Genomic DNA, 282006 nt, shown 5'->3' with positions numbered 1-282006 from the left:
TGACACTTTGGGATCTATCACCCGCCTGTTATTAACACTAACAGATTTTTTGTTGTGAATTTGTAATGGAAAATCCTATTATAAAGATGTATAAACGAGTGACCGTTAGTTATTGTTGCAGCATAGACCCATTTACCTTGTTTCAATGTCTTCAAAAGAATGTGATATGTCATTTGGATTGTTGAGATCAGATCAAGTCTCCACCTTCCCATTATGCTGGGCTGAAGCTGGAAGGATGACTGCAGTGTGGGTCCTTAAGCATTTCCTCTCATTGCAAACATCTTTTCTTTGCAAAGTGCAGTGGAGAAATTCTGAGGCTGTTCCTGTGGCTCACAGAATTTTGTAATGTTTTGTTTCCTGTTAGGAGTCAAGCTTCATCAGCAGAACTGAAGAGAAGCTGGCTCCAGGTGCCCCCAGGGACCTGCTACCAGTGGTATTGCAACAAACAGGCAGTCTCTACATATGCTCTATTGAAAGAAATCTAACATATGAAGTTTAGCATACTGGGCTTATAGTAAGATTTCCCTTTTAAGTGCAGAATGAAAATTTTTGCTGGCGTTGCTGAACAGTAGGTTACAACCTTCCTTTACAACCTTCACCCCCCACACCCGATGTCTTTGGTTACTATGTCTTGAAAGACAATTCTAACTAATGAAGTTTAATGATAAACTGTGGAATGATACTTCACATTCTTTAGCACAGATTTACGTTGTTGCTGGCAGCATTTGGTTGCACAAGGGTTTTACAGCAGTATAGACATTCTTGGATGGTCCAAAGGTTCTCTAAGCAGGAACATTATGTTAGTTAAGCAATATTCCACTGGGAACGCCAAGAATTAAAGGGAACCTCCAAAGTTCCCTTTTTCAGTTTGTTGCATACGTTTCACCTTCACAGAAAATGTACTCATTTGCTGATCCACCTACTTAAACATTAAATCTGGTCAAGCCAATAATAACCTGTACAGAGAATAAATATAATAAAGTAACATGTGTTAAGGGGAAATTTATTAATTGGATTTGACTGTATTTAGTTAGTTGCTTACCACTACTCCAAACACTGCGCATGAAAGAAGAAAAAAGTAATTGTTACCTGAAATGTTAAGGTCATATCAATGCATCCTTTTACATGCCACTTGCATGTCAAAGTAAAAGTGTACACACACTGAATACTATATGAATGATGATGCATGCCCAGTGACAATGGTTTGTCACTCTGTATATGTTTTGGCTGTGGTTTCAATCTCATCGAAAAGCACTGCTCTGAGCCCAGCATACAAGGGGATATTTTCATTAATGTGAAATGCATCAATGAACACTATAAGAATGCCACCAATGCTGTTGAGTGCAATGAAACAAGCAAAGGCATTGGAGGGGGTCTTTCACACACCATTTGCTAAAAGAACAATAATGCAGTACCATCAATACCAACAAGAAATTAAAAGATTGCTCTTTTGTGGCAAGATACAGGCCAATCGTGACAAAATCTGATTTTAATGTTAGACAACCAACCAGTGATTTGCAAACATTTGGGTGTCAGGCTGGCATAGTTGATAGCCTCTGAGTCAGATGTTTGTGAGTTTCCGTCCCATGTCGGGAGCTCTGTGCTCACAGTCTAAGCTAACACTTCAGTGCACCACTGGAGAGAGCTACTGCATTACCAGAGGGGCCATCCTTTGGATGAGCCATCAAATTGAGATCTGTCTTTCTGCTCAGATGTATGTTAAAGTTCCCATGACACTATTTGAAAAGAGAAAGGAGTTTTTTCTGGTGTAAAATTGGCTGGCGCGATGACCACATTGACTACACGTCACAGAAAACTCTAAAGCTCTTCGACATGTTTTGACATAATGAGATGTTACATCAAATACAAGGATCATTATTATTATTAAAATTGATCACAGAGTGACCCGATAAAATAGAAAACTATTCTTAAAGCAAATTCCCTAGTAGTAACAGTTTTGGGTGTGAGTTATTTACATCGCAAAGCTCGTGGTTTTCTTTCTATAAATAGAGATGTACACTCGTTACTACAATGCAGGCTGATGTAACCCTTTGGGATTTATATATCGCAGTGATAATTCTACAAGACATTGATTCCTCAGAGGCAGAAACCTCTCAGTTCTGTGTGTGAAGCTCACTCCTCCAGTTTGTAATCTTTCCTCTTATTGGTCTGCTTTATACAGTACCATTGTAACACATTGTGGTTCATGCCAAAGCTAACAATCACTTTATGTGTACAAAAGTTTATATGAAAGGATCGTGGTCAAGCTGGGCAAGAAGTAATAACGTGTTCTTTCAAGATGCAATAACAACTTATGTTCTTGCCGGTGAAAGAATAGGATTAGAGCAACACTACTTTGGAGTGCTCAAAGAGTTCAGTGTACCTTCTACCAATATAATTGGTATTGGGTGATAATGGGAGATACATGTCTTCACTCTGATGTATTTGTCAGTATTAGCCACTGACTACATGTTCCAAATAGCAATACCGAAAAAGTTATGAAGTTTCCACTGGATTTCAGCACTCAAATTCATGAATTCAAAACTCATTACTCTAAAATTATTCTTTCCCAGCAGCTCAGTGTGTGGGACTCCTCAGTCTCTACAGCTCATGTACTCTCGCGCACCAGGTTCCATGACACCATCACTCCCACCCTCGCCTGACTCCACTGGCTCCCCATCCCTCAGAGGATCAAATTCAAGATCCTCGTCCTCACTTTTAAGGCCATCCATGGCCTTGCCCCCTCCTATCTCTCTGACCTGCTGACTCCCTACCAACCTGCCCGCTCTCTCCATTCAGCGGGCTCCAGTCTGCTCCACGTCTCCCGCCCGACCCGCCCTACCATCAGTGGCCGGGCTTTCAGCCTCTCTATCCCCACACTCTGGAACTCCAATCCACCATCCCTTCGCCTCGCTTCCTCCCTTGCCTCTTTCAAGGCCGGTCTCAAGACCCTCCTCTTCGATCATGCCTTCAGTCACCCTCCCACCTCTCTGCCTTCCCTCAACCCTACCCCACCCCTCCCCTGTCCAGCACCCTGGGATGTCCTCCCGACCTAAATGCGCTCTATGAATGTAATTTTATTGTTGTTGTTGTCTTCCCTCCTTTTAAAACCCCAAATTAGCACCACATAACCACTGCTTTATTCATCTTGTACTCTTTTCAGCCTTAGTCAGTTCTGCACCGGAGCCTTGGTCCATCACAATGGTTTCTCAATAAAATATAAGTTCAATTCAATGTTTTACGATAACACTCTGTGGTACTAGTCTTGTCTTCACATTTCTTTGGAAAATATCTTTACTATTTGAGATTTACTTCACCCATATTCTTCTACTCACCAGCATTTCCGCTAAGTTTCTACTGATAGACACAGCTTGTGAAAGAACTCAAAAAACTGTACAGTCGATTATTGATAACCTTACTCTTTGGTACCATAACATCATTTGTACATTCACTGAAGTTAATGTATAGTAAAGTTATAAAATAAAACATTTTGACAGTTCTGTGGAGGAATAATTATCCTGAGTTTCTGTGTATTTCTCTTATTTGAATTCTTAATGCAGTGGTCTGAAGTAGTCAATTGTGTCTTTATGAGTGTGGCTTCATTAATATACTGCTCACCTGTTCATATATGAAAGCAGAATATATCGCTTAAGAATTTATGCGTAATTGTTCACAACGTACTAATAATTTGACTGTACTTCACATATCATAAGCTGCATATATACCCTTTCACAACTGTGTTTTTTCTCCCAAAAGAAGTTCCTCGTCTTTTTAGGGATTGTATCTGTCTGGGCTATAAGAACAACCCATAGGAAGATAATTACCACAATAAAAAAGAATTAGCCAAACGTTTCCTAGAAACTCACAAATTGTTTTACAAACCTGGACAACATTTAAAGACCATGGATGGAACCATTAGAAATGGAGCGATGGATTTTTCTGATATTTTGTCAGAGTGCCGAGAGGCTGATGTATGAGGCAACAGCAAATAAGGCAAACAGGTACTGAGGTACTAGAGTACTGAGATACACTGCCGAATCAGACCCCTAGTAGTCATTCTCAATCTGTAAAATGCCCTGGTTTGGCTGCAACTAGAGTACTGTGTCCAGTTGTGTACTGCCACATTCTAATGAGCCTGTCCACACCTTAGAGGCAATACTGAGAAGCAATGAGGCTGATTCCTAATGCTGGTCATTAAGAACAATGAGATATATTCAGTATCGAAGAGGATATTTCAGAGGAGGCCTGATGAAGATAAAGTTTCTGAGAGAAGAGAAGATGTTAAACCGGTACTAAAGCCAAACCAGAATATTTGCTGCCAAAGAATATCTGTCCCGAAAAATTTGCAACATATACTCAAGACCCTCCCAAGGTTATTCCAGACACCTCATGGTATCGGTGCTTCCTCCGAGTCTTTGCCTGAGGTCAATCTAAGAAATGCCCTGGCATCAATCAGCAGTTGCAGCCATTCTCAAATTCCCTCCGTCCAATGACATGGTACCAAATTTCCTGAGGAATCAGCAAGAAAATGTGAAAACCACAAGAAATCCAAATTCCATACTTTATAAAGCAACGTGAACTTGACATTTGTTTATTATATAATAATAATACTTGCATTTGATATAGCGCCTTATCACGTCTTCGAGGCAACTCAAAGCTCTTCACAGAATATACTGTAAAGTGAATTGACTGTATATTTTGTGGGTGAAATGTGACAGCCAATTGCGCACAGCAGTGTCCCACAAACAGTCGCAGATTGAAGCGAATTGTTTTTTAAGGAATTATTACCCCCGGAAAAGCAATACCCCAATCGACTAACAACCGGGTCCCTACTTACTGCAAGGTAAACAGAGGCATGTGTGTGGAATAAGGAAACTTGCCTGACATTTCGCCCTGCTGGGAATCGAACTCAAGTCTCTCGCTTACGAAGCAAATGCTCTAACCACTGAACTACATGACTCTAATTTAGATTTAAATATGGAAAAGTATAAATGTGCAACTGGAAAGCTACACTTTTACAATTGAATTGAACAAGAATCTTGCTTTTAGAAATGAATGCAAGATATTTTGAAGGAATCAGTTTAACTGATTTTAGGAGAGGAAAGAGGCAGAATCAGAGAGAAAAAAACATAGAATTATGGAAAGATTGGGCAAGTTCAACCTTACTAATGGACTTGAATATTTTTCAGAGCATCCAGAATTTAGCAAACTTACATACAGTCTTAATTTTGAAGCTGGTTTTGTGAAAGTTCTTTTTTAACAATACCGAAAAACAGCCTCAAAATTTAGATTGAATTCAACAAATTGCCTAATTCTGCACATCTGAACTGTTAAGAAAATAAAGGAAATTTGGACCTCAAGTGGAATTTCTTCCCCACCTGGATACTAATAGGTGAAAAAAAAATCCAATTTTATTATAATGCATTAAACCAACAACAGCAAATTACATTTATATAGCACCTTTCAAGTCAAAAGGACTTCCCAAGGTGCTGAACAGTTAAGGGTTTGCACCCGAGCTGGGGGTTGGAATCAATAGTAGACAGCTTAAAATTCTGCTTGGTACATATCACAAGATTGATTCGGATGAATAATTCGATCTCATCTAAAAAACCCAACCTTCTGTTTTCCTATCATAACATCAGGCCTTTTTTTTAAATGAGTCCAATGTCCTGGCCTCAACCATTCTTTGTGGCAACCTGTTCCAGTCATTAATTACCCTCCGGATAAAGAAATACATCCTGGTATCTGTGCTGAAATTACCGTTTGCAATTGTAAACCTCCATCTTCTTGTTTTACTGCATCTGAAAGTATCATTCACAAGCGAAATTATTTTAGTCCATGAATTCCCAATCATTAAGCTAAATGTTTTGATCAAGTAGTCTGTGGTCAAAGTGGAGAAATTGTCTGCTGGGTGATCTACTCAGTGATAGAAGGAAACGCTCAGCAAAATCCTTTTTGAGGGGAAATGATTTAACAGAATTCCATCACTTGCAGGCGGGCCATAGTTGTGGTTATTAATGTTAGTTGTGCCTGTGAAAAGGGAAACATTTGCTGCAGGTAAGAGTCCATCTGATCATTATTCATATTTGAAGCAAAAATATTCTTCAGAATTTCAATCGTGGTTAGTTGAGCGCTCCTAACTCAATGCCGATCCAGAAGTTTGTCTTCGGGTTTTGTTTACCAAAATAGTGCCCCATAGTACAGTCTCTCAACACAGATTTCACATAGGTCTAAACTCTACATGCGAAGAATTGCCCACAGACAACAGTAAAAAGTAAAGCAAATGCCTATTTTTATGTGATTTATGCTTGTGTGCATTATGGAAATCATGGGAAAAGGATAAGTGAAAATCCAGCTCTGCTTATGGATATTGCTGCATGCAAGGGAGAATAAATCTGTCCCCTTCCCCCCGCCCCCCCCCCCCCCCCCCCCCATAGCACAGGCTCTCAACACGGATTTCACACAAGTCTAAACTCTGCATGCGAAGAGCATGTTGTCCTGAAAGGTCCCGACTCTGTGCTAACTCTGAAGAACATTCTGATCCCCTCTTTGGAACTCCATCCTGGAGTCCCTTAGCCTTGCCAACTCACTCCCCGCCTTTAAATTACATCTTAATTATATTGGTCCCCTCACCAGTTTAGGTTTCCAGTCAGTTGCATGAAGCACTTTGAGATCTCCTTCCAATGTGAAAGGCTCTCTGTAAATGAAAATTATTATTGTTCAAATGGCACTGCCAGCCAGGTCCACAGTTATCTCAGGCATTGTTGATGGTTGAATAGCCTGTGATTCTTATCAATCAGACTAAGAAATATAGATATGTTCTTAAGTCTGTAGGTTATAGCTGCAACCATTAAAGCTGTTTATCTGGACAGCTAACATGAAGCTTCCTAATGGTTTTGTACTGACAAGCTGTATCGTTAACGTGTTTCTTAAGATGGAAATTTAAGACTGATTGCATACATACTGCCTGTAATTCCTTCTACACGGTTACACAATGATCTGTCAGTTGAATGAATTGAGTGAGATAGTATATCATTCAAATAAACCAAGTCAATTATTCAAGGCCTTTTTCTGATATTTGCTTTGCTGCAATTTTTCATAGTTTGTCTTTTCTATTAATTCATGGACGAGTGTTGGAGGAGCTTATTTTCATATGTCCCAATCAATGGGCTGAGCAGGTAGAAAATATAGACAACGCTTTCTAAACACAGCAGAGAACTCCTGGAGAGAGCTCTTCCCTCTTTCCAAGTGCAGACTCTCACGTCTTGAGAGCTGTTTGCGTTTCATCTCAGATTGAGTGTCCAAAGAGCCACAAACAGTCAGCAGAGAGCTCGCTCAGCAAATACAGTGTATTTCACTATATGTGAGGAGAACATAAGGGATTATAAGACCATAGGACCATAAGACGTAGGAGCAGGAGTAGGTCATTCGGCCCCTCGAGCCTGGCCCACCATTTAATAAGATCATGGCTGATCTTCTAACCTAATTCAATTTACCCGCCCTATCCCTAATATCCCTTAATCCCTCTATCCTTTAAAAATCTATCAACCTCAGTCTTGAATATGTTCAAGGACTGAACATCCACAGCCTTCTGGGGTAGAGAATTCCACAAATTCACTACCCTCTGAGTGAAGAAATGTTTCCTCAACTCAGTTCGAAAAGGCTGACCCTTAATCTTGAGACTATGACCCCTAGTTTTAGATTCTCCAACCGGGGAAACAGTCTCACGTCACCTACTCTGTCAAGTCCCTTAAGAATCTTATAGGTTTCTATAAGATCACCTCTAATTCTTCTATATTCTAGAGAATATAGGCCTAGTGCACTCAACCTATCCTCATAGGTCAACCCCCTCATCTCAGGAACCAACCTAGTGAATTTACGCTGCACCCCCTATAAGGCGAGTATGTCCTTTCTTAAATAAGGAGACCAAAATTGCACACAATATTCTAGGTGCGGTCTCACCAAGGCCTTATACAACTGCAGCAAGACTTCCCTACTCTTGTACTCTAACCCTTTTGCAATGAACGCCAACATGGCATTAGCCTTTCTGGTTGCTTGCTGTACCTGCATACTAACTTTTTGTGACTGGTGTACAAGGACACCCAAATCCCTCTGAACACTAACATTACCTAGTCTCTACCCCTTTAGAAAATAATCCGTGTTTCTATTTTTACTACCTAGGTGAATAACTTCACACTTCCCCACGTTATACTCCATCTGCCACCTTCTTGCCCACTCACCTAGCCTGTCTATTTCCCTTTGCATTCTTCTTGTGTCATCCTCACAGCTTACTCTCCCACCTCGCTTTGTATCATCCATGAATTTAGATATGCTAAGTTCTATTTCCTCATCTAAATTATTGATATAGACTGTAAATAATTGATACCCAAGCACTGATCCTTGTGGCACTCCACTAGTCACATCCTGCCAATCTGAGAAGGACCCATTTATCTCTACTCTCTGTTTTCTTCCTGTTAGCCACTCTCCATTCTATGCTAATATATTACCTTTAATTCCATGGGCTCTAATCGTATGCAACAGCCTTTTATGTGGCACCTTGTCGAATGCCTTCTGGAAATCCAAATACACCACATCTACTGGTTCCCCTTTCCCCCCTATCTAACCTGCTAGTTATATCCTCAAAAAACTCTAAAAGATTTGTTAAACATTTCAAGGGAGTATGTGATTGCTGGGAATTATGTATTATATCTGTAAATGTTTGCTGTTGCTGATCTACCGTCATATTTTTTAATCTAATTTCTCAGTCTATTTTAGCCAAATCTTCTCTCATACCTGCAAAGTTGGCTTTATTTAAATTTAAGACCCTTACTTCGGATTCAACTGTATCACTTTCTAACTTAGTGTTAAATTCCATCATATTATGGTCACTTTGCCTTAGAGGAGCCTTAACTTCCAGATTGCTGATTAGCCCTATTTTGTTACACAAAGCAAGATCTAGGACAGCCTGTTCCCTGGTTGGTTCCTCAGCATATTGTTCTAGAAAACTATCTCTAATGCATTCTATAAACTCATCCTCTAATTTACTTTTGCCAATTTGGTTTTCCCAGTCTCTATGAAGATTGAACTCATCCACTATCAATGTATTACCCTTGCTACATGCTGCTCTCATTTCCTGATTAATACCCTGCCCAATACTGTAACAGCTGTTTGGGGGTCTATACAATACTTCCACTAGTGTTTCTGCCCCTTGTTGTTTCTTACCTCCACCCATACTGACTCTACATCCTGATTTTCTGATTTAGCATCCTTCCTCTCTACTGTTTTTATCTCATTCATCCTTTATTAGCAGGGCTAACCCCCCCCCCCCACCTCATTTTCCACATTGCCTATCTTTCCTATACGTCGACTAGCCCAGAATGTTTAGCTCCCACCCTTGGTCTCCCTATAACCACGACTCAGTAATAGCCACTAGATCGTACCCATTTTTTTCTATTTGTGCACTTAATTCGTCTATCTTGTTACGAATGCTTTGTGCATTCAGATATAGCGCCATTAATTTTGACTTCTTACTATTTCCCCTATTCGTTAATGCCCTATTCCCTTTGATGAGTTTTTTGTCTCTGCTTGACAACTCTGTTCTTTATCTCCCAAGTCACTACTCTGCTGTACAGCCTTGACTGTTCCTTGCATTGTCGGTTTACGTTTAACTTTCCAGTGCAATTCAATTGAAATGACTGATTCTATTGCCATTCTCTTGCTAACGATATAATATCCTGGATTACAGGTTTACTGCAGTCTGGCTCAATTGGTAGCATGCTCTGAGTTAGAAGTTTGGGAGTCCAATCGTTATGTAGGGACTTTGAACTGACAAACTGGGCTCCGAGACGCTACCATGAATGAAAGGCACTATATAAATGCAAGTTATTGTTGATGATATTCCAATTGGAGTCCTGTAGCTCAGTGGTTAGAGCACTCGCCTCACAAGCGAGAGACCTGGGTTTGATTCCTGGCAGGGCAAAACGTTGGGTAAGTTTCCTTACTCCACACCCCCCTGTTTACCTGGCAGTAAGTAGGAATCTGGTTGTTAGTCGATTGGCGGATCGCTTTTCCGGGGGTAATAATTCCTTAAAAACAATTGGTCACTCAATCCAAGACTGTTTGTGGGACACTGCTGTGCGCAATTGGCTGCCGTGTATTGCCCACAAAATATACAACCAATTCACTTTACAGTATATTCCGTGAAGCACTTTGAGATGTCTCAAAGATGTGATAAGGCTATATCAAATGCAAGGATTATTATTATTTTTATCACTATATACAGTGCTAGGGTGCTCTAACCATACACTACAGGACTCCACACATGCTGGGGAGTCCTGTAGCATATGTGGAGTCCTGAAGCTCAGCTCACAAGTGAGAACTCGACTCACAAGTGAGAGGACCCAGGTTTGATTCCCGGACAGGGTAAAACCTTAGGCAAGTTTCCTAACTCCACATGCCTCAGTTTACCAAGCAGTAAGCAGGAACCCGGTTGTTAATCAAGTGGCGGATCGCTTTCTAGGGATAGTAATAATAATAATCCTTGCATTTGATATAGCGCTTTTCACGTCGGGAGGACGTCCCAAAGCACTTCACAGAACACACTGTAAAGTGAATTGACTGTATATTTGTGGGTGAACGCGGCAGCCAATTGCACACAGCAATGTCCCACAAGCAGTCGTAGATTGAAAATGACCAATTTTTATTATTGTTTTTGGTTTTGGAGGGATTATTATTAGGTGTGTGGAGTAAGGAAACTTGCCCAAGGTTTCGCCCTGCCTGGAATTGAACTCAGGTCTCTCACTTGCAAAGCGAGTGCTCTAACCACTGAGCTACAGGACTCCACTCCCTCCAAAATAAATAAATAATTTGGTCATTCAATCCACGACTGTTTGTGGGACACTGCAATTGACTGCAGTATTTCACCCACAATACAATACAATCAATTCACTTTACAGTGCTTTGAGATGTCTCAAATAAGTGATATATCAAATGCAAGGATTATTCTTATTATTGTCAGAGGTTCCATCCTTTGGAGGAGAGATTAAACACTGAGTGTTCTGCCTGTTCAGGTGAATGTTAAGTATTGGCACTATTGAAAAAGAGAAGAGAGTACTTCCTGTTGTCCTGGCCAACAATCCCCCAAATAAAATTGGTCATCCACTTCCAGTCTGTTTGTAAGATTTTGCGATGTGAAAATTATCACAACACTTTACAGTGAATCCTGTGAAGCGGGTTAAGATGTCCTTCTGACATGAATGGTGCTATATCAGTTACATGGTTTATTATTATTGAGGAAGGAAGTAATGATCTAGCCTCATGTATGTGAGTGAGTGTTTGCAAGAGTGAGTGGAATCGAATACAGTGGAGTTCTTTTGTTGATGAACATGTTGGCTAGCAAGAATTGATCAACTTTTAAATCTCTTTACTCAAAGCAGTTCCCCATCATGGTTGGAGGAATGAGCTACACAATAAGCGTTAATGGGTTGGAGAAGGAAGGAAGTTTTTTTTTGCAAATAACAAAGCATTAATAACATGTACTCACAACACTTTGAGATGGTTGATATTACCCCTACAGGACTCCACATTTCCAACACTAAACATCAGAAAAGCATGTAACAGAAACATATTCAAAAAAAAGTATAGAGAAATCTCTTCTCACTGGGTAATGTCAGTTTCATGCCACATATCCATCACTAAATATCAGAAAAACATGTAACAGAACCATATTCAAAAAGAAGATGAAAGTATAGAGAAATCTCTTCTCACTGGGTAATGTCAGTTTCATGTCTTTGAATCTGTATGTTGCTCCAGTAGTTCATTACCATTGACAGTGAAATGAGCATCTCTTAGAATTTAAAAATATATCTTTAAAAATAAAATTTCTTGTAAATCAGAATTTCCAACCCAATTAAAGCACTTTACAAATAGGTACGTGTGATTTCCCGATGTTTTGCTGAGGAAACAGAATAATGTTTTCTATTTATTAGAATTTCAAAGAATATTTATGAACATTGAGTATTTTGTCTATTTTCTCAAATCGTAAACTTAACAACACAGAAAGAGTCCAACACTAGGTCAGTCCATTCAGCCCAATACTAGGATTATTTCATCTAATTCCATTGCCTTGTTCTCTCCCTGCACCCCTTATTATTAGGTTCCTTCAAGTATGTATTCTATTAACAGCATCTATAAATAGAATCTTTTCCTGTCTACTTTGAATGTATATTAAATTATTAAGCACTAAAAAATTAATAAAATGTTGTGGATCCACAACACGCCAACAAACTGTAGCTGGCAAAATACACAGTTAGTTTAGGTTCACTATAGGTTACGTTTCGAAGACCAAAGAATTCAAACAATAACAATAATAATACATGCATTTGATATAGCACAATATCACATCGTCAAAATGTCTCAAAGTGCTTCACAGGATTTCACTATCAAATGACTGTATTTGTAGGCAAACGCGGAAGCCAAATTTCACACAGCAATGTTTCACAAACAACTATTAAATGAATGCTGAATTTACCTGCAGGATTGTTTGCCAGAATACTGAGAAAAACTCCTTTCTCTTTTTTCAATCACACCATAAAATATCTAGAACATCTTTAAACACAAACCGTTAAAACTGTTAACAACATTGCTCCAAGGTGACATGCTCCAATGGAATGTCAGAATTAAGCCGGCCCTCTGTGGCGGTCTCCGTTGTCCGGTTCCTGAGCCTGGCGGGTCCGCAGTATTCCAGGGCACTGCTGATGACAGTGCAGCCAGCCTGGCTCATCGGCAGGACCTGGAAAAGCAGACCAGTCACTGAGACAGGGAGTCATCCCACTCAGCTCCTGTTAACCCTGCAAACCAAACCCCTAATGGGTTAGGGTGGTCCTAGCTGAACAAGCAGTGGGAAAGCTTGCCGGACATGAATATCAACGGCAAGCTGTGCGGTTTTAGCTGGTTATACTCCAACAGTACCTTAACGCACACACTGGGTCTACAAGCCTTGCCTCTGGCCCACCTGCACTTAATACTTTCCGGAATTAGGTAAGCAGGAGGCATCCCTCCAGGGAGAGAGTGCACTTTTCATTCCAACAATCTATCTCTGGGATTTCCATGTGTAAGTGGGATGCATGGAAATCTCATCTTGGTTTGGATACTCTTAAGCATGGTGATGAGTTTCCGCATGTGTCAGATACCCGGCTGACCCAAAATATATATATATATGACTCTTTTATTATGTTTTATTCACAAGTGTCCTTTGCTTCATCCTGTAAACTCTAGAATTGTATGCCAAATGTTATCAATGCATCTGTAAGAATTGAAGTTAAGAGTTTTTTGATAGCTCTTCTCCTTGAGATAAAGGTGAGTCAGATGCATAAATGTGGCAGATGGCCTCAAAAGTTTTACTAGGAATCTTTTCACACACTTACAACAACAACAAAATTACATTTATAGAGTGCCTTTCACGTCAGGAGGCCAGCCCAAAGCACTGTCGGTGTTGGGGTGTCGGAGTCAGGTGTTGGGGCCAGAGCATGGGGGAGGGGTGGTGTAGGGGTGAGGGAAGGCAGAGAGGTGGGAGGGCAACTGAAGGCACGGTCGAAGAGAAGGGTCTTGAGACCGGCCTTGAAGGAGGCAAGGGAGGAAGCGAGGCAAAGGGACTGTGGGATGGAGTTCCAAAGTGTGGGGCCAGAGAGGCTGAAACCCCAGGAACCGATGGTAGGTGGGTTGGGCGGGAGACATGGAGAAGGCCGGAGCCCGCTGAACGGAGGGAGCGGGCAGGTTTGTAGGGAGTCAGCAGGTCAGAGAGGTAGGAAAGGGGAAAGGCCATGGATGGCCTTAAAGGTGAGGACGAGGATCTTGAACTCGATCCTCTGGGGGATGGGGAGCCAGTGGAGTCGGACGAGAGTGGGAGTGATGGGGTCACAGAGCCTGGTGTATGAGACTACACGAGCTGCAGAGTTTTGGATGATCTGCAGCTTGTGAAGTGAAGAGTTGGGAAGGCCGATGAGGAGGGAGTTCCTGTAATCAAGCCTTGAGGTGACGAATCGCTGGGTGAAGGTTTCGGCAGTCTGAGGGGTGAGGCAGTTGCGGAGTCTGGCAATGTTGCGGAGTTGGTGGTAGGCAGTGCCGGTCATGGCGCGGATGTCGGGGAGAAAGGACAGTTTAGGGTCAAACAAGACAACCAGGTTCCTGACTGGCTTAGTGAGGTTGAGTGTGCAACCGTGGAGGCTGATGCTGCCAGCGCCTGAGGTGCGGAGTTGATGGCGCGAGCTAATCAGGAGAGCCTCGGTCTTGCTGATGTTGAGTTGGAGAAAGTTGTCCCTCGTCCAGGACTTGATGTCAGACAGGCAGTCGTTCAGGACGCCAGTAGTTCTGGAGTTCAGGATGGAGGCAGAGAGGTAGAGTTGGGTGTCATCTGCATACGTATGGATTACATTACTAAACAGGAGAATTATGAACCACTTCATTATTCCAGAGGATATGTGGACAGGACAAGGGAAAGGGATTTAAAGTGTCAGCAATTCCTTTGAGGTTACTCGGTGACTGATTCCAAACATAACATGTTAAGCAGGACGCCAGGGGAGATACTATATTAGATTTAGCATTTAGCCGCACACTGGAATGGATTAAGTGCCTGAAAATGGCTGAGCCTTTGGGTTCCAATGCTCAAAGTACATTTTGGTCTGATTGTGTAATAAAGGTTAAGGCTGAAAATAGCAGATGTGCAAGAAAAAACCTTGGAGCTATGAGAGGAATTATAGTGCGCACCAAGTGAGGACACAAGCGAAAGATAAAACATTTTTTTAAGACTGTGCTAAGGGATCCGTCAAAAAGTATTTATGAGAAAAACAGCAAAACCAATGGTCTGAATAAGGAGGTCGGTACTAGGCTAAAAGCTGCAAAAGATTTTTTTTCTCTGCAAACGATAACAAGGAAGCAGAAAGAGGTGAGAATTGGATGTCAGTTGAGACAAATGATTATGAGCAGTAGAAGGAGTGCAATGATAATGGCAAAGGTGGCAAAGGCACACAGACAGCAGCAATAATGAGAATTGGACCAAGTTAAGGAGTAGATGGACTTTTGAAGACCAGATGCATTCTGCAAGCGACAAGTTTGGGTACCAATATCAAAGAGTATCAGGGAATGTCAGATGGATTACATTATTTATTGCCAGGCTTCAATAATGAAAACTGGATAGATTGCAGCTCAATTAGTTAGCTCGGGGACTTAAACTCCACAGTTCTGCCACAGTGACCACATACGCTTTATTGACCATCTGTTAATATTATCTCTTCCGATGCTCAAAGCATCCTGACTGATCCCCAGTGATAGCTTTCAATACCCAATTGTCACACAGCTCCAATATACACAAACACCTAAGTGAGCAGGAAGTTGATGCGAAAAGGTCTTTAAAACACTTGGATATAAACAAATGATTCAACTGTGTAATTAGGACAGAAGTACAGAATTAACACAGTGTCAGCTTGACTCAGTTTTAGCACTCTAGCCTCTGGATCGGATTGTATAGTGTTGGTTCACCCCACATTGGCAATCGATACACATTGTAGCTGCTTACAAATGCAAGGCCATTACATGTAACAGTAAATCACGTAAAACAATTTGAGGCATTTCAAAGTGATAAAATGTTATATCAAACGTATATCAAATGTAAGCATTATTATTATTATCACTGCAGTGTACTATTGGAAGAGTGGTGCATTTTCGGAGATGATGTCCTAAATCTGCACTGAAAACATGGCACTGCACTGAAACATAGCACTGCACTTATATCTCCAAGGGAACCCATTGATTTCTTGTAAAAATTGTGACATTTATGAACCACATGCATTTCAATCCGGTCTTGGCTGTGTTGAAAACTCCACTGTATCTAAAGATAGCAGCCCATAATTTCAGAACCTTACCTTCCCACTGAGGTCTTTTGAGTGCAGATTAAACGTCATATATAATAAACACCCTCCCATCTGCAAGGAAACCAGGGGTTGACATAAGATTGAGGGCATCAGGTCAAGTGCCTTTGAGCATGTTAGATTTAGTGTTTTTTCTCAAGAATGCCATGAATAAATAGGGATTGGGATTGAAGTGGCAGGTAGGCACTTACTCATACTCTGATGCTTTCTGTTCTGCATCATTTCCTCTCCAGGTATCCAAGCCTGTAAAGGTTTGAGCTTTTATTTTAACCTACAATAAATTTTCTCTTTCCCTCCCCTCCCCACCCCACCTGGCTACTTTTTCCTCACATCAGCACCTTGGGTCGTTCTTCTGATGTGAAAGGCACTGTATAAATGTAATTTGTTGTTGTTATTTGTTATTGTTGTTCTTCTAATGGAAGTTCTGTTCCTAGTGACTACTATTCACATGGGAAGCTCAGCAGGGAGGGCAGGTGAGCTATTCAATCGTAAGGGACATCATAGGTGAACCTATTAGTATAAGAAAAGGTTAACAGAATTGATGGCTCATATGCAGAGTCCTGTGAATAGGGCGCCTGACTAGAGACCACGGGAATGCAAGGTTATGAAAACATACTGATTGAGGAAGAACAGGGAGTACAGACAAGGAGCTAGATCAGGAGGAAAACTAGTCTCAGCAGGGCACATAGGCTAGTGGAAAAGTACCAACCCGAGCAGATCAAGGGTACACCAACTAGCTGGGTATAGGTACAACAGACACACAAAGAAAAGTTGAGCTCCAGAGAGTAAGAACTACAGGTTGCTGAGCCGAGTGCTGGTCTTCAGGCAGGATTGCTTATCTGGTAGTATATTTCTGTTACATTGTTGAATAAACTGTCTTGATTGTACAACTCTGTGTTCAGACCTTTATTGGTTAATGGTGAGGATCCAATTATGGTAGAAAGAACCCAACAAACCCAATCCTGACCTCACTCATTGCCCACACCCCCCTTCCCCTCCCCTTCCTTCTCCCTCCCTGACCCCAGCTCGGGTCTGAAATGCTGTACACTGTCCAGCGCCTTGGGACGTCCTCCCGACCTGAAAGGCGCTATACAAATGTAATCTTGTTGTTATTGTTGTTATGTTTTTGTCCCTTTCTAACCCAGGACCTAACGCAGAGACCAATTGTCTTGTCCCCAATGTTACTGAGAGCAGTTAGACCAGCACTAGCCGTGCACCAAATATTGCACTTTCTTATAGTCATGGACTATAAGAGTTCCTTATTATATTACCAGTGTCAGCAGGCTGGTTAATAATAATAATGATAATAATCCTTGCATTTGATATAGCGCTGTTCATGTCTCAAAGCGCTTCACAGAACATACTGTAAAGCAAATTGACTGTATATTTTAATGAATGAAGGTCAAGCATAGTGCAGTTAGTTACAAAAAATCCTTCTCTGACCAACCTCTGGCAGGCGATGCAAAATTTAAATTCAAATTCAGGTTAATGGCAGATCCAGAGGTTATAGTCCTCAGCTAAAGACTACTGATAGAAAGAAAAAAGCACTGACAGCTAAGACAACCTTAGAAATTTGCTTAAAACTAACTGGGAAAAAGATCAGTTAGTTGAAGACACTAGCGGAATTTTATTTCTGCAACAATGTCACCTTCAGTGTACAACAGCAAGCACAATGCACCACATTGCTATAGGCGCAACCTGTTTTGTTATGTGAAGCACCACCTTAACCAGGATAATTTATTATATTATATTTTTTAAAGGTGAAGCTCACGTACAAGAGATTAATCAGATTACTTTGTTACGTGGTCTTCCCAATTATCTTAACTGTTTAACGTAGCAGTAAAAGAATAAATTGCTGTGCACCGATGCATAAATCCTCCTATAGCTGTGGAGGACGTGCTTTTAGTCTCTTAGTTACATCAATAACAGAACCGCATTGAACCAGTGCCTGTCCAAATATGTATTCAAACCAATAGTTTGGCCGTGCACTTCTTATTGCTCTCACCCTGGGCTACGCATAAGCCGACAGAGCTTGGTATATTTACATGTGGAGAGCATTGCTCACCGGAATCTGAAAGCAGGCTAATTTTTTATGTTATTAAGGAACCAGTTCCTCTGCGGTGTCTGCAGTGTCTCATTTCAACAACAGATACTGACTGACCTGTGACTTTCACTTACTGTATCATTGGGTATGCAATGCTTGCCACTACTTCAACCCTAGTCATGAGTGAGTGAATCGCTGAGCGAATTCTCGCAATTCTTGGAAAAAGCACAGTATAAACCTAGAATTACTTTCCTATCATGGAATCTAATTGTATTCTGAACAAACCCATTGGTGTTGCTTGTTAGATTATTCCAAGTGATTATAATTTTTTTCTCTGATAATGGTCACCATTCGCTAAACGTTCTCATGCTTTCAAGGTACTCACCTACCTCGATTCATGGGTCAGTTACCAAATCGAGGACTGCTCCCTCCTGAGATTGTTATCCCCTGCTTGCTCTAAGAAACAGTCCACCATCTCTTCTAAAACACTTGAAATTCTGCCTAAAGATTATTATTTTCCCCAGTTTGCGTCCATCCATCGTTAGATTAACAAAGTTGCTCAATATTATGGCCGTATTAATTCTAGAAATCCTTTTCAAAAAATAATTGGAGAGTCGGTGCAGACTCGATGAGCCAAATGGCCTCCTTCTCTGTGGTAAATTTCTATGATTCTATTCTACGATTGTACATCCTTCAAAATTGCTTACATATTACCTTTCAGTGAAGGGCTGTATAACAAACAGCCAATAAAGTCATCATATTTCTATCCAGATAGACTCTGTCTTAGTAATTCCTCCTGTAATATCACTTTTCAATACAACTAAGTGCTCCGAGATGCTACCCCGCATGAAGGGTGCGATATAGTAAATACAAGTCGATAAAGTAAATGGTGTTCTTGTTGTTATTTTCTCTATCACTGTACTCAAATCCCTCACAGGCAATACCATCCTACCACCTATTTTCCTCTCTCTACCTATCCATCAAAAATTTGATGCAGGAACATTGGATTCCCGGTTCTGCCCCAATTGTAGTCATGTTTTTGTTAGGACAAACATATCAAACCCCTCTGCAGTTATCAATGCTTCTAGTTCTCTATTTTGGCTATATTAAGTCAATGGTGCTGAACATTGAGAAAGGATGGAGCTAATAAAGTTTACAGAGCGCAGATTTAAGAAAAACATGTCTGACTCATTTGATTGAACTCTTTCAGAAAGTAACCAGGAGTATTAATGGAAGAGATACGGTAAATGTTATATGTTTGGATTTTAAGGAGATATTTGAGAAGTTGCCATATATGAGGCACATAACCAAAACAAAGACACATGTGAAGCTTGAGAAAATAGCAAACTAGATGGAGGAAAAGTGGAAAAACCATTGGTAGAAAATGGGAAATTTAAAAGAATGTTTTTCAGATTGGTAATTAATGAGTAATTAGTAGAGTGCATCAGGCATTGGTGTTGAGAGTTCCTTTGTTGTATATTTATAGACTTTTAGACATAGTAGAGGGAATAATATCCATATTTGTAGATGGTAGAAAATTAGAAGGACACGTGAACACGTGGGACACTGTTGTGCACAATTGGTTGCTGAGTTTTGCCCACAAATATACAGTCAATTCACTTTACAGTATCTTCTGTGAAGCAATTCATGTCTAGAAGATGTGAAAAGTGCTATATCAAATGCAAGGATTATTATTATATAAACAATCTCAGCAACATCACTGTAAAGCATTCAAGAGATTACCCTATGTGGAAGGCAATATATAAATTGTTGTGTATTGAGGAAAAGGAGAAGCTAATAAGAATTCAGATGCTTATCAGAATAAGGAATGATTTGCCAAAAGGGAATTAGATAAGCATATGGGGAAATAGCAGGGAATCAGGATTGGGATAGATGGCTTCATTGGAAAAACGAACACCGACACTAATACAATGGATTGAAACACCTTTTACTGCATCATAAATTTCTATGATTCTATGCATCCCAGTTCTTGGGAAGCAAATGAGAGCTCCCTACATTCAAACAGATTTGCAATTTGTTTCAATCTTTTTGCAGTTAAAGGTTTTCTTCTTTTCTCTGGATACATTTAGGTTTGCTGTGTTATTTTCTTTCTGCTCTTAATATCACTGAAGTACACATGAATCAGATATACTGCAACAAAGACCTTGAACAACAATCACTGAAATTACAATTTCCATTTTCTTTGTACCACTGCAACTGATGCTGTAAGTGGATAAGTTAAACTTGTATGGCCTGTGATCTTGGAGCTTGCACTTATTCTTATCAACCTTATCTACGCTGAGTGCATGCTCGAGTACAAGTGATTATCTCATGCTAACTGTTCTACTTATTGAATTTATTCCCATGCCACACTACCAAACTTCCAGTGTTCTCCATGGCAAGCTATGTAGTTTTAGTTGGTTAGACTCCAGCAGCACCCCAACACACACTTTGGGTGAGGAGGCCCTTCAACCAGGAGGCATTTTACGACCTATCACATGCAGGAATTATTGTTATTCTGCTCGGTTCCCTGGGAGTTCCAACGTAGAAAGGCAGCACAAGCAGCGACAGACAACACCGCAATACACGTGACATCATTGCATGGTGAAGCATCCCACAAAATACTAAAAGAGGAGTGTTTATCATTGGTAAAGCCAATGTAACAATGGGGGGGCTCCATCATGTCCTATCACTAAAACCAGATTTTGTATTGCTAAGGGTTGATAATGAAATCTTGCTGTTTTTAGTGATCAGTACGTATCAAGGGAGATTACTTAGGACAGACTTCCTTCTATACCTGCTTTCCCTTTTAATCAGGAAATTGCATTTTAACAAGAGTGAACTTTACCTAGTTTAATATGAACTATTATTAAATGGCTGCTACAATAGATCATTCCAGGTCAACTACCAATATGAAAAGCTCTTTCGGAGACTGATGTCCTGCGGTGTTTCTACAGCTCCTGTGTTACACTTTCACTGTCTGTATTGAGCTTACCCTGGCATAATTGTTTTTCTCCCCCCTAATATGCTTATTTTTGAATACATGTTTAAATAATGTTGAGGATGCCAGAGGCAGCATGCCTGGCTGTGGGAACAGTGGTCTCTGAAGAATTTGAAGTCAGGTGAAGGAATATTTATTTTGGTTCAGTTAAGCACACACACAAAATAAAATCTGATATTCTCCATTTGTCAGACTCTGTAATGATGTTCCGAACTTCATTGTGTGTCTTGTCCCCCTTGTTTGTCACCCTTTATCTTTAATTCATTATTCCTATCACATGCAAGGATTATTGTTATTCTTCTAGCCTTCCCGAAAGGCACTGGCTCATGCTAAACACCAGATCCCGTGTATCTGTAACCACCCAAACTCCCAGTGAATCTAAGTCTGGTACAGCACTTTAAGATATTACAAAGCTAAGTTAACCTTGATCAGGGATCAGAGATCCTACTCCTGGTCTCTTCAGCAAGCTCTATTGGATGTGTGGCAGTCAGGTGGGGAAAGGTCAAGCTTCGCTGCGATGCCCTCAGCAATTGAGTTCCCTGCCATCACTCCTGAACAATGGCCACTCGGGTAGGATATCAGAGAGCAACAAACACCCCTGGATCTACACTCTAGTGGGGGGCACAAGGTAGACCTGTACCACTAAGGATAGTCTTTGACCTACATTGGTTCGAAAGTCACATCTGCAATGTCATCAAAAAAGAAAAAAAATAAGTTTGCCAAGAATGCTCAGTAAGTTAATAGTGAGTCGCTGAGCCCTATAGACCAGAAGTTCCTCCTCTTGATTTCAAATTGTTCCCAAACAGCTGATTTCAGACAGAATACTACTAAGGGTGCTGCATTGGGTAACAACAAGAACAACGACCTACATTTATGTAGCATTTTTTCACACAGGGTATCATCTTAGAGCACTTAACAGTGGCATTGCCTGACTCTAAGCCAGGGGGAGTTGGGAGGTGACTACAAGCACAGTCAAAGAGGAAGGTCTTCCCCCATGATCTAAAATGGGGAAGGAGGGAGCAAGGTGGAGGGATTGAGGGAGAGAGTTCCAACGTTTTGCGGGGTAGTGCCTGAAAGCACAGCCTCCGTTTGTGGAGCAGAGGGACAAAGGACATTGCCCCATCCATCTTTGGGAGAAGAAATTCAGCTGGGGTGGTCGCTTGGTAAGATTGGGCTGGGTTGTAATGGTCTCATGGTGGAATACCCGGCCAGCACTAAGTGTTAAGGATTATACATGAAGAATCTCCACTGTGCAAGGTACTCGATCAGACTGGTGCCTGTGGAACCGCCATCATAAAAAAGAAAATGGAATGAAAAATCATATATCATGCCAGCTATTTATTCTAATCCTAATTATATTCTCTTTTCCCACAATCTTTTTATATTATAATTCCTTTTATATGATGGAATTATATAGAAACACATTGAATCTACAGCACTGAAACAGGCCAATTACTTAACTAGTCCATGCCAGTTTTCATACTCCACAATCGCTTTTACCCAAATTACTCCCCTTTCCCTAACCTTCCGTACCCCACAATACTCCTTTATTCCCTTCTCACTCATGCATGCAATTGGCTTAACTTTAGTTGTCACTTGTGCTAACGCATTCCCTATGTGTGCAAAACAATCTAATGCTTCCAGTAATCCTGTGTTAATGGGTTTGGCATTTTATCAGTGACGGCAATAATGGCTCACGTGGAAATGGTAAATGTCATACTGGTGCAGTAAGACGTGCTCTTCAGAGGTTCTAAGTACGGCACAAGAGAGGGAACTTTATTCTGTAAACGAACCCTTGCTATGCCTAACAAAAGCATTGCTTGATTCTGGGTTAGCCAATAATAGAAAAATATTTTATGATATTTCCAGAACAAACAATGCATCTTCTAGGTTATTAATATTTAAATTTGTCCTTTATACTACATGCTTAGTGTTCGATTCCACAATGTTTTCCACTTGATTTGAAGCTAAAATTGAAGCATAAAATTGGTTTGCTTTACACAATTTAAAATCTAGGTTCGAAGGGCCCCAGAAAGATCACCTCCAGTAGTTGGTTTAATTCACGAATCAACAACAAAATTATATTTGTATAGTGCCTTTCATGTCGGAAGAACATCCCAAGGCGCTGGATGGTCAGTGTTTCGGACCCGAGTTGGTGGTTGGTATTGGAAAGGGTAGAGGGCGGGAGGGGGAAGAAGGGTGATCGAAAGCACAGTCAAAAAGGAGGGTCTTGAGATGGTCTTGAAGGAGGCAAGGGAGGGAGTGAGGCAGAGGGAATGTGGGATGGAGTTCCAAAGGGTGGGGGCAGAATGGCAGAAGGCCCACCAATGGTGGGGTGGGCGAGGTGGGGGACGTGAAGCGGGCCGGAGCCCACTAAGCAGAGGGAGTGGGCAGGGTGGTAGGGGGTTAGGAGGTCGCAGAGGTAGGGGGCAGCGAGGTCGTGGAGGGTTTTGAAGGTGAGGACTAGGATCTTGAACCGTAACCTCTGTGTGATGGGAAGCCAGTGGAGTCGGGTGAGGATGGAGGTGATAGGGTCTCAGAGCCAACATGTAATACAAGTGCCCGGGGTAGGATATTGATTCTGGATCTTCATATCATTCACCAAATGTTCACCCTTCCCCTTTCATCAAAAGTCAAAAAAAGTTTTGGGAAACTTTGGGNAAAAAGCAATATTTTGTGCGCTTTGTGGTTCAATGAAGAATAAAGTTTCTGCCGCAGTATTGTGGATGTTAACTTTGCACATATACATGAATCATTGAATTGATTCCAAGTTGAGACATGTGGTGGGAAAATGTAACTCCAGTCTACTCACTTGCGTGGCTTTTCTGCAGGAAGCAATGTCATATTACTTCCTGTATTGTAAAAGAGGCATGAAATTCAGATCCATCGAATGAGGTAATGTTATTAAATAGAACAGTAGAAAGAATGTGTAATATATTAAGAGTGCCTAGAAAATAACGCTTTCACCCTGACAAAAATACCTTGTATACTTGATGCCCGAGACATCTCTGTCACTCTGATTAATCCTCTTGGAATAGCCGAACATTTCAGGTTGAATATAAGATTCAATTAAAACAGGGGAATTTTTATCATTATTCCGCAACAAATAAAGCTCAGTGTATTAATAATGTTCTCGGGTTGAAGTCAGAAGCAAACCCGAAAAAAGGGATTACCTGTTTGTCAAGATAGCCTCCTATGCTTGCATTGGGATGGTGTCTCGAATGACAGAAATGAAGCTGCAGTGTTTGTACTTGATTGATTTATTCTGCAGTAAAACTAAAACAGCACAAATCAATGGCCACCTACATGCTGAAAACAAAACCTAAAGGAATAATCTTTACCAAGAAGGCTTCAAGCTGTCCCAGACAAAGCAGCTGCCACCTTCGTTGTGCGTGTTGAGCAATGGACACCAGCGCTCAGTATGCCAAACATATAATGTGAATGATTAAGGAAAGTGTGATACCTTGAACATGAGTTCAATATCATGGAGAGCGATTTACAATTCTGTACTGATGGCAACAAGCTTATGAATTCAATTTTAAACAACAAATGAATGAAAATTAATTGTTGATGCCATTAGAATATAGATAGGTGTCATTTTTTTTTGTGTCTAACATTGAAATTACCCTTTTCACCCCAGAAAGCCTGTCCTGAGGTTTGCACAGTAATGCACAATAACCAGTTGAGCTTTGAGCTAGACGTTCCTTTTTTAACCCTTTATGCAGGATGTAAACAACACTGGGATACTGCCAGCATTTATTGTCCATCCCCAGTTATGCCCCAAGGAAGTGGTGGTGGGGCTTTCTCTTTAAACCGCTGCCTGCTTACAGCAATGATGTTAGATAGGGCTTTTCAGGATATATGTCCATATCAGGAAGGTGAGTGACTTGGAGGGGAACTTGAAGGTGGTGGTCTGTTCTCTTGACGATGCTGATAATTTGTGCATCACCAGCCTGAACCGAGCTTTGAAGATTATTCCATCCTCCTCCTCTTCCTCCCCTACCACCGCGGGCAGTTTTAGTCAGGTCACTTTTGCTTATTCAGTAAAAACAAAATTCTGCAGCTACACTTAAAGACCCAAAGGGATCGTAGGAGAGTTTTAGGAAACTTATGAAGAAGTTGCAGTGAAACCTCGACTGTTTACTAAGCTGGAACAGCAGTAGGTAGTCTGGTTTCTTCTCCTTTTGCTTCCACTGCCGTTAGAAACACAGGGCGTATTTTCACCCCAGTAGCTTTTCTACAACTTTACATGAACAATTCAGGATGGAAAATGACTGATCACGATTACATCTTTTAAGGCCAGAGAAAGAACTTTATAATAAAGCCTTCTTTTTTTTATCAGTTCAGTTATCCAACGGTTGTCGGCTCCATTATGGTCGAAAAGAAAGATCTTCAGCAGAGACCTGAAAATGGGATGGGAGGGAGAGAGGCGAAGGGAGTGAGGAAGGGAGTTCCAGAGCCTCGGGGGGTAGTGTCAGTAATGAACTGAGAAGAGAAACCCCAAAAAAATAAGTGGCAGAACACGCAACTGAAAGATGTTGCTTGCAAGATTGGTCTGTGCAAATAGGAACAATTTTATTTTTCACAACAGATAGACAAAAAAAAGAATATTGTTACTAGAAAAGTGGTTTACAAATAGCAATAGGTTTTATTCACACCTTCTTCACTGCTGAGCTTTCCTTAAGTCATTTTCAAAAAAAAAATCATGAACTCCTGAAATCAAGGGACAGTTGATGTGCTTCAAACTCGGAAAATCCCAGTGTCTTGGGAAATAATTAAAAATGTTTCGGGATATGAAAACCGGGCTTTGTGTTTACCTGACCATCAAAATCAGTGGGGTGAATACTTGGTTCAGTGTAAGCAGGTATTTTGTACAGCAATTCAAAATATCAATAAAATATTTTGGTACTCAGAATCTCTACACTAGACCCGGATTCCAGGTAACTTGTGTTACTGAGACTGTGCTGTAGGGCCTCGCTATCACAAAATGAACAATGTGCCATGCTGCAGCTCCAGCAACAAAGCACTTTGATTTCCTTCTGTCGCTTTCAGTATCTCTTCTCATCTCATCCTTCGGGTACTCACCATCTCTTAAGCTTCTGTATTCAATTCTGCATGAACCCTCAGAACTAAAGCAGAAGCGGCCCAGCGGAGCACTGATAGCAAGAAGGCAGCCTTTTCACAGTCATTTGGGATTCTCTAGCAGATCTCAGTGCACAGTAGTTTCAACTTACCCTTTCTGTATGACTGAATACCTTTGTATAATCATAATACAACAGAAGAAACATCTGGGGAACCGGATGATAAATATCTGAAATCAACAATGCAGTGTGCAACAGCAGGGAAAGCAGATACAATTTTATGGTTTAGCACTAGAGGGATGCAGCATAAGTCACAGAAAGTGGTGACAGTAGTCTGTGTAGTTACAAACCACTGATCTGGCCTCACGTGAGGCTCAAAATTCCTCATGCTTTTACCCTTAAGTTCATTGCCTTAAAATTTAAAATTGTGCGGAATTTGGGAAAAAAGTCTTTGATTTTGGTGTTAATTTGGAAGCTGATTTTATGTAGTATCAAACAATTGTGGAATGTCATCTATGATTTTAGACTGAATTGAATGCCAATTTCCTAAATTCAGCACAGCTTGATTTTGAAGCCAGTGGCCTTAAAGCTCAGAATGTGAATGTAAACATTGTTAAAAAGTGTAATCTATTTTATGAAGTGTCCAGTAAACAGGAACATAATGCTGGAAAATAAACAATTTGTAGGAATGAATTCAATAGGGAGAAACTCTTTTGTTTTCAACTTCCGTTCTCTGAAAAGAAATAATAATTTTATCAGATTTTCACTGAAGCGTATCTGCAAACTGCATCATGAGGTGTTGTCACACAGCATGATAAACTGTTCCTCCAATCTGTCATCTTAAACATCAGGTAATGTTTCAGGTTCATCCAGAGAGCATTACAGTCCCAGACTACCTGATACTTAAACATATTCTCTTCATTTCTACTGAGTGTAAGCAGCCATTTGCCATTTTGTCTGGCTGGCAGACGGAGCAGTTTTATTGCAGGTTAAAATAGGACCCATTTCATCATTTTGAGGATACGATTTTCACATTTGTAACTAAATGCACAAATTGCATATCAGCAGATAGCAGCATAGGTTTAAATGAATACCAAGGTGGTCAAAAACGTGAAAACAGACAGAGCAGCAAATGGGTAACATATTGCCAAAATATTCGATCAATTGCAAGAGGGTCATCAGGATGGTAATTGAAGTAGTAAAGGTCCCTAAGGGAGATGGAAATGAAGTTGGAGGTGGTATTCAAATTAAATTGCTTTATCTTGTAGGGTTTTACCAGGGAGGAAACTAACGATATGCCGTCAACATGGGACTGAAAATCATTGATAAGCTGTAACCCAAATGCTTAGAGACAATGGAGGAGATTTGTTAAACTCAAGCAAGTGTTTTCAAGGCTTTAATGAACACTGAACAGATTTTGACAGACTGCAAACAAGCAAAATATAGTTCTTGCGTGCAAAAGTGATGATAACTGCAGATCCATTCGACTGATCACAGTATTCGGAAAACTAATGGAACCAATTGTCACAAGCCAAATGGAAGAAAATCTGAACAAAAATAAGCTCCCAAATGAACATCAGTGTAGCTTCAGGAGGGATAGATCTTGTCTGACTAATCGGTTTGAGAAGGTGACAGCTGAAATTAATAGTGGGAAGCTATATGACAATGTACCAAACATCCAAAAGGTCTTTGACAAAGTGCCGCATGGGAGGTTTCTTTACAAACTGCATTTGCAAACTTCAATAAACACTCCGAGACATTAGCTTCTGCAAAGGGCACTAATGAAATGTTGTTGCATCACTTTATCAACTGGTTCTAACATTTTTAGTTTTGAAAGCAGAGAGGGAGGTTGTGAGGCGGAGTGATTTAGGGAGAGTGCAGAGGATGGGGACAAGGTGACTGAAAGCTCACTAAATAATGGTGGAGCAGAGGCTTGATGCAGGCCTACTTTATCAGAGTGGAGAGTGGAGAGGGTGGGCGAGGAGCAGGGCTGAAGGAGATCACAGAAGTGTGGGATGTGCAAAATGGAGGGATGGGGGAAGGATGTGGAATTGTTTAAAAGTAAGAGATCTGAACTAAACTAACAAGGGAAAAGTCTTACATAAAGCAATAGTTTCTCAATCAAGACTCAAACAATCAGTCCGGGTTAACACTTCAATACAGTATTTTCTGCATTGTCAGAGATGTCATCCTTCAGATTAAACCAAAATCCTGGCTGCCTGTTGAAATGGATGTTAAAGATTCTTTGTCACTAGTTGTTAGAGAAGGGGGTTTCTCCCAGTCAACAATTTCCCACATAAAGTTAGTCATTCACTTCATGACTGTTTGTGGAATATTCTGTGCATAAATTACTTAGTAGATTTTCCTACAAATACACACTCACACAGTAGAATCCTGTGAAGCACTTTGAAATGTTTTGACAAAGAGATGTAGGGTTTATTATCATATTACTATAATATCATATTTAATGTCACTCGATCTCCTTCATTCTTTTCTACATACCTAAACTTTCCATTCATTTCCAAACTTGGCATCCCCGATTCTTACCTTCTCAATTCCAGCTCTCTCCAAAATATTGTTGGTAAGTGGGAGCGACACCGTTTTTAACCAGAAAGGAGAGTGATTTAAATTTGCCCACAATAGGTCAGACTGGTCCTAAGATTTCAGCAAATGAAAAAAAAGTAAAGGGTGAATGATTTACAGGGCTGAATGCAGGGGATGCAGAGGTCGGAAGACTTGCATTTTAAATCCACCACCCTTCACCAGAGCTGGGGCATGTTGGGAGGGAAAGGCTTTTAAGGGCTAACAGAGAGCGGGGAGGCAGGGCAAGGAAACAAAGGAGAAAATGGGGTAGAGGACAGGGGATGATAGGTTAAAGAGGTGTTAATGATGCAAAACAGCTCATCTTCCCCCTTCCCCTCTTCGGTGACCATTATCACATCATCTGGGTCCTAGACACATTTCGTTTCTCTCTGGTCTACCTATTTTGTTCCAATTTTTTTCCCTCCTTTGTTTTGCATTATTAATACCTCTATTCCCCTGCTTTGTTGCAATCCCTCCCTTTGTTTTGCTTTGTTTCTGATGAAGGTTTGTGGACCCGAAATGTTGAATCACTTTCCTTTCTCCATAGATGCTGAATGTTCCCAGCGACTTCTGTTTATGTTTCAGGTTTTCAGCATCAACAACAACAACAAGATTAATTTGTATAGTGCCTTTCAGGTCGGGAGAATGTCCCAAGGTGCTCACTGGACAGTGTACAACATTTCAGACTCGAGCTGGGGTCGGTGGGGTGGGGGGGGAGAAGGGAGGGAAGGGTAAGTGGCCGATGGCATGGTTGAAGAGGAGGGAGGGTCTTGAGGTGGGGCTTGAAGGAGGCTAAGGAGGGGGCGAGGCGGAGTGATTGGGGGATGGAATTCCAGAGGTTGGGGGCAGAGTGGCTGAAGGCTCTCCCGCCAATGGTGGGGCGGGTGGGTCGGGGGACATGGAGCAGGCCAGAGCCGGCTGAGCGGAGGGAGCTGGCGGGTTGGTAGGGGGTTAGGAGGTCGCAGAGGTAGGGTGGGGTGAGGCCATGGAGGGCTTTGTAGCATCTGCAGTATTGTGCGTTTTTTTTGGTATTTTAAATGCTGAGAAGTAGGGCTGCAGAAGTAGGGTCCGACGTTAATGGAGCTAAAAACAATGCCAAAATTGACTGTTCACTTGTAATTTATGGGTAAGGTGTTTACTATGTTTCAAGATGATGCCTCACAGAGGATTTGAATGCCAGTTAAAATAATTAGCACCTGTCCCAAATATTAATGGTTTTGCAAAGTAACATTCTTAATCATTTTAAACGATATGGCTTCTTTCCTACAGAGACTCACACTGGCAGCTCCCTGGCAGTAAAATTCAACTAAATATAGCTGGCGGTTTGGAGAGGAAAAGTAACAGTAATAGACAGTGGGTTTACAGTTAACTCCCACAGCTCTTTTCATCTTAGCAGAAAAGCACAACTTCCTCTCATTATTATTTGTTGTTATAATAGTAACCTTTACACTTAATGTAGCATCGTTCATGCCACGAGGAAGTCTCAAAGCGCTTAACAGTATATAGGGTAAAGTGTATTTTGGGGGCGAACACAGCGGTCAATTTTGTGGGCAGCAAGGTCCCACAACAATAACAATAACAACAACTTTCATTCATATAGTGCCCCTCATGCAGGGTAGTGTCCCAGAGTTCACAAACAGCCATGAAATGAAAGACCAATTTTATTTGGAGGATTGTTGGCCAGGACACAGGGAGAAACTTCCTTCTCTTTTAGTGCCATGGGATCTTTAACATCCACCTGAACAGGCAGCTAGATCCTCTGTTTAATGGCTTACGCAAACAACGCACCTTCAACAATGCTGGTTAAAATTATTGACCCCAGCACTCAGCCTAGGCTATGAGTTCAAAGTTACGACATTCAAAGTTCCAGTTTAAGAGGTGAGAGTGCTACCAACCAAGTCAGGCTGAGTCAATAATTGTACAGTTTAAAGCAATGAGACTGTTTACATTCTTTACACTTTCCATTAATCAGAATTAAATTGCCATTTCAAATGCTGCAAAGGCCATTGATCAACACAATGTTCTCATGAAATGAGACCATTTCATGTTCTTCTGACAATTCATTAACAATTCAAAGAGCATTTTGCTTAATTTTATTGTATTGTATTCCAATGAAGCAGTAACTATTTGAAGGTCTATAAAAAGATCCTGTGCTCAATAAAGCAAGAGATGGTTCTCCCACATATAATAGTTTGATGCAAAAAAATAAAATCCCAGTCTTTCCCAGACCTTATTTAATACCTACAATGAGGAAAAAATGCAATATGTGGTGCGATAATTATAATTGAGCAAACATTGCAGATGACAACCAAATATTATCCAGTCTGATTTATAAATCATTGTGTTCCACAGAGCATTGTTTAGTTTTGTCTCTAATTCCTCCTATAAACTTCAATCTTTTTTTGAACTAGATTTAATAAGAACAACTTGCATTTATAGAGAACTGTTTACATAGGTTAATATCTCAAAATGCTTCACAGAGACAGAGTCAGAGCCAGACATGGAAAGTGGGGATGGAGTGGAAACGGGGAGGTGAGCATAAGGACAGATAAAGAGGTAGGTTTTTAAGTGGGATTTAAAGATAGACAGAGAGGGGGTGAGATAGAGGGAGTTTCAGAGGTGAGGGGCATAATTGCTGAAGGTTTGGTATGGAGAAAGTGCAGGGTGTGCACGAAGTATGAGTTAGCTGATGGGAGGGGGCGAGCAGATCAGTATGGTAGGAGATCACAAAGATAGGGGTCAAGAGATTTATAGGTGACAGTGAATGTCAATTCATGGAAGACAAGGAGCCAGTGGAGCCTTGTGAGAACTGGACTGATGGACCTGTGAAGTTTGGTGCAGATGAGGATGGGGGGGCAAAGTTTTCTATCAAATGGAGCTTACAGGTAACTGAGGAAGCCAGAGAGGAATGTGTTTGAGAAGTTGAGTGGGAGTTAATAAAGGCATTAATGAGGGTTTCAGCAGCATTTGGTGTAAGATACGAGTGTACGTGGGCAGTATAGTGAAGGTGAAGAAAAGCAATCATGGACAGGGAACAAATGTGAGGAACCAAGGAGAACTGAGGAATGAACTGGCTATCAAGATTGCACACTGGTTTCATGAATTTGAGAGAAAGACCAGGGAGTTGAGGAGGTCAGTACCCCGTGTGTTGCAAGTACCAAGTACCCAGTGTTAGATGCACTCTGCCCAGAGTGGTATCCTTGTTACTTATAATCTCCTCATTCACCAAGTTCCTGATCTCCACTAGCAGGAGATTTGTGTTACATATGGAGATATGAATGAACACTTACATGCAAGGCATATTCAGGATAATCCCAGGCACCTTTCAGCACCCAGCTCAACTCAAAAGCACCACTGACTAGAGAGCTGAAAATAAACACTAACCAGATTACCTGAAACCCACTCCTGGAGCTAGTCTCACACTGGCCAATAGTCCTTCATTATCTAAATTCACTGCAAGAAAAGCTACTGAATGTGACTCCGCATCTCATTGTTATTTGTGGGGCATTGCCAGCACAGATCAGCTGACGTGTTTGCCTACATAACAACATTCTCCATTAAGTACATTAAATACGAGTTTATTATTTTATTTACAGATCAGCATCCCTTTTTCGATTGAGTGATTAATTTAGATCCGGTCTGCCTTGTGACTTAGTGAAATCCCCGTCCTGTTGTTAGATCAAAGAAAAAATGGGGTGTTCTCACTGTAGCAGCAGAATTCCATTGAAGATTGAACTGGCTATCAAGATTTCTACAGTGGTTTAATGAATTTGAGAGAAAGACCAGGGAGGTTGAGGAGGTGAGAGACAGAAATGAGGAGATGTTGGTGGGAGCCGGAAAGATTAGTTTCCATCTTGAGCATTTTAAGAAACTAGCCCAAATCCTTTTTAAAAAGTTTTCATCAACACAAGGGTGAATGATTTGGATTCCATTCCACAGATCTTCGACTCTATTGATAAAACAAACTAATTTCTAGGTTTGATTGGTGCTTGCCAATATTGTGTACTGCTATTGCAATTTAAGCAATAGAATCAGCTTGCATTCACATTATTTATGCATTTGTTCTTTCTAAAGTCTTGGTTCATGGCTTTTCTCAAGCCTATTACCAACAAATCGCAGTCTGTGAGCCTCTCCTCGTCATTTAGAGACTTAAATCATTTGGTTGTTCTTCTCTGAATCCTCTCCAATCTATCAATGCCTTTGAATAATGCTCACAATTGTGCACAGTATTCCAAAATAGCTCTACCAATGGATAATGCAATAATAAAATAACTTATTTAACTGATGAATGCCTTCTAGATACACATCATTACGTTATCAGCCTAGGTTCAAAAGCTTGTCATAGTTTGGATATGTTTTATGATCAATTTTCCTCATTGCTCTCTTCAGCTTTGTTAATGAGCACCGGTCATTTATAAATCTTACGTGCTAATATACATCAGGTTCTATTCATCAGTGCTGGGCCTGAGAATGCCACGTCTGAGTTCATTCATTGAGTACGACCCTTCCTTAGAGTCAGTCCATTGATTAGTTTACTCATTCATTGCTTGAATCTCCTGACTTAATGCAATTTTGCATCAAACATTGACTTGGTAATACTGAGTCTATCACCTTTCCACTAGCTACAAAACTCTCAGTCACTTATTGTAAGACACAGCATTTATACTGTTTTTTTTCAATTCTGCACATGTGCAAAATGTACTAAATTTCATAGATTTCAAGAGCATAATGGCTGTTTCCCATCCCAAACATTCTTGCATTCTATGCTTTCGCCCACAAAATATACAGTCAATTCACTTTACAGCATATTTTGTGAAGCGCTTTGAGACGTCTCAAAGATGTGATAAGGCACTATGTCAAATGCAAGAATTATTATTATTATTTAAAGGAATCCAAAAAGTCACATTCACAAAGAAACACAATTTGCTTTGTGCATTTATATTTCAGTGAGGATCAAGTAATGTTGCGGAAATTCGTATAGGCAGCCAAGCCATGATCGGTGTCTAAAAGGCATTATGAGATGAAAGCAAACAAAAGTGTAGCACACAGATACAACACTAATGTGATGATTCAGACAACAGATTTCACAATTAGACCTCAAACTGTCGACTGCAAGAGTGCTGATATTTGTAAGAACCAGTGGAAGCGTGGAGCTGATCTAATTAATTTCACACATGGTTTACTTGAATTTCTCCAACAAGCAACTGTCTCAGTTGATAGTGCACTCGCATCTAAGTCAGAAGATTGTGGGTTCAAGCTCCATGACTTTAAGCTCACAGTTCAGGTTGACACTCCAGTGCAGTGCTGGAGGTGTGTTGCATTGCCACAAGGACCATCCTTTGAAAGAGACAATAAATTGAGATCCCATTTGTCTATTCAGTGACAAAGATCCCACAGTACTATTCAAAAGAGAAGGGAGTTTTGCCCAGTGACCTAGCTAACATTTCCCCGAATAAAATTGATCAATCACTTAATGGCTGTTTGTGGAACATTGCTGTATGCAAATTAATTGTCGCATTCGCCTACAAAAATACAGTCATTATGTTTTACAGTATATCCTGTAAAGTGCTTTGAGACATCCTCCCAATATCAACAGTGTCATATCAAATGCAAGAATTATTAAGCATACATTCAGGGAGCGATAAGAATGACCCCTATTGTTAGAGAATGAGCTATGAGCACAGATTAGACAAACTAAAACTCCCCAGTCTTGAGAAAAGACATTTCAGAGTGGACCTCATAGGGGTATATAACATTTTAAATGGAATTGGGAAAATAAACCCAGAATGATGCTTTTGTATGCACCAAGGCAGTAAAACAAGAGGACATAGATTTAAAGTTGAAAATAGCAATTTCATGGCAGATGCTAGGAAGGTTTTCTTTATCCAGAGGGTAATTAACGAATGGAATAGGTTGCCAAGATAGTTGATTAACGCCAAAATGCTGCACTCATTTTTTTTAAGAAAAGCTTGCTCAATGCTGTGAAGGGAAGATGGTAGAGTGGGTATTCTGAAGGATGGCATCAAATGGACTGAATATTTTTTTCAGCCAATCCAGTCTTGTAATCCTGTGGAAATAATATTCCTTTTGGTGCCAGAGACCAAGGACCCAGTGTTAGATGCACTCAGCCCAGCGTGGTATCCTTGCTACCTATATCTCCTCATTCACCAAGTTCCTGATCTCCACTAGCAGGAGATTCGTGTTACAAATGGAGATGTGAATGAACACTTACAGGGAAGACTTATTCAGGATAATCCCAGGCACCGTTTGGAACCCAGCTCAGCGCAAAAGCACCACTGACTAGAGACCTGAAAATAAGCACAACCCAGATTACCAGAAACCCACTCCTGGAGCTAGTCTCACACTGGCCAATAGTCCTTCATTATCTAAATTCACTGCAAGAAAAGCTACTGAATGTGACTCCTCATCTCATTGTTATTTGTGGGGCATTGCCAGCACAGATCAGCTGACGTGTTTGCCTACATAACAACATTCTCCATTAAGTACATTAAATACGAGTTTATTATTTTATTTACAGATCAGCATCCCTTTTTCGATTGAGTGATTAATTTAGATCCAGTCTGCCTTGTGACTTAGTGAAATCTCCTGTCCTGTTTTTAGATCAAAGAAAAAGAATCCCCATAGACTGACTATAACGGGGGAATCACAACAACAGATTATTTTCAGTCGTATTTAATTTCAATCAAATAATTGAGAACTTTCAAAAGTGAACACAGCCACAGAGTGAACTCCACACATCTTTGCACCTCACATTAATGTGTGCTCGAAACTCTCACCTGTGCTCTGTGTTCAGTCTCCAGTATCCCTGAACAGTGCCCGTTGGCTGAGCATCAGGAATAAATATCAACGTTAATATGGACCAATTTTAGCATGAAGGCAGTGGAGTTAAAGCCCTTGTATTCAGAAAACTAAGCCTAAAATGCTGTACGTGCTGCTTTCCCTCTGGCAAATGATATACACTTTAATCCTTTGATCCTTATAAGTAGATTTTTAGATGGGTTTATCAACAGCTTCCCATACGAGCCTTGTTGACAAGAAACCCTCTGGACCTGAAATAAACTCATTTTATAATATAGGCTGCGATGCCCAGCTAATCAGATCACAGCTTTTGTTTCATTGAGTTGGTTAACCTATCTATACAAATGTAATGTTGTTGTTATTGTTGTTTATATGGGTGTTGAGGGGAGGTGGAGACTCCCAATAGCTGGGTTCCCTCATTTCACAAACTACAACAAAACCCACACTGTAACACTGAACCTTCCCTTAGCAACCACATTGTCACCGGGACACGAAACATACACATTAAAATGGACTATCTCTCCCCCTCACCCCACCTCCTCCCGAGATCACGACAGCCACAAATGCAAAGCCCAAATTATGGAGTCCTGTAGCTCAGTGGTTAGGGCACCCTCTTTGCAAGTGAGAGACCTGAGTTCAATTCCAGGCAGAGGGCGAAACCTTGGGCAAGTTTCCTTACTCCACACGCCTAATAATAATCCCTCCAAAAGAAAAATAATAAATTGGTCATTTTCAATCCATGACTGTTTGTGGGACACTGCTGTGCGCAATTGGCTGCCTCGTTCGCCCACAAATATACAGTCAATTCACTTTACAGTATATTCTGTGAAGCGCTTTGGGACGTCCTCCCGACGTGAAAAGCGCTATATCAAATGCAAGGATTATTATTATTATTATTATGTAGCACAACTCAGCAAGTGCAAGCAGCAATCCTATACATGCATCTGTAAATACGAGCAGTTAGATGTGTTTTACTGAGCTCTGTTTGTCTTCGCACAGAAACATAACAATAGATTGAAATGAACTCAGGCACAAGGTTATGTTGAAGCATTTAACAGTCGAACTTCAGATTCAATGCTGTGCTTCAAAATAGGCAGCATCTCTGTCCACAGCATAAATAGTTACAATTTACATTTATATAGTGCCATTCACATCAAGAGGGTGTCTCAAAGAGCTTCACAATCCAGATGGGCACCTGAGCTGGGGATGGAAGCCCAGGGGGATGGGAAGGGCAAAGATGACCGAAAGCATGGTCAACAGGGTATGTTTTGAAACATGCCTGAAACAGAGGGAGGGAACGAATCGGACAGACTCTGGGATAGAGTTCCAAAGAGCAGAGGCAGCATGTCTGAAAGGCCATTCAGTGATCAATAGATCATACAGGATCTGTTGCATCATAATATATAAACTAAAGGATATTAGTGATGGTGAGATTTATTAGCTATGATATCTGGATTTTGTCCAGCTGAAGGGAGTATCAGTGCATTATGGAGCTAAACTAACAATGGGGTCTGCTCACCAATGTAGCATGTGGAAATTTTGAACATCTTGTTAAACTTTAAATGCCAGTTTTTCAGTCTGAATCCACTCTGATTTAGTCCCATTTTCATGCACATTTTTAACAGGCATCAGTTCTACTTTCAGTAGTTGGATCTGCAGTTATAATGGTTGCTGGCAACCGTAACAGCTCAACACAAACAACAAGCTACACATCAGTCATGATACTGCCCACATGAATGTTTTTTTTCAAAACAAAATCACACAGAAATAAAATAAATCCCCTCAGGGATCTGGGTAGATCCAATCAAAAGCATTTGCCTACAAAAATACAGTCACTATGCTGTACAGATTATCTTGTGAAGAGCTTTGAGACGTTCTCACGATGTGAAAGGCGCTATACCAAATGTAAGGAATATAATCATATTTACTATTACTTATTGGTACAGTTATCAACCTTGGAGGTGTCAGTTTGTAGGATAGGGCATTCTGCATGCACCTTTATATTGTGAATTTAGGGATGTGTAATTCTAATGGGAAGTAGATATGTATCTCTCTTCAAAGTGTCATGTTGTATTAATTGGGAAAATCCCATTATGTAACCACTGCCAAAGTCAATAAATTTACTGTTACCTAGACAAGGGATGGCCAACTTGTGTCCCGCAGGCCACATTATACAAGTTGGCCATCCCTGACTTTTAATAACCCCAACCTTTGAGGTCAATGAGGACAATAGCCTCAACCTTTGAGGTCAGTGAGGTCTTTGTTTTCATTTTAAAGCATAGAATTGAACTTGAAGCTCAATATTACATACTTCAACATGAACCCTGCACCAGAGTTCTCTCCAATCTATTGTCAGGTTGCCTCGCTGAGATAATCCGGTGACAGTAAACTACATCCAACCAGATAGAAAGAAGCTGAGTGCAAGTATGTGGCAACAAAACTGACAGTTTAATGGCTTGAGCTTCCATTGTGCAGTTACCATTAGCTGTGCTTTGACCCTTAGTGCACGCAAATCTGTCTCCAGCTGACAGGCCAGGGGAATGGAACGTGTTCACTTAGCTTTATGCAAAGGAAAGCTGAGGATTTATTGGCAGGAGGATACATTTCAAACACTTAAAGCCACACCAGGAATACAAAATGTAGATTATGTCTGCAATGTGCAGCAGACACTCTGCAGTGCACAGCACCTAGATCCTGTGTTACATTGAGGCTTGTGCAGCAAAGCTTTTATTTTAAAAAATTGACGCTTCTCCAAACTGGGTCATTCCAGAGCATTAGCCGATCGTTCCCTTTTAGATGCTGATTAATCCATTGTGTGTTTTCACTATTTGATTCCAGATATCCAGCATTCATAGTTGTTTTCTGTTTAGCTCTGCTGAAATAAAGGTGCTTTTTCATAACAGTAGAGACTCACTGCTCATGTGCTGCGTGAAATTACTTTAAACTCAAATCCCTCTTTTCCGTTCTCTTTCCATTAGCCAGATCAATGACGTTACACTAACAGCCAGGCTGGAGACATCTTCATTGTGCACGCTTGTTTTTCAATAATAAACCCACTGATGGCTGTAATCCACAAGGTGACCTTGTCCAGCTGTCGGAGTGGAATAAACTCAATCCTGTGGTTCAGTTGCATGAAGTAGAAGGTAATTAAATGCATTTTATGATGTGTTCTTTATTACCCCATAAAACATTAGCTTGAATAGATGTCACATGGTAAGATGGTTTGGGTCAAGGAGAATCTAGAATAATGGGCAAGATTAACTCAATGAAAGGAAACCAATGGAAGTTAATTTTGTGCCATTTCAAAGGTCGCATTTACCCCTCAAAAGCATGGGTTGTGGTTAATGTATTGATACGTGCAGTTTCAGTGTGGCATATCGACTACAGCTGAGCTGTGATCAATCTACCTAGAGCAGCTTGTGTGGAATTTTTCTGAATAGTTCTATCATTCCCCTGGGCTTTGTTTATATCATAATAATCCTTGCACTCAATGTGGCTCCTATAATATCAAAGTTTAAATATTGTCAAATGTCAATAATTTGTACATGTAGGCAAATGAGGCAGCCATATTGCAAATAACAAAGTCCCATAAACCGCAGGAGAGTGCTCCAACTGATCCTAGCTGACCCCACATGTATCTTATCACTTCATAGGGTTTTACTGTATAGTGCAGTGATTGTATTTGTAGGCAAACATGGCAGCCAATTTGCACAAAGCAATAATAATAATCCTTGCATTTGATAAAGTGCCGTATCCTGCCTTCGATACATCTCAAAGTGCTTCATAGAATATACTGTATAAAGTGCAGTAACTGTGTAATTGTGGGTGAAACGCGGTAGCCAATTTGCCCACAGCAGTGTCCCACAAACAGTTGTGGATTGAGTGACAAAATAATTATTTTTATTTATTTTTTGAAGGGATCATTAACCCCAGAAAGCGATCCGCCAATCGACTAACAACTGGATTCCTACTTACTGCGAGGTAAACAGAGGCGTGAGAAGTAAGGAAGCTTGCCCAAAGTTTGTTTATCTAGCAGTAAGTAGGAACTCGGTTGTTAGCCAATTGGCGGATCGCTTTTCCGGGGGTAATTATCCCTCCAAATAATAATAATAATTTGGTCCATCAATCCATGACTGTTTGTGGGACACTGCTGTGCACAATTGGCTGCTGTGTTTCGCCCATAAAATATACAGTCAGTTCACCTTACAGTATATTCTGTGAAGTGCTTTGAGACATCTTGAAGACGTGATACAGAGCTATGTCAGATGCAAGGATTATTATTATTATTACATATCACAAAGCAGTTTCCTCACTGGAGTATCAATAATACTTAACAGTACATTGCTTGAGATCAATGCAATTAATACCACGTGTTGCTTATTGTATTGAAACAATCATTTGGGTCAACATTCATCTATTTCCTATTAATGGTCACAATTACACAATACTATAAACTGAAAAACGTTTAGTGAGAAATAGTAGCTTCCAAACGGAGTAAAAGATAAATGGATATGCTTATCATCCACAAAGGGAGCTTAGAAGATGTGATGTATTGAAATAATAAACGGCTAGACTTCCCTATGTATGGTTATATGCTCCCCTCTTTCGTGTGCCATCTTCTCTTCTGGCGGGTGATTATTATTATAACTCCGCAACATTTTCTTCCGAAACTTCTTTTGCATGTTTGGTTTATTTTATATGATACAGGAAAGTGATACCTACAAAGATTAGCCAATCCAATGTGTCACAGTTAGTAACTTTTTGTGATTGGTCAATTCACAGCCAGTAAACTACTTCTAGACTTCTATACATGTTTATAAAATAGGACCCAGCGTATAAAGGAAAACCACAACCTGAAAGTACTGCAACTAAGATTGCAATGCTCAATTCCTGTTGTTTTCCTCCTTGGATATGAGTTCCATAGTTACCTGCAACCAACCAACCAGAATTTATTATCTTCTACATTGGTCATCTATGTTGTCCTATATTGGTCATATTGGAGTCCTGTAGCTCAGTGTTAGAGCACGCTCCTCACCAGTGAGAGACCTGAATTTGATTCCCAGCAGGGCAAAACATTGGGTAAGTTTTCTTACTCCACACGCGCCTATTTAAGTCATACACACAGGATAATTTCCTCACAAGGGACGTTTTAAGAATACTTCCACTGTTATTGTGTTAATAATTGAAGATGTATTCAGTATGCAGCAAGGGAGACAACACAAACTGCAACTTCCTCATCAATATGCAAACTCACTCATTTTTTAATTCAGCTTTTTTTTCTTTTCTTTTGACAGGTTTATTTTTAGAAAGATAACCTCTTCAGTCACAATGATGACAACTGTCTGCAGGAGGGTCTTGCTGGAACAATATGTGTGACATCAACACCAGCTCCTTACTGGCTTTTGCTCTCTATTTAGACTCTTGTTATTGTTACGGTTATTTACACTTCTCTGGCAGGTCAGTTTCAGGCAAAGAATGGTTGGTACAAGCCTTACAGACTTGATTTTTAATAAGATCTTGACCCAAACGTTTAAATTGTCAAAGTAATGGTGAGGGCTGCCTAGAAATGCCCCTGATCTGTGCCGTACCTAATTCATAATGACCTGTTCTTGCTCAGTGCAAAGAAAAAATAACAAGTCCTATTCTCAAGCATTTTCAAGCTCCGTTGGGAATGCTCGATATGAAGCAAAACAGTTATTGTTCTATATAATTATATTATCGCATTCTGGAAAGAACTCTTCCTTTCTCCTTGGACGGGGCTGAGCATGTGAGCATCTCTCTGCTCCTGCATGATTTGATCAGTCCTACTCAGTGAGAACAGCTGGCTGGCTTCAACCAAGGACTGAGCGATTTGAGAAATAGATGCTCATTTGTTAATAAACTGTGGGCTGCATTTGTGGGTAAGTGTTACCAGGGGATTCAATTTACATCCCAAACAACTGGAGTACTAATCTCAAGGGTGCACTAAGCCCCTCAACAGTGATTGAAGAGGGGCTCTGGGGAAAGCACATCACTCACTTATTGATTTTCATTTTTGCTCTTTGGAGAAGGAAATAAAGGTCAGAATTTTTAATCCTTTTGACAAAATGAAATGTGGGCATTTTGCCCTGAGGGCTACATCAATAATTTCAGTTCTGGAATAGCTGTTAAGGTGTTGGCCGCTGCTTTGAAGAGGAAAAGGGCGCTTTTGATATCTGACAAAGATGCCTTTCAGTGAGGAGTTGTTTTTCTGATGAAATGATTGTCTTCAAAAATACAAAACTTAACCATTATAGGACATAATAAAACTTCTCGTCTCTGATGTGCCGTCATTTCTTTCACAGAAACAATCTTTGGAAATGAAATGAAATATTTACTACACAACAAGTGGGGAAAAATGCCAGAGACCGCTTGACCCATATCCTCACGGGATCAGCAGATAGACATCTCTTGAGATGTCACTGGCCATTGGATTATTAATAGGCAACCCTGAATTTGAAATCAAAACAAAGTTATAAAAGGCCATCTAATTTCCAGGACTAAATAGATTTGCTGAAGAAGCACATTTTCCGCACCCAAGTTGCAGATCAATTTAGTGATTACATTTCAAATGATGGTTTATCAATCGCTCAATGTCATTTTGATGAGTCATCCCTGCTTTTAGTTGAATGCCACCTTTATTTATTATTGCACATTTTTGTGCCAAAAAAGTACTCTTGGAATTCCATAAATAGGCCTAATATAATAAAGCATCTCCCAGGCTACAGGCAACTTGTATGGTCATAAATATTGAGCTGTTAAGAATCTTCACATCTGTTATGATTTTGGTAAGCGAATGAGGCACTAGTGATACATTCCCCAAAGCTTTAGTGCCATTTCTATCTACATGGGAAAATTGAGAAATAAACTTATCTTCTTCAGAGTTTCTGGGTTGTGGCAAGACACAATTTATCAACATAAAGAGTGTATCAGACCCCACTCATTACTGTACAGGCATTGACCTGACCTTTCTGACAGACAGCACAGACTCATTTTCCTCGTATTCTCAGGACCTCATTAGTGCCTGATAGAGTTTTATGTTCTCCAGCTTTATGGTATTGACATTACAATTCTAGAGCAAATTGGATATTGTGCCATTGAAATTATAGTAAAGAACCATGCAGTATTGATGTGCTGTTTTGCTACTATCACTAATAATAAATATACAATGGCTGTCACTATCAATAACAATAAATACACAATGGATACTGTATGGTGACTCCTAGGAAGAGGGACCTAAAAAATTATTTTAAAAAACTCATGGTCAGCACAACAATAATTTTTCAAAGCACTGAACAATGGCGTAGTTCGACGCTGAGCTACGGAAGAAAGGAGGTGACTGTCGGCACAGTACCATGAGTAAGGTAGAACTCAGATACCACCTGTCAATGCATACTGTTATTATTATCTACACCAATAATTAATTTACATATACATCCAGAGGTGCTAATGGATGATCACCTTTCCTTGAAAACATCTCTCTGAAAAGGAACAATAGCCTCTTTGGTCTTTTTCTTCTCTCTTCAAGGAAAACGGGCCCAATGCAGGTCAAGGTTATGGCATCTAAGATATTTGGTTAAACAATTCTACTTCATGCTCAGAGCTCCAAGGCATGCAGAGGCAAGGATAGAATAGACTCTTCTGGTCCTGTACATTCTTATGTTTGTAAATGATTTATCCTGTCTCCACCTGCATGCTGAGTAGAAAATGGAGAATTTGAATGAAGAAGTGCCCATGAGAGGAGCAATTCTACACACAAGCTACCGAGGAGCTAGGCCTGGCATGTCTTTCCTCAGCCATTCAGCCAATAGACAAACACAGTGTGCCTCAAACCTTTGTCGATGTGGTTTAATGCAGAGCCATCAGTGCATGTGGACGAGTTTTCAAAACTATTCCCTTATGTTTGAAGCCAACCCAGTTCCAGTCTAATGTCAATAGAATGTACCCAAAGGCACCTTGCAGCAGCTTCCAAATCCACTGCAACATTCAACTAATCCTTCACGTCCTTCATGTATGCCTATATGGAAAGTCAGTAATTCCCTGCACTAATAAATTTTCCTGCACTTTTAGGAAAACGATTAGAAGCAAGATTGGCAGGAAATGGTTCTATGTTTTAGGGACAGAAAGTGAAAAAAAATTATTCAGTTAGTGAACTAGTAGACTGCATGGTTTGCATCTTAATGATATTATGCTGTGTTATTCAGCTCATACTGCCTTTCATATTGTTGCAACACTGTTTGAGGAGTAATTTCATCTGGATCTAAATTTACTTGATCTACGTAGCATTTTCGGATGAATTGTTCAGTACAGCCTTAATTCTGAAGCTGGTTTTCTGTGCCTCCCAGAATGAAAGGTGCAATTTGTTGTTGCTGTTGTTGTACATACTTTTAAGAACTACTGAATTCAAAGTTAAGAATAAATTCAACAATTCTGGATACTCTAAGATGCTACTTAAAATGCAGTCAATTTACATTCAGGTTCTCACTGAATTAAAATAAGTATTCATCAAATATATTCCTTTGTCGATTGCTTTCTTTAAAATATAGTGCTAAGGAAACAATATTTTTTATAGATGTCTATAAGGTATATCAATGTACTTATTTTAGTTTCATTTGTAGTATCACATAAAGGTGTTTATCAACAGGATTTCTGACACACACACATGATGGCAGACTGATGCCAGATCAGTTAAACAGTGGTGGTAACAAATCACAAGATTGGTTTCGATGAAGAAGGCTCTTCGGCCCTCTAATCTCATCCTTCCAGGAAACCAACCCTATTGTCCTCCCATCACATCATCAAGATGTTTTATTTAAATGAGTCTAGTGTGCTGCACTAAACCATCCTTCCTGCCAACCAGTTCCAGTCTCTAATAACCCTCTGGATAATAAAAAACAATCCTGGTATTTGTCTCGAAATTACCTTTGCAACTCTAATCCTATGTCCTCTTGTGCTGTCTTGGTGCATCTCAAAGTATTGTTCTGGGTTTACTTTTTCAATCCCCAGACGTTTCTGAAATAGGGCATCCAGCCCTCAGCAGCCAAAGGGTTGGACCACCCTGACAAAAATAACCAACTGATCAGTTATTAATTATGCCCCACCCTCTGGAATTCCATCCCGGAATCCCTTCGCCTTGACTCCTCTTTTGCCTCGTTCAAGACCCGCATCAAGACCTTCCTCTTTGACTGTACCATCGGTCATATTCCCAAGTAAAACCACATAGTTTGCCATTTGGAAGCACTGTTTAGCAAGTTTCCCTCAGCGTTAACCAGGAGCCAAGTGGGAAGAATCCCTGCTCCCAGTGACCAGTCTATCCTTCCAAGTCCTGTCCACAAGCCAGGCTGGCTGGGCTGTCATCAGCAGTGCCCTGGATTAGTGTAGACCCACTTGGCTCAGGAACTAGAGCCACTGAGACCACCATAGAGGGTTGGCTCAATTCTGACATTCCGTTGTCAAACATGCCATCTCAGTTCCAAGAAGACCCCACTTACCTCTCCCCCAAGGAAGATAATAAGCCAAAGAACCATACTCTACCAGCAAATTTAATTGTGCTGATCCTTGTTGATACCAGTTGTCCCAAGCTGTTACAGCAATTAACATGTCTCTCTGTCCTCCGCAGTGCTCATCAGGAGCTGCATCATTTTAGCCTGTTATTGCTGTGCTACTCAGGCACTCACTGAGGGAAAACAATAGAACATTGGGTTAGAGTTAAAAAAATCATTATTAATCTGCTCCCTCTGGTTCCTTTATGAAAACAAATAAAAAATAATTTATTTTCGCCATGATAGCAACACAAGCCGTCAGCTAAGCACACCTGCTTTTGGTACTTGTGGTATGAGGCAGTTATGCATTATGCAATATTATAAATTTCCATAATTACACGCAGCCATTCTGAACATCCTGTCCATACTTAGTTTCACATACATTCTAAATGTTAGCTGTCCTCTTCTGCCTTTAATGCTGTACTGTAATGTTTTTGTAATGTCTCTGTAATGTTAACCTGAGGCTGCTCTTCTACTCATGAAGTCACCATACCAGCACACTGACTAACATGTTATATAAAAAAAAGCCAGGAGGAGTGACAGTATGTGGGAGTTGAGAGGAGATTTGGGAAGTAATACATTGCAAAGCGCCTCTCATTTACTCCCAAAGTATTGCGTGTGGGCGAGATCTAGTCATTATATGGATATTACAGATGTGAACCAGACCCTCTCAAATGCTGCTGCAATCTTTTAGAGTTAGCGCAATACTCCACATTAATGGAATTGGTATAATGCTGATGGCTAAAGATAGCAATCTTGAGCTATGTCTTCACAAGGGGAAGACACAGTGCAAAGATTAATATTTTAAGGATCAGCATCAGATAAATCTCAATGTTCACAACTAATCATAATAGGCAAAGGTCAAAGGTATTGGGCAATATAAATAGCCTAAAAGGAACTGACTTAATGGAGAAATTGGTGAAAACCTACAACGGATTGCAGTCTAACTGAGGGATTCAAGTTATGTAGACCATCCAGATAATGCTGCAGCAGTTTCTAATGCCGGGATCACACTCACTCCTCGCTACCCGGTTTATTAGGTACGCTGCTGTGATGTGGTGTGGCCATGATATTCTGCGGCCATGAGTTTGGTCGATTTTACTTAATAGGAAGGTTTCTTGTGTGGTCCACAGCCACGGCGGGTAATGAATCATGATCTCCTAAACTAGAGGATCGCCTCAGGCCCATTGAGAAATGGCTGGCTCCTTTCTTCATTAACAGGAAATTAATTTGCCTGAATAAACAACAATTATTGTGCATTATTTTGAAATGCAATATTTTGTGCACAGTCTCTGAGTGGCTTCAAGCTCTGTGTTGCAGGTAGCAGTATTACTGTTTTAATAAGCGCACACAGCATTTAAGACTTACACAAAATGAAAGCACAGGGAAGCTAAAGCCTCCATGATATACTGAGCCCCGTCATACATATTGTTTTGATTTCTACACACATAAATCTCATGCATAATTCTTAAAGCTGCTGTATCCTTTATCAAAGGATCTGCTCCTCATTTTCAGAGGTGTAAAATTATTTGAAAGCTGAGCTCCGTTTGCTCACAGAATCACTCTCGGGCTGAATTGTAGGAACTATTGCCGCAATATTTCAAATGGAAATTTCAACCCGCTAAAAAGCATGGGGAGCTTGGTGGTAGAGTAGGTTAAGCACAACACCCTTTAACCTTTGAGAGCGCTGTGGTCTTATAATAATAAAATGCCGGAGAGGGCTCGGCAAGATAAATAGATGCTCCTGATCCTACACTCCCAGTAGTTAGGATGAAAGAAGGCTCTTCAGACCCTAACGTCTGCCCATCATAGCATCAAAGGGAGTCCTTTTTAAAGGGAGTCCAGCGGCTTGGCCTCAATCACTCTTCCTGACAACCTGTTGCCATCATTAATTACCTGCTGGGTGAAGCAGCACTTCCTGGTCTCTATCCTGAAATTGCCCTTTGCAACTCCAAACCTGTGTCCACTTGCTAATCCATTGGTGCATCTGAAAATGGATGTTGAGATTCAGTTTCTTTTGAGGAATAGTCTCCTGCCACTGCAAACTGGACACGTTTTATATGAAACACATTTGGGGCAATCTTACCCATCTTCTCTTGATCATAAGTCCATGACCCCAAACTAACCACAGTTTAACAATGAAATTGTTAGTCCCACTCAGAGAGGTCACACCATGATGTGTGAAATTCAGTTCAATCATACAACTTACAACAGTCATATTAGAGCACCGGTCCGAGAAGCTGGCATTGTATTTACCTTGTTATCAGTTCCCAAACATTGTCACATTTATAACCTGTCAATGACTGAGCTTTTACTGTTTCATTCATTCAAAATCCAATAAAAAATACATTTCTTCAAAACACTGTTCTCATTTTCCAAAGTGTCAAAGAGAAAACAATTCAGGTAAAGAGAGAGAGAGCAAGGAGCAGAGAACAACAACAACTTGCATTTATATAGCGCCCTTTACACAGGATAGAGTCTCGGATCGCTGTACGGTTGGATGCTAAGCAAGGGAGAAGGGCAAGGTGACAACAGGCATGGTCGAAGAGGTAGACCTTAAGGTGGGAGACAACAGAAGAGAAAAACTGACAGGAAAATGAGTGCTAGCAACCATTTAAAACAATTTTATTATTTAAAATTTGTGTTTGCATTTATTTTCTAGTTGGGTTAATATTACAGTAAGAAGATGATACTGATGCTTGATATGCTGTCGAGGCTCACACGTGAAGAACGACTATTGGGTAAAATATCAAGGGCAAAACTGGTGCTTTCTCCCCAAACAGAAGTCAGAACCTTCAGAAGAAGATGGCAGAAAAGAGAGAGAAAATCTACCCAGGAAATGTATAACTTCTGCATTTAATATAGAGCCTTTTCATGTCTCAAAGCACTTCATAGGATTTTACTGTAATATGTAGTGACTGTCTACTTGTTGGTGAACATAGCCACCAATTTGCACACAGCAATGTCCTGCAAACAGTCATGAAGTGAATGATCAACTTTACCTGGGGGATTAGGAGGGAGTCAGACTCTTGTTTGTGATTGCTACCAGCTGAGCTTGAGCTACCAACCTTGTGCACATACAATATATAGCATTGTGCAGAGAATGCTTCTGGATGGGAATTTTTTAAAAGTATAAGGAGTGGAATGGGAAAAGGTTATTGGTTCGCAAGATCACAAAATTAGTTTGAATGAAGAAGGCTCTGTGGCCATCTGATCTCGCCCTTCTACAATATCCACTCTATCGTTCCACCATCACAGCATCAAGCTGCTTTTTAAAATGCGTCCAGTGTCCTGCCCTCAACCACCCTTGCGGGCAACCTATTCAAGTCATTAATTACTTTCTGGGGAAAAAAACCCATCTTGTATCTGTCCTGAAATTGCTCTTTACAACTCCAAACCTGGGTTCTCTTGTTCTATTGTCTTAGTGCATCCTAAAGTTTTGTTCCGGGTTTCTTTCAATCCCATTTAGAAGTTTATATACCTCCATGAGGTCCCCTCTGAATCTTCTCTCAAGACTGAATATCCCAAGCTTCTCTATTTGGAGCTCTTCCTAAGTGTTTGCAAATTCCATCCTGTATTATGGTCTCCGGAAACAATGGAGATGATGTGTCTGAGATGTGAATCAACAGTCATTTTATTTTACAAACTGAGCTTCAATTATATAGTTGACAAGGTATTTTGGAATTTTTTTTAGGAATGTGATTAAACCCCAGGACTATGGTTATTTTACTGCATTTCCATTAATTGGAAGATGTTTATGCTTAACACAGTGAGGGATCTCAGTCCTGGGCAGCAGGATATTTCTCCTCTTTTTTTAAACCCAGTGTCAGCTTGAAGCACTCTATTTAGACACGTGGGTTTGGACCGAGAATAAAGTTACTACTTTACCACTGATTAAAGTGTCTTTCTCACAGCCTCAGAAGAGCATTCCTTTACTGTAGGAGTGTGATAGTTCCTTATTACACATCGGCTATCTCAACTTTCTGAATCATTTGCAGGTGAGCTTTTAAGCATTCTGTCCCCGCTCTTTGGTACTCCATCTGGAGTCCCTCCACCTCGCACCCCTACTTTTAAAGATCACCTTTTGCACTGTGCTATGAGTTACTTTTTTCAGTTATTTATTCACCCACAAAATACAGTCAATTGACTTTACAACATATATTCTGTGAAGCATTTTGAGACGTCTCAATGACGTGATAAAGCGTTATATCAAATGCAAGGATTATTATTATCTTCCCCCACCGCTCAGCGTGGGATCCCAGTCATTATATGAAACTTTTGAGATGCCCTCCCAACATGAAACGTGTTATATAAATGTAAATTGTTGCTCAATCTAGACAATGTTATGAAGCAGTATTTTATATTAGTAATGCAAACAGTGTCAGTGCTACAGGAGATAGGATGTAGAACTCGTGTAAGTAGTACATGATAAATGACTAATTATTGGTTAATTATAATTAACTATAAATAACCTTAATGGTTCTAAATGGAAATGAGACAGAGTGGTAATCTCTGCTCACGTGTCGATGCTGTCTCTTTAGATCTCATATTCTGGCAGTAGTTTGATGCAAACACTGGCGACTTTGGCGACATTTATTTTGACTCCATCTCAAGCTGATGGAAAGTGAAAGACTTGCAGCAAGCATCGGCTTCTCAGCATTGTTGCACTCTTCTAATTCTGCAAGTGGCATTTATCAGTGTGAAAGGGGAACAGTTGTCATGACAACAATTCACACTCTTAAAATTGGCTTTCTTCAGAATTTTGTATTTACAGTAGGGCATCCGCAGCAGCAATAACAACAAAATTATATTCGTAAAGCGCTTTTCATGTCGGGAGGACGTACCAAGGCGCTGAACAGTCAAGGGTCAGGACCCGAGTGTGGGGGGCAGGGTTGGGATGGGGGAGGGCAGAGGGGTAGGAAGACAGCTGAAGGCACGGTCAAAAAGGAGGGTTTTGTGCCTTGAAAGAGGCAAGAGTGGGAAAGAGGCGAAGGGATTGTGGGATGGAGTTCCAAAGGATGGGGGCAGAGAGGCTAAAAACCCGGCCACAGATGGTAGGCAGGTCAGGCGGGAGACATGGAGCCCCTGAGGGGAGAGCGGATAGGTGATAGGGTCAGCAGGTCAGAGATATAGGAGGGGGCAAGGCTGTGGAGGGTCTTGAAGGTGAGGACAAAGATTTTGAATTCTATCCTCTGAGGGATGGGAAGCCAGTGGAGCCGGGCGGGGGTGGGGGTGATGGGGTCATGAAGCCTGGTGGGGGAGAGGACACGAGCTGCAGAGTTCTGGGTGATCTGCAGCTTGTGAAGGGAAGCGTTGGGGAGGCCGACAAGAAGGGAGTTTCCGTAGTCGAGCCTTGAGGTGACGAATGCATGTATGAGGGTTTCGGTGGCCTGAGGGGTGAGGCAGTGGCGGACTCGGACAATGTTGCGGAGGTGGGGAAAGGCAGAGCGGGTCATGGCATGGATATGGGGGAGAAAGGACAGTTGAGGGGCGAACAAGATGTCCAGGTTCCTAACTGGTTGGTGAGGTGGAGTGTGCAACCATGGATGCTGATGCTGACAGTGCCTGAGATGCTGAGGTGCTGGGCGAGCCAATCAGGAAGGCCGCAGTCTTGCTGACATTCAGCTACAGAAAGTTAGCTCTCAAACAGGACTTGATGTCAGACAGACAGTCTGTCAGGACATCAGTTGTCCTGGAATCGAGGGTGGAGGCAGAGAGATAGAGTTGGGTGTCATCCACGTACATGTGGAAGTTAACCCCATGTCTGTGGATGATGTCACCAAGGGGGAGCATGTGAAGATTGAAGAGGAGGGGACTGAGGACAGAGCCCTGAGGAACACCACATGAGACTGTGCGGGGGCTGGTAGAGAAACCGTTGGTAGAGACAAATTGGAGGCAGTTTAAGAGATAAGACCTAAACAATTCAAGGACAAATCTTTGAAGGTTGAGGTGAGAGGAGAGGCGGTGGAGGAGGATGGATTGGTCCATGGTATCAAAGCACAGCAAAGCACAATCGTTCACACTTAGTACTTTTAGTATCACTCACCTCTTAAGCTTATCTGCCTCCTACAATCTGCACTGCCTGAAGAGGACTGTGCTTACTTCATCCTCCCGTCTCTTCATCCTCAGTGAAGTCTGACCTGCGCAATGGACTGTCTTCTAGATTTCTCAATAAACAATAATAACAAATTGCATTTATATAGTACAATTTCACATCAGGAAGATGCCACAAGGTGCTGTACAGTCAAGCATTTGCACACAACCTGGCGGTTGGAATCAAGAGGGGTGGAGGGCAAGGAGTGTGGGGGGATGAGAATGACCGAAAGCACTCTCCAAGAGAAATGTTTTGAGACAGGCCTTGAAGGAGACAAGGGACTCCGGGATAGAGTTCCAGTGGGTGAGAACTCCAGTTCTTTGGAGAATTTGCTATTTACATTGAGTGACAAACTTTTGACTAAAAGACAATTCACTCCATATTTAGAATTTGAATTCCAGTTTCTTTTATTGTGTCCATTGCTCTACCCATGATGCTCAGCCGTTATTATTATTACAGTAAAACTCGCACAAGTCTTATCTTTATAAACCGTACAATCGCCCAAGTCATACATGCACCTGGGTCCCATTCAATTTCCTATCAAAACCACTTAGGTTTATTTTCACTAATCGTATGAATCACCTCCTAGCTTGTAACACTGCTCCCTTATCCTCCATTATTCCCGTATTTACCAGCTGCATTGAATAGCCGAAAGCATCATCTTGATTCTTCGACACATACACAGAAGAACTTCATTTCCCACATGCTTGCCGGTTAGTGTGCCTTCAGAGATGGATCGAGACGCATTGAATTGCGGGATACGTAATCTTGATCAGTCACTGCATGCGCACTTACTGGCTGCTTTGAATTACGCATGCGCAGTGTAGATTGAATCGGACTTCATATGATTTATACAGTTTGCCGATGGATTGTTAAGTTAGATTTGAGCCAGGTGCTTGCCGCTGAATGCACCTGGACCTTGAGGAAGCGCAGGTGGCTGGTGTACCAGGGTGACTTGCGTGAGTAGGAGGCAGTTCGGGAGGTGAGGGGGGCACGGGCATTGAGACCAGAAAGGGAGTTGTGGAGGAGAGCGAGCAAGGAGGATAGGTCATTGCAGGTGGAAGCCCAGATAGAGAGGAGTTCAGATGGCTCCAAGGCAGTGGAGAGAGGAGGGGGCGAGATTTTTTTCCAGTGTTGGTAGGAGATGAAGTAATGGTTCGAGATGGCTTTGTTGGTGATAGTGATGTTTGAGACGCTGAGGCTCCGGGAAATCACCAAATCAAGTGGGTGAACAGAGATAGAGCAGGAGGGCCTGAAAGTGCAGGTTGAAGTCGCTGAGGATGAGGATGCGTTCAGAACAGAGGCAAGGGGAAGATAGGAGGGTGGAGATGTCAGAGAGGAAGGTGGGGGAGGATTTTGGGGGTTATGAACAAGTAGAATTTTAAGGGAAAGATTTGGAGGGATGGAAGAGGATAGGTTATTGTGGGAGGAAGCCCAGAGTGAGAGGAGTTCAGATGGCTCCAAGGCAGCGGAGTCTTGGAGGGATGGAAGACCGGAGGAGTAAGGGGATAGGGCAAGTGAGGACATGGAGATGAGCCACACCACCATCATGGTGGGCAGATTGTGGGGTATGGTGGAAGGTATAGCTGGCTGGTGTTGCCTCAGTCAGGGGGAAGGTGCTGCCGGTGGTGATCCAGGTTTCTGTGAGGGCCAGGATATCAATGTTTCAGTCAACATTGAGATCATGGATGGTGAGGGCTTTGTTGGAGAGGGAGCAGACATTTTGTAGGGCAAACCAGAGGGGACAGTTGACAGAGGAATGTGCTAGATGAGAAGGGGTGGTGGTAGGATCGGCAGGGAGGGTGGGAATGTGGATGTGGGAGGAGAGGTTAACCCCCAGAGTCTGGGCTGGTGGGCCTTGTGGCAGTAATGCGAGATGGGGCAGTCAGTGTGGCTGCTGTTGTACAACCAATGGCGAGTACTACAGTGTGCCTGGAGGAGGATTCCCAGGCTGGAACAGAGGGAAGTTGTGGGGATAGGAGGTGAGGAGGATGGAGAGAGAGGCGGGCTGAGCAGGAGTGATGCAGGGTAGAGAACAGGGATGGGGGAATTTTGGAGGAAAGCAGCTCAGGTCAACCCACAGGGATCTGTTGATCTGGGTTCCATGCTATTTTCTTCCATTTAGCAAACTTCACAAATTCTGGTACATTTATAAATGATTCAAATTCAATTATAAATTCTACCTAACCCAGCATTAAGGATGTAAGTGAAACTGTTGGAATCAATGCAGATTTCTATGCTGATGGTTAGAAAAATGCCAACATTATTTTGGTTTTTAAGCACTATTCTGCTAAGTTTAATGCCATGATCTATGAGACAGAGGTTCATTGTTTGGTGCGGACAGCTTCACAGTGAGGCCAGTGAGGTGTGTGTGTGTGCACCAGAAGGAAACAGAAGGGAGAGGGGGTCCTGTCTTCAACACCCAGGGATGAGGTGATGTGTTGAGGTTGTTAAATTGATTGCAAAGGTCAGTTAGCACTGAATACATAAATATGAATACATCACAATATTACAGCATTCATCTCAATATTTCCAAACAGCATTAAAATTACTTACAAGCACAAGAGAGCAAATTAGGAAACTTACCGCCCCCTTCCATTCTTCCCCTCCCACTCTCTCTCCATCAGAGTCTGGCCCCATCCTTGTAAATTGCTCCAAAACTATCTTATATGAAGATGTTGTATAAATGCAAGTTGTTGCTGTGCTCAAGAGTTCCTGGATGCTACCCCACGTGAAGGGTGCTATATAAATGCAAGTTGTTGTTACCAAAATTAAGAAAAGCACTGCACAGTACATGGTACTGTCCATTATACAGTAATAATGACAATCATAATTAGAATTTAGATCACATCTCACATAAAATAAGCGTTTTACAAAATATATACAGACAAACACACCATTTAATCGTAACACCCCACAAACAATGAGATGAGAAGCTACCTAACTTGAATTTGTGGGTAAATTTGGAGGAGGGTAATAGGCAAACGTGGAAATCAATTTGCACACAGAAATGTCCCACAAACAGCCATGAAGTGAATGTCCAATTTTATTTAGGGGATTGTTGGCCAGAAAATTGAGAGAAACTCCCTTCTCTTTTCGAATCGTGGCATGCGATCTTTAACATCCACCTGAACAGGCAGACAACACCTTGATTTAACATCTCATCCAAAAGACATATCTCTAACAATGCAGTATCTCCCAGCATTGCGCTGAAGTGTCAGCCTAGAATGTGAGTTCTAAGTCTCAACATGGGCAATGAGCTCACAATCTTCGGATTCACAGGTGAGAGTGCTACCATCTGAGCCAGACTGACACACTGCGTCGCTGGACAAGGCATGGAACATGTACAGTAACATCCACAAAGGCAGTCCCAACAACAGCAAAGCCTGAGATATCCAAACACTTTAGCAAAATCCTGTAACTAATGCAGTGTTGGATATGTTGGCCTAATTTATAAGTATAAGACTTGCATGAAATTTTCATTTGCTGTAGATTTTTAAAATGCATGAACAACATTGTGCCTCAGGAGTCGGTGACTGTTCTGATTGGGTTACTTCTCTGAGTTGCCTACGTTTGCATCTCTGTGGCAACCATGAACATAATCAGTTTCATCAATGCTCAGCCAGGGCAGCTGGTGAGGTGACTCTGAGAGATGAGCCTTCCCGCTGTGTGGAACATGTTAGAATTGAAAGGATTATGTCCGCTCCTTAAAGGCCACACTTAACCACATCTTATCTCATTATGTTTCCTCCTCCTCAGCAACGGCTAATATTGTACTGGACATCTTTCAGTACCTATGTCAGCCTGACTCATTTGTTAGCACTCTTGCCACTTTATGGGTTCAAGTTCCATGTCAGGACTTTGATCTTCTATTCAAAAGAGAAGGGAGTTTCTTTGGTCTCCCCACTGGCAAAAAACAATAACCAATTGTGTTATTAACACTTTTAACGGCAGGAGGACGTCCCAAGGCATCAAACAGTCTCGGGTCTGACTGATGGGGGGGGGGCCTCCCTCACTAATATATGGAATAGGCTGTTACCTGGTGTAGTGAATTGTCTTTCGGTCATCCGGGTGTCTGTTACACATGGTGTCAACCCCTGAAGCACAAGTCCCCAAATAAAATTGATCATTCATTTCACAGCTGTTTGTGGGTCATTGCTACACTCAAATTGGCTGCCTACCTATAAATAGTCACTGTACTGGACAGTAAAAATCCTGTGAAGCACATTGACAGCACCTTGGGATGTCCTCTTGATGTGAAAGGCATTATACAAATGTAATTTGTGGGTGTTGTTCATTGTTGTTGTTGATGACATGACAAGGCACTGTATATATTGTCATCATTATTTTCGTAGCTTTTCAGAGCATCCAGAATTTTGCAAATTGTTGAATTCAGTCTTAACTTTGAACCTTTCATATTTACATGAGTATTTAAGAATTTGTCAATATATAGGAAATAGGAAGATAGAAACAGGAGTAAGATCATGGTATTATACGTTCACATATATATTACACACACGTATATATATATTCACTGCATTTCCACGCAGGTACGAGGTTAGTTTCAAAACTCTTAAGCATAGTGATGGATCTCTGTGCGTCAGAGTGAGTGCCAAGAAATTCTCTTCTCTTTTTTCGAATAATGCCATGAGATCTTCAACATCCACCTGATCAGGCAATCGGGACCTCAGTTTAACATCTCATTCGAAGGATGGCACCTCTATCAATGCAACACACTCCGAGAACTGTATTGGATTGTGAGCTTAGACTCTGTGATTCCAAGTCCCGACGTAGGGTTTGAACCCACAACCTTCTGACTCAGAGATGAGAGTGCACCTGGTTGACGCACTATAGTTCAATATTGGTTAGTTCTATATTCACAGCTCACTCTGACACTACAGAAGGTGCAGAGAAACTTGAGGTCTGTCAAGTAACAGAGAAACAGCACTTCCAACAGTGGCAAGTTATTCCAACAGAGGAATCATAAAATTATACAGAACAGAAGGAGGCCGTTCGGCCCATCATGTCTGTGCTGGCTCTTTTAAAAGGGCTATCCAAATGAATACAACCTCCCCGCTCTCTCCCCATAGTCCTGCAAACTTATTATCTAAAGCCCCCAAGAACCTACAGGAAAACAATTAGGCAGATTCTTGGGAAAACCATTTGACATATTGCCCTTATCACACTAATGAATGTTTCAATACCTAGTTGGTATGTAGACACCATTGAAGGCCTATCAGAAGGACAGCTCCTAGATCTGCCATGTAGCGCTGTGAACATTTTCTGAAACCCAGCCAATTCTGTCTGATTAATGGCACCAATTACAGCAACGTCTGCTCTGAGGGAGGTCAACCACTGAACAGAAGTGCTGACAAGCTCATTGAGGAAGAAAAAAATCAGACTGTTTAAACAGGTTTGTTTCGTACATTACTTTTCAGAAATAGTGCAACCAGGTCTGTTTTATATCAACGGGTGAGACTGCTGATCAAGTTACAGATAATCTTGTGTGTGTACATGTGTGGGTGTGTCAACACATGGAAAGTAGTCCATATATTTATAACAAAACAATTTCTACTGTTGTTTATAATAAATGAACTCTCATGGGCTCCCATTACATTAACAACCATAACATCAGAGAAAATCCTGTACAAGAATTAATATTAGGGTGTGGATAAGCTTCCACTGGAGATGTAAATCTTGAAAAGAAAAAAATCCCTAAATAAAATTAGTCATTCACTCCATGGCTACTGTGGGACATTGCTCTGTGTAAATGGATGCTGCATTTCGTCCACAAAATACAGTCAAAAAACGCTTTACAGTAAATCTATAAAGCACTTTGAAATGTCTTGACGATGAAATAAGGTGCTATATCAATTGCAATGATTATTATTATCATTATGATTATACTCTCTCCCCCACCCCTGTTCGTAGTCACACAATTAAAGAGTGAAATAATGAATACATATCTACCAACTCACAAGTTTGGACCACATTTGTAGAAGGAAATATTCAACTGCAAGTATATTTGTGCAATTTAAATCCCCCAGAACTAACCAGATTACAAAACCGAAGTAGCAGAGGTAGTGGATAGGGGAAGGAATGTGGTTTGAGCTACATCATGTATTCACTTAAGAAGCAGGCAGGCTATCACTGCATCCGCATAAGAGTCAGAAAAGCAATTCTGAGCAAAACCAATACAGGTATAAATTACAGTAGTTCCCTCAGAGGGAAAAAACTCAATGGGTGATTGATTACACCAGTGCTGCTCTGTAATGCTCTATAACCACTGACATGGAATAGTTGGGCGGAATGATTTGTTTCCAAGCCACTCTATGTACTGACGATAGCAAGCTAGAAAATGTGCAAGGCAACCAGACATTGGTAGAGTCAATCGGAGAGCAAGGATACCTCCTGCTATTTGTGTGTCAGCCTGGCTCATTTTTTAGCACTCTCATCTCGGAGTCAGGAGCTTGTGAGTTCAAACCTCACACTGGGAATTTTAAACTCCTATAAACTAAGATGACACGTTAATGTAATGCTGGGGGTATGCGCATTGTTGGAGGTGTTGCATTGTTGGAGGTGCTATCCTTCAGCATCCACCTGTTCCAGCACTGTTCCAATGTCTCATCTGTCCAGGTGGATGTTAAAGATTCTATGGCATGATTCAAAAAGAGAAAGGAATTTCTCCCGGTGTCCTGACCAATAATCCCACAGATAAAAATGATTGTTTGTGGGATATTGCTGTGTGCAAACAGGTTAGCTGATACGGAAAATGTTAGTGTATTAGAAAATAGAATCAAAAATTCATCCGAAAGAATACCTTGCACAAATTCTGCAGATTTTGTGTCAAAATAATCTTTTTAATGTTTTGGGGATCTTCTTTCAAATTAGCGACTTGTGACATAGGTAAATTAGAATGGAATAAATTGTTTAGCAGACCAGCAGTCTGTGATTCTACGTGAGGCATGGAATTAGTATTGCCAAAGGAAATATTACACACTTTAACTCCAAGAGCTGAACTACAGCTATAACTACTTGTATTGTACATTAGCATTATAAAGTGCTTGACCATCTGCGACCAGGGCTCCCTCTGCCTCCTCGATCTATCGGCCGCATTCGATACGGTCGACCACTCTATCCTCCTCCACCGCTTGTCCTCCCACCTCAACCTTCAAGGCCCTGTCCTTGTGTGGTTTAGGTCCTACCTCTCCGACCATCTTCAGTTTGTTTCCACAAATGGCTTTTCCTCCAGCCCCCGCACTGTCTCGTGCGGCGTCCCTCAGGGCTCTGTCCTCGGTCCCCTCCTCTTCACCCTCTATACGCTCCCCCTGGTGACATCATCCGCAGACACAGGGTTAACTTCCACATGTATGCGGATGACACCCAACTCTACCTTTCCTCCTCTACCCTCAACTCCAGACCACCGATGTCCTGACAGCCTGCCTGTCTGACATCAAGTCCTGGATGAGAGACAACTTTCTTCAACTCAACGTGCGCAAAACTGAGGCGCTCCTGATTGGCTCGCGTCAGCGCCTCCGCACCTCAGGCGCTGACAGCATTAGCATCCAAGGCTGCACTCTCCACCTCTCAAAGCCATCAGGAACCTCGGGGTTCTGTTTGACCCTGAGCTGTCCTTTCATCCACACATCTGCGCCACAACTGGCACCGCCTTCCACCACCTCTGGAACATCGCCAGACTACGCCATTACCTCACCCCTCACGCTGCTGAAATACTGGTCCACGCCTTTATCACCTCAAGACTGGACTACGGAAACTCTCTCCTCGTCGGCCTTCCCGGCACCTCCCTCCACAAGCTGCAGGTCATTCAGAACTCTGCAGCTCGTGTACTGTCCCACACCAGGCTTCGCGACCACATCACTCCCACCCTCGCTCGCCTCCACTGGCTCCCCATCCCCCAGAGGATCGAATTCAAGATCCTTATCCTCACCTACAAGGCCATTCACGGCCTTTCTCCCTCCTACCTCTCCAACCTACTATCCCCCTACTTACCTGCCCGTACCCTCCGTTCCTCTGGCTCCGGTCTGCTCCACATCCCCTGCCCTAACCGCCCTACCATCGGTGGCCGGGCCTTCAGCCTCTCAGCCCCTAGGCTCTGGAGCTCCATCCCCCAGTGCCTTCGCCTTGCCTCCTCCCTTTCCTCCTTCAAGGCCGGTCTCAAGACCTTTCTCTTCAACCCTGCCTTCAGTTCCTCTCTCGACTGTCTACCCCCTCCTCAGTCCCTCCCTTCCCTCCCCTCACCCTGACCATTTCCCCCATGCTTGGGTCCCGACTCAACTGTCCAGCGCCTTGGGACATCCTCCCGATGTGAAAGGCACTCTATAAATGAAATCTTGTTGTTGTTGTTGATGATATAATGGTGAACACAGAGGGAGATTTAAGGATGTCGATTAAAGGCATGGTCAAAGAGATATGATTTTAAAAAAGGTTTTAAGGGAAAAGAGAGATATAGGAAGGCAAAAGAGTTTTGGAAGAGGGTTTGAAGAGAGAACAAAGGTTGCTGAAAGCTTGGCTATAAATCATGGAATGGAAGAGCAATGGACTAAAATCAGAAGAATTTGGACAGGGGATTAGGGTTGGAGGAAATAACATAAGCAGGGTCAGCCAGACAGGAACTCAGCTTAACGTCTCATCCGAAGGATAACACCTCCAACAATACAATGAATCTCCATGTCTGAACTCGATGCCTGAAGCGGTGGTTGAATGTGATAGTATAGATGCATCCAAGAGGAAGCTGGACCTTCACATGAGGAAGAGATGAATAGAAGGGTATGGGAGAGGATTAAGGAATGGGTATAGACTTATGTAGAGTATAAACACCAGCACAGACTGTTTGGACTGAATTACCTATTTCCGTGCTGTACATTCGTTGTAAAAAAATAATAATTTGGCAACTCAATTCACAACTGTTTATGGGACACTGCTATGCGCAATTGGCTGCCACGTTCCGCCCACAAAATATACAATCAATTCACTTTACAGTATATTCTGTGAAGCACTTTGAGACATCTAAAAGACATGAAAAGCGCTATATCGAATGCAAGGATTATTGTATTATTATAAAGCTTTGTATTGTGCCGGCCTAGTGCGGTGAGGGCTTAAACCCATAACTTTCTGACTCGGGCAAGAGTGCTACCACCTGAGCCAGGGTGATGGTTTCATCAGAATGGAGTGAGATTAAGGTACAAGTGGGCAATTTTCTGGAAGTACAAGAGGACTATCTCAGCAAAGCACCCGCCATTTGAACAAAGTATAACAATGGAGAAAATGGCCAATGATGCAGTGAAAATATCCACACAATGTTAACTAATAATGGCATCCTTTGGCTTTTCAATGGAACTTGAATCAAAGGAGTTCAAAATGATAACTAGATTCCATTTACGTGCAAGTCTGTCATATGAATTCATCTTTCAATGTCACCATCCATACCTGTTGATAATTGGATAGATCAGCTGTGAATGCAAATAATAATCATAAAATTCTTTCATCTGTGAATTCATTGATTGCCCCTGCTTCTTGTGACAATTGGAACACGTTTCAAAAACTCAGTCGTCTATTGGTGCTCATTCAGGAGTCTAGGAGTCTATTCAAGTCTTTATTTCCCTGATCTAAGTGAATTTTTCATTATGAAAACACAACATGTAGAGGCAATGATTAAGTTTCCATGATTCTCTTAAGATTATATGCAACTTGGCATGCAAGAGTTGCTTGAAAATGGCCCCATTCCATACTTGCTCAGTAGGTAATGGTTAAAAATAACATCAGGCTACTTAGTTGAGTTTGGTCATGATGGCAAGGATGGGACATTACGGCAATAATTTCATGGCCCTCAAAGATTAAATATGAGCTATGAGCAAGAGAAACAATCAACTCCTTATGCTCAAACTTGACATTGGTAAAAGGACAATACAAGTCTGTACCATAAAGCTTGGCATCAGTGGAACATGGTGCAAAAGCCATAGAACAAAATTTAGTGAACTGAATGACTGAATATATGAAGGCTGGAAAAAGGTGGTATTTATTGTTGTATAGATTGAATTTTCCATCTATTTCTCAATAACTAACTCTGGTATATATGTTGTACTATTTGGATCTTGGCATAAATTTCAATACATACATAGGAATAGGAGCACATTGATTCATCATTTCCAAAGCTGTAGGTTAATCCAGATTGTATCTCACATGTTTTAGATCCTAGTGTGTACTAAATTAGTCAGAAATTAGTCTCAAAATAATTGGTAATATATATCATGACACAGAATGAAACAATAGCTATCTGCGCAGAAGAACTACTTGGGTCTGTTAAAAGTGGGCTTTCATGCCAGAAGGATGTGCAATGTCCCACAAACAGGCATGAAACAAATGATTGATTTTATTTGGGGGATTTGTTGGCTGGGAGAACTCCATTCTCCTTTTGAGTAGTGCCATGGGATTTTTAATGTCCACCTGAACAGGGAGACGGGACCTCAGTTTAACATTCATCCGAAGGACATCTCCAATGACAATGCAACTCAGACTGTGTCCACACAACGTTCTGTGGGTGAAAAGTACAGCATGCTTGGACAATGTTCCAAAATTGAGAGGATCATCTTGATTCAATATTGAATGGTTCAAAATGGATAGGGCTAATGGCCCAGCCACACCATACACTTTGCTACATTAAACAATAAAGTTCATGTTATGTTGGGATCATTAACAGATTTGCTTTTAAAAGTGCACTGAGAAAATAGCAGTGTTCTATAGATTACTTTAGATCCAGAGCAGTTACAAGAGAAATGCCATCATTCAGCCCTACCAACCACCTCTAATGAACACAGGAATGGGTTTGAAATCTTTTGTTCATTGCATATACTTCCAGCTACGTGTAACAACTTTATAAATCAGTTCTACTTACTAAATCTTTAGCAAAATAATGTTCACTGAAATAAAATAATAATAAATCATACCCTTTGCATCTGAGCTAGCGCCTGTAACATAAAAATATCTTTAAAAGCTTCAAAGATATTATCTGCCAAGTGCATTAGTAGGTAAATGGGGTAGCGTTTTGTGCTAGCAAGGCCCCACAAATAGCCAATTAAGTGAATGAGCAATTTTTCTGAAGGATTGTAGATCAGAATACAAGGAGAACCTCCCTTCTCTTTTCAAATTGTGTAATGGGTCTTCAGTAGAACAATTGGGTAAAGGCAGCGATTTTTTAAAAAATCTGTCGCTATCCAAAAAGTCCTGCAAGTACCCACTAGGTGACAGAACTACCTCTCAGAAAGTGGAATCTACTGATCAGATCTTGATCACCACTGTCGGATGGGACATTAAAGCAAGGTCCCGACTGTCTGCTCAGGTGGACATTAAAGATCCATTGACACTCGTAAAAAAAATGCTGTCTCTCCCACGTTTATCCCACAAAATACATAGTCACATCACTTTACAGTAAATCCTTTGAAGTGCTTTGAGGTGTCTCAACAACGTGATACAGTGCTATATCAAATGTAAATTTGCACTGTATTGTATTTGATATTCATTTGAGGTGACATGCATATTATACTGAATTTTTTTTTTACCCTGGGTTGATTTGCTGAGGAGGGCTGAAAGTCCCAGATCAGGAAACATATTTTTAACCAGCGGTGGAGTAGACCTGAGGTTAGTACAAAATAAGGCCAGGAAGAATTCTCCCAAGCTGATCAGCCCTATCTATTCTATTAAAACAATGGATTAGAAGTTCTTCGGGGAGGGTGGGGGGGGGTAGAGTTTACACATATTTCACTTCAATGAAATTTCAAAGATGGCATTGATCCAAATCTGAACAGCAGATCCCATTTCCTGGGAAGGGAGCACTGCCACCAGGTGGCCATTAATCTGGTGTTATTTTAGACAGCGATAGTCCTAAAATGGTCAAAACTTTGCCTCACTGTTACATTTGACAATTGGATTTAATATTTATAGTCTCTAGGGCAGATGGTTGTGGGTAGAAGATCCATTTCAGATCTTGAGATTATACTGTAACTTGACAGCCTAAGATTGTATTGGGCGATTTGCTTGCCTCTACATTGCTTCATAACAGCCTCCCTTATGTCACAACAACTAGAGCTCCAGTGTGGCCTGACCTGAGCATTACAGAGCTTGAACATGACATCTGGGGATCTGAACTCAATTAGTTTGGTGATAAAACCCTTCATCCTGTTTGCCTTGTTTATTGCTGCTTCATACTGTTTTGACATGATGAGTGTTGATCCAATCAACACTTCGTAGTCTCTTCCAGCTTCCCCTTTGGCACGTTCGATCATGGTATACCATGGTCCTCTCTGAAGTTGATGGTAATGAACCCAGTACAGTATTCATAAACAGAAAGTGCTTATGTTTATGTTTGCTTCCCTTTGGACATTCTTTAGAATGTTACAGGGTAGTTTAGAAATGGCTTAGGAATGAGTCTGTGACCTGCTGGCAGCCACTATATTCATATTAATAACATCCTTCAGGTTTGGAGTGTAGGAGCATGAAAAGGCAATTTGTGTCAAGAGCTGGGAGTAATTGGAAGCACTTAATGCACAATACATTCATCACCTTGTGCTGCTTGAAGCGTTATGACATCTATAAGTCACTGTTTGGGAGCAAATTGGCATAAAAATCAGGTAGTTTGATAGAAAATTGACAGAAAGCGGCTCAATTCAAAAGCGTATGTCATTATAAACCCATCTTTTGAAAGAACGTCTTGCTAGAGAAAAGGAAATTAATATACAAAACTGAAAGCTTGTCATAGGATTCTGGCAAGACTACTTGTTTGTCACAAAGTTTACCTACGAAATACATGGTCACTACACTTTACATTAAATTATGTGAAGTTCTTTGAGATAAATTGTGTGAAGTTCTCAGAGATGTCATCCCAATGCAAAATGTGTTATATCAAATGCAAGGATTATTATTTTTTATCATTAAAGTGCAGTCACTGTAACAATTTTTATACGGCAAGTTCTTAAAAGCCAAATGGATCAGACTGATCAATACAATTACAGTTATACATATTTATGTAGCACTTTCATGTGTTTATTCCCTCTCCTCTCCACCATCGGCGACTGAGCTTCAGCACTCTGCAATTCCATGACAAAATCCTTTTACCTTGCCCCTAATCTCCCTTCCTTCAAATTCTCCTGAAAATCTCTTTGGTCAGTCAACACCTATACACACACCGTCTTCTTAACTTGCTCAGTGATCCACATCATCTCCGTAAAGCACATCAAGACATTATCCTAAATGAAGGATATTACATTATCGCTACATAGGTGCATGTTTTTGTTGTTGATGTACACACGTGATTGAGGACAATATCAAAACTCTCTTCTATCCTCAGAGTACGTGGCTGGCCCTACCAGCCTCCTACAGCAGCATAGCTCAGATCAGTGACTCATCACGTGGGAGAACAGGCATTGTTAAATCATGAATTTATCGTATTAAATCTTAAATAATTAATCTATTGCATATGTCACGGTCGCTTTGTTTAGATTAATGCTCGACTTCTTCGGTTGGGGTTATTAATGTACATAGTCTGTATGTGTTGAGATTTTGTGGAAAGTGGGACGCCTTCGTTTTAATGGCATTTGTGGTCCAGGAACCGAAATATAATTTAGAGTGGTGAGGACAGCCTTGACAACACGAAGTCTGTGACCTGGGAGAGTTATCGAAACAAAAAGGCAGGAGAGGATCAAGTGGGTCCTGGAGGGGGAATCTACTGATACAACGAAAGGGGAGCAGATTGGAAATGGAGGGGAATGTATCAATACGATATGTTGGAAAGGGGAGGAATTAGGACAATATAAAAGGAGGAGATTCGCTGACCTCGGGTTGCTTTTCGCCTTGTGTGTCATCAAGGAGATACGTGCCTGACCTGAGAGGCTTGCCTCCAAGTTAAGATTGTTCTTTCTTTGTTAATTAACTTAGGGTAAAGCTCCTAGTGTCATAGTTTAGTGTCAGGGTATTTTCTATTTCTTAATGTTGCAACAGTTATCATGTTCCCGGTGGTATAAGTTAGGTATAGAGTTTAAGGACCAATAAAACACAGTTGAGTTTACTGTACAGTGCTTCTCGAGTCTCTGTAAGAATCAAGGAGTGAGAGGAAACACGAGCAAGTTATTGCTGAAGTCAGCTGTCTGATAGTGCGAAGGATGCTGATGAATGCATCATTTTGTTGCTCAATAAGGCATTGGGATTATCTGTTGTTGTGTGTATATTCACATTAGTGCAGTTTCACTCAGAGAGGGAGTTTGCACAATACAGAGAAAGGATTGATACAGAGGCCACCTACTACACTCGGTGCTTTGTCATAACGCGGATATACAATTAGAGTTGAGAACCGTCGCATATTTAATCATTCATCTATTATATTCAATCATATCATATCTAAAATCTTTAATTGATTATAATTAATCTATTATAATTATAATGAGCCTTACACAATATTAAGGCCAACAACAACTTACATAGGGTACTGTCTCAGAGTGCCTAACAGTGGCAGAGCCCGACCCAAGACGGGCTAGTGGGGGTAGGGTGGGGCGGAGAGGTGACTGTAAGCACATTGGAAAAGGAAGGTTTTCAGATGGGACTTGAGAAAGGGGAGAGAGGGGGCAAGGCGGAGGGATTGAGGGAGAGTGTTCCAGAGCTTCAGGGCATAGTGACCTCAAATGGTGGGGCGGATGGTGCGACGGACAAGTAGGAGGCTGATGCCAGTTGAGTGGAGGCGCCAGGTGGTGGATTGGAGAGTGAGGAGGTCAGAGAGGTAGGGAGGTGCCAGGGAATGAATATGGAGAATCAGTGGAGCCTGGCCAGAACTAGTGAGATGTGGGTACGGAGTTTGGTCCGGGTCAGTATGCAGGCAGCAGAGTTCCGAATGACCTGGATCTTTTGAATAGTGGACCTGGGGAGACCGGCGAAGAGTACGTTTGAGTAATCCAGGCAGGAGGTGACAAACGCATGCACTAGGATTTCGGCTGCTTTGGGGGTAAGGTACGGTTGGAGCTGGGCAATGTGGCAGAGGTGGAGTAAAGCGGTCCTGGTCAGGTACTAGATGTGTGGGAGGAAGGACAGCTGGGGGTCGAACCGGATGCCTAGATTAAGCACTGGTTCTGTGAGTCTGAGGGAGAGCCCGGGGAGGTTGAGGAGTTTAGACCCGCAGGAGTGAAGACGTTGACAGGAGCCAAAGGGTATGGCTTCCATCTTGTCCACATTCAGCTGCAGGTAGTTTGCACTCATCCAGGCCTTGATGTCTGCCAGAAAAGCTGATAGAATATCGGCCAGCAGGTAAATGATTAATTTACCTATATAATTTGTTCGCCAGGAAAACAACTCTCATTTGAAGACATGAAAAGCAATATATCAAATGCAAGGATTATTATAATTTATTCTTATTATTTCTTTTCAAATAGAGACATTAGATTTTTAACACCCACCAAACAAGTAGACCTTGGTTTAATGTCTCAGCTGAAGAATGGCACCTCCAACAAAACAGTGTTCCCTCACTCTTCTGGAGTGTCAGTCTAGACAATGAGGTCAAAGTCCTTGTTACAAGACTTGAACTCCCAACTTTCTAACCCAGAGATCAAGTGCAACCAACTGAGCGAGGCTGATAGATAGCATAAAAAGGGCCTGCTCTCTGTAATAAACATTTGTTTAACCCCACTCCCTGTCTTTTTCCATTGCCTTTTATATTTTTCTCCTTCTCAAACATTAACGATTGAAGATGATAGATTCAAGATTTAATCATTCATTTATCATCTTGAATCTGAAATCATTTATCCATCATTTTCAGTTATTAATCCAGCACATTGAATCTTAAATTTATCATCTTGAATCTGAAATCATCAATCCTAAATAACATGACAGCAGGAAGGGGAAAAAAAACAATCCAAAGAAAAAGTGCAAACCAAACATTTGGAGCAATGGACATAAGAAAAGGAAAAGAGAAAAACAGGAACAAAGAACAGATCAGGAGGAGAAATTAAACTAAAAATACCAAAAAATGTAGGATCGAAATAAATAGTACATAAAACACAACAATCAAAAAACAACAAATTGCATTTATATAATGCCTTTCATGCCAGGAGAATGTCTCAAGGTGCTGGAACGTCAAGGGATTGCACATGAGCTGAGGGTTCATTGGGTTTACTGCAACATTAGAATTATATAGTTGGTGTAAAGACAGAATCTATTTGAATAGTGATAATTGTTCTACTCTGTTGGAAGTTTATTACAGACTAATGAACATATAGAGAAAGAGATTGGTAGACAAATTAGAGAAACATGCAGAAATAATAGGACCCTAGTAAGTGGTGACCTTAATTAATCCAAAAATAGACTGGAATAGAAGTATTGTAAGTCGCCAAACAAAGTGGTTGTTTCTGCAATGACTGCATTTTAGATCAGTATGTTTCTCGATCAACAAGAAAGGATTCGGTGCTTGAAATTAAGTAGGTTAGTAAATTATATAACAGTAGGGGAACATTCAGGAAGCAGTAACTTTAACATAATTAGGTTCAATATAATAATCCTTGCATTTGATATAGCGCTTTTCACGTCTTCTAGATGTCCCAAAGCACTTCACAAAATATACCGTAAAGTGAATTGACGGTATATTTGTGGGCGAACGTGGCAGCCAATTGCACACAGCAGTGTCCCACAAACAGTCATGGATTGAAAATGACCTATTTATTATTGTTTTTTTTTGGAGGGATTATTATTAGCGTGTGGAGTAAGGAAGCTTGCCCAAGGTTTCGCCCTGCCTGGAATTGAACTCGGGTCTCTCACTTGCAAAGCGAGTGCTCTAACCACTGAGCTACAGGACTATATAAAAATTGAAAAGGAAGGGGAATAAAGATTTGACCCGTTTACCCTATCCTCAATTGGCTTCATTGACTCAATCGCCAGCAGATGGATTTCATTATTGATCTGACCCTCAAACTTGAAATCCTTTCATGACTTTACCCCTGACTACTTTTTCAATCTCTTCCTGCCTTTTTCTTGCCTGAACCCTCTATTATTCTGACTCTGCTATACCTGCTTGTCCCTTATTCCATCTGTCCCACCATTGAGTGCCAAGATATTAGCCACTGTGCCCTGAACCCATCCCAAAATACCCTCACCTTTCTTTCTCTGCCTTCAAAATCTTCTATAAAACCTCCTTGACTATACTTTTGTTCCTTAGAGCCTTGACTTACTCAACACCCTTTACTCACCTCTCCTCTGTTTTGTTTTGGCTTCCTATTGTTTTTGTGAAGTTCTTCAGGATGTTTTATCCATGTGAAAAGTTGTACATAAATTCAAGTTGTTGCTGTGAGCTGGTTTTTTTTTGGAAGCGATTGTGTTTTTCTTTTTTTGGCAAGGAGTCGGTGTCAAAGTACAGAGATGGTAGAGTGGTTGATGACTGTAGGCATAGTCGAAGAGGTACATTTTCAGGGCTTTTGAGGACAGTGAAAGAGGCGTTGAAGGTGGAGGAGTTGAAGCACCTAGCACAAGACTTGAGAATTTATTAGCATTTTAAAAAACTAAAAAATATTAAATTTCTGTAGTTAGCCTGAAGATCATTCAGCAACTAATGGGGAACAATAGGAAGTAGATGTTAAATACAGCTTACCCTATATTTAAGTAGATGTTAAATAGCGCCTTGGGACATCCTCCTGATGTGAAAGGCGCTATACAATTGTAATCTTGTTGTTGTACCCTGAATTACACAGCAGCTCTGTATGAGCTTATTAGAAAATGGTACACAAGATTGCTGAGAATGAACAGCAATTAAATTGTTCACATGAAAACATACGGCAAAAGTTTTACATACCACACCCAACTATCATATTTAGTCATTAATAAAATTCCAATGGATATGCCAAGTCAGGACAGGAAATCTACACTTTTGGCTTGATAACTCTTTGGCTCAGGGCTGTATAGGTCAGTCTAGCATTGTGGTGTCAGCTTCGCTCAGTTGTGGCACTCTCGACTGGACCAGAATTAAATGGAATGAATTGCTTTCTCAAAGAGCCAGCACAGATATGGTCAGCTGAATGTCCTTCTGTACTGTAAATTGCTATACTTCCACATCCCATTTCGGGACTGGAGGCTCACACTCCAGTGGGGGGAGGCTGCATTATCAGATGATACGCACTTCGGATGATACGTTAAATTGATGAGACGTCTGCATTTCAGAGAAGATATTAAAGATCCCATGATATTACTTAGAAAGATAAAGGAATTTCTCCCCTGTGTATTAGCTAACATTGCTCTAAAAACACTGATTTGATTCATGGCTGGATATGGAATCTTGCCATCCACGAATTGGCTGCCACGTTTGCTATTGAACACAGTCACTAAACATACCTGGAAAGTGTTTTGAAAAGTTTAGATGTTATGGCATTATATCAAGTGTTATTTATTCCAGTATATTTTTACAATTATGTACATGGCGCCATCTAGTGATCGAGCTAATGTCCTGCAAACTAAACCCAGAGCGCAATGGTCTTTTTTGGAAAGCTCCAACAAAGAACACATGGGGTCAGTAGGTTTATGCAGTAAAAGAAGTGCATTTCATAACAGAATAGAACACCTCACTTGTGGTATTGCCATACAACAGACCTGGTGACCTATGCTTTAGTGTGTATACAGGACTGGCAAAGATGGTTAGAAAAACAGAAGAATAGTAAATAAATAATCCTTTAATTTGATATAGCCTTTCACGTCGGGAGAATGTCTCAAAGCGCTTCACGGGATTTACTGTAAAGTGTAGTGGCTGTATTTTATAGGCAAATGCGCACACATGTAAGACAGTACATGGGAGCACAAGTGCTAAGTGCTCTGAGACACTACCCTGCACGGAGGGGGCTACAAGTGCAAGCTGTTTTTGTTGAGAGAAATCAAACAAGACGAAACAAGATAACGAAAGTGATGAAAGAACCTATATTTTTATTTTTTGTAAATTTGTCGGGCATCTTCTCCAAGTGAGAGCACGTATTGCCCATTCCTCATAGATAACAACAAAATTACATTTGTATAGCGCCTTTCACGTCAGGAGGATGCCCAAGGCACTGGATAAACAGAGTTACGGACCTGAGCTGAGGGTCAGGGCAGGACGGGGTGGAGGGGGGGGGGAGCAGGGAGATCGAAAGCACGGTCAAAGAGTAGGGTCTTGAGATAATGTCGCATTAACCAAAACTCTTTCACTATCTGAACAGGAGCTCAGTGGTGGAAAAGTTCTAGCAGTACAAATAAATAATGCAGCACCAGCCACAGTTCAGACACAGGAATGCAAAATCACTGTCTCATCTGCCATCTGATGAGATGCAGCCACTGCATATGTGAGCAGTCCTAATGGGTCTATCAGACAAGGAGATGGATGCATCTACCTCTCTCCTAATAGACAGGGAAATAAATAGCTACGAGTCCAGCAGCAGTAAGAGCCTGACTTGGTGCCCATTTGACACTGACGACAGGGAGGACACAAATACCCCTGTGTGGAGGTGGCGGGACACAGCCAATGATTAACTGTTGCAGGCCTCGTGGGTCAAATTTGAGATTGGGAGACAGACGGTGCTAAATGCTGAGAAGACACAATATGTGATGTCCAAACCATCGCCAAAGGAGATAATCTGGGGATGATCCAGGGGACGTACAACCGGGTAGCAGCTGGATATTTTAATAGTCAGCAACCTCAAATGGATTAGGGAGAATTTTGACTGGGAATTAATATTTAATTCCATTGAAAGATCATGAGGACCGAATGCATGACTGAAGAAATGCATTTGCGCTCAGTTGATCACTGTGCATTATGAAAGGATGCCTTTTCACAAAGCACAATGATCAACTGTGCTCGCTCCAGCATTTACTTTGTTTGTCTGCAAATGAGTGGATGAGTGGGAGGGGACTTGCCAGATCAGCAGTATTTTCAGAATGATTTAATTCAGCATTATCTTATGTATTATCCTCCACTAGGATGAGAAGACAAAAACTTAACAAGAGTTTCAGTAAAAATGAATCGGGCGATATTTAACCTGGTAAGAAAACTTGGATCGCAAATGCTTACATATAGAGCAACCTGAAAATACAGTACTGAACACTAAAACAGAATTAGAAGATTTGTTGGATTGGCCTGTGTTGGGGAAAATAAAGTTGAATTTACCATGGATGCGATATGCTACCATAGGCAGCAATGTAAAGTTATACAAGTCAACCCCAATCACCATCAGTTGCAGCAGCCTCTGCGCTGTGAGAATTTAAATTCCCTGGTGAAGAACTCTGAAACTTCCACCACCCAGCAGGGACCTCCTATCAATGCAAGATCGGCCACTCACAATGCCAATTCCATAATTCTGGTCATTTAGGTGTCTGCCACATGCAGAAAAGCAAGATTCTACAGAGTATCTAAACTGTATATATATTATATATATGCACCACCAATGTATGCAAATTCATCCATGTCTGGAGTAGAATATTCACTCCCTCCCCTACTTACCTAATGCTGGTTAGAAGGCACATGGTTGTGAGAGCCAAGGCCTGAGGTCTCCAGAATGGGTACTGTTTGAGTTTAACCAGCTAAAAACCTATCAATGTTGAGACTAACCTGGAGTATGAACACCAGCATGGACTGGTTGGGCCAAGTGGCATGTTTCTGTGTTGTACATTCTTCTTAGGTTGTCGTTAAGAGAACTTGGCTGACAACCTTCTCTCTGCTTATCCAGCTAGAACCACCCTATCAATTTGGTCTTTGGCTTTCAGGTTAACAAGAGCCAAACAGAAAACGTTCCCGTCTCCAGTGGCGAGTCTGCCTCTCCAAGTCCAGTCAAGCCAGGCTGATTTTTCTGTCATCACCTGCCTCTGGCTCAGAAACCAGTTTACTGAGACTGCCATAGATGGCTGATTTAGTTTGCACATTCCTTTGACAAGACTATTACCATGGAGCCAGCTCAGTCCCAAGGAGACTCCACTTACTACACCCCACACCTCCCCCAAAAAAGAGAAAACTCACATGTTGATCATTTGACATCCAAAAATTACATGTGTGAGCCCTCAACAAATGGATAGCAGGTACCAGCTTCCTGCATACTTCTTGATGAGTCCAGCTCAGCAATGAATTGAATGAGAGCATTGCCATCATCTACCTGCCCACAACTGCCTATGAATGATGGTTTCAATTTCTTATGGAAGATCACCTATGCCAGAAGTGGATCATCATTCATGCAATAATTGGGCAATAATTAAACTGTCCTTTCTCCCCCACATCCGAGCCGTGACCAGAACTGCCTACCACCACCTCCGCAACATTGCCAGATTCCGCCACTGCCTTACCCCTAAGGCTGCCGAAACCCTTACTCACACATTTGTCACATCAAGGCTCGATTATGGAAACTCCCTCCTCATTGGCCTTCCCAACTCTTCCCTTCACCAGGCTCCGCAACTCCATCACTCCCATCCTCGCCCGACTCCACTGGCTCCCCATCCCTCAGAGGATCGAATTCAAGATCTTCGTCCTCACTTTCAAGGCTATCCATGGCCTTGCCCCCTCCTCCTCTCTGACCTGCTGACTCCCTACTAACCTACCTGCTCCCTCCGTTCAGCGGCCTCCAATCTGCTCCATGTCTCCCGCCCTACCATCGGTGGACGGGTTTTCAGCCTCTCTACCCCCACACTCTGGAACACACAGTCCCTTTGCCTCGCTTCCTCCCTTGCCTCCTTCAAGGCCGGTCTCAAGAACCTTCTCTTCAATCGTGCCTTCAGTCGTCCTCCCACCTCTACCTTCCCTCACCCCTACCCCACCCCTCCCCTATGCTCGGGTCCCGACCCCTAACTGTCCAGTGCCTTGAGATGTCCTCCCGACGTGAGAGGCGCTCTATAAATGTAATTTGTTGTTGTTTGCTGTTGTTATCAAGACTTGGGGTCAACTCTACATGGGTTTGTGAGGCAGTGGAGAAACCCACCCAGACAGGCCTTTATGGACAGTCAATTCTAGAAATGTAGTTCAGTCTTTCAAAGAGGAAAATATTTCCACGAACACATTAGCCCATTTCATGCATTTTGTATATGAGAGTAGGGCAAGTTATCCTCCCCACTTCCCCTTAAGGGATCTGTTGTGTTACAAGGTTATGCTATAATAAAAGAAACTGCTTGTGTAAAACAGCTAACCTATTCATTGATCTTAGAATAGCTCAATATTGTTACCAGATAAAATACAGCAAGACCGGTATGATAAAGCTAGGGTTACCATCTGGCTTTGCTTTAACTGGCCTGACCATTTTTTGTACTAACGTGCCAGTTACAGGAGAAAAATTTTAATGTGCCTTTTTACAGGTTGGAACAAATCACTCTTTCATTGAAACGAGCCGATGTGAATCTTGTTGCTGCAAGTTGGGGGAAGGGAGAATGTAGGGAAGAGGATATTCTTAGCCAACAACTTCCTGTTTCTCCATATGTGCACATAAGCAAGTAATTAAAGCCAGTTTCTTCTATGTAAGAAAATTACAAAGACTTGTGTGTCCTTCCCTACTCTTGAGGAGTGCAACAATAAACAGATGTGTGTGCACCATCATAGAGCAGCAAATCTATCATTCATAGTATTTCCAAATCAGTTAACAACTAGCTCCACTAAACAGAAAACCTATACAAATACACTTTAAAAACAGTTTTATTGGGTACGTGAAAATTTGTGCTACAAATTCATATTGAAAGATTCTATGTAGAAGGTGCAGGCACGAATGGAAAAATTGCCATCCCTCATGTATTCTTTCCTTTAAAATTCACAAACTGGCATAAGCACAAACACACACATTCAAAGAGATCAAGCGATTGTTTCATGTGATTCCTTAAGAACTACAGCTGCAAACTCCGTCCCATTTGTGTGGAGTTCTACAAGGCGGCATTTTACACTTCCATTATCAGAAGAAATTCTCTTTTGCAACTTGGGAGTTAAGGAATCCCAATAAACGGCTGCTGTTTGGACCACAATGTCAGTAAAATCATCTCCTTAAGCTATTTAGTTGCCACATACTCTGGTGGCTGAGGAAAGCAAGTGGGAATCTGCCTCAATCTTTATGCAGTCAAATTTGCATAATGTTTATTATTAATAATAATTAACATCATGTTAATTCTTATTATTTTAAGTCACCTGTTGTTATATAATCCACATAATGTTATACTGGTGGCCAGACCTGACTGTGCTGGGTACGTTTTTCTACATTTTATACATTTGAGTCCACGTATTGTTTTTGCTATAATGTTATAATTTGTCTAATGTTATGCAAATTTGCAGTTCTTACCAACAAAAGATCGAACAATGTTTTCCTTGTAGTATTTTGGATTTGTTTAAAACAACAAGTGAAATTGAAGTAAAATATTTGATTTTTAAAAAAATTATTCTTATCCTTGAAATTCTATATTTGATATAGTATATTGATAATGCATATCAAATATACATTTGATATAGCGCCTCAACACATCTTCGAGACGTCTCAAAGCACTTCACAGAATACGCTGTAAAGTGAATTGACTGTATATTTTGCGGGTGAAATGAGGCAGTCAATTGCGCACAGCAGTGTCCCACAAACGGTCGTGGATTGAAGTGACCAATTTATTATTGTTTTTGAAGGAATTATCCCTGCTTTCAAATCCACCAATCGACTAAAAACCAGGTTCCTACCTACTGCTAGGTAAACAGGGGCGTGTGGAGTAAGGAAACTTGCCCAACCTTTCGCCCTGCCGGGAATCAAACCCAGGTCTCTTGCTTGCGAGGCAAGAACTCTAACCACTGAGCTATAGGACTCCACATAACACTGTGAAAGTGTTCACAAGTGTTTATAACAGAAGTTCTTTTATTGTTATAGTATATACAATGTTATAATTCTGTCTAGTCCAAGAGTATATTAAGCAGACTCGACTAACAGTTTCACTGGATCAATCTTCCTGTGTTGGTCTAATCACATTTCTAAAGTAGAACACATTCAAGTCAAACCCATTCTCCGTATATCTTAATATAGATAACACCAACTCACTGCTCTTTAGCAGCAACATTAACATAATCTCAATAGATTACAAAAACATCAAACAATTTCAATAGTGTGTAAATAGATATTTCTACCTTCCATGCTAAAATATATTTAATGCTGCACCAGTGTACATTGAATATACTACAGTTCTACTGGCCACTCTCAGGACACCCAATTACTATTGGTTTAAGTCAGTATCTGGTATAGCAGGGTTGAAATGTTCCCAAGGCTAGGAATAAAATAATTATCCTTACATTTGATATAGCACCTTTTCAAATGGGGAGAACATCCCAAAACACTTCACAAGTTATACTGTAAAGTGCAGAGACTGTTTTTTTTGCGAGGAAGGGCAGTTCCCAATCATCATTCACAAAAACAAACAATCATAAATCTTCATAGGTCATGGGCAAAACCAGTTGTCCTGAAGTGGACGGTGGGAGGAGAAGGCAAAGAGAAAAAGTGCTTGTTTTCAATCTTGTCACTGAAGAGATGGTTTTAAAGGTAGATTTTAATTGTATTTTCTCCCCAGTCAATAAATTACATTCAATTAAAAAAAACTAACTTTTTAAAATACAATTGTTGACTTACAAGGACAGAATAGACTTGAGTAGACTAGGCCTATATTCTCTAGAGGCATTCTTATCGAAACCTATAAATTTTTAGGGTCTTGAAAGGGTAGATAGTGTGAGACGGTTTCGCTTGGTTGGAGAATCTAAAACTAGGGGTCATAATCTCAGGATTAAAGATCAGCCCTTTAGAACTGAGCAGAGAAAATACTTCTTCACTCAAAGGGTAGTGAATTTATGGAATTCTCTTCCCCAGAAGGCTGTGGATGCTCAATCATTGAACATATTCAAGACTGAGATCGATAGATGTTTAAAAACTAAAGGGATTAAGGGATATGGGGATAGGGCGGGTAAATGGAATTAGGTTAGAAGATCAGCCATGATTTTATTAAATGGCGGGGCAGGCTTGAGGGGCCGAATGGCCTACTCCTGCGCCTATTTCTTATAATTTTATACCTGTTGGATTTTCATAACAATTGGAGCAGAATACAATTTGCAAACCTTGGTCTACCTCATTTTGTGTAGTGAGGCTTCCATATAAATTCTATCAAAATTGGTAAACTATCTAAATCTCACAAATCTAAAGAACTCGTTATGCTGGTATATATGTGAGATGGTTAGGAAGGATGTAGACTTCATTGTGCTTCAACACAAATTAACCATGAAATTGTACATCAAATGTACAATGTTCTGACGAAGGGTCTTGGACCCGAAACGTTGAACCACTTTTCTTTCTCCATAGATGCTGCCTGACCTGCTGAGTGTTTCCAGCGACTTCTGTTTTTATTACAATGTCTTTGTTCAAACTGCACCTAGAATACCAAGTACAGTTCTTGTCATTCCAACAAAAGGCTTAAAGGCATTGGAGAAGAGAGCAATTAGGCTGAACCCCAGTGTTAGCTTGCACATGTAAGTTATTAGGAATGAAACAAATAGTTCATTTTTAATATTCATAAGCCTTTATCCCTTAAACCATCAGGGATCATTTCTGTAGATCTGATAGTCCATAAGGAGAATGAGTAAAAGTATTTAAGGTCAGCTACACATAAATAAATGTACAACCAATGCTAAGGAAAGCCTTTACAAAAATACACCAGGTCAGGTCAGTTAATGGGCCACTGGTCTAATGCAGTTTAATTAACAGTATTTGCATGTGATACATTTCATTAAAAGTACTTTGAAAATTGCCAAAACTAATAATCTATCAACACAATAAAGACATGACACACAAGTCAATATCCATGATCATACAGTATTCCTTGCAATTTTACCTACTTACTGCTTTTCTCAACAGCTTCATAGTGCAAGTCAGTATCCCTTTTTAGTCCAAAAGTTCAACCTAAAAAAAATCTGTACATGACTGATGTTAGCAAACCCATATTTAATAAGTTGAATAAGGCAATTTTAAGGGATTTAAAAAACAAACAAAATTAAGTACATTACAAAACATAGATGGCATTAAATACTTTTAAAAATTCATCCAAAAATTAGGCCGGATTAAGTAGAATCTTGTGCGTATAAACCGTAGAAAGACCATGGTGCATTGGTGGCATTGAAGGTAAAGTGCTGCATGGTGTCCTATCAGGCAGGCTGCTGCTTCTCGAGCCTGCAAAAAATAAAGATGTATTTAACACCTAGTCTGAGACAGATTTGTAAACACTACAGGAATAAAGCTCTAGGATTTAAAAAATGATTTTTAAATAGTAAAACAGTGTCCCCTCCCTATATTTTACGTTTTTAAAAAGTAAATAAAAACAGCTCAACTAGTGTTTGTCTCTTATTAAATACGACACATTGAGAGCTGGAATAAGAATGTGAATCAGGAAAATAATAATAATCCTTGCATTTGATATGGCGCTTTTCACGTCGGGAGGACGTCCCAAAGCGCTTCACAGAACACACTGTAAAGTGAATTGACTGTATATTTGTGGGCGAACGAGGCAGCCAATTGCGCACAGCAATGTCCCACAAACAGTCGTAGATTGAAAATGACCAATTTATTATTGTTTTTGTTTTTTGGAGGGATTATTATTATTATTAGTAAGGAAACTTGCCCGAGGTTTCGCCCTCTGCCTGGAATTGAACTCAGGTCTCTCGCTTGCAAAGTGAGAGCTCTAACCACTGAGCTACAGGACTCCAAAAAAACATCCGAGTTGAACTATTAATAATACTTTTGATATAGGGCCTTATCATGTCATTAGGATGCCTCATAGCGCTACACAGAATATACTGTGAAGTGAATTGACTATAATTTGTGGGCAAAACATGGCAGCCAATTGCGCATAGCGGTGTTCCACAACCAATTGTGGATTGAGCGACCAAATTATTATTTTTTAATTTATTTTGATATTCTCCTTTATTCCACTCCATTCTTTACCTAAAATAAATCATAGAATCACTAATAATGAGGTATAAGTCATAGATGACAACCCACAGACTACAATAATACTTCCAGAGAGGAAGAGGCGGGGAGGGCATCAAGCAACAAACACAATCTAACTTTACACACTGAACTAAACCAGAACAAGCTGAATGAAATACGTTAAGCACATTAAGAAAAACAACTTATTAAAAGGTTCCAACATATTCCAGTGAGTTCACTGACCATGGTCCAGTAATAGTACAAATCAAGTACAGTAATTGGTTGAAAAGGACAACATTAAAGAGCTTTTATTTAATGCATCAATTTAGTCTCAGGCTTTCAAAACTCTGAACCTTTTTGCAAATACTAGGACTACTAGTAAATGAATTGCTTTGATCAACCATTTTGTGTACAGATGGAACCCAGATAGCAAAATCAATAAGATGGAACTTCAAGTAACCCTAACTGCTTTCAGTAATTATTTTAATCATTTTACATAAAAGAGTATTTGTTCAATGGCACACTATTTACAACAGTAATTTAATCAGGCAACAAGAACTTAGGAGCAATAAACAACCCTGATCATCACAGTGCAGGTTATTCCTCTGGCAAGACCACATGTTGGATAACCCACACATCTCCTTTGTTCCCATAATGTTTGAACTTACCAGTTAGTACTGTTGAGTTGTATTTTTTAATCTAGTCTTTGAAAATATGCCTAGTTTGCTCAAATATTATGACAGTAGGAAATCAACAATCAACAAAACTCAGTGTACACTCAAACACAGAAACTGAACCTGATCCACCAGCTTATTTGATATTAGATATTTTAATCCCAATGCCCTGCTCTTTCGTCATAAACCTTCATACCACTACTACTTCTGAGCACACTCAGCCAAGAGCACTGCAAAGCCATCTTTGCTGCAATGTTTCATTAACAATCCACCGCAATTTTTCCAGTTCCTTAAATTTCTCTGGGATTAATTCTGGTGTGAAAATATCAATACAGATAATGATAGGACTGGGAAATACTGTGCTAAATCTAGTTAGCTTCTGAATTACCAAATCTGAGGCTGCATAAGTATATCATAGATCAAGATTACTTACTTGTACTTGACCAGACGAGATGCTTGGATGAGCTGTACCGTTTCATTAGTGCAATGGCAGGCAAACAAAAGCCAATTTCTCGGCTGTACTTTGTATGCAAATCTCATGAAAAGTAGAGAGTAACAGCACAGCGCTGTGAAAAGAAGTTACAAGTAACTTATACAGAATTCCAAATAATTTTGTCATCAAAATCCTTAGTAATTGGGTTCAGCAGATTTCCTCAGACAGACAACAGGCTTGATTAAACATATTGTGCTGGATCACAAATAAAGCCTTTTTTGTAACAAAATCAAAGGAACTAAAAAACAAGTAACATTATTTGGTATGAATATTTGGCTTCACTACCCCAATGGAGGGACTGAATCATGTTGAAAATCATATTTCACCTCTCTTCAACAAACTTGAGTTTTGAATAATCAAGAATAAACTAGTTTCCTACTTGACAACAATTATGTTGTACTTGATTTCGCACATTGAATATTATACTTATAGGGGTGAGAAATATAGTTCCCAATAAGCTAGTTACTAATTTTAAAAAAAACTTGTGTTGAAACTTGAGAAATTCTTCAGTTTTAATTTTGCAAAACAACATGCATTTAATTGACACTCTATCCGTTCACATTTGGGACCTGGATTCAAATTAAAACATCTCTTCTGCTAGTTGTAAGGAGTCTTGTGAAATGAGATTGCTTATTGTCCCCAAATGATATTCTCTGACATAACCTTGCAATCTGAACCAAGCACCTCATACAGGTGACTGGTGGGACGGACAAAATGGAGACTGATTCAGCAGGTCTTATTGTGAAATTGTAGCATTGGAAGGAAAGATATGCAGGTGAATATTCTGTGGACGGTGGAGTGGGGGACATTCATATTGAGCAGACTCAATAAACCAATAGGCCTTTTTTTTGCTCTTCCTGTCTATGCTGATACTCCATTTTGGCATGGTCTGTCAAAGATTGAGGTCAATTCCCCAGCAGATATTCTTCTCCCCTACCCACCTCCCCCCAGCTTCAGCGGAAAAAGCTTTTAAAAAGTCCCAAATTAAAATAAAAACAAAATATAGGTTACATTAATAGAGCTGCATTTTTTTGGCCTGAGGTAACAGCATTACCTCAGAGACACTGTCATATTATTCTAAAAAAAGCATGTGCTGTTGCCCTTAAGACTGTGAACCCAATGGACTTGTTTTGATCAGCATGCTCACTATGTTTCACTGAATAAACTGCCCAAATGCATGACCAGAAATCTGCTAACATTAACTTTTTCCACTCAAACCACAAAGATTACAATATATAGGTTAATATTCTGAATTCTACTTATTCACATTTATATCATTTAAACACATTTCACATTATAATAAATAATTTCAGTTACAAATACCTTGTTTTTGACATTTTTACATTTTCCCAATAATAAGTTCTTTCAATAAAAGTTATTCTAAAATATTTGGCAACATGAGGAGAAACAGAACGGTTGCACTAATGGCTCAGCTTATACAATAACGTCTTGTGCTTACCATGTTATAATAAATCATGGCAAATTATGCAAAGTCCTCAAGTAAAGATAGGATATAAATTGGACATAAATTGCACCAAAACCAAAGAAAGATTGAGAAAATAAATAGAAAAGAAAAAGATCCTAGAGTCCACCACACCCACTATTGTGTGCCAATATGCAGGCAATGCAGGCCATCTAAATCAACTATATATGTATATAGATATTACACTTCAAGCATAAAGGAAGATAGATTATTTTATCACCATGTTTCTTCAGTAATAATTGATTAGGGTTGCAAGAAGTGAATGGAGAAAACAGATGCTTTTTTCCATAGAAATGACAAAAAAACTTCATGATTATGTTCTTATTTACACAATAGAAACACACACTTTAGATTTCAGAAATTCAGGATTTCAAATTGTTTTTGTAAACATGATAAAGGCACTTCAAAGTTTTTGCATGTCAATACATTTTATTACAAAGGAATCGAATGGGCGCAGCATGTTATTGCATAATTAAGCTACATCCAAGCCACAAGTGCAGAGGCACCGAGTACTGGCACTTGACCACAAAAAAAGTTAACTAGCCATTTTCTCGCACCTCTGCATCGATAGTTACTAAAGATATTGAGAGACAAGATCAACCTCCTTACAGAATTGTTTTGCACCCCAATGAAGCTCCAAGACTGTAGAAATATGATTTAAAGATTTTTTTTTAATTTTCTTTCATTTTTAAAAAAGTTAAAGAAAGGCATTAGCAATCGCATATACCATTTCACACAAGTTGAAATTCAAATACAGTATGAAGCTCTTCCCAATCTCAAGTTAGGAACACTACATATGGAATCAAGTACACTTACAAATTAGGAATTTGCAATTTGGGAATCAAATCTTAAACATGGGATATTGGATTCAACGATATCAGATTTAAGCTTTGACTTACCAAAAGTCATTCTGCCACTAATGATCTCTGGAGATTTCTGCATATCATTCATAGCTGCAATAGGGAGGCCCCAGTTAGCTATTGGACCCCAAAAGTGCTATGTATAATCAAAGAGAATCAACACAATGTTATCAGTCTCAGCCAAAATATCACATAACTTAAAAATTCTTTACACCATGGTTATCTTACATCACCCGAGTCATGTCAAGATTTATAATAAATGGCTTATTACAATGCATTGATAGTTTGCATTTCAGCTATTCCATATACATTTGAAATAAATTATCTGGATCCAGAGATACTGATAACAGTAGAAACCTGCCCAGGTAAAGTAACATTTAAATTTAGAAATCTTGTTGTGAGGTACTAGTTAATTGCCAAAGATGCTGACCTAATAAGACCCAAATTCACATAATTAACTGAACAATATTCTTTAGTTAAGTGAATAAATCAAGCTGCACCCAGTTCCTAAAAGTTAAGACACTTTGAAACTGAATTGGTACAATATCTTTCAAGTTTCACTAGCAATGGAACTTCTGTTCTTTTCAGTCCCCTCAAAAACACCCCATTAACACTGCTCTTTTCTGTGATACACATATAGATACACTAAAAAAAGTGTTTTATGCTTCCCATCCCCCCCACCCCCAAAAAAATGATAACACACACCTATATAAAAGTGTTCTCTGTTGTGAGGTTGCACTATTTATTGCCATTATATTTTTCACCCCTTTCTGCCTTCTTAATACCTTGGCTCTTGGAGAAATAGAACACCAGGGACACTGGCACATCTTTGATACCCGAGTCAAATATCCATACTTCACAGAAGAATGGTCAACTAATACGCATTGTTGATGGGTATATCAAATTAGCATGCAGAACATATACAGAACACATTTAACTCTTATAAATTTTCCATCTTACCGTACTGATGGTATATACGGCCAGCCAGGCAAGAGGTTTTTATTAAAGGGAAGAAAAAGAAAAATAAGTTAATGTTTTAGATTCTGTTGTTAAAATTGTTTTCCCGTTCTTCATATCAGTCATAAGCCATATTCATAAGCCAGTCAGTGGGCAACTGATTAAGTTTGTCTTTCTAGAATACCCGTCCTGTAATCTTCCCATTCCTGATTAAGCATTTCTAAAATTAGTCCATAAAGTTCCACATTGGGAAGCTTCATTACTGCACCAGTCCTTACATCACTGATGTAGCAGAATCAGAAATAAAGTATAAAATAAAGTATTGACCAAGATAAGAATTTCATATCACAAGACTCTTTAAACTAACATTTATGTCTGTAAAACAAAGTACAAATTCTATGGAGAGAAAAATGTGCCTGTTACATGCTGTAAAGATCTTCCTGTATTATTCAATCATATATTGCTATATTATTGTCATACATGGGATCATTACAAGGTCAGAGACCATGGAACCAGCGTAAAAACTGCAGAATTTCAAACACTGATAGTAAACATATGCTGGGCATAGTGTAAAATGGCTTAATACATATAACACCTGGCATTTATATCCATGCAGGGTTGCGTTTCAGAGTGCTTAACTCTGGTGTCTGTATCCAGTAGAATAATGTTAACTACTCCAGTGCTGTACAACAGTGCAGAATTATGCTCTTTTACGGTATAAATTTTGAGTTTAAAAAGGCTCAAAAGTTTGACCTTGAGTTGTCCACCCATCTCACGTGAAACATAACTTTACAATAATAAAAATTCTTACATTTGATACAATAGACTAATTAGTTGCAGTAAATATTTAACTTTGAATTAAAATTTAATATAAATTTGTCAATATCAGACATACATGAAATCTAATATAAATAGATATTCTCTGTAAGACATCTAACCCCCAGAAAAATTGTGCTCCATTCCCTTTCTAGTGATGATTGGAGGAAACTAACATAATAATTGTAAAGGATCATTCAGTAAAGGTAAACAACAAAGATACATGAACAGCAAGGTCAAACTGTTGAGTTTTTTTTTAAAAAGACTCTAAAATTAGATCAGAGAGCATTCCACACTGTTACACGATACTTGACTAGTTAACATGATTCTACTCGATACTGATACGAGGGTTAAGTCCTCAATTTAATTAACGTATTCAAGCTTGTTTGTCATTTTCGCTCACAAAATATAGTCAATTCACTTTATTATATATTCTGTGAAGCGCTTCGAGACGTCTCGACAAAGTAATAAGGTGCTATATCAAATGAAAGGATTATTATTATTTTTAATTAAAGGGAACTTTAAAAAACACTAGTTTGGAATTAAAAGTTGTTTTGGTAGATTTTAATACAGTCAACTTAGATTTTCTTTCTTAAAACAAATTGTAGCATTTAAGGGAACACATGAAAACAAACATAAAATGTTAATATTTCCTTAACATTGCATTTTCAAAAACAATCTGACCTCCTTTCAATACTAACATTTTCTGCTTTCATCTCCAATACACAATACCCATCTGTTCGGCTCAGCAGTTAAAACTATCTTCCCTAGTAATTGAAACCAAGCACATTTACATGCTTACAAAGCAATGGGACACCCAATTGCACATTTTTAAATAGTGCACTTTTTCAAAATTGAAAAGGAGCATACTGTGCAGAATTTGAATACATCATATTTAATCAATCATAACAATTCACACAGAAAGCAACCACCATCAGGTATTTGATGATTATTATTCTAAATAGCTTGATTCTTCTTAGACTAGATGACTTTAAGGAGAAATGGAGAACACTCTTCAGAAAGAGTACATATATGAAAACATTTTCACAAAATAATTGAGGGTGTCCTTGGGATGTCCTACCGAAGTGAAAGGCGGTACATAAATGCAATTGTTGCTTTTAGGGATTTATAATAAATGATTAGCACTAGTCAAATGAGACAAGTTCTGATCAAGTTAAAATATAAGAGAAAACTAAGAATTGCTGAACTTCAACAGAAACCCAGAAAAAAAACTTAAGTATTCCAGGGTTTTTACATTCATATTCACTTTATTTAATCATTACTTTGTTTAATATCAAAGTGTTGAATAGTATTGGGAATATCAATTCCTGCTTTATTGCACATAATGTAATTGAAGATTTGAAAACTGCTCTCCATTTGTCAAGTTTTGAAGCATATACTGTATTCTCTAAGTATAAGGCCATATACTTCAAAATTTGTGACTTTTTAATGAAAATAGAAATTTGGTTAAAAAATTGCAAATTGGGTCAACAATTTGATAAGAAAGTAACACAACAAAGGATGGAAATTACGCAAATATACTAATCAAGTGAGAGTGATGTAAGAATCATTTCCCAGTGTTTGTTCCTTGTACCTTTTCTAGCTACAGTGAAATAATCATAAAAAATGTACTGTAAATGAGGATGTTGAGCTAACCAATTTAAATTCAAAGATTAAACAGTACATGCTCTTGGATAAAGTTCCTCAATCTAACCTACACCTTTGGAAATGCTGAAGGTTTTATAGCGTTAAAAAATTAATCCTTGGGTGAATCTTGAATTTATTTAACTAAGCTGCAATTACAAAAACGAAAAGTAAATCACTTTAGAAAAAGTTACAGCATCTGCTCTGCCAAGTAAAAATATTGACCAGCAAACTCAATGCAATCTCCTTGTTTCAGACTCAGACTGCCTCAATCTTCTGACATTATTTTGCAGCTCACTGAACCAGTGCACAATCTACACATTCTGTTCAAATCTCAACTCTCCTTCCTCCCTCACACCCAGTCGCTGAACAAGACCACTTTTTTGCAACTTAACCACAGACTCCATTCCTATCACACACCTGATGTACTGACTCAAGTTCTCAAATGTTCTCCTTACTGGCTTCCACAGCTCCATCACCTGCAAAACATTCCTGCCTACATCCTTATCTGTACAAAACTTTGGAAACATCCGCGTTATGAGGTTCCACTCTCTCCAGCTGCACAACCCTCACCCCACCATCAGTGGCCAAGCCTTGTATCACTGTTCTCTATCCGCTGGAACTCCCTCAATTACTCCATCTCAATCCCTCTGTCATCAAAAGTCACCTGTAAAATCTACCTCTTTGGCCACACCTGTGGTTACCTATCTAATTGCTTGCCGCCTGGTACTATCTTTATAAAAGCACTCCTAGACATACTCTACATGAAAAGTGCCATGCAATAATAATTATTATTAATAATGAATAATTACTTTTGATACACATTCAATGGCAGGAGGACATCTCAAGGTGATTCACATATTTTACTGTAATGTCTCCCCAGTCAGTCTCCTCAGCTCCACCATGCACCGGATCCAACTGATCAAAAACTCCACCGCCTGCATAATCACCCGTACTAAACTCCGTACCTTCATTACACCAGGTCTAGTCAAGCTTCCCTGGATCCCCATCATCGAACGGGTTCATTTCAAGATCCTCACATTCATTTTCAAATCTCTTCATGCCCTGGCACCTCCCTACCTCTCCAACCTGCTTACCCCCAATGAACAACTCGCTGCCTCTGCTCGACTAGTTCCAGCCATCTGCATGTCCCTTGTGCCCTCCGTTCCACCATTGGTGGCCCCGCTTTCAGCCACTACGCCCCAAAACTCTGGAACACCCTTCCTCTATTCTTCCGCCTTGCTTCTTCCTTCCCCATTTTCAGGTTGCACCTAAAGACTTTCCTATTCAACTGTGCCTACGGTTACCTCCCCCTCCCTCCGGCTCAGAGTCGTGCTCCACCACTGTCAAGCGTTCTGGATGCAACCCTTCATGAGGCATGTTATATAAATGCAAGTTGTTGCTGTTGTAAAATTTTGGAGGCAAACATGACATTCAATTTGCACAGAGCAATGTTCCATAGTCATGAACTGAATTGACCAATTTTATCTGGGAGCTTGTTGGCTGGGATTCCAGGAAAACCTTCCTTCTCTTTTCATCCACCTGAACAGGAATCAATATGAATGTAACCTGCTGTTGTATATGCGTTAATACTGAGATGTGAGAGGGGGAGGGGTGAAGAAGCTGTCAGAAGAGCTCAATAGTGTATACTCTGTCCTTGCAGATGTTGGACCAAAAAAATTGCATATTAATTGCAAAATTTACTGAGGCACATATATTTCATAGATAGAACCTGCAAGAAGCTGAATGAAGCCTCTGGATGCTCACTTACCATTTACACATCAAACAACAACAAATTACAATTGCATAGCGGCTTTCGCATCAGGAGGTCATCCCAAGGTCCTAGACAGTCAATAATTTAGAAAGCAAGTCAACTAACAATAAGTGAGACAAGATTTATAAAGATTGTACAACATGGAAACTCGGCCCAATCAATCCATGCCAGTGTTTATACTCTACGCGAGTCCCCATTCATGGCTTACTCCTTCCCTCCAATCTCTTCTATCCCCTCTCCCACATGTGAAGCTCTACTCTTGAATACATCTACACTATCTAATTCAACCACCGATTCAGGCAGCAAGTCCCACAATCTCACCACCCTCTGGGTGAAGTGGTTCCTCCAAAATCCTCTTTTAGATCTCTTAGGTGCCATCCTATACTTGTGTCCCCTGGTCACAGACTCCTCAACCAGTGGAAGCAGCCTATCCATGCTGACCTTATCACATCCTTTCCAATAATAATAATAATAATTGCAATTGATACCGCACTTCATCACGTCATTGAGAAATCTCATTTTATGTTCACGAGACATCTGTACGTTTAAACACCTCTATTAGGTCCCCTCTTAAAAACATTGCTTCTTGAGTGAAAAAGGCTCAACTTATTCAGCCTATCCTGATAGAGATGGAATCAATCACCCAATTACATGTTTGCACACAACTCGAGGTCAAACTGCACCTGTATATAAATAGCTACAGACATATACATCGTGTAGGCCCCAACTACAATACAACCGATCCCTGTCAAAGCTCAATGCTGGAAGAAGGATGAAGTGAACAGCTTCAAATCTCTCTTGTGATACCCAATAGGTCAAGAAATGTGTTAACATGAGGAAAGACCGCAGCAATTCAAGGAATATAAATAGCGCCCGCGTTACCGCACTTGTGCACGCGTTTAAAAGGACAGGGCGGGGCGGAACACCGCAAGAGAAGGTGACATTCAAAAAGCTAACAACATCCCACCGGTCGAATATACATCAGAAACCGACGGTTTTCCAACAAAATGAACCGCTTTGCAGCACAGGTGAAAATAACTCATTCATCGTATTTTGTGTGTGGGGGTGTGTGTGTGTGTGGGTGTGTGTGTGTGTGTGTGTGTGTGTGGGGGGGTGGGTGGGTGTGTGTGTGGGTGTGTGTGTGGGTGGGTGTGTGTGGGGGGGGGTGGGGGGGGGTGGGGGGGGGTGTGTGTGTGGGTGGGGGTGTGTGGGTGGGGGTGTGTGTGGGGGGGGGTGTGTGGGGGGGGTGTGTGTGGGGGGGGTGTGTGTGGGTGTGGGGGGGGGTGTGGGTGGGGGTGTGTGTGTGGGTGGGGGTGTGTGTGGGTGGGGGTGTGTGTGTGGGTGGGGGGGTGTGTGTGGGTGGGGGTGTGTGTGTGTGTGGGGGTGTGTGGGTGTGGGTGGTTGGGGGGAGAGGTAACTCGTCTCTTCTACATCAATTGTTTACTGCCACATACCGAAGAGGTGTTTCACCTGAGGCATTAACTGCGGCATTAACGCCCCGGGTGTTTGAGCCGGTCCAGGCTCTGCAACCAAACCCCGAGCCCCGAGCCGGCAACATACCCTCGACCTTGAGCTGACAATAACCCGGGGGGCCCGGGCCCGCCCGCCCGCCCGCCCGCCCGGCCCCCGAGCGTCGCGACCGAAGAGAGCTCCCCTCCGTTACCCCGGGACTCTGCTCTGCCCGGGACGGGAACCTGCCCCCCCCCCCCGGCAGCCCGGGCTGGGGAGGCTGAGCAGGGTCACTGCCGCTCGCTCCCCAGCCCGGCGCCGCCCGCCCGCCCCGCCACCAACCGCGAGCCAAACACGAAACCTCGGCGCACCTCATGAGGTAATCCCGAAAATCCTTGCTCCTGACATAGTCGGCGGCCCTACGAGCCAGTGCGCCCGCCATGGTGCCTGAGCCGAGCGGTCTGTGCTTTCCTCGCCCTCCCGCTGTGGTGGTGGTGCTGCTGCTGCTGCTGGCGCCGCCTCCCCCCTCGTAACCGCCGCGCCGCGAGCGACACACCAACTGTCACCCGGGCTCCGCGCGCCAGGGTCCGGATGGACGCCGCGGGAGGCGAGTTCCGACCTCTCGCCGCTCGTTGGGTGGACCGGCAGCCAATCAGCTTCTCCCGCTCGTTCAAGGGCGTTGAGGGCGCGCGCGTGCGCACCTCTCTGTTTCGGGTGGTGGGCGGGGCAATGGGGTGGCCCGCCCATGCAGGTCACGTGATGACCCCCCCCCACCTCCCCACCCACCACCACACACACCTGACACAAGATCTTGGATGAAAACCCACACCTGACACAAGATCTTGGATGAAAAAGTCCTGCCTCGCCTCCATCCGATCTCCTGCTTCCATCACACCCCGCCTACCGTGCGGGCGGGTGCACCTCGTGAATTGCATTCATTTGCTCGGGGAACAAGAGGATGGGGCCATCGCGGCTCGTAACGGGGCGCATTTGCAGAATTCCTCTTTTCTGTCACGGGCGTAGATCTACTTCTTGTGGAGAGTGGGAATGTATTCCCCCGCCCCCCTCCCCGCCAGCGATCAATATGTTTTGAACCCAAAGTATAGGTAGTTTGGGACGTGTGTGCACGCGCGGCCGCCAGGAAGGAGGAAGGCGAACGAGATGCACCCGTGGTCTTCACTCGTCTAGCATTTCTTACGTTCTTATGTCCTCGCATCACTTTATCAAGTTGATTTTTATACGAGTCCACGCGTCCTGGCCTCTACCACCTTTCCTGGCAACCTGTTCCAATCGTTTTAATTACCCACTGAGTAAAGAAAAACTTCCCGGTATCTGTCCTGAAACTCTAAACATATGTCCTCTTGTTCTCCTGTCTTAATATATCCTTAAGTATTGATCTGGGTTTACTTTATAAACCCCATTTAACATTTTGTACACCTCCATGAGGTCATCCATCCCTAAGTTGCCTTCTCTCATGACGGAAGAGCCGGAGCTTGTCCAGTTGTTGCTCAACAACAACATGTATTCATATCGTGCCCTTCGGGCATGGGCAGTGTTTCGGAGCACTAGTCAAAATCAAGGTTTTTCCACCTGTTCTTTCACAATGCTTCCACTCTGGCACCTGTAACCTGATTCTTAAACAAGTCAATCCTGTATCTCAGTGGTTAGAGCACTCGCCTTGCAAGTGAGACACCTGGGTTCAATTCCAGGCAGGTTGGGCAAGTTTCCTAATAATAATAATCCCTCCAAAACAAAACAATAATAAATTGGTCATTTTCAATCCACGACTGTTTGTGGGACACTGTTGTGCGCAATTGGCTGCCGTGTTTCGCCCACAAATATACGGTCAATTCACTTTACAGTCTATTCTGTGAAGCGCTTGGACCTCGAGAAGACGTGAAAAGCGCTATATCAAATGCAAGGGTTATTATTATAATCCTTAATGTGACCTCTTCCTTGTAAAATTGTTCCACTTTTTGCCCTCTGTTTGAAGAAACACTTCTTGGTGTCTGTCCTGAAATTACTCTTCACAACGCTGCCTTGGTTTATCTGAAAGTTTTGTCCTGGTTTACAATGTCACTATTTCACATTTATGCCTTTCATGTTGGGAGGATGTCTCTCAAGCGCTTCACACAAGTGATTGGGAGCACGAGTTGGGGCAGGGAGAGCTAAGGAGGAAGGTATATAGCCAAAAGCACTGTTAAAGAGATAGATCAGGGTGAATTTTTAAGGCATATGAGAGGGGAGAAGGCGATGGAGCTTGAGATGGAGTTCCGGAGAATGGGTGCCAAATGGTTGCAGGTTCTTATAAGAACATAAGAAATGCTAGACGAAAACAGACTAAGGTCCATCTGGTTCCACCGTCCTGGCTATTGCATGCACATATGTCCTGAACTACCTGTGTACTATATCCCATATTGTGGAGTGTAGCAGGCGGGGGACATGAAGCAGGATGGTGCTTACTGAGTGAAGGGTGCAGCCAAGCGTGTAGTGTCGCAGGAGGCCGCAGAGTGGGGTGAGATCAAGGAACCAGTTAAAAATGAGGACCAGAATCTTGAATTCAATTCACTGGGGATGGGGAGCCAGTGGAACTGAGCAACTGAGCAAGAATGGGGGTGATAAGACTCACGGAGCCTGGTGCTGGAAAGCACATGGTATGCAGAGATGGGCTACAGCTTTGGAGGAACTTGGGAGTCTGGTGCGGAGGCTTTACAATAATTGAGTCTGTAGGTGGAAAGCATAGATGAGGGTCTCTGCAATAGGGTTAGGGGGAAAATAATATCTGACCAGGCGATGTTGAAGAGGTGAGGGAAAGCAAAGCAAGTAGGGGTCTCTATGTAGGATTTGAAAGATAGCTAGACGTCAAACAAAACACTGGTATACACTGTCTCAATCCAATTTTTCTTCTTATATACAGTACAGAGTCAGATATTTACAAAGATTTACAAAGAATGTACAGCATGGAAACAGTCACTCGTCCCAACCAAGCTATGCCGGTGTTTATGCTCCACAAAAGTCTTCACCCATTCCTTACTCCCTCCCGGAGCTTCTATTCTTCTTTCCCTCAAGTGAAGTTCTAGTTTCCTCTTGAATGCCTCCATATTATGAGATTCAACCACTGCAGCAGGCAGCAAGTTCAACAATCACACCACCCTCTGTGTGAAGTAGTTCCTCTTAAATTCTCTTTTTAGATGCCCTAGTCACAATCTTATACTTATATCCTCTGGTTACAGACTCCTCAACCTGTGGAAATAGTCTATTTCGCCCACAAAATATACCGTTGATTCACTTTACAGTATATTCTGTGAAGCACATTGAGACATGATAACGCTCTACATCAAATGCAAGGATTATTATTTTTATTCTTGTTTATGCTGACCCTAGAACGCTTTTATATTTTTGAAACACCTCGATTATGTCCAATCTTAAGCCTCTCTTCTCTCATAAAACATATACAGTCTATCCTGATAAGCAGATAAGCTTATCTTGCCAGTATCATCCTAGTAAACTTATGTTGTACATTTTCCATTGCTGCTACAGTGTGGAAACCAGAATTGGACACAGCACTCCAAATGTGGTCTAACCAAGATTTTGTACAAATTTAACATCACCTCCTCACTCTTGTATTCTTTTATCTGGATATAAAGACAAAAAAAAGTCTTATCTGCAGTCATTATCTCCAGGGAATTCCTGGACAGGGCAAAATCTTAGGCAAATTTCTTCATTCCACATGCCTCTGGTTACCTAACAAGGCTCCTAGTAAGTAGGAATCCAGTTGTTAGTCGATTGGGGGATCGCTTTCCAGGGGTAATTATTCCTCCCTCCTAAAAATTGGTCTAATTTGTTTGTGGGACACTACTGTGTCCAATTGGCTGCCGCGTTTGCCCACAAAATAGTCAATTCACTTTACAATATATTCTGTGAAGCACTTTGAGACTTCTCAACAACAACAAAATTACATTTGCAGAGTGCCTTTCATGTTGGGAGGATGACCCAAGGCGCTGGACAGTCAGTGTTTCGGACCCCTAGCCGGGGGTCAGGATCGGGGAGGGTGGGGGGGGGAAGGAGGGTGATTGAAGGCACGGTCGAAGAGGAGGGTCTTGAGACGGGTCTTGAAGGAGGCAAGGGAGGGACTACGGGATGGAGTTCCAAAGGGTGGGGGCAGAGTGGCTGAAGGCCCGCCCGCTAATGGTGGGGTGGGTGAGGAGGGGGAAGTGAAGCAGGCTGGAGCCCGCTGAACGGAGGGAGTGGGCAGGTTGATAAAATAACAATGATAAGATGCTATATCAAATGCAAGCATTATTATTATATATTTTCAAACACTCCGAGATACTGCCCGGCATGAAGGATCTATATAAATGCAAGTTGTTGTTATATTAACACCTATCCATGTAGCTACTTTTAGAGATTTGTAGATCCGAATTCCCAGATCTCGTTGCTCTAAGGTTTCTGCCATTAGCCTATAGATATCTGCACTAACTGGGTCAGTGACGGTTTTGATGTGAGGTAATCATTCTTTAGAACTTAAAAAAAATTGAGTCTGTTTTCACTGAGGAGGTTGAGTTGACTCGTCAGAAATATTCAAGATTACAAGATTAGGTGAGAGACTAGGAGAGAATTCATGACTAAAGGGCATAAATTTAAGATCATTATCAAAAATAGAAAGGCAGAGGTTAGAATTTTTTTAAATAATTCAGAGGCCCTACTCTTTAAACACAAAACAATTGTGATGTAGTTCCCACTGGTCAACAATGCAAATACTGCAAGAACATGAACAAATACTATCAGTGCTGGCTGGCAATGCAGCCTTATCACCAACAGAGAGTCCAACCATGTTTTCGTGATAAAGTCAATATTTTCAGTGTCTGCTGTACTTCTCTGAACATTTCACAACATGTCAGCCTGGCTCAGTGGCTCTTGCCTCTGAACACCCCCCGCACCCCCAAGCTGCCTCCATCCTCACCTCAAACGCCAAGTGCAAAGAGGTCCTTCTTTGTATCAAAAATTTTAAATATTCGCTTGGCTGCACCCCGCCCACACCGTCTCCACTACCCCTCTCTTTCCACCATGGCCCCTATCACTCCTGCGGATGATACCGCCAAGAAGGATCTTATAGATAAGGAAGAGGAGACAGCCAAGGCTGCAGAACTGGAGTAAACCACAGGTGACCGGGCAAGGGCAGCAGGAAACACCGTTTGAGGAGATAAAGTGAAGGTGGTTTGTTAGGTAGGAATCGAACCAAGCTAGTGCAGTCCCACTGAGGAGGGAGAGGCGATGGAGGAGGAAGGCATGGTCGATTGTGTCGAACATGGTGGAGAGGTCCAGGAGGATGAGGCAGAGGGAGCCCTGGTTACAGAGAGAGAGGTCATCGTTTGTGACCTTGACAAACACCATCTCTGTGCTACTGGCAGGGCGGAAACCAGACTGGAAGAGCTTGAGGAGGGAGAGGTCAGAGCAAAGCTGGGTAGTAACAACACGTTCCAGAGCTTTAGCAAGGATGGGCAGGTTGGAAATGGGCCGGTAATTTATGAGGTTGGAGGGGTCAAGAGTGGATTTTTTGAGGAGGGGAGTAATGACAGCAGTTTTAACGGGGGAGAGGAATAGAACCTGAGGAGAATGACTAGTCGATTGTGCCGGCCGGCAGCCGGGAGAAGAGGGTGAGTTGAGTGACCAGCAACTGAGTGGAGTTTCTATTCAACTGTGACTACGGGTCACCTCCCCCTCCCCCCGGCTTGGCATCATGCTCCGCCACTGTCAAGCGCTCTGGGACACTAGCATGCGTGAGGGATGCTATATAAATGCAAGTTGTTCAACCCCCACATTGGGACTTTGTATAAGTCATGTAATCTAGGCTGACACTCCAATGCAATGCTGAGGATGTGCTGCATTCAGATGAGATGCTAAACCAAATTCCTGTCTGACAAGTCTTCAGTTGGATATTAAAAGACCCCATAAACATTTTTGAAACAAGAAGCAATTTTCCTGGTGTCCTGGCCAGCAATCCTTCAGATAAATTGGTTATTCACCTCATGGCTGCTTGTGGGCTTTGCTGCGAGTAAATGACAAGCAGCAGTAATTGTCGCAGGCACTTGTTTTGACGTTGTTTTGAAGTAAAAGCCACCATAAAAATGCAATTTCTTTCTTACACAGATTTGAACTGAGTAGCACCATTATAACAAACTCATTTTTAATTAAGTCATATATTTTAGTTTTATGAGAAATTCAGTACGTAATAAAACAACTTTAATATGTGATCGGCCTGGAGATAGGCATGTTTCTGACTATAAAAATGTATTAAGCATTTTATTAACAACTGCTACAAGGTGTGGAAAAGTTTGGTTTTGGAAATGCCCTTGGTCTGCATATTTGTGCAATTCTGCACCAAGACAGTCTGCCACCTCTTGTTGTTCAGCCCAAGGAAGGAAGGGGTCATCTGTGGAACCAAACTGAACAATCTTGGAACAGTTGGATCTGATCTTCTCCCACTGCCATGGACGGTTGAAGTACCCTTGGAGAAACAAGGGTACATCTTTACATTGTGAAATGGACAATAATTGTGGTGTGTGGTGGAATAAAACTGAATTTCTTCCCCCTCCCCCAAATATGTTTTCCTGAACAACAATAACAAGATTACATTTGTATAACGCCTTTCACATGTGTTTTCCTGAAAGCACACTGGGAGTTATTAGAGGGTTTTCAGATAGAGATCAGGAGCAGGAATCCTGCCTGATTTTTCCCTAATCTTAACCCAAGAGTTATGTTAGCACCCCTAATTTTAGGCTAATCTGGGAGTTAATTTTAGGGTCTAAAATCTGCACTGCTCAACACATACAAACATGCAACCTTCTGGTGTGAATATCCAAGTGCTGCACTGGGTAAGGCCTTTACCTATAAGGCTTCATTAGGGTTTCACGGGTTTGAAGATAATAATAATAATAATCCTTGCATTTGATATAGCGCCTTATCACGTCTTCAAGATGTCGCAAAACACTTCACAGAATATACTGTAAAGTGAATTGACTGTATATTTTGTGGGCAAAATGCGGCAGCCAATAGCACACAGGAGTGTCCCACAAACAGTCATGGATTGAAGTGACCAATTTTTTTTAAAGGTATTATTACCCCTGGAAAAGCAGGCCAATCGACTAACAACTAGGTTCCTACTTACTGCTAGGTAAACAAAGGCGTGTGGAGTATGGAAACTTGCCCAAAGTTTCACCCTGCCAGGAATCAAAACTAGGGCTCTTGCTTGCAAGGCGAGTGCTCTAACCACTGAGCTGTAGGACTCCAGATAAATTAAAAGGAGCATGTTTCCATCACAAAGTATACTCGCATATTCAGAAAATTGTAAAGGGTATTATATAAATGCAAGTTGTTGTTGATTTTGTAAGGCTTAAGTAGAGAAGACTAAGAAATTTCTTACCACTTTCTCTTTCATTGTCATCCCCAAGATCCGATGTATATGCAGCTATTAACACTATAGCATACACCTTGTGTATTTCAGCATATCTAAAAATAAAATTAAATAGGATTTTACAGCACACAAATTGATATATTAGGCATAACAGATATATCAGATATAACAGGTAAATCAGGTACAACAACTTGAACTTGTCTACACCATTTACTCAGGGTAACGCCTCAAAGTGCCGAGACATAACAGGTAAATCAGCCAGGGTTCCTGCCCATGATTGCTATCTCGAACTGCTGGAATTTGCATGCATGTTGAAGTCATGCATGTGCATTCTTATTGGGCCAAGGCTAGGATTGGTGGGTGGGTAAAGGAACGTCAGTCCAGATCCACATCTCACTAAAAGCTAATTCAGCGGCACATAAAGCAATTAAAAAGGGTTAAACGATGTGACCTTTTATGCAAGTGGTGGAATACAAAAGGAAGGAATGGTGTTTCAGTGGTCAAGAGCCCTGAACAGATCTCATCTACAGAATTGTGTTCAGTTTTGGGTAGCAGTTTAGGAAAGATGCACTGGTCAAGGAGGCATGCAGCGCAGATTCACCAGACCTCTGCTTGGTAACCAGGCTGAAGTAACTAAATTACGAGTGTTGGATACTCGAGGTACATACAAAATGGAGGACCTGAATGAGGATTGGCTGAATAAGAATGTATTGGAGAAGGTAGGGGAACGAGGTACAGGGCATATACACAATACTGAAAGATGAGACCATATGAACAGTTGACGGAAAAGGTAGATCTCGAGACTAGTAGAGAGAGATAACGGCAACACTTAATCCCGTTAGAAGCCTCCAAGAATGTGTTGATGGAAACATTGTGTATATAACATAACCCGATCAGGTCAGAATTCAATTCAAAAGAAAAGCTTTTAAAAGCTCATACCTCATTGCTGCAACTGCACCAGAGCTATGGCCAATAATAATGGTCTGTCCATCACATTGTAGCTTTTCTTCCATAAAAGGAAGCCAGATTTTTTCTTTGGCTGTAACTAGAAGAGATGGGTGCAAAATGAACAATGTACTGCTTATCAAATCAAAATAGCAACAGAAATAACTAATGACACATTATAAAAGGCACTTACTGGGATCTGGCATGTTCTTAAGTAAACATTGAAAATCTGGCACCTGCAAAAATATTGTAAGAAACAAATTAAACAGTCGCACAATGAACACTATTTGAACACTTTATGTATAATGTTCCTCAAGAAATAAAAGCTTAATATCCTGGATAGCTACAGGCAATAATTTAACAATATAATACATACAGCATAATATGAAGATACTTTTTTCAGCGATTACTTTCAGGAAAAGTAAGTTATGTAGAAAAACATAGCAGCTATATTTTTGGGGGTCAGCCGGGTGTCTGACACAAGTGGAAACCCATCACCATGCTCAAGAGTATCCAAACAAAACTGAAAATCCCACCTACATAAGGAAATCCCAGAGATAGATTGTTGGAAGAGAATGTGCGCTCTCTCCCTGGAGGGACCCATCTTGGAGTCCAGTAGCTTACTGGTTAAAGCACTCGCCTCGCAAGCAAGAGGACTTGGGTTTGATTCCAGGCAGGGCGAAACGTTGGGCAAGTTTCCTTCCTCCACATGCCTCTATTCACCTAGCAGTAAGTAGGAACCCAGTTGTTAGTTGATTGACGGATTGCTTTTCCGGGGGTAATAATCCCTTCCAAAAAAAATAATAATTTGGTCACTCAAACCACAGAATTTGTGGGACACCGCTGTGCGCAATTGCATTTCGCCCACAAAATATACAGTCAATTTACTTTACAGTATATTCTGTGAAGCGCTTTGAGATGTCTCAAAGACGTGATAAGGCGCTATATCAAATGATATTGAAATGATAATGATATTGAATTGAATTATTCAATATTGAATTATTATTAATCATGGCATGTCCCTGATGAACTCAAAGTGTTTGAATATATTTTTGCATTGTATTCAAAATTTGAAATCTGGGACGCTATATAAATGCATGTTGTTGTTGTTGTTGTTATTGTGCCTGACTGAAAATTGTGTAAGGGGGAAAAAAAATAATTCCTGCGATCTGATATAATAATAATAAACCTTGCATTTGACACAGCACCTTATCATTTCGTTGAGACGTCTCAAAGCGTTTCTCAGGTTGCACTGTAAGGCATAGTGACTTTGTATTTTTTTTACACAAAAAAATATAAAAAATCATATCATTTGTTTACAAAAAAAATCCATTTCATTTACAAAAACACTGGCACCCTGGAAAGTGGCATCTGCTTGGGGGGTGGGGGGGGGGAGAAAAAAGAGCCACTTTCAGGATAAGCTGGGGCAGGAGAGGGAGAGGGGAAACAGCCTGGAGACAATCTGCAAATTGGTGAAATAATACAAGCTGAAGTGGAGTGAAACATTGCAGAGGGGGAAGCAAAACCGATACAGCCGCAAGCAAGCTCTTTGGGAGGGGATTGGTGAGTGCTTCCTGCTGAGTCAGTCGCTTTGCAGAAGCGATTGAGAATCACACGTCAAGCGACACGCACCTGGTTGAGTTTCTTGTTCACCCAACCGTACCAGTTACTGTCCTCTACGTGCCCCCCTCCATTGCCAGGCACGATCACGGCTTTGCAGGGGAGGGCAGGAGGCGACTTGCTCTCAGCCATTGTTAACGGGGAGGAGCAGCGAGTCCTGGGCTGAGGCTGAGGCTGCGGAGAGAGAGAGAGAGAGGGAGGATCTACTGGGCTGATACACAGTCACAACCACCTATCCCTCCCCCAACAGCCCATAGCAGCCCCCGTCACTCAATCTGGCGTGGAAAATAATTAACCCAATTTTAAAAGACACATCATCTCTCCAACGTATCGAAATGAATTGGCAATCGGTCTCACCTTTTTGATGACATGTCACCAGCCACATTACACAGATACGTTCCTGTGTTCACAAAGAATAATGGACAGCATGAAAGCAGGTTAGTATAAGTAAATACAAAGTATTTACTTATACTAATGCTAGTTGCATTTGATAAACAAGAACAGCGCCAAAATTACATTTACAGAGCGCCTTTCACGTCGGGAGGACGTTCCAGGGCGCTGGACAGTCAGGGGTCAGGACCCGAGCATGGGGGTGGGGTAGGGGTGAGGGAAGGCAGAGAGGTGGGAGGGCGACTGAAGACACGATTGAAGAGGATGGTCTCGAGACCGGCCTTGAAGGAGGCATGGGAGGAAGCGAGGCGAAGTGACCGTGGGATAGAGTTCCAGAGTGTGGGGGCAGAGAGGCTGAAAGCCCGGCCACCGATGGTAGGGCGGGTTGGGCGGAGACATGGAGCGGACTGGAGCCCGATGAGCAGAGGGAGCGGGCAGGTTGGTAGGGAGTCAGCAGGTCAGAGAGGTAGGAGGGTGTAAGGCCATGGATGGCCTTGAAAGTGAGGACGAGGATCTTGAACTCGATCCTCTTTGGGATGGGGAGCCAGTGGAGTCGGGCGAGAGTGGGAGTGATGGGGTCACAGAGTCTGGTGGGCGAGTTTTGGATGATCTGCAGCTTGTGAAGGGAAGAATTAGGAAGGCTGATAAAGAGGGAGTTCCTGTAATTGAGTCTTGATGTGACGAATGCGCGGGTGAGGGTTTTGGCAGCCTGAGGGGTGAGGCAGTGGCGGAGTCTGGCAATGTTGCGGAGGTGGTGATAGGTAGCACTAACCTGGGGCTTTACTGAGAACAAAACATACTTATTTTCTGATTTATTCTAATACCACCAGAGACAATTAAAAGCTGTTAAATCTATACTGCCAACCCCTTCTAAAGGTAAACTTCTAATAATAATGATAAAGCTCATTATCAAAGTTGAAACGTCTCAAAACACTTCGCAAGATCTTAATTCTTTCTTTTGATATAGTGCTTTTCACATCTTCTAGACGTCTTAAAGCGCTTCACAGAATAGACTGTAAAGTGAATTGATTGTATATTTGTGGGTGAAATCCGGCAGCCAATTGCGCACAGCAGTGTCACACAAACAGTCGTGGATTGAAAATGACCAATTTATTATTGGTTTTTTTGAGGGATTATTATCAGGCGTGTGGAGTAAGGAAACTTGCCCAAGGTTTCACCCTGCCAGGAATCAAACCCAGGTGTGTCACTTGCAAAGCGAGTGCTCTAACCACTGAGCTGCAGGACTCCACTACTGTAGAGTGTGGTTACTTTTATGTAGTTTTGTGGTACAAATAACTGTAAATTAATTTCAAGCAGGTGCACAATAAGATGACATGTAATTTCACCTCTGGTGTCGGAAATCCGATGGGATAGTTTGTTGTCTGTGTCAGCTTGGTTGATATGGTGGTGTTCTTGTCTCTGGGCTATGAATATAGATTTACAGACGGATTGTGCAAACCAAATTAAACATTTTTTCTATGTTTTTCAGCATTCCCAGATCAGATGTTTCCTGCAAACTATCTTTCGTGTCCCCATATTTCATCGGTGCTTTTCTCGCATTTTTCGCTGTGTGTTCATTCACATGGAAGGAATTAAATAGCTGTAGTTTAAGAAATAAAATAGTTACACTTTGGGAGGTATCACATGACTCTCTTTTATTATGTCTTTTAATGGAATCTCACCTTGTTAAAACCGGCCTATCCCTCAGACTCACCGAACCGGTGCGTAACTTAGGCGTCAGGTTCGACTCACAGCTATCCTTCCTCCCCCACATCCGTTTCCATACCAAATTATAATAATAATCCTTGCCTTTCGTACTGGGAGATTATCTCAAAGCACTTCATAAGATTTACTGTGGAATGGCTGTGTATTTATAGGTGAATGCAGCATCCCAATTGTGCACAGCAATATCCCATAAACAGCCATGAAACAAATGACAAATGATCACTTCTCGGCCTTTTGGCTCAGATCAAGTCTCGTCTCTGTCCTTATCAGTTACTCCTTGAGCTTGCAATGTCGGGAAAGTTCATCTCCTGTTGAGATATCTGAATCTCACCTATAACTGGGGGCATTATGGAAAGGATTGCGCTCCTGCCTGAAGCTATGCTTTCAGCCCTCTGTTGGTTGGGATTGGCGCCATGGACATCCTGGAATCCGGAGCTACCTTGAGCACTTGGTCACTAGGCTCAGGCTGAGCTTCCCTGCCGGAGAGGCGATCCGGTCACCTGAATTGCTCAGTTGATCGTGAGGACATGGTTCCAGGTCTGCGTTGTCCTTCGACAACTTGGGGCCATGAACAGTTTGTGGGGGATTGGGGTCTGTTTGTGGGCACGACCCTTTTACCCAAAGTGGAACCTTTCAGTCTAATTCGGTTATTGGGGGTGAGCAGGTCTGACCTCGCACACCAATAATAATAAAAAAAATTATTTATGGGATTGAATCTACTGACATTTTTAAAAAAATATATATAATTATTTATAAATATAATATTTAGTATAACAGGAATCCCAAACAAACACAATATCTTCTGTGACACTTTTTTCCCCCTTTTCTCCCGATACAATAACATTACCTTAACGCTGTTTACGGTACATTTACGGTAAAAACCCCAAACAATAATAAATTGGTCAATTTCGATCCACGACTGTTTGTGGGACATTGCTGTGCGCAATTGGCTGCCGCGTTCGCCCACAAATATACAGTCAATTCACTTTACAGTGTGTTCTGTGAAGCGCTTTGGGACGTCCTCCCGACGTGAAAAGCGCTATATCAAATGCGAGGATTATTATTATTATGATTATTACATTCCTTCACCGCGCACAAGTTGTGCGCAAGATTGTTGGGGACGCTCCCTTTAACACAGACGGTCCCCGGACTCCATTGGGAGACGGTCCCCGGACTCCATTGGGAGACGGTCCCCGGGGTGAGTGACGTGGCGTTGTGAGCCTCAGTGCAACGTCATTGCTGAGCTGTACTTCCGGCGCGAGAGCCGCTTCCGGCGGAGCCTCAGTGAGTGGATAACGGGCAACTCCGACCGCAGCCGCCAACCCCGACACCGCCCCCGACCTGTCCCCGTCACACCGACCCCGTCTCACCGACCCCGACCCCGGCCTCGGCCTCTTCACACCCCGGGGCCGCAGGTAAGTGCTGTCCGCACAGGGCGCGCGGACTCACTCTCTCACTCTCTCCCTCCCGGGGCTCTGACTGACCGACCGACCGACCTCCCGAGACACGGTCAGTGAGGCCGCCAAACACCGGCCACTTGTGGTCAGTCAGTCAGTCAGTCAGTCAGTCAGTCAGAGGGAGACCCCCACAGCCTCACCTGTTCATATCCTCCATATGGACTGAGGAATCCGCATCGCCAACGGTATTGTCAGAGTATAACGAGAAGTGAATACTCTTGAGACACGAGTCTGCGTTGACGGGTGAGTGTCGGTACACAGAGATATATCTACAGAGAGAGAGAGAGAGAGAGATATGCAAAAAAATAATTATTTGGTCACTCAATCCACCGCTGTTTGTGGGATGTTGCTGTGCGAGATTGGCTGTGGCCTTTCGCCCACCAAATACAGTCACTACTCTTTGCGCTATGTTCTCCGAAGCGCTTTCAGACGTCTCAAAAGACGTGATCAGGTGCCATTACCAAATGCAAGGATTTTTATTAGTGGTATTGTTACTAAGGTGTGGTATTCCGGCTGGGTGTTAGCCTGGTACGGTTGGTAACGTTCTCATCACCTCTGTGGCAAATTTGCCAACGGCTCATGTTGGCGACTTTGAATGCGCCTGCGCTTGCGCTCCAATGCAGCATTGGTGGTGTGTGGCATTGAGGAGTCCTGTAGCACAGTAGTTGGAGTCGTTGCCTCACAAGCGAGAGACCTGGGTACTCATTCCTGTGTGCATTTGGGTGCCATATTTCGCCCACAAGCTATACAGTCAATTCACTTCACAGTATATTCTGTGAAGGACTTTGAGACGTCTCGAAGACATGATAAGGCGCAATCTCAAATGTAAGGATTATTATTATTGTTGTTGGTAGTATCACCATTCAGGTAAGACAGTGAATCGAGGTCCCGTCAGCCTATTCGGGTGAATGTTAAAGATCCAGTGGCACTACTCGAAAAGAGAAGAGGGTTTCTTTCTCCTGTCCTCTGACCAACAATCAACAACAGCCATTCATATTAAAATAGCTCCCGTTGCAGGGGCTAGTTGGACTTCAGCTGAGCAGAAAGGGGAGGTGATCATAGGCTTGGTTAAAGAGGAAAGTCTTCAGGAAAGTCTTTTGTTGTTGTATACTGTAAAGTAGATTGACTGAGTATTTTGGCGGGGAAACATAAAGTACCTGTAGAACTGAATCCATGTTTTTGAAGAGTGGGGAAATAAACTGGAGTACTTGATATGTTAGATTTACAATAAGGTACAGTACATAATGTGACTTCAAGTTGACTAACATCCGTGCTATTTGATATCTTTCACAGAATTATTCTGCTTCAATGGCAACGTACTTGGAATTCATTCAGCAGAATGAAGAGCGAGACGGAGTTCGGTTCAGCTGGAATGTGTGGCCATCTAGCCGGCTCGAAGCTACGCGCATGGTGGTTCCTTTGGCTTGTCTCTTGACTCCTTTGAAAGAACGCCCGGATTTACCACCAATACAGTATGAGCCTGTGCTGTGCAGCAGAGCGACCTGCAGGGCTGTTCTCAATCCACTGTGGTACAATATCTGTATTTTACTTACCTCTTACCTCTAAGCCATAGCCTGAAAGATTTTTAACCTAGATACGGTTTCTAATTCTCTTGTCTTGCTGTCAGTATCATTTTTTAAAAAAAATTAGATTAATTGTTAAATAACTTATTTTTTTCCTCTAGATCTGTAGATTCTTGGGAGTGTTTGTGTTCATTATTTATTGATTAAACTTGAAATAACACCCAAATTCACAGCAAATTACATTGTGTATCAATACAGATAGACTGAAGCTGACTTGGAAGTGTACATGGAGATTTATAAAAATATACAATCAACTTGCCACATATATGTATCAAGCGCTCCCAGGCGCTTCTTCACGTGAAGGATACCATATAAGTATTGAAAGTAAATTGCTGTCTTTCTCTTTTCAACAGTCAAATCGACTACAGAGCAAAACTATGGGCATGTAATTTTTGTTTCCAGAGGAACCAGGTAAGTCTCAACAGCATTAATCTGACATGGAACACTTGTTGTTGTAATATATAATAGTACTCAATAAACTTGGAAGTTACAGAAAGTGGGGGAGGAGTAAATTCTGGATGGTGTTGGTGAGTTATCCTAACAGTTCTGTTTAAATACACTTATTAGTTTAGAACAGGGGCATAAGGAGAACATTCTGCAGAGTATTGTTTACTCCGTTGAAACGTTGGTGGTATTTCTTCAGTTTTGTTCAGTTGCTGAGTGTTCTCCTTGGCAAATTTCAAGGAATTCAACCAAGTAGGAGATTATATTAGGAAATGCTATGAAAAACAATCTGCTATTACCATTTGCATGTCAGATAGAGCAGGATGCCCTGTCTGTAAATGAATTGTGGACAATGGATTGCTTTTTGCCACTGATTAAATGTTTTTGTGGTGTCTGTTATAAGCTTCAAACTAATATTTATTCACTGACAATAATAGCAATGGGTTTATAACTGTTTGAATGTTGCAGTGTATTGCATGCCTTTTTGGAACTAGATTTTGCTTTAAAAATGTATCAGTTTTTAGTTTTTTTTTCAATCCCCATTCTCTAGAATTGCTTGAGTTCAGTTCTGTAAATTGAAACCTTTGCACACTATTTGAGATATCTTTGTATTCCAAATTACAAAGTTAATTGTCCCAAATTGACATGAGGTAGGGTTGAAGTGCTGTGGACATTGTTAATGTGTAGAAAATGCTGTCTGCTGTGTGTTCATTTTTTTTCTATTGGTGTCATTATCCTGCAGTTTCCTCCATCCTACTCGGGCATTTCGGAAGTCAATCAGCCAGCTGAACTCTTGCCACAGTTCTCGACGATTGAGTACATTGTACAGGTAATACTGCATTTACACAATTAGCATTACACTATTATGAATGGTCTGCACAAGCTGAGTACAAGCTGCCTTCTTGAACCAGAATTATGGAAATCTCTTCACGATCTGACCGGCTCTATACGTTGGATAGGTATATCAGTTACGCTAATCCTTTTTAATTATGTTTGACCAGCGAGGAACAGCAACCCCTCTCATCTTCCTGTATGTCGTGGACACCTGTTTGGAGGAAGATGATCTTCAGGCCCTCAAAGAATCTCTGCAGATGTCGCTGAGCCTTCTTCCACCCAATGCATTGGTTGGACTCATTACATTTGGTCGAATGGTCCAGGTCCATGAGCTGAACTGTGAGGGGATTTCCAAAAGTTATGTCTTCAGAGGTACAAAGGATCTGACTGCAAAACAAATCCAGGTATGTATGGCAACATCTTGGAATGTTTCCTTGAAATACTTGACCTTACAATTTTTAGAAGATGAATGGTTATATTTTAAAATTCATTAGAAAATTACTTAGTTGAAACAATTTTTGTTGGAACACTGTTGATCACGTCAACAGGACCTGGCTGGTCCAAGGTCCGAGTTAGAGTCCTAGAAAGTTACAGCACGGAAACAGGCAATTCAGCTGTTGTTGTTTGTCTCAACAGGAACCACCCAATCTAATTCCACTCTGCTGCTCGCTCCCCACCTTCTTTATTCCTTTATCTCATTTACTTTTAAAAGGTTTTATGGACCCTGCTTCAACTACAGTTTGTGGCAAAGGATTCCATATTCCAATATACTCTGTGTGAAGATTTTTTAAAGCTCTCCTTTATATATTTTTTGTGATTATTTTAATTCTGCATTTTGTAGGAGAGGGTGGAATTTAGTATGGTTCAATGGAACATGGTTGCTGAAACATCAATGTCAATCGTGATCTCTTCTAGGGTTAAGTCAGCTCCTTGCACTTCGTGCGCTGTAATGCCTTCCAATGTGTGGTTTAGTACTCTATTCACATTTATTTGATTACAAATGAAACTCATTCCTTTTGGATTGTTCTTAAATTTTGTTTGGCCTGGGTATTGATGGAGAAACTCTACCTTGATAGTTCTTCTGTGGCACTAAGAACAAATTTAACATCATAGTTTTTAATGTTAAGAAAATCATTATTGAACTTGTAATTGTTGTACCAGAGTATCAAAATAGAGGGTGGTCAATGTGAAAACTGTTTTTAATTAATGAAGCTTTTCAGACATTTTGCATGATGGATTAAGACAAGGTTTACTTGTGTTAAATATTTTTGTTTTCACTTTACACAGGATATGTTGGGTCTTACCAAGCCACCCGCACCAGTCCAAGGAAGGCCGCCTCAACCACAAGAACATTCAAGCATATCCAGCAGGTATTCTACAAAGACTGTCACTACATTTCACAGTAAAATCTTGTGCAGCTTTTTTTGAGACCTCTCGATAACGTGATAAAGACACTATATAAAATCCAAAGATTTGTCTTGTGGTTACAGTCAAACTCTCACTGAATGTTTAGAATTTGAAGGGAAGGTACTGTTGGGGTAAAACAGCTGCTCTTCATGTTGGGTGGATTCTTTTCCCCTAGTCGCTAGACTTTAGCCAGAATGTTTCTCTTGCCTGCAGCTTCAAGCCCAAGTTCAAAGCAGGTAAATAGTACCTCCCTGAACAATTGTAATTTTTTAAATTCACAACAAGTTTGGGCCTGATCACTTCCAAACTTTGCATTTTTGAATATTTCACCTGGTGTTTTTATTAAGAAGCTTACATGAAGCGTCAAGGCCTATAGTGCAGGATACCAGTAGGAGCAAAGGTGATTAATTGTGGCTAGGTGATCCCAATTCAGAAGTTGTAGATTTTAGTATCATGGGAAGACTGAGGGAGACGAGGAGTTCTATATTTTCATGTGCTGGGAAATAATGTCTTCAATAGGGAGGAAGTGGCTTGAAGGCTAAACAGATATGAGTTCTCTGAAACTGTCTAAACACACTTCAAAAATAATAACAAGTTCTTGTACTCTGCCCCTCTGGGACATCCTCCCAGCGTGAAAGGTGCTATCCAAATATAATTTGTTGTTGTTGCCCCTGCAAGGTTCCTGCAACCTGTTCATAAGATTGACATGAATCTGACAGACCTGCTGGGAGAGCTCCAGAGGGACCCATGGCCCGTACCTCAGGGAAAAAGACCTTTACGATCCACTGGTGTGGCCCTATCCATTGCTGTTGGTTTGCTGGAGGTAATGAACTATAATAACATGATCAAAGAGCTTTGTACTCTTTTTAAAGCTTAGAAGTAGGTGAGTAAAATGAGGTTCTCCCCTATCCCCTGCTGTGGTTAAATCCTTTTGCTTTGTTTTTTTTCTGAGGACTTTGGGCACTACTGGAAACTTAATGGGGATGTTTCTACCCAGTATCTAAAGGAGGATTAACATATCCTTGAACCTTTATTTTAAGGCATTGTGACTTGTAGTAGTAGACTAGGATTTACCTTGGGATGGAGAGATAACATAAAAAAGTGATTGCAAAGTGTAACAGCACATTCATTATGAAAGGCTTAGAGTATAAGAGTAGGTAAGTCTTGCTGCAACTGTATAGGGCCCTGGTGAGACCACACCTGGAATACTGTGTCCAGTTTTGGTCTCATTTAAGGAAGGATGTATTTGTCTTGGAGGGGGTGCAGCGTAGATTTACTAGGTTAGTACCAGGGATGAAGGGGTTGAGTTACAAGGATAGGCTGACCAATTTATATTCCTAGAATATAGAAGAATTAGAGGGGATCTTACAGAAACCTATACGATCATCAAAGAACATGATAGAGTAGATAGTGGGAGATTGTTTCCCCTGGTTGGAGAAACTAAAACCAGGGGTCACAACCTTAAAATCAGAGGCCAGCCCTTTCATACTGAGTTGAGGAAGAACTTCTTCACTCAAAGGGTGGTGAATGTATGGAACTCATTACCCCAAAGGGCTGTTGACGCTCAGTCCTTGAACATATTCACGACTGAGAAAAATAGATTTCTTATTGCAAAAGGGATTAAGGGATATGGGGATAAGGCAGGGTCAGGTTATTAGCTGGAGTTAGTTTAGAAGATCAGCCATGATTGAATGGCGGGGCAGGCTCGAAGGGCCGAATGGCCTACTCCTGCTCCTACATGTTTTGTTATTCATGTGCAGGAAATCACAGTTTTTACTTCAAATACATTTTGTTGTAAATTAAGCATGTTCTGAAAAGTGTGTCAGCATTGAGTACAATACTGAAGGGTTGCCAAACATTTATGGTTCAGAACATGCACTGGGTTCCCTGGTAATGCTTTTGCTTCCTTCCTTCAGGGGACCTTTCCTAATGCAGGAGCAAGAATAATGTTGTTCACTGGAGGACCTCCGACTCAGGGACCAGGCATGGTAGTGGGGGATGAGCTTAAGACACCGATTCGATCCTGGCATGATATTGAAAAAGACAATGCTCGCTTCTTGAAGAAAGCATCAAAGGTTAGTCTGTTTTCTCCCATTCTTGGATGTTACATGAAATACAATTTGGTGCAGACCTATTTTTTGGGATGCATTGTGAGGTGGCAGGGTATGCTCTTAAGTGAGCTGCAGGTGAAGCGATTGATTCACTTCGATCTGCTAAGTGGGACATGCTGTGTATATTACTCTGAAGAATACACACCGTTCCATTTTGTGCTAAGAGGTTTTGTGAAACAGTAATGATGTCTAAATTTCTTTAGTTGAAGCGCAATAAACAACTGATTGTATGTGTTTGGCTGTCTGTTTGCATGTATGTATTCCTGAACTGTTGTTGTTTTGTTCTTTAGCACTATGAGGCTCTAGCAAGCCGTGCAGCTGTAAATGGTCACTGTCTTGATATTTACGCTTGTGCACTGGACCAGTCTGGTCTTTTGGAAATGAAGTGCTGCTCTAATCTCACTGGGTAAGTAATTATTAATAAAACCAAGTACCTGAGGCATAATAAACCAGAGATAAATGTCTTATCTTAATCTATATTGTACAGTATATTACAAAATCTTTCAAGGAGAATGCAGATAAAAGAAGCTTAATTTCTGGAACAGTTAGTAATCTTACTTTAAAACATCTTCTAGAGGTATTGTCTGCTGTGAGAAACCGAAGACCGCCATGGTTTCTATCTCACTCTTTGGGGGGGAGAGAGAGTAGGGAAGTTGTGATAGTTTACAGCAACAGACTGGAGGTTGAAAACAGCACTAAGGTGTGTGTACATATGACAACCAGTTTTAACAGCACATTCCTTCCATTGGAGCAGTTCAGTTCTCCAAAAGTCTCTTTATCTTGGATCAAGGATAGGAGATCCTAGCATTTATAGTGAGCTATTTTCATAGAGATACTGAAACCTGCCTGCTTGCCTCCTCCCCGTTAAACATCAGCAGTGTGGGTGATATCTGGTATGCTACTAGTTTGTTCTGAACATTTTATGTATATGGCTGAGGAACTAGTTTGCAAATTCTGCAATAAGTTCACAGAATGACCAAGTGTTTGTTTATAAATCTAGAGGTTACATTGTGATGGGTGACTCATTCAACACTTCGCTGTTCAAGCAAACATTCCAGAGGGTCTTCAGTAAAGACCTTCAGGGAGAGTTCAAAATGGCCTTCGGAGCCACTGTGGAGGTGAAGGTAAGCAGTGCTCTTCCTTTAAATCTGAATCTTCCGAAAGTGTATATTGACTACTGGAAACATCTGACCTAGCCTTTTGGGCATCTTAGTAATAGGACTAATTCGCTAGTAAGGGTACACTGTTTCCTTTGTCTTTTGAATCCATTCAACGTTGTGAAGTAGTATGATTTTGTAGTAGGATTAGAGAAAGGAATTACAGTAGGAACTATTCAGCTCATTTTAAATTGTCTTCTAACAATAAAATATTTGTTCTCAGACAACTAGGGAGTTGAAGATTGCTGGAGCAATTGGACCGTGCGTTACAATGAACTCCAAAGGTCCTTCTGTCTCAGAGAACGTAAGTTTGAGATCTCTCTGTTTTAGTAAGTTAGGTGTTTAACTATTCAGTGTACTGTATTTAAAGTTATATTATGCTTTAATAAAATAAAGCGCTGTAAGCACTTTATATTGCATATTAAGGAGGAAGCACATAATCAGTGACATTTAGTTTATCCAATAATTTTTAAATACCTACAGCTTTGAACAGCAGATTCTCCAATAATAGAAAATGGAACTAACAACTCGCATTTATATGCGCCCCTCATCGGGGTAGGTTCCAAGAGAACCAGAGCATTTTGTAGCCTTACTATAACTCTCTAACAAAGTAACTTCATTGTGTAACTTGTCTAGACTCTGTGAAGGCAGGCTAGAATTCTACTTGGGGCTACTTCTATTTTTTTAATAAAAATTTGAGAAGGAAAACCAGCCAAAGATCTCATTACAAATTACCATCATCTGATAACTGCTGGATAGCATATATTTGGATGTCAAGTGAGGACTGTCGTCACTGTCTAGATTTGAATATGAAGAATGGCCAACTAAACATGGTGGCAAAAAGTAGGCAGAAACCTGAACCCGAACAAGAGTCACTGCAACCTGCAGCAGAGGAGGTCAGAGAAGAAACTGAGTCGGTTTCTATATTTTCTAACAAATGCAGATTTATCAATTAGTAGAATTGTTGCAGTATAATATGTTGGTGTTAAAGTATCTGTACTGTGGTGAGTAGAATTATTTGTTTCTTTGTGGAATAATTTGTAGAATTATTTTTGTTCCTTTTAGGAGCTTGGTATAGGAGGTACATGTCAGTGGAAGGTTTGTAACTTGGATGCCTGCACAACTTTGGGGATCTACTTTGAAGTCGTAAATCAGGTAAAGGCTTTGCTTGGTTCTCCCTGCATTTCACATGTGAAGTTTACATAGTTATGTTTGAACAACAGCCTCCAGGTACAAGTCCCTGATGGCTTGGTAGATAAAGCCACTTCCTAGTGCAACAAAAGTCCCGCAGAGACCAGAAACTTACACATTCAAATACTGATCTGTGCTTAGTTGCTGAGTTAGTCGATCTCAGCTGAACAGACATTGAAGCTGTACAATTAGACTACATTTCTCTGGGTTCAAGAGAAGGAAATAATCCCTGGTTCTAACCCTTATCTCAACCCTTACTGAAAGGTACACCTGTGTGGACGTTTGGTAAGGATGGGTTTGGCTTGGCTGTGAGGCCATCCCAGGCCAAATAGGCTACAAATCTCCACATTGAGGCTCACGTAAAAAATAACGACTCGGGTGAGGTGCCAAAGGACTCTCAACAGCTGTGATCTGTAGGGGGAGAAATGTTCAGTAAAAGGGCAAGGGGCAGGGTGAAATTAATAAATCCATCCAGTTTCCTCCCCATCGGGTTTCAGTGAGTAGTTGAGCCATGCAGACTGCAAAGGTCTCTGAAGAACCAAACTCGGGAAGGATAATAAGATTGGAAAGAATAAATAATCCACGCATTTGACATAGCACCTTATCACGTATTCGAGATGTCTCAAAGCGCTTTGAAAACCTTTTTTTTGCAGCATAATGCACCAATCCCTCAGGGTGGTCGTGGTGCTGTCCAGTTTGTTACCCAGTACCAGCATTCCAGCACACAGCGACGCATCCGTGTTACTACAGTGGCCAGGAAGTAAGTGAAGAATGCAGATCCTCTAATAATTAATGTATCATGCAGCTTCCTTTACAGCATTTTTGGTATGTCTCCAACCATTATAAATGAAGTCATCTTATCTGTGACCACTCCCCACTCTGCCTTATAGTAAGTGGGTGAATTGTAGGATGAGAGTAATTTTACAAACTTTTCATCTCTAGTCACTTGCGACCATAGATAATTGCACATTTCCAGCAGCGCAGGAACCATTGTGCTTCCACATACTCACATCACCCATCCAGATCTTCTGAAATCTTATTCTTAAATTAATCCTGATTTATGGGAGGAGTAAATCCCTATTTCCCTCCCCCCTTAATTTTTTCTTCTTCAATGAAACCTGCAAATACAAAGAGTATACTTTACAACAATTACATGTGAAACACTTTGAGAAGTTTCAGTGTTATAATAATAATGTACAATATATCAAGTGCTAGCATTGCACACCAGATTGAGATTTGTAAGCCTTTCTTATTAATGTAGAGCCCAAAATCTTGGAATCATTTTTGCTGTTCATTTTTCTGAATTTTTCCAGTGAAATGATGTCCAAAATTACATTCAGAATTCTGAGACAGCCTTACAAGTGAATTTATATACACCCGTTTGTAGTGCATTTTTCAACATAAAATCAAAAACGTTCAGTTTTTTTTATGAACTACAGTGACTCCCAAGTGAAGACTGAATTTAAGAATTTGTCAAAATTCTGCATGATCTAAAATTTCAGGCAGAACCACATCGGTCTTTTGCCTGCTCACTGTCAGTAATGGTGTGAAGAATGTGCCCTATGTTTTAATCCTCAGCTGGGCCGATGCACAAAGCCAGCTCCAGCACATAGAAGCCTCGTTTGATCAGGAAGCATCTGCTGTGCTGATGGCGAGACTGGGAGTGTTCCGGGCAGAGTCTGAAGAAGGCCCCGATGTACTTCGTTGGTTGGACAGACAGCTAATCCGCCTGGTAAGGACATTGAGTTCTGTTACTTGACCAAGAAGCCAATTACGTTTTAGACTCAATTAAAAGGACTTGAGGTTATTAGGTGGTGATAGATGAGTTGAGATCGTTGGGAACAGTTGCATAGGTCGGCGAGATGGACTAATTGTTTATATCTGCCTGAAGATGTTACTATATTACAACATGAAACAAACCCAACTAATTTTATCTCTTTTCCCTCCAATCCACCCAGTGTCAGAAGTTTGGACAGTTCCACAAGGATGATCCAAATTCCTTCAGGCTGTCAGAAGCATTTTCTCTTTACCCACAGGTAAAATAAATCAGAAACATAATATTGAAATTGTGCAGAATGAATGAGGATTCTTTGGGATTGACTTCTTATAGAATCTTAACTTGTGTTTTGGTTTCAGTTCATTATGATTCCACAAGTGTATGTACCTCCGCTACCTCACCTAAGTAGCCATAAATAACGTGTGATTGACCTTTCACATTGGGTTTTGAAGGTTAATTTGATCTTAGGGGCATTACAGTTGATTGATCCTTGTCCAACATCCACACACTTGCAATGTCAGCAAGGATTGTTGGATTGTGAATTGGATCGGGTACCCCGACTGTTTTTTCCCTTTTCATAACCCAGACCAACTGAGAAAGTTAACTTAGGGATCGCACCTGGAATCATCTGAGTTTGCATGACTCCACTACTTGTGAATATAACCATTCTAAACCAGAATCTTGTTGAAAAACGACATCATGCTGAGAGGAGAGATTCCCATTGAATCCAGTCTTAATGCAGCTTAGAGACCAGGCAGATCAACTTTCTTGATTGCAATAGATGGGATAAAGTGAATAATCCAGCCCTAACTCCAGCTAGCCACCATTAAATTGAGCTGGGAAAGAAATTTTCTCATGGCTGAGTCCGTCACTAGAACAAATGAGCATTTTTCTTGTGTGTAATCTTAACATGAAATGTCTATGTATTTTTTGCTTTGAATTAATCTTTCTCCTTTTCCCTCCTCCCATCTTGGTTGCTAAGACTGTTCTCCTGATGTGAAAGGTGCTATAAAAATGTAAATTTGTATTGTATTGTTTTCAGTTTATGTTCCACCTGAGGAGATCACCCTTCCTTCAAGTTTTTAACAATAGTCCAGATGAATCTTCGTATTATCGACATCATTTCATGCGACAAGATCTGACGCAGTCTCTTATCATGGTCCAACCCATCCTGTACTCTTACTCATTCTATGGTCCACCTGAGGTAAAATTTGGTACATGAAAGCGCATTAGAAGTTGACCATTTTATTCTATGAGTAAAAGATTCCGTAACTAAGTTCTATAGATCTTCTTCATAAACCTTGATGTTTGAACCTTTTGAGCAGCAATTAAGATAAATATAAAGCCCTTTTCATAGTCTATAAGTAAACTTGAATAAATTCCTCTGGATTAGTAACCATAATTATGCATCTCATGTCTAAGTTTTGAATTTATTACCTGCTGTCACTTTTCTTAATACATTTCTGGTCATCTTGCAGCCAGTGCTTCTAGACAGTAGCAGCATCCTACCAGATCGAATACTCCTCATGGACACTTTCTTCCAGATTGTTATCTATCATGGAGAGGTTTGTGCTTAGTGGATCAGTTGTAGATAAGTGCATTAATGTGTATTGGAATTTTAAAAAAATATATATGATGCTGAGTGTTTTCTAGTAGTCAAACAGCACAATGTGACTTAATTGATACAGGATGAATTACTAATCCTTATATCAGTGTTGTACAATTTTCTTTGCAATGAAGTGACCTAAACATGCATGTACACAAGCCTGAGAGTTAAGTGATGGATCTCTTTATATATGGTAGAGATTATGCATTGCCTTGATCTTGAGAATTCTATAATTAAATGCTGGACTTGCGCAAGGTGACTTTTTGGGGGGTGCGGCATGGCGTGGGTTGTGTGTGGCAGCCTGGCTTATTTTGTAGCGTATTCACCCCTTAGGCTGAAGGTTGTGGTTCAAGGACCACGTTGTAACTTGAACTCACATAATTCTAAGATGACACTGCAATACGCTGGGGAGGTATTGCTTTGTCTGAAGTTCCTTCCTTCAGATGAGGCGTTGAACTGAGGCTCCGTCTATCTGTTTAGGGTGATGTTAAAAATCCCATGGCAATACTTGAAGAAAAGAGAGTTCCATCCCTCTGCTCTGGCCAACAATCCCCCAAATAAAATTAGTCATTTACTTTATGGCTGTTACTTGGACATTGCTTTGTGTCATTGGGCTGCTGAGTTTGCCTGCAAATACACTGTCACTCCACACTAAATCCTGTGAAGAAATTAACTGACTTTACCAGTGAAGAAATAGATGTGGTTTTTGAATAAGGCTATTTCCTTCTGCAGACCATAGCCCAGTGGCGGAAGGCTGGATATCAGGAAATGGCGGAGTACGAGAATTTCAAACAGCTCCTGCAAGCTCCTCTGGATGATGCGCAGGAAATCCTTCAGACCCGCTTCCCAATGCCACGCTATGTTGATACAGAACATGGTGGCAGTCAGGTACTTGAATGTTAATTCCAATGATTCCAGCTATTGAACTAATTTCTAGAGAAGTTGTATAAAACACTGTGTGTTTGCCTGATGAAAAGAGAGATCTTACTATATTTGTTCTGATGGGATCAAGTGTTTGAGTGCATTCACACTAGATTTACATAAACTCCTTCAGTTCTGTAGCCTATTATGAAATGTTTTTTGAAGAAAGGATAGAATTTACACTTCCTTATCGCATCAAAACTTTTGAAGCATTTTACGTTAACTTCACATGGTCTTAACTACTAGAAATGCCTATCATCAATCATCTCGCCTCTATGACCCTGTTGGCAATTTTAGGAATCACATTGGCAGCGTGGGAGCATAGAAAGGGGAGGATTGATGTTTTGTAATTTTGTTGTTATTGTTGAGAATCGAAATGTAGAATGTACAGGATTGGTTAAAAGATAATTGCAGTCCATTTGCCAGCTCCAAGGACAAAAACTGTTTTGAAGTTGCTCTGAATGTTTTCTCTTTGTTTTAGGCCCGATTCCTTCTATCAAAAGTGAATCCATCCCAGACTCACAACAACCTCTATGCATTTGGACAGGTTTGTACCTTTTGCAAGTGTTACTAACTAACAGTTTTTTTTACAAGACACTTTTTTAAAAGACACACTGCAATTTCCAATGTAATCATCTGTTTATATACTAATAAAGACGAAATGTCTGTCTGTGTGCCTTGTGTGCCCGTCAAGAACGTAATAACCGTTTGACGTAGAGACATGATTTATACCTCATCGGAATGGTCCTGCATTGGGGAGCGTCATGGGCATATTTTTTTGGTGGCATCTACTATCATTGATGAGCTATATTAAAAGAAATTCTGAATGCTTTAAGCCCCCAAAAAGGTATTCATGGTACTCTGCAACCAAGTAGCGACAGAGGTTATACATCCTTCTAGGGAAATACATCTTCTATACTAATAAAGACAAAATGTCTGTCTGTGCCATGAGTCCTCCCAAACAGAAGTCCTCCCACTGAGTTTTCCCAACAGGAGTCCTCCCACTGAGTTTTCCCAACAGGAATCCTCCCACTGAGTTTTCCCAACGCGAGTCCTCCCACTGAGTTTTCCCAACAGGAATCCTCCCACTGAGTTTTCCCAACAGGAATCCTCCCACTGAGTTTTCCCAACAGGAATCCTCCCACTGAGTTTTCCCAACAGGAATCCTCCCACTGAGTTTTCCCAACAGGAATCCTCCCACTGAGTTTTCCCAACAGGAATCCTCCCACTGAGTTTTCCCAACAGGAATCCTCCCACAGTCCTCCAAAAAGGATATGGGAGCAAGGGATGCTAGTGAGTTCAGTAACACATTTTCTTAATTTTAAGGGGTAAAGATGCCTAAGAAGCGAAGATCAAGCCTTTCAAGGACAAATAAAAATCCTAGCCGAAAGAGAGAAGGCCGATTAAATTAAATAGGTTGCAAGCGTAACTGCAACGGGTACAGTTAGTAAATAATAAGAGAGGGAGAATTTTTCTTGCCTGTTTTCCTTTTTTTTAAAATAAAGTATTGTCCGCAAAACAAAATGATTGTGATTTGGGAAGATCATCTTTGTAAAATATATTTTTGGGTGCCTTATTAATCAGTCTAATCAAGGCATGAATCTACACTGTTGTGTAAAAGTGCTTGGATGGTGTCCAGGATGAGAGAACAACTCTTGTGTTGTATTTCCAGTACTCACAAATATACAGTCAATTCACTTTACAGTGTGTTCTGTGAAGCGCTTTGGGATGTCCTCCCGACGTGAAAAGCGCTATATCAAATGCAAGGATTATTATTATTATTACTCCTGCTGACTCGGTGCTTTTTTTTCTTAAATAACAGGAATCCGGAGCGCCCATCTTGACAGATGACGTCAGTCTTCAAGTCTTTATGGACCATCTGAAAAAGCTGGCTGTGTCTAGTGCATCATAAGTGCAGGTATCTGAGACACGTGGGCACAGGCGGATAGAAGTGTGCAGCAGAGAACATGGGAAATAGTTACGCAGTCACTTCATGTTGCAAAAGAGCCTTCTAATGAATGTTGTCACCTGCTTCTGTTTAGTTTTCTTAGCATTTGATTTCTGTTTAACTCGTTCACCACGTATGGCATTCCTCGGGACAGAAAATTGTTCCTCTCCGTTATGAAAAGGGCCCTTGGTTTGATTATCCCAACCCCCTGGACAAAGAAACATTAGGTTTCTTTTAATTTATCATTCCTTCGAATGTCTTTGTGTAGATAACCAAGAATAAATCTGCTAAACACGCTCTTGTGTTAACTCTGTAAAATGTAATACAATATTTTTTTAGAGAATTTTCTTCAAGCTGTTGGAAGTAAAATGTTACTTGTTAAGTCACCTGTTTTTGAAGGTAACTAAACTTTTAAAACATAGCAAAGGATATTAAGTTGAAGACCGAGGACTGAAAAAAGGTTGGATGTAACTTCTCCAGTATTTTGGAGCGAGAATTTCCTGATGTGAAAGTTATATAACTGTAAACATGCAGCTAAAGCTATCCGATCCTTCGAGTTGGTAATTGTGAGCTTGTTTAGGTTGTTTCTCTTCATTTGTTGCACTTCTAGCTGTTTATATGCAGGCTTCAATTTTTATTAATTCTCTCAATACCTAAAATAGTTTGAGCCTCTCTTCCTTAAGCTCTGAACTCCAGATCTCCATGTAAAGTAAGTTAGTGTCACAGCCTGCTGTATAAGACCAAGATCAGTCAATATTTTGCTGTAATAAATTTGTGATTGAAAAGCTCATGCAAATAACACACTCGTAATGTTTGTGCTGTTCTTTAATTAATCTACTTTGAAGAGCTGGGGAGATGTGCGAAACACAAAGACAGCATGATGACTGTTGGCAGTGTCGTGGGTGTATAAAGCCTAAATCCATCCAGCGATGAAATATTTCTGTCCTGTTAAACAAGCTCAGGGAATGCACATTTTTCATCCTTGCACTCTGTGTACTCCAAAGCTACACTAACTTGTGGACTAACACTATCATGAAGAGTACCAGAAAAGCAATCAGGATGGGGTACCTTGAGGAGTGTGTGCACACACAATCATACGTGATGCTGAACTGGGAGCAGTAAAGTAGGCTTTACTGCGGTGAGCAGTGTACACACACAGTGGGGGACGGCACACACTGAATGGGGGAAGAGTGAGAAAGAAAGAGTGCATATACAGAAGGTGCTGTATGGGGCAGAGAGTGTACACACACACACAGCACTGTGTTGGGGGAAATTGAATGAGTGTGGCACACTGGTTGTTGTTCTGGGGACAGAGTACACACCCGGGACACTATTGGGGACGGAGAGAGACAGAGGGAACACTGGTTGCTGTAGTGGGGGCAGAGAGAGACAGAGGGCACACTGGTTGCTGCAGTGGGGGCAGAGGGAAAGGCAGAGGGCACACTGGTTGGTGCAGTGGGGGCAGAGAGAGAGACAGAGGGCACACTGGTTGGTGCAGGTGGGGCAGAGAGAGAGACAGAGTGCACATTGGTTGCTGTAGTGGGGGCAGAGAGAGAGACAGAGGGCACACTGGTTGGTGCAGTGGGGGCAGAGAGAGACAGAGTGCACACTGGTTGGTGCAGTGGGGGCAGAGAGAGAGACAGAGTGCACACTGGTTGGTGCAGTGGGGGCAGAGAGAGAGACAGAGTGCACACTGGTTGGTGCAGTGGGGGCAGAGAGAGAGACAGAGGGCACACTGGTTGCTGTAGTGGGGGCAGAGAGAGAGACAGAGGGCACACTGGTTGGTGCAGTGGGGGCAGAGAGAGAGACAGAGGGCACACTGGTTGGTGCAGTGGGGGCAGAGAGAGAGACAGAGGGCACACTGGTTGGTGCAGTGGGGCCAGAGAGAGACAGAGGGCACACTGGTTGGTGCAGTGGGGGCAGAGAGAGAGACAGAGGGCACACTGGTTGCTGTAGTGGGGGCAGAGAGAGAGACAGAGGGCACACTGGTTGGTGCAGTGGGGGCAGAGAGAGAGACAGAGGGCACACTGGTTGGTGCAGTGGGGGCAGAGAGAGACAGAGTGCACACTGGTTGGTGCAGTGGGGGCAGAGAGAGAGACAGAGGGCACACTGGTTGGTGCAGTGGGGGCAGAGAGAGAGACAGAGTGCACACTGGTTGGTGCAGTGGGGGCAGAGAGAGACAGAGTGCACACTGGTTGGTGCAGTGGGGGCAGAGAGAGAGACCCAGGGCACACTGGTTGGTGCAGTGGGGGCAGAGAGAGAGACAGAGGGCACACTGGTTGGTGCAGTGGGGGCAGAGAGAGAGACAGAGGGCACACTGGTTGCTGTCGTGGGGGCAGAGAGAGAGACAGAGGGCACACTGGTTGGTGCAGTGGGGGCAGAGAGAGACAGAGTGCACACTGGTTGGTGCAGTGGGGCAGAGAGAGAGACAGAGTGCACACTGGTTGGTGCAGTGGGGGCAGAGAGAGAGACAGAGGGCACACTGGTTGGTGCAGGTGGGGCAGAGAGAGAGACAGAGTGCACACTGGTTGCTGTAGTGGGGGCAGAGAGAGACAGAGGGCACACTGGTTGGTGCAGTGGGGGCAGAGAGAGAGACAGAGGGCACACTGGTTGGTGCAGTGGGGGCAGAGGATGCACTTTCACTCGCACGCACACAGAGGGCGCTGTGGCGGGAGCCGCGGGCTGGTGTCAGACAGGTGTGCGCTGTGGCTGAGCTGTGGCCTCGGGCGGGCAGTGCGGGGGAGGAGGGGGAGGGGGGGGAGAGCCGCCGGGGATGGGGGTCCGGGACATCGCGCGCTGGAACGTGCGGGTGTCGCTGCTGTACGCGGTGGGGGTCTGGACCATGTTGGGCTCGTATGGCTTCTTCGAAATGAAGAGGAGGCGAGAGAAGCGGTCAACGAGCACAGCCCCTCCCAGTGCCCCCCCACCAGGTCAGTGCCCCCCATCACCAGGTCAGTGCCCCCCTCACCAGGTCAGTGCCCCCCCCACCAGGTCAGTGCCCCCCCCCACCAGGTCAGTGCCCCCCCACCAGGTCAGTGCCCCCCTCACCAGGTCAGTGCCCCCCTCACCTCACCAGGTCAGTGCCCCCCCACCAGGTCAGTGCCCCCCTCACCTCACCAGGTCAGTGCCCCCCTCACCTCACCAGGTCAGTGCCCCCCTCACCAGGTCAGTGCCCCCCCCACCAGGTCAGTGCCCCCTCACCAGGTCAGTGCCCCCCTCACCAGGTCAGTGCCCCCCACCAGGTCAGTGCCCCCCCCCCCCCCCACCAGGTCAGTGCCCCCCCCTCACCAGGTCAGTGCCCCCCCCCCCCCCACCAGGTCAGTGCCCCCCCACCAGGTCAGTGCCCCCCCACCAGGTCAGTGCCCCCCCCCAGGTCAGTGCCCCCCCCACCAGGTCAGTGCCCCTCACCAGGTCAGTGCCCTCTCCCTCACCAGGTCAGTGCCCCCCCCCCCCTCACCAGGTCAGTGCCCCCCCCCCCCACCAGGTCAGTGCCCCCCCCACCAGGTCAGTGCACCCCCCACCAGGTCAGTGCCCCCTCACCAGGTCAGTGCCCCCTCACCAGGTCAGTGCCCCCCACCAGGTCAGTGCCCCCTCACCAGGTCAGTGCCCCCTCACCAGGTCAGTGCCCCCTCCCCTCACCAGGTCAGTGCCCCCCCCCTCACCAGGTCAGTGCCCCCCCCCTCACCAGGTCAGTGCCCCCCCCCTCACCAGGTCAGTGCCCCCCCCCCCTCACCAGGTCAGTGCCCCCCCCCCCCTCACCAGGTCAGTGCCCCCCCCTCACCAGGTCAGTGCCCCCCCTCACCAGGTCAGTGCCCCCCCCTCACCAGGTCAGTGCCCCCCCCCTCACCAGGTCAGTGCCCCCCCCTCACCAGGTCAGTGCCCCTCACCAGGTCAGTGCCCCTCACCAGGTCAGTGCCCCCCCCCTCACCAGGTCAGTGCCCCCCCTCACCAGGTCAGTGCCCCCCCACCAGGTCAGCCCCCCCCCACCAGGTCAGTGCCCCCCTCACCAGGTCAGTGCCCCCCCACCAGGTCAGTGCCCCCCCACCAGGTCAGTGCCCCCCCCCACCCAGGTCAGTGCCCCCCCCCACCAGGTCAGTGCCCCCCCCCACCAGGTCAGTGCCCCCCCACCAGGTCAGTGCCCCCCACCAGGTCAGTGCCCCCCTCACCAGGTCAGTGCCCCCCCACCAGGTCAGTGCCCCCCCACCAGGTCAGTGCCCCCCCCACCAGGTCAGTGCCCCCCCACCAGGTCAGTGCCCCCCCACCAGGTCAGTGCCCCCCTCCACCAGGTCAGTGCCCCCCTCACCAGGTCAGTGCCCCCCTCACCAGGTCAGTGCCCCCCTCACCAGGTCAGTGCCCCCCCCACCAGGTCAGTGCCCCCTCACCAGGTCAGTGCCCCCTCACCAGGTCAGTGCCCCCCCCCCCCCTCACCAGGTCAGTGCCCCCCCCCCCTCACCAGGTCAGTGCCCCCCCCCCCCTCACCAGGTCAGTGCCCCCCCCCTCACCAGGTCAGTGCCCCCCCCCTCACCAGGTCAGTGCCCCCCCCCTCACCAGGTCAGTGCCCCCCCCCTCACCAGATCAGTGCCCTCACCAGATCAGTGCCGCCCCCCACACCAGATCAGTGCCGCCCCCACACCAGGTCAGTGCCCCCCCCCTCACCAGGTCAGTGCCCCCCCCCCCCCTCACCAGGTCAACGTACGCACACCTCACTGGGCAGTCCCCCACTGAGTGCAGGGAACACTTCACAAGGTGGGATCTGGAAATGCATGATGTCTCACTGAGCACAGTCCAACAATTGGTGCAGGTTATGTATCTAAAACATTGCAATTACACAGTCAGAACTATATCTCAGAGAGCAATCACAGCGCGGGGTGGAACTTACACACTGCGATTCATCACCTATTGCTGGGGTAAACCTCTAGCAGGGCATGAGCCAGTATTTCCGGACACCATACTTTTATTAAAATGGAGCTGGGCTGGGCTGGATGAATAAGACGTTCATATTCTGCAGCTTGGGAGTTTCTGCCTCACAAGGCAATGGTGATACTTTGGCCTTTCCAACCTCACAGAATGAAGTGTGGGTACAGTTTTTTTTTCCATTCTGTTCTGTAGAACCTACCTGCACGGAGGAATTGCGAGAAGAACTCCAAACCAACACAGTGCCTGAAGAAGATCCAGTGAAAACAACTATTGCAACAGCTATTACTTTAAAGGAAAATTATGAACCTTTATCATCCAGAATCTACAGATACATTTTGGGTTATTCTGACAAGCCTGGAGAAGAAAATAATTCAGAAAAATAACCTTATCCTACTGTTGAAGACTGTAATGTCGAAGCCTTCCTTTTACACTTGGAGAATTTGCTTTACAATCTCCTTGCGATTTGTAAAACTGTCTTGCAACAGCACAGCTTGGGCTGTTCAGAAGAGAGCAGAATCTATAGTCAAGTGAGCCCTTACGTTAGTTGATCAATTCTCCCCCACGGACTTGCTGGGTAGCTCATTATTGTCTTTTAAAGGATGGAAAATTAGTAAATGGCATCAAAAAGGTTGTGCTTTCAGATTCTGAAGTGCCACATTATCATCATCGTGGAACAAAACTAAAATAGTCAGGAATCACAGAAAGAGGCCATTTGGCCCATCGAGTCTTCACCGGCTCTCAGATCAAAATGTTCATTTACTATCTATGACAATATATATCTATGACAGTTGTAGAACAAGGTACAGAATGACTGAGACTTTTGCCACTAATGAAGTGCATTCTACTTTTCGCACTCACATGCCTCATGCAAGAGCCTTCAAAACTATCTTTAACTGAAGGACATCGCAGTCAGCTGTCCTGTGTTTAAATGCCAATGATATTCCTGTCCTTTGAGCTGGGACAATAGAAACATGCGGAAATATTTGCCAAAAATTGCGGGGCATTTGCCAAAATTGCGGATGAATTTGATGGATCTTGTGGGAAATGCGGGGGGTTAATTGAGAGATGCAATTTTTTGAAACAATGCAGATTAAAACTATAGGCATATATTTCCTGAACATGTAGTTATGTTTAAAATACTAAAAATGTTAATGTAAATAGTACAGCACTTACCACTAATTGGTTTCAGGAGCTCAGTTTAGGCCGCGGGCACCGGGCGAGGCCAATTTGCCGCTTCTGCCCCTTACACCATCCCAATATTCCCTGCACCGCGCATGCGGGACTGGAGCCGCTTCACCCACGGACGGTAGCAGCGTTGAGCAAACAGCGCAAGAGGCCCAGGGCCTAGCTCACTGTGTGTACAGGTTTGCAGCGGAGGGTGTGTTTGTTGCAGAGGAGGGTGTTTATAACAGGTTCCGTGGAAATCGTGCATTTATCTATTGGGCCAGCCTACAGCATCCATACATGCCTTATCTGCAAACATAAGGGCAGAGGGAGTTTCTCCCAGTGTCCAGGCCAACAATTCCCCGGATAAAATACGGACGTTGCAGTGTGCAAATTGGCTGCTGTGTTTTCTTTACAAAAATGCACAGTTGCTCTACAGTAAGTCCTGTGAAGCATCTGATGTGACAGATGAAATATCAAATCAGGGCTTATTATTAATAATAATAAAAAATTAACCCATTTTCCCTCTAAATATACTTATTCATTTTCCTCAGATTATGGTCTAATGTTCTCTTCACAATTCTCTGGCTGTGATTAGTGTCACCATCTTAAGTTTTTTAATATGCCATAAACTGGCATGAATCTAAGAAGCAGCATTTTAACTTGTTAATATTGCTACAACAAAATTTTCATGTAAAGTATCCCTTGTGCATAAAAATAGGGGAAAATCATGTTTCTATTGAGTTTTTTAAATAAAATTGTGATCAAATTAATATGCATCATGAGCTGTCGAAAACAATAAAAGTTTTAAAGGTCATTAAATAAACTACTGTACATGGAATTATTATATTTTTGTGTAGCTGTTTTGTTTGTCTTTCACGAAGGAAAAAGTCTTGCAAATTGTCACCACACTTCACAGTTAAATCCTGTAAAGTGCTGTGAAACATCTTGACGATGTGATAAGATGCTATATCAAATCACTTTTTAAGAAAATATTAAAATATTCAGTTCACTCTGCCTGATCTCTCCCATTCAATGTCTGTGGCTTCAATTCAAATTTGGAGGCAATGTTCTTTTTTTTAGGATTTGCCTCGCAAAATTGGAGAATCTGATACTTCTCCTGATAGGTCCCTGTCACTAATTTGTATTTAGTTGGCCGAACTGCCTTGCCTGATGGCTGGTCAAAACCTTGTCTTCCATTCTTGTTCACTGTTTTGTACTGTACATGTGGTCTTTTGGCATTGGAGCCAATAAGTGCGTGTGATGAGTTGGGATTTAGGTTCCTGCAATTGTGTCACATGGAGCACTGGGTATGTTACTTCAAGGCTGGTAAATTCACATGCGGAGAAGGGTCATAAATAAAAATCCTTGCATTTGATATAGCGCTTCATCACATCATTGAGACGTCTCCAAGTGCTTAACGGAATATACTGTAAAGTGGATTGACTGTTTTTTGGGTGGATCGTGGCAGCCAATTGTGCACAGCAGTATCCAACAAACAGTCATGGATTGAGATCCAAATTATTTTTTTCCCCGAGGATTTATAACCCCTGGAAAAGCGATCCGCCAATATACTAACAATCGGGTTCCTACTTACTGCTAGGTAAACAGGCATGTGGAGTAAGCAAACTTGCCCAACTTTTCGAACCCAGGTCTCGCTTGCGAGGCGAGTCCTCTAACCACTGAGCTACAGGGTCCCCTTCACTCTCCATGTGCCAGTCATTCCTTACCCTCTCCACGTGATCAGGTGATGCTCTTTCCTCTCTCAGCCTCCCCACTCCCCACTGTCATGCTCGATGATGTTGATTTTAAGCCCTGGGCGGGAGGGCATGTGAATGTGGTGTTCCATTGGAGGTAGGCGCGGGAAACAAAGTACATAGTAAGTTCGAAAGCGGCAACTGTGGTAGCAAGTGGGATGTGGTGTCACGAGTTGCCTTAACGAGTTGTTAATACGACTAGTGCAGATACTTTTAAGTGGATTTAATAGGAATTTCAACGGGATTTGGCAGATGTATGAATTAGGCGATTGTACAATCTTTACAGATCAAACTAATGCAAGTTTTACTGTAGTACTAATGCTAAAAGGGATAGTTAATCTGCACTAATGTTCCACAGACAATGAGTTAAACAACAATTTATTCTGTTTATATGATGAATTTTAGACAAAGGATTAAATGCTGGCCAGGAAATAACAAGGTCTAAAGTGCAAGCTGAGTAAACAGCCCATGTAAAACTCTTATGGGTTGGGTTAACTGTGCAAACACATAATTCTTATGTTCTTATCGTGGGATACAGTATATAGTTAAGGGATATGACGTGCATGCGACTACCAGGATGGAGGATGGACCATGATCTTCTTTCGTCCAACAATTCTTATGTTCTTACATGTCAGAGGGAGTTATAGATGAGCTAGGTAATTCTGCAATTCTATACATTGATTGTTAATAATATTGTTAATGGCACTTGTTTATATTTGCAACGGTCAACTCAATTTCCATTTTGCATATGGTGTCAATCCAACCCACAAATTAGATCTTGTGGTGCAGTTATCTTTTCTCAATTTCATATACCTATTTGATAGAAGGGAAATATCCTTATAGCTCATTTACATCTTACCTCTCAGACACATTTTATTAACTCTGGTATTTTTCCAGGTCTTTTAGTGGCTTTGCACGAGAGTCAGATTATGCTTCCAATGCTGAAATTCTTGCGGAATCACTCCGAACTGCTGGAAAATCCGTTAATCAGCCCTTACTCTTCACAGCCAGATATGATTGTCCACTTGGACTACTCAACAGGCACAGTGAGGTCTAATGCATTGCAGTGTAAAATACCTGCCTTGTTATTTGGAATGTTTCTGCAAAAAAAAACTTTCAATGAGATTAAAATTTGTTTAAGATTGAGCATTCTGTTTACAACCATATTGATATTTACTGCAATGTAAAATGTTTCTTTTTATTCACATTGTAACCATAAACTACAATAAATTCTCCTTTTTCCTTTCTGTTATTCTGGGATTCCTGAGTCTGATGGCGGCTCCATGAGTTCATTCTAGAACATTAAAATTTATTTTAATCTGTAGTAAAAATAAAATATCTTGCTTTTTAATGCTCAAGATGCTGTAAGTATCATTAGCACCTCTTTCAACCTCCTCCAATGGCTTAGTGAATAAAAGTACTGCCTGGGGGCAGCACTAAAACCATCAGGTCACAGGTTCGAATCCTGGACTGTGCTGAGTTAGCTGATGACAACCAGGACAAATGGGAGTGATACCATCAGCCTCATAATCCCAGATTAGGGAAGTAACAAATCGGATAGGCTTCTAACTCACGATTACTTTCCAGTGCCTTATTGGAAGGTGAGTGGCAAGCGAGGATAGAATGGAGCTCACCTCTGGTGTCCACACTTGGTGAATAGCCTCCAGACAACAATACATCCCATTTATCACAGAATTATGATATTTTGAGAATGGTCACTTGAAAGAGGTCATGCAGGTCACGGAACAGTATTAGAAAGAATTGAAGGAGTTTAAATGTCTTTGGGATAAGATCCTTTAAAATCCATAATTCTGTGATAAATGGAAGCAGATTGTTATCCAAAATGGGTATATTGTGTGCTTTCTGATTGTTTGATAAATGGTGAATGGTGCACAAAAGCAGACCGCAGATAAATAATCAGATTGTGGTAAGCCAAGAGGAAAGTGCGAACAAAAATTGACGTAGGCGCATCCAGTGTGGATTTAAACATTTTATTGTGGGAAGGAAACCTTCATTTGTTCAGGTTTATCAGAACAATATCATTGTATCTCAGACCGCTGAATACTTACACAGAATTGCACTAATAGGCATTTGATGCTGTATAAATATGTTTTGATGATTATTAAAATGGGCATTGAAAAGTGATTTTCTTTTTTTCTCCTCTCCATTAACTGTTCCTGAAAGAGAGGGGCCGAATGGCCTACTCCTGCTCCTATATGTTATGTTAAATGTTGTAGACCAGCCATTGTAGAGAATAGTAGGTAGCGTGGATCAGTCATTACAAGGACTCGTAATTTGAGTAGTTACGGCAGTGTGAACATTTGATAATTTATGCATGAGGCGCTATTAAGTAATGGAAATATTTGTGAAGATCTCGTTAAAAGTCATTGACATATTGTCTACCCTTTCTTCCTTTTTCCCCCAAGCTGCCTAAGATTGACTGACTCAGCACAGACCTAAATGAAACTTAGACCTAAGCATCACTTCGTACCAAATTATATGGTGCACGACTGGGAATGTGAAAAGTACTATTTATTGTTAACAGATTGTTATTTTTCATGGTCAGTGGAGAGTACAATAGCAGTTGGTACATTTAGCTAGTGACCTCTGTACTGTCTTTGTATGAGCACAGCTGGACTCTGTCGGGTTGGTACTCAGAAAACATGAATGTCAAAGGGTACAGAAACCAGCCGTGGTATGTTATAAAAATAATAATAATAATCCTTGGATTTGATATAGCACTTTTTCACATCTTCTAGATGTCTCAAAGCGCTTCACAGAACAGAATGTAAAGTGAATTAACTGTACATTTGTAGGCGAAACGTGGCAGCCAATTGCGCACAGCAGTGTCCCACGAACAGTCGTGGATGGAAGTGACCAATTTTATTATTGTTTTTTTTGAAAGATTATTATCAGGCTTATGGAGTAAGGAAACTTGCCCATAGTTTCTCTCTGCCGGGAATCGAACCCAGGTCTCTCGCTTGTGAGGCGAATGCTCTAACCACTGAGCTATAGGACTCCTGTTATAGAAGTATGTCGAATTAATTTGCCATGAAGAATCACAGGGCAACTAAATAAGCACAAGAGAAGTAAACAAACATTCAGGAATATGATGAAAGACCTGGAAAGTGAGATTAATATTCTGGGACTTAAAAAAAACAGATAACAGCAGCACTGACACAATGGCCTCTGGCACTAAACATTACTAAAATGATTAATTACTAAACAGTGTAAGTGGGAACAGTCAGCCACTATTCCAATGAAAACTTGGCTCACAAACCTTCACATACTGCCAGCTGCTCCTTGCTACAAGTTGCAGTTTTTTATTCTATTAAATTCACAGAATTATAATTGAGGGTTTAGGGAAACACTTGATCCCACATTGTTTCCATTTCTCAATCACCCTCCATGTCCAAGTAATCCAACCCACACACTACCCGATCCTCACTAATTCCTGTTCCACAATCAATGTTCCACAATAGTTACAACAGTATTCCCTATAATGATTGATCTGCACTACACGAACACTCCAGTTCAATGCTCGGTGGGGGGGGCATCTGCCCAAACAGGTGGATGTTAAAGATCCCGTGGCACTAATCAAAAAGAGAATGAGTTTCTCCTGGTCTCCTGACCAATAATCCCCCAAATAAAATTGGTTATTTGCTTCATGGCTGTTTGTGGTATATTATTGTGTTTGCCTACAAATACACTCGCTCCAACATCTATCCCTGGAATTTCCATGCGTGAGTGAGATGCATGGAATTCTCAGCTTGGTTTGGATAATCTTCAGCGCGGTGATCGGTTTCCGTATGTGACACCCGGCCTACCAAAACAAAATGAGTAACGCCGTGAGATGTCCATCTGATGTGAAAAGCACTATGCCACAATGCAAGGATTATTATCGTTGAGAATATCAACACGGATAATAATAATCCTCGCATTTGTTACAGCGCCTTATCAGGTCTTCAAGACGTCTCAAAGCACTTCACAGAATATACTGCAAAGTGAATTGACAACATGTTTTGTGGGAGCTTGAACCTACAACCTTCTTGGCTCAGAGGCGAGAGTGCAACCAACTGAGCCAGGCTAACATAATTCTGAGCAACATCAAATATAATAGAAATAAAAACAGCTAGAAATCTGGGAGTCCACAAGAGTGGCTGAACCAGAGAAGTGCTGAAGAATGTAGTCGTGCAGTTGCAGAGACCTACAGTTACAGGGAGCTTTGGTGTGGAGTGAGTTACTAAGTGAGTAACAGGCTGTGCTGCAGTTACAGGGAGCTTGGGTGTGGAGTGAGTGAGTTATAATAATAATAATAATCCTTGCATTTGATATAGCGCTTTTCACGTCGGGAGGACGTCCCGAAGCGCTTCACAGAACACACTGTAAAGTGAATTGACTGTATATTTGTGGGCGAACGCGGCAGCCAATTGCACACAGCAATGTCCCACAAACAGTTGTGGATTGAAAATGACCAATTTATTATTGTTTTTGGTTTTTGAGGGATTATTATTAGGCTCTATGTGGAGTAAGGAAACTTGCCCGAGGTTTCGCCCTCTGCCTGGAATTGAACTCAGGTCTCTCACTTGCAAAGCGAATGAGTGAGTAACAGGCGGTGCAGCAGTTACAGGGAGCACTGGTGTGGAGTGAGTTAGTGAGTGAGTAACAGGCGGTGCTGCAGGTACAGGGAGCACTGGTGTGGAGGGAGTGAGTTAGTGAGTGAGTAACAGGCGGTGCTGCAGGTACAGGGAGCACTGGTGTGGAGGGAGGGAGTGAGTTAGTGAGTGAGTAACAGGCGGTGCTGCAGTTACAGGGAGCACTGGTGTGGAGTGAGTGAGTGAGTGAGTAACAGGCGGTGCTGCAGTTACAGGGAGCACTGGTGTGGAGTGAGTGAGTTAGTGAGTGAGTAACAGGCGGTGCTGCAGGTACAGGGAGCACTGGTGTGGAGTGAGTGAGTGAGTGAGTGAGTGAGTAACAGGCGGTGCTGCAGGTACAGGGAGCACTGGTGTGGAGTGAGTGAGTTAGTGAGTGAGTAACAGGCGGTGCTGCAGGTACAGGGAGCACTGGTGTGGAGTGAGTGAGTTAGTGAGTGAGTAACAGGCGGTGCTGCAGGTACAGGGAGCACTGGTGTGGAGTGAGTGAGTGAGTTAGTGAGTGAGTAACAGGCGGTGCTGCAGGTACAGGGAGCACTGGTGTGGAGGGAGTGAGTTAGTGAGTGAGTAACAGGCGGTGCTGCAGGTACAGGGAGCACTGGTGTGGAGGGAGGGAGTGAGTTAGTGAGTGAGTAACAGGCGGTGCTGCAGTAACAGGGAGCACTGGTGTGGAGGGAGGGAGTGAGTTGGTGAGTGAGTGGCGGGCGGTGGCTGCAGTGCCGGCGCTGCCCTGTAGGGGGCTCTCACTGCGCCGACTCCCGTCCTGTGTGATCGCCGACCGCTGCTCCTGCACCGCGGGGGGAGGGGCCGCGGGGGGAGGGGCCGCGGGGGGAGGGGGCGGGGCCCCGCGAGCAGCCCCGGGGGGGGAGGGGGGGACAGGCGGTACAGCGGCCGCGGTCGGTCAGTCAGTCTGTCCGCACCGCACCGCACCATGAAGGCCATCATTCAGAGAGTGACAAAAGCCCGTGTGACAGGTCAGTCATCTCCAGCTCAGGCCTCTCACTGGGGGGGGCAGTGGGGGGGGGCAGTGTGGGGCAGTGTGGTGGGGGGCAGTGTGGGGGGCAGTGTGGGGGGGGGCAGTGTGGGGGGGCAGTGTGGGTGGGGGCAGTGGGGGGGGGCAGTGTGGGGGGGGGGGGCAGTGTGGGGGGGGCAGTGTGGGGGGGGCAGTGTGGGGGGGGCAGTGTGTGGGGAGTGGGGGGGGCAGTTGGGGGGCAGTGTGGGGGGGGCAGTGTTGGGGGTAGTGGGGGGTGCAGTGTGGGGGGGCAGTGTGGGGGGGGCAGTGTGTGGGGGGGGCAGTGGGGGGGGGGCAGTGTGTGGGGGGGCAGTGTGGGGGGGGAAGTGTGGGGGGGCAGTGTGTGGGGGGGGCAGTGTGTGGGGGGGGGCAGTGGGGGGGGGGCAGTGGGGGGGCAGTGTGGGGGGGGCAGTGTGTGGGGCAGTGTGTGGGGGGCAGTGTGGGGGGGGCAGTGTGGGGGGGGGCAGTGTGGGGGGGGGCAGTGTGGGGGGGGGCAGTGTGTGGGGGAGTGGGGGGGGCAGTGTGGGGGGGCAGTGTGGGTGTGGGGGGGAAGGGGGGGGCAGTGTGTGGGGGGGCAGTGTGTGGGGAGGGGGCAGTGTGGGGGGGGGCAGTGGGGGGGCAGTGGGGGGAGCAGTGTGTGGGGCAGTGTGTGGGGGGGCAGTGTGGGGGGTGCAGTGTGGGGGTGGGCAGTGGGGGGGCAGTGTGTTGGTGTGTGGGGGGGGTGCAGTGGTGGGCAGTGGGGGGGCAGTGTGTGTGTGGGGGGGGCAGAGTGTGTGGCGAGGGGGGCACTGTGGGGGGGTTGGGCAGTGTGGGGGGAGTGGCAGTGGGTGTGGGGGGGCAGTGGTGGGGGCAGTGTGGGGGGGCAGTGGGGGGGAGCAGTGTGTGTGTGTGGGGGGGGCAGAGTGTGTGGCGAGGGGGAGCACTGTGGGGGGGGAATGCCTTGCATTCACAATGGCTCTGCCCCCTTCTCTTTCCCTGCCCCCCCCCCCCCCCCCTCCCCTCGGCGGCTGCAGTGACCCACATCCTGCATCCAGGTTTGCAACCCGGATGCCGGCAACCCACAGCCTCCCATGTCTCCCGAGTCTCACCTCCTCCGCTCCCCCACAGCAGATTCCCTGGCAGGAGAGAGGGGCGACTCCGCTATCAACGAGCTTTCTCAAACCGCCAGAACGAAAGTTGCTCAAAATTAGCATTTTTTTATATTATAATGTATCAAAGAAAAGTGTATGTGTAACATGTATTTATATCCTCTCCCCTTTATGCTGTGTACATGTACACATGGGATGTTGCTGTGCATACATTGGCTGCTGTGGTTGCCTACAAATACAGTCAACGCATTTAATAAGTATTACTGCATAGTGCTTTGAGATATTTCATTGATTATGGGCGTGATATCGACAACAGCAACTTGGGATTTATATAGCGCCCTCCACGCCGGACGGCGTCTCAGAGCGCTTCACAGCGACGGATCCCGGGGCCGAGCCGGGGGAAGGGGGAGGAAGGTGACCAAAGGCGCGGTCGAAAAGAAAGGTCTTCAGCCGAGATCTGAAAATAGGAAGAGAGGGAGTGAGGTGAAGGGGGTGAGGAAGGGAGATCCAGAGCCTCGGGGCTTAGTGGTTGAAGGCACGGCCTCCGAGGGTGGAGCGGAATATCAAGTGCAAGAATAATAATTATTATACGTACAGCGCAAAACATTGCAGACTAAATAACTGATTGAGATTATGGATACCCAAATGCTCCAGGTTTGGCCTGTCCCACCATGTTGGTGCCAACTGCTGGTTCCCAAACTCCTTCATGTCTTGGCCTTGATTCCATTCTGCAATCCTTGAAAATGTGATTGAAAATGTGGTATTTGTAACTTGATCCTGCGTTACTCTCCTCCAGCACTCTGGGTGCAGAGTTGGTGAATGGGATTATAGTAGCCACAGACTGCTATAATCCCATTCATTCACTGTTATGCCTAAGATTTATGCAACTGCCCTTGAATTTTCTAACTGATTCACTATTTTATTAATGAGTTAAAGGCCCTTGAGTGTCTATCACTAACATTGTGACTTGTTGCAGATAGTTTATTGAATTTAATGCTGGTGTATCAGGTGTATACAAAAAAAATGTTTTATTCAGTCTGTGGCATGGAACACAATTTGCTTTAGGATGCAATGGGTGGTGTGTGTGTGTGTGTGGGGGGGGGGTGCGGTCCAGCGGCAGTATGGACACAATGAGCAAAATTAGCCTCTGTCCGTGCTGTAAAAATGCAATGATCAATGTTATAGCTGGATGGTATTTCTCTAGGAACATTAGTACATATATGGACCCCCCAAAAATTGCAATCTACCTGAGCAGCACTGAAATTTGAAGGATACTATACCGTTATTTATCTCTTGCTCATTTCATTCACTGTTATGCCTAAGATTTATGCAACTGCCCTTGAATTTTCTAACTGATTCACTATTTTATTAATGAGTTAAAGGCCCTTGAGTGTCTATCACTAACATTGTGACTTGTTGCAGATAGTTTATTGAATTTAATGCTGGTGTATCAGGTGTATACAAAAAAAAATGTTTTATTCAGTCTGTGGCATGGAACACAATTTGCTTTAGGATCGGTAAAACATCATATGTCATAATAATAATCCTTGCATTTGATAGCGCTTTTCACATCTTCTCGACGTCTCAAAGCACTTCACAGAATATGCTGTGAATTGACCGTATATTTGTAGGCAAAACACGGCAGCCAATTGCGCACAGCAGTGTCCCACAAACAGTCGTGGATTGAAGATGACCAATTTATTATTGTTTTGTTTTGGAGGGATTATTATTAGGCGTGTGGAGTAAGGAAACTTGCCCAAGGTTTCACCCTCTGCCTGGAATTGTACCCAGATGTCTCGCTTGCAAGGCGAGTGCTCTAACCACTGAGCTACAGGACTCCATGATCATGGTGGACTTTAATCAATACAGGGTGAATCAGAAGTCCTTAGTCATACAGTTTTTAATTATTAATTACGTTTTTTTTAAGACAACATCCCTAGAAAGTGTGCAGTAATTACAGGAGATGTCTTTCATCGAGTCTCATTGCTTTCCTAAAAATTTTGTCACTTAGTTTTTTCACACAATGGAATCTTGTTGTTGTTGTTCGGATCTGGAATGCATTACCTGAAAGGGTGGTGGAAGCCGATTCGAAAACCAACTTTCAAGGGAGAAGTAGATAGATATTTGGTGAGGACAAATTTGCAGAGCTATGGGGAGAGAGTGGGGGAGTGGAATTAGTTTAGATAGCTTTTTCAAAGAGCTGGCATGTATGCAATGGGCTGAATGGCGCCTTCTTCTGTGCTGTATAATTCTCTGATTCTCTGATTCTTATTGGAAGGCAACCATGCAATATTCTGAAACTCCAAGGCAGTTTCAGTCAGAATAGCGTATTAAATTTAAAAAAGGTTGTTTACTTAATACTGTTTGTGGGACATTGCTGCGAGCAAAATTGGCTGCCACATTTGCCTACAAAATACACTTTACAGTAAATTCTGTGAAGCGATTTGAGAAGCCCTCTTGATGTGAAAGGTGCTGTCTCAAATACAAGGATTATCAGTATTACAGGAATGCTTTTGGATCCATTTCACAAACATTTCTTGTTTTTTCAGTGGGAGAAGAACAAATCAGTTCAATAGGACGAGGCATCTGTGTGCTATTGGGCATTTCTGTCGAAGACACCCAGAAAGACCTCGAGTACATGTAAGTATGAATTGAACTTACTGTAAAGCTCTCCTGCCTAGAATTCCATCCATTCACAGCTTCAAAGACAATTATTGTCATAAAATTTCAGATTATGCAGAGTTGAGGAAAATTCTTAAATTCAAACTTGATTTTTATACCAGGTTCCCTCAGTTCTTGAAAAGAAACACGGCTTCCAATTAAAGACTGGATTTAAGAATTTTTCACAATTCAGCATGATCTTAAATTTTAAGATATAATGATCTTACAGGCTAGAACTAAGTGGAATGTCAGGGCTCTTGAGAGGCTAGCAATTACACGACTGTCACAGTGGTGTAACATTGACTCTTACAAACCAGATCAGAGGTTTGCACGTTCAAATTTTGCACATGTCTGACACATTATGAAACCCATCATCATGCATGAGAATATCCAAACCAAACTGACAGTTCCACATATGTATGCCACCTACAAATGGAAATTTTCCTTCACCCCGCTTCACCTAATTCTGGAGAGTACAACAACAATAACTTGCATTTATTTTGTACACTTCATGCTGGTCGGTGCTTCATGAGGACAGGAGGGTTAGACACTGAGCGAGGTTAGCAAGAGTTAATGGTTTTGGGACTCCGAAATATGTATTGGGGTATTGCTGGAATTTAATCAGCTAAAACTTGCCATTCAGAGCGCTGACTAGCAAGCTTCCTGCTGCTTGTCCGGCTAGGAACCATTAGGGCTTTGGATCAACAGGAGGTGAGTGGGAAGTATCCCTGCCTTTGAGTATGCCCTGCAAATCCCATCAATGAACCAGGCTGGCTGGTCTGAAGTCCACTAATAAAACAACCACGGAGGGTTGACTATTCTGACACAGAGTCGCATATGAAGAGTGGATACTACTCGGATCTCTGTGTTTCTTTAGAAGAGGAAGGGAAGAAAGAAATTACTAATTTAGACTTTAAATCTTGTGACATTTCTTTGCTTCATGATAGTTTCCACTCAGCTAGTTTTCTGACTCATGCAGTCTTTTTCCTGTAACAGTATCGTCACTCTGACAGTGCAGTAACAATGATACTCATTACGTTTTGTAACCTGTGAATCATAGCTAGAGTGTATTGTGTAGAAATGACAGCTGATGTGGGAATTAAAGACCTCAAATCAATCTTGATTTCTATTTCGATATATTCACCAGCCAAGATGTGCTCTTAAGTCCCTCAACTGGATTATATAACTGATAACATCAAATTATACAGGCTTTTACAAAGCAGCAGAAAGCATCTCAACTGATACAATGCAGCGCTGCTCAGTGTCTATGTAATAAAATTTAGGTAACACCCTTCACAGTGGAGTGTTATATAACACCTTTCTCATTGTGCATAAAGCCCAGTATCTGCCCTGATCCAGTGCAACGATGTTCAGTGTCTGTTCTGATCTGGTTCAGTGATGTTCCTTACCTGCCCTGTGTGAAATACAATAATGTTCTGAAAAATGTTATTGTACACTACCATTGTAGCTGGAGGTGGTGGGGTGGGGGGAACAGGACTCGGGGGGGACTGTGATTTTTTGTCCCCATACGTACACTTTAGTAAACACTGCTCCAGCTCAACGTTGTCTTTTGATACAATCTGAACCCCATCGATTGGATTACAGGTTTGTGATTCCCCAGAAGGTATTTGCTCGCTCTCTTTTGCGTGATTTGCGACTGTAAGCAGTTCGACTAAAATATTTGTTGTCAAACACTTATTTTTAAAGAAACCGTTTAAAAAGCCCACCAGATTAAAACCAGGATTTGATGTAAAAGACTTTAATTCTAAAACCAAACTGTTTGAACTCCAGTGCTGAGGCACAGAAAATTAGGCTGTTTGATCCAATGTTTCCACATGGGATGTCAGCAGTGCATACAGCACTGAATGGTTTTCTCTCTAATCACTAAAAGAAAACGCCTGTTATCTATTACTGCTTTGACTCCAGGTGCATGTGTTCAAATAAAGTTTTTTTTTCCATTACTCATTTAGCTGCACCATAGGTGCGGAGGATTAACAAAAATAAAAGATTTCCAGATGCAGTGCTTGTGGAAAGGCTCGAGAGGACTAAATGACAGCTGATTGAACTTAAATGAAGGCAAGCAGTTTGACCCGAAGTCAAATTTATTCGTGGGGGAATGGAGCTTTAAAGTAAGCTGCTTAAGAGCACTTTAGCGGAATAAAGATAAGCATCTGGAACAGTTCTTAGAGTCATCTGAAGAGCCTAGGAATCAGAGGATATTATACAGTTTCTCACAACTACCTGACATACTGTACGTTTTTGACTGATGGGACCTCTCCTCCACCCCATGGGCAGTGTTGAGCCGGGAGTGAAGCTTATGGCTTTTGAGCTTTCAACATTTCCAGTAATGGTCTGCCATGAAACTCATTGGATTTTATCGCAGAAAATCCAGTATCAAGCTCCTCAGTGGTCTAGTAGATAAAAGCACCACTGATTGTGCGCTAAGTCATATTGAGTACAAATTGCAAGCTTGAATCTCAGGCTGTGCTAAGTTAGCTGATCTTCGTTGAGGTACAATTGGCCTCAGACTCCCTGTGTTAGGGAGGGGTAAATCAAATGCGGGGTGCCCATTTCTGATCACTGTTCTGTGGCTTCTGCTGGATACTCATCTGCTGAGGATTTCTAGAGAGGTTGAGATTGCTCAAGGCTTTCATACATCACCACTGTCCCTTCCACACTGTTGAATAGCCTCAATCATTCAGTTCACTGTCCAGGCTTACATGTGGATATTGGTCACTTGGATGAAGTACGAGAGAGAATCTGGATGTCAAATATCTTCAGGAGAGGAAGGGGGAGAATTCGGTGAATGTGGGAAAAAAAAGTGATGTTTATTGGAACCAACAAAATGATTATCAATAAAGGGAGGTGATTGTAATGGCTGTTGACACAAGCTTCCATTTCTTGTCTATCTTTTGTTAGTGTTGCAGGAGTGATTTGTTGTGAACTTACCTGTTCATATTGGCACCTTGTGTCAGTGTGAGCTGATGCACAGTTCTGACGCAGAATCACCTCTTTCCTGAAATAAAATGTTAACAGATGCCCTGCCTTTATTTCAAAGAGTGGGGTGTTGTTCCCGGTTTTCCCGGGCATCAGCCTGGCTCAATTGGTAGCACTCTCGTTTCTGAGTTAGTTGTTTATGGGTTTAAACCCCACGTCAGGAGTGTGTACACATAGTCTAGGATGACGATCCAGTTAAGTGCTGGGGGTTGTCGGAGATGACGTCCTTCAGAGAAGATGTGAAACTGAGGTCCGGTCAGCATGTTCAAATGGATGTCAACATTTCTATCACACTGCTCAAAGAGAGAAAGGAGTTTCTCCTGGTGTTCTAGCCAAGAATCCCCCAGATAAATTTGGTCATTCACATCATGGCCATTGTGGGATGTTGGTATGTGTAAATTGGCTGCTGGATTCACCTCCAAAATACATAGTCACTACATTTCACAGTGAATCCCAAGAAGCGCTTTGAGACACTCTTGACATGAAATGCACCACATCAAATGCAAGTATTATTTTTCACTATAATGTATTTCCCTCATCCAAAATCACTTCAAAGATGAGATGAAATTGGCCACTGGGATCATTATCGTTTGTGCGGGGATGGTGCTGGCAGAGTTTAGCTTACATAACACTCTAAGTATTTCAGGACATTCATCTGACATGAAAGGCACTATATAAAGGCAAGTTGTGTCTGCAGTCTTCATTGGCATTTGCTTTGTCTGTGGAAATGTGATTTTTTTCCAGGCTGGCCACACCGACTCCATTGCTTTCTGAAGGCAAAGACTTTATTATCTGGTGTCTCTCAATAGATTGACGGATCTGTAAGAAAGACAGATCCATCGTTCATTTATTCATTAAACAAAATTCTGCTGTAGTTCCTTGTGTCATCTGTGAAACAACCATATACTCTGGCATTTGCTACCTATCTCATAAATCAAGTTGATATATTTGACTGCAGCAAACAAGAATAAATCCAGTCGGTAGCACTTTCGAGTCCTGAGTTAGAAGCTGTGGATTCAGAACTAATGTAGTATATGCTGACCATCTAATGCAGTGCTGGGGGTACTCTGGATTGTTGGAGGCGGGGAGGACGCTATTTGAATGATGCCTGTCGGCCTTTCCAAGTGGATGTTAAAAATCACATGGGTCTATTAGAAAAGAAAAATTTAACCCGATATCCTGGCCAACAATCCCCCAGATAAGGTCACTCACTTCATAATTGTTGTGGGCTATTGCTATGCACAAATTAAGTGCTGGGTTCACCCACAAAATATACACCGTGGCACCACTTTACAGGATATCCTATGAAGCGTTTGGAGACATCGCATTGACAAAATAAAGCGCTCTATCAAATACAGGCATAATAATTATGATGAGACAAATTGAAGGGATATCCTTGCAATGCAAGTGTGTATTCAATGTGCTAAAAAGTATTCTACACCACCAACTATCAGCATAATAATCCTTGCTTTTGATATAATGCCTTATCATGTTGTCGAGACATCTCAAAGCATTTCACAAGATTTTATGTATGTACTTGCGGTCAAACACAGAAGCCAATTTGCACATAGCAATGTCCCACAAACAGCATGAAGTGAATGACTAACTTTAGCTGTGGGTGCGGTGGCCTGGTTATGGCTAGGAGAAGCTCCCTTCTCTTTTCGAATAGTGCCATGGGATCTTTATCGTATACCGGAACAGGTAGACGGGATCTCCAGAAGTGCACTGGAGTGTCACCCTAGACTGTGATCTGTGACAGCTGCTCTGTTCAGTTCACCTTTTAACCTTTCATATGAAACACAATCTCCTATTTTAAAAGAATAATATAGTCTAAAATTTCTCTCTGCGCTGTCTCTAGTGACATTGCGAAGGGATGGAAGGCTTATGATTGCTGTGCCCACAACTGTATGCAAGCGGTACACTACATGTACCATAGGACAGTATAGGTTCAGTGAGACTATTGAGGCACAGAATCTCAGAATGTGTTGCACTTTTAGTGGCGATCTGATTCATTTGGTATTGTAAAACCTGACGTGGGGAGCCATTGTATTGCTTTCCTCTAGAGAGGCTTGCAAGCAAAAAAACGACAGGCAAGACTGGAAACAAGGTTGCAATAATAATAATAATAATGAGATAAATCCCCCTGTATCGCACCGTGCGTTGCATGAAGAATAAAGCACTTTGGGATGTCCTCCCGACGTGAAAAGCGCTATATCAAATGCAAGGATTATTATTATTATTAATTAACCAACTCATCTCTTGCAACCCACCAGATTCCTGAAAGGCGAGCCATTCCATCACTTGTAGTTTTCAATGTGTAAAGTATGCAGTATGTTTAATGCGTTGCCTGTTGTTCTGTGGCAGGGTTCGTAAGATCCTGAACTTAAGGGTGTTTGAAGATGAAAACGGGAAGCGCTGGTGTAAGAGCGTAATGGACAAGCAGTACGAGGTGCTTGTGGTCAGCCAGTTCACACTGCAGTGCATCCTGAAGGGAAACAAACCTGATTTCCACTTGGCCATGGGAGTGGAACAGTCAGAGCCCTTCTACAATGGCTTTTTACAACAGATGAGAAAGACCTACAAACCGGAGCTCATTAAAGGTGGGGAGAGACTTTAGTTTTTTTTTGCTTTTCTTGCTGTCTTGAGGCCAATAGGTCGAATGTGTAAATCAATAGTCACTTTTATCTGGTGATGAGTACGGATGGTATTCTACTGCTTGAGGCTTTTATCTATAGCAATGGATCTGTGTGGAGAGATAATCAGAGATAATCATTTATTATACTGATTTGCTTTCTCTTTTCCATTAGAATTTCCAATAATAATAATAATCCTTGCATGGATATAGCCCTATCATGTCATCAAGGCATCTCAAAAGTATTTCACAGGATTTACTGTAAAATGTATCGATTGTATTTTTGTAGACAAACTATATATGAGGTTCGTTCTGAGACGTCTGTTTTCAAGACTGAAGAGCCCTAGCTGTTCTTGTTCTTCGTAGCTTGCTCTAACAGCCATGTCTGTACTTCCACCACTCTTCCAAGTAGCCTGTTCCAGCTGTTGAATACAATCTATTTTTCACAGCCCTGAACCTCTTTTTGCATATCTGAAACTATTGTTTATTAGTTTACTTCCTCTGCCTCAATTAATATCTTATATACCTTTGTAAGTTCCCCTCTGAGATGACTCTTTTCAAGGTTTAGAAGCCTTAGGTTATCTTGTTGCTCCTCATAGCTCAACCAACTATCACTTGGTTAGCTGTGTATCATCCTTGTTGTGCTCCTCTGCACTGCTTTTTAGGTCTGGGTTGCCACCTAACTACACAGGAATCAGAACTGTATTGCTGTCCTCTTGGTGTAGCTAAATCACTTCAGCATAGCTTTTGAGGGAACTGAACTCATCTGATTTGACAATATAACCCAGCATCCTGTTTTCTTTGTCCATTGCTGATTCATACAGTTTGGACATAGTGGGTGGTTAGTTAGCTAACACCCTTAAGGCCTCTTTCAACTTTCCCTACATTTGCCTTCAGACAAATACTGAAATGACAGTCATCAAATGTGAAGTTCTTTGAGATATTTCAAAGTGATAAAAAGCTTTAAAAATGCAATTTGTTTCTTTGATATCTAATGACATCAGTTCATAACGGAAATTTTTTCAAATTTCTAGGAAGTCTAAGTACACTGTCCAACGGCTTCGTACTATCAGTTTTGGATGCACCTTTTCAAAAAAAAATCTGGGTAAAGGGCACTTTGTCACAAAGATCTGTTTGGAAAACACAAGGCTTGGGAGATGTGATCAGCGTTCAAAAGTATTGTTCTGCCTTTTCTGTGATGAACAGTTCCTGTCTTTTGCAGATGCATTTATATTACAAAGATAGTGCATCTAAAAGACTGCCACTTTCCCACGCAATATTTAGTTTCAGTCAGAGCCCAATTCCTGCAATATTTGTGAACCGTTAATGTTCCTTGTTTGTTGCTGAATGTCCTTTGCAGGCATACAAACAATGTGATTTGCATTGCTGATTTTCCACAATGTTAAAGCAATTTGTGTCTCTGAATCTTAGAACCATAGAAATGTTCAGCACAGAAGAAGGCCGTTAGCTCATCATGTTTATTCTGGCTCCCTTAAGAGCAATCCTTTCGGTCCCCTGCAGCTGACTCTTTTGAAGATATCGATCTAGTTCCCTCTCGAAGGCCAATATGGATCTTGCCTCAACTACTGCTCCAGACAGAGCATTCCATATTCTGCGTGAGAAAAAATCTCCAACCTTCCCCATTTGCTCGTTTACTAAATATCTTAAATTGATGCCCTCTAATTACTGACTCACCAACCAGTGGAAATAATTTCTCCTTTTTGTCTCTTATCAAATCCCTCATAACTTTGAAGACCTCTATCAGGTTACCCCTCAACTTTCTTAGTTCCCTTCCAGGTTTGTATTGAATGAATATGACCACTGGATTAGCACTGAGATTGGGTGACTATTGAGATTGAGTGACTATTGGAGTCCTGTAGCTCAGTGGTTAGAGCACTTGCTTTGCAAGCAAGACACCTGGGTTCAATTCCAGGCAGGGCGAAACCTTGGGCAAGTTTCCTTACTCCACACGCCTAATAATAATCCCTCCAAAAAACCCAAAACAATAATAAATTGGTCATTTTCAATCTACGACTGTTTGTGGGACATTGCTGTGCGCAATTGGCTGCCGCGTTCGCCCACAAATATACAGTCAATTCACTTTACAGTATATTCTGTGAAGCGCTTTGGGACGTCCTCCCGACGTGAAAAGCGCTATATCAAATGCAAGGATTATTATTATTATTATTATTGAGATTGAGTGTGTAGGACTTTTGGCTTTGGTATAAGAGAGCAATGTTCATAAGAAGACTTTTCGAATAGAGAGTGTTTGCAAATCCCCATGTGGCATGTAATACGGTAAATGCATTATTTAAAAGTATCCTAGTCTGGAATAGGCCTGAGCCTAATGTTTAGTAAGATTAAAATTTGTTCACAGGCTGGTCATGCTTCAGAGGTTGTGCAGAAACCTCTGAAAATATGGTCTCTCTCTCACCATATTTATTATTTTGTGTTGAATTGTTCATCCCCAAATGGATTAATCAACAATTGTTTATAGATTGTAGGTTTCCTGCATTTTACATTCTCAACTTTGCGTGTAATGCATTGCTCTCCCCCTTGTGTGCATTGCTGAACCCATTAATGCATTGCTTGTCCCACACATGCTTTGCTCGTCTCCACCTGTGAATTGTTGATCCCCACCTGCTGCATTGCTCACCCCATTGACCACTTCCCACAAGCATTACTCAACGCACACATAATAATAATAATAATAATCCTTGCATTTGATATAGCGCTTTTCACGTCGGGAGGACGTCCCCGAGCGCTTCACAGAATATACTGTAAAGTGAATTGACTGTATATTTGTAGGCGAACGCGTTAGCCAATTGCGCACAGCAATGTCCCACAAACAGTCATGGATTGAAAATGACCAATTTATTATTGTTTTTTTTGCGAGGGATTATTATTAGGCGTGTGGAGTAAGGAAACTTGCCCAAGGTTTCGCCCTGTCTGGAATTGAACTCAGGTCTCTCACTTGCAAAGCGAGTACTCTAACCACTGCGCTACAGGACTCACGTACTTACATTGCTCGTATGCGGCATGCAGTGTTCATCCCACACTTGCATGACCTGTGAAATGTTTTGAGATGTCTCGGTGATGTGATAAGGCGCTCAATAAATGCGAGGATTTTTGCTTAATTGCACATGTGCATTGCCTAGCCCCACATGTGCATTGCCTACCCCCACATGTGCATTGCCTACCCCCACGTGTGCATTTCCTACCCCCACATGTGCATTCCCTACCCCCATATGTGAATGGCTCACCCCAATTCATGCATTTCCTGGTCTTATGTCAGTGCTCAACTAGCTATTATTTGGGATGTTAGCAAAAAATAAAGGCAAACGAAAAGAAAAGTAGAAATAATGAAAAAAGAAAACCTGAAATCCCACGGAAGACAAAGTTGCTTCAGGGCCAGTCTAAGCGTGTTTGTTTGATTTAATTTTTAAAAGGCTTTCATTTTTAGATGGCAAGTTTGGAGCCTACATGCAAGTGCACATACAGAATGAAGGTCCACTGACTATTGAGCTGGAGTCACCGACTGGCCCCAATGATCCAAAACAGGTAAGGAACATTGACCGTCCTCCTAAAGTGGCTGTAATTTGCGAGTGAAATACGGAATTCACTGAAGAAATTGGTCAAAAAAAATCACAATCCAGAAGGTTGGCAAAAGCCATTTTTCTTTTTGACCTTTCAGGCCTTTTCTCAGCCAGGACATGTCCTGAAAGCAAACCACCAATCAGGACTGGAACTCCTGTTTTATGAATAGCACATATTGAAGCTCCCCCTTGCCACTAGAGCGAACAATATAAGTAAACCGTTAATAATAGTATGATCAGGGAAACTTCTCTGACCTTTCCCATTCTTTCCCTCCAGAATAAAGCTCCATCAGTCCAGACTGATGGCTGGGTATGCTGCACTTTAAGAATGCTTCACTGAGGGTCTGGTTGCCTTTAAAATCCATGGGTCCTTGGTTAAAAAAGCACAATATTTGGAAATTCTGTGAGCTTTGTAGTTTTGATAACCGAGGATTACAGCTTTCAGTATTTATTAATTAATGACTTTTCGTCACTTTTGTTCAATCTAGATTTTTTGGGGGATGTTTTGCGCCTGTCTTCCATTTTGAAAAAAAAGTTCAAGTAAACCAGTCATTGTCGTTTTTCAAATAATTATTATGAATCGTTATGTAAGTCATCTGGTGTAGTGCACTTTATTATTCCAGATAATGCAAATTTAAATATTCTCAACACATTAATGTGTTCGTGCAAACACTATGCAAACTCCCAGCTTGTCGGCCTCCCCATCTCCTCCCTCCATAGACTGTAAATTATTCAGAACTCTGCAGCCTATGTCCTCTCCCGCACCAGGCTCCATGACCGTATCACCCCCATCGTCACCCAACTCCACTGGCTTCCCATCACACAGAGGATACAGTTCAAGATCCTGGTCCTCACCTTCAAAGCCCTCCATGGCCTCGCTCACCCCTACCTCTGTGACCTCCTAAACCCCTATCAACCTGCCCGCTCCCTCTTCTCAGCGGGCTCTGGCCTGCTTCATGTCCTTTACCTCGCCCTCCCCACCATTGGCGGGTGGGCCTTCAGCCACTCTGCCCCCACCCTCTGGAAATCTATCCCGCAGTCCCTCCGTCTCGTCCCCTCCTTTACCACCTTCAAGACCCATCTCAAGTCCCTCCTCTTCGACCGTGCTTTCGATCACCCTCCTTCTCCCCTGGCCTCCACCATTCCCAAACCTGATCCCCAGCTCGGCTCTGAAATTCTGTCTGTCCAGTGCCTTGGGACATCCTCCTGATGTGAAAGGCTCTATCCAAATGTAATTTTGTTATTGTTGTTGTGCTTCCTGTGTAGTTGGGGAAAAACAAGAAGGGAGTTGGCTCACACCTTCACCCTGTAATGTGCTCATCACTGACCTCTATAAAACCTGTTGCATTTAGCAGAGCTAATAGGGGAAGTTGCAGACACTTGAATATTCAGAATAAAAAACAGGAAATGCTGCAAAGTGCACAGCAGATCAGTCAACATCTGAAAGAAAGACAGGTTATATGGCGGGTGGGGCCAGTCATCAGAGCATTCTGAAGGATCACACCACAACTGTTACCCTGTCTTTCCTGCTCAGACTCTGGCTGACCTGTTGTGGGTTTCCTGGTCTATTTGGAATTGCATTTGTAGTTTAATCTAGATGACTGCTTCTCGAAACATCTTATAATTCTCTACTGTATTGAGCATGTCCATAAAACTTGAATGTTCCCATCTTTGCGCATCAGTCAGTGCTTACGGGTAATGAAGTATGTTAAAGATTGTACCCAAAGGCAGTAATTTCAAATGGGCATCTCAGTCTAGAGATGTTATTCTTCATTGAAAACCTTGGTAAATTCATGACTTGCCATCTTTAATTCAGATGAAACCTGTACCTGACAAGATGTATACTGGGCATAAGTTTCTGTATCATTTTTGTCTGTTTCATTGCACAATACAATAAAATTTACACTTATATAATGGCTTTCATTTGGCAGGATACTTAAAGCGCTGAACAAGCCCTATGTTGGGATGGGATTGAACCCTGAACATTAAAGCCCCGGGGAGAAAAATTGCACCTGGGTCTAAAAATGGTCATTTTTCTCATTGTTTCCGAATGTGCAAATTTTGGATAATTCTTAAATTCAGTCTTAAATAATTGTAGGGTTTTTTTTAAGAACGAAAGCAAATCTGCTCAAAAATTAAAACTGAATTTAAGAATTGTCCAAAATGTGCACATTCCAGAAATGCTAAGGAAAAAATAACTTTAAACCCTGGTGAAATTTTCCTTTCTAGCTGTTTGTTTGTGACCCTGGCAATTTTTCTCCTGTTCTTCTCCTGGTGTCTCAAGCGCCCATCTGCTTCCGGGAACTCACCCAAGTGCCCGTTATTTATTTATGAGCCATGACAGTGAGTGTTAGCGGGAATTCAACCACAAAGGCCAACACAGCTGAGCCCCATCCTATTCTCCCCTGCCTGTGACACACTTGCACTTTACAGCAGACATCTCTGCATATTGATCAGGAGCAGGAAACTTGCCTGCTTTCCCTGTCTCTAATCTAGGGTTTCTGAGGGCAACTGTAGCTCTTCATAGGCCTTCTCTGCTGGAGGGAAGCGAACTAGTCTCAGCCTGGGATTTGGATCTGAAACCCACGTGGTTTAATGCTGCAATGGAAGATGCCGTTATCCACTAAGCCATCAAGGAAGGATCATCACTATCTGATTCTTTACTTGGTGAAATGCACCCACTCAATGCTCAAAGAAAAACAGGCTTCAGTTCTGTACAGAGTATACAGATCTTTGTATTTGATGTAGTGCCTTTCACATCAGGAGGACCTTTCAAGGCTCTGCACAGGATTTACTGAAGTTTAGTGACTGTGTATTCATAGATGAATGAAGCAGCCAATTTGTGTACAGTGATGACCCACAAATTGTCATGAAATTAATTACTCATTTTATTTGGGGGATTGTTGGCCAGTACACCCGGAGAAACTCCGATCTTTTTCCAAATAGTGCGGTGGCGTCTTTAACGTTTATCTGAACAGTAGATGGGATGTTGGTTTAATATCTCATCCAAAGGATGGCGCCTCCAGCTATGCAGCGACCTCCAACACTGTATTGGAGTGTGAATTTAGAGTCCTGATGTGTGGTTTGAACTCAGAACTATCTGACTTGGAGGCGTGAGTGTTACCAACTGAGCCAGGGTAGTTCCTCCTTAGGCAAAGTTGTGCTTGTAGAAATGCAGGTGCCATGTGAGGGATGTTTACCATCGTTCTTTTCTGAAACTGATTCTCCAGGATGGCTGCGATTGACAAATGTCTCCACAGGGAGGGAAGGGAAAGAAGAATCATTCTAGCCTTCCAGGCTTTAAAGCTTGGGATCTTTTAAAGCTCTTTGCTCACCTTTGTTTAATTTGTGTTTCGGGACTTTTCCACATTGCTGCTTTTCCGTTACCTTTCACGAGGTGGCAGCATTGCTCTATATGAACTTCAATGCTTCTCAAGTGCTGTTGTTTCCAGTGCACTGTGACTGAACCTGTCCAAGGTCCAGCTGCCCAGACACTGTGCCAAGTCCAGCAGGTCTCTGGAGAACACATACTGATGACTTTGTCTAATTTACGGGACAGCTTGTTGGGACCAGGGTAGGGTTGCTATTATGGAAAGGATTAGATCAAATGGTATAAAGGACCATCTTCATTCAAACCTCTCTGGTGGTCTCCAATGGTATTTTGGCTTGAGAGATCATCTTCATGAGAGATCACAGGAGAGATGCAGTTAAAGAAGACCCTTCTGGCCATTTGATCTCATCCTTGAGTTCTAATGTCTGCTGACCAAAGCGTCGTGCTGCTTCTTAATCGAGTCTTCTGCCTTCAACCACTCTTCCTGCTGGGTTGCTCCAGTTGTTAATTAAGCTCTGTATAAAGAAGTGCTTCCTGGTGTCTGTCCTAAAATTGCTCTTCACAAACCTGAATTTGTGAATTATCTTCCTTCTTTCTTGGCCCTGCCTTAAAGTTTTGTTTCTGGTTTACTTTCTCAACCTCATTAAGCTTCCTATGTACCGGCTTTTCCTCCGGCCCCCGCACTGTCTCGTGCGGTGTCCCTCAGGGCTCTGTCCTCGGTCCCCTCCTCTTCACCCTCTATACGCTCCCCCTTGGTGATATCATCCGCAGACATGGGGTTAACTTCCACACGTATGCGGATGACACCCAACGCTACCTTTCCTCTTCTACCCTCAACTCCACGACCACCGATGTCCTGACAGCCTGTCTGTCTGACATCGAGTCCTGGATGAGAGACAACTTTCTTCAGCTCAACGTGCGCAAAACTGAGGCCCTCCTGATTGGCTCACGTCAGCGCCTCCGCACCTCAGGCGCTGACAGCATCAGCATCCAAGGCTGCACTCTCCACCTCTCAAAGCCATCAGGAACCTCGGGGTTCTGTTCGACCCTGAGCTGTCCTTTCTTCCCCACATCCGCGCCACAACTGGCACCGCCTTCCATCACCTCCGAAACATTGCCAGTCTGCGGCACTATCTCACCCTTCACGCTACTGAAACACTGATCCACGCCTTTATCACCTCAAGGCTGGACTACAGGAACTCTCTCCTCGTCGGCCTTCCTGGCACCTCCCTCCACGAGCTGCAGGTCATTCAGAACTCTGCAGCTCGTGTACTGTCCCGCACCAGGCTTCGGGACCACATCACTCCCACCCTCGCTCACCTCCACTGGCTTCCCATCCCCCTGAGGATCGAATTCAAGATCCTCATCCTCACCTACAAGGCCATTCACGGCCTTGCTCCCTCCTACCTCTCCGACCTACTATCCCCCCACGTACCTGCCCGTACCCTCCGTTCTTCTGGCTCCGGTCTGCTCCACATCCCCCGCCCCAACCGCCCTACCATCGTTAGCCGGGCTTTCAGTCTCTCAGCCCCTAGGCTCTGGAACTCCATGCCCCAGTGCCTTCGCCTTGCCTCCTCCCTTTCCTCCTTCAAGGCTAGTCTCAAGACCTTTCTCTTCAACCTCTCAGCTTCAACTTCAGCTCCCCTCTTGACTCTCTACCCCCTCCTCGCTCCCTCCCTTCCCTCCACTCACCCTGACCATTTCCCCCCTGCTCGGGTCCCGACCCAACTGTCCAGCGCCTTGGGACGTCCTCCCGACGTGAAAGGCACTCTGTAAATGCAATCTTGTTGTTGTTATATAACATCTTATGTTGTTTCACAGGTCCCCCGCACTTCCCGCCCCACCATTGGGGGTTGGGCATTCAGCATCTCTGCCCCCACACTTTGGAACCTTATTCCACAATCCCTCCGCCTCGCCCCATCTCTTGGCTCCTTCAAGTCCCTTCCTCTTCGATCGTGCCTTCAGCCAACCTCCCACCCCAACCCCCCACCTGCCCTAGATCTCTCCTGACCCCCAACTCCCAGCTAGGGTCCAGTGCCCTGGGACGTCTTTCCAACGTGAAAGGCGTTAGACAAGTGTAATTTGTTATTGTTTCAAAACTAAAGAATACAGCTTGTTAGGTTGTTCCCCATGGCTCATCGATCCAAATACTAGGGACCTGTCTCACTGCTCTCCTCTGCAATATTTGTAATACTTGGGCAGTCACAGCTGTTGTCTTATCTGTTGTTATCAGATGTGATAGCCCTAACATCTCCATCCACATCAGTGACATTTATCAGTGTGGTAGCGTCGCCTCCCAATAGTTGAGTTAGATTGGGATATCTTTCAAATGAGACGTTAAACCAAGGTCCCATCTACCTGTTCAGATCCCATGGTACTATTCGAAAAGTGAAGGGAGCTTCTCCTGGTGTCCTGGCCAACAATCCTCTGAATAAAATTGGTCACTCATTCCATGACTGTTTGTGGGACATTGCTATGTTCAATTGGCTGCTATGTTCGCCTACAAAATACACAGCCATTACACTTTACTGTAAATCTTGTAAAGAGCTTTGAGACAATCCCCTGATGTGAAAGGAGTTATACCTTATGCAAGGATTATTACTGCCTAAGCTCTCCCTGCATGAAGGACGCTATAAAAATTCAAGTTGTCCTATCATTATTGTAGAAGATTGGGTTGGAATTAATATTTACACTGGAACCTTGGCGTACTGACCTGGAGCTCTCATTGCCTCTAATTTTAAAAGCTAGTGTGACTTGCATCAGACTAGATCCCATCCAGCAAAATATTTAGCTCAGCAGTTAAGAGACGGAAACAGTTTATTTAAAATGTTAAATGTTTTCCACCGGTATTACCTTTTATTTATTACCGGAAAGGGGAGAACAGTGATGACAACAATGACCAATGGGGGTGGGTGGAGGAAGGTTCTGTAAAATTGTTTTTAATCCATACCAATATTTGCTTTAGCTTAGGCTGAAGCAAAATGCTGGACACTCACTGGTTGCATGCAAGCTGTCTTGTTGATCATTTCCTAAACACAACATTGATCTATTGCGACGTCAAATAATTGCACTGAGTAACATATCAGCTTGACATATATTCAGACTCCGCTATAAACTCAGACTAAATCAATGAGCAAGTCAAACTCAATACTTGAGATGGTGGCTTCATCCCTTCTGGCTTGCTGCAGCTTTATATAGGTACTGAGAGTTCACTTATTTTAGGCTGACTGCGAGTCTGTCCCAGGTTGTTCTGGTGTCCTCCAAATAGAGAAGCTGATGGAGTTAATATGACTTGTTTTTGCTCACCTGAGTGTAAAGTCAGCATGAGTGTTTGCAGCTTGGTCCCAAAGCATCTGCAAATCTGGTCCAGAGCCTGAAAAAGGCAGAGAGCAAGTAACTTCGGAAATGCCCTCCCACTAACATTCCCTTAACCCAGGGAGCCGAGGAAACCCTTCTCCTGTTACACGTGGTGAATGTCAAACATACCTGAATCTTGACAATAAAAAAATGCAACGTGTAAAGCAGCTCTAAACCAGTAACCTGCACACAGCTTGTGAGGCCAAATATTGCAGTGAGCGATCCCTGAAAGGTGGAGGTCAAAGGGTTATCACCTTTAATAACCCCAATTTCTAGAACTTCCTGCCACTTTCCCTTCACCTCAGCCTCTCTCTATCTTTAAATCCAACCTAAAAACCTACCTCTTCGACCTTGCCTATGTTCAACTCTTCCTCTCCCTTCTCCCTTGCTTGGCATCCAGCCCCGTCACTGTGCAGTGCTCTTGAGATGTTATCCTACAAAAGGGGTACTATATGATTGCAAGTTGTTGTTGTTAATGTATACTTTAGACCAAAGGGTGAGAGATGATCTCAATGTGTATAAGCGTGTCAGCCCAGCTCAGTTTGCAACAATCTCGCCTCTGGTCTGAAGGCTATGGATTCAAACCTCAAGTGAGCTGTCAGTCAAGTGCAGTGCTGAGGAGTGGTACATTGCCAGAGGTGCATCCTGTGTAAGAGGTTTTAGAATCAAGGTCCTGTCTGTCTGTCTTTCGGAGCATTGCAGAGATTAAACAAATCCCAAGTGGTAGATAAACGAGCTACGAGGAATGATTTCACCCTCGAAAAGAGATGCCTCAGGGAAAAGTATGACAAAAGTCAATTCGGAACATTACTTTCCGATACACCAAGACAGCACAAAAAGACTAGGGGTTAAGAGTCGTGAACGGCAATTTGAGAATAAAGGACTGACACCAGGAAGTGTGGTTGTATAAGCAGGGCACTGGACTTGTTAGGAGACAGCTTGATGCTGCAGTTGAAGAACAGTTGGGTGGGTTTTCTGAATGGATGAGATCAAATGTACCAAAGGGCTTTCTTTGTCAGAACCTCTTTGACGATCTTGCTTTTGCCTCTGGAAGGATCATGGTTACCAAGGTCAGAATAGGGCACTTCCTTGAGCTCAGGGCTGCTACAGGAGGCAGTCTTTAAAGCTAAAGATCTGTTGTCACTATTTGAAACAGAAGGCAGTCTCCCCTGGTGTTAAGGCCAATAGTCTGCAATGCCAATTGGACACTTGCCTCATGGCAGCTTGTGGGAACTTAGTTTGTTAGTCGATTGGCTGATTCCTCCCAGGGGATAATAGTCCCTTCAAAAAAAATAATAATTTGCTCACTCACTCCACGACTGTTTGTGGGACACTGCTGTGCTCAATTGGCTGCTGTGTTTTGCCCACAAATACACAGTCAGTATAGTCTGTGAAGCGCTTTGAGACGTCTTGAAGATGTGATAAGGCGCTATATCAAACACAAGCATTATTATTAATATTATTATAACTTGCAGGTGCAAATGTCTGTCGCATTCACGTACAACACCAGTTGCTGCAATAGGCAATGTTTTTGGAAGGATTTCGTGACATTTGATTGCGAGGCAAAGTGAGGCAAATGTGAGCTTTTTTTTAAATAGAGCAGTAATTTGATGCAAAAGCACGTTTGACACATTAACACATTTAAATGAACGCACATTAGAATTGATGGCACCTTCGAATGGGGTAAAGTTCCTCCCACCCCCACTCTAAAATCTACCTGTACATTAGAGTCAGGGACACTTTTGATTGGAGTAAATAGAGTTTGAAGTAAGTGAAGAGAATCCAGTGTAAATCCCAGCAAGACTTCAGGATTCAGAGACCAACAGGAGGATCCCTGGTGCTCTTTATGTACAGTAAACTGCACTGAAGGAATGTTTCTAAAAATGACTATGTACAGTCCGTGTATATGACACTGGAGCCGAGCCAAGGAATCTACTGTGGTTGTCATTTATCAGCACTTCCTAAACAAGGGTTTTTTTTAATGAAGAAAGGCACAGCAAATGTTTCCAATTTGCCTCAGTCTCAGCAACTCCATCAAGCAATGTTGTGCTTTGACCTGCCACTGCTCAGTGAGTGCTGAGCTCCGGAAGTGAAATGCATGGTGTTGTGGAGCGTTTTATACTTTTTAAACATAGTAACTTAGTAACAGTAACAACTTAACAGTTTCAGGCAGGACCAGGCCATTAGATCATGTAACCTAAACATCATCCAAATTCCCAAGAATGTCTTTGACACATCTACCTGATTATGTAATAAACCTGAAGACCAATTAATGATTAGTCTCCTGGCTGGTGGGGTGGGGGAGGGAGGTAGTACACTGGGTCAGAATGTCGGGATCAAATCAGTCCTCTGTGGTGGTCTTGGTAGTTCGGTTTCGAGCCAGGTGGGCCCGCAGTATTCCAGGGCAGTACTGATAACAGATCATCTACGTTTCACCCACAAAATATACAGTCAATTCACTTTACAGTATATTCTGTGAAGCGCTTTGAGACGACTCGAAGGTGCGATAAGGCGCTATATTAAATGCAAGGATTATCCAATTTCTGTGTTATGTACGGTCGTATTGTCATTTTAAATTCCGAATGTTTCACACAGTTTGAATGTACTATCAGGGAGTGGTGCTGAGCAGAGGACAATAATAATCTCTCCAAAACAAAACAATAGTAAAATTGGTCATTTTCAATCCACGACTGTTTGTGTGACACTGCTGTGTGCAATTGGCTGCTACATTTCGCCCACAAATATACAGTCAATTTACAGTCTATTCTGTGAAGCGCTTTGAGACGTCTAGAAGACGTGAAAAGCGCTATATCAAATGCAAGGATTATTAATATATTATTATCTGACCTGGTTTCCTGGCTTATTATTATTATAATAAGGAGTATAATATAATTATATTATATATAATATATTATAATTATAAAGAAGGGTAGATTAGTATTGGAAGCAGGGATTATTTCCATTTGGTTACCATTAACCCTACAAGCCAAAGCCCTGATTTGTAGGGTGGTCCTAGCTAAACAAGCCAGATGGTGCGTGGAAAGGCATTCTACGGATTCTATGGATTCTTAAACTCCAGCAATATCCCAACACATATTCTGGGCTCCCCAACCCTTGGGTCTCGTCAGCCCTCACCTAGGTTTCTCCAGAATTAGGTAAACAGGCTAGATACTTTCAGGGAGAGATTGTGGATTCCATTCCAAACACAGGGAAATTTCGAACTAAGTGACATACGTAGGTGGAACTCTGTCTGGTTTGGATTCTGTGTATGGTGATGGGTTTCCATATGGCTGACCAATCCTCCCCGAAAACGGAATTTTTTTAATTGCCAGGAATTTGCCCAGTTCCTTTTTTATACTCTTTATACTTCCTTGTTCCACCATTAATATTAGTTTGTTCTGCACACGTAGCTCCCCTTTGCTGAAGAAAAAAATCCTTCGCACTTTGTATTCACTTTTGCTTTTATTTTGAAGCTATGATATGACCCCTTTTCTCAAATTTTCTACACGACAGAAAACCTTATCTGTATGGAAATTTTCTAAACGTTCCATAATGTTTAAAAACACCTCTATCAAGTTTCCCCTTAGTCTTCAAGTGAGAAATGTCCCTACATTCCTCATAGCTCTGACCCCGCAGTTCTGGAATTAATCTATTGAGTAGCTAAGCTGCATTCAGGAGAATACCACTGTTAGCATCTACACATTAACTATCCACATGTCCACTTATCACTATTGGGCTCTGATATGGAAGTGAGACACTGGGGAAAAAAGTAGAATGCCAGGTTACTAGGAGTAGATTATAGCTGCTTAGCGTAACTGTAACCAAGCAAACCAAGTGATTGATGAGCAATCTTTTATAGCTTCAGGGTAGCTTTCTGAGACGCTGTTCAACCTGAAGGGTGCTATATAAATGCAACTTGTCATTGTTGGTAGGAATATAAAGGAAGAGAAGGGCAGAGAGTCAAAGAGAGAGCGAGAGAAAGTCAGAAAGAGAGAGAGAGAGACAATGAGAGAGGGAGAAAGTTAGTGAGAGAGGGAGAAAGTCAGCAAGAGGTGTGTACAGTGTGTACAGTGTAAAGGCACTACAGTGATAGAATAACACCTGATGGAAGTGTTTTTTAGTTGCATGATAGCCAATTGGTATTTTGCATGATGATGCATTATCTGCACTGTTTCCATATTCACAAAGGGGCTGGTCACTTTTAGTGCACATTATTGCCTCTCTACTGTAGTCCTGGAGGTCCCAGATTAAAATCCCATTTTTTTGCTGAATTAGCCTGCCTTCTCTTTCCCGATTGTTATCCAGCCACCTCTTTCGAAAAGTGCAGGGGAGGACAGGATTTGGCTCAGCTGTGATGCCCCACGCAAACAAATAGCCTGCCAACACTCGCTGTCTGGATTCACGCATCAATAGTGCTCACTGTGGCGAGACACCAGAGAGCAATAGGTGCTTATGGAACTGTACTCTAATGGAAAGAAAAATAAGTCAATTGTCTTCAGGAAAGGAAGGGAGGAGGAAGAAGTTGGCATGAGAGAAGGGGAAAAAAAATCTGCATGTCACAAGAATGTTTAAGTGTATGCTGTTTGATCATAAAGTTTGCTATTTATTTCATCGGAACAGATTTCTGGCCATATATGGAATTGTCTTCATTTCGTTCTTTCTCCTGCTTACTGTTCACAGAGCGCTTGATTCATTTTCCTTAATGACTTCCTTTCATATTTCCTTTTCTGTTCCTATTTCTGCTCTTCATTTGTCTTTTATCCTCACTTTATATGCAGCCTGCTCAATCTGCTACATTTGGCTATCCAGCTGGGGAACTTACCAACTGAGCTGAACATAATTACTTCTAGCGATATTAGCCTTTGATTGAATTTTAGATCTTCTGCATTTTTATTTGTGTTTGTATTTTTGCATTCCTTTGGGGTGGGGGAAAAGGGGAGGATGGGGGAGGGAAGGGAAGTAAACCAGAGATAATCAGCCGACACTGGTTGGGCCGCAGTGGAGAAGAGTATCTCCTCGGTTAACATCAATTCCTTACTGAATGCCAGGCTGCATCGCATCTCCTGCTGTGCTTACTAAATTCCTTTATCCCCAATCCCAACCCATCAGTTATTCAGCTTGCTGTGGTAAGGACAAAAACAAAATGTCTGTCTTGGGGGAGAGGTAAATATGGTTTCCTTGGAGCTAGCTGCCTCAAACATGATGTGTTTGGGAACAAAATCTTGGAATGGAGTCGACGCTTTGTTTTGGTTATTTAGTTCCTACTGCACAGGCAGCAGGAAGCTTACCAGGCAGTGCTCTCAATGGCAAGCCATGCATGTTTTGGTTGGCTAAAATCCAACAGTACCCAAAATGGTGCACACTGGAAACACAGTTCCTTGGCTCTCGCTAATCTGCACCCGATAGGGAAGGAAGTTTCTCTCCTGCTTTCCTGGTCAACAATGCCCCAATAAAAAGTTGATCATTCACTTCAGGGCTGTTTGTGGGATACCGTTGTGTGCAAATTGACAGCTGAGTTCACCCACAAAATCATACAGTCACAGCACTTTACAGTATGTTCTGTGAAATGCTTTGGACCTCCATCCAACATGAAGGCACCATACCAAATATAAAGGTTAATTATAGTCTCTGAAATTACGTCAGCAGGGTGCAACCTTCTTGGGAGAGAGTGTACATTCCATTCTAGACACAGGGAAATTTTCATGTGTAAGTGGCATCTATACGTGGGACTCTGTCTGGTTCGGATACTCTTAAGCATGGTGATGGTTATCTGCGTGTGTAAGACAACCGGTGAGCTGAACCCCTCCCAAGCAAAAGCAGGTATCTGTGCAGTCATCTTACATCTGTTTGTGGACCAGTCCTTTCCACCTCAGAGCCCGACCAAAGCTGTGCAGTGATCGTAAAAGAGGATTCTGACTGCTTCATCACACAGTTTCCCACAGGCATCACATTGCCTTCACAAGACACTTGCCTACTGCCTTGTCTGTCTGAATCTTGTGAAGTGTTAACCTCTGAGCTGAAATCTTTGATAGGTTTCAATTGGTCTCCTTCTGTTGATGGTTTGAGATGAAAATGGTGCCACTGCCCCATCTAGTTATTGCCTCCAGGTGGCGATGTTGAATGGTGTCAGCCAACAATGGGTTGGGCAACAGTGAAATAAATGATCACCTATGTTTTTGCAGCTCCCTGAAATCCACAAACACACAACATCTTTTATAATCTGTAGAGTATATTATGTGGTCGGCATAGCTCAGAGAGCAGTTGTCCTATTTTATAAAGCGGCTGTTCGTGATCGCTAAGCACCAGCAAGCTATCTGGATCCAAAATGCCACCCTGTCGTCACCCGGCTAAGCCAAGTTGATGCCTACATTGCATTTTGATATTTAAGTTTGTCAAAGCGAGCAGCTCAGAGCATAGGAAGACATTGTTCGTGCAACAATGGGCAATAAATGGGAGTCTTGAACCCGTGGTCAGACACAGCAGGGTGCTCGATGCCGTGGCCTTCTGAGAATAGAAGCCTCTCGCCTCCAGCAATGGCGGTCTGGCCTGTGTAATACTGTGCTGGGTGTGTATGTGTGTGTGGGGAGGGTGGGACTTGTGCTTCCGGCTTATTACCTGGAAACAAGCATTTGGCCAGCCCCAAAGTAACAAAAAAATGTAGTTCTCTGTCTCTCGTATCCCTCAACTGTGTTTTTTCACCATTACAATATGGGCCCTGTTATAATGCTCTCTGGTATAGCACGGCTCCATTGCTCTCACGGGTCTACTGTGGACCTGTTATAAAACAGGTTCATTACACGTCCGGCTTCCAGTGCTGACTGACACGACTTCCTGTGCTTAGCACATGTATACAGTGAGCAGGAGATGATGTCAATGACAACCTGATCACCTGATCTGTCCAGTTTCGGGCCATGAAAACATGGGTCTGATTTCAATCCCTATTGAATATCCAGGATCAGTCTGTATCCACTGCCTCCCGATTTGTTGAGCCAGGCTGAAGAACACTTATCTGTAACTTGCGTGTACCTCCTCACAGGCTGGCAGAACTACAGGAGGGCCTTGAGTACCAGCAACAACAACAACTTGCATTTTTATATAACCCTTAACGTCAGCACTTGTATGCATAACAGAGTGATGTAGTGGCAAATGCAAATAATACAGGTTTGAATAAAAGTAAAACATTATGTATTGTCCATATGTTAGTCAATTTAAATGAAGAAATTGGCACTAGTAATAATAATACAAGTGTTATCGTGTCAGCAGTGAATGAGAAATGGCCATTAAGCCCTTTTTGTCTATAGACCATGTACCAATTTGTTTTATCAGACTCCATTCCACATGTTTAATCTCCTAAGGAAGACTCCAAAGGGTCTCTCTTTTCGCCCATCTCCAAAATAACTTCAGCAGTACAGAACTCCATAAAATCCCAATTCATTTGAATTTCAGACTTCTTTTATTCCATACTCACTTTCTGTTTCATAAAAGCAAGCCCTGATGGACACAGATACAGAGTCCATTGAAATGTTAAAAAAGAGAGAAATCCTTTGTAAATGAGGATCTTAAGCGATGTGGAAAAAAGACAGGGACCCCTGTCACTTGCGAGTGGGGTGTCCTAACAATATGCTACAAGATTCCACAATCTCATTTCAGTCACTAGAGATAATATAGTTGTCCGCAGTATCTCTGAGCTGGGAAACGGCAAGAATCAGGTGGAAAGTGCATTGAGGCAAAATGGGATTGGGTTTGTCTGATGTCACCTGCTTATGGAGCTTACTTTCTAGGCACATGAGTGAAGAATGCTCCTTATGGAATCTTACCCCAGCAAGAGTCTGCAGATTCAGAAGAGGAAGAGATAAAAGGGGAGAAAAATGATGCAGTACAGTAATGTACTCTGCCTTAACCTCATGTTCCAGAAAGGAAGAATATTTACTTGATCTCTTGAAAGATATTGCTTAACTTTTAAATAAGTCCAGATGTTTTTGAGTCACCCAACTACTAAAACTACATGAAAAAGTGTACAATAGCAAAAAGACAGGCCTTTCAATTGTTTACTATCCAATCCTGCTCTAATCATTTAAAACCTGGGTATTTCAGGATTTTTTATGTCTTGTTTTTGCAAATGGAGGTATTTAAAAAAGGACGGGCAAGGATGATAATAATCTTTGCATTTGGTATAGTGCCTTATCATTTCATCAAGACGTCTCAAAGCGTTTCACAGGATATATTGTAAAGTTTAGTACTGTATTTTGTCGGCAAATGGAGTTAGCCAATTTGCAGAAAAATGTCTCAAACGTTTTTGCCATTGCTGGAAGCGAGCGGGTTCTCTTGAAATGAAATGAATGACAATTTTTTGGGGGCTGGCGGGGAAAGATTGTTGGTCAATAACAACAACAAATTACATTTGTATAGCGCCTTTCACATCAGGAGGACATCCCAAGATCAGGACATAGGGAGAAACTCCCTTCTCTATTGAGCGATATAAAGTAAAGGCAGGGAAGTGCAATTAAAGATTTGTCGTAGAATTAATGGTGGAGTATGCTTGATAAAACAATAACTTGCATTTTATATAGCACTTCACGCAGGAGAGTGTCTCGAATCCACCATGCAGGGTTTGAACCACTCAGAGGCAACTCAGAGGCAACAGTGCTACACTCTACTTCAGAAATATCCCTGGGATGACTGTTCCTCCGGGTCTGTCCTCCTCCTCGTCCCCCGAGTCCTCCGCTCCACCCTCGGCAGCTGTGCCTTCAGCCACTACGATGTGAATGCAACTGATATGGCAGGAAAACAAAAACTAAATTACATTAATTATTTGAATACTTGTCTATCGGAATCTCAACCAATAAACTGGAAACAAGTAAATGTGGATGTTTTATTCCAAGAGAGTTGAAAAAACGTACATCTGTCAACTATAGACATATTGGTCTCAACTTGATCAGTGGAAAATGCATTAAAGCACACTGGACGATTATCTGTATGAATATAGTCCAACAAATGACAGTGAGATAGGAAGATAAACCATGTCACTGCCTTTTATAGTTATTGGTGATCAAAAACCTATGTTAAAGGGAGCTAACAAGGCCTGGACTCCAATCAGGCTTCATTACAGTTTGTGATAATTGGGCACCAGCTCTAATGGATAATTGAGAGCCAGTATAAAGCTGGGGGCTTGGGCATGTGGGAGGAAAGTCTGGCGACGATGGATGTGCAGAGGTAGAGCTCCCTTCTTAAAGTAAACCTTTTGTTTGGGAGTGTGACCCACACTCTCCTACAGACAGCCATGAGAGCTTGGAGGCCAGATGTTTGTATTACTTCTGTTCTTTAGCAAACCTCTTGATATTGAGTTTGGAAGACAAAAGGATAGTTATGTTGGTAAGTAAACAAACATATTATTTCCTTCCATTCGAAAAATAGTCCCTGCCTGGATTGTTTTGTGCCCATGAGAAGTAGCTTACATTTTTCCAAGTTGTCTAATGGCACTCCTTATACTACCACTCTCTGGGTTCTTGTGTTTAGATTTACTCGAATTATGCAGCATTTTAGAGCATCCAGAATTTTGCAAATTCTTGATTACGGTCTTTTTTTCTGAAGCTGTTTTACCATAAGTTCTATATCTTCAGAAAATGGGCTTCAAAATTAAAACTGAATTCAACAATTGGCCAATTTCTGAAATCTCTGAAATGCTACATTAACAGAGTAAATTGAGACCGAAATGGAGTTTTAACCTGATATAAGAGACAATCCTCTCAATAAGGAGTGAGTGCCCAGAGAGATGCGTCAGGAATTGTACCAGGAGATTTGAGCAGATTGTGGCAGTGCCAAGAGACCAAATAGGGTTGTATTACAGCATTGTCCATTTTTACAGAATGGACTCCATGCAGAATAGCTTGCAATTCTCTGCAATCGATTGGCGTGAAAATAATATTTTTGAATTATTAAAATCATAGCATCAGAGTAGCCATTTGAGTCATTAAGCCAATGCTGCTGCCAGCTCCTTCTTGGAGCTATACACTCTATTCTTTTTCTCTGTACCCTTTTGTATTATTTCTCTTCAAATGTTTTAGGTGTCAGCCTGATTCAGTTGGTAACACTAATAATAATAATCCTTGCATTTGATATAGCGCTTTTCACGTCGGGAGGACGTCCCAAAGTGCTTCACAGAACACACTGTAAAATGAATTGTATATTTGTGGGCAAATGCGGCAGCCAATTGCGCACAGTAATGTCCCACAAACATTCGTAGATTGAAAATGACCAATTTTGGCACTCTAGTCTCTTAGAGAGAAGGTTTTTGGTTCAAGCCCCACAGTCTAGACCAACCTTTTTGGTCAGCCAACTAAAGATTTTCTTGATTGAATATTTCCTCATTTAATGCCATATTATTTGCATTGCTGTTCAGTAATAACAATATTAATCCTTGCATTTGATACAGCGCTTTTCACGTCTCCTAGACATCTCAGAGTGCTTCACAGAATTTACTGTAAAGTGAGTTGACTGTATATTTGTGGGTGAAACCACATTCTACTTTTTTTAAAAAATGTACTTTTTACTTTTTTTTAAAAAATTACTTTTTTTTTAGTAACTACTGAAAACAAGGCATTGATTTGAAACAGACTCACCTGGACTGCTCTGGCCAGACACTTCTTGACAGCCGCATGGACAAGTTCCAGCCATGGGTAACCACCACTGCTCGAGGCTGACACGCCAATACAGTACTGGGGGAGCATTGTCAGAACTGCCATTCTTTGGATTAAATGGAGCTTCTCTCTGGCTCATTCAGGATGGTGAATGTTACGTCCAATGCCACTGTTTGAAAAGAGATTGCCCCAGTAACCAAGCCAGCAATGCCCCCAATAAAACTAGTCATTCATTTCATGGTGGTTTGTGGGGCACGGCTGTGTGCACATTGGCTGCCATATTCGCCTACAAATACAGTCCCTACACTTCACAATAAAATCCTGTGAAGAATAGTGAGACATTTTGACCAGGTGATCTCAAATGCAAACCATATTATCATTCCTTGTCTAAGACCCATTTAAATATTGTGTTCTTATCAAATAAGTTAGTTATATTAAATAGGTGAACTCTATCAAATAAATTATATTAAATGGGTGAACTTATTTAATATTAATTTGAAAATAAGTGAAATTGCTGTAATTATTATAACAACAATTTAGTAATAATAATCTTTGTATTTGATATAGCGCGTTATCATTTTGTCAAGAGATCTCAAAGTGCTTGACAGGATCCCCTGTATTTGTATGACTTGCATTAAATAGCACACGTCATGCTGGATAGCATCTCAGAGTGCTGAGGGTGTTTTCCACTGAGGAAAGATAACTTTAGTTCCTTGGAGCCTTGATTCTAAAATGCTACTACTGTCAGCAACATGTCAATAAAGGTGATGAACACTTCCTTAAAGGTCAACACATCAATCAGTGAAGTATGAGTGACTTTAAGTCTGCTGTGTAGATCCTTCAATAACTTGTTTATGATGAGACTCAGTGCTGTAATCTGGGATCAGCATTTGAATCCATGCAGGCATATTTGACATAGCTGCCCCCATTTAAGCGGTAGGCATATCCAGTTAATCTTTCTGAGCATTGTTAGATATTGCGTCCGCATACACAAAACTGAACCCCTGTTATTTTGCTTTATGGCTGAAGCAGGAAGATATTTTGTGTTTAGAATCAAGATTATGACGATCGTCCACATTAGAATTAAATTCCCAGACTGCAATCTCCAGAATGAATAGGGAGAAACTGTTTCTGCGGGTGGGTGGGTAAGCAGGAGACATAGATACAAGATAAATGGCAGAAGAACCAGAGGGTTGACGAGGATTTTTTTTTTTACAGAGAGTTGTTACGGTTCTGGAATGCACTGCATGAAAGGGTGGTGGAAACAGATTCAATAAAAATCTTCGAAAGGGAATCGGATAGGTACTTGAACAACAACAACAGAATTACATTTATAGGGCACCTTTTATGTCAGGAGGACGTCCCAAGGCACTGGACAGTCAGAGGTCAGGACCCGGGCATGGCGGAGGAGTGGGGTAGGGGTGAGGGAAGGCAGAAAGGTGGGAGGGCGATTGAAGGCACGATCGAAGAGGAAGGTCTTGAGACCGGCCTTGAAGGAGGCAAGGGAGGAAGTGAGGCAAAGGGACTGTGGGATGAAGTTCCAGAGTGTGGGGGCAGAGAGGCTGAAAGCTCGGCCACAGATGGTAGGGAGGGTCGGGCGTGAGACATGGAGTAGATTGGAGCCCGCTGAACGGAGGGAGCAGGCAGGTTGGTAGGGAGTCAGCAGGTCAGAGAGGTAGGAGGAGGCAAGGCCATGGATGGCCTTGAAAGTGAGGACAAGGATCTTGAATTCGATCCTCTGGGGGATGGGGAGCCAGTGGAGTCGTGCGAGGGTGGGAATGGGAAAGATGGGGTCACGGAGCCTGGTGGGCGAGAGTACACGAGCTGCAGAGTTTTGAATGATCTGCAGCTTGTGAAGGGAAGAGTTGGGAAGGCCGATGAGGAGGGAGTTCCCGCAATCAAGCCTTGAGGTGATGAATGCGTGAGTAAGGGTTTCGTCAACCTGAGGGGTGAGGCAGTGGCGGAGTCTGGCAATGTTGCAGAGGTGGTAGTAGGCAGTGCCGGTAATGGAGCGGATGTGGGGGCGAAAGGACGGTTCAGGGTCAAACAAGACACCCAGGTTCCTGACTGGCTTAGTGAGGTTGAGTGTGCAGCTGTGGAAGCTGATGCTGCCAGTGCCTGAGTGCGGAGGCGCTGGTGCGAGCCAATCAAGAAGGCCTCGGTCTTGCTGACTTTCAGTTGGAGAAAATTGTCCCTCGTCCAGGACTTGATGTTGGACAGGCAGTTGGTCAGGACGCCAGTAATCCTGGAGTTGAGGGTGGAGGCAGAGAGATAGAGTTGGGTGTCATCTGCATACATATGGAAATTTACCCCATGTCTGCGGATGATGTCACCAAGGGGGAGTATGTAGAGGGTGAAGAGGAGGGGACCGAGGACAGAGCCCAGAGGAACACCGCACGAGACGGTGTGGGGGCTGGAGGAGAAGCTGTTTGCTGAGACAAAGTGGAGGCGGTGTGAAAGGTAGGACCTGAACCAGTCAAGGACAGAACCTTGGAGGTTGAGGTGGGAGGAGAGGCCGTGGAGGAGGATTGAGTGGTCCACAGTAACAAAAGCGGCGGAGAGGACGAGGAGGCAGAGGGAGCCCTGGTCACACTTACTTGAAGAAAAAATATTTGCAAGGATATGGGGAAAGAGCGAGGGAGTGGGACTGATTGGAAGAACTACCCAAAGAGTTGGCCCGATGGGCTGAATGCCCTGCTTCTGTGCTGTAATATTCTATGAATCTATAAATGCCCCTTCAGAACCGCCCACTACACAGAGGAGCTGCTTTCACCCTCTGCCTGTTCGTGCTGCATTCAAACCCCGATCGCAGAACTGAAGTGTCTGCCTTGTGATCCCTCTGTTCTCTCTTGAAGTTTCTTCTTCCCCTGCGAGGCAGAATGTCAAAAATCCCACTCAAAATACTACAATAATAATATAATAATGATTCTCGCATTTGATACAGTGCATTATTACGTCAAAATATCTCAAAGCGCTTCACAGAATATACTGTAAAGTGTATTGACTGTATTTTGTAGGCAAACCCTGCAGCCAATGTGCACCCACAAACAGCCATGAAGTGTATGACTAATTTTATTTTGGGGGGATTGTTGGCCAAATCACCAGGAGAAATTCCCTTTTCTTTTCAAATAGTGTCATGGGATCTTTCACATCCACCTGAACAGACAGATTGGACCTCAGCTTAATATCTCATCCGAAGGACGGCACCTTCGACAATGCAATCCACCCCCAGCACTGCATTGGAAGGTCAGCCAAGACCATGGGCTCAGAGTCCCAATTGCAGCACTTCACAGGTTAAAGGGTCACAGAGGGAAATAAGTGAGCAATCAGCCTGTGTGTTATAAACAGATCCCACTTTGGGAATGGAGAAATCAGAGGTTTAAAGGTAAACTGATCCCTAATGGCTCAGTTAATCCTTGCAAGGCATTGCTCACTTTTTGCTTCCATCTCCAGATCCTGCCTGAAGCCCTATCTTTCCTCTCATCTCAGTCAGAATATTGTGTACTAATTTAATTAGGTCTCCTGAGTTACTTTGACATTCTGTTTATTTTTACCGGCACAAGTTGCCGATAAGTGACGTACTTCAGCATAAACTCATCAACCAGGAACTGTGTCGCAGCAAGGAGCCAGTTGGCTTCGGGAGGGGAGTGAATTACCCAACCTAACCCACCAGGGCACTGTTTATATTGCAGGGTTTGGATGGGAATCACTCCACGCAAAGTGTGTTTTTCATTCAAAGTAACAATGCCTAATGACACTGTACATTCAGAATTATTAGTTCGAAGACATCAGCAGTGATCCGACTGTATAAATAATACCCCCGGTATAAAACTAAGCAGTGCAATGTAAAGGCAGGCGCCCAATCCGATTTGGGGCCGCTGTTGTGACTTGGAGGCTTCTTATAAAGCTTTCACTGGGCCGCTCTATTTGGTGACACCCTGAGAGGCTTATGGTTCTGACTACAACTGGGTGAAAGCAAGGACTGTTCAATATTTAGGCTCCGGGACGAGACTGCCACCCGCGATTGGGCTCGATGCCGACATTCCGTTGCTAAGCATGTCACCAGCTCGGAGCCAGCTCAGCTCTGGGAGATCCGGCTTAACTCATCCCTGGAGGACAGTCACTTGTTGGAAGTGGGTTGGGGCTTCTTATATTGGTGTCAACTGACAATAAAATAAGCAGTGGTTTAAGGTGTGTAGGGATTGGGCAGGGCCATGGGATTGAAAGCACAGTTGGCTCTGAGAGCCGGTGCAGAATTGATGGGCCGAATGGTTTCCTTTCTGCTCTGCAAATCTCTATGATTCTGTAATAAACATGGAAATAAATGCTGCAGAGATGAAAAGGTTTGAGCAGGCACTTTGTTTTTCTTCTTTCTCTTCTGAAGGCCTTTCTCTTCCCTCTTCCTTTCACCGGGTCCTGGTCCACAGGCTAGCCCGGATACCACATTCAAGCGACCATGGCTCCTGTGTGAGCCTTGACAGTGAGTTCTGCCTGGCCGTTCAGCTGCAGGGGCATCGCAGCCCATGCTCACCCCCTCCTCATTCAACGTCCCCACACACCCTGGTTCATTTTTCTTTTCCTTATCTCAAGGGAGCCGAGGCCAATTGTAACGCTCTAACTGCTGCCCTGACTGAGATCAGCTAACTTAGTTCAGGACTGAGATTTGAATGTAATTCCTGACAAACCAGTGTGTTGAGTAACTAATGCTCAGGTAGCCTTTCAGTCGATGCAGTGCTGAGTCTTGTATGGTGTTTAAATAGTGATTGTCATAATGGAATCATTTACAGTACTTCAAGAGTAATGACATTTGGTAACTTTTCAAATGAACACTCTGCAGACATTAATCTATTTAATGAAGTTTGTCTACTTTGACAGAAAGAGGCCAAACTTTCTGTGTGTGAATTATAATCTAGTCTAGGTGATTCGAAGTTTCCATCCCTGCGTTACTGGAGAAGTGCTGTATCTGAGTAATGATTTATCCATGACTGTATCCAACGACATCCAGCGACTTGTGTTATCAGAAAATAAAGTGTGGAACAAGAAAAGGTCATTTGACCAGTGAAGTTCATTTCTTTCACATTTTAGTATAATAATAATCCTTGTATTTGATATAGCGCATTTGATATAGTCTTCGAGACGTCTCAAAGCGCGTCACGGAATATACTGTAAAGTGAGTTGACTGTATATTTTGAGGGCAAAACGAATAAGTGTAACCCAGCTTCACCCATCCACTCAGATATCAACTGAGCTTCAAAGGCGAAGGAAAAGAAAATTTTATGGAAACCCATTATGGCCCACTATATATCCAGAAATTAGAAATATCTAATTTCTGGATATTTCGGGATTCCTTAATTAAAAAATCTGTGAGTTGTCCAGATAGGGACTCCTTCTAGTAAGTGTCAGGACATCACACCAACCCAGAGGAGTTATTCGAAAAGAGAAGGGAGTTTCTCCCCTTCTCCTGGTGTCCTGGCCAACAATTCCTAACATAAAATTGGTCACTCACTCCACAGCTGTTGGTCATTGCTGTATGCAAGTTGGATGTTGCGTTCGCCCAAAAAATACAGTCACAATATTTCAGTTAAATCTTGTTAAACGCTTTGAGATGACACAACAATGTGATCAAAGTGCTATATCAAATACAAGAATTATTATAATTAGCACTGCTCTGACGTAATCTACGTCCGGGAGATACTGTAGGTTGACAGACGTTGTTTAGAATCCTGTTATCACAAAATAGATGCTAATGCCTGTGGCCTAATGTAATGATGTTGTGGTAGGTAATTGAATTGCTAAACTGTATATCTACTCAGTGGCACAATTCTGACCGCTCGTGCAGTTACAGTGTTTTAATGGGTAGACGTGATGTTCATAGCTAGGTTACAGAGGCTACTCCGCTCAGGTAATAGTGTTATTGCTTCTGGTTCGCGAGGTTGTTGGTTTAGGCCTCTGGTAGAAACTTGAGCTCTCTTTACAAAATCATTCAGCATATTACACATACTTTTGTCAGATTCCAAATATAATATCCCATCATCTTAAACCTGATTTATTTTTAATGTTGTTTCCACCCCCGCATGACTTCTTCCTTTTGGCTTTTCTCAAACAATGTACATTGAACATAATGATTTCAGGCACTCGATCCATCTCGGTCCATCTCGCCCACTCATCCAATCTCATACAAGATTTTTTGCAGTTTATCTATCTCTAAATCCAATAACCTGAATCTTTAAGTTGACAGGAACTTGTCTAGTTCCTTTCTGAAACCTTTTGTGCTTTTTTGCCATCTTTGCTGTCTGTTCCTCAGATCCATCATTTGTTCGCTGAAAACTTTTCTGTTTTTTCCTCTTCTCCATCAGTGCGCTTGTTTTGAAGATTCTTGAACAATGTATAAGGCACAAAAAAATTATCTGCATTTTCAAACTCTTCACAAGTCCTGCTCCTGCTCTCTCTCAGTTTAAGAGAGAAACCTCCTGCCCTGGGCAGCCAGCCTTCCTTCATATCTCTGCTACCTAACCTGAACTTTAATGATATAGATTAAGATGCCTGTCGTAATTTGGGTAGTTAGGAAAAAAAATAAATTAAAACAATGTTTTAAAATTTTCTTGAGTTTCTCTTTCCGCTCCCCCGTCCCCTAGAAAAAGGGAGTTTCTCCCGATGTCCTGGCTCAACAATCCCCCAAATAAAATTGATCTTCACTCTTGTGGGATGTTGTGTGCAAATTGGCTGCTGTGATTGCCAACAAAATACTACAGTTTACTGTACATCGTGTGTAGTGCTTTGAGACATCTTCCCAATGTGAAAGGCACAATCTAGAATATAAGGATTATTATTATTAATAATATGGCTTGGGCTAGCAGTAAGCTGTGTGAAGTGCTTTGAGACCGACTCCCAATGTGAAAGACACCTTTCTTGTGTTAATTTTACGTGAAAATGACCTGTTTTTTCAGGATATGGTATCGGAGTCCAGCCCACAGAAAACCTTGAGATAGCTGTGCATTTGGGTGGTTTTCTTCTATATTGGGAATTGTGTCATTTTATCTCTTATCCAGACGTGAAGTCCGGATATGTACAGCTCTATGCAACAGCGTAGACTACATGTTGTGTTAAAAGTGTGTTGGTGACAATATATCCGTATAGGAAATATGAATGTCCAGTGTAAGGAAAAGAACTAAGGATAACTGTTAGGTGTCAGAAATCAGGCTATAAAATCGAAAGTAAAGCAAAAGGTTGTACAGTATTTGCATCCCTACTGATGATGTGAACTATGTTGTGTGGTTCCTCTTCCCAGCTCTACACTGCTGGCTTCTCAGTGAGTACTCACCCGTCTGACTGAGTGCATTCCATGCCTGTGTGAGAAAGGACAGGAAATCTGATGGTGTGTGTGCTCCCAGGGTGAAGGAGGTCAATGGCCTCACCCCGTTGCACCTCTACTCAACACATCGTCCCTACACCTAGTGTCTGGGAAAATGCCTGAATTCCTGGCCAAGAAGGTCTTGCCCATGGGAAGTATTTTGTATCTGATAAATGTTTTCCCCCCTCCCAACTCCCAACAGTTTGACTGGGAACTGGACCATCCAGTATCGCGGATTGTGGAAAATGTATACGGCTCCAAAAGTGGAATCCAACCAAGTTAAATCTTTTTTTTAAAGTTATTTTTTGTTTATTTAATCTTTTTCCTTTTTTCCTCTTTTTCCATGCATCATGAGCAAATAAACGCTGCCTTAGCTCTCATTCAAAGCACTTATATAATCCTTTAATTTCATTAGGTTTCAATTTGATTATTGATCCTTAATGTTTTGTTTGGGATTTAATTTTGCTGAGGAAGATAAAAATGGATGTACTAAAATCTCTCTCCTTCTTTCTCTCCCCCCGCTCTCCAAAATTTATTTGGGGATTTAATTTTGCGGATTTTCTTTAAGCGTGATATTGGCTGAATGAAATCTGTGACTAAACGGTCAAGTTCCACAGGGTTTTTGCTTAGAGTAAGAATCAGCACCTAGAGGGAGACACCAATTTATTTGCTGTAGCAGTTGCTTTCAATAGGCTGTTGGCCTGTGTGACATTATTTACACATGATTGGGGGATCTTAGTTGGAGATTCTGGCACTCATTAGCAGATATTGTGCTGCTAAATGCATTTAGAACTTTTTCAACAGCATCTTGCCTTCTGGATGAGGCGAGGAAGGGAGACACTGATACGACCCAAATGACCCATATAATAATCCTCTAATAATAATAATAATCCTTGTATCCTGTTGCGCCTGGAGGCCATCTCACAATGCTATACTAAATGCAAGGATTATTATTCATTAAAGTGCTTCACAGACTTTACTGTAAAGTGTAGTGACTGTATTTTGTGGGAGAACATGACAGCCATGAAGTGAATGATCAATTTTATTTTGGGGGATTGTTGTCCAGGACACTGGGAGAAACTTCTTTCTCTTTTTGAATAGTGCCATGGGCTCTTTAAAGCTCACCTGAGCAGGCAGATGGGAACTTAGTTTAACGTCTGATCCGAAGGACGATACTTCCAACAATGCAACACCCCTCCAACACTGCACTAGAGAGTCAACTTAGACTATGTGATTACAACTGCCAGTTTGAACCCACGACCGTCTGATTCAGAAGCTATAGTGCTACCACTGAGCCAGGCTGACACATATTAAAGAGTATGAGGGATGAGCAGGAGAGTTGGTTTAGACTTGGTGGCTCTTGTGGGAAGAAACATAAGCATCGACTTGATGGGCCGAATGGCCATTTTCTCTTTGTACCATTTTATGATTCTGGGAACCGCAGCCTGGTCCCATTTCACTGCCAGATCTTGGCACAAACAATGAGGACTCTGCCACATTGGTTACCCTATCTGATCCTGAAAAGCACAGTGGCTATTGTTGTTGGACAAACTTTGAGGGGGCCTGAATCCTAAATACACTAGATCGCTGGGTAATCATGTCCATTTATCTGCAAAGGGCTTTGAAACTAGCAAACAAAATCGAGTTGTGTGAAGTTGTACCAAAAGGATGAAGAAGGTTTTCGAGCTCATTTGAGCTCATCCTTTCAGAGTGCCCCATATCCACATTGTGCGATAACAATGTATTTGCTCAACCGTAAGATAGTCAAGATGAGGATTTATTAATTGTTCAGCAAGTATACCTAGCACAAGCAAGTTTTAATCAGTGGTGGATCTATTGAGAAACTGTCAAGGATCAGAGAAAAAAAAGTAAGTGACACAAGTAGGAGTAGAAACTGTGATCCGATAGTCATGATGGGCACTCTGCCTGGACTGTGGAATCGAGGAATAGTCTGCTCTTAGATAGTAGATATTTTCAGCAGGAGGCAACTTTTTTTTGTGATTGACATTAGAAGAGTAACTGAAGTCCTGGCAAGAAATTTTCAGGAGAGTTTGTGTATTCATAGGGATCTGGTACAGAGTTTGGGGGAGAGAGGGGGAAAGGCTAACAATGTGTGAGACATAGAGCTGGGGTGGTTCTATGCAGGCCCACAGGGACCCTGGGGGAGGTGGGGAGAGAGAAGACTGGCACTGTGTAGGGGAGAGATGGGGGCTGGCACTGTGTAGGGGAGAAAGAGAAGACATAATTCGAAGAGATCGGTTTCTGAATAGCTGAGGTGTGTTCCTTGCCATCAACAGTATAATGAGAGGCCGAACACTGTGAGGGGAAGCAGCAACCCCAGTGTGCACCTTTATTTAGCAGTTATATGCATCAGTTGTAACACGTTCACAGAGAAGAAAGTACTATTTTCTAGTTGGCTCAATATCAGTACGAGAATGACATGATTTTGTCTTAAACAGTACACATAGTCATGGATCAGACACTCAATAAACCCTTTTAAAATACAAGGTGACGTGAGAGTTGGAGGAGACCGAGTCTCCACACAGCATGAATCCACTGGTCTTAGTAGTTCAAAAAGTATTGTTGAAGGGCTGGCTTGTTGATTCTGCATTATGCTGAATGCTGAGTTAGTTTCTGAACAGAAAGGTGCTGAGTGAAGACCAGGAATTTCTAGTAAGGAGGGAGAGTCACTCAGGGCAGCTCGTGCAAACTTCCTAGTGGCTGATCATAGATTAAAAAAGGCAGCCCTGAGGGAAGGTTCTAATCCTTTCCCTTGGTTAGGATTGGTGCTGAAGGTGAGATCCTATGATGGGTGGAAATGTTGCATCTGGTTGTTTTAATTGACCCTTAACTCTCCTTCAAACCTTTCAACCAGTCTCTGACCAAGTTCACTTTTCCCTGTCTCTACTGCATCACCCATCTCTGTCATTATCTCACTCTGAATGCAGTCTAAATCTTGCCTCCAAAGCCCTACTCATTCAAAATTCTGCTGTTCGCATACTGACCCAGACCAAACTCCGTACCCACATCTCACTAGTTCTGGCCAGGCTCCATTGGCTCCCCATCATCGAACGGATCAACTTCAAGATCCTCACTCGAGGTCTTTTAAGCTCTACCCTCCACAAAGCTCCAGATCATTCAGAAACCCTTCTCTCCTGCACCAAGCTTCACAAGCCCATCACCCCATGGTTCCCGGTGGATCAACTTTAAGATCCTCACATTGACAGCCATGTCCCACACTGCGTATCTCTTGTGGTCTCTTGGTGATCCTAATGCTGACTCATCCCCTCTACTCGCCAACTCTTGCTTCTTTCATGTCCCTCACTGTCACCAGCAGGTAAGCTTTCAGTCACTTTGCACCCCCTCTGTGGAATTCTCTTCTGAAATGCTTCTGCCTTGCACACATCTCACCAGTTTTGGCCAGGCTCGCCATCATTGAAAAGATTGACTTCAAGATCTTCACTCTCGTGTTCAAATCCATTCACTCCCTGGCACCCTCCCTACCTCTCCGACCTCCTCACTTCCCAATCCACCACCCGGCACCTCCTGTTTGTCCCTCGCACCCTCCATCCCACCATTGGAGGTCGTGCTTTCAGCCACTACGCTCCAAAACTCTGGAAGACTCTCCCTCAATCCCTCTGCCTTGACCCCTCGCTCCACTCGTTTCAAGTCCCGCCTGAAGACTTTCCTGTTCAACCATGCTAACGGCCACCTCCCCCGACTGTTAAGCGCTCCAAGATGCCACCCTGCATGGAGTGCTCTATATAAGTGCTTGTTATATAGAGTGCCCTATATTAGTCAAGTGTTAGGCTCCGCCACTGTTACATGCTCCAAAGCACCACCCACAAAGAGGGCACGATATAAATGCAAGTTGTTGTTTTTGTTGTTGTTGTGGTCAATTAATCATATTTGGCCCATAAAATATAGTCAATTCACTTTACAGTATATTCTGTGAAGCACTTTGAGACATCTTGAAGACATAATAACGTGCGATATCAAATGCAATGATTATTATTATACTGTAGTAGTCAGGGCAAAGATCCTGGTCTCTGATGGAAAGCAGGGCCTTCGCACAGTAATAAAGCAGAGTATACTCTGGACAGAATAAAGACCCAGGATTTCTCTGTGTACCTTAGGAAAGCCTCCTGACAAACCACAACGCTCACCACAACACCTGTGTGTCAGCTTGGCCAGCGGTGTTTACAGCAAGTTTTACGGGCGAGGCAAAAAGAGGACATCGAGAGATGAAAGGGGTTCAGCTGCTCTCAGATGGCTGAGAGCCTTAAATTGTGAAAGCAAACAGCAGGAAGTGACAGGAAATTTTCCAGGTGATCTGCCCGAGACAGGTCCAAGAAAATAATACCTCCGGCACTGGGCTTGTTGAGAACGAAAGTGCCAAAACATGGTGAGCACATGACCGGAGGATGGGTAGCATCAAACAGCCTCAGGCAGAGGAAAAAATCTATTGTTACTGAAGGGTATTGGTCTGGCTGCTTTGCTTGTTGGGCATACAATTTGATTGATTACGACCTGAGCAGTTTGGAGATGAACTATGATAGCGACCGTTGTCCGCCCATCTTTGGGTGATCACCAACCAGATTACATGATCAACAATAGAGCACAGGGATGAAAATACTGAATGCTCTGTAGCTTCAGGTCTGAGCCCATACTTTTAGCTATGTTGTGAGATTTAAAACATTATTGATTGGTGACTATTCACTGTACAGTGCACACCAACAACTGTGAAGTTAATTAACAAAGAGGAGCAGAGACCAAGCCATTAAACAGACAGCACTGCAATGCCTTGAGCACCTGTATTCTCCAAGTCACAGTAATGAGGGAAAACTCTCCTAACTGCAATGCTGTGAATAAACTTCATGTACCACTACACTTCTGCAGCATGCCCTGCATTCTGCTGGCTCTCAAGGGATTCCATGGTTTATACGTGTATGATCTGAGCTATGTTTTTTTTCTTTTCTCCATCCTTCACTGTTTTCTTCTTTGCCTCCTGCATTTCCTTCATTTCCATTTTGTGCTTTGCCTGTTTTCTCTGTGGAATATCCTTTTATTATTCTCACTATGAGGTGTCAGTTTGGCTCAGTTGGTAGCACGCTTGCCTCTGGGTAGAGGTTGTGGATAAAACTTTGTCTTGACTTGAGCTCATATTCCAACTGAAATGCCATGCAGTACTGGGGGAGAGCTACTATCCTTCAATGTTAAGGAAATCCTATCACAAGTGGGGTTGCAATGTAAATCCTATGATATGTGGGGTTGGAATGAAATGGAAATTCCATTATGCATGTATGTGTAATGGAAATTCCATTGCATTCGTGCCTGCCATGGAAATCCCATTATAAGACCACAGAGAAAATGAGTGCACTGAGTGAATGGAGCAAGATCAATCCACAAGAGAGCACTCTGTCAACTTGAGAGAGAATATCAAAGAGCAAAGAATAGAAAAATAAGCTCGAATAGAATAGGATCACATTATGTCTACCTCATTTGTCCAGTCCTTTCTGCATTTCCCCTCAATTATTATTTTTTCTCTCTGTCCACCCATGTGCTAGTTTAATTGTTTCGAGCCATTTGTGGGCACAAGACAAATCATCAAGAAATGCCAGAAGGTCTGACCTGGAAACACTGTGGTTTCAACTATTGGAAGGAATGAAGTCTGATCCATGGAGTTGTTTCATGCTTAATAGTCGAATGTTATCAACTCATTCACCGTGAGAAAGATTGAAAGACTCTCGCCCACACTTTCCTTGCAAACAGCTAAGTTCTGAAAAAAGCCGTCCACTTTAATGTGACCAATTTTTTAAAAATCCTGGCCTGATCCACACTGGACCTCCTTATTTTTCTCCCTCTTTGTATTTTCTGATTGTTTAACACTTTCTGTGGTCATTCAGCGCAGTTCTGATCTGAAAGAGGAGAAGTAATCTGGTTCTTCATTTCAGCAGGTGGCTTCAGAGATTCAAACCAGTTGGAAGCTTATAAACTCACAGAGATGTATGCCCAACTCAATATGAACCACCAGCTTCCTGACACAAAGAGAAATGTTCAGAGTCTATCGGTATGACTTCACTCTCTGAACCGCAACCAGTGTGCTGTTCACTACCAGGGTTTGAGAAAGGAATTGGGCATCTTCCTGTCACCTAATGGGATTCCGGATGATTAGGTCTAGAGCTAGAGGGTGTTGAAAAGAAATTTTGTGGGAATTGGGCTGGATAGGTTAAAATGTACTTAAAGAAAACTCCAAATGGATTTGCAGTTTATAAGTTGGGCCATTAGCAGCCTGTGGGGTGAGTCACTGATTGCAGGTTTTGTGAATTTACAACCATTATTAGTGAGTTCACTGAAATATTGTTCTGAACTCTGTTTTCGATCATACTTGTTTGAGCAGTAAGTTTTCTGTGTAAAGCCCAGTTCTAAGTAGAGCCCCTTTATATTTTATATTCCCATTTCTCTTTTTAATACTAAAATAATAATGCTTACATTTGGTATAGCGCTTTTTACGTCTGGAGGACATGTGAATTCGAATCAGCGAGTTTTTTCTGGGGTGTAAGTCTATCCACGACTAAGTCTATCAGGCTGCCTCCTGAGCAGTATTGGTCTTTGGTCTGTCACCAGTAAATTAGAAAAAAAGTTTTGATCCTGTTCAGTTTCCATTTTTAATATTGGAAGATCACTGTTCATTCAGACAGACATAGTGACATTTATCCCTGAAGATTCTATGTGCCCCCCCCCCCCAACCAAATAAAAAGTTTCTGCCATAAGGAGTTTGGTACATGTCTATAACAGCACTTAAAACAAAAAATCATAGAAATTAATGCTGCCTTCCGAAAAGAACAGATCTTTTGTCTACAATAAATAGCTCTGATGAGTTTTGAGAACTACTGCATGACTTTATTCTGTACTATAGAATTTTTTGATGAGGTAACGGAGAGGGTGGATGAAGGTAGTGCAGTTAATGTAGTTTATATGGACTTTACAAGGATAGTACCAGGAATGAGGGACCTTGATTATGAGGAAAGGCTGGAGAGGCTAGGATTACTCTCATTGGAGCAGAGAAGGTTACGAGGAGACCTTCAAAATCATGAGGGGATTTGATAGGTTAGAAAGGGAAAAACTGTTTCCACTGGTGGGTGTGTCGGTGACTTGATGTCTCTAAAAGAAGCAAAGGGCAGGTGAAAAGAAAATTTTTCACGCAGCGAGTTGTTTGAATCTGAAATGCATTGCCTGAAAGGGTGGTGGAGGCCGATTTGATAATAACTTTTAAAAACATGGTGAATGGGTATTTGAGGAGGATGGGTTTGCAGGGTTGTGGGGAAAGGGCTGGGGAGCAGGATTGACATTACATTGCTCTTTTCAAAGAGCCAGCACAGACTCGATGGGCCGAATGGCCTCTTTTTGTGCTGTACGATTCTATGGAATCATAGAGCTGACACTTGATTCTGGGAGCCTGACATTTGCTCTGGAAGCAGATTGTGTAATTTCTAGTTTCTGTCTCAAACAAAATCTGCTAATCATTTAATGACTGAGGTCTAGAATCCTGCAAATGTGACAGCTGTCTGTTGTCAAGTAGATCACAAAACACCTCAAGAGAATCAGGTGATCGTCCTTTGGCCCATTTGATCTCATCCTTCCAGAATACTCAACTCAACACCTTCCATTGCATCCTCAAGCTAATTTTAAATTGACACTCAGCCACCCTTTCTGGTAACCTGTTCCAGCTATTGATTGCCCTCGGCATAAAGAAACATTTCCTGGGCTCTGCCACGAAATTGCTCTTCATCCCCTAGAACTTGTGGCCTATTGTCCCCTTGCCTCGTGATACGAGTGGAATAGTAACTGGATTAGTAAATAGCTGAAAGGAGTGAAGTAGGGGGCCATAAGTCGAGGATGAAGTCTCACCAGCCAGGGTGACCTTCATGGGACATAAATCCTGTTTGCAGTGAGCAATCTTATGTGCATCATCCCGGCACATAAGACTTTGTCACTGACACAATCCTTGTGCATCGTCTGGAATCTGAGTTTACATCACAAGGCGCTTTACCAGTGGACAGGCGGTAATATTCTTATTGCTTTCACGAGGAGTTTTTTTTAGCTCCAATATATCTCAGGATCCTGTTCATTTCATTTATTGCTGCTTCACATTGTTTGGACATGAAAAGCAATGAATCTCCTAATCCCCCTTAGTCTGTGTCAGTTTTCCTCTTGGTTAGCTCTCTCTATTTCTATACAAGGATATTTCTCCACAGGCCCCTTATTTTTACTTGCTAAATGCAGCTCCTTGCGTTTGCCAATGATCAAGCCGGGTACATTTATTATTGAGCTGTCTTTGTAAAATTGTGGCTGCCTTGTCTGATTCCACAGTCCCCTAAGCTTGGTGCCATCTACAAATTTAACTACAGTACCTTGTAATTAATTTGCAAACCTCGGTTATTTCTGTATAGTAGGAACAGGACGATTCTTAGCACTGATCCTTGAGGCACCACCTCTGCCCATTTTAACTTTGCTCCCCTTATAACTGAACTCTGCTTCCCTCCCTTTGGACAGTTACTAATTAAAACTTATATCCCATCTTTGGTATCCACAGGCATTAGTTTGTAAATCTTGCGTCAGGTTTTTGAGGGCTTAGTAGCAATTGTTGATAAATTCTCCCAGTTGTGAAAATTGAATAGCTGACCAGCTGTTCCTATTGCCTCCTTAATTCCATTCAATTTATCATGAATTAGGAAACAAATTGATAAACTTATTAACAGAAAGTCTTTTGTTTCGTAAAGATTTAGTGTAGAAGCAGCCATTGTGAAGTTATTTGCACGTAACCATTGAGTAGAAATTCCACCTGGGTCTCGATTTGCTCTATTAATGTAGTGTTTCAATTTGTTGTTGTTATTTCAGAGAGCACAGAATTTGGCAAATTATTGAATTCAGTTTTAACTTTGTAGTTCTTTCTTAAAAGAACTTACAAAAACACAGGCTTCAAAATTAAAGATTGTAATTAGAATTTACCAAATTCTGGATGCCCTTGAATGCTACATTAAGAGAGTAAATGTAGACTGTTGGAACTTTATCCTGAAGGTCCTTTGAATATGGCTCCATAGTAACATCAGAAGAACTGGGAGGAATGTTCAGTTAAGTTGTTGGTGCTGTGCAAGGCCTTGACTGTAAGTACTTCAGCCTTTGAGGGCGGTGGTTCAAGCATATTGTGATTGACAAATTTGGAATTAAGTAATCCATTTTAGATTTGTGCAGACTCCTGAGCAATCAATGTTTCGTCTACTTGCTGTTATTAATATACACCCATTGCCCCTCCTCCTCAAACCCCTTTTCCCTCCCCCTACCTCCCATCTTCTCCTCTTGTCTCTGGTTAGAAGGTTGTCTTTTCAAGGACTATGCCTCACAGTTTTGACTGATGTCTTCCCAACATGAAATGTGGTATAAATGTAATCTGTGATTGTTGACACTCTCCAGTGCAGTGTTGGGGGAGTGTTGCCAGAGGTGCCGTACTTTGAAGATGTTGAACTGAGTACTTGTCTGCCTGTTCAGGTGACCATCAAAGAACCCGCAGTGCTGTTTGGAAAGAGAATGGAGCTTTTCCCTGTGTGCTGGCCAACAATCCTCCCGATAAAATTGGTTGTTTGTGGGAATTTGCTATGTGCAAACAACAGCTGGGTTTGCCTAGAAACCACATTCAATGCACTTAACAGTAATTACTATGATACACATTGAGATGTTTGGACATAATAAGATGTTATAAAAATGCAGTTTCTTTCTTGTTAAATAGCAATAGTTGGATCAACAAAGCAGCGGTTCGCTTCAGGAACCATTAATACTGTAGTAACTCAAGAGCAGGGAATGGAATCTTGGTGGTAATGGACAGTGAGTCACGCTGTTGGGGGAGTAGCACTGGCACAGTCTCATGGTCTAGGCTGATAATCCAATGCACACTGTCCCGAGTGCCTCTTCAGGTGGATGCTAAAGATCCCATGGCACTATTTGAAAAGAGACGGCAGTCTCTCCTAGTGTCTTGGCCAACATTCCTCCAGCTACAAATTGGTCATTCACTTAATGGCTGTTTGCGGAACATTTCTGGATGCAAATTGTCTGCCACGTTCGTCTACAGAATACGCAGTCATTACACTTTACAGTAAGTCCTTTGAAGCGCTTTGAGATGTCTTGATGACATGATAAGATGCTATAGCAAAGGCAAGGTCGATTATTATTATTATAGGCCAGCAAAGCCCTTCGAGTCTGCTATGATGTACACCAGTGCTTAAATTCCTGTGACATGGAGCCAATGTTAGTGAATCCCGTTGCGAACAGCTGCTTTTTCTTATAACCCATCTTTGCTTTTTCTACCCCCACTGTTGCAAGCTCATCCCATTCTGCCATGGATTTCCGTCACTCTGTTGCGAGATTGATTTTTTGTCTCTGGTTTCCCACTGTGCCCGTTAGTGCAACAAGATCATGGTGTTGTTTCTCAGTGCCTGATGTGTGATGTGATTCAAAATGTAATAGATGCGTCAAGAGAAACAAGACAGGTACTGCGTTTGAGCAAGATTTAAGAGTCTGCCTTAGATTTATTTACCATGAATTCTAACACAGGATTCCTCAGCAATACAGACTGGTGTGGAACTAAGACAAACAAGAAAGTCCCACATATTGCTGCTCATCTGAGAGGAGCTTGCCAGAGTGCTACTGGTTACTGTCGACCTGGCTCAGTCGGTAACACTCTTGCCTCGAGTCAGAAGATTGTGGGTTCAATGCCCGCATTGGAACTCATATAGTCTAGGATGACACTCCAGTGCAGTGCTGGGATGTGTGCTGCATTGCTGGAGGTGCCATCCTTCAGATTAGCTGTAAAACCAAAGCCCCTCTGTAGCGAGTAACGAGTTTCAGTTTCATGTTACCCTGCACATGCTGAGATACAAGGGCAGTACTTTATCATGGATTTACTATCCTCGGGTTCAGTTCACAAAGGAAACAACTGTTACATTGTGAACATCTGAGTACACGTTAGCAGTTTCAGCTCTGACTGTTTTGCTCTTCCTATTACTCAATCTGTCCCTAAAAGATTGCTATTGCTAAGACGTCTATTATAGCACAGCAATCTGATTTAAATCTGCTTTCTGCTGGGTTCATAAAAGTTCTGATTCTGACCCTTCACTGGCTTGTCTGCCCTTTCCCCTTCTCTACCAAAATTCCAACAAGTCTTAGCCTGAAAGAGCGTACTGGTTATAATCTTAAAGTTAAGAAAGTGCAGACATTTCAGAAATCACTAAATCCAGTCTGTTTGGATGCTGATTTACTGCAGTTCTTACAAAGAACCAGCTTCCAAATTAAGATTGAATGCAAGAATTCTCCATAGTTCTGTGCGATCTTGTATTTTAAGTTTAAATAGGCTTACAGCCTAAGAGTAGATAGAATTTCAGGCTTGTTATCCTTTTACAGCACATTGCTTGCAAGGCACCAATAAATGGCATTTGGCTTTAACACCTGCTGGGCGCTGCTTGGCTCAGACCTGTGTTGGCCTGATGCTCGTTGACCAATTGTTCGTACTCACTTAGCAGCTTTCTGGTGCTCTCTTGGCCCAAAAAGCTGCCTGTTGATCTGTGGATCCACAAGAGGGAACTCTTCTTTCACCAGGAGGCTCTGCTGTCTCCTTTACTCCCCCTTCGCTCCTGTTTACAGGATACTCCCTCTCTCTGTACAGAAATAGGGGGCGAGGTTGCAAACATTAATTAATCATCTCAGATTCAAAGGACAGCAGTTCTAGCTGGAACTGCCACTAGAAATGTGGCGTGAAGGTAGGTTCACCGAGTGCACTTGCACACGATCACAAGATTAATTCGGATGAAAACATCCCTTCGGTCCATCTGATCCCATCCCTCAAGAATACCCACCCTGCTGTCTTCATTACAGCTTCAAGTTGTTTTTTTAAAATGCTTTCAATGACCTGGCCTGAACCATCTTTCCTGGTAATCTTTTCCAGTTGTTAATTACCCTCCAGATAAAGAAATACTTATTGGTGTCTGTCCTGACATCGCCATTTGCAGCTCTGCAATCTTGTTTTGTCCCCAATGTTGATGTCAGAAGGTATTGACCTAGGGGCTCTTCATAGTCAACAACAATAACAACAATACATTTGTATATCAGCTTTCACATTGGGAGGATGTCCCAAGATGCTGGACAGTCAGTGATTTGGACCCGAGCTGGGGGTTGGGATCAGGGAGGGTGGAGGGCAGGGAGGGTAGGGGTAGGAGTGTGACCGAAGGCAAAGTCGATAAGGAGGGTCTTGAGCCTGTGTTGAAGGAGGCAAGGGAGCAAGCATGGTGAAGGGACTGTGGGATGGAGTTCCAAAGGGTAGAGAGGCTGAAGGCCCGATCGCCGATGGTGGGGTGGGCTGGGCGAGGGACATGGAACAAGTCGAGGCCCACGAGTGGAGGGAGCCGACAGTTCAATATGGAGGTAGCAGGTCACAGAGGTAGGGAGGAGCAAGGCCATGGAGGGCTTCAAAGGCAAGGACAAGGATTTTGAACTCTATCCTCTGGGGGATGGGGAGCAGTGGAGCCAGGCGAGGATGGGGATAATAGGGTCACAGATCCTGGTGCAGGTAAGGATATGAGTTGCAGAGTTCTGGATGATCTGCAGCTTGTGGACTGAAGAGTTGGGAATACCGACAAGCATAGTCGTAGTTGGCGGAGTTGAGGCTCGATGTGATGAATGCATGGATGAGGATCTCGGTGGCCGGAGAGGCAGTGGCGGAGCCGGGCGATGTTATGGAGGTGGGGGAAGGCAGAGCGGGTCATGGCACAGTTGTGAGGTAGAAAGAACAGTTGAAGGTTAAACAAGACACCAAAGTTCAGATAGACGATTTGGGAATATTCTTTAAGCTCCAAGAAAATATGCTTTAAAAGAGAGCTGAATGGGAAACATTTTAATAGAAATAATGCCCCAAATGTCATCTAGACTTAGCTGGAAACACTATTTTGTGTAATTTAAAATCACACAGAATTGTGAAAAAACTGCTTTCTTAAAAATCGGTCTTAATTTGGAAACTGTGGGAAAATGGCTTTCAAATGAAGACCTAATTTAAGAACTTTCCACAATTCGGATAAAATCGTTGACTAAGAGACTAAGAGTTGTTAGATATCAAGAGAGATATCAAGAGAGATCACCCAGCATTCCATTTAGGTAAAATCTGTTAAGCCAAACTTTACTAGTTCTATAAAGTTACACCATGGAGGGATTACAACAAAGCAATGCTACCGTGGGACGAGACGTTCAGCAGCCGAGGTTCCAATCTGTCTTGTCTGGTCATTCAAGCTTTTGATCTTCCATCAAGTCTTCACTCGTGCTGCTCCGATCTTTTTCTTGCCCCTCGTTCTTTGTTCTCCCTGTCTTTATACCCTCATTCCACTCCCTCAAAACGTTCCACCAATCTCTTGGCAGTCATTTACAATCCGTTATTTTACATACCCTATCTATCTAACTTACACCATTCAATGGTTGGTGAATATGTTACAATCCCTCATTAACATATCCAATCATTCGTTTCCTTCAGTCCTCTTTCTTTGTACTGACTCCATAATTACATGATCACATGTTCCATGACCTCTCGCCCATTTTGACCCATTGTTAGTATGTGAATTTTGCACACCTTATGCTTACAGAGTGGTTGGCATTTTGGGGACACTGAAGATCAAACCATGAGGTTTTGTAAGGAAATGGTTCATAGGATAAGAAAATGGGTGCTTGTGAGAAGATAGCAGAGGACTATTTAAAGGGTTCATAAAGGAAGTAGAAATTAAAGAGGATTCTGGAAATTAAAGAGGATTTATGGCTTCTAGATGATGAGATAGATGTGTCAAAGGAATCTTTGAGAAAGGCTGGAAGAAGTAATAGTCTGCTCCTATATGAAACTTGCTATTTTATTTTACTCTAATGAACTGAATAAGCACTCAATACTCTTAAGTGCTCTGAGATGTTACCTTGCGTGAAGAGCGTATTTTAATAAATGGTGTTATTGAATGTGTGCCCAGGGAGAGGGAAAAGTGGAAGATTGTGTAAACCTTTCTGCCTGCAGTGATAACAACCACAAAGATCTTATGTCTTATTGTGCTTGTCTCATGGCTCACCCTTCATCTACAAATCCATTCACTCCCTGGCACCTCCTAATCTCTCTGAGCTTCTCCTACCCTACTTCTCCGCTCACCTCATCCACTCAGCTAGCTCGGGTTTGCTGTTCATTCCCCCCCCCCCACCCCACCACCGATGCCCTGGATAATCATCACATACCATCGATTCTAACAACCTTAACCTCTGGAACTCCTTATTCACATACCAGTTGCACTAACATCGATGGTAATAATAATAATATTAATAATAATCCTTGCATTTAACCTAGCACCTTATCAGGTTTTGAGACATTTCAAAGCGCTTCACAGAATATACTGGAGAGTGTACTGCTTGTGCGCAATTGGCTGCCACATTTCGCCCACAAAATATACAGTCAATTCACTTTACAGAATATTCTATGAAGCGCTTTGAGACGTCTCGAAGACGTGATTAGGCATTATATCAAATGAAGGATTTTTATTATTATTTTCACTATTTTTATTTCAGATTTTCAGCTTTCACATTGATTTATTATCTTTATATGTGCCTGATGCCATTGCCTTTCAGCTGCCCCAAGTGAGTAAAGACTTTCATTGTCTAGTTTCAAACCTATTTACAGGCCAAGCTGGAAGTTGAATAGTTTTCTTGCAGACACTGTGTGTGGCTGATGCAGAGACAAGCACTCAGTGTTTGTTAGGTGAGTGTTTAAATAAATAGGAGCTGGAAGTGGAACACTTCCTTGGAGACTCTGCTTTAGGTCATCATAACCACAATAACCTGCTGGGGACATCATTACTCCTCAGCTCAGATGACAGATGGTGTTTGTATTCAGTAAAGCACTTGTGCGTTTGTCTTTTCCATTTTTGGCGTGTAACAGAGTGCAGGCCTTTCTCACTTCTCTATCCAAGATCAATCCTAGAAAAATATAAGCTTTCATTCCTCCAAAATACATAATCAGATACATTGGATTCATCTCATAGTTAACCACTTATCTGCACTCATCTCTGACTTGCATTAACCCTGCAAACCAAAGCCCTAATGGTTAGGGTGGTCCTAGTTGGACAAGCTCTGGGAAGATTGCTAGGCAGTGCTTTTAATGGTAAGTTACACACAACTTTAGTTGGTTAAACTCCAGCAGGATCCAGGGCACACTCTGAGGTCTCTGAGCCTTGGCTCTTGCCAACCTGTGTCTTAATATTTTCCAGAATTAGGAAAGCAGGGTGTGTCCCTCCAGGGAGATAGTGAATCTTCCATTCCAGTCTCAGGGTAATTTCCATAGCTATAAATACAGTCACTACATTTTACAGAGAATACTGTAAAGCACTTTCAGGTGTTCTGATGCAAAAGACTTTATATCAAATTCTCAAATGATTATTATTTTTATGACATTTACTCACCAATAGTTATCATCCTCTCGAACGACTTGCAGTTTGTGTAGATAATCACAATAACTCCCAGGGACTAATGATTTATTTTTCGTGACTACTGAGGCCACTACAGAGGGTTGATTCAATTGTGACATTCAACTGCCAAGCACGTTGCCTTGGGGGAAGCTCAGCTCCAAGATGGAATAAATGAACATGATATTTTAATCCTGTTACCTGTTACATTGGTACATGAGTTGGCTGATGTCTATTGTACTGGTTCCTGCTATTTGTTTTTTTATCAATCTGTAAAAATTGCTAGAAATACTGGAAAAGACATATTGTTACTTTGCTGAATGAGGCTTTGTGTATTTGAAACTTGCCGTGAGCACTGAATTCTGTCCTGCAAGGTTGTCTGAATAGTCACATCTGTTGAAATTGTCACATTATAAATTAAGAAACTTTTCAGCTCCTGGTATGAAAATGGAGATTACAGGAGATAATATATTTTTAAAAAACTTTCATTTGATATAACGCCTCATCATGTTCTCAAGATGTCTCAAATGCTCCACAGGATATACTGTAAAGCGATGTCGCTGTGTTTATTTTGTGGGTGAACAAATGTAAGGCTTTAAAGTGGATTAATTGTTAAGGAGAGGGTCATGAGAATGTGGAATTCATTGTAGTGAAGCAGAAAGCACTGACATATTTAAGAGCCAATGTGCTGCATACTTCAGGGGCAAGAGATATGAGAAGGGGCTAAGGAGGGGTGGAGGCTCCGGTGGAGTATAAACATTGAGACATAGAGAAGATGTTTCCACTTGTGGGGGAAACCAAAACCAGGGGCCATAAATATAAAATAGTCACCAATAAATCAAATAGGAAAGTCAGAAGAAACTTCTTTACCCAGAAAGTGGTGGGAATGTGGAACTTGCTACCACAAGGAGTAGTTGAGGCGAATAGGATAGATTCATTTAAGGGGAAGCTAGATAGGTACATGAGAGAGAAAGGAAAAGAAGGTTATGCTGATAGGCTCAGTTGAGGAAGGGAAGGAGGAGGCTCATGTGGAGCATAAACACCGGCATTGACCAGTTGGGCTAAAGGCCTGTTTCCGTGCTATATACTCTATGCAATTCTATGTAATAAACACCGCACATGTTAGTTGGGCCAATGGCCTATTTCTATGCTATAAAGTTCTATGTAATACAAGCATCTCCTTTTCTTCCCTGGTTTCTAACACTACTCTGCATTGGTTTACATCCTCGGGTTGTGTTGGTGACTAGCTCGCTTGCACATGAAGTGCCACTTGTGCCTGAGTGCTTTGTGTTAATTACTGATCCACAATGAGGCGCTTGCAGCATTTGGGCAGTGCAGAGGAATTAATTCCTGGCAATATTAATGACCTCATCTGATCCCCTTAAAGTATTGCCAGGATTCACAGTATAATGATACACTTATATTAGAATGATTACAACCTAAGGGACCCTGTAAATTGCTGAAAATAATTAAAACCGTCCAGGCTAGATGTATGAATTAAATAGAGAACATTCAGGTGGAGACACATCCTAGAAATTAAAGAACAGAAAGAGGTTATTCAGCCCATCGTGCTCTCACTTGAGCTGTGTGATCTGATCTCAATTCCTTGCCTTTTCATCCAAAGGCTGTGTGTCAGTCTGGCTCAGTTGGTAGCACTCTCGCCTGCAAAGTGCTGTAAAGTGGTGTGATTCGGTTTTGTGGGTGGACACTGCAGCCAATTTTGGACACAGCAGTGTCCCATGAACAGTCATAGAGTGAGTGACCAATTTTACTTGCGAGGATTGTTGGCCAGGAGACTAGGAAAAACTTCCTTCTCTTTTTTCGAATAGTGCCATGAGATTGCTATTTTCCTCTTGGACAGGCAGACGGGACTTGGGTTAGTGCCTGCACCTCCAACAATGCAACACATAGGCAAGAGTGCAATGGAGTGTCAGCCTAAATTTATATGGGTTCTGAATCCCTACATGCGACTTGAACCCACAACCTTCTGATTCAAAGGCAAGAGAGCTACTAACTGAGCCAGGCTGACGGAATGTGTTCAGGAATGCTGCAATGCAATTTTGACCTCAATACTCTAATCCCAACCTCCCTGTACCTTTCCCTTTTTCCCTTTCAGGTTTCCTCTTTAAATGTTTATCCAGGTGATAAATCTGAGCCTCACTTGGTGCTACTGAAAATCCTCGGTGGAAACTCTCCATTACCAGACGGAGATAATCTCTGTTTTAATATTTAAAAGAATATAAAGGGTTCATTAAGCATTGTCTTAAATGGGGATTGACATGTAATGGAAGACAGCGTAAGTTCTATACCTGAACATTGAATCGCACCCGGTGGTTAGGCTGACTGAATGTTTGAGACTTGGTACTGAATGGCAAGGGATTTCCTGTGACTGTCTCCAAATACCATTGCACCAATTTGATAGGCCTGAAGACACCAGTGATCTTAGCACTAGAGTTGCTTCAGGACACAACTGTGTTTGGAGATCCACTGGTAGGGTAGTGGACCAGGCAACCAGTGTCCCTGATGTGAAAGGTGCTTCATAACTATATATTGTGTTCGGACAGTAACATTTACAAAACAATTTTGTCATGATTTTTGTAGGCTAAACCGTAGCCTCTGTTTACCTAGCAGTAAGAAGGAACCCGTTTGTTAGTAAATTGATGGATCACTTTTCCGGGGGTAATCATCCCTTAAAAAATGACAATAATTGTTGTTCAAATTTGGAATGATCTGCCCGAAAGGGGAGTGAAGTCCGATTCGATAACAGCTTTTAAGAGAGAACTGGATAGGTATCTGGGGAAGACAGGTTTGCAGGGTTATGGGGAGAAAGCTGGTGATTGGGGTTAGTGAAAGTGACTGCTCTGTCAAAGAGCCGGCACAGACTCGATGGGCCGAATGGCCTCCTTCTGTGCTGTAACATTCTTTGAATAATAGTGTGGTCACTCAGTCCATGACTGTTTGTGGGATGCTGCTATGTGCAATTGGCTGCTGCGTTTTGCCCAGAGTATGCAGTCAATTCACTTAACAGTATGTTCTGTGAAGCGCTTTGAGACGTCTGGAAGTGATAAGGAGCTATATGAAATGCAAGGTTTATTATTATTATTAACCTGCATCCATAATCTGATTGCGAATGACATTTTTATTACCATTTAAAGGAAAGTTGATGAATATGTTCACTGATGATATTCCCCCAATTTCATGATCTTCCAGGTGCAGTATTTCTGATGTTAATCTCGCTTCTGTTGATTTCATTTTTTACTTCAAATTAAATTTCATTGCATCGGTTGTGTGAATTTTAATTTGTGCAAATTTCATTGGGTTTAAAATATTGTAATTACTCAGGCAAGTTTCTATTATTAAGGTGAATAATAAGTTCAGTAAACCTGTGGTTGAATCTGGATAAACGCATGAATAGATTGTCAAAAAGGGTTTGTCAAATATTGGAAACAGATTTGCTTTGCTGTAAACTGCAGATCCCCCCATCCAGATCAATGAATCATTTGATGAGCAATTGAGGCTAAATAGGAAGAAAGAAAGAGACAGAGAGAGAAAGAAAAGCTTACATTTTCGAAATGTTTCAAAACTCTTCATTGTAACTTCTGTCAAGTGTAGTGACTGTTTTGTAGGCAAACATGACCAGCGTTTTGCTCACAGCAAGGCCTCAAAAACAGCCATGAGGTGAATAACCAACAAATATTGGGCAGGACACCGACTAGTGTCAGAATCTTTAATATTCACGTGTACAGGCAACAGGGAAAATAAAGCAGAAAATGTTTCCTTTTTTTTCTTTTTAACATGCTTTTTAACTTTTTTCGATCGCCTGTGAAAACACAGTCCTCCTGAAGTGAAAGGTGCTATACCAAAATCAAGGATCGTTTTATTATCGATTCATATCTCATTGAAAGTGACTTTTCTAAACTATAACTAGAAGCCTTGCAAATTGACTGCCCTTTGGTGAGGCACTAGAGGTCATGAAATAAGAAAAAAAAGTCCAGTAATACAGTACCTTCCATGCACTGCCTGCATTGAATTGTCAACCTAGACTTTATGAGTTCAAACCCTGACTTGGTCATGAACCCACAACCTTCTGACTCAATCGAGAGGGCAACTGACACCTTGTGCTTAATGCAGACTTAACTTTTCTATTCACTGTATATGGATCGCTCTCTCTCTGTCTATCCTGGTGTCTTTCTGTCAGTCTCTCTCTCATGCACGCACACATGCACAGACATAATGCATCCATGTATGCAGACAGGTACACATCTTTTATGTACACACACACATTTAAACACCTCTACACACATATATTTTCACACACCTACACCTACACACACACATACAGGTACACAAGAGATGCTGAAAGTTACCAGAGCGTTTATTTCCTTATTTAATTCTTTTTCAGTAGCTATTTAATGTAGCAAAAACAGTTTGTTACTTCAGCTATTTGCCTTAAAATGTCATTGCTGATTATTAAACAATTCCACGGAGACCTAATTTGACTCCCAATTACGTTTGCTGTGAATCTGAAAAGGGAATTGGATAAACACTTCAGAAAAATTAATATCAAATGTTATTGTGGAAAGAGCAGGGGAATAGTATTGGAGTAAATATCTCCAGTGGGGAAACTGGCACCAGCACAAATGTGATGGGCTGAATAGCCTCCTCCTGTGTTGTAAACGTTCTGTGATTGTATGAGGCAGTACATTTCCTGTGGAGTCACTCAATATATTCAGCAAGTTTAGAGAAATCATTCCAGTTCTGTTAGAATACAAGTCACCAAGGAATGTCAGCAACCTGCTGTGTTGTGAATCAACGAGAATTGCACAGATCGGAAAATATCCAGACTGTTGTGAGCTGCACTGGACCCTCCCTGTGATATGTGTGGCAATACATGGTTTCTAGATAGTGCAATAATCCAGGCATGTTCAGAGGTTGGGTTGTATTTGGAGAGTGTTTCTAATAATGAAAGTCTGATGTTTTATTAACGACTCAAAGGCGTAGGCTGTGGGAGTTTTGACAAAGCGATTGCTTCAATTATTAATTGTAAGTGAGTTTTAAAACATAGCTAAGGACATTTCTACGCTGGTTGCACAGTTTTCAAAGGCAATTATTTTGCCTGAGAGCATTTGTTTGGCTTCTACAATTAAAATTATTATTTGGAGTCAAAGACATGTTGAGGATGGGTCAAGGAATTTGATGATTCAAGTAACTCTCTTTAGATGCTAATTTTGTTTGTACAGCTGGGTGTCGGAACATGTGGAAACCCATCACTGAATCAAAATGAAGACGTCTAAAAATTGCACATATCTGAAAATATCCTCAGAATCTACACTGTTGTAAGATGCACTGGACCCTTCTGTTGATTCATAAGAGTGTGTAGCCCGTATTGAGAGTTCCACATATTATGCTACATTCACATGAAAATTTCCCTGTTTCCATGTTGCAAACGTTCATTGTCCTCATAATGAATGTATCCATCTGTTGGCTGGTGGGTATGATGCTGAGATGGATGGGTTATGTTGGTGTGTCTGATTAGCTGTCAATTTCTTCATGCTGCAAACTGACTAAACACCACATACTTACTTGGCGGCATTTGGATCAGAATTTCTTTGTATTTTTTCTTTCTCAATTCCATCCACAACCCTCCTGGCTTGTTACATTCTGCCATCGGCTTTGATTTTTATTTTGTTGTCGTGGCTCTCACTGTTTTGCACTGTGGTTATGGTTCTTTATGGCTGTTATTCTGGAGCAGAACCCTATGTCGCACATAGAAAGGTACTCAAACCAGTTACCTCTTATACTGCTGCCTTTGTGTATCCAAAAGTATTGTTCTGGGTTTACTTTTTTTATTCTATTCAGCCTCGAATATACCTCATAAGGTCCCCTTTGAGGCTATTCGTTTTGGAAATCAAGAGCTCTAGTTTATAGCTCATCTAGCAAGCTCATTCCTCATCTCCCTTGGCAACTTCTATCTCAATTATTTATTCCTTCTACTTTTACTTCCTAACGTTACAATTGGTTTCAACACACCTGAGATGGAGAAGAACAAACATCAGCCAGGGTCCCACTTCGAAGTGACACTGATTGACCCGAGCACATCTAGTGGGAGGGTTCGGGCTCAACTGTGATGGATTGCCTGCAGTCGAATAGCCTGACAAAAATCACTGTCTGGTTCCGAACATCAAGAAAGACTGCTTGACAAAGGCATTAGACAGTGGCCACAGCCCAAGAGAGAGAGAGAGCAACAAAAGCGTGTTGAAAGCACAGGGTAAAAATTGAAGTCTGAAAGTGGGTATCTCAAAGTTGTACAAATCCTGGTTGCACTGTGTGCAGACATCAAATGGATCTTTCCCATTTTGAACAAAACTGGTCTGATTTAAGGACTTTTGTTGGACCCACACCTGTCGTTGCATTTTTAATGAGAAAGGTTGGCGCTTCTTTTCTATATTAGGTGGCATAACAGTGGTGCAGGAAAAGATAACTGTACTAATCAAATGAGATCCTGATGATCAGAGGCTATCTTAATTCCTTTATTGGGGGTCGTTTTTGTGGTCGTTTTCTGCTTTCCACTCAAATGGTGCATCATTATTTGTCAAAAAATACAAAGTCGTCACACTTTACTATAAATCCTGTGAAGCTCTTTGAGATGTGATACGGCACTAAATGAAATGAAAAGACTATTATTGTTATTAATAAAAATTATTGTTATCACCGTTTATTGGAACAGTTGAAACTGATGAGCAAAGGAAAAAATCAATTCCTTACATATATCTTTGAGACTCCAAATAATTTTTGTCATCAGAACTTTAGCAAGAGTTTTTTTTTCAATTTCTTCCCCTTCCTTTCCCCCATCCTCCTGCCTTCTTTCATTCTATCCCTTCGAATAGGTACACATTTTGTCAGGGCCTAAACAGTGACTTGTTGGAAGCAAATTAAATTCCAAACCTGATCCTCTCTTCATCCAATTTCAATGCAGAACGCCTTCCAGTAGAGGTTGCTGGATATGCAGGATATAAGACCGAATAGTCTTCCGGGCTGAGACTGGTAGGGATTTCAGACCTGTTTTTCACTGCTATACTTAACTAGGACTTGCATTCAACATTGCTCAATGTACAGTCAGCAGTAACTGACTCTGCCCTTCTCGATTGGAGGGATGCTAAGTTTGGGTCAATGTCAGAAGTGAATCTGTCTATGTTCCATCAGTCCTTGGAGCCTATCTGAGGATCTTGGGTTTATACCTCAGATAAGCTGATCCTGTTGGGATATTGCATTGGAGAAAGCTTCCCTGTCTGTTCGGTTGCCTGAAGTTCCTTTCTTATAAAGCAATTCCACCTCTTGGCTAGTGCTGGACTGCACCGTCCATTAAAGCAGCACTTTGAAGTCAGCATCAGGTGCTGGGAACGGAAAGAAAGACCAACTAGCTGTTTGGTTTTGTGCCCAGTTGAAGTCTAGATCGTTGAACTGGTAGATGGAATGCTCGTCTAAAGTAGCAACTTCCCTTCATGAGACGGTTCCACTTGGCTTCATCCTCCACCCGCACTCAGTGTTTAGGATTCCTTTCAAGATATCAAAGAAAAACTGCCCTGATCCAGACCAGATGGTGGGTAAAGTGTGCCAATTGTTACTTGGATGCGGACTGTAGTTGGATGTGGACCTACTGAGAGAGGCCACTATAATAACAATAATAATAATAATCCTTGCATTTGATATAGCGCTTTTCACGTCTCAGCCGGAGTTAAATTAAGGCTGAATTTGAGAATTTTCCTCAAATTGGCGCTAACTTAAATTTTAAGATGACCTTCAAGGCTAAGTCTAGGTGGAATTTTAAGCCTGATAACAATGCAGCCCTTTTATAAAACACTTAATTGTAGTGCGAATTTGGGTGTAAAGCGATTTGCACTGTGAACTCTGCTCTCCTGAGCATGTGTGCAGTGCGCATACAATGGGTGATTTCCGGGTCATTTCGTCATCACCAACATCACTTTCTTTTTCCTGTGCCTGGGTAAAGTAGGAAGTGATGTTACAAGCTTCCTGTGCGAAACGAGCCAACATCAGGTCGTTGCCAGTGTCACTTTCACAATCTGTTTAATTTTGCTTGTCAACACTTGTTATAATGTCCAGGAAGTTGGCCATTTTTGTTTTAGCATGAGACCTGACTAGTACACGCCCTGCGTGACAGTTGTCCGCGCTCCTGCAAGTTAAACCCTCAACCATGCCTTGTCATAAACCAGGTTAGGTTTTTATAGATCCTAAATGCCATGTTATTATAGGATGGATAACTTGGGCCGAATGGCCTGTTTCTGTGCCATGTTATTCTACGTATTGTAAAAGTCTTTCTGTGATATTGAGTCACAGTGTACAATGTACAGCATTACAATGTGCGTAATGTTTAAATATCCATTATTTTTTCTCCAAACAGATCTCAATCCAGTGACAGCTTTCTATTCTGTGAATCACCCTTGGCTGTCGGTTTAGACAGTGTTTATGTATAATGGGTTTAACTCTTAAGACTTCAGTTGCACCTCAGTGTCAAGGTACTATTATCTCTGTAACCATGGTAAGTACGTAGACACAGGGCTGAGCCTCTCATTAAATGTTTGCATAATCCCCCTTTTTTAACATTCACTCAGTACATTTATATTTCAGGATTAGCATGACTAGCAGTGATTTAAGAGGATTCCTTTATAAGGAAACTGAAAGTACATCGTACCGACTGGTGGAAACTGTAGAACGATCTTCTTTAGGGGTGGTATTCTTGTGTGTTGGCGTGATGTACTCCCAGTTACTGGAAGCACTTCTCTCTCGCATTCCTTATTAAGGAATCCCATTAGTAATTTGTGTAGGTTAACCTGCAGTGTTAACTTGATGAAGTGTTAATAGTGTTAACCTAGTCCAAGAGGTCTTGAGGTCTCGACTGACATAAAAATCCATGTTAGATTCTAAGGGTAGTTTCATGGCTGTAGGACACTGCTGTGCACACAAATGCATACACGACAGTGAAGAGAATAGAGGGGAATAGCAGGGCTGGGAGCTCGTGTGGAGTATAAACACCAGCTCGGACTAGTTGGGCCGAATGGCCTGTTTCTGTGCTGTATCACTGAGCGGAACTGAAATGTTCTGAGTTGCTGTTCGTAGGTGAAATTCCTACTGTAAGGAATGGGAATTAGAATGGGAAAACCTCAGTACAAGCCCACATCAGTTTCGTTCACAAAATATACAGTCAATCCCCTTTACAGTATATCCTGTGAAGCGCTTTGAGATGACAACAACAACAACTTGAATTTATATAGTGCCCTTCACTCTGGACAGCATCTCAGAGCACTTCACAGTAATGAATCTCGGGACCGAGCCAGGGGGAGGGGGAGGAAGGTGACCAAAAGTGCGGTCGAAAAGGAAAGGTCTTCAGTAGGGATCTGAAAGTAGGAAGAGAGGGGGCGAGGCAAAGGGAGTGAGGAAGGGAATTCCAGAGGCTCGGGGCATAGTGGCTGAAGGCACGGCCGCCAGGGGTGGAGCGGAGGATTCGGGGGACGAGGAGGAGGCCAGACCTGGAAGAATGAAGGCATGACATGAAAGACTCTACATCAAATGCAAGGATTATTGGTGGAGTCCTGTAGCTTAGTGGTTAGAGAACTTGCCTCACAAGCGAGAGGACCTGGGTTCGATTCCTGGGCAGGGTCAAACGTTGGACTAGTTTCCTTACTCCACACATCTCTGGTTACCTAGCAGTAAGTAGGAACCCAGCTGTTAGTCGATTGGTGGATCGCTTTTTAATAATTCCTTCAAAAATAATAATAAATAATAATAATTTGGTCAATCCATCCACGACTGTTTGTGGGACACCGCTGTGCAGAATCGGCTGCTGCTTTCGCCCACAAAATATACAGTCAATTCACCTTACAGTATATTCCGTGAAGCGCTTTGAGATGTCTCAAAGATGTGATATATGAAATGCAAGGATTATTATTATTATTACATCATCACAGGCCAAGAGGAATTTTTCACTTTCTGCGCTTGCACTCCCTGAGTAATAAATCTCAGACATTACATTTACAAGCTGCTTGCAAGCAAAGTCTATTTTCAGACAACGAATCTAGATTATGAAATTGGTGCGCTCGTTTAACTTTCACCACCTTTTATTGGGTCACTCGCTCCTCTCTGATTCAATGACGTTTGTTGCAGTCTGTTTCTTTCTGCTTGTCAATCTTTGTTTTCAACTCAATTTATCTACGCTTTCAAGTTACATTGATGTTTCCTTCATTTGTCCCCCAGTTTAATTCCATCTGCCTCCCTGTGTTTTGTATCGTAGCTTTCTATTTCCTCTGCATTCTAGCTGCCCTTCACTCACCGCTCATGACAATACACCAGTAGCACAGACAAAGCTGTTCATAGCAACAAAGAGACATATTGATAAAAGACCAAGCTGGGATCTAGCCAGTCCTCAGCTCTGACTCCAGCATGAAACTGTTCAATAAATCATTCACATCATCCATGGATTTGCAGGTTTAAAATGATTCCCACCTTGTAAATCATGATGTCTCCAAACAAATATATACACTAAAGGCTGAAAGGCAGGGCATTATTTTATAAAGTGATTTCTCTTCCTGTCAGTTTAGCAATATTGATTTGAATACATACAAGCTGGACACAAAGGTACTTGCACTGACACTAAAAAAAAAGTTAAGATTGTGGAGCGAGTTTCATACTGCTTATGGCACATTGTTGTGAGGATGCTGCATGGATGAGGGGAATAGGAGAGGTGGGGTGTAAACCTCAGCATAGAGTAGTTGGGACAAATGGCCTGTTTCTATGCTGTATTACTCTATGTAGCTATGTAAATTGGCTGACATTTTGCCTACAAAATACAGTCACTACACTCTTATGGTCAATCCTGTGATGTGCTTTGTAACATCCTCCTGAGGTGAAAGGCACTTGGTCAAATGTAAAGATTATTACTATTGCAGAATTTACTTTGCATGGAAAAAAGCCTCAATTCACAGATATTTTGCATGTGGAGTCCTGTAGCTCAGTGGTTAGAGCACTCGCTTTGCAAGTGAGAGACCTGAGTTCAATTCCAGGCCAAGCGAAACCTTGGGCAAGTTTCCTTACTCCACACGCCTAATAATAATCCCTCCAAAACAAAACAATAATAAATTGGTTAATTTCAATCCACGACTGTTTGTGGGACACTACTGTGTGCAATTGGCTGCTGTGTTTTGCCCACAAATATACAGTCAATTCACTTTACAGCATATTCTGTGAAGTGCTTTGAAACGTCTAGAAGACGTGACAAGTGCTGTATCAAATGTAAGGATTATTATTTATTGGTACTAAAAAAAACTTTGGATGCAAATGTCTTATGTGAAGTTCTTGACCTAACTTGTTGTGAGCAAATATATCAAACATGTTTTTGTCGTTAAGCTTGTGAACTCCTGACATAACTGAGTAAGCAATCCAGGGACAAATAAGTAATGAACCTTGCAAAGATTGTAATGGACCTTTCAAAGATTGACTTTTAATGGATACACCATGAGAATGTGGCTACAGCTGCTGATTTAAATGCTCTCTTATGTCACTTTCTGGGAAATTCCATCTTTGTTGCATTGTGGAGCCCTGTAGCTTAGTAGTTAGAGCACTCACCTCTCGAGCGAGAGACCTGGGTTTGATTCCAGGACAGCGTGAAACCTTAGGCAAGTTCCCTTACTCCACACATCTCTGTTTACCTAGCAGTAAGTAGGAACCCAGTTATTGGTCGATTGACGGATCAAATAAAAATAAATAATAAATATAATTTGGTCACTCAATCCACGACTATTTGTGGGACACTGCTGTCTGCCGCGTTTCACCCACAGCCAATTCAAGTAATGAGTTCGTCCACAGCCAAGTGTGTAATCTTATAAACAGGGAGAGCTTAACTCAGCCCAATCTTGGCTCCACACGCTCAGTTCCAGCAGAAATACTTAAAGACTATTTATTACTTCCTTATAAAAATATACCAAATCACCATTCTTAACAAACTTTGATTCCCTTAGATTCTGTGTTCGCTTCGAGCTCGGTTGTGCTCGGGAGCAATGAGCCTGGCTGGCGTTTACCTTCCTAAGCCTCAGTGAAACAGGTCCAAATTGCTACCTACCCTCTTTGAGATCAGATGACTCAGCACAGAACAGTGATTGAATTCTGACGTTCCTGGTGTGTATGACTCAAGTCACTCACTGGAAAACTCAATGAGGGGTGGCTGGAGGGCTGCATGATAGCTGTTAAATGAAATACGTTGCCATTTATTGTACTTGCACTATTATGCTGTTACATTGCGTTTTACAAAATCCTTTCGTTACTGGCAATCGCTTTTTTCCGCTTCTCAGTGCAGTTTGAAATGAATATGAAGCATTAAATATTTATGAAGTGTTTTGCATTTTTAATTTGACAACCTCTAAATATTCTGCTCAACGACTTAAGTACTTAAAGCAACCTCTATCACCAGAACCTAACTGCTCTTTAAGTAGGTTTGACTCATTTTCCTTCAAAAAACAAGAATAAATAGCTATTGGAGTCCTGTAAGCTCAGTGGTTAGAGCATTCGCCTCCCAAGTGAGAGACCTGGGTTCGATTCCCGGCAGGACGAAACGTTGTGAAAGTTTCCTTACTCCACATGCCTTTGTTTACCTAGCAGTAAGTAGGAACCCAGTTATTAGTCGATTGACGGATAGCTTTTCCGGAGGTAATAATACCTTCAAAAAAGGTATTTTATTATTAGGTCACAGAATCCAGGACTGTTCATTGGTCACTGTTATGCGCAATTGGCTACTGCCTTTTGCCCACAAAATATACAGTCAATTCACTTTACAGTATATTCTGTGAAGCGCTTTGAGACTACTTGAAGACTTGATAAAGCGCTATATCAAATGCAAGGATTATTATTAAATGTTTCTGGTTATCAACTTAGGAAAGTAAGGGTGAACAAGACTGTTTGTGGGTTTGTTTGTTGTGTTGTTACATTGCGTTTTACAAAATCCTTTTGTTACTGGCAACCGCCTTTATTCCGCTTCTCAATGCAGTTTGAGTGAAACATTGAGTTTATTATGTTTGGGATTATTGTGACAAAAGTCATGCTTGCATTTCAATAGGGAACAAATGAGGAATACAACTTTTTAAGTTTCTTTTTTGAATCATTAACACAGCTATAGGTTAAGTGATTTGGGCCTGAAGGATGTGGGTTCAAGCGCAAAGTTGGGACTTGTGCTCCCAGCCTAAGTTGACGCTATAATAAAGTACCTGGGGAGGTGGTGTTGTTTGGATGACCAAGATTATACCAAGATCCCACCAGCCTGCTCAGGTGGATGCTAAAGATCCCACGGCACTATTCAAAACAAGAAGGGAGTTTCTCTTGAGCTCCTGGCCAACAATCTCCCAAATAAAATTGGTTATTCACTTTATGGCTGTGTGTGGGACATTGCTGTGGACAAATTGGCTTTTACGCTTGCCTACAAATACACTGTCAGGACACTTGAGAGAAAACGCTGAAACACTTTGAGGTGTTATGTTTTGATAAAGCGCTTTGTCAAATGCAAGGATTATTATTATTACTACTTGATAAAAGGAGTACCATGAAAACTCACCATTAAAGACTGACCTATTTTGTTCTTATGTGTGAGATGCCATTGTTAGTGAGTTTGAGATTTTGATCAGTATCTGTTATAAATGGAGAGAAAAAGAAAATGCCTCATTGTGGGAGGACATTAGGTTCCACCATAACTCCACTCTTTGTTATAAAGTGCTGTGCAGATTGCTCTAACATTACCAGTATTGATGCATGGAAAGTGCTGTACAAGTAAAATTCAGCGTTGACTGACGTTTGTTGATAGCAAAGAGAAAACATGACTTCCTCTTTTGTTTCTGTCCTCATTTCTGATGGCAGTGTAGTTCCTTTTTGATTGTACCACCTAATATGAAGCCCATCCAAAGTATTAGCTTCCACTTCGAGCTTCATCAATGGGCTCCACTGCGGATGTGGTGCAGACCTGTGCTGTGCTGTGGGTGGGGACAGACACTGTGCTGTGGGGGTGGGGGGTGTTGGGGCAGACACTGTGCTGTGGGGGTGGGGGGTGTTGGGGCAGACACTGTGCTGTGGGTGGGGGCAGACAATGTGCTGTCTGTGGGGGCAGACACTGTGCTGTCGGTGCAGACACTGTGACCCTGGGAGCCATGGGTCTGGCTGTTGGAAATTCAGCTCCCTCTAACCCGTTTCCTAACCCCAGAGGGGGCACTAGGCTATGGAAGGCTTTTACACAAAGCCCCATCTACAGCACAGTGCCTGCACAGAGCCCACTGACAGAGTGAGACATGCTTCTGTATTCACTTCTGCTGATTTCATCTTAAGGGACGAGTTTGTCAACAAACCTCGTATCTCTCTCCTGTGGGTGGGGGAATATCTGTGCCAGCCAGACCTGTGGCTCCCAGGAATCCTGTCATAGCCTGAATGCAGGCTGACCTTTCACTCTCTGAGCTGCAGGGAGCAAGACAGTGACTGCCGAGATGTGGAATTTGCACCTGATGAAATTAATGAAAACATCACTTTAGAACCTATGGTGGTGAGGGGGCGGCTGGGGGGAGCGGGGGAGCGAGGAAATCAAACATAAACCCAGTGTGTAAAAATACCAGCCAACTATTGGATTCAATGTGTTACAAGTGCATGCAGACTTGATCAAAGAATTCTGACAACCTCGTAAATCACAAGAGCAAAGCCTGAGAGTTTACGCAGTTGTCAGTACTTGCGGTTATGTTCCAATGGTGTGCAGTAACATTATAACACAGTTGTGTGCTGCATTATTACATGATGTTTCCACAGCTGGCATTCGGCCATCTACCAGGTTGTCCTTTTGTAGCTGGTCCCAGTAAGCAGGTATCATGCCGAGAACTGGTTTTACTTTTTAAAGCTTTGAGTTTCTGGAGCATGTATATATGCCTCAAAATTTTGCACATAGCTTTCGATAGTCGTCGCTGTATTGTGAGGAACACATCTTTACTTGTCATCGAGGTTTACTGAAATTTCATTTTGTGTACTGATCAGACGTAAAGAGATTTGAAAGTAATTGCCAGGCGTAGTTAGATTTTTTTTCCAAAGCAACTATTGCTCCAGTATTTGGGTGATTGCACAGCGAAATTACGGCTGGAAATATTCCAAGTAAGTAGTCCTAAATCCCTTATTTATGATGAAGTCAAAGTTCAGTGAGGTCCCTTCATACAATGCTAAGATTTGGAAATATGCTCCTAAATTGAGTTAACATTGTGACCGCTCTGATCTCCAGCGGCCATAACCCTTGGCTGACCAGGTACTTCAATTATTTCTACGTTATTAGATCACAGTGATAGGATGATAGTAGTGAAGAAGTAGTGTTGATTTGTAAGATTTGAGTTTTTAATCTTACATAAGGATTATCTTGGATTCATTGAGCTAGAACAAGGCTGTATGTATTATTATAATAATAATAAGCCTTGCATTTGGGATAGCGCCTTTCACATTGGTTGCACTTTGCTGAGGGCCTCACAGGTTTCATTGTAAAGTGGAGTGCCTGTCTTCTTCAGGCGAACACGGCAGCCAATTGTGCACAGACATGTCCCACAAACAGCCACAAAGTGAATCGAGGATTGTTGACCGGGACATGGTTACACTTTCTTCTGCAGTGAACTCTAGTGTAACAAGCTATTGTATATGTACAGTAAACATGCTGCAGGTTTAAGTAACTGGTAGATTTTTACTATATGGAGATGTCAATTATGCAGAGTTGGAAAAATGTGAAATACAGCACATTTCACACAAATGGAAATACGTAAAACTTTATAAATCTGTTAAAGAATGTTTGAATTTGGGCAACACGCCCTCTGGTACCCTTTTTCTACTTTGCTACAGTGATTCAATCAGAAAGTGTAATTGGAAGCATGTGGACTCTATGGATGGAATAGAACTTGCCAAGGCAGAAGCTGGCGGGGTTACTAAAGGTAACCCTAAGGGTTACGTGACTCATTGCTCACAGTGTGCAGGCGGTGTAAGGTAGTAATAAACATGGTAAACAGCATGCTGGGCTATATTGACAAATTAGTTGTGATGAGATCGCTGGAAGACATGCTCTGCCTGCATATTACCATAGAGAGGTAAGCAGGTGCTGAAGCATGAAAGGATGCGAGGAGGAGGATTTTAAAATCGATTCTTTTGAAGACAGGGAGACAGTGGAGCCTGGCAAGGATTAGGGTGATGGGTGTGCAGAGTTTGGTACTGGTGAGGACATAACCGACAGATGTTTCTTGACTGCTGACGTTTTTACATTATTTACATTATTCACACTAACACCAAATATAATTACTTACTTCACTGCAACACACACTGAATGGCACAGCATTAAGAGTAAATCGGTTCTACTTCTTCTTGCCCCTATGGAGGAACTGTATAGGAAACCCATCTAGGAACTGTAATAGGAACTCCAAATTCAAGGATTATTATAACCTTCAGCATTGAATGAGAGAGATGCTGCTCTTTTATCGGTTACCCAAAGTGGCTTCCCTTAATAGCTGGATGAGATCAAATGTTCAATTTCCCTAACATTTAATCAAATACTGGGGTAACCATCATCCAAACCTCTGTGAATAATGTAAATAATGTAAAAACGTCAGCAGTCAAGAAACATTAGCCTTTTTCCAAAAATTGTTCTATGTCTCTGAATCTTCTGATCAGAGTAGCCTGTAGGCACAAGGTTTCAGTATGCCAATGGGAATGGGGCATTGGGAAAGCTAGGAAAGTGTTAGGTGACGTCTGTGGTAAGGGAAATCATTACAATAAAGCTGTGAACAGTTGGCTGAGTTATAAACTCCAAGAGGAGCATCATTTGTGGAGTCCTGTAGCTCAGTGGTTAGACCACTCGCCTTGAAAGCAAGAGACCTGGGTTCAATTCTCGGCAGGGCGAAGCCTCAGGCAAGTTTCCTTATTCCACATGTCTGATAATAATTCCTCAAGAAAACAAAACAATGATAAAATTGATCACTTCAATCCATGACTATTTGTGGGACACTGCTGTGCGCAATCGGCTGCTCCATTTCGCCCACAAATATACAGTCAATTCACTTTACAGTATATTCTGCGAAGCTCTTTGAGACGTCTAGAAGATGTGAAAAGCACTTTGTCAAATGCAAGGATTATTATTATCTGGTGTATGGATTAGGTTATTACCAGCATATATATATTGTATAGCACCAGCCTAGCCTGGATGCTGAGTTCACTAGGATGCAGAGTTTAGTTTTTGTAACTAATTATTTTTCTTTAGAAACCAAAGTATGCTCATTGATAGAATCATAGTATCGTACAGCACAAAACGAGGCCATTCGGCCCATCGAGTTTGTGCCGGCTCTTTGAATAGAGCAATTAATGTCAATCTCACTCTCCAGCCCTTTCCCCATAACGCTGCAAACCCGTCTTCTTCAATTACCCGTCCACCGCGTTTTTAAAAGTAGTTATCGAATCGGCCTCGACCATGATGATAGAGACAAATGATGTCCCTCAGACAGGCAGCAGAAATCAACACTTATATCTGATAACAACAACTTGGATGTATATAGCACCCTCCACGCCCGACGGCGTCTCAGAGCACTTCACAGTAACGGATCCCGGGACATGAAGAACAAGCAGCCTGGAGTGCTCAAATATTTCTTTATCTCGAATGATACGGCAAAGAAATAGGTCATTTGACCCAGCTAGTCTGTCCGCAGTTCTTGTGTGTGAATGTTAAAGTACAAGGTAACAAGACAAATGTCCAAATACATTTGTGAAGCAAAGAATTAAGGTTGGCATTTTTGGAGTTATAAACTCCTCTGTCTTGGGCTCCTGTGGTCTTGAAATGGATCTCTACTTTGCCTTCAATAACACCAGGACAAGTCTGGGCTTAGTCAATATGAATCCCAACACTGATAATCATGCTGGCTCTGAAGTAATCCTTTCTGACAGGCGCTGTGATTGTTAATGATGCTTGTTCCGGAACCTGGGATCTGAGAGACTGGTAATGGGAGCAGGCTTTATGCTGACAGATCTATCCACTGCTGACCTATTTGTACAGCTGGAGATCTCACTTGGCTAAACATAACATTGAAAAAATCTCGCCTGCCATTATGATTGTTGCCAAATGCCTTGACAATATTTTATGCCCTTGACTTTTTAACATTGTGCAGTTCAGTTCAAGTGACTGACCAATGAAACCTACAATCAAATTTGTTGAGTCTTGTGAAATAGCAGTGTTGCTACGCTTTTGTTTCTGATTCTCATTCAGGCACATTCGCAAATGGAAATACTTGGAAAGTTTTCAGTTCCTGTTGAAGCTGTACTTCATAGTCCAAGGCTGGCATATCACAGTTACTAGAGCTTTTAGAACTTGTACAGTTTGGATCAGTTGGTAGCAGACTTGCAGTACTGGGGGGATATCCACATTGTCAGAGATGCTGTTTTAAATGTTAATCTGAAGTCCTGGCTGCCTGGAAAATAGGCGATAAAGGGAATCTATTGAACAATAATTTGCATTTATATAGCGCTCTTCATGCTGGATAGTGTCCCGTAGCGCTTAATAGTAGCCCTGACCTATAAGTACGATCATAAAAGGAAGGTCTTTAGATGGGATTTGAAAGTGGGGAGGAGAGGGCAAGGTGGAGGGATTGGGGGAGAGAGTTCCAGAGCTTCGGGGCGTAGTGACTGAAAGCATAGCCGCTGATGGTGGAGCGGAGGGGGCGAGGGATGAATAGGAGGCCGGAGCCGGCTGAGCGGAGGCAGCGGGTGGTGGAATGGGGGGGTGAACAAGTCGGATAGGTAGGGAGGTGTGAGGGCATGAAGGAATTTGAAAATGAGAGAGAGGATCTTGAAGTCGATCCGTTCGGAAATTGGGAGCAATTGCAGCCTGGCAAGGACTGGTGTGATGGGGGTCCTGAGTTTTGCGTGGGTTAGTATCCAGGTGGCGGAGTTGTGAATTAATTGTATTTTATGTATGGTGGAACTGGGGAGGCCAGCGAGGAGGGCATTTGAAAAGTCCTGGTCAGGAAATGGATGTGGGGGAGAAAAAGCTGTGGAGCAAACCTGATGCTAGATTGTGCACGGGTTCGATGAGTCTGAGGGAGACACCCTCAAAATACCCATCAGTGCACTTTGCAGTAAAATCCTGTGAAGCGCTTTGAGACATCTTCAGATATCACATGTAAAGATTGTTATGAAATACATTTTTTTCCCATTCATACTTAAATGTATTCTTCGAAGTGACGTTACCAGAAGAAAAATCCATGCAGTTTCAATGTTTGCAGTAAAGGAATAGCACATAATGTCCAATTATCTCTGAATGCTAGTCTGAAGTCTTCCTGGAGAGGTGGTGCAATGCCCTTGATTAACATGAAGAAAATAACATTGTCATTCAGGGACACAGTGGAGCGTGTTCCTCTGAGGCTGCTCAGTAATCTCAAAATTAAAGTCATCTTCTTGACTGTGACTGTGGCTTTGTCAGGTTGAAATTACTTGTGATACAGCTTGAGCTGAACTCTGAATCAGTGGCACCTTCGGTTTTGTTCTGTGTATTGTGGAAAAACTTCAGGATGCCAATTCAATCGCTACATGAGTGGATGAATCAACAGCTCTCACTCCAGTTCCAACAAAATGACTATGGATTTCATACTATAACTCTCAGTACCGATTTATCCATTGTTCAGCCCAATAAGGAGCAATGAGTGCAACTCACAGATCAATGAAAATCAGTGCCTTGCGTCGAAAAGCAATTAATCTTTGTCTGCACAAACTGAATTTCTTAATTACACTTTTTAAAAGCATTGCATCCTGGAAGCCCTTATTGCTGGTTGCATCTCTCCCATCTTCTTTACAGGCTCTTTGTTCTGTATTTGACATGAATGTGTTTTAATTTTCTCAAGTTGCATTTCATCAATTCTTCCTTCGGCTTGCTTCCCATTATCTCAAACTTTAAGTGTTTTTTTTCTTTTGATATGTTTTAGACAAACACATTCAGACTATAAATTTATTCCGTTAATTCTCTCCAGTTGCATTCATTGAGGGTTGGTTATGTTTGCTGTGTAAATGTTTATCCAGCTGTATTTTGCATAACCTAAATTTGAGCAGTTGCATAATGAAATATTGTTATAGGCAAACTATACTGAGTTAGAAATGAAAGAAGGTCATTCAGACCATCAAAACCAAACTGAGGCCAGACCATTTCCTGAAGCTCTTTCTGATTGCTGCACACTCTTCCCTGCTGGAAGGTGCATGTTGTGGGGGTGTCCAAGCCAAATCTAATTCTAAATAGTTTTCAATGGTCAAAAGCTTAGTGTCAAAACCATCACCGGGATGAGTTGCCAGATTCAGATTCAGGTGGAGGGGTAGAGGAAATGGAAAAGAAAAAACTAGAAGCCTCGTTGGGATCTAATTTGAGGGAGTTGCAGAAGGTAATGTAACTAGTGAATGCTGCAGATTCACTGACGTGTCTGAGCCCAACCCGCTGGAACTCAACACCAATGTTGGTTCCAACTTGTATGAAGCTGAATTGCAGTGAATGGGGGTTCTTTGCGTCCGGCAAGGACAACACTCCTGACACTTTTTTTGGTGTTGCTTGATACCTGCCTGTGGGTGAATGCCAACTAATGTTCTGATCGCCACATCCGTGCCTTCATCAGCCACGTGAGCCCATCATGCTGGACGGACACCACTTCTTCCTCGCAAACCATACAACAACAACAACAACTTTCATTTCCAGAGCCCCCAGCACTTGGGGTAGCATCTCGGAGCACTTAAGAATGCTGACCCGGAGAAAAAGAGGAGGTGACTGTGGTCCCGGTCAAAGAGGTTTGATCTGAAGATGGGCAAGGAGAGGGCAAAGTGGAGGGATGTAGGCAGGGATTTCCAGAGCTTCAGGACCTATTGGTTGAAAGCAGTGGAGCAGAGAGGTCAAGGGACATACAGAAACCCCAAACTGGCTGAGCAAACCTGCTCTTGGCATCAAGCCAAGTGGCAGCATCATCTGTGGTGATCCAACCAATTGAATGTTGTTTCATTCAAGTGGCCTGTGACTGGGCTGGAGCTCAAGGACAGCAGTACAACTGCACGACAGAGCAACTTCAAAAGGCTGACAATGCTCAACTTATGCAAAACCAACTCATTATATTCCAAGAATATTTACATACGCTTGAAAACATTTACATATAGCTAATTGCAATGCAAATGATATTGTGTGTAATGCTAACAGCTGAGACTAACGCCTGAGGTAATGGAACATGGATCTGATTAAAACGAAGCAACGCTCAGTAGAATTGAGGAAGTGTTTGGTTCTGTCCAGCAAGGTGCCCACCCTTTGCTTTAATCACCTGCACGACTTTCCCCTTTGGCACATTGGTAACGTTTCAGTTTTAACTGCCTGATTGTTTCTCAGCCGTTTGACTACGATCAAGTATAGTTTGAACTGGAATTTGATCAGGTGCAAGCGGTGCACATATTGAGACGATGGCAGTATTGGTATTGACTGCACCGGTGCCTACTTCACGTTTTAATAATCCTTGCATTTGATCTTGCACCTTATCACATCTTCGAGATGTCTCAAAGCGCTTCACAGAATGTACTATAAAGTGAATTGATTGTATATTTTGTACACAAAAAATTGGGTGGTTTGAGAGGCCAGATTTGGGTCATTTCATCAGGGCTCTTGATGCAGCCTAGTATTGAGACATTAGATTGTGTAATTGGGGTATTTATGCAATTGGATTAATTCATGACAGGAGAGACATTTTCCATCAACGACCTCAGAAATATTTCAGCTTGAACTCAACTTGGTGACCAAAATCGATCAAGAAAGCATATTGAGATGATTGTGGTGGTAAACTGACATGGAATCAGTCTTTTACCACAAGCTGGGTTGGTTTGAGTGGATGGATTATGGTAATGCGTCTGCTTGGTGCTCTCCAACATATCTGAGTTAATAATACTAATAATAATCCTTGCATTTGATATAGAGCTTTCACATCTTTGAGACGTCTGTATATATACTGTAAAGTGAAGTGACTGTATATTTGTGGGCGAAACACGGCTGCCAATTGCGCATAGCAGTGTCCCACCAACAGCTGTGGATTGAATGACTAATTTTTTTTCTTGAGGCATTATTATCAGGAGTAAGGAATTATGTGGAGTAAGGAAACTTGCCCAAAGTTTCGCCCTAACCCTGTGTTGTGTTAAGAGCGTGTAACTAAGGTAACTCAGCATTGCTCTGAGATATTGTCCTACATGAAATGCAGTAGTAACAACCTACATTTATACAATGATAGAAACAGCTAGAAAGAAGATATTCAACCTATGCAAATGACTCATCTTCAGGATAGTGTCTGAGCACAAGCAAGGGAGAAGGAGGAGGGAGATGTGACCATAGATGCGGTCCAAGTTGTATTTATGCACTTGGACTAATTTGGAACAGAAGGGGAGTTCCCTCACATCTGGGACCACCACAAAAACATATTGTTGAGTTGGCATTGTCGCTTTCGTTTGCCAAGTACTGCCACTCAAGTCATCGATCTGCTTCTGAATGTCCTCAAGTCTTGGCGTTAATTTGAAGCAATTTTGCACTGTTAATGGATTTTGTATTTAAGAAATATAAAATCCCACGACAGATTCACAGGAACGCCACTCTACCTAGAGTCTATTCTGTGGTGCAGGGTTTCCTCCAGTTAGATTGATGTATGTGAGATATTACCAGTTACCAAGTGGGGTCCCTCTCAGATTTGCTAAGCAAAATAAGAAATCTGTTGCAGATCTCAGGTTAACATCTCAAGCCAGGCTGAGACACAGCAGGTCTGATAGTGCATCAGCATGTCACTCACATATATTAGTCTGCAGATCATTATAAAATCTGCATGTTCTGACATTGCAGATTACAAGAAATGGCCTGAGCCCTGATCAACTTCTTGGTTTACGGATTGTGAACTGATAATAACACTTTCATTTGATACAGCACTTTTAATGTTAGGAAGTCTCAAAGTGCTCTACAGGATTTACTGTAAAGTACAGTGAGCATGTATTCTTTAGGCAAACATGACAGCCAATTTGTATACAGCAATCTTCCACAAACAGCCATGAAGTGAGTGACCAATTTTATCTGGGGAATTAATTCCTTATTAATTAATCCTCATTCCTTTGCAATTCCTCAGATCGCCTTGTGATTTCCTCCAGTATTTTCAGGAACCTGGCTGAGGAACCGTAAAAGGTTTCAAAAAGGAAGTCAAATTCTTGAAAATTAAAAGGATTCAAGTTTATTCGATGGGTGAGACAAATGTGTCAAAGGGAACCTACTGGAAAGCGTTCGACAACAAACTACATAGTCACTGCCCTTTAGAATGTATTGTATTAAGCCCTTTCACTGACGACGCTTTATACCGAATATAAGGTGGGTGGATTGCTTGACGGTGTACTGACTGAATTGGTACTATGTTGCATGCAAATCTTCAGTACAAAACTGCTAGTCAGCTCCTGACTGCAGTATTTAATGAAAGTCAGCATAATTTAACTCTTATGCCTGATATTGATTCTGTAACAAATAAATAAATATATTCTAAAACAGTGTTCTAATTTTGCATTACAACTTATGAGATCCATTTGGCAGATGAAATTCAATGTGGAGAAATGTAAAGTACTTCACATGGGGACAAAAAATCCAGGAAGGGACTATTATTTGAATGGAAGGAAAATAATATAATAATAATAATATGTATGGAAAATGAAAAGAATCTGGGGGTTCTGATTGACAATAAATTGAAGCTCTCCACAACAATGCTCTGTGGCAGTGAAAAAAGCAAACCAGATGTTGGGATGTATCAAAAGATCAACAGCAAGCCAAAATAGTGGTGTAATCCTGCTACTGTATAAATCATTGGTGAGACCGCACTTAAGAGTACTGTGTACAGTTCTGGTCGCCGCAGTACAAAAAGGATATTGGAGATATCAAGAGGATACAGAGGAGGGCAACCAGAATGATTGAGGGATTGGAGGGAGTGGACAATCAGCAGCAAATAGGTAAATTGGGCATGTTCACGCTGGAAAAGAGAAGATTGAGAGGTGTTATAATTGTGTCTTTAACATTCTAAAGGAGCTAGACAATATAGATCATGACAGGCTGTTTTAACTTTTCCAGAATAGTGAAACCAGAGGACACAGCCTGCGATTGAAGGGGGAAATTCAGAAGGAATCTACAGGAACATTATTTTAGTGAGCGAATTAGTGAACCTATGGAACAGGCTCCCGAGGGAGACTGTTGAAGCGGAAAGTGTTGATTCCTTCAAAGACAGCTGAGATGGTTTCTTTTAGGAAAAAACATATTATGGGATGTAGTACAGAGGTAGTTCGCGGCATATGTGCATGTGACCACCAAGAAGGTGGAAGGTGAACTAGATAGACCTTGGACTTTATTTCATCTAGCATTTCTTATGTTCTTATGTATTTCTTTGAGACGAGCAACCTAACTTCCTGCATCTGCACTGTTGTATTTTAACATGATAGACTTGATTCCTCTGGGGCTCAGTGTGTGCTGCTCCAGAGTTTGAGAAGCCCATCTGTAAACTATAGTAAAACCAAGCCTATCATCCATCAAGTAATTTAGACTGGAAAAAGTGAAGCGTTTTTGTATATATATATAAATAAATATATATATAATATTTGTGCAATATGTTTGCACACTGTATATATAATATCAACTTGTATTTATATAGTACCCCTCATGCCGGGTAGCATTCAAGAGCGCTTATATAAATATGAAAAATCTATTGATTAATTCACAAATAATAATATGAATAGTGCTTACATTTGATACAGAGCCTTTAACAGCAGGAAGATGTCTCAAAGCACTTCACAAAATATCCTGTACAGTGTAGTGACTGCATTTTTTTGTCGCAAACACAGTTGGTAAAATAATGTAATTCTGTTCAGGGTCCATGTTTGAAAGTTTTTCAGTGCTGTTTAAACTCTTCATTTGTTGTAACCAACAGATCCATGGAACAGATGCATTAGTCAGAGGCTGCATGTTTATCATGGTTATATAAGCCCGGGCTAATATCTTCAAAGTTAGCTTGTGGTGTTGTGCAGTGAATATTAATCATTGGTTGACTGGTGTTCACTGAAGGTGGATGAGGAGTGAAAGGCAGTGATTCCCTCAAAGAATACAGATCGCGAAAGCAATGCAGGACCAATTGATGAACATCTCTGAACTCGGAATGAGTTACTGCCTTGAGCTCATGGTCTATGGTGCTTTCTACCATGTGGATAATTTTGCATCCACAACTCAAACTTGAAAGAAAGAACTTGCATTTGATAGTGCTTCACCAGATCGAAACATCACAAAAAGCTTCACAAGTACTTTTCGTCAAATTTAGTGACTGTTTTTGTGCGTAGACAGAGCAAAGCACAGGTACAAAATGTAAACTTTGTCAGCGCAGCAAACCATTTTGAGCCAACGAAACAGCCATGAGGGAGATGGGTGACTAACTAATATGCAAACTTATTGACTAGGGCAGGAGGAGAAACACTCTTCTCATTTTGAATATTTGTTTGGGATCTTCAACATTCACCATAAAAATAGGCAGACAGAACCTCAGTTCAATGACAGATCTGAAAGATAGATTACAGTACAGTGCAGATACAATACAAAATTACATTTGTGTAGCGCCTTTCATGTCGGGAGTACGTCACAAGGCACAGATCCTCAACTAGGTGGCAGTGATCTGAAAGCCCACCAAGTCGTCACGCGAATACTATTTTGTCTTAAAATTTAAATTTGTGCAGAATTGCGGAGAACTTGTAAATTGAGTCGGAATTTTTTGGGGCCAATTTTCCACAATTCTTAAAAAAGGCTACTAAAGTGTGTGCGAATTCAAACATTTTCAACTAATGGAAAATTTAAGACAATATAGTCTTAGATGGAATCTCAAGCCTCTGGTGCATGAATCAAAGGTCCAATATATGTTTGAGCTTCTCTGGCTCAGTGAACTCTGTTTTCACAACGCAACTGGCACATTTGCCTTCATAATATTCACTTCATTTCTAGGCTTGTTCCTGGTGTCAGCCTGGATCAGCTGGTAGCATCTGGCCTCCAAGTCAGAAGGTTGGGACCTTGAGTTCATCAACTCGTCTGACGGAAATGCTTCATGATCATAGGTTCCATCCTTCGGATGAGTTGTTCAAACAGAAGTTCCATCTGCCTGTCCAGGTGGATGTTAAGGATTCCAGGGCACAAATGAAAAAGAGAAGGGAGTATCTCCCAGTGTCCTGGCCCGTATTGCCCAAGATAAAATTGCTCATTTGCTTGACAGCTGTTTATGGGTCTTTGCTGTGCATAATTTGGATCACAAATTGGAATTCACTTACACATACTCGTCACTACACTTTACAGTAAATCTGTAAAGCTCTTTGAGACATTTTGATGACGTGATAACGTGTTATATTAAACGTTTCAACCGCCCACCGCCTGACTTACACTTACTTCAAGACTGGCCATATGGTCCACTGTGGTCTTTTCAGCTCCTGCATGTTCCTCTGCCAACCTACATTCAGGAAATTGATGTTAAGGTTGGACATTAATTTCACGGAAATCGATACTGAGTCGATGAGTGTTGGAGCTCCAGAGCGTCAACTATGACAGATCTAGAATATTCTATTTACAAATCCTTTTGCAACTCTTGCAAAACAGACCCAGTGTTAAGAAATCAAAGATAAGAAACTCACTGGTCACGTCAGTACGCTGAAGATGTCACATTAAGTCAAACATGATTTGACAGACAGAATGCAATACCAGCGAGTGCAGTGAATATCAACTCTGTTGGAGCGTTGAAAAGATAGTTGGAATAAAGTCTGACTAGAGAACAGCAGGTTTGAGGAATGATGAGTCCAATCAAGTTCTGACGAGGGAGCTGGTTGATGGAGTAAGCTCGTTGTAATACAATACAATTTATGGCACCTTTCATATTGGGAGGCTGTTTCAAAACACTTTACATCTCTGGCTGGGAACCCAAGCCAAAGGCGCAGGGGGGCAAACTGAAGAGAGGGTGAGTGGGGGAGAAAGATGACCAAAACCGCAGTCAGAGAGGTAAGTCTTTTAAGATAGGCTTTAAAAATGGGGAGGAAGGACAGGGAGAAGTTGAGGAGAGTTTCCATAGCGTTCCAGAGAGCAGAGGCAGAATGGCGGAAATTTACCCAACGCTCTTGGGGCTGATCAGGTGTGGGATGTTCCTCTGTCCCTGCTCTTGTAGTGTTGAATGATGTTCACCGTAAAGATGATGGATCTGACCTGCAGCCTTTGAGGTGAACGAAGAACACCAGCCACCTCTAGGACCCTAAAAGGGCCAAAACTGGTGAAAGGTGCCTGAGTGCTCAGAGCTTCAACACATATGTGAAGAGTTGACTGAGATTCTGTGGTGATGTTATTCAATAAAACAAATTTCTCCCTTACTGTGTTTTCAGCTCACAAAACTGGAAAAACAGCAGCAAAGAAAAGAAAAAACAAGAACTAAAACCCAGTCGGAATCCACCAAAGAGAAAAGTGCTTTGCGCAGCAAAGAGGACCCCAGTGCTAGTAGTGGGGCAGAGGGGGACGTTTCTTCAGAAAGAGAGCCGTAGATCACCTGGTCTACAGCGGGTACGTACTCTTTGAGAAAGTGCTCGGACAGCCAAACTGCACAGTAAATAATAATAATCCTTGCATTTGATATAGCGCTTTTCACGTCTTCTAGATGTCCCAAAGCGCTTCACAGAATATACTGTAAAGTGAATTGACTGTATATTTGTGGGTGAACACGGCAGCCAATTGCGCACAGCAGTGTCCCACAAACAGTCATGGATTGAAAATTCCCAATTTATTATTGATTTTTTTTTGGAGGGATTATTACTAGCGTGTGGAGTAAGGAAACTTGCCCAAGGTTTCGCCCTGCCTGGAATTGAACTCGGGTCTCTCACTTGCAAAGCGAGTGCTCTAACCACTGAGCTACAGGACTCCACGTCTAGCGCCAAAAAAAGTACTCCAAAATAAGAGGAGGCGTCAAACTTTCATAAATGAGTCCAGTGACCTGACTTCTGTCACCCTCCTGGTTGTCCCATCCTACTACATTTTGAAACTCATCCAGGTTCTGACCTCTATCTGAATCAATATTTCCTTTAATAGTAAAAGGCGTTAGAGATAGAGCTACTGAAGGCTTGTAGTGAAGAGTTAAGGAATAGTGGAGATACTCAGTTATGTACTTTGCCTCATTTATCATAGTTGATTGGATATTGGTAACTTAGGATAAGCAGAGGTGGGTGTAGAATAGTTAGTAAAGATTTGCTCAAAGAGAAATAATATTAAAAAATGTAAACAACTCACTTCTTCTAATAATAATAATCCTTGCATTTGATATAGTGCCTTATCTCCCAAAGGGCTTCACAGATTATACTGTAAAATGTAGTGACTGTGTATTTTGTGGTTTATACTCAAAGATCCTGAAGAAAGCTGAAAAATAGCAATGCTTTTAATTATGCCAAGCAAGCAGAACAGGACTCAGGGTTATGAAAGCCAATTTCAGGACAGACACCAGAAATTGCTTCTGTAACCAGAGAGTAATTAAAAACTGGAGTGAGTTACCAGGAATTGGTTGAGCCAAGACACTCAACTCATTTAGGAACTTGATGTGATGGAGGATGGTGGGATGGATATTCTAGAAGGATGAGATTAAATGGGCCGAAGGGACTTCTTTATCCGAATCTCTCTTGTGATATTGCGAGGTAGAGTGGCTATACTTCGGGGAAAGCCTTGGCTAGTTTCAGAGATGTTCCTCAGATGAGGTAGGTTCTGTGTTTTAAGCACAATTTGTCCCAGAAATACAAAGCCTGTAGGTGTGAGGGCTTTCAGCATGAGGCCAGCCTGGGGTTTGAACAACAAACAGATTTTATGTAAATTGACAGTGATACTAACCACTATATTAAAATTCACAGTGTGCGTAGAATGTCTGGACGTGTTATGGCTGACTGTGAAATTTTATTTCTGTTACGCAAATAAAGCTGATTGGGGCGGCACAGGGAGCAAACAAAGCCACAAGGCAATTACTATCATCTTTACGGGAGGAATAGATATCCTGTTTGACAGCTGGGCATGACATTTGTGCCACATGCATGCAATTATCTGCAAACAACAGTACTTTTTATCTTCTTCCTTTCGACTGAGTTTGAGGATGGGCACTCCAGCTGTGTGACACTGGCTAAAATAAAAAAATGGATTGAAAACCTGGTCATTGAAAAAAACAAGACTAATATATAACAACAGGATACCTTGCATCAGGAAAAGCACCTCAGAACAATAAATTGCCTCTTTCCTCACCTCCCCTTCACGTCTGACCCCTCCACTGTAAAGCATCCCGAGACATTCAAAAATGCAAGTTGCTCTATAGTCTTTTGCAGTCCTACACTCTAAGAAAGAGCTTGATGCTGTGATGGGAAGATGGTAGGATATTCCAGAAGAATGAGATTAAATGGCTGAAAGGACATTCTCATCCAAACTTCTCTTGTGATATTAAGAGGTTGGAGTTTCTGCCTACTCAGGCCTGCTTCATGTCCCCTGCCCGCCCTGTCCCACCTATGCTGGGCCATTTTGCCCCTGCTCTCTGTAATATTGCCTAAATCCCCTTGCCTCGCTCTCTCTCTCTGCTTCCAAAACCCATCTAAAAACTCTGACTGTGCCTTCAGCCATTTCCCACCTCTTTCCCTGTCTCCCACTCTGTCTATGTAAAGCATGTCTAGATGTTCTACCTGGAAAGTGCTATATAAGTGCAAATTGTTATTGTGGTTGCAGTGATCTGGGAGCTGCACTATCTGGAGCCCTGTAGCTCAACAAGTGAGAGACCTGGGTTCGATTCTCGGCAGGGCGAAATGTTGGGCAAGTTTCTTTACTCCACGCGCCTCTGTTTACCCAGCAGTAAGTAGGAACCCAGTTGTTAGTCGATTAGCAGATGGCTTTTCTGGGGATAATAGTCCTTCAAAAAAAAACCAATAATAATTTGGTCACTCAATCCACGACTGTTTGTGGGACCCTGCTGTGCGCATTTGGCTGCTGCAGCTCATGTACTCTCACGCACCAGGCTCCGTGACCCCATTACTCCCACCCTCGCCCAACTCCACTGGCTTCTCATCCCCCAGAGGATCTAGTTCAAGATCGTCATCCTCACCTTTAAGGCCATCCATGGCCTTGCCCCCTCTTACCTCTCTGACCTGCTGACTCTCTACGAGCCTGCCCGCTCCTTCCGCTCATCAGGCTCCGGCCTGCTCCATGTCTCCCGCCCAACCCATCGGTGGTCGGGCTTTCACATCCTCTCTGCCCCCACACTCTGGAACTCCATCCCACGGTCCCCTCACCTTGCTTCCTCCCTTGCCTCCTTCAAGGCCGGTCTCAAGACCTTTCTCTTCGATCGTGCCTTTGATCTCCCTCCCACCTCTCTGCCTTCCCTCACCCCTACACCACACCCCCTCCCCCCATGTTTGGGCCCTGACACCTGACTGTTCAGCGCTTTGGGACGTCCTCCCGATGTGAAGGCGCTCTATAAATGTAATTTTGTTGTTGTTGCGTTTCGCCCACAAATATACAGTCTATTCACTTTACAGTATATTCTGTGAAGCGCTTTGAGATGTCTAGAAAACATGAAAAGCACTATATCAAATCAAGGATTATTATTATTTATTTCCCTTCAGAATTTTCGTAGATAGAGAACCAAAAGTTGGGAGAGGGTTAAATAAATCCTAAATCCGCCTGACAGTTTATATACAGTGATAAGCCTCCACTACCTACTGGGTCTTAGTTTTGTAAAACCACTTTAAATGATGATCACCCTGTCAAATCCTGTTGACATCTCTGTTCAACAGGGACAAGGCAGGATAATAATCTCATTTCATGCGTCATTTTTATTTGCCTAATTTGATCCATGGCAGAGGGCAGCACAGACTAGAATGACCCTACAGTCAGAACAATTACTCGTTCACCCTGAAAATTTGGACTATTTCCACTCAGAAAACTTTGCAGTTTGCGACAAAGTTTGGGGAGAGAGTCCACACTCCATTCCAGATAAACAGGTATTCCATACATAAGTGGAGCTCAGTTGTTTGGTTTGATTTCTCTTAAGCACAGTGATGGATTTCCTTATGTGACAGTCACCTATTTGACCAAGGGCAACATGATTGGATAACCCTTCCCAATTCTTCCCTCTAAAAGCTGCAGATCATTCAGAACTCCGCAGCTCGTGTCCTCTCCCGCACCAAGCTCCATGACCCTATCACCCCAACGTCGCCCAGCTCCACTTGCTCCCCATCCCCAGAAGATACAGTTCAAAATCCTCGTCCTCATCTTCAAAGCCCTCTACAGCCTTGCTCCTTCCAATCTGTGACCTGTTAACCCCGTATGATCCTGTCCACTCCCTCCGCTCAGCAGGCTGCAGCCTGCTCCATGTCCTTCGCCTGGCCCACCCAACCATCGGCGGTTGAGCCTTCAGCTTCTCTGCCCTCACCCTTTGGAAGTCCATCCCACGGTCCATTCGCCTTGCTACCGACATGAAAGGGGCTACGCAAATGTAATTTGTTGTTGTGTAAGGAAACTGAACCACCTCTTTTATACTCGGGCTGAGATGATTTATTTCTCTTCTTGCCCCCATACTGCACTTCCAATTTGATGTTGAATTTAGAAAGGAAATTCTTCTTCGTTTTAACTTTCCAACATTCGTTAAAGTGTGTGTAGTGGGTCCTGTCCTCAGTGGGTTAATGTTCCATATCTGATACAATTTCCTTTTTGCTACTGCACAGATCACTCTTCAGTAAATCGATGTGCATTCCCTCCCCCACATGTTACATGATCTCTCTCAGTGGATAAGTGAAAACAAAAACTCAATCTGCCATCTGCCAGGTTACCTGACATAACCTTGGCATCGCTGAAATGAAATTTTTACCGAGTGCATCTGACTCATCATCACTATAAATGTACCGTTGAGAGAAACGATATAGTCTTTTGCACATTTCTCACTAACATGCCTTTCTTTTACAAACGCAAAATTACTTTGCTATGAAAATAAGCTATTTATTTGGATAAAAGCTTTTTTGCTTTGAACCCTGCTGTAATTTCTATGATAGAATATTTATGGTGCTGATGAATAACAGTGCTTTATATATTCTCATGAGGACACTGCCTTTTGAGTTCCCTTTCCTCGGTCCCACGTATTTCCTTGTCAGCCTGAGCCATCTGCCTCTCACAACAACAACAAATTATGGCGCCTTTCACGTCAGGAGGACGTCACAGCTGAGAGTGACAGAGATTATAGCACGGCTAAAAGAATCATTCAGTCCATCAGTTCTACATTGGGACAAGCTCCTCTCCCTACCCCCATACTATACTCTCTGTAAAGCTAACTAATCTGATCCCAATTCTCTGTTTTTTCTACCCTACCAATGTTTTTATAATGTTTATCTTCACTTCTATCTGTACTTTGAGATGAGAGGGTGCACGTTGTTGTAAATGTTAGCATGATCTTATTTTAGGAAGTCACTCTTGGCAAAGAGTTTCACTTTGGATGTTCACCCTCCATTGAGAACTGATAACTGTGACACACCAGTCTCTGTCGTTCTTTAGCCCTCTGTTACAATTCCCTTGCTTCTATTGACACATCACAGATTGAGATGCTCCAACCTCATAGTCAGTTCCACCTTGTATTGCAAATGTATGAATGTTGGTTATAATATAAAATATAATCCTTGCATTTGATATAGCGCCTTATCACGTCTTTGAGACATCTCAAAGCGCTTCACAGAATATAATGTAAAGTGAATTGTCTGTATATTTTGTGGGAGAAACGCAGCAGCCAATTGTGCACAGCAGTGTCCCACAAACAGTCGTGGATTGAAGTGACCAGTTTTTTATTATTTTTGAAATAATTATTATCCCCGGAAAAGTGATCCGCCAATTGACTAACAACCGGGTGTCTACTTACTGTTAGGTAAACAGGGACGTGTGGAGTAAGGAAACTTACTCAACATTTCGCCCTGCCAGAAATCAAACCCAGGTCTCTCGCTTGCGAGGCGAGTGCTGTAACCACTGAGCTACAGGACTCCTTTGACTTCTGGTTGAGCAAGTTAGACGATGTGTCAATTGTTGATCAATGTGCAGATGCTGATTGCAGCACGAAAGTCTGTTTCGTCAAGTGGGAAATGGGTACTAAGACAGAGCAGGTCCAATAGTTTTCTCATTGAATTAAAGTTATCTGGAAAGGCTTGAAAAGTTGAATTGTTTTCAACTGGATTGGAGATTAAGGAGGAAAATAACAAGGGCGTTCAAAATTATAAAAGTTTTTGATCTCATGAATCAAGAAACATCCACCTGAACAAGTAAAGATAGGACCTTCGTTTAACATCTCATCTAAAGGATGGCACCTCCAACAATGCAACGCACCAATACTGGAGTGTCAGCCAAGACCATGTGAGTTCAAAGTCCCAACATGTGGCTTGAACCCATAACCTTCTGACTCAGAGACGAGAGTACTACCAACTGAGCCAGGCTGACAACCTGCTGACAGTCTAATAGCAGCCGTTTAATCTGTGTCGCTTTATAGGAAGTAAGGGAAACATAACAAATAAGATAAAAGGGAAAGCTTTAGATGAAATGTTTTTGAACAGAGAGGGTTGTTTGAAAATGCAGTGCCTCCCACCAAATGGCTGTGAAAGATAAATCCATGAAGTGTTGAAAGCAGAATTTGGATAAATACGTTGCAGGGAAAAATAATATTAAAGGGTTTGGGAAAAGAACAGGCAAATTAGAATTAGTGGAGGAACTAGCACAGGAACAGACACAGCGTGATAAACGAACTCTTTCTGTGCTGTTAGTCTACAGTGATTCCATGATAAAAGGTGGACCTCATGTGTAGAGAGAGGGGGAGGTGGAGATGGATGAGGCAAGTAGGAGTATTTGGAATTCTCCTGGGGCTTTTGACAGACATTTCCCGCTGTTTGTTGGTCGTGTGACCTCGCTGGTGATCACCGTGAGATTTGAAAGGGTCGCTCCATGTAAGGAATGAAGGTGCTACACAGTCAGACATGACAAAAGGAAGCAGGCTTGATGCTTTGCTGAAAGCCAGAGGCAGTGCACTCCATTCTCCAAACACCTGCGCCACAGAGAGAGAACTCTGATGCAGCACTCACATAGCCTTGTGACAAAGGACACAGGAGCTGAAGCCCTGGTTATTACTGAATACTGAAACCCTTGGTGGAAGCTGGGGAACTGCTGACTGACTATAGATTACAATTTACAGTTATATAGCAACTTTCACATCAGGAGTGTGTCCCAGGGCTCGGATTGGACCTGAGGGGGTTGAGGAGGGGAAACATAGATGTTGCCACCAGCCACTGCTCTATGGTTAAGACTATGAATTCAGTGGTGAGCTTTTGGAAGGCTCCAACTGCAACCCTATTTTTTTTAAGTGGGAAACAGCCAAAGCATGATGTTGGGCCTAAATGTTATATAATAAAATGATTGTCAACTCAGGGTGAGAAAAGGGCAGTGCTGGGCCTCTAAGAAGCAAACCACTAACCTGGAGAATGGCACCACCTTTTAGTGTTCCTTAAAATGTTCCTTAAATAAGGTAAGAAACACTTTAAGGAATAGCACAAGTTGCTCTCTTATATATTAAATATGAATAAATGTTCTTAACCGCTAATTGCGAGTTGTTGTTTCTTTACCCTGAAATAGCGTACATTTTATTTGAGTAAAGATTGAATCTGGAGCGCTATAAAGTAGAGCACTGAATAACCCTATTCTTTCTTTATTTTTGAAGGAAACTGCAGATTTTAAGAGACTTTCTTTTGGGAGTGCTACACTGGAATACGGATCCCTCTTAATTTTATGGATTTCATAAACCGCATTGATCTCTGCTCACTATATCAGGCATCAGCGAAGAAGAAGAGGCTTACGTCAAAGAGCAGCTGAACCCTGCTTTCTGGAATGTAGATGAATGAATAAAATTGTGAGAAACGAGTCCTGTGAATCTTAACACTCTGATGACTTTTATGGTGGTTTGAGAATACAATGCAAATTTCATAAAATCTCCAATAATTATTTGTGGCAAAGATCGCAAGGTTCAAATGAAGAAAGCCCTTCAGCCCAGTGACTCCAGTCCTTCTAGGATCCTCTCCCCACTGTCTTTCCATTACACCATCAAACTGTTGTCCTGGCATCAGCCACCCTTCCTGTCTTGAACTTGCCCTCTGCAACCTTGAACCTATAACCTCTCGTCCTGCTGGTTTGAGTATCTGAAATTATTGTTCCCATTTTACTTCATCACATTAAGCATCTTACTACCTACCTCTCCAGTGGTCCCCTCTGAGATATTTGTTTTCAGGGCTGAAGAGCCTAAGATGTACCGATTCCTGGGGGTGGTTGTAATGTCACAGTGCAAGCTGGCTTACTTATAGCTTAACGCGGAGCTCATGAACGATGAGCTGTGCAGTACAATTGGGCTAAAATAGCCCCTCTCCCTAACTTGAAAGAGGAAGATCAGCAACCAGACTGATACCCAACCCAACGAACAGTGCTGAAGTGTTCCAGTTAGTAGGACGACTGTGTTTTAGTGCCCCTGTGCAGTGCATTGTTGTTGATGAGAATTCAGGTGCTGTCCACTACGGATCAGTGCTGGTTACATTCCAAACAAGTATCTGCTATAGAAAGCTACATATTACGTGTGTTACACAAAGGGTAGGATTATTTTGTTCCCATTTACATTTGTTGGGTTACGTTTGTTGCCTAAAATTCAGATGACATGAACCATGGAAAGAAGTAGCTTTTGCTTCCAGTTTAATCTTGCAAAATAGATTCCTGTCCCTATTATCCTCCCCCTCTCCCCCAATGCACTGCCTTCGTCTGTCTCCCATTATAGATCGGTAATGAGTCTCATAGAATTCCAAGAATAGAAAATGGAAAAAGAGATTTGAAGGAATTAAGTAGAACAAAACAATCAAGTCACATTAAGAAAACAATTTAAAGAAAATAATGAAGCTGAAAATAAGCAGAACAAACAATGTAAAAGCTAGACTGTTTAATTGTATTTGGTCTTTATTGTAAGAACAATTCATTAATAATAATAATATTGCTGGAAGCTGAGGCTAAGTGAAGAATTGTCATGATTCCTGATCTAGCTTCTAAGCCTCGATCAGGAGATGCCTGGTAAATTGTACTATGAAAACCTGCAAATACTAATCTATTTTAAGCTAGCAAAGAGAGAGACAAATTTTCCATGAATAGACTTGGAAGACAAAGCTACTGTGGAAACTTATTGAAGATTCATTTCAATAAATGACCATCAGTAATCTTCTTGATCCCAGTTTCATTCAAACACTGCTTTGAAGTGCATTCCCTTCTTCAGTGGCAATATTTATCAATAAAATCAGTTGGGATCACCTATCAAAAGGTCCAACCCAATAAACTGTAATATACAGCTCTTTTTCAGTCTCCTAACCTGTGAACACAGTCTCTGCTTCCCAAAAGGAAACTGTTAGACCTCATTACTGATAGTACGCTCTGCAAAACACAAACCATTTGTCGTCTTCTAATATCTACAGGTTTTGTTGTAGCACCTTTTGTTGTAAGTGAGAATTTGACAGGTGATGCCTAAAGATTCTTTGCTCTAGCGTAACTGCGTAAATAACCTATTCTGCAACTTTCCTCACTGGTGACACCATCTCGGTCACAAGTCTGTGGTCTGGAAGATACGCAGACGCTTTTTTAAGATCTCTATTAATATGATATTGTAAAAACGTATGCTTGTTCAAAAGTGATACTTAAAATATGCGATACGCACAGACTTGGTCAGTTAGCTACATTGAACATCTCAACTTGTGAGTCTCAGCAACATTCACTCCTAGTGAGTCTCGCTCCTGTTGTCAGTCTGATCCAGCTGGTGGTAATGACCTGTCCTATCCTGCTTTTGTATTAAAAGGCAATTCAATGTTTTGTGCAGGAATAATAGCTGAGCTCTGAGAGAAGCAAGCATCTCTTTACTAGTTGTGGTGTGGAACGCATGCAGTGATGTTTTAGCAATGTGAATTACAAAGGAAAACCTAACCTGATGAGTTTTTTTTTATAGGGTGGAGGGGGGAGGAGAGAAATTTCAATATAACCCCCACATGTAATTTGACCAAAACGAAATGCATCTCCAGCTCATACTGGTTACACAAACTTTCCCCTTTTAAGTATTTTCAAAAAGTATGGGAAAGACTTATAAGAGAAAGTTCCCAGGNTTTTCTGTTCTGTTTTACTGTGTTTGCTACTGAATTATATAACAGATGCTGTTTTTCTGGATAGAACCCTTTATTCTGTATGTAGCACGTTCCTGACATTGATGATAGTTGGAAAAAAAAGTGTAAGAAGTGAATATGTTGCATTGTAGTTATTGTTGTTTTCTGTTTGCTCTGCATACAAAATACAAAAAGTGCAGTAATCTTTGTTGTGAATTACTGTTTCCCTTTCAATTGCATGTTTTTACTGCCCATGGTAAACATGCATTCTTTTGTCTTATTTCAAAACAAAATTAGATTTGAGTATATGCCCTCTTAGAGAAATTAGAAGAGGTTGATTTTATTTTTTGCACCCTTTCTGCAAAGTCCATTAATGAGATGGCTTGGTCCCTGACAACCACCTTCTGTTCACCCGTTCTGTGTAAAATGGTATCGGTCAGTAAAACAACAAGGACTCACAGAATAGGCTTGTGCAGTATAGCAGCCTGGAAAAATTCTGTCATTTTAAGTGAGGAGTTTGTTACAAGAAAGAAGCATGTTTTTTTTTAAGTATTTCCATAGCAACTCTTGTGGTTATTGGGTCACTACACATGTGTACCCATCTGGAAACTACAGTTATGTGTTGCCTTGTCCTTGTTTAATTGCTCTGTATCTTCCCCTTTTGGGACAGGCTTTTTGAATGAAGCGCCATGTGATACAATTGCGTGATTCTTCTCAGTCCACCCAAAATAAGTGCATTTAAATCTTTACCAATCTGATTTCTTTTCTCCTCTATCCTTCCCCCCCCTCCCACCCGCTTCCCCACACCCTAACGATAACTGTTGTTCACAACCTTTAAGTTTCCATCACTTAGTCATTGCATGAAAGATGCAAATCTGGGCCGGAAATACAGGAGGAAACTTGTGGTATGCGCTGTGATAATTATCACCTGTGATAATGGCCAAATTCCACATATTCTTCCACTCTCCCCACTCCCTCCCCCGTAAATATTTGAAATCTAATTCTATCCCTCATCAGATATTAACCATTACAAGAACATACACTGATTCTCAGTCTACTCACAAATGGAGCCTATCATAAAGGACTATGACATGCTGTGACTCTGATGCTGACCACTCACCTCTGGAACCTGGGTTTGAATCAGTGCAGGCGATAGGGTTTCTAGTCTTCTCTAGTTTGCCTGTGAGATTCCTCTGTGAAATGCGTTTCAAGGCAGCTTTCACTCTATTTCTTGTCGGTATAGGCTCACTGCATCTCGTTCAGCACTAAATCAACAATCTCTCTGAGGGGCAAAAAGATGGCTGGCCTGGGAAACGAAAATGTGACCTTGCTCCAGTAGCAGGTCCGATTTTGGGATTAAGGCAGACAACTATTTTCTCTGATCTTTGACTGATGTGGACTCTCATGCCCCCACAATGAGACAATGTTACCTTCACCACTGCCAACATCACCTTGATAACAAAATGCCTCCAACAATATATCCTTTCCAAAAGGACAAGGCCCTCAGATTGTTTGAACAAGACAGAAACAATATATTTGTATAAATGGACCTGTTATTGCTAACAAGAAAAAAATTATCAGCTCAATTTTATTTATAAATTATTCATGAAAATTAGATTAATCAGAAAATAGGCTTTTCACCTCCGACAGAATAACACTGAAGGTCTGATTCACGAAATTGGAAGAGTGCATTTGTAATGCTCTGTTGCTATAGCTAATTAAATAGGACTTACATTGTTAAGCTCAAAACTTTGCTAGAACTTGAACATCATAAACATCATCTACAAAAAACGAAAGACAACAACTGCTCATACGTATATAATACCTTTCATGTAATTAACTTACAAAGTGCTCAACATCTCAAAGGCCTTGTTGCTGGACACACAAAACATAGAAATTGAGGAGTTTGAGGGTAAGGCCTGTATACATCTCCAGTGTAGAAACTGGTGCCTGCTTAGTTTTGGTGGGCCAAATGGCCTCCATCTATACTGTAACTTAGGTGTCAGTTTGGCTCAGTTGATAGCGTTCTTATCTCTGAGTCAGGAGGTTGTGGGTTCAGGATTTTGGACTCACAGTCCAGGATGACACTAATATAGTGTAAGAGGTACGCTGCATTGTTAAGAGATGAGGTCCTATCTGCCTGTTCAGATGGTGGTTCGAGATCTCACGGTTATATTCAAAAAGAGAATAGAGTTTCTCTTGGTGTCTTGACCAACAAGATACATGTCTAGTTGTTAACTGCTCACTGTCCATGGTCTGATCTTTTCATGGCCCCAACAGATAGTATCGTTGCCTCGACTTCTATCAATACTAACATGAAGAAAGACAACATTGTCCCCATTTTTGATGTCACAGGAGGAGTGATATCCTACCAGGCTGCCTTTTACCAGCTGTTCTTAAACACGGGATGAGCAAAGGAGACTGTGAGACAATTGGGTAAGATTTAGGATTATGCTCCAGTGTAGTAAAACGTACTTTCCTTTAAGACCAGGCAAGTTCCAAAAACAACTTTCTCCCAAACAAAGTTGTCCTTAAAGTCCTTATAAGTTTCAAAACGACCTTCAAGTGTTTCTGACTTGAATAAGAGAACCAAACATTTGGTCTTGGAGAACAAATACCCATTTTGATTTTAACGATAACTTCTAAATACCTATTTATAGTCACATATACCAGAAATGACTGAGATCTATTGAATAGTAAGAGTTTGTGAGTGATTCTACTTTATAACAGGTCCATGTCTCTGACCTTCTATGCTGGTATGGACCCAATGCAGCTTCAGTTTATCTCCTGCCAGTCACTGGATGAGGTGTATTCCCAGTTTCACTGAAAACTTGAGCCAGTTTTCAAACGTTCAGTGAATCTGTAATGCTATTTACGTGTTGCATTTGTTCTCCACACAGCCCTTGAGGTATTGTTCAGTTGCAATCTATTTTTATCATTGCGGCTTGTGGATCAGTGAGGGACGTGTACATGTTTTCTTTTAAGGAATCAGAAGTGAAAGAAAGTGAAAGAAGCCTTTTTAAAATTTCTAGTGACATTTTCCTACGTGGTTAATTCTCTTACAATATCATAGGTCTCTCACCCCGTTTTATTGTTGCTCAACCTGCTTTTAAACATTTCAAAAGCTTCCACTTTGTTCCCAAGTTGTGTTTTAATCCCAACCTGAGAAAGTTTTCTCCAAAGACTCTCCAATACCTCTCTAGTGGAGGCTGTCAGACAGTGATCATACACTATCTGACAAGCTATATAGGTCTGCTTACTAGAAAATGATCACCAACTATTTATTGAGTCATTCAACAACAACAACTTGGATTTATATAGCGCCCTCCACGCCGGATGGCGTCTTAGAGCGCTTCACAGTAACGGATCCCGGCATTCCCCAGCAGAAAGAAAAAGGAGTTGGATGCTTTCAGGAGCGGAGGGGAGAAAATTGCTGAGGGGGAAACAAAATTGCAAATTGCTCCCCAATTGCATCAGTGCAAAAATTTAAATTGCTCACACAGATTGCTTTACAGTCTCTCAATAATAAATGTGGTTAACTGTTTGATTTTGTATACCTGGCACCACCAGGACCAACTGGATTGATTTTGTTACAGCCAACCAAAGACTAAAGAAGACTTTCATCCCCTCATTACCCACACTCTGAGGTGAAGAGACTGTATCACCCAAACCTCTAACTATAGGTTTCGCAGTAACAAAAGGGAGTAGAATAACAGCAATGCGTTAATTGAATATAATAATAATAATAACTTTGTTAGACTACTTTTTACGCAGAGTTTTTAGGTCGTCGTGTTTCTTGTGGCTATTAAAGCCACATCAGTGAGGAGAATCGGCCACCTCTCCCCCCCCACCCCACACCTCCACTCCTCATCCAGCTCCCCCACCCTTCTCAGCTGTGGCACCCATCAGTTGGGTGAACACCTCAAGACGCCTTCTTGATGTGGAAGATGCTATGTTCAATTGTGATTGTATGAATGTTGAATGCAGAATTCAGGAGAGGCCTTGGTTGTGAATGTCTCTTCATTTTCTCATTGGTAACAACATTTTCTCATAGTTACATAGTAACATTCTCATAATCCTCAATCAATTTCATTACCACATAGATATCTAATTCCTTCTTGATGTTCTGACACAATTTTCCTCCACTGCCTTTCTGAGAGGTCTCTTCCTGCCTACACTCACTGGTTAGGCCCTCACATGAAGAATGGACGACTTGGGGCACTATCTGTGCCATACCTGTGAAACCCTACCCTAGAATCAGATCTTTCAGTAGCCTTTTGGGGTGGAGGGGGGATAACAACATGAACAATACAAAATTGTCTTTTGATAATGCTCCCAATTTGTGGGATGTTGCTATGTCCCAATTGTTATCTGTGTTTGCCTACAAGCATCCAGCTGTTATACTTAGGAGTAGTTACTGTAAACCTGTTTGAGATGTTTCAAAATTCTAGATGCTGTAACAAACGTAAGGATTGTTATTATCATTCTGTGGCTCTATAGACTTGTTTAATTCCATCACAAATGTTTTCATCTGCAAAATACCTGGTCGCTACACGTTACAGTAAAATTCTGTGAAGCATTTTGAGGCATCCTCCTAACATGCCAGATAAAATGCAAGGATTATAATTATTTCCAGAGACAGTCAGTGACATAAAGGAAGGAACACAAAATAAATAAATGAGCAAGTGGATGGCAATGCTAAAGTGAGTGTGTGACAACGCTACACAGCTGTATCCCTTTGATATGCCCTTGTTTTGACTTTGCCTCTCTACACTTACTGAATGTTGGAAACTTCATATAATAGATTACTCTAAGATTAGAAAACAAGATTCCAGAGTCCCCACAGGCAGGAAAAAAACTTGTATGAAATCAATGCCAGTGCAAGCCTGTATTGATCAAATGAAAAATGAGTTGAAATTGGACATTGGGTTAAGAGGATGTGAATTTGGTCATCAAGATACAGGATGGCTCGAAACAATGTTAAAGTGCAATATTTGAAAATCTGGAACTGATTTAACACTTTCACTGCAGTAAATCATTACACAATAATGTTTAGTTATCTTGCCCATGTCAAACATGAGATGTTCTAATAATAAGCCTTGATATTTCGCCTTTTACATTTGGAGAGCATCTCAAAGTGATAGCATTTTACTGTAAAGCCTAATGACTTTCCATTGTAGACAAATGATAGGAGCCAATTTGCACACAGCAATTCCCCACAATCAGCCATGAAGTGAATGACTAAGTTTTGTTGCCCAGGACACCAGAGAAACTCCTTTTTTCAAATAGTGCCACGATGTTTATTATCAAACTAAACGGGTAGAGGGACCTTGGTTTAACATCTCATCTGAAGAACGACACTTCTGACAATGCAGCACATACTCAGCTTATTTGAGTGTCAGCCCAGCTTTGAGCTCAGAGTTCTAACGTGGGGCTTGAACCAAAAGCTTTCTGACTCGGAGGTGAGAGTATTACCAACTTAGCCATGGTGTAACCTAATTATTCTGTATCAAGAGTGAGGCCTTGGCTGGTGCTTGGAGGTGTCACAACTCTGCCTTGAGTTCGGCTTCTCTCAATTTGGCGACACAGGGTCCTACTGAGAGATTTTCAATTTCATCCATACTTAGAGGTGGTCAGAGACAGTCACGCTTTTGAGGTGATTCAGGTTTGCAAACATCATCCCAAATTCAATCATAAAAAGGAAACAAAATTTTAATTCCGTCCGATTGACTAAGAGTAGTGAGTTCCTGGAGGATGTGATTTCCAGCAGCTGGAAGTTATTTGGTGACATCAGCTCAGTATCGTGATCTAAGCAAATCCTGATTCAATTATACAATACACAGAGAGTGACAGATGGTTGGAAATGTTACAAGTAGGGCAACACATAGCCTGAAGTGAGTGATAAGGCAGTAACACATTGGTGTGTTCAAAAGATGTCAGAAATTGCAAGAGCAAAGCGTGACCTCAAGAAGTGTTTCATCCTTGAATCATGCTCCAGCTGTGTGATGTTTTACAATACTATATGGGTTGTTGAGCTTTTTTTTCATGACATTCCCTCTTCCGCCCTTTCTTCTCCCCCTTCACCATGTCTTCTCCCCACGCACCCCCTCCCACTGCCAAGACCACTATTATGGTGAGCAGCATTTACAGGTTCATAAATTGATTTGCTGGTTTGAATTGGAGCTTGTGTTTTGTAGAGTGCTATTAGGTATTAGTTTGACTCAGTTTGGTAGCACTCTTGCCTCCAGGAAGGAAAGTTGTGGTTTCAAGTCCCACTTCTGAAGTTTTGAGACACTGTCTTTTAGATGAGAATCTAAATATAGCATTTGGCTACAAATACACAATCACTACACTTGACATTACCTATCATGTCCAGCTTTCAGATGTTTTGGCATTATAGATGCTTTCTCAAAGCATGAAATTTGAATGGGGTGATAAAGGAGTGTGTGATTTAAGTTGAAGTGATATTTGAGCGTGTAAATGGAATGGGAGTGATTTTAGAGTTGGTGTGTAAACAAGAGTTTACAAGATACAATCATCTTGTCAAAATGTATCTTTATTTTGATGAACGCAATGACATAATATTCACTTGCCTACCACAGTGGGCAGTAAAGCAACACAGCTCTGTACCCTCTGTGGCTGTGAGCTTTGAGCTTGTCAAAGGACATTACTGGCACCATTCATACCTTGTTGATGTGTTGGCTGAAGCATTCCTGGAAGTTTTTTTTGGATTAGCCGGGTGCCGGACACATGCGGACACCCATCACCATGTGTAAGACTACCCAAACCAGACCGAGAGTTCAATGCACTCCGCTTACACATTGAAATTCCCGTGCATTCCTGGTCTATCGTGAGTCACTCTCAGGGCAATGCTTTCAAAGCCAAGGTAGCATGGGATATGTCACAATGCCAAGAGTAAATGGGAGCAATGTAATGTCATATATCTGACTGAGAAACCCAGGGACATGTCCAAACCCTGAGCAACAAGCTAACTTTCTGAAAAGAAAATAACTTATGCAAGACATAACCGAGGCAGTACTTGATTATTGTGGTAGAAGTGCAGCAGAGTCATTGTATTGACCCAGATATGCGTCTAAACAACAAATGAGCTATGGAAACGGGGACTGTGCTTCACAGAAAATTCCTGCAGCATGACCTTCAAATAGTGACTCATCTTATTTGGTTGTCTATGGCCTCTAGCATACAGGATACTGCAGTTTACCCATGTAGGTTTATTATCCGACTTGTACAAGTGCATCTGCTTTGTGTGCAATGTGTAAACACATGCACAGAGAAAATTAAAAATTATGTAATTAATAACATCCTTACATTTGATGTAGCACCTTATCTCATGGTCGAGACATTTCAAAGTGCTTCACAAGATTTTACCGTGAAGTGTAGTAACTGTCTATTTGTAGGTGAACCAATGAAAAGGGTTTGTTGTTGCATATGGTTTACACCTCTGGACAGTTCTGGGAATGTGCGTGTTTGTATGAACACGCACATAAATTGGTCATTTTCAATCCATGACTGTTTGTGGGACATTGTTGTACGCAATTGGCTGCTGCGTTCGCCCGCAAATATACAGTCTATTCACTTTACAGTATATTCTGTGAAGCGCTTTGGGATGTCTAGATGACGTGAAAGGCGCTATATCAAATACAAGGATTATTATTATTATTAACACTAGCTAGCGCAGTTGAGCACACAGAGTTTGGCCATATGTCTCCGTTAAGGCAGGAATACAAATTCCAAGATCACGAGATTAGTCTGGATGAAGAAGGCCCTTTGGCCCATCCAATCTCATCCCTCCAGAATACCCACCCTACCATCTCCCCCATCATTGCATCAAGTGCTGGTATCTACCACCTTTCCTGGCAACCTGTTCCAACCATTAACACCCTCTGCGTGAAGAAAAACTTCCTGGTATCTATCCTGAAGTTGTTCTTTACTATTCTAAATCAGTGTCCACTTGTTCTACTGTCTTGATACATCCTAAAGTGTTGATCTGAGTTTACTTTTTCAATCCCATTTAAAATTTTGCACACCTCTCTGAGGTCTTCTCTGAGTCGTCTTCTCTCAAGACTGAAGAGCCCTAGCTTGTCTAATCGTTGTTCATAGCTCATTCCTCTAAGACTAGGATCATCCTCATTGCTCTCCTCTGCATCCTCATTGCTCTCCTGTGGAGTCCTGATAGCTCAATGGTTAGAGCACTTGCCTTGCAAGTGAGATACCGGGGTTCAGTTCCAGGCAGGGCGAAACCTTGGACAAGTTTTCTTACTCCACACACCTAATAATAATCCCTCCAAAACAAAACAATAATAAATTGGTCATTTTCAATCCACGATTGTTTGTGGGACACTGCTGTGCGCAATTGGCTGCCGATTTCGCCCACAAATATACAGTCAATTCACTTTACAGCATATTCTGTGAAGCACTTTGAGACGTCTAAAAGACGTGAAAAGTGCTATATCAAATACAAGGATTATTATTATTATTATTATTATTATTATCATCTTTAGAGCTTGGACAGCCCCCTTATGTTTTGGTGACTAGAGCTTTGTGCATTATTTACCTTGGGCGCTGGCAGCATCAGCCTCCACGGCTGCACACTCACTAAGCCAGTCAGGAACCTGAGTGTCTTGTTTGACCCTGAACTGCATATCTCCCCAACATTCGCGCCATGACCGGCACTGCCTACCACCACCTCCGCAACATTGCCAGACTCCGCCACTGCCTCACCCCTCAGGCTGCCGAAACCCTCACCCACGTATTTGTCACATCAAGGATCGATTATGGAAACTTCCTCGTAAGCGGTCTTCCCAACTCTTCCCTTCACAACCTGTAGATCATCCAAAACTCTGCAGCTCATGTACGCTCGCTCACCGGGCTCCATGACCCCATTACTCCCACCCTCCCCCGACTCCACTGGTTCCCCATCTCCCAGAGGATCGAATTCAAGATCCTTGTCCTCACTTTCAAGGCCATCCATGGCCTTGCCCCCTCCTACCTCTCTGACTTGCTGACTCCCTGCCAACCTGCCCACTCCCTTCGTTCAGTGGGCTCCGGTCTGTTCCATGTCTCCCGCCCGACCCGCCCTACCATCGCTGGCCGAGCTTTCAGCTTCACTGTCCCCACACTCTGGAACTCCATCCCACAACCCCTTCACCTCGCTTCCTCCCTTGCCTCCTTCAAGGCCGGTCTCAAGACCCTCCTCTTCGATCGTGCCTTCAGTCGCCCTCCCACTTCTCTGCCTTCCCTCACCCCTACCCCACCGTTCCCCCATGCTCGGGTCCTGACCGCCTGACTGTCAAGAAGCTAGAGACGTCCCCCCGATGTGAAAGACGCTCTATGAATGTAATTTTGTTGTTGTTATTCAAGGTGTGGTTTGACCAGAGCCTGAGAATGATGTCTGATGATCTAAACTCAACTGATTTAGCAATATAGCCCAGCATTCTGTTTGCGTTGTTTATTGCTACCTCACATTGTTTGACATTGTGAGTGACGAGTCAACTGATATTCTTAAATCTCTTTCAGTTTCACCCTTGGCAAGTTAACCCTTACAAGTTAGCTTTCCCTTTGGCAAGTTCATGCACAACTGGTGCTTGTAAGTATCACGCATTTAGTTATTTTTAGTTATTTTTCCTCAAGGATATTGGTGTTTCATGCAAAACACCCACAATATTATTGAAATACCTTAATACAGCCCCGATAGCCAATAGTAAATGTTCTACCAGGTATCAAGCCAAGATCAAGAAGGTGCCACCTTTTTTCTCTCATCAATTTGTCCCTGAAATTGTCTCCTGAATGTGTTTGAGTCCTTCTATGTTGTTTTGGGGTGTGCGTCTATGGACACCATCCTGTACTCTGACCAAATGTCTATCATTCATGCATGAGCCTGAACCATAAAAGTCAGCAGGCCATTTGACCACAAGGTAGCAAATCCTGAATCTATCCTTAAGTTAATTTCCACACACGTGCACCTCCAGCAGGGAATGAGTTACTGGATAATGATCGGGAGGAAAACCTTGTCTGATTTTGTCCTCCCTAATCTGGACTCTGAGGCCAATAATATTAGAATAATAATTCCTGTCGATGACCCAGGCTGGATGTGCTGTCATCAGCAGGGCCCTGGAGTACTTCAGTCCCACCTGACTCAGGAATCTGACTACCGAGACCGCCACAGGGTAGTGGACTGTTTCCAACATTCCGTTGCTAAACATGTCATCTTGGGGTCAGTTGGGCTCCAACGAGATCCCGCTTACCTCCCCCCAAGGAGGATTTCATAGATTAAGAAAAGTTAAACTGAACATAAAATCCACCATCGAGTAAAGCATGTCACCATGGACTATAGGCGGGGAGCCCAGAGTGTTGGCAAGGATTGCTCAGTACATCTCTAAGAATTTCAATAGCAAGCTTTTATTCAAGTGCTGCATAGTCCAGTTCCCCCAGTGACGGCTGTGTTTTTCCAAAGGTTTGATTTTCCTGTCATGTGCCTTTGTCTTGTTAGCGAGCTGGATTTCAAGCCACAAAACAAATGAAGGAAGGAGGTTTCCATTGCTGGTGAACAGTAGTCTTGCGGCTTGGCATATCACAATGAACATCTGTTAGTTACTAAAAATATAATTTTCATTTGGAGAACATAATATTTTTACAGTGCAGCAACCTTATAAAAGTCAGAATTGGTTAACACTAAGAAACATTTTTTTATTAAGAAATCTTTTGGTCATTTTATTAAGAACATGGTTCCTGCTGCTCCACACACTCTCTGTGCTTTGCCCAAAATACGATTACTCATTTATCAACCTTGAATAGTGGCATTGGTCACACCAAATATTTGACTGTCAACTCAGAAGAAGAATAAGCAGAAAGAGTTTTGCAATACTGCGAGCAAAGTGTTTGTTGCCTATTGGTTCCTGGGAGATACAATGGTTGGGGTATAATATGCAAAGGGATAGGTTTTGCATGGTCTGAGGAAGGAGCAAATTCTTTAGTAGATTGACCTTTACTCTCTGTCCAAGGCCTTGTTTTTTTAGCTTCTTATGTGGAAACACGTTGGTTTAGGGGTAAGTATACATATGTATGTTTATATATTACTACACTTTACAATAAAATTTAGTATTAGTTTATAAATAACTGGTAGGTGGTTGGTTTGAGATACTTAAGCATGGTGATGGGTTTCTGCAGGTGTCAAACACTAGGTATGACCAAAAATCCCCAGAAACCCAAACCCAAAAAAGAATCCTGATACAAGTCCCCCAATCGCAAAGTACATGAAATGTGGTGATTTCAAATGACATTCCTGTATTTGAAATCTTTGTTTTAGAAGCCATCATCTTGTAACTTATCAAGTACTTCCTTTCCCATTATGAAGTGTAGGTTTTGCAGATAATAATAATCTTTGCATTTGATATAGCACATTTCACATCAGAACATCTCAAAGTGTTTCACTGGGTTTATTGTAAAGTGTAGTAACTATATTTTGTAGGCGAATGTGGCAGCCAATTTGCGTACAGCAATGTCCCACAAACAGCCATAAAGTGAGTGATCAATTTTATCCTGGAGATTGTTGGCCACTTCACTGGGAGAAACTCCCTTTACTTTTCAAGTAATGCCACGGGATCTTTAATGTCCACCTGAACAGAGAGATGGAACCTCGGTTTAACATTTCATCCAAGGGCAGCACTTCCAACGATGCAGCATTTCCCCCAGCACTGAATTAGAATGTCAGCCTGGACCATGAGCTCAGAGTGCTGATGTGGAGCTTGAAATCCATTCAGACTCAGGTGCCTCTGCACTTAGCTGACATGCCAGATGCTGCAGGTTAGGCAGTCAATGCTCACAAACACAATGGCTGTGACTCATCAAGGGAAATAAATCAGTATGTTACGACGCACCAGAAAGCAGTTTATAGGGCTATTATGCTTGGAAAATAGAGTGGTAAGTACTTTGTATTATCAGTATTGTATCAAATGATGGAATTGTACTGCAGTGAGACTATGTCAAGTTATGCTGAGAATGACTTTGAATGAAAGGAAGAAAATGGTGAGATTGGGCAGCCCTAGTTGTTCTCAGTAGGGAGCCAAATGTACAAATGATTACAGCAAATTCCTGGTTGTGAGGATCCCAGAGTTTTCTGTTTCCTTCTTCTACTGCTCTCCAAAACGTCAAGACTTGTAGGGTAAATGAAAAGTGGCAGGTTGAAAACGCAATGGTGTACGAGCTAACTGTTAATCCTAGGTTAGATGTGCTTGGGCTCTTTATACCAATCTGTGAGGCATTGCTGTTGCAAATTGGCTGCTGAGTTTCCCTACAAAATAAAGTCATTAGACCTTACAATAAATTCTGTGAAGTGCTTTGAGAGGTCCTCCTAACGTGAAAGGCACTACATATCAAATATAAGGTCTTTCATGTTGGGAGGATCTCTCAAAGTGCTCCTCATCAACAATGAAGTGAGATGTGTGAGCCCATTTCCTGGGAACAGGGAGCTTTGTGTCGACAGCGCTTAGAAAGTCAAAGATGGCCGCGGGGTGGGGATGAGGGTTATTTCGGAGAATTGAGGGGCTGAAAGACTGGATGGTGATTAATGGCTCCGATTGTTATTGTTGCCAGAAGTCATGCTGTGAATTTAATAACAGTCATGTTTATGAGTTCTCATGAATCCAATACTCTCTTCCCAAGGCTCATTTGGAGGGAAGATCATTATCATAAGTAGAGATTCAAAAGAGTGGACGGCAGAATAATGTGCTTCAGTGCTGCAAGCTGACTGCATCTGCTGCCTCGAATACAGTCAGTGCCTGGAGGTTTCCACTGTAAATAAATAATATAGAAAGAATAAAGAGCGACTCTGGGCAGGTTAAGCATTAGTTGCTGAAATTCATCTCATCTTCAGGCTGAGAAAATATTTACTTTGTATGAAACCTTTTGTTGGGGTAAGGGGATGTCACAACATATTTACCAACTTCAAATGCCAAAGTTAAAACAGGAACCCCTCAGCTATGATTTTTTTTTAAAAAGTACTTATCTGAGCTCTCCACATTGGAAAATAACAGAATTCTTTATGGTATACAACTCCAGACTAACCTGTTCATTTCTTTCAAACGTGTCTGAAAGTTCTGGGAAATTTGATACCTAGAGCAAGCGAGAATTAATGGGTGAGAATAAATGTGAGCCCATCATTAAGTTCCCACCATCAAGTTTGGTAAACGTTCAGGCAGAAATAATGTTTTCTCTTTTGTATACAAATGAATTTTGAAAGTTGGTTACAATGTTTTTTTGATCCTCGAGTTGCCTTAAGTGCTGGAAAACGTCCAAACACACACCAAGTCATACTGTCTCCCTGTTCCTAAACACAGGGTGAGGAATAATCTTTGCATTTGATGTAATACCTTTCACATCAGGGGGACATCTCAAAGCACTTCACAGGATTTGTTGTAAAGTGCTGTGACTGTGTATTGTATAGGCAAACGCGGGAGCCAGTTTGCACCAACAGTTACAAAGACAATCATGCAGTGAATGATCAATTTTATCTGGAGGATTGTTGGCCAGGACACTGAGAGATACCACGTTATCTTTTTTGACTAGTGTCAAGGGATCTTTAACATGCACCTGAAAAGGCAGACAGGATAATAATAATAATAATAATAATAATCCTTGCATTTGATATAGCGCTTTTCACGTCGGGAGGACGTCCCAAAGCGCTTCACAGAACACACTGTAAAGTGAATTGACTGTATATCTGTGGGCGAACGCGGCAGCCAATTGCGCACAGCAATGTCCCACAAACAGTCATAGATTGAAAATGACCAATTTATTATTGTTTTGGAGGGATTATTATTAGGCGTGTGGAGTAAGGAAACTTGCCCAAGGTTTCGCCCTGTCTGGAATTGAACTCAGGTCTCTCACTTACAAAGCGAGTGCTCTAACCACTGAGCTACAGGACTCCACAGGATCCACAGCTACAGGATCTCAGTTTAACGTCTCGTCCAAAGGACGGATGGTGCTTTGCTCTGGAAACATGTATTAATTGGGTTTCCTACGTGCACCTGAGATTATCTTAGTTATTGACCGGTTACATCAACATGATTGCAATGAGTTGAATGACTTCCTAAATGTCATAGATTTCTATGATTCTTAAAGTGTATGAATGTGTAGATTTATATCAACTTCTGTGCCTAACAATTAATGATAAAATGTCCAAGTACGAATATCACCACTACAAATACCGGTTGGTGGGTTCATCACTCCCAACTTTTTGTTTGCAACTTCTAAAACATTGAGATTTAAACATTTGATACTTGATTTCCCACTGTCTGTTCATCAGAGATAGATCAATGTGGCATTATCATACTGCCGAGCATTTGAGGGGCTTACGCTCAACTCTCATCATCTGCCTCGTGGATGCAATGAAAATGCAATTTTGCAATCTGCCCGGCATCTTCAGAGAATAATTGAAAAGCCGAATGTTTTGCGTGGTCTGCTGTTCTCATTCTTTATTGTATCCAGCACTGAACATGCACAGCGATCTATAATTTGCAGATGTAATGTGTTAGGAAATTGCAGGGTTTGAAATCAGGAAGGAAATGCCATGCTCCCAATATCATGGGGTTCTATTTGCTTTATCTGAAAATGTTATAATGTTTTTCCAACAGTTGTTGAATCCCATCTGGTTCCTATGCAGTTCAAACACCGATTGCTGCACATTGGGGGAGATTTCATTGATTCCATGAGTGTAAGACAATACCATTGCAAACCGATATAGACTTGAACACCATCCAGAAGACTTCACTTGATGCTAAATTTAGAACTGTGCAAGGAATGTTTGAAATTCCAATCCACAGAATGTAGAAAACCAAAGCTTGTTTTTGCACTTCTGCAATATTTCCTTACTTATCACCTTACTGTGGAGTTTTCTAGCATTTTCTTAAATTGAGGTTGTGGTCACTGCCAAATCCCAGTTTCCTGATAATGGTATTTCACATAATAATTAAAAAATAATAATAATCCTTGCATTTGATATAGTGCCCATTACATCAAAACATTGCAAAGCTCTTCACTGAGTTTTTCTGTATAATGTAGTGACTGAATTTAAGTGCTCTGGACGCTACCCTAATGTGCCAATTGCTGTGTGCAAATTGGCTGTAGGTTCCCCCACAAAATACACCACTTTACAGTATATCTTGTGAAGCATTATACGATGTCTCATTGATGTGATAAGGCACTGTCTAAAATACAAAGATTATTATTTGTTGTTATTAGTGCTGTCAGGTAAGTTAGCATCACCTTTAAGAATAGAGGAATATGTGATACACAAAAAGGTTATTCAACCCACAATATTCCTGTGGGTCAGCATGACATGCATTGATTCCCCTGCACAAGGCATAATTGTGTCTCAAGGCAATTTACTATGTTAAGAGTTATTCCCGTTGTTGTTTATGAAACTACCAGTGTTTAACCTCATTGTCTCTGTGGAGAGTCAGGGGTGACTGTCATCAATATGTTTAGCTCCTGCTCTGGATACTTCTAAATCTTGTCCTGTGGTTCATCCAATGCGAACAATGACTGCACTTGGCTCCTACTAGGGCTTAATACTTTAAGTAAGGCTATGAGCACTGGTTATCAGGAGTAAGAAATGGACATAGATTGATAACTGATGGAAAAAAAATCACAGAAGGTCATCATAAGGAGAGCAAAGTCAAGAAAGGAAAATATTGTGTGGGATGCACTTTGGAGCATCTGTGCTGGGATCTGGTACACTCTTGTTGATTTACCTAAAAGGCCTAACATAGTTATATTTACAGATAACACCAAGTCAGAAAGAAGTGGGATTGGAGGGTCAACCGCTTACAAAGAGAAGGAAAACAAGGCATGATTCTGGGCTGATCACTGGCAAATGAAGTTCAAATACAAATAAATGCAAGGTACTACACATAGCAAGTATAAATAGATGCATGTTCTTCATGGTATGAAAGGAACTTTTCCAAGGAGAAAGTGGGAAAAGGTCTAGGGATGTTATTTAATACTTTTCTCACCATATCTAAAGAGTGTGAAGCAGCAATAAGTAAAGCAAATGGGATTTGTTGGAGCAGCTGGCTGTTCTGACACACGTGGAAATTCATCATCATGCTTCAGAGTATCCAAACCAAACTGAAAGTTCTACATCTGCATGCAAATTCTTATTTATTGGGAATGGACTGAGCGCTCTATTCCTTGAGGGATCTGCCCTGCTCATTGTTTACCTCTGCATACCAATCAAAGTAGATACCAGATGTGGTATGTGGCACACAGGATGCTAGGCAATATTGCAAAATTCGCAGGAGAGCAGTAAGGAGCTGCCTCGTGTTCGAACGATGAGCTCCACATTAGACTAGATAAGTTTGCCGCCTTTAGCTTTCAAAAGAGATGTCACAGAGGGGAAATTATAGATAAAAAAGTGCTAAATAGAATGGAAAAGGTCAACCCAGAAGAGCATAGGTATGTCAAGGCAGCAGGACACAGGGGCACAGGTTCACTGTTGTGAAGGGCAATTTTAAGATAGACACGAGTAAGTATTTATTTATATAGTGGGTAGTCAACATGAATATGCAGCCACAATGCTGGATTCTTTTAAGAAATTGCTTGAAGCTGTAATAGAAAGACAGTAGGACAGGTAATCTGCAAGGACAAGATCAAAAGTGAAGGACCCTCTTCTAAATCTGCTGCCTCCTCTCGTGAATATTGGCACATCTCTAGATTTCAAATTTATCATATCTTCTCATATAATTTCCTAGACTTGAGCTCAGTTTCTATGCTTCATCTTCATCCCTCCATTGGTGGATGTCCTATTGGACATCTCCATGGTGTATACACTCTCTACGACTGCTCTAATTTGAGCTCTCCTCTGTGCGATCTAATCCTGAATGTGTACACTTTAGCATTCTTTACAGTGCAATTCTTTCTTGTTATCAAAACTTGCTTGTTTCTGTTGGCTAAGTGTGATTGAGACAAGGAATGGCACCAAATCCAGGTCTTTTAGTTTACTGTGTTCTTTTTTAAATGGTGGTTGGAAATGATTAAACCAAAGAGGAAATTTGTACAAAATACCTCTTTAGAGAAAAATACGCATATAGACTATGAAGAACTCATAAGCTTTCATGCAGACAAAAGACATTTGGTGCTCTCTCTGAAGTTGTTAATGGCTTACAACTGGATGAATGAAAAGCATCCGCTGCAAAACTCGTTTCATCATGTAGATCAAATGATAAAAAATAATTAATCCTCAGAGTTTTACATTAAAGGAGAATTGGTCCTGTATGGTGTGATATAGCTCATACTTTCACTTTGCTTTACGTTCATTTCTAAATATGGGTAGAAGTTTAATAATTTTACCAGCACTATTTCTCATGAGTGGTGTGTACATCAGAGCTGGGTATCAGAGCCCAGTCTCTGATAGCTTGGTCTATAGAGGCTCGAAATTCCACTTTGTGTTAGACTGTTAGCGCATTCTGTTTTTTAGGTTAGACTTCAAGCTCTCTGGCATGCTATCTTCCGTGAGGAGCACTATATAATTACAAGGGGGTTAAATTCAGAACAAATCTGCGGAAACACTACTTCAGTGAGTGAGTAGTAAACTTATGGAACAGTCTCTCTAGGGAGACTGTGGAAGCAGAAAGTGTTGTTTGTTTCAATAACAAATTAGATAGATTTCTGCTAGAAAATAATATCTTGGAATACGGTATATTGTTTGGGACACAACATGTCAAGTGACTGCCAGGGTGGTGGAAGGCAAACTAGATGGACCTTGGACTTCTTTCACCTAGCAAATTCTTATGTTCATATGTTCTTAAGTCGTTGTTGGTATTGTAGACTCATTAACAAATTAACACTGAATTGTGGAAAACTCTTAAATTCGGTCTTAATTTGCAACCTGGTATTCCATAATTATTGAAAGGAATCGTTTGAGACTGAATTTAAGAATTTCTCACAATTTCTGTGCAAATTTAAACTTTAAGATAAAATGGTCTTGCAGGCTAAGGCAAGGTGGAATTCTGTTGGTGCTTAAACAACGTAGCACTGATTCAGTTAATGTGTTAAAAATCAGACTCAGTGCATTGATTTAAAAAATCGACTGTTATCAAAATAAGTAGCTGAGGGTACAGTTATAGTGTTTTTATGGGTGGATGAGCCTAGGCAAGTTCCCTCCTCTTGCCCCCTTCCTCCCCACATTAAAAACCCACCTTAAGACCTATTATTTGGTCTGCGGTTTCAGTCACCTTCTCTACCCTGCTCCTCTCCAGAGTGGGCTCCAAGTCAACAGTATGAAAAGCTTTGAGACATCCTTCTGACATGAAGATGCTATATAAATTATTGTTATATGAGTCCTTGTGACTTGCTTCCTCCCTCACCTTGTTAAATGTCGTTCTCCAAATTCTTATCTTCGCTTTCAGTAATCTTTTTCCCAAATTTGTATTGTATCATATATGTCACACTGATATTTTGGAGGTTGAAGTATCAGAGGATCATCCTGTGTCCTATTGCACAGCATGTTCTACTGACATTCGAGCACCATTGTGCTGCACAAGGATTGTTTCCAAGACAATGAAAATACTTTCAGCTATCAAAGAGTTAAGGGTGCCTCTCCATCTGAGGCCTGAAATGCAATTTATGCCTTCCTCCCTTTTCCTTGCAGGGATATTCCTGGTTATTGCCTGTTAAGGGTATCCTGGAGGAAGCTAACTCTCATTTCTGCCAGTAAAGCACATGGAGCAATTGTAGCCTAACATTAGCCAAATCTGATTGTCTTCCATGATAAAGTGATCAGAAATTCTGTAAATGTTTGGTTCATTACTTTTAAACCAAATAACCTCCAATATCTCAAATATATATTTTTTAAGATAGCAGTTTTAAGATATTACATTGTCTGACTTTAAGCAGCCTAGAATACAACTCTGAAGTGAAAGTTTGTGCACCCACTGATTAGTCGCTGTGGAGGGATGGAGGGCCATCTGTTGAGGGGCTTTGGATAGATTAATTTATGCACCGCAGAAACAGCTATTAAACCGCACACATAATTCATCTTCAAAATAATTAAATCCCACCCCAGGAAGTTATACTCTAATATACGTAACAGTAAAAATGATGGAAAACAGATTTTAAAAAAAACGAACGACTGCCGATGGAAGTCACATACACACACATACACAAGCCATCCAAATAAAAATCTAAAATATTTTCAATAACTACATAATCCATCTGATTTGGTGGATTAAACTGTGAACAAGCAAAGAATTCCTTTCAAATTGGAAAGCAATGTTATTCGATTTGCACAAAACGCACACCGCAGTTTTGGAAATTGCTTAGTAGGGACTAAAGGATTAAAGCTTCAGACAAATTCATAATCTTTGACTATAATCAAATGCTGATGCCATATTGCTCAAATTAATTGTTTTTTCCCCATTCTCTGGCTGGAGAACTCCTCTCTGTAAACCATTCATGTCATCTGAATTATGCAATTTGACAAGACATCTGCTTTTAGTTTTGTTTAACCTGAACAAGAGTAAAATAAATATTGCAATAGATAAACGATGGTTGGCCCATTAATCAAGCATTGCCAACCCACATACTGAACTTTTCTCAAGAAGGGCAGAGCAACTAAAGCAGCAGCAATTTGCAGCTATATACTGCTTCCATGTAAAAGAATACCTCAAAACTCTTGACAATTGTAGTGGTAGCTACCAAGTAGGGGAAATCATGGAAATTTCAGCACAGCAAAATGTCATTCAGTCCTAATGCCTGTGCTGGCTCTCTGTAAGAACCGGCTGTTTAATTGCACTCCCCTCCCTATTAGTGCTCCAAGACACTACCCCGCTGAAGGGCATTATATAAATGCAAGTTGTTATTGTATTACTTCGTGGCTGTTTGTGGGAATATCGCTGCACACATATTGGCTGCTGCATTTCCCGACAAAATGTACAATCACTGCCCTTTACAGTGTATCCAGTGAAGCGCTTTGAGACGTCTTCTGAATATGAAAGGAGCTGTATTAAATGCAAGGATTATTCTTATTCCAAATACCCTTTTATATTTTTCCTTTTCAAACATTTGTCTATAAGAGATTGAAAAATATTGACCAAAGCTAATATCAAGTAGATAATGTTTTTAAAAGGAGGACAGAACTCAGGCTGCAAGGAATCAGATAGATGTTTGAATAACAATATTAAAGGATATGGGGAGTGAGCAGGAACATGGCTTTACATCTGAAGCATGATCGTTTGCACCTACGTAAACAGCGATTGCCATAGAATAGGCTGGGAAGGAGTGCAGCCGGTTGCAGCTGAAATTAATTGTGACCGAGAAAGGGGCGACTGAGATCATCAGATAGAGGTAAGAGAGACAACCAAAAAATTGTAACAACGCTGCCTAACTGCAAGTTGTTGGTACAAAAGGTGTCTTTTTAAGCAATGCTTCTGTGACCTTCTTTGTGGAGTTAAACATGTCTATCTGATGCCTGTATAATCACAGAAAGGTGCCTGTCAGAGGCCGATAGCAAAGAAGTTAATTGGGACTGCTGCTTCCTCACCACTGTTTATGCAGTGACAATTACAGATTGAGTATCTAATTCACTCTGCAGTTACTTACAGTACAATTCCTGACGCTGACAATTTGCGCGATGAGCCTAAATTTTCTCAGGCGTCGCCTTGCTGAAATAGACTTATAATTTGTTGTTAGTCAGTAAATAAGGTGGTGGGAGTTGCTTTCCAGAAAAATGGGAAAATAGGAGCAAGAGGAAGTCATTCAACAATTCAAGTCTGTCCTGCCATCTTATTAGATCATAGTACTTCTTGGAATCCATTTCCTTGCCTTTTCACCATATTGCTTAATCACCTTCCCAAGTACCTTTCTAATTTCCCTGTAAAAGTTCAATCAGTCCACTGTCACTTACATTGAACCCTTTTTTTATTTTTAGACTGTTTTTCCTGTCTCATGCAATTTATAGGCTTCTAAAACCCAACTTTAGTGTCACTCAAATGCTACCCTGAGCTACTTTTCTGTGGCATTTTTCGAAAAGAGAAGGACATTTCTCTGGGGTTCTGGCCAATTCCTCAAATTAAAATTGGTCATTCACTGCATGTTTGTTGTGAGACATTACTGTGTGCTAATTTGGTTACCGCTTTCGCGAAGAAAACAAACAGACTACACTACAGTGAAGCACTTTGAGACATGAAAGGGTCTACACCAAATGTAAGGATAAGCTGTTAAGCTCTTGGAAACAGCAATAACTTGCATTTATATAGCATCTTTCACCCAGCATTGCGTCTCGGAGTGCTTAAACATACCACAACAACATGGAATGTTTAAATTTCCTCTGACACGCAGAGCATCATCGGGCAAAATGGACATAGGCCTGCCGATGCTGCCAGGTTTCAGAGAGAGCCTGTCATTATGCGGAGGGAGTGAAATCCGCTCAGTCCAAGACCATTGATTTATCTTTTCCTTCTCTCTTCAATTGTGTCAGCCTGACTCACTTCTTGCACTCTCACCTTTAAATCAGAAGGTTGTGGGTTCAAGTCCCACGTGGCGACTTAAGCTCACATAGTTCAAGCTGACACTCCAGTGCATTGCTGGTGATGTGTTGCATTGTCAGATGTGCTGTCCTTTGGAAGAGACGTTAAACCAGGTTCCGTCTGCCTGTTCAGTAAGACGTTAAAGATCCTATGGCGCTATTTAAAAAGAGAAGAGAGTTCCTGGTGTCCTGGCCAACAATCCCTTAAATAAAATTGGTCATTCACTCCATGGCTGTTTGTGGGAATTTGCTATGCGCAAATTGGCTACCGCGTTTCTCCCATAACGCCACAGTCACTCCACTTTACAGTAAAAATCCTGTGAAGCACTTTGGGATGTCCTCCTGACATGAACGTTGCCATACCAAATGCAAGGACTATTATTACAGTATTATTGTCTCTCACCCCCACCTTTTTCTGGTGACGTGGACAGCTTCTTTTTTTTCTTCTACTGATTCCATGCCCATTATTATCTTTCATCAAATCTTCCAAATGGCTATCATTCATGTGTGAACCTGGACTGATGAGTTATTTGATTATGTTGAGCATCACACTTCATCCTGTGCTTATCCTTACCCGATTTTCGCATATGCGCACCTCCAGAGTCTCGGATGGCATTCTGTCATGGGAGCCTTGATTGATTTTCCCCACTGTAATCCATGATGCTGAAGCCAAGTGCAGATCCTCTATCATCACCAGGCGTGAGAACAACTAATTCAGTACAGACTAGAATTTGTGACTCTCTGAGGCCTGAAATTTCACATTGTCTTATCCTTTAAGGGCATTTTGTCTTAAAAAATTATCTCTGTACTTAAGAGAACAGAGATGGACAGATACTTAAGTAGTGGAATGATTAAAGGGGTATGGCAAAAAGGGTGCAGCATTGTGACTAAACTGGTGGGACAGGCTTGATGGGCTGATTTATCTCCCCCTGTTGTTGTTTTCCAATGTTCCTAACATGCAGAATTGTGGGAATTTTCTTTAACTCAGTCTTAATGAGAATCGACTTCCTGAATTTGAGGATTTTCTGCAGTTCTACATGATCTTACATTTTAAGACAAAATAGTGCAACAGGTGGATTGGAACTAGGTAGATACTTGAGCTAACAATAGGCAATTTCTTTATCCATTCGGCCAAGGGGGGACCTGAGGCAGCATTGTTTGATGCCACTCAATTGTGCTAGTCAGGTAAGTGAAATCAGGCCATACAATAATAACTCAGCCCTTGTAATGCAGGTAGCGATGTGAGCAGTTAATTACTGGAAATATTTAATAAGGCCTCAAGATAAAAAAAAAGTACAAACCAAATGTGCACATTTTAATTAACATCACTACTTTCACCATATGTCTTCCTTTATTACTCTTGCATTGACTTTTAATGAGTCAGTGAATTGGATTAGACTCCGTGGACTGTTATTAATTAACACTTAATGAATGTTTATTTTGCAATGGCTATAATTACAATAGCAATCCTCTTCCAAAGCAATCTAGTTGCAATCGGAATTTAACTAGTTACATAAAAGAGAACAACACAAATTTAAATGTTAGTTTTGTACTCGCGTTCCCTTGGGATTTTTTAGATGTACATTTCAGATGAATCTTTAACAAAATAATCACCCACTTGCTGAGTTTTTATACTCAGTTTATCCTGATTGTCTAGCTGAATTTTATTGCAGTGATCTATTTGATATTGCTTCCTTTCTGAGATGCCTTATCATTGCAGGTAGTCAAAGCCAGTCACTTTAGTTATAACACTGGAGTCTAACATACAATGATTCTTTGATTAAGAAACTGAATGGGACTCCTGATTACTAGAAGCACATCAGTAGATTGCTAAAGAGTGGACTTCCTCAGAGCTGTCATCCTGAGAGCTACCTTCATTGAGGAATCCCATTCAAAGTTTCTGCCCCAGATTGAGGGATCTCATCAGAAATCGCTTTATGTTAGACGCCCAATAACTTGTTCCAAAGCAAGTTGTTGTTAAATTTTTACTGCGTCTAACTATGATTTAAGTCCAGGCTGTTCCAGAAACAAGTGTAACCAAACTGGACCATGGGCTGCAGTAAATTTGTCAGAGAAAACTCAACGTGTGATTGGGCTTCTGTCTTCATTTTGGGTTAGGCCTGTCTGGAAGGGCCTTTTCATTCTAACAGATCATTTGAAAAATTTTACATTGACCAAAGGAACTACTCAACTCTGAAAACACATTGCGTGGGAATGGTGTTTCTGGTAGTTACCATGATGTACTTCTATTGTACTTATCCAAGAGTATCATTGAAAATCACTGCATGTTGGACCCCATTATGGGGTCTCAATCATGTGGTAGACAGCATCTCTGTGAAAGCTTCCTCACTCCTGACTAAACTCATCTTGTTTATCTACGTACAACAACAAAATTATATTTGTATAGCGCCTTTCATGTTGAGAGGACATCCCAAGGAGCAGGACAGATAGAGTTACAGACCCGAGCTGGGGGTTGGGGTGGAGGAGGGTGGAGGGCAGGAGGGGAAGCAGGGAGATCGGAAGCAGGGTTGAAGAGGAGGGTCTTGAGGTGGGTCTTGAAGGTGGTGAGGGAGGAGGCGAGACAAGAAATCAAAAAAAAGAAAGACAAGAGCGATGAAGCGTCAGTGTTCCTTCACTTCTTCAGGGATGTTGCCACTGGTGCGCCTTATTAATTGGTAGTTAACATACAGAGAAAAGGGGGATCATTTTTCTTCAGCTGTTCTCTTTTATAATCCTATAATAATAATCCTTGCATTTGATATAGCGTTTTTCAGGTCGGGAGGACGTCCCAAAGCGCTTCACAGAACACACTGTAAAGTGAATTGACTGTATATTTGTGGGCGATATTTGTCCTCTCTTAGGAAACATTGGGAAACTCAACTTTTAAGGGATGTGTGAGTGTAAGGGACAGGAGTAGGATTTGACTCAGCAAAGACCTTGTTTCAGAAACCTCTTCTGTGCAATCTTCTGATCTAATTTATTTAAAAGATATTACACACAGTACCAACAAGTTGGTTAAATCAGCTTAACGGGTATTTAATGAGTTATGAAATGAGTACTGCAGCATTTCTTTTAAAGAATAATCCTAATAGATATGAGAGAAAAGCTTAACATAGTAAGTATTCTGTTTCATTTAAATCAAAATTCCTTCTTCTCATAAGTTACACTTTATTTGAAAATCTATTAGCTGAGTGCCAACAAGATGAGTTTACTCAGGCTGTGGAATAAGGAAGCCTTCATAGAGATGCTGTCTACCGCACAATACAGACTCCATAATGGGGTCTAACATGCAGTGATTTACAATTATACTTTTGGATAAGGACAGTGGATAAGGACAGAAGGACATGCTAACTGCTATGCAAACTTAATTTGTTGTTGTTGTTGCCAGAAACTCCATTCCCACACAATGTTTTTTCAGAGCAGAGTTGTGTTCCTGTGGACCCATGTAATATTTTCACAGGATCTGTTAGGATGGAGAAGGGCCTTTGGCCCATTTGGTCTCAACCTTCCAGAGTACCGATCCTTCCACCTTTCCATTGCAGCATCAAGCTGGTTTTTTAAAAAAAATGAGTCCTGGCATCAACCAGCCTTCCTGGTAACTTAGACTAATAGTTACTTAAAGCATTCCCCACTTAGTTTTCTCATTAAGGAATCTTCTCAGAAATTGCCATTCTTGAACCCATTCTTCAACAAATGAATAAATTGAACATTCCCTCCTTCCACTCTCATTGAATTCAGATACTCCAGACTGTCAAAAAACTCATTGACCTCAAAAGTCTGCAGCGTTTTCCAGCTAATGGAATAAAATTGGTGCATGCGTGAATTGGAAGCCATGGGAGCAGTCTGATGCTGTTTAGCCATTTGGGGATTACAACACATTTCTCTTTCAAAGTAAAAAATAGAATAAGCTCGTACATTTCCCACAAGAATTAATTTTATGGTCTAATGGGAAGGAATTCCACTTGACTTTAGGACTTTAACTCCAAAGTTAATTCTGGATTGACTGAATTTAAGCATCATTTCAAAGGATCTAGGATTTTGGCAAATTGTTCAATTCAGTCTTAACGTTGAAGGCATTTTTCTGTAGTGCTTAGAAGAAACTTGAAGAAAACTGGCTTCAAAATTAAGGCTGTATTTAAGAATTTGCCAAATTCTGAATGCTATGAAATGAAACATAAATTGAGTAAATCTAGACCCTGGTGGAATTTCTGTGGCGTTTCTCTGAACTTGTGTAATAATGGAATGTTGCAGCACAGAAATGTGCTGAACAGAAATTCAGCCCAACAGTTTTGTGTTGGTGTGTTTTTCCCATGTGAGTCAATGTAAAACCACTCCTCTGCTTGTTCTCCTTGAATATACCTCCTGTTGAAAAATATAATCAATTCCCTTCAAAACCCAATCTATAGTCTCTGCTTCAATTATAGTTGAGATAGAGCCTATACATTGTTTTCGAAGGCAATGAATTTTTTTTGCCCTCCCCTTTAATCATGTTTGATGGCAACATTCACCCTCTTCTATAAGTCACTGCAATTCTAAGCTTGTGGTGTCCACCCTTTGTAGAGTCTATTAGTAATGCAGTATTCACTGCGAGACAATTATGTTTGTATCTGATCTATGAAATGATGTGGATATTCAAAAGCTGAAGGGCCTTTTCAGTTCCTTTAGAAAGCTTTGTAGTGGAATAGCACTCAAGAGATATTTTGATTGTGTTTTACTTGATATTCTTTATGACATTTACAATTCAATCCTACCTATGGACAAAGTTGCATCCCAGTTGACTCCTCAAAATTCTTCCATGCACAATTGAATATTGTAGCTGGCTATCACTGTGCCCCTAAAGAGTATGGCTTCTGTCTTGTCAACGTTCAGCTGAAGGAAATTTGCACTCATCCAACCCCTGAGATCTAACAGGCAGACTGACAGAACATCAGGGGACTGGGGGGCGAAGAGAGAGATGCAAAAGCAGAGTTGGGTGTCGTCCACGTACATGTGGAAATGTACCCCATGTCTGCGGATGGCATCCCCAAGAGGGAGCATGTAGATCAGAAAGAGGAGGGGGCCAAGGATGGATCCTTGGGGTACCCCGCAGGTAACCGGGTGAGAGCGGGAGGAGAAGCCGTTTGTGCAGATGTACTGCTGGTGGTTTGTGAGGTAGGATTCGAACCAGGCGAGTGCAGTCCCACTGAGGTGGATGACGGAGGAAACGCGGTGGAGGAGGATGGGGTGATCGACTGTGTCGAACGCGGCGGAGAGGTCCAGGAGGACAAGGAGGCAGAGGGAGCTCTGGTCACAGATAGAGAGGATGTCGTTTGTGACTTTCACAACCGCAGTCTCTGTACTGTGGGCAGGGCGGAAACCGGACTGGAGGGGTTTGAAGAGGGAGTGGGAGGAGAGGTGTGTGAGGAGTTGATTGGCAACAACGTGTTCTAGGACTTTTGTGAGGAAGGGCAGGTTAGAAATAGGGTGGTAGTGGCTGGGGTTTGAGGGATCTATGGAAGGTTTTTTGAGGAGGGGGGGTGATGGGGGCAGGGACTGATCCGGAGGAGAGGGACTGGTTGATGATGTCAGCCAATAGTGGGCAGAGGAGGGGGAGCTGGGTGACCAGCAAGTTGGTGGGGAGGGGGTCGAGGCAGCAGGTGGTGGGTTTCATGGAGGTGATGGTGGATGAGAGGGAGGAGAGAGAGATGGGGAGGAAGAAATGTAGAATGGGGGTGGTGGTAGGAGCAGATGATGGGGAGGGTGAGGGAGACAGAGAGGGGGCGGTGGGTGGGTGACAAGAGGCAGGTGGATGAGGCTGCCTGGCGGATGTTATGTATTTTAGATGAAAAGAAGTCCATGACCTCCTCGAACTTGGCATTTGATGTGAAGATTGAGGAGGCCTGAGGGGGGGGGCACAGAGGAGGTAGTGGGTGGTGGAAAAAAGGATTTTAGGGTAGTGTTTAGCCTCCAAGATGATGTTGGAGTAGAAGGCCGTTTTTGTGAGTGTCAAAAAACAACGGTAGCTGTGGAGATGCTCGAGCCACAGTTGGTGGTGAACTGTCAGGCCAGTTTTCTGCCATCTGCGCTCGAGCAGCCAGGTTTGGGTTTCTTGGCGGCAGAGATGGTTGTTGTACCGGGGGATCGGGTGGGTTTGGAGATGGTCCTGGATTTCAGGGGAATGAGGGAGTTGAAGGTGGAGGAGAGGTGATCACGGAGCAGCTGGATGGCTGCTTCAGGATCTCCGCGGGTGGAGGGCCAGAGGGATAGGATGTTTGATGATGTGAGGGCCTTTGTGAAGGTCTCAGAGGGTAGCCTTTTCCAAGGGCGGAAGAGGATGGTTGAGGGCTTGATGGAGGAGAGAGGGATGTGAGAGGAGAAGGAGATGAGGAAGTGCTCCGAGATGGCCTTGTCCACTATGCTGAGGTCGGAAATGTCAAGGCCATGGGAGATAATGAGGTTGATGGCATGACCACGGTTGTGGGTCAGTGAATTTATATGAAGGGTGAGGTTTAGAGAGGAGAGGAGGGCAGTGAAATCGGCATAAGTAGTGCAAGGGAGTTTAGGTGGAGGTTGAAATCGCCCATTATGAGCAGGCGTTCGGAGCAGAGGGACAGAGAAGAAAGGAGAGGAGAGATGTCTGTGTGGAAGGAGCTGGGGGGCTTAGGGGGGTGGTAGACAAGGAGGATTTTCAATGGGAGAGAGGGTTGGAAGAGGGTGAGGTGCTCGAAAGAGGGGAAGCAGCCAGAGGAGTAGGGGGTAAACCCAAGGGAGGCTTTGGAAATGAAGGCCACCCCCCCACCATGTTGGTTTTGGCGGAGCCTGTGGTGGAGGGTGTAGCCTGGAGGGGAGGCTTCCACTAGGGGGACAGGGTTATTGGGGGAGAGCCAGGTTTTGGTGAGCCCAAGAATGTCAAGGTGCTCGTCCAGGATGAAGTCGTGGATGGTGAGGGCTTTGTTTGAGAGGGAACGGACATTTTGGAGGGAAATGTGGGTGGGTTTGCTGGAGGGAGGGGAGGGAGGAGAGGGAGGAGAGAGTGATGCGGAAAGGATTTTGGGGTGTACAAAATCTGTAGATGCTTGTATGTATTGTAGTAGAGAATTAAGAATAACACAGCTTGCTGAAAAATACTAATAATAATCCTTATATTTAATATATTTAATATAGCGCCTTTCATATCTGAGGCTGTCCCAAAGCGCTTCACAGGATATATCCGCGCCATGACCTACCACCACCTCTGCAACATTGCCAGACTCCACCACTGCCTCACCCCTCAGGCTGCTGAAACCTTCACCCACGCATTCGTCACATCAAGGCTCGATTATGGAAACTTCCTTCTCATCGGCCTTCCCAACTCTTCCCTTCACAAGTGCAGATCATCCAAAACTCTGCAGCTTGTGTACTCTCGCGCACCAGGCTCCGTGACCCCATCACTCCCACCCTCGCCCGACTCCACTGGCTCCCCATCCCCCAGAGGATCGAGTTCAAGATCCTCATCCTCACTCTCAAGGTCATCCATGGCCTTGCCCCCTCCTACCTCTCTGACTTGCTGACTCCCTACCAACCTGCCCACTCCCTCCATTCAGCGGGCTCCGGTCTGCTCCATGTCTCCCGCCCGACCCGCCCTACCATCGGTGGCCGGGCTTTCAGCCTCTCTGCCCCCACACTCTGGAACACCATCCCACAGTCCCTTCACCTCACTTCCTCCCTTACCTCTTTCACTATAAAGTGTAGTGACTGTGTGTTTTGTGGGCGAATATTTGTCCATCACACACATCAGTAAATTCGCAACGGTATGAGCATGCTTACACTAGTTAGCACTTCAGATTCAAACATTTCACTTGTTCCCAAATTATATGTAACAAAAGTACCCTGTAATGGCCAAAAACGAATGTCTGCTGTTGGTTGATGTCTACAAATTTTTTTTCTCAACATTCAACACACAGTTACTGTCTTTTACAAAAGAGAACAGTTTGAACTCCTCTCCATAGGAACAGCGATCCACGGAGACTGCCTACTAATCCTCCGGTGGTAAATAAATGATTGTAGAGCCAGAAATGCACGCACTCTTTGCAATTATAATGAGGAGCAGTGAATAAACAATCACAGTAACAAAAACAGTAACAATAACAAGTTTAATTCCATTATAAATCGTATGGGAGCAGGTCACATTAATCGTATATAACTTACTAGTGGGAAAGTGACAACCCTGTATAACTCATTGGTGGGCAGGTGACTTTAACCTTGTATAACTTATGGTGTGCAGGTAACTTTATAATTCTTGCATTTGTTGTTGTGCCTTATCACATTGTCGAGATGTCAAAAAGCACTTCACACGATTTTAGTGTGCAGTATAGTGACAGTATTTTATAGTCAAACAGCAATCAGCACACCGGGAGAAACATCCTTCTTTTTTGAATAGTGCCATGACATCTTTGATGTCCACATGAACAGGCAGACGGGATCTCGGTTTAACCTCTCATCCGAAGTACAGCAATTAAATGCTGAGATATATGAATAATGTAAATGTAACTTGGACTATGATTGCAGAGTGAAGGAGAAAATACAAACTAGATTAGCAAAAGTACAATATTAGCTAACCTAGTGAGACCAGGGACTATGAAAATTCCTTCCTCTCATCACAGAATAGGAGCTCCACAGCTAGACTCCTTTAAGACTAGTTAATGGCATGTCAATTCATTACTTTAAGAATGCTGTACGAATACAGTAAGGACAAGAACGAAAAGTATATCTATCAAGATTAACTTTCCTGCAAAACATTGCTATAATGGCTGTCCATACCTCTCCATTGAGTGCTTTTTCATAGTCTGATGGCAGAACAGCTTTTTCAGAAAGGTCATTCAACACAGAAGTAACTAACAGTAGTTACCGTAAAAGACTTAAAACAGAATTTAGATATTGTAGCCCTTAGTTCTTACTCTGCACACCATACAGTGGTTCCAGAATTAACACAATATTCAAAGCTAATGCTTTGATTTTGGTTTGGATATTCTTAAGCATGGTGATGGATTCTGTTAGACATCAACTAAACAAAAGAAAACAGTATAAGACCATATTCTGATCTGAAGTCTAGTATTTAAGACCATATTACATTACATTTCTCCATCTCTTTCTCTGACTCTTTTTTGGATCCTACACTGCTAAACAACACTGTATGCAGACAGCAATTTTTTTTCGCTGGTGTCTGAGTTTACTTCTGCATCAGAGCCCAATGCATGCAATATTCTACAGTGTGTTTTTCGCTATACAAATGTAATCTTGTTGTTATTCACAAGATCACAAGAGATTTTCGGATGAAGAAGGTGCTTCAGCCCATTTGATCTCATTCTTCCTGTCCCTCCAGTATTTTGAATAGTCCACCAACCTTCACTGACCAGCTTCACACATGAAGAATGGTCACGTGGGATAGATAACAGTGAATGACCAGTGCCTTTGAAATTATACTCCCAGTTTCAGTCAATGCTTTAGGGGAGGAAGCGAAAATAGTATGTCAGCAAAATAAAAACACAGGTTAGAAATGTGGGACAGCACTCCATTTCCCTACAACTAGAGCCAAGATTTCAATTCATTTTCACAGTACAGTTGCGAAGCCTGCACATGCGCATTTGGCTGTTGCCAGCAGCGGCAATCATCTATTTCATTTTAGTGGCTAAACTCCAAAATCTTACAATAAGAATAAATAATGCTTGCATTGGGTTTTAGTGTGTTTCACATCAGCAGGATGTCTCAAAGCGCTTCACAGGATATACTATGTATTTGTAAGCGAACATAGCAGCCAATTTGCAGACCCATAAACAGCCATGAAATGACTGACCAATTTTACTTTAGGAATTGTTGACCAGGACATGCCACGCCTTTAAATTTATACAGCGCCTTTCATGTCGGGAGGACGTCCCAAAGCGCTGAACAGTTAGATGTCGGGGCCCGAGCATGGGGGAGGGATGGTGTAGGGGTGAGACAAAGCAGAGAGGTGGGAAGGAGACCAAAGGCACTGTCGAAGAGAAGGGTCTTGAGACCGGTCTTGAAGGATGCGAGGGAGGAAGCGAGGCGAAGGGACTATAACAATAATAATAATAATAATAAACCTTGCATTTGACATAGCGCTTTTCATGTCAGGAGGACGTCCCAAAGCGCTTCACAGAACACACTGTAAGGCAACACCTCAACAGTGCAGTGCTCCCCTTTCACTGCAATGCATTATCAGCCTAGACTATATCAGCCAGGACTATATAAATTCACAAGGCGCGGCTTGAACTCACAACTTTCTTACTCAGAATCAAGAATGCTACCAACAGAGCAATGCTGACATTTGACCCCTCTGCGAATCCACTCAAACAGTGAGGCTGCCTTGTCTAGACATTTGCTGGAGATCAAATGGCTTTCCGTGTAAAGGCCAACACCCCTGCCCTTTTATCCAAAGCTGTGCGGAAGTATTCCAAAATAAGACCAGAGAATTGAAGTTATTTTTATATTGGGCAAAATAAGCACTTCAGACAGAGCAGTATGTGGAGGAGGGTATGTAACAGTTGGCAAGCAGACGTCAGAATGCAATTTGAGACATAGATGACAACAGGGTGTGTGTTTTTTTTGCTGCACTTGATTGCTTTGAGGTCTGTAGTGTAATGATGAGCCACCGGTGTGATTAGTCACTCTTGTGCTGCCATTAATGTCTCCACAGTAGTTCTGCACTTGTTTGTCTGATTTCAGAATTACAGGAAACTCAGTGGGTTTTCAGACAACATCTTGTATTTTGGATGTAAGTGGGTCACAGGCAATTATGCGTAATTACGAAATTCAATAGGTGTGCACAAAGTATTCATGAGTGTAATGCTGACATCTCGAAGTGAAAAGAGATTTTTAGGGAACGTGAGTCTTTCTTCTTGATTTGATGAACAGCACAATCGATGCGGCTGCTATTAAATGTGAAAAGGAGGATAATTCATTCCAATTCCTGTAATAGTGTAGCTAACTTTTTGGTGCAAAATAAGCTTTTTTGTGGTTAGCGAAGGGAGGGGATGAGCAAACAAATTCTAGTCAATAATGGCACAGTCGAGGCTGACACTTCAGTGCAGTGCTGAGGAAGCCTGCATCACTGTCCTTCACCTGAGACATTAAACGAAGGCCCAATTTGCCTGTGCAGGTGGATGTTAAGGATCCCATGGCACTATTTGAAAAGAGAGTGTTTTCAGTGCCCTGGTCAATGATCCCCTGGATAAAATTGGTCATTCAACAATAACAACAACTTGGATTTATATAGCGCCCTCCACGCCGGACGTCATCTCAGATCGCTTTGGCTGTTTAGCTGCTCATTCACTTCATGGCTGTTTGTGAGACATTGCTGTGTGTAAATTGGCTGCCAGGTTTGTCTACAAAATACATGGTCACCACACTTTACAGTAAATTTTGTGAAGTGTTTTGAGAATCGATGTCAATGTGAAAAATTCTATTTCAAGTGCAAGGGTTATTATTATTTATTATTTTTATCAATGCAGAATATGAACCCTCCCTATCTTCCACTTACTACATCAAGCTATTAAATGTGGCAAGTAATCTGGCATCAAAAACTTTTTGTAGTAACCCATTCCAGCTTTTAATTGCCCTGTTTCCAAGCGTCTGCCTAAACGTGCACTTTACATCTTGAAATTGTGACCTCTGTCTTGATACGTTGGTATATCTGAAAGTATTGTTCTGTCTGTATTTGCCTCATAGGCACTATTTTATTTAATCTGCTCATGGGGGTGAATAGTTGAAATTTTGTGAAACTTCTCCTCAAAACACTAAGGTATTCTGGCAAAAGGTACAGGATTGCAATGTAATATCTCAAGCTACGCTGTTCAGTGCTGACCATCTGAACTCCACATTTCCATGAAGCCAGCAGCGAGGGATTAGCCTGTTTACAGAGCACTTAATCATTTTCTAAGAATACCTGTCATAGGATCTATAGGCATTCAGGAATGCATTTCTAAACGCATTTGACCTATAGGCACGTTTCATCTGTTTCTTAACATGATATTTGTCCAGCATTTTTAAAGGAGTTAATTGATGGCAATAACTGTGTTTGATGGGGGTCTGATCCAGCCGTCTACTAATTTGTGGGCGTAGAGAATTCTAATCTCATAACAATTGAGCCTTGTTAATACTGATAATCCTTGAATTTGATATAATACCTCTAACATTGCAACATTTCAAAGTACTTGACAATTACCTGTGAAGTACTTTGAAATGTAATGACTGTGTATTTGTAGGTAAACATGGAAGCCAATTCCACATAGTGTGCCATCAAACAGCCACAAAGTGAATGATCGATTTATCCAGAGGATAACCTTCCCCCTTCTCTTCTCAAATAGGATAATGGGATCTTTACCATCCACCCGAGTAGGTGACCTTGGTTTAATGGCACTTCTGACAATTCATCACTCCCCCAATTCTATACTGCACTGGTGTCCCAGCCTAGACTGTGATCTCAAAAGTTTTGACGTAGGATTTGAAACCCAAACTTCCTGACCCAGACCAACTGGGTCTTGTGATTGTGCTTTCTAATGTGCATCACAGTCTAATAGTTTGATCCCAGAGCCAGTGTCAGTATAACAGTTGATCATATTCAGTATCATTGCTGATAACACATAATAGTGTCCAATTTCAATGATGGCGTTATTTCCCAATTCCACTTAATAGATTTACAAGGTGACGACTCATAACACATTGGGATCTAAATTGCCAATATTCATTATAGCAATTCCTACTGATAACCAGATGGGCGTCATTCCAACCTGCGGGAATTCTAATCCGACACAATTTGCTTCCGAGTCATCAGAGTGGAATTCCTATGGAACAAAATGGCATACATATGGCCAGTGACAGGAGTCATTATTTGCAACAAATAGCCTCTCTGTATGTCTGCAGAGCATTTAAAAGTTTTTAAAACTTTTCATTTCATTTTATTTCCAGGAAGGAAAACAAAAGCATCATGATCATTCCAGGTTTTCCCCTACAGTGAAACTGAAGTATAATAAAATAATGTTAACATTTACATTTGATGTCGTGCCTCATCGGATTGTCATATGTTAAAGTGGTTCACACAATAGGTTATGAATTGTCGTGACTTTTAATATGTAGGTAAATGGAATAGCTGATTCCTCAAATATCAGTCATGATTCTTCTCTGCTTTATCCAGGGAAACTTCCTGGTAGGAGCATGTGCGTTGATATTGAGCGAGAGACACATTGTGTTCGGCTGAGATGACCCTGCTGTTAATTAGCCTGTTTACACTCAATGCTGAGGCTCACGCATGAATAACCACCTCTTGGGGTGGTACTGGAAGGCAACCAGCATTCGTGGAACTGTAGTGAAGGCAAATACCTTCAGGGAAGGAGGGGAGAAAATTAGCACTTAATTGTCTTTCAATTGTGACTGAAAGGTAACAGAAGGTCTACTCTGACCTTGCAATAATACATGCAATAGTTTTCCTGCCATTATTGCAGGCTGAACATATGACCTCTGGGGGTGGTGCCGACATGCCCATCATTCAAGTAGCTAATCATTTGCTGGTCGAAACACATGGTTTCTCAGCAGATTATGATTTAATCAGACAACAATCGCTGTCAAAGCACCATGTGGCATCAATTGCAAGAATGGAGAACAAGGCAGAAATTACTGTATGAAGTAGGCAACAGTGATTTGGGTTGAAGCTCAGCTTGATATAGAAGAGAGGCCCTTGTCTTCTTCCAGATGCCTCCCATCGTGAAGCTATATAACAAGACATTGTCCCTCATTGTGGAGATACCCTCTGGGGATAGATAGCCAAAAGTTGATGGAATTGCCATTGATTTGCTAATTTACATGCAGCTTTCTAACATTGTTAGAATTGTTCAAACATTTGCACATTTGAACTTTTTTTAAAAAAAGGCTCCTAACATTACATTTGTAAACAAATATTATTGAACTATGGGGAATCTGTTTAGAGTTAATATAGACCAGATGACACCAGGGATTTTCCACCAATTTTCAAATCCTGTTTATTATTGTTGAATTCTTCAAATCTGTTTGTGTATATGAAAAGGGTCATTGAATGTCAATCAAGAGGTATTTTTCACAGACTTTCCCCAGGAGAAAAGGATAATAATAATCTTTGCATTTGAGATAGAGCCTTATCACGTAACTGAGACGTCTCAAAGCGCTTCACGGAATATACTGTAATATAGAGACTGACTATTTCTGATGGAGATTTGTGGAATATTTCTCAGATGGCAAACTTAGAAATATTTTCTACTCGTGTAAACCTTTTTACTTTCTGTCTTGTATTGAGAAACCCACTTTGGGGTCTCATTTACAGTATTTCTATTTCTTAACAGATTTCTTAATACAAAATGTGCAATTATCAAATATCTGAAACATTTAATGTGCTGAAGAAAGAACTACATTTTTGAAATTTGTTAATCAGAATGATTCAAAATGTATTGTTTAAGCACTGAGCAGTAGAAATATTAAGAGTTATGGTGAAAGTAATATAATAATAATAATCCTTGCATTTGATATAGCGCTTTTCACGTCGGGAGGACGTCCCAAAGCGCTTCACAGAACACACTGTAAAGTGAATTGACTGTACATTTGTGGGCAAACGCGGCAGCCAATTGCGCACAGCAATGCCCCACAAACAATTGTAGATTGAAAATGACCAATTTATTATTGTTTTTGGTGTTGGAGGGATTATTATTAGGCGTGTGGAGTAAGGAAACTTGCCCAAGGTTTCGCCCTGCCTGGAATTGAACTCAGGTCTCTCGCTTCCAAAGCGAGTTCTCTAACCACTGAGCTACAGGACTCCACGAAAAAGTAGGATTAAAAATAAATATTGAAGTCACAGGTAGAAGTAACAATAGTTTGAATGGCTTCCTGTGCTGAACATCTCAATGTTTAATACTTTTTAACAAATACTAAAGCAGGTTTTGGCTGCCATACAGCTACACTGTTGAATTATACTTCACTACAGAAATCTCTGGTAGTTAGTATTGCACAATACCTATTGATTTCCGGTTCTTCACATTAAAACCTTGTTGGTGTTCTTGGGCCTGTAATTTAGCCACACCAATCTGGAATGAGATTGTGAAAGCACAACATTTTCTGATTTAATTGCATTCCTTGTTCTTTTTTTTTCTTTGGAGAAAATAAGTTCTTCTGTAGATCACAGTGGATGAACTTTCTGTATCTTTTAGTATTGATTCTTTCAAGGGTAAGTCTGGCAATGGCAGTAACACACTTGGCATTAGATAACCGGAGACTGAATTTAAACATGAACCAATTTAAAACATTCATATCTTTTTCAGAACTAATGTCAGACAGTCACAAGTTAGGTCATTTGCAAATAGTTTCCTCTCGTTAATGATCAGTGATTATTTCCATGACAGAAATATAATTGTATCAGTTTCCTGCTGATGTCTGTGTTATTCATTTGATTTGAGTGTTTTTTTATTTTGCCTTCCAATATTAAGTAAAACTACAAGGTATGAAAGTTTGGAAAGTTTCAATGATTCCTGACAGGGGAAGAAAGAAGGACATGTCTTTCTATAGCACCTTGTCACATAGGAAACATCTCAAAGTGCTTCATAGCAATTTCTGTGAAGTGTAATGACTGGTTTTGTAAGCAAACAGAGACATTTTTTTAACAGCAAGGTATCACAACTAGCATGTGATGAATTATCCAATAAATCAATTCACTTGGAGAATTGTTTGCTAGGGCATGAGACAGAAATTTCCTTCCCTTTTGGAACAATAATAATTCTTGTATTTGCATTTGATATAGCACCTTTCGCAATAGCAGTACATCATGGAGTCCTGTAGCTCAGTGATTAGTGACTCACCTTGCAAGCAAGAAAACTGGGTTTGATTCCTGGCAGGGCAAAATCTTGGGCAAGTTTCATTACTCTACCTGCCTGATAATAATCCCTCAAGAAAAAAATAATAAATTGGTCACTTCAATCCACAATGGTGTGGGACACTGCTGTGCGCAATTGGCTGCTACATTTTGCCCACAAATATACAGTCAATTCACTTCACAGTTTATTCTGTGAAGAGCTTTGAGATATCTAGAAGATGGGAAAAAGCGCTATATCAAATGCAAGGATTATTATTATTATTGTTATTATCGCAACGTGCTTAACAGGATTTATCCTGGGAGATTTTTGGCCAGGATTGGGAGAACCTCTCTCCACTTTTTGAATAGTGCCATGGATCCACCACCAACAACGCACACTCTCCCCAGCACTGTTTGCAGTGTCAGCCTAGACTATAAGTTCAAAGTCCTAATTTGTGCTTGAACCCACAACCTTCTGACTCAGAGCCGAGAGTGCTACCAACTGAGGTAGGCTGACACCTAGCCAGTGTTTTTGAATTGTGTCATGGGATCTTTAAAATTTTCACATGAAAATAGATAGAACCTCAGTTTAAATTACTTATTCGAAAGATGCAGGAGAACCAGACGAAGGAAAAATAAACATTGTCCTTCGCAACATTTACAAGCACATGTATTTTTCCAAGAGTATTTTGTACTAAATATAGTCTGGTCGCATTGTGAGGTCTCAAGTACAACAGAAAAAAAATCATTGTGTGCTATATTGATTTTCATGTGGGAGCAGGAGTAAGTGGTTAGCTACATTGTGTGACCAGTTTATTAGATGTAGAATCTATGAAGATGAGCAATTATGGCAATATCTTAGAACAACTCAAGCAATCAACAGTGATGGTGAATCTATTGTTTTTATTTGTACAGTAATATTATTTTTGACATTTTAAAATAAGATAAGTAGAACTTCTGTTTGAAGATTGTACTGCTCAAATACTTCCTGAAATCACTTTACTGAATGGATCCTGATAGATTTAGAGATGGATAGTGCTGAGTAGGAGGCTTAGTTACATGAGAAAGTGCCTTGCAAGCCAGAATATTATGATGACATTATCTCTTTGCATCACGTGGTCTTTTTGAATGACAGTAATAGAAGCCTAGTGACCCATTGACACTGATTTCCATTGTAGTACAACTAGATATGTGTGCTGTCTTACTCAAGATCAGATCCATGTCCTTTGTTCCTGCATATATATGTCAAATCTCTACTAACTCCATTTAACAACGAGTAGGGAACATTCAATGGAATGGAAAATCTTCCTGCAAGGTTTTAACTTTTTTTTCACATTACCCATGTCAGCATTTGAAACTCGCAGTCTAGGGTGAGATGCCCTTTACTCCAGTGCAGTATTGGGGGTGCATAGCTCAGTTGGAAGTGCCAGCCTGCAGGTGAGACAGTAAATTGAGGTATGGTCTGCCTGCCCATGTCACTTTAAAGATCCCGTGACATTATTTGAAAAGAGAAGGGAGTTTCTCATTATGTCCTGTGCAACAATCCACCATGCCAACTGGTTGGTTTGTGGGACATTGCTTTGCTCAAATTGGCTGCCTTATTTGCCTACAAAATACACAGTCACTACACTCTACAGTAATTCTTGTGAAGTGCTTTGAGACAACCGCCCCCATCATGAAAGGCGCTATATCAAATACCAAGGATTATTATTATAAATTCACTGCAGATTCCAGCCGTTTATTTGACCACTACTGTTAATGGCACACTTTCACAAAGGCATAAAGCCTCAAACAAAAATACATTAGAATATACAGCATAGAAACAGGCATTCTGCCCATCTGGTCTATGCCGGTGTTTATGCTCCACATGAACCTCCTCCTGTCCTTCCTCAACTAAGCCTTCAAGCCATACTTGAGATAAAGTAGTAATAATAAATAAAATAATCCTTGCGTTAAATATAGCACTTCAGCCTCAATGCGCATCACAGGATATACTGTAAAGTGATGTGATTGTGCATATGTTGTAGGTGACTGCCACAGTAGGTTTAGGTTCAGATAATTTTAAGATTTTTTCCAATTGACCTAAAAAAAGCACAAGGAAGTGATTTGTTTCCATAAATCCTGCTTTGAAGCCAGGAAACCTGCAAGAGAAGCTAGATGGTGACTTGCCACCCTAGGTGTTCAATTGGCATCTCAATGCATAGGAATCATGGAGAATTGTAGGCATAGGCATAGAATATGGGCATTGACCTACGTCCTACCTCGCCGTGTTTCAATGTACTTGTAATAGTGTGCTTATATGCTTTATTTAACCCACAAAAACACAGTCAATATGTTCTGTATTACTCTGCAAAGCAGTTTGGGACTTCCTCCTGACCTGAAAGGCACTGTACCAAATGTAAGGATTATTGGGATTTTCTTCCTCTGCCATTTTTGTTGCTGTCAAACTAATCTCTTTGAGCCGTAGCACCAAAGTTTGCTGTGATGATATTATCAACATCACAACATTATAGTATTGTGGGTAAACAAACAGATTTAGCTTGCAAGCTAAAAGATGCTTAATAATGTGACTCTATTAAGTCATGTTTAGAACCAGGCTATCTTTAAAAGTAATGCCATTGAAACAAACTATCCTGGATTATCTCTGAAGTATAGTGTAAATTGTTTGTGAAGGTAGAATGACAGAATACAGTCCTACAGCACTTTGAAGGACAGGGCACCTTATCCTGTATTAATTTTCCTTAATGTTTTGTTCCAACCACCGTGAGCTGCCACAGAACTGAGATGTCCCAATACTTTGGAAATCATGCTTTGCACTCAAATGGATAACAGAAATAGCATGTAAAAACTGCAGGGACTCTTGAATTTGCATCTCTAATGAAGCTGAGAAACATTGCAACAGCTGTGTAATGCTGATTTTTTAATTTAATTGAAAAAACATCATTTGAACTGGGAAGGTAGGTGCGTTCTGTGGTCTCAAGAATCCAATCCACTTGTACAACACGTCAATTAAAACAGATTAAAATAGATTCCTAGGAAACACCTTTTTTTTTCAATGATCTTCATTTTGCTTCCAGGTTGGCTGTCCTACAGCACATTGACAGTGATGTCATGTAAGCAGCTTTATTTTAGGTGATCACCTTACCTGCCCGTCCATCTGGAGGAGAGTGAATGAAGGTCAGGCTGCAGAGCAGACTGACAAAGAGAAACAAACATGAAGCAAGACCAGTAGAGTGTCTGGATTGTAACCTGGGTTCAGAGAGTGCACTAAAACAACACACAGTGAAAGATGCGCAAATCATCTCATCGTTCATAGGAACGGAATGCATTAAAACCAATGTTTTCAAAAAGGATACATTATAAACTTCAGAGCAGTGATGTGTCTGCAGAGCTTCCAAGTTGCCTTAAGAGGTAACTGAGTTATTAAGTAAAGTTAGTTATTTAGATATGAGCACAGTACATGAGGAAAAAATATAGAGATGTGATCAGTGAAAGTGTTTTCATTTGGTGTACACCTCCAAGGCAGTAATTTTTTCTGCAGTGGTGTGTGATTGAGCACTTTGAAAAGCCCATCACTGTATTTAACTGCAGACACTTTGATCCAGACCAATGTCTTCCAGGCATGGCTATGAGCAATGGAAAATGAATTAATTCACATTTAAATTGTTTTTTCTTTTGCACATTAAAGGAACTCTCAGCCTTTTAGCCCATAGGAGACAACTGCCTCTCCAAGCTAAATCTTTGAGAAGCATATCACTGGCACATCAATCTAAAGTACGCCACCTCCCTCGGAGCTACACACCATACTTGGTCTTTGATTCACTTCACAATTATGGAGGAAACGGGGGAAAGAAACAGGCAATTTAACTTTCTGAGATTGATTCCATTCCATAAATATAATGGTGTAAAATTTGTGGTGTTCAATAATTATTGGTGGAAACAGCAGTGGTTAATGCATTGCAGTAATGCAACCTGGTGTAATGAGCTGAATACCCTCTAAGTGGCAGCATTCCTCTCCCCTCCCCCCTCCTGGAACATTCAGAGTTTTAAACTCTATCCATTGCCATGTTGGTTTCCCATTTTTCAGATGTCAGGTGAGAGTTTTTATTGTCTCTTGGCCCTGTGAATGTGTGGTGGGATCTCTCTTTTTCGTTCAATAGTTATTTTCTTAGCTGGATCTTTAGAAGAGAGGAAAAATCGTGCTCTCTGTGGCCCCAAAAGTGTTGCTTCATGACTGTGATTGGGGTCTTGGACCTAATGGAAACTCCACTACATTGCAATTCACTTCTGGAGCAGAGATCCTGCAGGGAATCCAATGGGATTCCTTATTTATAATATGAAACAAAATATTCCTTATAAATAAGCAAATAAGTGACGTGAAATGAAAAGCGCTATACTAATGTAATTTTGTGTTGCATTGTAAAATACTTCCTTATTAAGGAATCCCACTAAGAGATTCTGCAAATTAGACCAGTCTGTCTCTTTCCAACTCACTGCTCTCACATCTTTGTCTTTCCTCGCCTTCTATTCCAATGCCTAACTTCTCTTTTATCTCCTCTCACTCGCTTTTTCCCAGTTTCCTTCCTGGTTTATTTTATTGAGTTGCCCATGTCAGTCAATCATTTCCATGCTCAAAATGCAGGATACCGCGTAAATGTTTAAAATGATGACATAAAGAAGCAAACATTTTTTACTTGTCTATTAAACAAAACAACCTTGATGTATGGTATAAACACAGCACATTGGAATAGCAGTAGTTTACACTGACATTCAAGAGTTGGAGGAGTCACATGTGTTCTATGGCTCCATGCCATTCAATGGTTTATTTTCTGTAAACCATCCATTGAACCGTGTGTGCATGTGTTTTGTTTTAAATCTCTAGTTGACATTTATTTCTCCAGTGCTACTCCCAGTCCATGTTGGTAGCAAGCCTTGTCTGTATAAAATCGATGTTTCTTCCAGATTAAAAATGCTTGTAATTGTATATATTGCAGTCACAGGTGTGCATTGAGGGGATTACACTGATGGTAGGAAAGACTTTGAACTGTATCTCGCAAGTAGAATAACCTCAGTGGTAAAGTCCCAATAAAGACTTTCACCACATCTTTTGTCACTTCTAAATTCATTCACTGGTTGCTGGTGTCTACCACATTCACTGCGGTTGAAAAAGTGTTCAGAACCATCATATGATCTATATATATATCACAACAGATAACTTATACTCATAATTCCTTGCATTTGATATACCGCCGTTCATGGGATCTTTAACATCCACCTAAACTGGACCTCAGTTTAACATCTCAACAGAAGGACGGCACCTCTAACAATGCAATGCATCCTCAGCACTGTGCTGGAGTGTCAGCCTAGGCTATGTGGAGTTCAAAGTCACAGACTCAGAAGCAGGAATGCTTCCAACTCAGCCAGGCTGATACCCGAGATTTATAAGCCACCATGCCACAAGCGTAACAAATCACATGAAATACTTCTTCCTATGTTCCATTTGTACCACATGCCAAGGAAGTAATTACATTTCATTTGTAAAGGTGATCTAAATTGGTGCATGCATTCTAGAGCAGTTCCGGTAACGCTGCATTGAAACCTTCCATTTCACAATGCCATCTGTTCTCAGATTTGAAAAACGGTATCACTGAGGCATGTTGTGAGCTTTGCTGTTTCAAAGCTGTTTCTTAATCAGGTCCAATACCTCAGTCACTTGGTAAAGTTGCAATGAATCAATGTATCTCCCAGCAATTTTCAACATAGTCTGTACATGGTATCTTGATTTATTGGTATGAATTTTCTTCACCTCAGGCAGGGCTGCGAGTGGTGCAGTTTTGAGTTTGACCGGGGCTTCTCTTACCTTATTTTTAAACTTGGTCTGGTTTCTTTACTGAGCTGTCAGGAAACCTCTTCTGTTAACCAGTCTTTTGTTTTCTGAAAAAAAAGTCTTCTTGTATTCTGTGCCTTATTTATTATGTTGTCCATTGAATTTTCATCAGGAAATCAAGGCTCAGAACTCAAACCAAGATTCAGGCTCCTTCTCTTGTCCAGTCCCCACTCCCCTCTCCCGTTCCCTTCCTCCTTCCCTGTCCCCAGTCTAGGGTTGTCAACCCACCAGGATTGTACTCGAGACTCAGAGAATTAAACCATCTCCTGGAAAATGCTGTGAACGATTGAAATGTAATGCAATGCATGCTTGTCCTCTCTCAACCATCTTATTGATCCACTGATCTACTCCATGTTCCCGCCCTGCCTGCCCCATCATTGGTGGTCGGGCCTTCAGCTTTACTGCCCCACCCTCTGGAACCCCATCCCTAAATCCCTCTACCTCGCCCACTCCCTCGCCTCCTTCCAAGGCCCGTCTCAAGATTTTCGTCTTTGACCGTGCCCTTGGCCACACTCCCACGCCCATCCCCCCCTCTTGATCCCAAACCCCAGTTCGGGTGCTATCCCTTAACTGTCCAGTGCTTTGGGATGTCCTTCTGACATGAAAGGTGTTGTATAAATGTAATTTGTTGTTGTTGGCAGTGGTGATGGTGCTGCGACTTATGTTATCCAACTACTCTAAAGTCAATGCTGTCTCACTTTACAATAGCAACCAAACATGACCTTGGCTCACAAACAACCATAGTGTTTTGCACTTTCAAAAGGAACAGAACCATTTTTCAAATTGAATGATTTTTGTGTTGCTCCAAAGTGAATTTGTATCTCAGTCCTTAACAGTATTACATCATCTGATGAAACCTCCTGCACTACGTATAGCCAGAGTTGGCAACCCTATCCCATACTAGTTTTGATCTTCGTGAAAAATGGCAAACTGATCTCTGCAAATTATCTTTATTAAATTGATTATTAAACCCAATAATCATGTCCATATTAACCTAGTTTTTTTTTGGCGGGGAGGGTTGGTGAAGAGAAAGACCAGCATCAAGCACCACAGTCTGTCTTCATTTTGAGTCAGATAATAATAATAATGCTTGCATTTCACATAGCGACTTATCACTTTGTTGCGTTTCACAGGACGTACTGTAAAGTGGATTGACAGTGTATTTTGTGGGCGAAGTATAAACACTTTAGTCAAAGAGATGAACATGGGAGGAGACAACAACAAGAACAACTTGGATTTATATAGAATAATGTGGAGGAAAAGAGGAAAGGGAGGAATGAGGAGTTGATAATAAATGCAGTTGAAGAGGTAGTTTTTAACGGGGGACTTGAAGACTGATAGAGAGGCATGAGACAGACAGAGGGGTTGAGAGAGTGAATTTCAGAGGTTAGGGTTGTAGAATTAGAAAGCTCGGCCACCAATGGTAGGGTGGGCTGCCCATCAAGCCCAAGTTAGCTAAGTGGAGGGAGCGAGCAGAGAAATGGGGTAGGAAATCGAAGAGTTAGGGAGGTGCTAGTATGTGAAGGAATTTGTAAGTGAGGAGTTCGATTCGCTGGAGAGACAGGAGTGTGGAAAAGTACCTTTTACATAAGAGTTATAAATTTGACCAAAGTGTATAAGTTTTTAAAAAGTGTTCCAGACTTCCGAGAGTTAACTACAGGTCTTGTTACCATGGAGCCCAGCCACACTTTCCATGCTGGGAAATTTCCATTGCTATTTATATAATGCTGTTCGCATCTTGTGGTATCTGTCTCATAGGTAGGCTGGATATCAAATACTATACAAGGTGACCTCTGAACATTAAACTGTTGGATCAAAGTTAGAAGCACTTTATCTGCTGAATTGTATGTAAATTCCATGCAGTGGAAACTAAGCCCTGGAATTTTAGTGAATCTTTAATTAAGTTGGAGGCTACAGGATATTACTTTTGCCTTATGTTATTGATATATGTTTACGCCACTTCTAATTAACTTTGGGTGACCTTTGTGTTAGTGAAAAGCCTGTATATAATTCAGTAAATATGTTGCAAGTTTACACTATAATCAGGTCTGCAAACAATATCCTCAGTTGCATGCCTGGAAGTTTCTGAAGTTTATAATGTTTTAATGTTTCCTTATTCGTAACTTGTGACGGTGACGTGCTTTGAGACGTTTCCAGGTGAGTAAAAACAGGCTGTAAAAATTCAAGTGGTTTTCTTTCTTTCACTTATCTATTTGTATTCAAGGTTTGGCAACTTTCCCCGAAGTGTGGACCTGCTCTGGCCAGAGGCTCCCTTTTCTAGAGCACAAGAAAGAGCTTTGTTTAATCACTTTAAATCACAATTGGTCTAATATAACTTTCCAAGAGGCAAGTTGAAAGAGACCTAGGGGTAATAATTGACTTAGCCACCAACACGTTTAGGGCAAGGCAGAAAGAGACATCAATTCCCCACAAAGGCTGCATCCTTTAATGTCTTCCCCAAAAAATGAATAAGTATTGTTTGGAACCATTGTTGGAAGATAATCATTTATATTGTATTCTTAACGTAGGGTAATGTCTCAGAGTTCTTTATAAGGGTGCCGAGCAAGGGAAAGTGGGAGTGGGGGTGGTGGCCCTAGGCATGTTCAAAGAAACAGGTTTTGAGAATAGTTACAGAAATAAATACTGAAGTGGACAATTACGAAACATGGAACACAATGGATCTCTAGGGAAGAGGTGATTAAATGTCTGTAGACAGAAGCAAACTAGAATTATTATAATAATAATCATATTATGTGCATTTGACAGTGCCTATAATATTGAAACATCTCAAGTGCTTCACAGGCAGTTATGGTAAGGTGAGAAGAATATGTAGACAAATTTGGTAGCAATGTTCCTCAAAGAGCTATGAAGTTCAAAGTGGAGATATGAGGGTGGATGAATTTCTCAGGAGTTTGTGCTTCCTTATTTTTAGGGAACAGGGAATGTCTATGCAGAGGTTTATTCCCCCTGAAGATAATGCATGCGTGTGTGTGGGGGGGCAGGGGAAGGGGGAGACAGGTTTAGTCAATCAAGAAGGGAATTTAATGACCTTTTCTCCAGCGAGTTGGGACGTCCTCCTGATGTGAAAGGCGCTATACAAATGTGATTTGTTGTTGTTCTGTACATTCTTATTCTTATTCTTATTACTGAACGGATCAATAGCTAAATTGAGCAGCAAGCAAGGTGCAGGTAATCAATGTTTTTGACGGATTAAGTGACAGAACAAACCACAACATTGTACAATAAAAGGTATTAATCTAGCAAATTTAGGTAGAGTTTACAACTGACTATTCAGGTGTAAGAAATAACTTATCATTAGGACCAACCACATCAAAACAATTGCAAGTTTAGTGACTGTTTATGTAAGCAAGGGCAGCTGCCATTTGTACCAGCAAGGTCCCTCAAATAACCATGACGTGAAAGAACAATTAATCTAGAAAGTCAGTCTAGACGGGGAGCACAAGACCTGATCCAGGGTTTGAACCTACTGTCCCAGGAGCAAGAGTGCAATCAGCTGAGCCAAACCTGATACAAAAGAACGTTAAAAGCCTCCATTGATTTTTGTCTTCATTCTTACTCATCTGCTTACCAGCTATTCCACTGGATGCAAAATTTATTTGTGGTGATAGTTATTTTTCCTGAAATTACTTTTGTCAGTAGTAACGCTCACGTATTGACAATGCTGGTAGCAAAGTGCCAGATACCACTAATGTTAGATGTGAGTTGTTTCTCTGCGGGAGGTTCAACCACCTTTGAGTGTTATGGGTTCAAGCACCACAAGTGCTCTGTTTGAACAGGGTGATTGTGCAGGAAAGGCACCAGAGTCAACAACACGGCAACTAAGCTCTCGGTACACATTAAACACTCTGATGCACACTAATGTTCAGGAAATTCCTGCTAAGGTTCTCTTTAACTGCTACAAGACTCATTTGTTTCTCACTGTCTATAAAGAAAGAAAATTAGCAGTCCAGAGAGGAACATTAGAGGGTATGGAGAACGAGCAGGAGAGTGACTCACTGAGTGACCGAGGAAAACCCCAGGGCAGAATTGATAGGCCAAGTGGCCTATTTCTCTTGTGTAAAATTCCACGAAACGGAGCAATTCAATATTTATTAATGTGATACAAGCAAACAAACCAGTGCAGATTATTTTAAAAGCCCTCAGGGTCCTCTTGCACATAGGTTTGGTGAGCATTGTTTCAGGTTTCCTGCGTTACGCTCTGAATAGATACTGCGTGAACCCTCACACACCGAAGGTTCCTTCCACCAACCTGTAGCACTTGATTGGGTTCCTGTCCTTCTCACCTGCTCGCAGTTCTTTTCCTACCCTTCCCTTTGCTTGTCCTGAGCCTGTTGAAAATCTAAGATTTCTGTAGCTTCATCACAAAATCCACTCTACATAGTAATCTGCTTTGGACTTTGGGTGTGCAGCCTGTTCCCATATGAGGCCTCATCTTTGAGTACTTGTGTATATATCACTATGCGTGTTCTCACCTATTTTTGTCACTTTGATGTGCCCTTGTATATCATTTTTGAAAATAATAAGTGAATACAGTATTAGGGGCTCAACCTAAGAATTTCAGAACCTAACCTCCTCCCCCCATCCCGCAGTTTGGGAACTGTTTTTAATCTCCTGCTATACAGTTGCTACACTTCACAATAAAACTTGTGCAGCACTATGACATATTGAAGATGAGATAAGGCGCTATAAGGCACAAGGACTAATAATGTTTCTGGGTAGTATTTAGAAAATGAGAAATAGTTCAAAACTATCACAAGGCAGATTTATAAATCAGCACAGAAAAACTGCATCATCAGTCTGAGTCTCACTAACATCAGACTTAAGATTCTCCTAACTTGAAGAGACTCAACGAACTGTATTTTTGTCTTCATCTTACAAAAGGTTAAGAGGGGTGACATGATCCAGGTCTTTAAAATGCTGAGAGGAATGGTAATGTAGATATAAGTGGGTTATTTAACTTAGGCTGTGAGCATGGAGCTGGAGGACATTAGTACATGATTAATTTAATAAGCTTCAAGCAAGGTTTGAAATTAGAAAGGAATAGGCTACCAGCTAAAGACACTAATGTGGTCTTGATTAACACATCTTTTTTTAAAAAGAACTGTCCCAAGTACCAGGTTAGGAGCAGTTTTGAAGATTATAAGGGTTAGACCAGATTTAAGTAACAAAATTAGAACATGAAGGTTCCAGAGCTGGAAAGATAATTCCATTACCAAGGAAGACCAAGATAATTTCATTACCAAGGAATAATAATCCCACCAAAAAACAAAAACAATAATAAATAGGTCATTTTCAATCCAAAACTGTTTGTGGGACACTGCTGTGCGCAATTGGCTGCCGCATTTCGCCCACAAATATACGGTCAATTCACTTTACAGTCTATTCTGTGAAGCGCTTTGAAACGTCGATAAGACGTGAAAAGCGCTATATCAAATGCAAGGATTATATTATATGAGACAACTGGTTGGAAGGTAAAGTTAGATGGAGTGTAACTTTCAGTTCCTCGAGATTGACTTTGTTGTCCAGCATTGCTGCTGAACTGACCATATTGGTTCCAAATATTTATCAAAGCTTCCCCATTGAGCTCATAATAATAATTCTGTGAATAACGACGACAAAATCAAATTTATATAGCACTTCTCATGTCGGGAGAACTTACCAAGGCACTAGATAGTCAGGGATTTGGACCCGAGCTGGAGGTTGGGATCAGGAGGGGTGGAGGACAGGGAGGAAAGGGGTAGGAGGATGACCAAGGACCCGGCCGACGGGACTTGAAGGAAGCAAGGAAGGGACCAAGGTGAAGGAACTGTGGGATGGAATACCAAAGGGTAGGGACAGAAAAGCTGAAGGCCTGACCGCTGATGGTGGAGTGGATGTGCCGGGGGCATTGAACACTTTGAAGCCTGTTGCATGTCTTCCAGTTCAACTTGCCCCACCATCGGTGGGTAACGTTTCAGCGATTCTGCCCCCAGTCTCTGGAACTTCATCTTGGATTAACCTCAGCCTCCCTCCCCACCTGTAAAGCCCGCTTAAAGGTCTTTGTTTTGAACGTGCTTTTGGTCACCTTCCCCCCTCCCCCATCCACCTTCCTCAGCTCAGGCTCCCAATCGGCTCAGTGATATGCTTTGAGATGTCCTCCCTACGAGAAAGGGGCTATAGAAGAATAAAATTTTGTTGACATTTCTACAAAATAAGGTGCTATATTAAATGCAATATTTATCATTCTAGCTCAAGTATTTAGCTATAAAGGTAAGCAAGGAATACCAAATACATGGATAGCATATGCAGAATATGCCCTCTATCTTGAAGATAGAGCTACACCGGTGAACATATGGAACCTATAGAGCACGATGTTTACAGATATCACTGATGTTTGGAGGTCCATGAGCAACACATTGAAGAATGGAAATTTCCCATAGAAGGGATTGTAATGAGAAGCACTCAAAATGATAAACATTGTCAGTCTGGTCTTCACAGTGAACAGCACTCGTGTTTCAGCCTTAGGCACCACACCCTCCCCAATAAGGACTGTCAAAGATTGACATGAAATGGGCAAAAGGCCAACTCTGAGTGATGCAAATGTGGCAATGGATTTTGCCTCAATAACTTTGAATTGAGGGAGACTTCATGTGGAATGTTAACCCAGGAGGTGGAATGGATGAGGAGAAGTAAACAATAAAAGGTGAGCTTTGGGTGGATCATGGAAGGAGTGGCAGTGATGGGCAGAATAGCCTTTTCTCATTTCATCTTTTCTTATGAATAAAGCAACAAATAAAAAGTGTGAACTCTATCTGTGAAAAACAGTTCCTAAGTAGATTGAGCAAGCAGTTTAAGGTTATAAAGTAGTAGATTTATAAACAGAAGGAGGCCATTCATCCTATTCCACCAGTTTAATAGAACATCCCAGATCTATTAATCCCATTTCTCTGCCTTTTACTCATTCCTCCCCAGTAGCCTTATTCCCAAGTATCTATCTATTTATCTCCCCTTTAAACATCTCAACTGATTCTGCAACTACAGCCTTCCGGGGCTGAATCTGTTACTGAACTTGATAAAGCACCAGACTTTCAAATAGACCTCAATGCTGGTGATCTGAGAGTCTGCGGTTCAGGTGGACTCTATTTCAGAAAAGGTCAAAAAAACATTTTCTACCTTTTGAAAAGAGTACACCGGAATTGTCAGGAGGAAAGGACAAAAGAATATTTTAAATAGTGATTCCAATCCTCACCTGGGAGACTCTCGTCTCGGTATGTTATGCTTTGTTAGAATTTTAAGTGAGACTGATGTGCCTATTTCACTTCCTAACCCTGCCCAGGCTATCTGGGGAAGAACAAAGCCAGACTGAGGCAAAACTGGCTGATAAAAAACATATGGTGCTCTTTAACATCAGTAAGCAACTAATTGCATTGCAGTCTCGATGGGGGAGGGGTAAGGCTACAGTTTGCTTAGCCAGGAATAGATCAGGGATTGGACCTTAAAGAGCGAGGGAGATCAATCACCTCCTAGAAATAGATAACGAAAACATAGAACAATGATATGCTCCTTCAACTATTTAAATGCTAAAAAGTATGATGTAATTTAAAATCTTGCAGCCTGTTATTCTATATCAAATGCAAGGATTATTATTTTACTTTTCATGTACATAGTGCATTTTAAAGGAAAAGCTTTTATTCTTGAAATCTAGTAATAGTATACTCATTTATTGTTTCATTTAAGACTTGCCATAAAAGAAGGTGTTAGTTCCTTCAGGCGATAGTGTACTTTAAAACAATGAAAGGTCAACTGTATCTTGATGCAGTCTATTTTAGTCACAATTTTCCCTTGCAACACAACCACTGACCCATTGTCATTCTTAGTTGTACAGGAATAGGGGCTCGACTTTCAGAAGGCTGTGAATGCTCTTACTCTTCTGGAGTAGAGCCACATCCCTACTACTGAATGTCAGCTTTGAGATCGCTGCCCAGGGATGGAGAGAGCAAGAAGAGAGGAAGTGGGGCGGAGAAGGGAAGGAGGGGGAGAGAGAAGGAAGGTATGTTTTCTGTTTCCATCGTGTCCAGGTAATTCTTGTGAAATACTTTAGGATTTTCCCAGTTGCATTTTATGTTAGGACCTCCCCCCACCCCCCCCACACTCAAAAAAACCTTTCATTTTGGGGGGTGGGAGGTGTGTGTAAGAGAAAGCAAGTAAATCTTCCAAGGGTCTGAACTGGCTCTGAGGAAATGCACAAGTTGTAGCTATAGACCCTACAGAGTCAAGTCTTAACAGGTCATCTTAATTGGACATCTACTGTGCCTCTTTGTTACCAGCTCTCATGCTTAAAATTTGCAGTGCACTTGCACATGTTGTTTCTTTGCATATCCAAAGAGACATTAAAGCAGCCACAACCAGACACAAGTCTAACCTTATCTGTCAGAGAGCCTAGAAGAGGCTGGAGATCACAGTTAATGAGGCAGATCATTTACTTTACAGGAGAGTTAAGGTCATCTTCTGATACTTCACCCGAGTGACTGTTATTCATGTGCATGGTTTGATACTGAATATTGGTAGGGTATTTGTCTGCAAGGTACATCGCAGCTGAACCCAAAGCTTTTTCACGTACTCTCACTGTCCAGCACATACCATTGAATAACAATTAGGAACAGGAACCTGAGCTGAATTTTTCTTCCCCCCACCCACCTTAACCAGGGCTCTCAAATCTCTCAACTAGTGCCTCAATGCTGTCCAACTTGAGATCAACAAACTCAGCAGAGATTTCTACTTACAACCGCCAGGCTCTGTGCTTTAGTGCTATGTCAAAATTCTTAAGTCAAAGTTGTTTAAAATATCACACGCTTTCATTCTTTGACGCCTCAAAGGGGACCTTATCAAGGTATACAAGATTTGAAAAGTGGATTGAAAATGTGAACCCAGGCCAATACTTTCGGATTCACAGACAGCAGAATAAGATTTCATAGGGTTAGGTTTGCAAAGGGCAATTTCAGGGCAGTCATCATGAAACATTTCTTCATCCACAGGATAATTAAACACTTAAATATGTTAGCAAGAAGGGTGGATAAATTAAAAAAAAAACACTTGATGCTGTGATTGGAAGACAGCAAGGTGGATATTCTTGAAGGATGAGATCAAATGGGCTGAAGGACTTTCTTTATCTGAATTTTTCTTGTGATCTTTCAGAGCAAGGATTATTATTAATATTTTATATTATGGATGTATCAGGACACCCAGAGCCATCTGTACACATATGGAGAATCACAAATCTATTGCTCTAGTGAATAATAATAATAATACTTGCATTTGATATAGTGCTTTTCATGTCTTCTAGACGTTTCAAAGCGCTTCACAGAATATGCTGTAAAGTGAATTGACTGTATATTTTGTGGGCGAAACGCGGCAGCCAATTGCACACAGCAGTGTCCCACAAACAGTCGTGGATTGAAGTGACCAATTTATTATTGTTTTTTTTGGAAGGATTATTATCAGACATGTGGAGTAAGAAAAGTTGTCCAAGGTTTCACCCTGCCAGGAATCGAACCCAGGTCTTTCGCTTGCAAAGCGTGTGCTCTAACCACTGAGCTACAGAACTCCACAGGGTCCTCCAAAGTGAAGGAACAAAATGAAAATAGTAGAGGATATCAGGAATATCATCATAGATCTGTATGCTAAATGTCAGTGTTTGGACTTGTGTGCTCGATATGCATCAGTACATTAAAGGAAACTAGCCCCATCAACACTAATTCTGTTGCTGGAAGACAAATGCAGTTACTCACTGAAGTTATAAGACTCTAAATGGATTTGAGAAAATAAATATGTGTAAACCCAGAACAACACTTTCCGATTTTCAGGCAGAAGGCAAGAGTGCACCAGTTCATGGTTAAGCTCTCTTCATATAAATATTTCTTTTGGTCTTGCCTAACATTTTTTTCTAGTCAAAAATTCTCATCTTACAATTTTTAACACGCAACAAGGTATGTTTGAATAGAGTCGTCAATACTTTGTAATGGAATTTTTTTTGAATGAGCAATGAATGATCTCAAATTGTAAAATTATGAACCTGCTTAGACTCTTTTGTCCAAATTTTAGATGTCCACGTGTTGAATGCAATCATATATGTGTGTGTAACCTTGGGAATTGATAATCCCCTTGGATATCATGAAAAAAATCAAAGGCATCCAAATTTCTAACAAAGGGAGAAAAGCTGGGTGAGGAAAAATAGAGCGTTGCCTCTAGATGTCTCTTTGGCAAATATGAAAGTATTTGCACACTAAGCTAGTAGCATCTGTTGATAGATTGAAACTTCATTAGTGTTTACTTAGTATCTATACTCACAACCTATCTAAGATAGATGAGATATCTCAAATTAATCAGGATTTGGGTGGCTGACAAAATCAGGGGAGCACTGTGTTGTTATAGATAATATTAATAATCCTTGCATTTGATATAGCGCCTTATCACGTCTTTGAGACGTCTCAAACGCTTCACAGAATATACTGTAGAGTGAATTGACTGTATATTCTGTGGTTAAATGCATCAGCGTGCCACAAACAGTTGTGGGTTGAGTGATCATTTCTTTTTGAAGGAATTATAACCCCCAGAAAAACGATCAACCAATCGACTAACAACCGGGTTCCTACTTACTGCATGGTAAACAGAGGTGTGTGGATTAAGGAAACTTGCCCAATTTATCGGCCTGCCGGGAATTGAACCCTGGTCTCTCGCTTGCGAGCCGAGTGCTCCAACCACTGAACTACAACAACAACAACAAGATTGCATTTGTATAGTGCCTTTCACGTCGGGAGGACATCCCAAGGCGCTGGACAATATACAGCATTTCAGACCTGAGCTGGGGTTAGGGGGGAGAAGGGAGGGGAAGGTAAGTGGGGTGACCATTGGCATGGTCAAAGAGGAGGGTTTTGAGTCGGGACTTGAAGGAGGCTAAGGAGGGGGCGAGGCGGAGTGATTGGGGAATGGCGTCCCAGAGGTTGGGGGCTGAGTGACTGAAGGCTCTCCTGCCAATGGTGGGGCGGGTGGGTCGGGGACGTGGAGCAGGCTGGAGCCGGCTGAGCGGAGGGAGCGGGCGGGTTGGAGGGCGTTAGGAGATCGCAGAGGTAGGGTGGGGCGAGACCATTGAGGGCTTTGTAGGTGAGGACCAGGATTTTGAACTGGATCCTCTGAAGGATAGGGAGCCAATGGAGTCGGGTGAGATGGGGTCACGGAGTTTGGTGCAGGAGAGGACATGGGCTGTAGAGTTCTGGATTATCTGCAGCCTGTGGAGGGAGGAGTTGGGAAGGCTGACAAGCCGGACTCTTCAACCCAAGGTTGAAAAGAGGAAGAGAGAAAAGATGCGATAAACCAAGAAATGGTGGTTAGGCAATGTTAACTTTAGGTTCGCAAAAGGAAAGAATAGAAGACTGATTCCCCCCATGTATTGAAATCAGCATTTGATTTCTATATATGGGTGGTAGGAGGGTAGCGAAAATGCTACATTTTGCTCTGTTGGGAATTGCACCCAGGTCTCTCGCTTGTGAAGTGAGTGCTCTAATCACTGAGCTAGATGCTGTCTTTGTGAGAAACAAGATCTACTCTACCTTTTCAGGTGGTTGTTAAAGAACCTACAATGCTATTCGAAAAGTGAAGAAAGTTTCTCTCAATGTCCTGGCCAGCAAATCCTCCAGGTAAATTTGTCATTCACTTTTTGTGGGACTTTGCTGTGTGCAAATGAACTGCTGCTCTTGCCTACAAATACAAAGTCACTACACTTAACAGTACTATTAAATGCAAGAATTTTGTTTAAATATTAATTTGGACCACTATCAGGCAAAATAAAATAAGACCAAATACAGAGCAAAGTCACTTTTAGGCAACCATAACCTCACACAAGTTAGTTGCCTGTCATTGTGTGACTTCCTTCACCAGTATCCTAAACAATATCCTTAAGATTTGCATGTGCAAGGTAGATGATTGTCACTGTATTAATATTGATTAATGGATAACATGCTATTATGGACTTCACCTACAAGTAGCTAGACTGGGACTGCCCAACTCACTTTACTTATGGCTCTTCCAGTTGTTGGAGAGAAGAACAGCTTGGTTTGGAGCCTGGAATTCCAGAGAAAAAGCAGGATGTTGGAACCTTCTGTGCACCTCAAATCCAAAGGAAGAATTTTGGAGTTTGATGTCAAATCCAATGTTTAAAGGGTTGTGTTGGATTTTTACATGAAGACTCCCAAATTCTTCCTTTGGACTTAAAGTCCAAAGGAAGAATTAGGCAACATTCTCCCAAAGAAAGAATTCCTTTAAAATGCATTAAAATTTAACAATAAGTATAAATTTTTAAAAGGAATTCATGGAAAAGAAGAAAAATAACCACTCTCACTGCTGTGATAGCCTAAATATATGATGAGTAAAGGGATGTGACCTGCACCTATGCATATAGCTAAGTATCCATCATGACTAACTACTTTCTGAAGCCATGAAACCAATTGTACAAGTTGCACCTCTGTGTTAACCTTTCTGCCTTGCAATCATTAGCATTTTTTCCTCTAAAACTGGACAAGAGATTCTCTTGTGGAGCCTAAGACTTTTGTTTCGGAATAGCTGCCAATGGTCTGATGACCCATGCTGGAAAGTGTGTGTGTAGGTGTCTGATTAGGACAGGATAGGTGAAGTGAAGGCAAAGAGCAGAGAGCCCAGAGTGAGCTATGTCCGGAGTGAGGCGTGGCCAAAGTGTGCGGGAATTTAGTGAGAGTGGGAATTGCTGCTGTGAGTATCGTGAGAACTGCTATCGTAAGTACATAATCCAAGTTGCTGTTATTATTCAAGTCTTATGGTAGTTGTTGTTTAAGTCTTGTGGCAGTTAAAATTGTTGATACTCTTGGTAGATTGGTCTTGTGGGGTAACTCTACAGGGAGCAGCTGTAGCTAACTCGGCCGAGCCAATAATAAGTAACTTATTGATTAATCACTTGATTAGGTGTTAATTTCAAATTACTGCTGAGCAATCAGAAACTGGTTGCACCCAGAGAGTATAAATAGGAGATAGCTGCGAGAGCCTCACTTGAGCAGAGAGCCCAGAGTGAGGCGAGGCCAGAGTGTGAGGGAATTTGGTGAGAGTGGGAATTGCTGCTGTGAGTATCGTGAGAACCGCTATCGTGAGTACATAATCCAAGTTTATCGCCTTTATCACCTCAAGGCTGGACTATGGGAACTCTCTCCTTGCCGGCCTTCCCGGCACCTCCCTCCACACGCTGCAGGTCATTCAGAATTCTGCAGCTCGTGTACTGTCCCGGACCAAACTTCGTGACCACATCACTCCCACCCTCGCTCGCCTCCACTGGCTCCCCATCCCCCAGAGGATCAAATTCAAGATCCTCATCCTCACCTACAAGGCCATTCAAGGCCTTGCTCCCTCCTACCTCTCCGACCTACTATCCCTCTACGTACCTGTCCGTACCCTCCGTTCCTCTGGCTCCGGTCTGCTCCACATCCCCCGCCCTAACCGCCCTACCATCAGTGGCCGGGCCTTCAGCCTCTCAGCCCCTCGGCTCTGGAACTCCATTCCCTCATTGCCTTCGCCTTGCTTCCTCCCTTTCCTCCTTCAAGGCCGGTCTCAAGACCTTTCTCTTTGACCGTGCCTTCAGCTCCCCTCTCGACTCTCTAACCCCTCTTCGCTCCTTCTCTCCCCTCACCCTGACCCCTGCTCGGGTCCTGACTCAACTGTACAGCGCCTTGGGACGTCCTCCCCACGTGAAAGGCGCTCTATAAATGGAATTTTGTTGTTGTTGTTATTCAAGTCTTGTGGTAGTTGGGCTTAGCGGAGGCTTTGCTTTGGCCATTGGACACAGGAGTAGTTTCAAGAGTCTGGAGAGTGGCTGATGTTACCCAAAAAGGGGCAGAAAGACAAACCTGGAAATTACAGGCCAGTCAGCCTCACTTCGGTAATAGGAAAACTATTGGAGACCATAATCCAGTTCAGAATAAATCTCTACTTCGAGGAACATGAGGTAATTAGAGACAGCCAATATGGATTTGTTGAAGGCAAATCTTGCCTAACAAATCTAATAGAATTTTTTGAAGAGGTGACTGCGAGGGTTGATGAGGGAAATGCGGTGGACGTTATTTACATGGATTTCAAAAAGGCTTTTGACACAGTACCGCATAAGAGATTAATACAAAAATTAGAGGCCCACAGTATTAAGGGGACAGTGGCAGTTTGGATTAAGAACTGGCTGAGTGACAGAAAGCAGAGGGTGGTGGTTAATGGGTGTTTCTCGAAATGGAAGGAGGTGTGCAGCGGTGTCCCCCAGGAATCGGTATTGGGACCACTGCTCTTTCTAATATATATTAATGATCTGGACTTGGGCATAGAGAGCACTATTTCCAAGTTTGCAGATGATACAAAGTTAGGTTGGGTAGTAAATAGTGAGGAGGACTGTAACCAACTGCAAGCAGACACACACAGAATGGTGGAATGGGCTGACATGTGGCAGATGGATTTCAATGTGGATAAGTGTGAGGTGATACACTTATGTAGGAAAAATGATAGGAGGCAATATAGACTTGGTAGCTCAATCTTAAGGGGGGAGAACGTACAGAGCGATCTGGGTGTTCAAGTAAGCAAATCATTAAAGGTAGCGGGGCAGGTAGATAAGGCAGTAAAAAAGGCATTTGGTGGTCACAGTCTTAAGATATCTACCAAAAGAAGCAGAGGGGAGGTTAGAAGAAATTTTTTCACTCAGCGAGTTGTTCGAATTTGGAATGATCTGCCTGAAAGGGTAGTGAAGTCCGATTCGATAACAGCTTTTAAGAGAGAACTGGATAGGTATCTGGGGAAGATGGGTTTGCAGGGTTATGGGGAGAAAGCTGGTGATTGGGGTTAGTGAAAGTGACTTGCTCTGTTAAAGAGCCGGCACAGACTCGATGGGCCGAATGGCCTCCTTCTGTGCCGTAACATTCTATGAATTCTATGAATCTAGGAGCATGGGGGTGGGAGGGGATTCAAATAGCTTAATGGACTTTGCATTGTCGACCTGGCTCAGTTTGTAGCTCTCTCACTCTGAGTCAGGGTTCAAGGCCCATGTTGAGATTTTGAAATCACAGCCTAGGGTGACACTGCAATACAAGGGTGGGGGTGCACTGCATTGTTGAAGGCACGGTCTTTCAGGTGAGACATTAATCCGAAGTCTCATCTGCCCATTCAGTTCGATAATTCCATGACACGATTCNAAAAAAGGAGGTAGTTTGTCCTGGTGTCCTGGCCAACAAGCTCCCAAGTAAAATTTGGTCACTCACTTCATGGTTGCTCATGTTACATTGCTGTGTGCAATTTGTCTGTCGTGTTCACCTACAACTACACAGCCATTACACTAAACAGTAAAATCCTGTGAAACGCTTTGAGAAGTCACAGTAATGTGTTAAGATTCTTAGGTAAGGTGAGAGCCCATTGAACTAAACGTCAGCAACCAAAGAAGCAAAATGCTGCAATCCTTGTGAATCCAGATTTGCCTTTAATTGTATATGGAAACAATTCTGGATGACAAACTGCGCATAATTTCCTTGATTTAATTTGTACTCAGTGCAACTTGTACTCAGTGCCTCATTTTGTGTCATCTTGCACATAGGTATCAAAAGATTACAACAGAAGAATCACAGTTTGAATTAATTGAAACAATTTATTCATTGAAATTAAGTATTGAAACTGTTTAATTTGAAAATCAAAGTTGGAGCTTTTCAACGTTCATATCAATAATTCCCTGAAGGAGCCACGTTCTTCTCTGAGAATTCCCATCCTTGTACTGTGGATTGCTTCTGGTAACCAATACCGTGATGCACCATGACATACTTTCCCCAAGTTTAATACAGAAGTAACATCAGTTTGAAAGACTCTAGAGGACAAACTATTACAAATTACTACAGACCTTAGCCTATGTCAATAACAGAAAAGTAATATGTTTCTGGGAATGTACACATCTAGGAAGTGAAATTGCTTTCACAGATACTTGTGGATCACTTAGACAACTTCAAAACTGAAATACACAGGAACCCTATTGGACAATTGTATCCGATTGATGGTTGATCCATTACCTTCTTCGTAACTCTCCAAATTGTCCCGGTGAAATGATTTACTAGCTGGAGGATTCAAAGGTGTCCTTTCAAAGAATCAATAAGCATTGTCTGAAAGTTTGTGGGTTAAATCTCCACATTATATGATATGGACCTGTGCTCCAGTGTTACAATGGAGGAGATTATTGTTTGATTATTTGTGAAAATGGCATTTTTGCACTTGAGCTACTATTACTTCAAGTAGAGAAAAGACTACTTGTTTTTAAAGTAAAAATATGTTCTCTTTCATATAGTATCCACAACTGTCTTTCAGTATTTACGTGATACTAAAAAGAAGCAAAGTTTTATGTCACGGTGTTGTAGAAATAAAACATGTAAACAGGTTTGTCTACAGAGACTCTTAAGAAAATGTATGTGAAGCATTTGAGGATGTTTTGATGTTATATGCACTCTTATCAAATGCAAGTATCTTTATTGTTAAATAATTTGAAGCAAATTATAATCATCCAATTAGCTGTAGCTATTTTTCAACTGCACTTCCTGGTAACCTATTCCAGGTGTTATTAATTGCACTCTGATGTGTTAAGACAAAGTCCTCAAGTGCTTAACTCAACCCAGTAAAGATTAATTTTGTGTCTCGATCAGTATTTCCTTAGAAATCCTGACCCTTGACTGTTCAGCGCCTTGGGACGTCCTCCCGACATGAAAGGCGCTCTATAAATGTAATTTTGTTGTTGTTGAAACCTCTCAACTATTATTGGTTTAGGCTAGGAAAACTGGTTTTAAACAGATCATATAATACGAAAGTCTTCAGGGTTAGCTGCACCACGCAACAAGTAATGATATCGTGCTCATCTGGTACATCTCACTGTCAACTTCTCTATGCTTTAATAGTGTAAGCTGTAGGTTCATCAAAGCAGATGCTGTATTCAGCTATGTTTATATCAGGGGATTGATACCAACATAAATCTTGATATAGTTTACAGCCTCCAAGTGAAATAAACTAAACTATCTCAATCCGGGCTAAAAGCTCAGCTCTCAAGTTCCCATCTTACAATTGGTAAGGAAGAAGAATCCTTGCAATTGATATAGGATGTCTCAAAGTGGGTCACACGATTCACTGAAGTGCAGTGTCTGTATATTTTGTAGGTGAATACAGCAGCCAATTTGCACACAGAAATGTCCCACAAACAGCCATAAAATAAATGATCTACATCAAATAATTTGGGGGATTCTTGGCCAGAACACTGAGAGAAACTCCTTTCTCTTTTCGAATTTCACCATGGGATCTTTCACGTCCACCTGAACAGGCAGACGGCAAGTCTAAGAAGCTTTTGTTTACTCAGGGTGTAATTCACAGCTGGAACAGGTTACAGTGATTGAGACCAGTTCACTGGACTCGTTTAAGAAAAAACAGGATGCTGTGATGGAAAGATAATCGGGTGGGTAATCTGAAGGGTGTGATCAAATGGGTGAAGGAACCAATCTTGTGTGGTAGACATGTAACTTTAAACACAGCAAAATTCCGAGGGTCAAATGGACCCTGTTGTTCATTTCTCTTGAAGGGTGGGCTGGAATTGTAATCGTCCATTTTCAGAGCTGGGGAGGAACAGGTTCTGCCTCCTTCACACGTTCTTCATACCTATTCAGTATTCAGCATCACTTAGCACATGCTTCAGCTAAATCACAATAAAATTGTCCAGTTAATACATGCCTGGCTTAAGTAATTAAATAAGACAGGCAATAGAAGATAAATTGGTTTGTAAAAAGTGATCTTTTTGGATTTAGATGTATTTTTATTCGTCTTGACAACCCACTGTGAGGTTTAATCTATTTTCCTGCCACCGCCTGACAATAGTCCACCACATTTGCATTATATCAATGCAGTCAACATTTTTATTACAGTTCACACACGCACTCACTCTACAC

General features: G+C 41.9%; 5 protein-coding genes and 1 non-coding gene across 7 annotated transcripts; 4 read left to right on the top strand and 2 right to left on the bottom strand.

The window, feature by feature from the left end:
- Nucleotides 1–76795: 76795 nt before the first annotated feature.
- Nucleotides 76796–88764, bottom strand: mpc1 (mitochondrial pyruvate carrier 1). The gene is given in 5 exon segments (NM_001292476.1): nt 76796–77297; nt 79161–79293; nt 81603–81699; nt 82524–82527; nt 88575–88764. Coding segments are annotated over 5 exon segments (330 nt in total). The 5' UTR covers nt 88646–88764; the 3' UTR covers nt 76796–77272.
- Nucleotides 88765–94393: 5629 nt separating this feature from the next.
- On the bottom strand, nt 94394–98370 carry rbbp9 (retinoblastoma binding protein 9). The gene is made up of 5 exons (XM_007898324.2): nt 98195–98370; nt 96756–96798; nt 96557–96662; nt 95627–95712; nt 94394–94711 (listed from the first exon to the last, which is right to left on the bottom strand). The coding sequence occupies exons 1-5, from the start codon at nt 98312–98314 to the stop codon at nt 94485–94487; spliced, it is 582 nt and encodes a 193-aa protein (XP_007896515.1). The 5' UTR covers nt 98315–98370; the 3' UTR covers nt 94394–94484.
- Nucleotides 98371–101563: 3193 nt separating this feature from the next.
- sec23b (SEC23 homolog B, coat complex II component) lies at nt 101564–117537 on the top strand. Its single transcript, XM_007898326.2, has 20 exons — nt 101564–101712; nt 103048–103283; nt 103691–103748; nt 104524–104610; nt 104783–105019; nt 105903–105985; nt 106701–106845; nt 107939–108097; nt 108424–108539; nt 109134–109257; nt 109514–109594; nt 110356–110445; nt 111135–111241; nt 112060–112213; nt 112440–112517; nt 113301–113462; nt 113737–113823; nt 114597–114752; nt 115267–115332; nt 116608–117537. The coding sequence occupies exons 2-20, from the start codon at nt 103063–103065 to the stop codon at nt 116695–116697; spliced, it is 2301 nt and encodes a 766-aa protein (XP_007896517.1). The 5' UTR covers nt 101564–101712; nt 103048–103062; the 3' UTR covers nt 116698–117537.
- A 1918-nt stretch (nt 117538–119455) lies between these two features.
- LOC103181675 lies at nt 119456–123603 on the top strand. The gene is made up of 2 exons (XM_042333321.1): nt 119456–119663; nt 121843–123603. The coding sequence occupies exons 1-2, from the start codon at nt 119507–119509 to the stop codon at nt 122031–122033; spliced, it is 348 nt and encodes a 115-aa protein (XP_042189255.1). The 5' UTR covers nt 119456–119506; the 3' UTR covers nt 122034–123603.
- A 6500-nt stretch (nt 123604–130103) lies between these two features.
- Nucleotides 130104–219439, top strand: dtd1 (D-aminoacyl-tRNA deacylase 1). 2 transcript variants are annotated; one of them, XM_042333053.1, is made up of 6 exons: nt 130104–130197; nt 133873–133963; nt 139346–139581; nt 143077–143174; nt 210908–211082; nt 218272–219439. In XM_042333053.1, the coding sequence occupies exons 1-5, from the start codon at nt 130155–130157 to the stop codon at nt 211061–211063; spliced, it is 624 nt and encodes a 207-aa protein (XP_042188987.1). In that variant the 5' UTR covers nt 130104–130154; the 3' UTR covers nt 211064–211082; nt 218272–219439. The 2 variants fall into 2 exon arrangements, with proteins under 2 accessions (XP_042188987.1, XP_042188988.1); XM_042333054.1 differs by lacking the exons at nt 210908–211082; nt 218272–219439 and adding an exon at nt 158468–158527.
- trnag-ccc lies at nt 195952–196024 on the top strand. The gene has a single exon. It is a non-coding gene; the product is annotated as a tRNA-Gly (tRNA).
- Nucleotides 219440–282006: the final 62567 nt, after the last annotated feature.

Source organism: Callorhinchus milii, unplaced genomic scaffold (genome assembly GCF_018977255.1).
Source record: "Callorhinchus milii isolate IMCB2004 unplaced genomic scaffold, IMCB_Cmil_1.0 Scaffold3, whole genome shotgun sequence".
NCBI classification, from domain to species: domain Eukaryota; kingdom Metazoa; phylum Chordata; class Chondrichthyes; order Chimaeriformes; family Callorhinchidae; genus Callorhinchus; species Callorhinchus milii.
The sequence above is the reverse complement of the archived record's forward strand: the minus strand, read 5'-3'. Positions and strand labels throughout refer to the sequence as shown.

Coding starts and splice junctions, on each gene's coding strand:
- rbbp9 (XM_007898324.2), bottom strand. CDS start 98,314: ATGGCTGAGAGCAAGTCGCCTCCTGCCCTCCCCTGCAAAGCCGTGATC. Junction 96,663..96,755: donor TAAGAACATGCCAGATCCCA/GTAAGTGCCTTT, acceptor CATCTCTTCTAG/TTACAGCCAAAGAAAAAATC. Junction 94,712..95,626: donor TGACAATGAAAGAGAAAGTG/GTAAGAAATTTC, acceptor TGTTTCTCCAAG/GGTACTTCAACCGTCCATGG.
- sec23b (XM_007898326.2), top strand. CDS start 103,063: ATGGCAACGTACTTGGAATTCATTCAGCAGAATGAAGAGCGAGACGGA. Junction 103,749..104,523: donor TTTGTTTCCAGAGGAACCAG/GTAAGTCTCAAC, acceptor ATTATCCTGCAG/TTTCCTCCATCCTACTCGGG. Junction 110,446..111,134: donor ACTTTGAAGTCGTAAATCAG/GTAAAGGCTTTG, acceptor TTTTTTTTGCAG/CATAATGCACCAATCCCTCA.
- LOC103181675 (XM_042333321.1), top strand. CDS start 119,507: ATGGGGGTCCGGGACATCGCGCGCTGGAACGTGCGGGTGTCGCTGCTG. Junction 119,664..121,842: donor TCCCAGTGCCCCCCCACCAG/GTCAGTGCCCCC, acceptor TCTGTTCTGTAG/AACCTACCTGCACGGAGGAA.
- dtd1 (XM_042333053.1), top strand. CDS start 130,155: ATGAAGGCCATCATTCAGAGAGTGACAAAAGCCCGTGTGACAG. Junction 133,964..139,345: donor CAGAAAGACCTCGAGTACAT/GTAAGTATGAAT, acceptor GTTCTGTGGCAG/GGTTCGTAAGATCCTGAACT. Junction 143,175..210,907: donor GCCCCAATGATCCAAAACAG/GTAAGGAACATT, acceptor CTGTGTTTTCAG/CTCACAAAACTGGAAAAACA.